The sequence below is a fragment of the Polyodon spathula genome, chromosome 6, assembly GCF_017654505.1.
Source record: "Polyodon spathula isolate WHYD16114869_AA chromosome 6, ASM1765450v1, whole genome shotgun sequence".
NCBI classification, from domain to species: Eukaryota; Metazoa; Chordata; class Actinopteri; order Acipenseriformes; family Polyodontidae; genus Polyodon; species Polyodon spathula.
Window position 1 is genome coordinate 72,122,633 of NC_054539.1, and position 229,722 is coordinate 72,352,354.

At 38.8% G+C, this 229,722-nt stretch overlaps 5 protein-coding genes across 10 annotated transcripts; 3 read left to right on the forward strand and 2 right to left on the reverse strand.

Annotated features, from left to right (window-relative positions):
- Nucleotides 1-25,819: 25,819 nt before the first annotated feature.
- LOC121317578 (tyrosine-protein kinase SRK2-like) lies at nt 25,820-47,627 on the reverse strand. Its single transcript, XM_041253665.1, has 8 exons — nt 46,885-47,627; nt 39,660-39,781; nt 37,839-38,002; nt 37,485-37,653; nt 35,462-35,620; nt 29,337-29,518; nt 28,833-28,998; nt 25,820-28,353 (listed from the first exon to the last, which is right to left on the reverse strand). The coding sequence occupies exons 1-8, from the start codon at nt 47,253-47,255 to the stop codon at nt 28,136-28,138; spliced, it is 1,551 nt and encodes a 516-aa protein (XP_041109599.1). The 5' UTR covers nt 47,256-47,627; the 3' UTR covers nt 25,820-28,135.
- Nucleotides 47,628-50,227: 2,600 nt separating this feature from the next.
- On the forward strand, nt 50,228-159,597 carry LOC121317580 (5'-nucleotidase domain-containing protein 1-like). 4 transcript variants are annotated; one of them, XM_041253668.1, is made up of 7 exons: nt 109,798-109,833; nt 117,486-117,583; nt 118,169-118,216; nt 145,063-145,130; nt 157,488-157,662; nt 158,306-158,464; nt 159,167-159,597. In XM_041253668.1, exons 1-6 carry the CDS (start codon nt 109,826-109,828, stop codon nt 158,422-158,424), a joined length of 516 nt encoding a protein of 171 aa, XP_041109602.1. In that variant the 5' UTR covers nt 109,798-109,825; the 3' UTR covers nt 158,425-158,464; nt 159,167-159,597. The 4 variants fall into 4 exon arrangements, with proteins under 4 accessions (XP_041109604.1, XP_041109602.1, XP_041109601.1 ...); XM_041253670.1 differs by lacking the exons at nt 109,798-109,833; nt 159,167-159,597 and adding an exon at nt 50,228-50,491 and having other exon boundaries at nt 158,306-158,757; XM_041253667.1 differs by lacking the exon at nt 159,167-159,597 and having other exon boundaries at nt 158,306-158,757.
- On the reverse strand, nt 60,980-69,447 carry LOC121317579 (collagen alpha-1(X) chain-like). The gene is made up of 3 exons (XM_041253666.1): nt 69,342-69,447; nt 68,677-68,821; nt 60,980-63,526 (listed from the first exon to the last, which is right to left on the reverse strand). Exons 2-3 carry the CDS (start codon nt 68,804-68,806, stop codon nt 61,695-61,697), a joined length of 1,962 nt encoding a protein of 653 aa, XP_041109600.1. The 5' UTR covers nt 68,807-68,821; nt 69,342-69,447; the 3' UTR covers nt 60,980-61,694.
- A 2,163-nt stretch (nt 159,598-161,760) lies between the features above and the next one.
- LOC121317582 (dermatan-sulfate epimerase-like) lies at nt 161,761-198,992 on the forward strand. 3 transcript variants are annotated; one of them, XM_041253671.1, is made up of 6 exons: nt 161,761-161,978; nt 165,162-165,614; nt 172,434-172,687; nt 192,470-192,709; nt 194,763-194,970; nt 195,575-198,992. In XM_041253671.1, the coding sequence occupies exons 2-6, from the start codon at nt 165,199-165,201 to the stop codon at nt 197,313-197,315; spliced, it is 2,859 nt and encodes a 952-aa protein (XP_041109605.1). In that variant the 5' UTR covers nt 161,761-161,978; nt 165,162-165,198; the 3' UTR covers nt 197,316-198,992. The 3 variants fall into 3 exon arrangements, with proteins under 3 accessions (XP_041109605.1, XP_041109606.1, XP_041109607.1); XM_041253672.1 differs by lacking the exon at nt 165,162-165,614 and having other exon boundaries at nt 161,762-161,978; XM_041253673.1 differs by lacking the exon at nt 161,761-161,978 and having other exon boundaries at nt 165,528-165,610.
- Nucleotides 198,993-206,170: 7,178 nt separating this feature from the next.
- LOC121317583 (probable G-protein coupled receptor 63) lies at nt 206,171-226,348 on the forward strand. The gene is made up of 2 exons (XM_041253676.1): nt 206,171-206,878; nt 224,032-226,348. The coding sequence occupies exon 2, from the start codon at nt 224,222-224,224 to the stop codon at nt 225,413-225,415; it is 1,194 nt and encodes a 397-aa protein (XP_041109610.1). The 5' UTR covers nt 206,171-206,878; nt 224,032-224,221; the 3' UTR covers nt 225,416-226,348.
- Nucleotides 226,349-229,722: the final 3,374 nt, after the last annotated feature.

Sequence of the window (229,722 nt, forward strand, 5' to 3'; positions counted from 1 at the left end):
GAAGGTAGCTGCATGGCGGGCCTGCAGAGTGTAAATAAGTGGACTGCTGATGGCACATGTTTCGGAGGACGCGTGTGCTCATCTTCGTCTCTCCCGAGGGGGCTGCAGCAGTGAGCCCAGGCTTAAAAAAGAACTTGGCAATTCAAATTGGGGAGAAAATGGGTCCAAAAAAATTGGCAAATTATAAAAGCAGAAATATTATTGCAGAAATCTATCTTAGCCTAAATGAGAGACTCTGCGAACTAAGAAACACTGACATCATTCAATAACCTTGATGGGGCCTCTTGGAATGCGCATGTAGCTAAGTTTCTTTTCAGCTGTTGCAACTTAGGACAAGGGGTCTCTCGCAACAAAAAGGGCCGGTTCACAACAAAATGGTGATAGAAGAGAAGGAGAAAAAGGTTGGTGTTGTGGAGTTGTGTTGTGGAAATTGCAAGGGAAAAGGTGATCTTGCTTTGTGTATGACTTTGACCATTTTAATATATATATATATATATATATATATATATATATATATATATATATATATATATATATATATATATATATATATATATATATATATATAACAAGTGCTCTGGCCCTTCTGTTCTGTATGAATCATTATTGCAATGTTACTTGTTTGACAATGTGGGCAATAATCCTTACATTATTAGTGTACTAGAGGTTATTTTCAAAAGAGCTTTGAAACAGACTTTAAAGTTACAACCATTACCGTATCACAAAATCTATCTACAGGGTTAAATACAGTACTAAACAAAAACTGCATCAAAAGTGATATAAAAAATACACACCAAAAAGTCGTGGTTACATGTATACTCATTAATATTAATGAGTTAAGTTGGATGTGTAAAGTTGATCATCTATCATCATGTTTATATGACTGTCCTTTGCTGTCCCCTCTGTTGGCATTGGCACTGAGATGTATGAGGTGACTGTGCTGTAATAAACCAACATAAACCCATCTCTGTCCTGTTTATCACACGCATTGCACAATGTTTGCTATTATTTAGTCCCCTGGTTTTTGATACATGCCATTTAAAATATTCACTGTGTCCAGGAATGTTGCCAATATGTCAAATGTGTACATACTCGACTGTAGTATATTTGCAAGGCTATAACTAGTTTGTGGGAAAGCTCATAAGTATTAATTATCTGATGCTCATAACAAGAATATCCATAATCTGCTCACAGTTGGTATATCCAGGCTTCTCCAGTGAGTAGTGATCTATTGTAACCATTTCAGTTGTCAACTGGAAACCTTTTCATGTGACAAAGGAGAACCATAACACAACAAAGGCAGAATTCAGTGGAAATGCTAGAGTTTGCCTTGAAGGACGTTATTGAAATATTTTCAGCTTTAGAAAAAATTGATGACTGGAAGTAAGTTTTACACATTTAAGTGTATAAGACATCTTCTAGCACCTGTCTATGCAAGCAATGGAACCCTGATAATAATAATAATAATAATAATAATAATAATAGTATCAAATAAAGGAATAGTGCACATAATTAGGCTATAATTCCAAAAGATACTTCTGGTAACAAATTATAATATCTCCTAAATGAAATGTCACATTCTGTACAGTGTTGGTGTATTTACTTGTATTAGACTAAACGGTGAAAGAATATATTGTCTGAAAGTTTAGAGCTGGTAGAGAAGTAGGATGCTTTAATTATGAAAAAGGGAAATCTCTATCGGTAAGAGAGACTCCAGTTTCACAGACTTTAAAAAGTGCTGCAAACTCCCCTGAGATAACCCATCTGTACTGACATTAAATAATGCAAAGTAGAGTGTTACTGTATTTATTTTTAGTACCAAAATCAGACAGTGATACGGTAGAAACTATGACTCAGATATCAGAAACTGGAGAACATTTGGATGAATTGTTTGAAGCATTCGTGACAGTCCCATTAACTCTGTTTGAACATTGTTTTAATTGACGTTATTAATGTGTCCTGAGTAGCTCTTATACTGAGAGCCTTTTAGAGTCAATGGCTTAATTGCCGTGAACAGCACCCAGCCGTCATTCATTGAATTAGATCTTGATGCTCACAGATTGATCCTTAATTAAGTGTCATATATAAAGTGTGAGGGGTGGAAGAGTGATTAAAAAAATGCTTACTTCTGGCATTTGCAGGTCCACTTTGAATCTAAATATGTTAAATATGCTTAGATGGTCTTGACTAATAGTTACTACTTCCATGATAACAGCATCAATACAGTGGTTATAAAGTTACCTCAAATCACATTGAGCTGCTGCAAAGAAAAAAAATCATTTCTAATCAAACTTAAGATGCCCCTGTGAAAAGGCCACATTCTTCTTGATGATGAAAGCTCTCCTTAAAACGAATGGCGGTTGATTTAAGCATTAGGAGTCGGACACGCTGCAGTGGACCTGGTGTGTTAGGGCTGATTGTTTGGTGCTTCGATCTGTTTCATGGCTCTGTAGTAAACTTTCAGTGAGTTTTTAACATGAACATTGTTTTATTTCTTTCAGAAGAAATGAGTCTATACTTTTCTATGAGGACCCTATCCTGTTGTAAATTCCAGCAATAACAAGCTCTTCTCTGTCCTGGTCAGAGCTGGTAGATTTCCAGTTGGTCACAGTGGTTCAAGAGACAAAATGTTGGTTGAACTCTATTCACTATAAAAGTGAATTGCTTGTGGGCTACAATTCTAATTTCATCAAATTGCTGCTCTGCACTTGTTTTATATACCAGCTTGCTGGTATCCCACTAGCTAGTTTCTGTAATTTTCAGCAGGGCATGATAAAATTGATTTATATTCCAAAACCAGCTTCAAATCAGCATTGGCCATTCGCAATGTTTGAGCTAATACAATGTACACTCTAAACCATTGCAGCAGCTCAACGATAAAGAGATTTGTAAAGATCAAGTAAATGCAGACTTTATATCTCTTTGTCTCAAAGCCTTTTATTTCATCAGCCCTTCTAGCTCACAGAACGACCTTTCAAAGAGTTTCTACACCTTTTTATTTTAAAAGACGATATTTAATTTTGAATGTAATCTAATCTCAAAGTGTACCATAACCAGTCTTTGTTTTGTGTGGAATTTTTTTTTTTTACAGGCATTATTCAGACACAAAGAGTAAGGAAAGGCAAATACTGACAGTGAAAGAAATTATACTTTAAAAAAAGTAACTCTTTGCAAACAATGGAGCAATTTCCATAGAAAAGAAAAATAAGTATCACATTTTACTATTTTGGTAATACTTTCGGGTTGTGTGTATTTTTAGCCAGAGAAATTCTTGTTCCAAATGCAAATAACCTAATTAATATTAAAATACGGGAGGGTATTGTGACAGATCGAATGATTCTTGGTGTTAGATCTCCCTCCCTGCAAGGGTGCTGTGTACAGGGCATGACTAAATGGCATGACAGTTTATTCCCAGGGTTAGGTGGAAGTAGTCCATCTAGAAAGGGAGCGGAACATCGGTACGAAAAGTCGGTGACCCGGACGGGAAACGATGTGGCATCCTTGGATTGGAGGAGCAGATGCGCTCGTTAACCAAGGGGTCATGAGTGATGGTATAAAAAGATGACATAGTAAAGTGATCTGATCCTTTGTAAATGTTTAGAGAAAATCCAAAAAGGAGAAACGGTAAAAATGTGAGTGTTTGTACTGTCTTACTTAAAAACTGTTTGCTTCTCGTTTAGACTACTAACACGATCTGGCTGACACCAAAACCGACACCAGCACTTCCCTTGTTTCACGGAGAACTGTATTTGCACCACGAGCTCTAATTCACTCACTAAAGGACTTGACTTGTGTATGTGTTTTTCCGTGTGGGTGTATGAAGAATGGAACTATTGGTTTCAGGTCAAACCCGGGGATTATATACAGAGTAATACACGTCGCTGTATTACTTTACATCATTATTGTTTACTGTTTGTTTTGCCGTCAGGCTTTGGGAATTCAAATCAATAAACACCATTGCACCTGGATATCGTTGTCTGTCTGTTTCTTCTGCACTGCTGTATTGCCTTCACCCACTTTGCCACAGGTATATTTAAATATGTATGTCCAAGTTACAATTTGGCCTTTAGCAACTTCTGATATCGTACAGTTTTCTTAAACTGGGTTTCGCAAAGTTGTAAGTTTGGGCTGAAGCAGCACAAGTGCAACCTGTCTCATTTGGCATCAAAACAATGTTATAAATAAACTACAGGAAACAAAACTAAAACTGAAATAGCATTATACAAAAAAAGAAAACTAACTCCCTAAGAAAGTGCTGTGTACTATCTTTATATTATTGGCTAAACATTTTTCACTGCATATTTATTATAACCCTACTATGCACGAACCTGTACATAAATAATGTAATGAGAATGGGCGACTGCACACTGCGCCTGCCGGGGGCTGTGTGAGGTGATGTCTGAGGACAGCAGTGGTATGTAAATTAGTTGTGCAAAGGATGATGGGATTGTGGAACTATTTTGGAGAAATCGTTAATTCTGTAAATATTTGATATTAATTGTTGTTTTCTTGACCTTTTAATGTTGTCATGAGGACGCCAGCAAGCAGAATGAACACAGGGCTTCCAGCATCCTTCCTCCGCAGATGTCAACAAGATCCACTGGCAACTGTATTAAGGATGGCTGGAAGGCCTACCTGGCGAAAATTGGTAGTGGCGCAAGTACTGCTGGACCTCAACTCGGCGAGCCGATGTGACTTCAGCTATTTGTCAGCAGTGCTTGGCTGCCGGTTGCTCCACTGGGCATTGTGGGTCAGCCACAGGACACTTTAGTGTTACCAAGACCACGGGCAGGCTTCGGGAACAATTTTAGTGGGGGTGGTGCCACCAAGACGTGGAGACCTACATTTGCCGCTGCAACCAATGTACTGCCCAAAAGGGTCCCCTGAACTGCTCCCATGCCTCACTTCAGCAGTACCAGGTGGGGGTACCTCCGGAGCAAATGGCAGTAGACATCCTGGGACCTTTTCCCGGACCAAGAGAGACAGTCCTCTTGGCCATGGACTACTTCACCAAGTGGTACAAGGCATACACAATCATAGCCAAGTGCGCCACCACCTATGCAGAGGTGCTGCTGGATGGCAAACTCAGCCGGTTCGGGGTCCCGAAGAAACTACACAGTGACCAGGGGAAGAACTTTGAGGCACAGATGTATCGGCAGCTGGGCATCTGCAAGACCCGAACAACACCGCTCCACCCACAGAGTGACGGCTTGGTGGAGCATATCAACAGGACTCTCGCCACCCAGCTCACCATCTGGACCTTCCAACACCAGCACGATTGAGACCAGGAACTGACCTACCAGACGGATATACAGGAGTCCAGCTGGTGCACGATGGTGGACTTAGTGTTCGGTAGGCCGCTGACCACCAACACCCCCCCCCTCCCTCCCCACCCCATAACTCACTTTGTATGAGTCAAATGGCAATCATTTGAAGCGTCTAATAAATGGTGTACCTTGTTAGTAATTGTCTTTGTTTGTGAATCACCTGACGGCTAACACGCTATCACCTTGGGCCAACACAAAGCCGGAACAGCACTTCACTACAGTCACTGTAATAAACTGTTATCACCCACTACTGCACGCACTCGTTCTTTTGACTGTGTCCAGTACTATTAATGTGGGGCGGATAGTGTGTATTTATTATTTGGACTGCAATCTCCTGTCTTTTCTCTCTGTGCATTACACATTCGTGTGTATTGCCGGAGATGTATTGTTTGGTCACCAGACCGGGAGTATAAATAAAAGACCCCTTTACAAAAAAATTACAGTCTCCTGTCTGTGTTTGTTCTTGCACTGCATCACCTCTGCACCAGTTCACAATCAGCAGTCACTTTGCCACACCCTGATATGATAGCACTCTGGAACTGATGTGGTATAGAAATGGATTGCCAGTCTGTACTGGTTCATACCATTTTGATTCCACTACTTTGCATGACACACTTCCCTTTAATGCCAGTCACAGGGAGGCATTAATATAATCTGCTAAACAGCAGGACACAGAGCTTGATGAAACAGCCTTAGTGTAAAAAAAATACAAACTGGTAGCAAATCTGCATGGTGTCCCTGACAGCTGCCAAAAGACAGTGTTGCTTGACAACTTGTGATCGTTCAGCGCTTCAAAAAGTGCAGTTAGGGAATAGAGATTTTTAAAGCTCAAATTCATATTGTAATTGGGGTGTATTGCTATTATCATCATGCTATAGTTATTGTTTTATTGAATAACGATATTTTGGTTTTCATTATTTATTGATTTCACTTGATGTTTGTGGTGTGAAGTTCACTGTTGTGTATAGTGTTAAGATGTATTTATGTATTTCTCACTTATCCTTTAAATTGGCACGTAGTGCTGAGTGGGTCTCCATGGATTCTGTTCAGCTGTGTCCCAATTAGCACAGGTGTATAAACGCTGCCCATTATAATTAAACAGGAGTTATCGGTTCCTGAAATTGTGAGCTGAGAGCACAGGTTTTGGAGAACTGACATTTGGGTAAGACTGTCTTTTTCTTATATGTGTTGCCAGTGATGTAACTTTCGTTTCAGAAGTGGGGAGTGCGGTAATTTCTGTAGCTGGGCATGCATGAAGATTATTCTATCTGAAATAATAAAATATGTCACAAGCAAGTTTGACAAAACATTGCATTCCTTGTATGTCTAATTAAAGATCCAAAGACATTCCTGCGACAGTCATTCAAAACAATACATTGTTGGCACAATGCTGTCATGAGTGATGAATGTAGCAAACAGCTCAGTCACTTCTGAGTCATGGAATTATGAAGCCATGACTTTAGTCATTGAAAGAGCACTGAAGCTGGGGCCAGTTGTACTAAACAGATCCAATCCTGGATCCAGGCTCCGATCTTGCTCCTATGATGTATTGGGTTGCATTAAAAGGATCAGCGCTGATCCTGAGCTCAGTTTCGGCTCAAAATCTGAGGCTATTTCGATCTTGCTTCAGACCAAGTTCAGAATCGGATCAGAGCTTGATCGAAAGTTTTTAAAATGGATAATGCATCATCAAAATACATCACTGAAACCTTTTTAAAATTGCTGAAATAATATTTAAATAAGCACTACACTGCATTTGGATAATTTTAACAATAACTTAATAAACTTTAAAACCTGCTTGCAGGGATCTCCAAAATATTTCATTAAGATTGAAATGGAGATCATTTAACGTTATAGAAAACATTAAGCAACAATGCATTTAAAAATACCTGTAACAGTACTGTGTTAAGATAATATCAATTAGAAAAAAACAAAAAAAAAAAAAACTTTGTACAATATCAGTTTAGTTGTCTTTAGCTATATCTGCATTTCTGTTTTTGCCATACTGCTACAGAAAAAAATTAGCCCTGACTGAGTATTGATGTTTCATAAGTATTATTTCTACATTTTGACTGTTGACAAAGTCATACTTGCGTTATCATGTTATCGATTTCAATGAAATCATTGATTTAATTAGATTTAACATTGTAGGTTTTTTTTTTTAATGCATAGGGATGTCATTTTTTTTCCAAATCATTTTTTCTCATTAACTTAAGCTTACCTTTTGACAGCCTCAATCTCCCCCTGTCCATTTTTCTAGTTGCAGCTGTCTGTCTGCACTTGATTACATTTGATTATCAATGTGTTGATAATTTGCCCTGAACCAGTGGTGCAGCTAGCTGTTGGTGTGTATGGTGGCTATACCACTGTAAAATAAGATTAGTGTGTCCATCAGGAAATACACACGACCGTGATTACTAGAAGCAGAAATACAAGCGTATGTCAACGCTATAGAAGAACATCGACCAGTGAGAAAATCTGTGTAAGAACAGATCAAACAGGAAACACTGGGTGACAGTCAGCTACAGTGTGTGCTGATCTACACGTTAAATGGATGGCCTGAGTACTTTAGAGATGTAGTCAAACCAGCAAAAGCATACTTTGCCGAAAGAGGAAAACTGAGTGAACTGAGTGGATTTCTAAAACGAGGCAGTCAAATTGTTATTCCCTGCAGCATGAGAGCAGACATGATAGAAAAGATATACCAAGGTCACCAAGGCTTAACCAAATTTAGAGAACGATAAAACAGTCTGTATGGTGGCCAGGGATTGCAAATGATGTAAAAGAAAATGTCCTGTCATATAAATACTGCAATGAACACAAGCCTAGCCAGCGCAAAGAACCTCACATCACAACCCAGTGCCCGAGCTTCCATGGCAGAAGTTAGCTTCAGACTTATGTGAATACAAAGGGAGAAACTTCCTTATTGTTACTGACTACTTTTCACGATGGTTAGAGATATTACACTTACCGAAAACTAACAGTGAAATAGTGATCGCAAAGCTGAAGAGCATGTTTGCCAGATTTGGAATACCTGAGAAGAAAGTAACTGATAATGGACCCCAGTTCACTGCTTGGCAATTCAAATGGTTTGCAACGCAGTATGACTTTGAGCATGTGACTTCTAGTCCATATTTTCCACAATCCAACAGCATGGCCGAACGAGCAGTCAAAACCGCAAAAGAGATACCGAAGCAACCTGACCCTTTCCTTGCGTTACTGAGCTATCGTTCAACACCCACAGAGCCAACGCAGGAAAGCCCAGCAAGACTGATGATGGGAAGAAGAATTCGCACTACAGTTCCAACATTGAAGCAAAATTTAACCCCAAAATGGCCTGATCTAAATGTAGTAAGACAGAATGACGCAAAAGCAAAGCAGAGTTACGAAAAATACTACAATGGAAAACATTCCACAAGACCACTTCCACAGCTGGGTATTGGGAATAGAATTCGAGTGAAGACTGATGGTGAAAAAGAATTGAACACAACTGGAATTGTTCAAGGCAGATGTACAACACCGCGCTCATATGTTGTCCAGACAGAGCGGGAAGACACCCAGAGGAGGAACAGGAGACACATTCAACTTGTGAGTAATGAGAGAAAACATTCACCAACAATTGAAGAACAACATGCAATAATCGTCATGAGAGCTGAAACAGCACAGGAAAGCAACAGCCAAAAAGACACTGTAGATCCACAAAGACCAATTCCAGAAGGATTCATAACCACCAGATCTGGACGTATTGTTAAGCCAGTCCAACGTTTAGATATCTAGATTGGGAAAGGATCTAGTGGGCAGAATAATCCCTGTCCTTCCCAAAAGGGTTTATGGCAGTCTACCCATTTGTATTTCATGCCTTTAGTTAGTCAGTTAAGAATTTTATTTAAGAGGGGAGATGTGATGGGTTGCCATTGTTCATATCGTAGCAGTTAATAAAGTTATGCTGTTTGTATACACATGCGCCCTGAACAAGAGAATAACGAAAGTAAAATAAAGAACACATGTGCTTGATACCACTGTCTCGCTCTGCCTTTTGTTATGACCACAACGCTACATTTACCAATCATTGAAAAAGTTAGGAGGACATGCTCCATGTATTCCCGGTGTAAATTATGCCTATGCTTGTTGCGCTGGGATTTGGACTGTATTAGTGGTCTGGCAATAGTATTCCCCATTCTCTCAGACTTCGGTAGCTATTTAGGTTAACTGAGAATAGCAGGGGTTTTGCTTTTACAACTTACTTGAAGACTTAGTAGTGTAAGTGCCTTTTTTTTACTCTTAATTGGTCAAGATAAAAAAAAAAAATGTTACTTTTTATTACAGGTTTTTACTGTCTTATTTTTCCAGTTTATCTCACTTGCTGCCTGATCAATAAAGAACATGTATTCAATTATAATTTCCTTCAAATTGATGTAGTTGTTAAACCTACTTAATTGACAAAGTAATTTAATTAAATATTTGATTGCCCCCTTCTCTCTGTCAAAGTTCGAGGGCGCTACAATATCACTGCCAGAAAAAACTTAAGCCTCTTAAACTTTCAAGTAATCATCTTGGTAAGCACAATAAAATAAATCAGAAACAAAAAGAGCAATGACCAATTTGGAGGTTGGCATTTCAGTATTTTGTCAAAATAAACAATATTGTCTGCATTTTAAGATAGAATTGTGGCTACTAACTCATTAAGATTGCCTTAATTTAAACGGCCAAAGATTTGTTTACAGCAGTGTAAAGTTAGCAGTTAATGAGTTACAGTCTGGAAATCCTGTATCCTGACTGTCTGAGCCAAAGTCCAAAGGATGTTTGTCAGCAGTTAATGGTATTGCTGTATGCAAAACTTATTTGCAAATTAATTTGGCAAGATTTTAAATATTTAAAGAAAAGAGGGTAAAAGGAAAGAATTTTTCTGTGCCCTGCAAGAAAATAGGTAATTATGTATTTATTCTGTATTTGTTTGAATCTTGCCTATGTTTCTCCAATAAGAGCAAAACAAACAGACCTGCAGAACAGAATATATAAAGATTAATAAGTTAGTCTTTTTCTGGATATATTTGTTAATTTAACTGAAATTGAAATTTCCAGACAATGACATTTAAGTGGCTGTTATGATTCTTAACTTATACCCTTCAATTATAAACATACACAGGCCTGGTAGATCTGAAAATATCTGTCTACCGTGAATGTAAACTTAATTTGTAAATTGAGTGTACAAAAAAAAAAAAACAGCATAGTGCCTTCTTTGCACCTCCAAACAAAGCAAAGTTTGGTCCTAGGCCTGTAGATAGTATGAGGTCTTTGACCAGGTCACAGTATACATTTTACACAAAACATTTTCAAGATATCACTCAAAACAACTGAACCCCTCCAGCTTTCCATTAAGATTTTCATTGCTTGTTTTTTAAAACTCTTTGTTCCTTTCAGAAAATATGTGGGCAAACATTCCCCTTAAAACAAACAAAGCATCTCTACATCTCTATACATAATTGTTACATTTTAATAGTGCCTGTATTGTAATTAAAACAAACACGGTTTATATTGGAATTTATTCATTAAACATTTCTACCCAGGGACAGAACATCTTGTAAATTATAAATGTGTTCCAAAACAAAAACTATGACATCTGTTCCTGCTTTGGCTGCATACATTAGGAAGTTATTCGTCTCTGAAGGATACTGCTAAGTCAAGCTACTTATTCACTGACAAGTTAACGTGTTTGAGGTGCTGTGGCCAAACAATAGAGTGTGAAGTCTGAATCTCTGCCTTGACTGCTACTCACTAACCCCAATATAACTTTACAACAACTTAACATGGAGGGCTTGATATTAAATGACACAGTTCACCCACCTCTCTGCATGTTTTACAATGGTTCAGGCAATACAACATAAATATGTGTGACAGGGTACACCTCGCCACGATGTGTATTTGTTATTTTGTATTTGTGTTTGTTGTGTTATTATTTACAATGTACAGTGTTGTCTATTTAAAAACACAATTTTATTATTATAGATGGGGTTAATATGCCCCATCCAATTAAAATCGTGAGAATATGTGGTCAACAGCGAATGATTATTGACAAACCATGCCACACCCAAAATAACAGAAGAGAGACTACATCAAAACAAGGACAACAACTCAGGTGGGATAGCCATTAAATGCAGTTATCTAAATGCTAGAAGTCTCAAAAACTAAGTGTTAGAACCTGAATCTACAGCACCAATAAGTAATTACGATGTGATAGGTGTTACAGAAACTTGGTTATCCGAGAGTGATGGAGACAAATATAATATTAGTGAGTACACTGTATAGGAAAGACAGGGATGGCAGAAGAGGCAGAGGGTTAGCGCTATACATCAAAAAATAGTTTCAATAGACTCAATACGGGTCAGAATAATGGACACATTAGGGCATAATAATAGAGGCATGCTATAGATTCAGATACTGAGCAAAATAATCTGTTATACTGTTACATTAGAAATGCGTGTAGCAAAGGAGAAGCCATAAGAATGGGGGGTTTCAACTTCCCCCAAATAAAATGGGAAAATCCAATGGAGAGCATGACAGCCGGAATTGAAATGGTAGAAATGACAAATTACTGTTTCCTAACGCAATTTGTCAATGTACCAACTAGAGGGGAGGCATGCCTTGATTTAGTTTTTTCAAATAACAAAGACAAACTAAGATCACAACATGGTCTCATTTGAAATGCTTTTTAAGACCACAAAACTAAAGACTAAAGCTACGGTTTACAATTTTAAAAAGTCAACCATGAGGCTAACAGAAGAAGATTGGATAAAATAGAGGAAACATCCACAGAAAAAAAAATATTGTAATGTTGAGTGAAAATAAGGAGCCAGACAAACCACGCAAGATCTTGTTCGTTAAATAGCAGACTTTATTTAGCAAGGGTCAGCACACAACAACACAGCCCACATGCTGCCCCTTTATACATCAAAACCCAGATACCTTTAGACATAACAAGACTTACAATGTAGACGTAACAAGACACATTACTGAACCCCATAAAATGAGGGACAAACACAACACGATTGAACAACATTCACAAGCACACTGGGGTCATGACTCGATCACCCCCCCTTCTATCGGCACACATAACACAGTACAGATCGCTACAATATACTACACATACTACATATTTAAGAGCAGACACCAGCTGTTCAGTTTTGCAACCAAGGACATGCAAAGGCTAAATGAAAATAAATATTAATGAGATGTCTACTGCTGAGCTACAGTATCTGTCTAATGGTTTAGAGCAGCCTGGAGTCTGTCTGGCATGGTCCTAATCTTTGCCCTTTATCTTGACCAGCTGGTTATGGTCTGCTGCCTTAACATCAGGCTTTGCAGCACTGAGGTCATCATGTGGCTCAACAGCAGCATTCTGGCTAATTCATCTCCTGTTGGTACTGAACTGCTAGTGAAGCTCTCAGAGTGTCATTGCTTGGAGCACAGAGAAGTTTCTGTGGAAAGCCGCCCTCCTGATACTCTCTGAAGAGGCAACTTGTTCAGCAAGGCTCTAGGTAATGGTTACCTTGACATCTGTTCACTGTGCAAATTGCAGAGCAGGAGCATCATATAATTTTGAGTGGGTTGTAGTTGCACCAGACTGTATTGATTTATAATGCAATATGTTCCAGGCAGCATAGGATTATACCCCAGCTGTTATGTAATCAGAGTTCTGAAATTTCAACCACGTATAGGGATTTAACAAACCGTTTCAATACAGATGGCATTTATACTTTATTATTATACATCATTTATTCCTAGTTTTAAACCAAAGCCAAGTCAGACACTATTCACTTTATCATTTTCTTTTTAAAATTATAATATAACATTTACAAGGAGAGGCACACCCTGGAATGTATTTAAAAAAAAAAACAATCATTGAGTTTGTTCACTACAGGTTCTTTATTTTACCAGGACATAGCTAAGGGACAACCAGAACAAAGACCTAATTCATACACTTCCACTGCAGACCATAGAACCTTACCCCTTGACTGTTGACAGTCCCTACAGGTCCAGCATCCTGTACAGTCCAATCATATAGTGATACCAGTAGTTAAAAACAAGCGCCCAAAAGACAAGTACCAGCACAGCCAATTATCTGTATGATTTTATAGGGCTACACTCCAGGAATTTTACAATACCAACAACACAAGTAAAACAAAAGCTACTTGGACCTTTGTGTCATTGAAAACTCGCTTTCCCAGCAGTAAAGTTTAACTTACAAAGGCGATAGCTGTCCATGCAATGGAAGAAATAACCCATGACACTGCTGAGGGAAAATTAAATTAGAGTCACTAATAGCAGGTCAGCCACGCGTGTGCTGAGCTAATGAAAGTGACCATGTGATAAGCAAGATCCACTTTACTTCCAGCTCTTGTGGCAAGCATTTATCTAGACAACAATCGATGCACAATGGAGATGCTAACATGCTTATCGTGTAGCCCAAAAGCCCAGAGAGGGTCTTTATCTATTAGCCTCCTGAAAGATGTACAGGTTCCCCAGTGAAAGCCATTAGAAGCAGTTGAATATCTTTGCTGTGCTTCAGCAGAGTCAATCCATCATTTCAGAGAGTTTGCCCTTTCATTCTGTATTCTGTTTGGAATGGCCTTTTGAACCACATCTGACCCTTGACCGGTCTTTGCAACTCAACGGGAGGGAGAAGAGGGGATCTGAAGCATAAAGATTAGACCCTAAGTAGAGCACTATATTAAACAATACAATTAGAAAGAAATGACCTATATTTTATTAAATTAGCTGCAGTGAGAGAAATTTCATTCTGAGCCTGTAAAAAGGCTATACAAGAAATGCTATGCCATTCTGTAAGCTAGTTAAGAATATGGATAGTGGGGCCAGATAAATAGACAGAGAAAGAACCATATAATTCAAGCCCCATTCTCAGCATACTCAGCAAGGAGTCAGTAATCCTGTATTTATTAAGTATCCATGCTAAACTCAAAAGCATGACCAAGATAAGCAAGTGATAGCCTCTGCCAACAAGAAACTAAGCCAAAACATTTTTAATAACTATGAATTTCATGAGAAGATAGTTATCGACATGACAAGCCCCATTTAATCACAACATCCACTTTACAGACCCCCCACCCGGTTAGATGTACAGGGGCTGTACCTTCATCCACTATAATAGTTATGCTTGTACTCAGAATGTGCATAAGGTATTGTCACACAGAACACTTTACAACCTAAGCAGTGAAATCTGCTGTCCATCTAAACGCTATTGTGTTGCTTAGTGTGTAGAGATATCACTTAAGGTTTTATTACTGGTTGTTACTCCACCCTAACTCGCCAAAGTAACTGATTTATTTGTTTATTGCCATTATATGGGGCTTTTCATGCATATTCATGAACCTGTTCCTGCCAGTCTGAACCTGTGCTGGAGTGAGCAGGTAAAGCATATGAACCAATCAAAAGGCTGAACTTTGGGAGGTGTCAGGAACCAATGAAATGTTTCTGATTGAACAGGTTGGGTTTTAGCAGCCGATGTTATGAATTCCTATTTTGACAGGAAGACCCAAAGCGTAACTGAGATGAAATGAAAATAACTATTCAAAACTGATTTATTACCAGGGATATCTTAATACAACATATCAAAGCATATGTGATTATTGAAAAGATATTGCAAGAATACGTACAACAAAACAGTTTGTTGTGTTTTAAACTCTAAACCTGTTTCCTTTAGTTTTTGTTGAAAAATAACAGTTTGGAGTTAAAAAAAAAAAAAAAATGTTTAGCTGTTAAAAGTGTTTTATTCTGCACAGAAAATGTTTGTTTTCCTCGCATTTGTTGTTTTTCCAATTTGAATTTTGGTGCTTCGTAACTGTTCTGTACAATGCAATAATATGGCCAAGCACCTATAATTTGTGAGAACAGTTCAAATTATTTTAATTTTCAGTCAAGAAAACATCTGAGATTCACACCTCGGTATGCTTTTCTTTTTCGTTTTAGCTCACTTGCCATATATCAGACATATGAATCAGAACCTGATACAAGGAATGTAGCACATTCAATGCTGTGATGAAGTTTTGTTTCGTTCAATATAATATTACCCTGTCACACTTTATCAAAAAGGTATGACAAATAAAACAAACAGGCAGTTAATATCCTCATTCAGGGTTCCTAATGGAGGACTCTGCACATCAGCTCTCATCTTGCCAGTTTAAAGATGGGAATTAACTTTATACAGATGTACAAGTTGCAAAGAATAAATTACTGTTCATATATTATGAAGCACAAGTCTTGGTTGCCTCTTGTGCTTTGTAAACTAAAGCAATTGATTAGACTAATTCTTCGCAAAACTGCCTCGTCCATTTGTTTCTCTTTCTAAAAAGCAATCTCTGCTTGTCTGGCCTTAATTTATGATCGCTGGCTTATCTTTTGTAACTCCACCAGGGCATGTACAAAAAACGTACCAGTTGTTATTGCTAAGTGTTATTTTAAATATAAAACATGGACATTTTAATCTAAACAGACAGCTTTTGTCCTAGATGGATTTTTAACCGTATGCTTTTCCAGTTAACAATAAATTAAGATAAATGATTTCACTCTGTAATCAGTGTCTCTGAGATCACAAGCACAAATGCCAGAGAGTGAAGCAATGAAAAGTGTTTGGGACCCTGACATTATTATTATATATATATATATATATATATATATATATATATATATATATATATATATATATATATATATATATATATATTTTTTTCACTGATACCCATCCGCTAAGTCAATTATATGTCACTGTTGTTCCTGTATTTAAAAAGGGAGGTAAATTTGACCTTGGGAACTACAGACCTATAAGTTTAACATCAATCATATGTAAAATCATGGAAACTAATAATAAGGACCAAAACTGGAGGAATATTTATATAGTAACACAATTACAGGAGACAGCCAATGCGGCTATAGGAAGAGTAGATCTTGTTTAACTAATTTATTAGATTTCTTTCAGGAGTTGACACTAGAGTGAACAAAGTATAGTGTGTATGACATAATCTACTTAGATTTTCAAAAAGCATTTGACAAAGTACAGCATGAAAGACTATACATAAAGATTAAATCATCATACATGGTAAAGTAACAGCATGGATTCATAACTGGTTATTGGAGTAACGTAACAATTGGGGTTCCACATGGATCAATATTGGGACCATTGCTATTGTTAATCTATATAAATGGCTTTGACCAAGACATAGTCAGTAAACTATGCAAATTTGCAGATGACACAAAACCCTCTGAGGTGTAGCCAACAACCAATCAGCAACTTTAATAATACAAAGAGATTTAGACAAGATTCAAACTTCGGCTGACACGTTCGGAGGAGAAGGGCAAGACGAAGAAGACCCTGCATATTCAATCCAAGGGTCACTGTTTGGGATGCTGAAGGATACGGTGCTAAAGCATTATTGTGTCACTCTGCAGGTCATCCTAGACCTAATAGCTGAATTGAAGGATGAGCTAAACCCCAGCGACAATCTAGGGACCACTATTTCTGCACATGTGAAAGTGTTGTGTTCTCTGCACTACTTAGCCTCTGGTTCCTTTCAGAGCACAGTTGGAAAGTCTGGATGGAAAGCCCAATCCACCTTTTCCAGATAGCTAGGCAGATTTCTGGATGTCATGCTAAAAAGGGCAGGCCAATCTATATAATTTCCTAAGGATACTAACATAACTGATGTTGGCTGAGGCTTTTCTAAAATTCCAGTTCATGCTGAGTGACCTCAGCCGTAAGGACACTTAACTCCTTTTTAGAAGACTTGTATTTTCTTTTCCGAGTGCCAAGAGAACTTTTCTGCCCTTCCTCTGACGTATTTGTGGTTTGTAATATAGCGACTACTGCTCTCTGTACTCCTAATTGTGCAAGTGCAGTGGATAAATACACTGATGCGCTCATTGAGACCCTCATTATCATAATTGCGGCTCATTATTTGTTTGTGTTGAGTAATTTGCGTTGCTCTTAAGCTTACATAGGGCACCATGCAAAATAATTGCTTGGGCACCATGCAATTTGAGTTTTGCATCCGCAATTTTTTGCAGTGCGCCTATACTTACATCTACCCCATAATGTACAGTAGCACGTGTCTCTCAGACATGCAATGTAGTTCTAACAGCAAGCAAAACTTCCTTTCAAATCCCCCACATTGCTCTTCTTTATAGTTTCTCTATTCTGTTTGTGCACACAGAATTCACTGCTCCTCATATCTTGTTTTGGGCCCTGCTTACTGACACACACACGCACAGCTCTGCAGGAGCACGACTACATACAACCCAGCAGTCTGTAGAAGTTGTCTCCTCCAGCTTTGGGAGTCGGCCATAGTTTAAGTCTGAGTAATGTTGACTTTTGATCAGAAGGCAAATGCAGCTGCAAAGAAAAGGGGGTTAGGTAAAATTAACCAAGTTCAATTTAAATTGTGTTACTTTTTTGACTACTCTTCATTAGCACCTGAATTCAGAATTTGCACTCTAACTTTTCTCATGCTCTCATTGTAAGGTATGAAAAGGAAGTAGCTGAAGACACCTGTCTGTTTTATAGGAGAAAACAAATACATTTGCCAATACAAATTCCTGCATTGTACAAAAACATTATTGGAATGGTTGATTTTAAAACAAAAATAATTTAAGTCATCAAATCAGCTGGAATTTGAGGTTTTCTATAACAAATAGAAACACCTGCCATAACACTGTCAATAGGATGTTAGGTTTCTGTGGGCGGTCAGGGTGGCACTGACTCTACATGGCAAGGACATTTTATTGTTTTTGGGATTAATGACCATATCTCAGTGATTCCCAACTCTAATGCTTTAGGGAGGTCGATATGAAACTCTGCAGCAATTACCATAAGAAAGTTGGATTCAGTCTTGGATAATCAGAAGCGTATTCAGAAAATGACAAACAGCAGGGAGATACAGCTTCGAGACATTACAGTATCAATGTCTCAGATCTGCAAGAAATGGCAGGTATGTCTTTTATTTATTTGTAATATTTGTATTATTGTTATTTTGTCGAACAGCTGATAGAAGGAATGCCAAAGCGGCTGCCTTTATCTAACTGAAGGTGTTTGTTTAACTGTTCCAGATGCTTTTAGACATGACATCAAGTGACCTGATGACTGCTTCAGATTCAATTAAAATGGAGCTTGGACAGGACTGCACAACAGCTCTGAAAGAGATGGATGATGGGTGGGGGTCAGGTCTCCGAAAGAGCCCTTGGCTCAGAGATGTTAAGCAATCCAGCCACAGTCAATGGTTTAGGTTCACAGCAATCAGTAGTACACAGTGATGCATGACTGTGGTTTTAATAAGGTCAGTGTTCTTTAAGGAATATCTCTTCCTAACAGCTTTCTGTCTCACAGGCTTTTCCATTGAAGTCAAGCGGATCATCGTCACGCTAAACAGCATATAAGTATCCTGAGATGGTGTAACATTAACATTATTTCAGTGTCCCATCAAAACATTTTAAAAGTAACAGAGAACTTTTTGATTGTAAAGGACCCTCTGAGTATATGTATCTATAGCATGATTTTCAAAAGGAGCAACATTTCAACTGGGTTGCAAAGGATTTTTAAAGCGTGATTTATGTAACCAAAAGCTGTATTTATATATTTTAAAGCTTCAACAATACCTATATAATATTATTTAAGTTATATATATATATAGTATATATATATATATATATATATATATATATATATATATATATATATATAGATTTTGATAAATTTTCGAAATGAGTCGCTGTCCAAAATCTTAAGTACGACTATCACAGACGTTCTCAAAGAGTTAAGTCTAAGTTATCAGATTATTATTATTATTATTATTATTATTATTATTATTATTATTATTATTATTAGTGGTAGTGGTAGTGGTAGTATTGTATTTTTTTACTGTTCCATTTCTTTCAGTGGTTCTTCTTGCCAATCTTGAAATACTGTGATTTTGTATTGTCTCTATTAAGGTGTGTTCACCCGAGTTCAAGAGATGCTCTTTAGCTCTAGTTGTCTGGCATAGACATATGGAATATAGGCTAGATCAGCTGAAGTATCTTTATAAAAGTAACATCTGGTAACATCTAGTAATCTGCCACTTTACATCATTACCCTTTGTTTTGGTGGAAATGCACAGCTGTTCACCAGATGTTGGTGGAACATACTAATATATACTTTGAATGATTAAGCCTACATTACAGATGACAGGAAACCAGAACTGAAGAACACCACCTTAACAAGGACTTTTTGATTTTGAATAATTGCAATAAGAAACACTGAACATGATTGGATACATCATACAATGTAAGAAAACAGTATTACAAATAAATAAGTAAATCAATAAAAACCTAAGAAAATGCATTTGAAGCGAGTTACTCTATAAGTAAACAAGGGTTCTTAGTGAGATTATGGTCATTTGTCAATCGTATAAAATGGATAACAATTCTGGGTCCCCCTCCCAGTGCATATATCTATTCAGGGATAACAAGGCATTAGGAAAGTAAGTGGTCTGAGTGAGATGAAACAACAGATGTCCACCCCACAGCACCAAAACAAACTATACAGAACTATACAGAACTTGTATGCACTCCCCTAACTGGGTCAGATCTTTGTGTGTGGTGAGTAGAGTAGCACCCACGTTAAATATAACCAGTAGTTTAGAAAGTAATTTCCAGTAGCCAGACACATCCTGTACACTCAATCAGTATAAACAGATGCAGGACAGGCTACATAGCTTGCAATTATTTACAATGAATACAATAATATGTATTGTACTTCAAAGACCATTTAAGTTGATACATTACTTCAGGGAATTTTGCATGATGTGGTGTTGTGCTTGTTGCACAATTCTAGAAGCACATTTCATCTACCATAAGCCTTTGCTTTTTAGTTAGAAACCTAACTCCCACCCAAACCCTGTCTATCAGTCACATGGCTGCAGTACAGTATATGGCTTCCATGATTCCTATCAAACAGGTAATGAGAATAAATCATAAAGCCAGTGACTACTTATTGTTTATAAGAGCCAGGGAAGCATTAACTCCCGGTAAGCTGAAAACAACAGTGGTTACTGAAAATGATAACCTGTCCCTTGAAGTGTGGTTCTTTCGTAGCCACAATTGGCAGCATTCAAGTATCATTTATTTGATTGAGTATTTTTCAACTTTAAAAGTTAGGAATTAGTTAATTTTATAAGGGTTCTTGGCAGAACGGTGGAGTGATATTTGGATGGCTAGTTGTACCCTTTTATATTTAGAGATTATTTGAAAGAACAGTGTTAATGTAGATTTTTTTTTATCATGTATACAAATTATAACTATTTCTTAATTAGCACATTAATTAAAAGTGATTAAGAGTGAGATTGTGTTTGGTAGCAGGGCAATTCAATTCAAGGACAAGAGTCATCTGTCATTAGGGTATAAGTTTCAAGGGAAAAGGTAAATGGGTCGCCAACTTTTTAACGTATTTCTTCAACTTTATGTATAAATGACCTAAATAAATCTTAAAACATTTAACTGCCTGTGTCAGTTAAAAAAAATAATAAAAGTATACAAATCCTGACAATAGTAAGACAGGAGTGCAATTATCCTTATTGCATTAGATAGTGGATGCAAGTCGAGCAGGGACCACAGTAGCACGCCATGTTGATAATCTGCTCCAAGATATCGATCATTCAGGTGTATTAGGTCAGAACTGGCAAAAAAGAAAGTGGTCACCAATAACTGTGGCTGGAAACAGTTAGTGGCAGACAAATAGAAAAGATGATTAGGGAGGCTTGTGAATAAATTAGCGTCTAGGTTGTAGTCAGGTCAAAGGGTTGCCAAACCTGATATTAGGTAAAGGTCCTTATAAAGTGGCCAGAGAGTGTATATTTAGATGCAATACTAACTCAGATGTGTAGATCGACAAGATGCGGCTATCTACAGTTATATGAGCATTACAGACCTGATGTATTGCCTTCTCTGCCTAATTTACAATGCAAGTTGATACCAACTTTTGTGTCTCTTTAAGCAGTTATGCATTAGTTGAAAACCTTGTCTGCTTGACCTTGTGGAGAATATTTTAGAAAGTTCTTCCTGGGAAAAAAAAACAACAAATATATAAAACCTATATTTATATTTAGTATGGCTCAGGTGACCCCTTTTTTACTTGGATAGCACTATAAGCCTATCCATTGGCACATTCAAGTTGTAAGGGCCCCAGGTCCTCACGGTACAGGTGGTTTTCCACTGGTTATTTGTTGAGCCGAGTGAGAACCAAACCTTGAAACTCTGGCCTCATAACACATCTGAATCTGGCTCAGAGCCGAGCAGGGCCAGGAGCGAGGTTCATGATTTTCGTCATTATGTTGCGTCAGTCAGTACATTTGAAGCATACTTCTCCTCTTGCATAACCAGCCTGTCATTGCATTCAGTAATATATGAAGAACGAAAACGAATAAAAACACAACAATAACTGTAGATCCACCATTCTCAACTCAAACAAATAGCGCCTCTTAATACTGCATGATCTACATGTGACTCAACGTGATCATGGCGTGTGACATCATTTGAGGGATCAAGCTCTGCAGTGACAAAACAACCAGACTCATCCTAAGATGGCCTCCCCCTCACGGCTTGATTGTACAGTGGAAAAGAGGTAAGTTTACTTCAATGTCACAGTTATTGGGGTAGTGCCTCCAACTGCTTAAGACTCAACTGAGCCTTATACTTACTGTACACACTATAGTGCACATAGAAATAAAAACTGCAAAGAAATCCAATAAACCAAGTTTATTTTTTACAGTATGATGAGATACAGTTTAACAGCAGTGTTGGTATATGGTCATGTCATCTCTCTCTCTCTCTCCATATTTAATTTATTAGGAACTGAAGTTAGTTAAAACTCACGTCAATGACTGGAAATCAATAATGAATTCCTAAGCAAGACTGTGCACTTTGTAAGAAATCTGTGCAAAGCATCCCTCTAACAGTGGATAAGATGATGCCAAACACTTAAATAACCACCACAGAGATGGAATTCAGTTTAATAATTAATGACGTTATTCAAGTGAAGGATTTAGTTTTAAATTCATCACAGACTGCTAGCTCAGTTGAATAATTACGGTACATGCTCCTCCTACACATATCCACAGGCATAGACAATAAACACAGAGAACACCGTTTTACCATCATTCACAGGCGGATTAAATAAACTATTGGTACTGAAAAGCAGCTTTCCCTTCTTCTTTTAAATAAGTTCCAATGGAAGTACACTTAGAAGAAAAATGGACAGCAAATCCTACGTATGTCCTATTGATGATGGATATAGTATCAATTAGAGGATTGCAGTATACCATGGTGTGGAAGAGCGAAAGCCCTAAATGTAAATAGTGTGTGTGTGCTGGGAATATTGGGTTGGGGTTAAAATGCTCTCTGCCATAATGCATGAGAGAATGTGGCTAGAGCTTTAATTGAATGATTAATGGTTAATTAGGCTCCAGCCATAGGGTGTTTAAGGAGGGAAAATCATTTGTTTTGGGTTGGTGTGTAGGTGAGTGTTAACTGTGGTTACTCTGAATTGTTCAGTGAAGTAACCTGTGTTAAATTGTGCTGTACTGTGGTTACTCTGAATTGTTCAGTGAAGTAACCTGTGTTAAACTGTGCTGTACTGTGGTTACTCTGAATTGGTCAGTGAAGTAACCTGTGTTAAACTGTGCTGTACTGTGGTTACTCTGAATTGGTCAGTGAAGTAACCTGTATTAAACTGTGCTGTACTGTGGTTACTCTGAATTGGTCAGTGAAGTAACCTGTGTTAAACTGCGCTGTACTGTGGTTACTCTGAATTGTTCAGTGAAGTAACCTGTGTTAAACTGTGCTGTACTGTAGTAACTCTGAATTTGTTTAATTTATTTTGGCCACCTCTGTCTGTATGTCTTTGTTATTAGTTCAACAGCGCTTTAAACTTCAGTTATTTCTGTTATCCTATTACATGTGACAAACTCACAATACAGTCAGGCATAGCCAAGCGAAGGTATGATAAAGCAAACAAAAACAAGGTAAATGCATGAAATGCAAAAAAAAATAAAAAATACAGAAAAGTTTCATAACCTTTGATTTATTATAGTATAGAACATGTCATCATTTTCATACATGGAAACTCAAAGCAACAAGATCACTAGAAATATTATGTGAACATATTGAGCAGCCGTTTAAGATTGGGATATCAAGCTGCAATGTCTGTATGTGTCTGTGTGTGTGTGTGTGTGTGTGTGTGTGTGTGTGTGTGTGTGTGTATATATATATATATATATATATATATATATATATATATATATATATTTTCTTTCCTTTTAAATTATTGACCTCAACTCTGCTGCTGCATATTGTATACAGATCCTACTAGCATCACCATGTGGTGAGATTCAGAATTTCATACAGATTTCATACAGATTTTTTTTTTTAACCACAGTAAATGACCGTGATGTTTTAGAGGTGAAACCAATCACAATCTCCTTAATGGTGGGCACTGGTAAATCTCCACTTTGGTTAGTGTTAGAGGAATTACCACCACACACATTATATATTATATATATATTATATATATATATATATATATATATATATATATATATATACAGTGCCTATAGAAAGTCTACACCTCCTTGAACTTTTTTTGACATTTTGTTGTGTCAATGCCTCAGTTTCATGCATTTAAATTATAATTTTTCCCACTTATCTACACATCATACTCCACACTGTCAAGAGGAAAAAAAGTTTTTATTTTTATATATCAAAAATACAAAACTGAAATATCATAATTTGATAAGTCTCCACCCCCAAGTTAATACCTGGTGGAAGCACCTTTGGCAGCAATTACAGCTGTGTCTGTTGGGATAGGTTTCTACCAACTTTGCACATGTAGATTTGGCAATATTTGACCATTCTTCTTTACAAAACTGTTCAAGCTCTGTCAAGTTCCTTGGGGAGCATCAATGGACAGAAATCTTCAAGTTATGCCACAAATTTTTGATTGGATTTAGGTCGGGGCTCTGACTGGGCCATTCAAGGACATTTACCTTTTTGTTCCTTAGCCACTCCAGTGTAGCTTTGGTTGTGTGCTTTGGGTTGTTGTCATGCTGAAATGTAAACTTCCATACCAGTTTCAGGTTTCTTGAAGAGGGCAGCAGGTTTTCCTCAAGGACTTTTCTGTATATTGATCCATTTACCCTTCTGTCCTGACAAGTGCCCCAGTCCCTGCCGATGAGAAACATCCCCATAACATGATGCTGTCACCACCATGCTTCACAGTAGGGATGGTGTTCTTTGGGTGATGTGCTGTGTTGGGTTTGCGCCACACATAACGCTTTTCATTTAGGCCAAAAAGTTCCATTTTAGTTTTGTCAGACCACAAAACTTTTTGCCACATGGCTACAGAATCTCCTGAGTGTTTTTGCATACTTTAAAATGGGGTTCAAGGTGGGCTTTCTTGAGTAATGGCTTCCTTCTTGCCACCCTACCACACAGGCCAGATTTGTGGAGTGCTTGGGATACTGTTGTCACATGCACACTTTGACAACTTTGTCCCGGAGTGAAAGCATCTTGGTGCTCATGGTTAAGTCTTTGCTTTGAAATGCACCACCCAGCAGGGGGAACCTACAGGAACTGCCGAATTTATCCTGAATTCACTACAATTTAACACAAGTGGAGGCCACTTAACTTGGTGCTTGAATTTGAAGGCGCAACTCACATAAAGATCAAGGAGCTATCGAAACAAGTCAGGGATAAAGTGGTAGAGAGGCACAGAGCAGAAGAGTACGAGAACATTCCAAAGGTGCTGATTATCCCTCTCTGCAGAGAAGTCCATCATTGAGAAGTGGAAGATGCATCATACCACCAGGACACTGCCCAGATTAGATCGCCTTCCCAAACTGAGCAGCACGGGGCAAGCAGGAAACTGGTTTGTGATGTCACTCTGAAGCCAACAATGACCTTGAGAGATCTGCAAAGTTCTGTGTCTGAGATGGGAGTCAGTGTTTACACATCAACAATAAGCCAGTCCCTACACAAAGCTGGCCTGTATGGACAGGTGGCAAGAAAGAAGCCATTACTTAAAAAGCCTCATCTTAAAGCATGTACAGAGTTTGTGAAAAAGCATGTAGATGATACAGCAGATATATGGAATATATTACAGTCCTAATTAAATTACATTTCACATTAAACACAGTTGCTAAAAGGGCTCAAAAAAATCTCCACAAAAATAAATAAATAAATAAATAATGGCCACAGCGGGTGATAACTAATTATGTTCGTCTTCACCCCATATGGCAAATGATTACAGTTCACTGGGGACTTAATTAGATGGAAAAAAACAAGAACAACCCGTTCACTCATGACACTGCCTCTCTCTCTCGGTCCCAACAATCAGACAGCAACTCCGGCTTCACAGCGACAGCACAACCATTAATAGCCAGGCTCCAGAAGAACAGAAGAAAAGTTAAAAGTTACGTTTTTATTAACATCCCAGGCAATGGTTGCTATCCCTGGGCACTGGGTTCCGATTTGATTATGTAAAATGTACTTCATACCTATTAATTATTGGACCACAAAAACACAGGCAACATTCTATTAAAACCCAGCGAAAAAGGAGAATAGGGGGGTTGCGTGGGGGCAGTCACAGTATGCTCAGCCCGGGAAAAGACAAAGATACATTTGCTTGATCATACACAGTAATGCAGGCAACACAAGTTGTTCATGTTCATTAGACAGTACACAGCAGCTCACGCACCAGCTGTACAGATAAACAGAAATGCATGCGCTGAACCACATTGGCTTCTATGCATTGATCAAATGAAACAGTACAGGCAAGAGAAGGAAGAGGGAAAAATAAAATACATACACACATTTTTAACAGGTGTTACATGTGGTACCCTCAATGCCATTACTTTACTCTCAATGAAGAATTACTGGCGAAACATCTTCATTGTACCCCAGCAATGGTGTAGCCTTCATTGCACCCCCATTTGCTATTTACATACCCAGATGCAGACACTTGCACGTCTCCTCTCTCATTCAAACCATCTTTTTATTGTAAATCTGTGAATGGAATGAGCATGCTTCTGGGTGAGGTTATAAATGTAAAGCAGGCTGTAAACAAATGAAAAAATGGGATCTCCTTATCAATAACTTTGTCAATCATTTCATTTTTATATAGTGCCTTTCATGGCAAGCCATCCCAAAGTGCTTAGCAAAACAATCAAAAAATGTAATTATAGTATCAAGCATTACAACAATACAAATATTAACAATTAAAATATAGAAGATTTATTTTCCATAAGCTTGGAAAAAAAGTCATTACTAAGTACTTAATAAAGATTTAAATTCTTCCAGTGTCAGAGTTTCTGACAACTGGTGGCAGGGAATTCCAGAAGGAGGGAGCATAAGTAGAAAAACTTTGACCTCCCAGAGTGACCTACCTGAATAAGGGAATGGTCAGCAACATAACACTTAGCTGACGTCTAGGGATATAGGGATGAGGCAATTCATACAAACATGTAGGCCCTATTCCGCAAACAGCCTTACAAGTCAAGAGTAGGATTTTAAATGTAATATGAAACTTGACGGGCAGCCAGTGTAAATTTTCCAACAGGTGTAATAAGCTCAGTCCTTTTTATACCAGTCAATATTCGTGCAGCTGCATTTTGGACCAGTTGTAACCGGTTCACCAGGTGAGAAGGCAGCCCAATCAGCAATGCATTACAGTAATCAATACGCAATGTTACTAAAGCATGGATTAGAATCTCAGCATCCTTTTGTATAAGGTAACAGCGAACTCTAGCGATGTTTTGCAAGTGGTAGGAAGAAGACTTAACCACCGACGAAACATCAGCCTCAAAACCAAGAGCAGAATGTAAGATTACTCCCAGATTCCTGGCTGATGTGGATACAACAATGATATGACCACAAATCGGGGATTGTGATGTAGTTTGACGTTGTTTCCTAGTGCCTACCAAAATAATTTCAGACTTTTTGGAATTCAAAGAGAAAGTTTTAGTCATTCAAATGACAATATCATTCAAACAAGCAGATAACCTAGAATCAGCAAGGTTTTACAACAGATGAATGAGGTTGGTTTGAGGTATAAATCTTTGTGTAGGTCCAGCCTGCAGGCGAATCAGTCTACCTTTAAACAGTAGCAGATCAATGAACATACATCAATACAAAAATTTATGTATAACACACTAGTGATATCTAAATTAGCATGAATACAAATATTTACTACAAATCAAAAAATGCTCATCGGCAAAAGTCACAGTCTAAAATTTCAGCTTTAAAAGTGGATTACATAGAATTCAGCATTGGATTTAAAAAATGTGACCAATTCATGTATCATACTCCTTTCTTTCCAATATTAAAATCTAGTACCTTAAAACTCATGAAACATAAGGCAATTTTTCAGGGGACCTTTTCTACCATTTTAGCTGTGTGAGTTCAAGCAAAAACAATTTTAAGCAAATTGGTGAAAACTGATTAAAAATGTGATACAAAACGAGTTGCTTCAACAGTGCCCTGTGCTTAATGGTATTTATGTCATGTTTCCCATTCTGGTCAATGGATATAAACAGCTAGTATTTATAGCAGTTTATATTACAGACTAAATCCTAGGTGAATACATACATTTGAGTATTGGGTGGCACTGGGAAACAGCAGTAAATTGCATAAATTACAGTGCAAATTTACTATGGTCAAAATTACAGTGGTTGACTTTTTCTAAGTGAATTTACATGGGGGTTATACAATTCCTTAAGTTATTTTCCATAGTAAGCAGAAGCATCTTGGTAGGACGTGGCATCTAAATCAAAAAAGTCTTCAAGTTTCCACTGCAGCGTTTCAAATGTGGGCCTTTCATTCGCATCATCTTTCCAGCACTCAATCATGATCTCATAAAGCTGCGGGGGACAGCCAGGGGGGCAGGGCATCCTGTACCCCTTGGCCAGCTCCTGGATCACCTGGTAGTTTGTCAGGCCTTTAAAAGAAGATACACAAACAACCAACATTAATATCAGACCATGCACAACAAAACCAACATTTCAGCTAGTGGTCTCCTCACAGTGTTATTAATTTAATGCTTGACCTTCACTTAAGAACAAAAAGTTACAAAATTGAACCTTTATCAGGCGAGTTTATAATGAGCATATTTCATAACTCTTGGGAAGATTATGGGATATCCTTACATGTGATTAAACGTTACTCGATTACCTTTATTATTTGTCATTTTCATGAAACTGTGTCCATGTGTGCATATAAAATGATGGCAGGATAAATTAACTTCACCAAAGTCAGTGAAAACTGAGTGATCTGCAGTAACATGATAGAAAACCTGAAAATGGTTTCAGTCTTGATGATTTCCTGTTTATGTTCTGTGCCAATCACTTACCAAGTTACTGAAAATATATCAGACTAATCACAGGTCATGGACGATGCCTTGTAAAAAAAAAAACTCACCAGCATAAGGCATCTTTGCGAAGGTCACTATTTCATACAGTAGGATTCCAAAGGACCACACATCAGATTTGATAGAAAACTTGTTTAAATTGATTGCTTCCGGTGCCGTCCATTTCACAGGGAATTTAGTTCCAATTTTAGCCTCATATACTCCTTCATTCTCCGCCTAAATGACAGAACAGACATTAATACAGCACTTGTGTTACATTTTGATGCATCCAACTTCCATAAAGTAGAATGAACCAAACATATCATTCAACTCCATTACGGGTTTCACAAAAGACAGTAGTAGGCTTTAAATAGAGATGCAGTAGTTTGCATTGGTTGAAAGTTTTGTGTGATTTTGCTTTAAAAGTCAACCAATAACTGTTACAACAATCCTTTTCACACACCTAAATTCCATAAACATATTTATATTTTACCATCAGTCATCACATTAAAAGTTTCGGACATGTGAAAATACAGTCCTGAAGAAAATATTAACAAAATTACTACTACTATTACCATGAATACTCTGGCAAGTCCAAAGTCAGCTACTTTGCAGATGTTATTTTCACCAACTAGAACGTTTCTGGCAGCCAAATCCCTGTGGATATAGTTCTGGGATTCTAGGTAAGCCATTCCTGCAGCCACTTGAGCAGCCTCTTCTATCTGGTCAGAAATACGGAGCTGCCTCCCTCCATCCTCTGTGGAAATACAGAGCAGGGCACTGCAGTTTAAATATACTTCCATTATACATGAAACTGGCTTGAAATTAAATGTTTCAATTGACCTTACAACTTTTACCGCTGTATTTGTAAGAAACCTATATTTAAAAACAGTGCTTACAGAGTCTAATACCCTTTTCGCAATAATTCCCAATTAAATGCTTTTTGTTGCACTATATACACACTGTTTTTCTTCTGAGCACAGTGTGAATTGCTGCTATTCAAAAGGTCTACTCTCAAAAGGTTTAGCTTGAGCACATTACAGTACTGCTCCCTTGCTGTAATTATATACTATATCCATGTGGGATGAACTATTTCTTCCCACACTGCTGCAAAGGATGAACAATGATCCAAAAGCAAAACAAAGAGGAAACGAGAAAAAGGAGAGCATAGGAAAGGGAAACACAACCACAGTGAGCAGCAAGAAAACATCAGCACAAGACTTTGCAGTGAGAGCGAGTGGATTAAGCCAACGATATCAAGCATACTGCCGGAGAGAAATTGTCCCAGGGTGACTGCTGACTGCGTGACGGGCTGGTTACTGCTAGTAGGGGACGCGCAGTGGCACCAGAACAATCTTTAAAGTGGGAGGCTGAAAGCCATTGAACAAAATTGTAACCCCTGTATATGATCAAAGCCATGCAAAGCAAAGGGGGCGCTACCTTGGGGAAGCGACGGAGAGATTCGCTCCCCTTCCAAAGTTACTCTGCTGTGTGGTTGTGCGTTTCCCTGCCTCCCCTTTTGTTCATACAGCTTGTGTTCCCTGTGATTTAGACCCATTTGCTGCTTTCATTTTTAGAGTTTGAACTACCAGAGGGACGAATGCAAGTGTGGTGCTGCCATTGGATCCAGCTGCGAGGTCCGATTTGGAAGAGACTGATAATAGGAGCGAGGACCTCTCTGGATATCCCATTTTTGTTTAATAGCCTATCACTGTTCCCATTGCTTTTAAAAGAAAATACTTTATTCAGTGTGCTTTATGCTAGTATCCCTGTTTTTAGTATTTTTATTTCTCTTCTTTGACCTCAAGGTATCAGTGCTGCTCATTGTGGGAAGGTCTGGTGCTGCTCTTAAGGGAGGGGAAATTCAATCTCATAGTTAAACTGGGGTAAGAGTAGCCGAGAGCCTGTGCTCGGTAGGAACGGCGCTATCACCACTCTGAGCCTCATTTGTGCAGACAGTGAGGAAGTGAGGTCACCTATTATATATGGTGATTTTTAGTGTATAATGTAGTATGCATTTTAAAGGGAAAAAAACAGAATCTCCTGTTTTAGTAGTTTTTATTGGTAACTTATTGCTGTTTTAATTTGTTTTGGAAATAAATAAAACACATTTTGATAGCTATTATGCAGTGTTGCTCCACTGCTGTTGGTATTTGAGTTGCTGCCTGCCAAAGATTTAAAAATATACCTGCCGATTTACGATAGTTGCTTGAACTCTTTAAAACTTTAAGCTGACGTAGGTCACGACTATATTAATAATCTGGTTTGGATGAATAAACAAAATGTAAAGTAACACTGTTTGAGACGCATAACCTTATTTGGCAGCTGGCTCTCTTCTGAAAGCCATAGTCATGCACAGTAGGTTAGCAATAAAGCCAGAAATGACTATGCATCTGATTTCCAAACTTAATACACATTCTACCAGAAAAAAAAAAAAAAAAAAAACGGTGGTTCTCCGAAGTTCTTTAGTGCATGTTTCAAGGCTACACATCCTTTCTGAAATAAACGGTGTGCAAAGAGGTCACTCATTGTACTACATTGGCAAGCTGCATACCATAGGCACTTTACGATTTCCCATCCACACCTCAAATGTTCAAAGTATAGAAAAGAAAAGTCTGAACTAAGCTAATAAAGTGAGTCACTGGATCATTTAACAGTCTAGGATACACAATTGGTGTGCTCAGCGCATTTGGTGTGCTCAAAACATTTTAACAATTGTACATTTTAAAGCACACATTTTAAAGGGATGTCGCTGTACTTGGTTTGGTTTCCAGTACTTAGTTTTATCTTTGAACTCTGACTAAGCACTTTGAAATTATGCATGACAGGATACAAAATACATGAATTTTAATCATAAAAACTGAAAGAGAAAGAATATAAGTGATTAATACAGAAACAAGTAAATAGTTATACAATAAATGTAAGTTTCTAAATTAATGAAATCTAATAATACTAGATTATTTTTATTTATATTACTATATATAATATATATATATATTATATATAATATATATATATATATCTATATTATATATATATATGAATTAGCGAGCTAGGTGTAGTGATCACAGCACTAGGAAAGGCATGTTTTTCACTACGTCTAACCAAGACGTAAAGAACCATAACTTTCAAAGTGTACACATGGGGAAATTTAAACCACACCTTGTACCCCTTTAATTTGGTGTGGACTATGACTAAGGCCCTATGGAAATTTTCTTTAAAATTCAAGGCAGTCTCACAGGTAAAATACCTTATTTCGTGGAATATGCACGGAACAATTTTATATATTATGTGTACAAATTATTATTTTTTTAAATATCAAATATAGAGATAAATGCACTGACATCATCAAAATCAATGTCAACGTTATTCAAGCGCTTTACAATAGCTTGTGAAACGGTGTTGTAATTAACAGCCTGTAGGTAAAGTGTATCTGCAGGACAGCTTTCAGTTCTCGTACGTCACGTGCAGGTTCACCATTTAGGTCTTGCAAAACAAATACAATGTGTAACCCATACTGATCCTGGGAGACCACTGAGAAGCAACCAGATTGTTTTACCAAGTTAATAAAAATAAAAACACATGTTTCGAGGGCCGCTACACAGTTGTTCACAGATGTTTCCGTTTCTCATAGGGGTCAACTACCTCATTAATGTATTTTCTATGTGGGAAACTAACATTATTGATGTTCCTGATTGGCTGGATGCTATTAACACTTATTTTTCCTTCTCTTATTTAAGAAGTCATTTAAGACCAAACTTGTTTAAAGTTATATTAACTAACTTTAAAAGAACAGTACCTTAAGCTAAGGGAACACAAAACCTATTTTGCAGGAACAGGAGAGAGAGATCTAGTTTGAGGTAACCTCTGTATCAAAGCCCAAGGTCTCCCCTGGTGTGCCATGCAGTGGCCTGAAACACAGTCTTCTGGAAAGAAGTTCCAAGCCACCAAGTGGCTTTGTGTTCCCTCAGCTTAACTGCTGTTTTGAACAGAACCTGAAACTCAACCCCCTGTATCTGGAAAGGTTGAACTGAAATTGCATTCGACATACTGTACGTCTAACAGTATGAGTGATCAGAGCAGTAGACAAGAGTGACTGAAACCACACCCACAATAGACAACAAAAGAACCAAGCCACAAGAACCCAGCCATTCTGGAGAAAACTTAATGAAATCAGAAGTGATTACTGAGGAATGGCCACATAACTCTCTATTGCATGTGCACGTCTATTGTTAAATCAATATTGTCCTGGTTGATCATGGGAACCATACTCCATATCTTGCTAAAGCAGACATTTTGTGGCTAGCCCAGAAAAATAATGTATTTCAAATGCTTTTTCCCTCTGTCACTGTGTGAGGTCAACCTGTAAAATATAGATGATCTGGTATGGGTATCTCAAGGACACACACATCCATTTCAGAGAGCTGCTCATTAGAATCAACGTCATTCTGACAAGCCAAGCCATAATATACTGCAAGTGGAACAATGAATAGTGGTGTTCCAGGAGGGAAGTGAAACTATTATTCTTTTTACAGCACCCTTGCAATGGTATTTCCTCTTGCAGTTCATGCATATATAGTATAATATCTCTGAGCCCAAAGGTTCATGGTTCATATGATATTTTTGTTGTTGTTGTTCCAAATTTGGAAAACAAAATTCTGTGCCCCATGACCACTGTAACCTACTTATCGATCAGATGGTCAACCTCCATTCCTTTTGTCTAATCAATCCCCTCACCCACCAAACCTGAGCCACAGATGTCACTAAGCCACTTAACTTGAAGATACAAGTGGAACCTTGTGCTGCTACCAGTAGTAGCCTGAACATGTCTATTTGGCTCATAAAACAAGGCAGACATGTAGTAAAATATAATTTTGTGAAAAACCGGTTTTAGAATTACAGTAGTCAGAACACCTCTGAGGAAGCAAGCGAAGTGTTCTCTTAGACAAACTATTCTCTAAGATAGTTGACCACCAGTCACAATATGAAATCAATAAATAAATAAATACTTATTACTTGTCATGACACACATGCATCAATGGGAAATTGCTTGGCGACTTGTGTCTGATTTAGGTTTTTTTCAACAGCTGGAACAATTTCCAACTTTCTGTAGCAATAGAAACAGCTGCGCGTTTCTGCGTTGTTTATGTACAATTTTGTAGCGATGAGGTGTGCTCTTGGAAATCAGAATACAAAACGAGGCAATGACAAATAATGTTGGTTCTGGAAAAAGTAAATAAACCAATCAGTGTTCCTCTAGACACTCTCGCAATAAGTCAGATGTGAAAAGACTGAATAAACCATTTGAATTTAAGTTTGATGATGATGATGATGAGTTATCAGATTACAAAACAGTACTGTACCAGTGAACGAATCGCTATCGCTGGTGCCAAAAAAGTATTCTTTTAAGGCTTGTTCCTGTTCCTTTAGGGTGAGCATTTACAATGGGAAAAGTCAGTTTCACCACAAGGTTATTCTCTTAGGAGATGTTCCTATACGCGGAGACTGCTGTATAACATTATATATATATATATATATATATATATATATATATATATATATATATATATATATATATATATATATACACACACACACACACACACACACACACACACACACACATAACACACACACACACATACATATACATACATACACACACACACACACACACACACACACACACACACATACACATATATATATATATATACCTTCCTTTGATATTCCAAACATTCTGCCTTTTTTGCTTTTTAAAAGTTTGACTTTAGCCTAGCTCGTCTGACTGACCAACTAAGCATGCACACAGGCTGCCCTGTTAACTAACCACACAGTGCACATTGCTGCAGGAAAGTGCTGTTTTCTTGTGCTTCTATGAACTCAATTACACCCATATTATTTACAGGAATAAATTACATCCTTTACATCCATCAAACCTGCCAACTTTTCTACTGAAAATTCCTCTTGCCTTAATTTCCTTCCACGTTCAACATACGAGCATAACCCCCAAATCATTTTTCAAGGTTGTTCTTCATGAAACATCAGCAATGTGTCCAAGATACTGAGGTACATCCCAGCTGAGCGCTATCAAAATCTCTTGTGTCTTCTGCTTTGTCCATCGGTACTGAAACTTACTTGCAACCAGGATGTGCAGCTTAGTTTACTCAAGAATATAGTACAAGGTAGGTCTGAAGTTTTCACAACGCGACAATCAATATTGTGAGTAACACGCCATTTACTCAAACAAAGGTTACTGACAATGATTTGAAAGTTTACCACTGTCAACAAATGATTGGGTTGTGTAAACACGAAACCATTCACACTGGCATTTGAAGGTCAGTTAGAGACAAAGAAAGCAATGCACTGCAGTGCTCCCTTAAAAAATGTTTACCATGGTAATTTTCCCATTATTTTTCCATGGTTATACTATGCATTTACCATAGTTTATCATGTTTTTTGATACTCTTTACCATCATTATCTAGGATTTGCCATGCTTTCACTATGCCACACTTGCTAGGCTTATATTATGACACACTTTACGAAGGGTTTCAAGGACATTTCAATGTTTTTTGATTTATGAAAAAAAAAGAATCTCCTCACAGATGAATTATTCAAACCATCAACCACTGTCTTTTTTTTGCCATTTCCCTTTCTGCTCCCCACGATCTGAGGTGTAAGTAAATGGTGTCTGCTTACTCTGAAGGTATTCCAGTAGGCTTCCGTTTTTCATCAGCTCTGTGATGATGTAAATTGGCTCCTGTAAAGTGCAAACAGCGTACAGCTGGATAAGCTTGGGGTGTATCAGCTTCTTCATAATCTGTGCCTCTCTAAGGAAGTCCTTGGGGTCCATAGTCCCTAAAAAGAAGGGGAAAGGGGGAAAGAAAACCAGCTACTGTTATTCAGGAGCATAGCTATCCATTGAGAAACCACTCAGGAACTGTGGGGATTACTTCATGTCTCTGGCTAAAGTTTAAATGACATAAATCTTAAGAGGTATCATAGAACTGGATCAGTTCAGCAATAAATAAATAAATAAATAAGGCTTGTGACTTTCAGCTAGGGACCAAAATAAAACACATGGGAATGAGTTTCCCAGCAATCCTCTTAGTTTTGTACTTTTATAACTTATAAAAAGTTTGTAAATAAAATGCAGTACAAAAGTAGGAAAGAAGGTTAATATCAAAATCTTATAAATCAGCACATTAATCTGTAAGCATCTACACATTATCTTTAATGGTATCTAAACACCAAATCTCCCCTACACCTGTTTCACATGTTAATACATTGTTGTTCTCCTATTTACAACTAACATAGGATTCTATTACGTTATCTAAAATTGGCGGATTTAACAGGTCCTTCTCAGGCACTGTACTGTAGATACTGTTACAGACAGAGATGCACTAAAGAAACCAATAGGTTGTGTTAGACGTTGGTTCTCAAATTTTAAATCTGCCAGTGTAAATTAGTAATTTAATTTAAAGTAATTAAGCTTGCTACTATTCGTTTTTTTTTTTTTTGTTTGTCAAATCGACGATTAATATCGATCCTTATTTCAGAAAGAATTTACAGCTTTTTTTTTCGATCTTTACTTTTCAATTCAAGCGGAGAATGGGTGAAAACGGCCTTTATGCTTTAAAAAAACCACACCTTTTATGCCATTAAAAAATGTCTCACCAATGAACCCCCTTTATCATATTCAACATGCAACAAAACCATGGTTACCTACATTCTAATTGAAACAAGGTTTGGTCACAGCTGAGCTATACATTTAAAAATAGTCTCAAATAAACCGTAGTAAACACAGTAAAAGTGTATTACACAGACCTTTATAGCGTACATGCACAGAATATGCACAGGAAGAAACATTAGATAGCTGAACAGAACTAATTTGCACTTATTATTCGGAGTCTGAGATTTCCCTACCTTGATCAGCACCACCGGACTCGGAGTCACGGGAGGCAAGGCAGACTGGCCCGCTTCGTCCAGCTGCGAAGACTTCAGTCGTCAGCCAGGGTATTGGCCACAATATTCATTAGGCGTTTTTCTCTTGCGCCCCATTTTCAAATCAAACTAGTAACTGTCACCCTATGCCTAAAGCAAAAGCTTACGTACACCTTTACTCGCAGTCACAGACAGCGACTCCCAGCCATTCAGAGCGGAACGGAGACGGGTCAGGCAGCAAGCACAAAAACTGCACAAACTAGAGATGATTTTTAAATGATTACTTTTGGTAAGAAAACAAAAAACAGCAAGAGGTTTTACCGACGTTTATCGTATATAAATTTATTTCAGTCAAACTCATATTTATGGGGAATTCGACTTGCAATGAGCTTTACCGATTAATATTGAAAAGTAGCATGCCTAATTATAATGAGGCTAAAGGTGTTTATCAGTCTTTACACCAACATGCAGTTAGCCTAATTTGTTTTGCAAAAGGGAAAAAAGACTCTTACAAAATTTGTAATACATGCCTTACGGATACTTTTGAGTACTTTTAATTAACCTGATTTGCTAGTTATTAGTAACCATGGGTTCAACTGTATTTGACATTTAAAAACCAAATATCAAGCTAACATTAATGGGATCTGTGGTATGCAAGCCATCACTGTATAAGATCACGTAATGTCTACAAAAAACTGTTAGTTCTTGAGGGTGCAATATTAAAATGAAGACTGTACAATACATGTACTGGGTGCCATATGAAATAAAGCATATTCACCTGGCTTCAGTGTTTTCACTGCAACAGGTGTAGTCTCATTCCACAGTCCTTCATGCACATCCCCGAACTGACCAGATCCCAATTTTGTGAGTAGCTTCACAGAAGAACGGGGAATTTCCCAATGGTCTACTGTGTTGTAGGACAAACCATGGGTCTGGGGAATCTCCAGCTACAGAATGAACAAAAGGAACAAACCCAGATCAACAGAAAACATACATGATGTCCATGTGCTATTTCTGTTATGCACATCAGTTTTTTGGGTTTTTTTTTTTTCTGAAAAGCCACTGTGCAGATGTAAATGTCTGGCGTGTGAGAAGTTCAGCATCTTTCAATGCAGAAGTGAGCTTTTCATACCTTCCTGCATGGTGATCCAAGCTTCACACAGAGGCCGTCCACAGTGGTTGAGTAGTGCTCTACAAGCTCCCTTAATGTGGTAAATGCTTTTGTTTTAGCTATAAAATAACCCCCAACATCCCGCTTCCGTATTTTGTAGTGCTTCACAATGGAATTATCCAAAACTGCAAACACAAGAGAAGATATGGCAAAACCACAATTACATGCACTGCTTTAGGAAAACTGGAATGAAAACAATGCTTTAGAAAAGGACATGTGACAGACAGTATACATGCGCTACAGGGTTTGTACTGTATTTTCAAATGTGCATATTCTTATTTCAATTTCATCTTAAAAATGTCCATGAAACAAGGACAAAGTGGCCATGCATTTAACAAATGTCAAATAGAGCCTACTGTACATATTTTTATCACCTATGATCCAAAGCAAAGTGTTGGGAGGGCATGGCAACATTGCTACTACTAGTGATTAAACATGTATTAGGGTACCGGTGGTGGTTTGGTATCTAAATGATACAGCATATAACATGAAGCAAATCTAGTGGTACTATGCAAGACTTCGCTGTTCAATACAACACATAACATAGCTAATATGATGCTTGGCCCTGCAAGTGTTATTTTTCATTTTGGACACAAGATGGCGCTAACAGAGAGAATTCCCATTTTCACTTTTGCTCTTTGGCAATATTCTGATCATTTATGATGCATGTTTTTCATTCCCAGCCACACACATTATAAATTGAGTTTTATTTGTTTGTGTCCACATGGACCTGATTTCTAGTTTCTAATTCATAATATGAATGTGTGGAACTACTAAAGCTAAATTTGAAAAACAGTTTAAAATATTTACAATATACAATACTAGCAGCTTATCGTTTACAGTGTTTATGAAAGCAGATAAGCCCAGCCTTTTTGTTACTGAATCTACAGGAAGCACTGAATGTTTTCTAGTACACATGAACAACACCATTTCAAAGTTCAAAGTTAATTATCTTGTATGTAGCCTCTGGGCTTTTAAAACCATCATATTAGTTTGTCTGAAAATGGCTGTTCCGTCCTTCATCCATTAAAAAGCCTACAATAAGCAAAGAGAAGTAACACACGCTTCTGCCCTGAATACGCATGTCAGTTACTGTACATGCATCCCCATCCACAGCTGTAAATACATATGAGAGGCGTCGGTAACTTGAAAAAAATAATCACAGCAACCTACAACCATTGCGTGCACTTAAAAAATTCTTAAAGTTTAGACAGACATATACCTCCATATACTGTACCCCCAGACGCTGATAATCTATATAACTTGAGCTAAAGAATGTCCAAAACACATTGAGACGTAAGTCAATAAGTGCTTATCTATACATAAAAATGTATGACTTTATATCCTTTCTTATCAGAATTAGAGAAGTTATTTTCTAAGTACTATATTGCTGTTTGATTGTGGACTGTAATTTTTTATTAGAAAATGAGTTTTTATTTCTTGGCATCTCATTGGCTAGTACCCTTGGTAGGGGGTTACATTAACTTTCAACAGCCGACCAGGAAATAAAAAGTACCATCAGGGTTTAACAAAAAGAAAACACTGTTCAAATTTTAAACCGCAAAACTTGTTTTTCTTTTTTTTTGTAACAGTTGCCCATTTTTTAAGTGCAACAAGACCCTCCAGGATGGGCTGTATTGGGAAATACTGGGCCTCATTACGCCCTTGGGCAGTCCGATATTGCCCAATACCGCCCTCCCTGTCAGGTCTTAGTGCTTACATAAGACACACGTCCACAGTCAGTTGCATCTGTAGCTAATGATATACAGAAAAATTGGTTACTTGATAGTGAATAGTCTCCTTTCTGAGTTTCACTCTCTCGAATAAGGAAAGTGCCAGTTCCATTTCCTAGCGACAGGAGCACTTTTTCTGCATCAGCTCGTTTTATTCCTCCAAAGAACCATCTAAAAGGAATATAAAAAAAAAAAAAACCTCTGTTTAAAATTCCATATTAGGTAATAACAGTATATATTATAAACTGATCCAGAGTGGTTTTGAACAGTGAAGGCGGGGGGGGGGTGGGGGGGGGGGGGGGGGGGGGGGGGTAACCCCCTCTACGGTTATCTGGCCCCCAAACTGCTGAGCACCTCTATAGGGTTCCGTGGAGAGATATCCAAGGCAGACAATCAAACTGAATGCCAATCATATTATTTTTTCAGATTCACTGTGACCCAATGAAGCCTCACAGATCTGTATTGAAAAACTGGAAACAAATGTAGTGTGTACATAGTACTGTATTTGTACAATTCAATTTGGAATGAGGTTTATTTGGAATGAGGTTTGTAAATACAGTATAATCGTAAATCTCGAAAAACTACTCACTTCTAAATCTTTTGTAGTCATTTTTGTATTACTTTAGTATAAATACATGTTAATTTGGATTCATATGTTGTTTTTTTCTGACTTTATGTGAACGAAAAGACACACATTTGTCCGTTTTCCCATTGGAAATAGTGATATTTTGAAATATCTCTGTCCTGGTCACAAAAGCAAAGTTTGTGAGGAATAATAGCCATTTTCTATACTTTCGAGGCATAAGCAATTAGGAAATAACACTTACTACCCAGGAACAAAAAAAAAAAAAAAAAAAAAAGTGTTACACGGCGTGTTGAGAAATTTGCATTGCTCTTAAGCTCACATAAGGTTCAGTGCAGAATAATTGCCTGGCTACAGTGCAATTTGAATTTTCTATCAGCAGTTATTTGCACCACGCCTATACATACATCTACCCCGATATATCAAAGCTTCTGCAACTTGTAGTACAATTCAAAGGCTTTGTGATGTTTCAGTGAATAACAGGAGCCGACTCAAAACAATCATGCTGGTCTAAAAGCGGAATCCTTTATTGAAGTATTCTGGGTGCTCCTCATTATTAAATTCAGAAAAGGGCAAGCCTTTTGTATGGTATACTACAAACAAAGTACAATACTTCTTGGTAGAATACATGAATTAGGGGTAGATGTACTAAAGTGTTGTGCCTGTCGCAATAGGCGCAAGCCAGTTGCAATCGAGTTGGAAGACCAGGGTGAAATGTGCTCAACAAACGCAATGCTATTCGCAACTTTTTAGGGAATGCTTTGCGGCAGCAGTTTTTCTTTGCAGTTCAACCTTAGATGAACACGTAATTATGGGCGTTCCTGCATACAATCACAAAAAATGGGATGGAGTGCAATTCAGGGTTCTCAAATATTATAATGAGATGTACTAAAGCTGCTGGCAATTGTGACACTTAAAAGTGCATCAATTTGTTAAGAACTTTTGAACGCATGTTTTAAACAGTTGCAAACTTTTGAAAGGCAGTATGAAAAACACTATCCCGTAACCATGGCCGCTGTGATTGCAACAAGGAGACATCGTCTTCAGCAAGAACGAGTGATTGGTAGGATGAGAAGAGAAAGGGTATTTCAATCCCTTGAAATTCGTATTAATGAGAATTGACTGTCATCCTAAGTATTATAACCTCTCAATGTGGCACCGTGATCTATTTTGTGACAGTTGTCTAGACTAAAAATAATAATAACTCCGCCTATTCACTTTGGCCCGCCGGTGTTTGGTCTGATAGCTCATCATAGGAACATTCGGGATCTACAGATCAAGTCTTGTTTGAAAGATGTGGCTTCAATCTACTCATCATGCCTAGTTGTGACAAATAATAAGGAAAACACAAGTTTTCGAAACTCAGAGAGTTCAGGAGAGCAAGTGGGTAAAGAACACAGATAATTTGTGGAAAACTTAATGGCTGTTGTGAGAACAAAGCTCAGAAAAAAAACAAAACAAAAAAAAAAAAAAAAACATGAAAACAAAAGCTGGCCCTTCTGGACAGAGATTCATGAAAGAACAAGTCTCAGAAATGCTTTTTGAGGAGTCAGAAAGTGATAATTCTGACAATGTATTGTCATCTGATGAAGAGGGGACTGGTGGGGGTCCTCTTTCAGGGGACTGATGTGTCACTGAAATCGTAAGTACATTATTTTTATTATGACTTATAATTATCTTATTTTGCATTGCCAAAATATCTGGATCACTATTGGTAAATTTAACAAAATTATCTGTTACATCACCACATTGTTTATAATAGATTATTATTATTTTACTCGTATAACTAGATACTTATAATAAGTTATTATCTGCAGCCACAGGCAGTGCGCAAAGAGCTGTTCCACAGAGGAATGTGCAGACATCACTGGCCCCAGCCTCACCGGCACCAGCATCACAGCAGGGGGGAGGGGCAAACAGGTGGAGAGAGAAGGAATAAAATAATACAGCTTGAACTCAGTCAAGGTTTACACCTCGTCACACTCCAGGTAAACAGCCAGATACCCAAAAGCTGTTTTGCAAAGCTTTGACTTTTGAACAGGCAGGTAAACTACATCCCTTGCAAACAACATCATTTGTTTCTACCTATAATAAGCAACACTTGCCAGAGCCAATTACAGAGGCAGATTCGTTTTTTTCAGTCAAAGGCAACCCAAGGGAGACAGTGCTGTGCTTATTGCTCCTTGCCTCTGTGCAAAGTTGTTGACAGGGAGGATTGGGGATTTGGTCAGAATTAATGGTCTCCTCAATGCTGAGAAGTACAGGCAGATACTTATCCATCAAGCAATACCATCAGGGAGGCATCTGATTGGCCCCAAATTTATTCTGCAGCATGACAACGACCCCAAACATACAGCAAAAGTCATTAAGAACTATCTTCAGCGTAAAGAAGAACAAGGAGTCCTGGAAATGATGGTATGGCCCCCACAGAGCCCTGATCTCAACATCATCGAGTCTGTCTGGGATTACATTAAGAGACAGAAGCAACTGAGGCTGCCTAAATCCACAGAAGAACTGTGGTTAGTTCTCCAAGATGTTTGTGCCAACCTACCTGCCGAGTTCCTTCAAAAACTATGTGCAAGTGCACCTAGAAGAACTGATGCTGTTTTGAAGGCAAAGGGTGGTCACACCAAATATTGATTTGATGTAGATTTTTCTTCTGTTCACTCACTTTGCATTTTATTAATTGATAAATATAAACTATTAACATGTCTATTTTTGAAAGCATTCTTACTTTACAGCATTTTTTCACACATGCCTAAAACTTTTGCACAGTACTGTATATATATATATATATATATATATATATATATATATATATATATATATATATATATATATATATATATATATATATATATATATACATATAACACACACATTATCTGTGATGTTTTGTTGCTTTTGTGAATTTTCATTTACAAGTGAACGGTGACATTAGGGCCTTATCGACCACTATATTCTACAATTTTGAATACTGACTTTGGATACTGTTTTAATTCTGGAAACTGTTTTTTTGTCTGTTAATTTTGCTAAATTGCATTGCCTTTTACATTGTACGCAGTTCTGTGCATTGATAACATTTAGATTTAATTTTGCGATAGGTTGTTAATGGGAGATTTTACATACAGCTACAATATGTACCGGATTTAAAAGTATGTACTGTATTACAGTTAACGCGTGATCTCTTTAGTTTTGGCAAGTGATATTTTCGGAATCACATCGTTCTCCGTTAAAATACTACTTCTGTTAAAAATAAAGTACTGTACCAACAAAACCAATACAGTACATCTAAATCCTTTCAAATATGTATTTTTAATATTGTCTGTTTTTCAGGGAACACAAAAAAGATACAAGGGTTGGAACGGGCTAAAATGAAATAATCAGATATGTGTCACACACGTTTAACTGTCACTGAAGTAAAAAATTTATAGGGTCGGATATGTGAGTGGTGACTGTATTAAATGTCATTTGCCATGTGTCTGCCTAGTTCTGAATGCTGTCAACATCACGTTGAATGACCTTTGCTGCTGCAACAGTGTTTGCCTCCTATTTTTGTGTTGTCTGCAAATTTAACAAGTTTGCTTACTATACAAGAATCTAAGTCATTAATGTAGATTAATAATAGTAGAGGACCAAATACTGATCCCTGTGGTACACCACTGGTTACCTCGCTCCATTTTGTGGTTTCCCCTCTAATCAGTACTTTCTGTTTTCTACATGTTAACAACTGCCAAATCCCAACTGTGTTCAGTCTGAGAATTAATCTTTTATACAGGACTTTGTCAAAAGCTTTCTGGAAATCTAAATAAAGCATGTCATATGCTTTGCAATTATCCATTATCGATGTTGCATCCTCAGAGAAAATCAAGCAGGTTAGTTAGACATGATCTCCCTTTCCTAAAACCATGCTGGTAGTAATATACTGATACAAATGCCAAGTCAAAAGCACACTTTATGAGAGAACTACTACGGACAATTTAAATCCTCCATTTGCTCTTGCACTTCAAAGTAAGCTCCTGCAATTTAGTGTGACATGCAAAGTCTGCAAGCCAGATTCCTAACCACTGAAAACCTCACATAACCACAACTCACCCTGAATATAAAATTAATAGATGTTCCAACTGGAATAAGATTGTCATTTGCATTTTATTTGTACATATTTGCTTAACTAGTTACGCATTTGAAGTAGGGGGTTTAAAGTTGGTTAATTGAATTGACTGAGGTGCACAAATATTGCTTTTATTTGTATACATACCATGTATATATGTGTTTCTTTATTAAAAGATATTTAAAGCATTTTTAAATCTGCTTTATCTTTGCCTCAGAGGATGGTAATGGGTTAAATTTATTAGGCAGGCTAACTAAGACCTGTACTACATAGCAATCATTAAAATACTTCATTTCTATTAGTCGCTCTGCATGTCAATCACACAGGCTTTTCTACCAGTGCTGTTTGAACTTTCCATAAAGGCAGCTATGTCTGCGTTTCAGTGTTACCTGTGGAAACAGCTACTTTTAAATTATAAAACATAATATACAAGTAACTATATGGTACTTGTTTCATTCTAAGGGCATATATGACATACTGTTTGTATGGGTAAGGTGTCCTCTGTCCAATTATGTGCGTCTGTTTTTTGTTTTGTTCTAGTTTGGCAGGGAGAGTGTTAAAATTCCATACCCTTTCATGAAAATGTGTCTTACCATCAAACATTACTGAGAGAAGCACAGTATACAGTTGTCTAACCAACAGCTGAGATATGAAGCCCATATCTTAAAGACTAAATTGTTATCATCCAGAAAGCAACAAGTTTCAGGGCCACAATACTGCAGCTTTCTTGGGTCATAGGTCAAAGTGAGTGTGCCATTAGATTCGGTCACTGACATTGACATTGAAATGAAGTTGATAACTGCAGGGAGGCTTCATTAAGGAATAATATTCACAGAGATTACACACCACTGATTCTGCTTTACTGGTATTCACCGATTATTATTACTGTGTATATATCAACAAAAATGCTGAACGTACCTTGTACATCTGGTTTGTTTTGTAGTTGTATCATAATCAATGCATTACAGTGAACAAAAAACAGCAATCCCAGGGGCATATCATAGTGAATGGTTTGTAAATAAGAAATAAAACATGCTGGAGTAAAATAGGCAAACATATTTCCCTCATGAAGAAAAGCGATAATCAATGGATAACATCATACCCTGTGAATTATTTGGCTCTGTGCACTTTTTAAACAAATGTATGCCATACTTCCTGTTAACTCCAACAAGGACATACATAACGCAACATATTACTCAAATTACTGTGGAAAGTAGAAAAAAAATCAAGAAAATGTACAATATTTATACAACACAAGAAAATCAGGTGCAGTGAACCAGTGCTAGCAAAAAATAAATACATAAATAAAGAAATAAATACTTGGTTTTCAATCCTCAACTGGTTTTACTGTATACCCCTAGTGACAAACAAAGAAGACTACAAAGGATAATCCTGTTTCCATGGCTACCATCTAGTTTATTGTTATGAATGACCTAACAACTATGACTAAGTAAAAAGTAGAATGACTGAGTAAAAAGAGAATTTATTTCCTGGTTAGACACGATGTGTTATTATTATTATTATTATTATTATTATTATTATTATTATTATTATTATTATTAATAATAATAATTAAAAAAATACATGGAGACTCAAGGATACTAATAAAATTCCACAAACAATTTTTATAGAACAAGGAAAAACAAATCACGAAGTACAACAATCACATGATTGCGTTGGAGGCATGACTTCATACTGTATGTCTGGAGGCACTATAAAGAGAGGAACTGACAAAGTCATAAAGGAGCTCTGTGTTTGATTGAATTCTCCCCATAACAGGGTCGTTTTATCTACTGAACCATTCACCATGAGAAAGAAACACATAAATGCACGTGATTGGGACGCTGCAATGGCTGGAAGCAAAACAACAAGCATGAGGGTGACATTCCTCCCCAGCCCAGACTGAAAATACAAAACTAGAGCTATCATGGCAAAACAGATCATCATTTTCTACATTCTGAATAACCTGTGCTAAAGAATGTCATTATAATGTTCCATCACAACTGGACAACGTTCTCAATGTACAAATGCAAATGTGGGGTACAGACAGGCCATTGTGTAGCCAGTTTGATCTCAGTTGGATGAGTGGTTCTCAGTATTATCACTTAGCTCAATTAGATGTATTTCCTGATTCCTGATCATGGCTATTTTTATTTTACTTTTTTATCTGCACAGAGGTAAATTGACAGTTTAAGCATAAGAACATAACATAGTTTAGGCAAATAGGAGACCATTCCACCCACAAAACTGGAATCAGATTGCTGACAGGTGTAATTGAAAACTTGAAAATGTATATGGTTGATTGAGCGTAACAGTGAACATATGGTAAATATGATTGGTGACAGAATAGCATTGAAAAACTGAATAGTCTTTAAAAAAAAAAAGTCACATTTCATTGATGTTTTTTGTGTAATGTAAAATATTATACAGCAAGTCTGTTCTCGAACCGTAGCATTATAAGCCTATTATATAATAAAAAAAATCTTCAACAGTTAAAAACATCTGACGTAGAGAAAGCTTATTTTAACAGATTAAAGGAACAGGTATCTTACAGGAAATCGATCGCCATACTGTACTTACGGTGCAGATTCAATGCTTTCAATGGGCGCAACATAATTGGCAGGAATATATCCTTCTTTCTTCTCAGACGTCTCCTTCAGTGCTCTGGCCAGCCACCAATCACCAGTACCGGAGTTCAGCACTTCTAGCTTGTCCCCTTCGTTGAAACTCAGGTCTTCCTCGGTCCTAGCCTTGTAGTCAAACAGGGCTACAAAGCAGCGGCTTGGGTCTGGTGGGGGTAAGGGTGGCAAAGCTTTTGTCGCTAGGGTATTAGTTGATATACCACACGTATTGTTGTCAACTTCACTTTCTTCGTATCTCGTTTCTCTAAATAGGCAAGGGCAGCGGTTCAGCAAACAGGGACATGTTTGTTTCAAATTAATATTACCCATGGTTACTCACCGTGAACCTGACCCCTAGGCGATACACATAACATAAAAACAAGTTAAACGTATAGAAAAAACGTATACATTAATCTAAGAATTGCGTCCATTTTCACAATAAGCCAGTGTAACCTCTGTTTCGGTTTGTATCTGCTACTGACTTTGCTCTGTCCATTGCTTTGTCACCTGTGAGCGCGATCTGCTGAAAAAATAAACTTCACAACTAAGTACGCTGTGTAAATCAAACAGTATTCTTATCGCAAACACGCCCCTTGTATGAACAGTACCTGACATTCAAAAAAAGACGAATGTTTTCCTGGTTCCAACTATGGATATGCATTTCCTGGTAGTTGTGTTTTTGTCAAAGCTTTTTGAGCAAGAACCTGTGAAGAGCCAAGTTGCTGGAGGCGTTTAACCATTTCGTTGCCTTTTTAACACATGATTCATTGCCACAGAAATGTGGAACCTTTCATTCTAGTCATCAGGAAGACACTATAATTAAAAACTATAAGCTCAAGTAACGTCCAAAATCCAACACAATCTTCAATCGTGTTAATTGTAATGTAGCGCACCTTTTTGTTTGTTTATTTATTATTATTATTATTATTATTATTATTATTATTATTATTATTATTATTATTATTATTTACATACGTGTCCCCCGATGTTTACAAATTTATACAATGTTCAAGTTTTTGCAAAAACGTCCAGTTGAAGAGCTGTTTGACAAATTTTTTATTATTTATTAATAAATAAATAAATAAAAATAACAACAAACCGTGACCTAAAACCGGGATATTGTCGTGACCAGAGCACATAATAGGTCGACTTGATATACCAGAGAGCTTACTATCTAATGATCTTGTTATGATCTCAATCACAGATTATTTATTAGGGAATATAAACAGACTTAATGCATTAGCTATAAAATGCATTGTAACGTCTGCGGGAAGAAAACAGAGCCAGGCGACCGCAGCGTGACCACATTCTTCAAGACGTCAGCTCTGCACAGCACACAGCCCCAGGCTGCTCGCAGATAGATCCTAACTAGGGATTCCCCCAAGCCCTATTGGCTCACACATACAAGAGCACATTTACATACACACGAACCAATCGGATCAGACCCTCTGTCCTGCACAAACAACTGACTAACAGACCCAAACACAAATCACACGTGCATGTGACACCCCAGGCAGCCTGGGAGCACTGTCTGGACACAAAACGCACTTCACTCACAGACTTGTGCAGGGTGACACACAAAGGCAGGACAGAGGCTACAGCGATCTGGTGACAATGCTACAGCAATCTGGTGCTCGCCACAAGGTGGGTCAAGGTGAACTCTTGGACCAGACGCCGGCAGCCTGTAGTTGGTCCCTGGAACTTGCGTGCACAGTCTGCTACTTCAGGAGGGGCTTCGGTCCTATCACCCGGCTGTGCTGGGCTCTCCCGGATGCGACCACCAAATTGTGGGCACGGTTGCTGCACTGTCAGCTGCTTCTAGGGTGGATTGGACCCTGCCCCCACCCCAGCTGTGCTGTCATGTTCTCCGTGCTGCGACCATCTGTCAGGGTGAGAGGTGTGGTCAACTGCTGTCATCTCCCGCTTGCTGGACGAGCCCTGCTTTTCTGCCTCGGGTGCCACGCTCCCTCCGGTTCAGCTGCCTGCCTGGGCGAGTCCTGCTGTTCTGCGTTGGTGTGCCGCGCTCCCTCTAGCTCCTCTGCATGCCTGGATGAGCCCTGTGGTTCTGCATTGGTGTGCTGCGCTCCCTCTGGCTCCTCTGCATGCCTGGATGAGCCCTGTGGTTCTGCATTGGTGTGCCGCGCTCCCTCTGGCTCCTCTACATGCCTGGATGAGCCCTGCGGTTCTGCGTTGGCATACCGTGCTCCCTCCGGCTCCACTCTCCTGCTCACAGTTTCGACCCGAAGACACTTTTTCAGCACCTGCTGGAATCACTGCTCTCTCTCCCCTCACAGCTCCAGACCCCAAGACACTTTTCAGCGCCCACCAGAGTCCACTGCTCTCTCTCCCCCTGGCTCCCTCTGTTCATACCCAATGCTTTCATTCCATCCAACAACAAAAGGGATCTCACACACACACACACACACACTTAGCAGTATTAGCTAATTACAGATGTGTAACATTGTGACTGAATTAATAACGAAATACTAAAATAAACTAACATTCAATGAAAATTCAGAGCCCATAAAATGATACGTTGAGGGGTAGCCTATTTTCATAACCGTGTGCTTACCTACAGTCACCATTGTTTCCATTGTACAGTACACGCAAAAGCTAAAATGTTGCATAACCAGTAAGACCAGCATAGATTAAATGTTTTCAAATTTCATAAGACAAAAGTAGAACACATTTTTTTCCTATTGACTGATTTCCCAGTTGAAAAATCCATCAATGGGAATTGTAAGAACTATTTACTGGCCTCTTACTGGGCAGCCAGCTGGTTAATAATAAAATAAATAAATAAATGCATTTTAATGGACCTATGTTTAGTGGTTTAACCAGTTGAAAAACAGCAAACCACCAGCTTTGACCATATACCAGTGCTGATCAATGTGGAAAATTCTCTCAGTGTATGTCTTCCCATTTCCTTAGATTTAGCACTCTCTTAAAGGATAACAGATTGCCTGGATGCTTTAAAACATCTGCCAAAAATCCCCAAAATATTATGTTGATTTACCACGATATGCTTGCAATTACAGTTGACCTTTTCTTTGTGATACTTGTCTTTTGCGCATAGCCATGTGAGGACAGCATCTGTCAACCATAACCAGGCAAAGTTCTAATCCATACATTCCACAGGTATATCACCCGTCGCCAACTCACAATAATATACATTTTAAAATGTGTTGACTAACTAAATACATCGATAACTGTTCAGTATATCTGCGCTATAATACGGTAAATCCACCCGGAAGTTTAAATGCAGTGGGCGGACAGGTGGGCAGCGTGGTATTGAGACAGAACACTTTATAAAAACATGTTCGCACATTAAGAACAGACTGTCAGTAGGTAGACAATTACGAACTATCATTACATAAAAACAGAACATGCAGCAAACCTGCTGCTCAATGTTCTACATATAAATGAGTAAAGAATGCGAGCCCCAGCTGCGTTTTGGTATTCCCTAAATTACCCACGTGTTGCCGTGCACGCGCCTGTATTGGGGGATGCTACTGTTGGTGACAGGATCGTTGTCAAGGGGATGCGTCAGTGCTGTGCAAGTTACAGTAAGAGTACTTGGTTATAGTTTAATCATTACAATGAGCGACGTTTTCTCGCTGTCAGATTGTGATGTTGTTGGTTTTGATTTGGATCACACTCTTTGTCGATATCATTTGCTGGAAACCTCCAGGGCGAGCCGTCAGAGATTTCCGGGTTTGTTACGTTATGTTGCAGAAAAAATCAGTTAATCAAAGTAGCCGTTTCGGACTACAAGTCCTTCCCTTCTTCAGCTTATTTTTTTTTTTTTTTATATCAGTTATTCACATTTTTGTCTACCTAGATTACCTTTTGTGACACACACACACACACACACACACACACACAAGGTATTCCACTGGTTTGTACAATGTTCGTGCTAATAAACAAGCGAACTATATTAGCCTATACGAGTTGGAAGACGTCTGTAGCACAACAGCATGTAACTAATTAAGTATGACAGGTTACACTAAGTTCTGCTTTACTTGTTTAAACATGACCATGCAGTCTGAAAATGTCAAAATACATAGCTGAATTAAGTAAAACATCCCGAAAGGTAAGTTGACGGCAGATTTCCAAACATCTCTAAGTTACTCACTTTCGCGGCAGATTTCCAAACTTCTCTACACGGTTACAACATGTACTATAGTCAAATGAGAACGTGTACTAAGTATTTGAAACGCGTACTAAATAACGCTTTTTTGACCCGGGTGTCCTTCCATAGACAAATCAGAATACACAAACAACTATACATTATAAATAAATGTAAATTAACTACGCATTTCTACGTAGAGCCTGGTCATTTTACAGTCATGTAGCGTAATTACAAGAGTAGCCTATCACCTTCGGGATAAAAAGACAGGTATGCATTAAAAAAAAAAAAAAATCAAGAATAAGGAAAATTTCAATTAATGGCAACGATAGATTCTATTCTACGGTGCAAATATAGATTTGCTGAGTGCTGCCGACTTCTTGAGACAGACAATGTTGACCGTGACACGGTTCAGTTTGTATTAACAATGTACACTTTTTTTTTCTAAATATTTATTTCAGTTTTATACTAAAATGTTGAGTTATTACAGCTAATATTAGATTACATCTCAGATATTTCAACACTTGTTTAAAATGACATATTAGTTACAGGGTTACCACTGAATTAAGATTTCTAAGGATCTGAAATCGCCAGTCCATGCTTGTCTCGGAGGGTCCGGGTCTATCCATCTTTCACTAGACTTTACTTTGCTGATTCAGTCTTTATTAATGCAAAATATCAAGATGTACCGGTCAGATCTTTTGCTGCATAATCAGTTGCTGTAAAACTGTGGTCTAGTAATATTACTGACTATTTACACAAAACAATGGTACTTTATTTTAGAAGACTATATTCTTAATTCTCTGTGGAATAATACCTTACCAGCCAGTGGAGTACTCTGCTTCTGAGTAAAAGAGGACGAGACTTTTGTTAACTTGATGTTTAATCTATATTTATATATATATATATATATATATATATATATATATATATATATATATATATATATATATATATATATATATAGACATGCTCAAATTTGTTGGTACCCTTACAGCTCATTGAAATAATGCTTCATTCCTCCTGAAAAGTGATGAAATTAAAAGCTATTTTATCATGTATACTTGCATGCCTTTGGTATGTCATAGAATAAAGCAAAGAAGCTGTGAAAACAGATGAATTATTGCTTATTCTACAAAGATATTCTAAAATGGCCTGGACACATTTGTTGGTACCCCTTAGAAAAGATAATAAATAATTGGATTATAGTGATATTTCAAACTAATTAGTTTCTTTAATTAATATCACACGTCTCCAATCTTGTAATCAGCCATTCAGCCTATTTAAATGGAGAAAAGTAGTCACTGTGCTGTTTGGTATCATTGTGTTCCCCACTCTGAACATGGACCAGAGAAAGCAAAGGAGAGAGTTGTCTGAGGAGATCAGAAAGAAAATAATAGACAAGCATGGTAAAGGTAAAGGCTACAAGACCATCTCCAAGCAGCTTGATGTTCCTGTGACAACAGTTGCAAATATTACTAAGAAGTTTAAGGTCCATGGAACTGTAGGCAACCTCCCTGGGCGTGGCCACAAGAGGAAAATCAACCCCAGATTGAACAGAAGGATAGTCCGAATAGTAGAAAAAGTATCAAGGATAAGTGCCAAAGAGATACAAGCTGAACTCCAAGGTCAATTTCTGATCGCACCGTCTGTCGCTTTTTGAGCGAAAGTGGGTTCCATTGAAGAAGACCCAGAAGGACCACTTTTGAAAGAAAGACATAAAAAAGGCAGACTGGAATTTGCTAAAATGCATATTGACAAGACACAATCCTTCTGGTAGAATGTCCTTTGGACAGATGAGTCAAAACTGGAGCTTTTTGGCAAGTCACATCAGCTCTATGTTCATAGATGAAAAAATTAAGCTTTCAAAGAAAAGAACACCATACCTACAGTGAAACATGGAGGAGGCTCGGTTATGTTTTGGGGCTGCTTTGCTGCAGCTGGCACAGGGTGCCTTGAATCTGTGCAGGGCAAAATGAAATCTCAAGACTATCAAGGCATTCTGGAGCCAAAGTTTACTGCCCAGTGTCAGAAAACTCTGTCTCAGTCGCAGGGCATGGGTCCTCCAACAGGATAAAGACCCAAAACACACAGCTAAAAGCACCCAAGAATGGATAAGAACAAAACATTGGACTATTCTGAAGTGACCTTCTATGACTCCTGATCTGAATCCTATGGAAAGAGCTGAAACATGCAGTCTGGAGAAGGCACCCATCAAACCTGAGACAGCTGGAGCAGTTTGCTCAGGAAGAGTGGGCCAAACTACCTGTTAACATGTGCAGAAGTCTCATTGAGAGCTACAGAAAATGTTTGATTGCAGCGATTGCCTCTAAAGGTTGTGCAACAAAATATTAGGTTAGCGGTCCCATCATTTTTGCCCATGCCATTTTCATTTGTTTTATTATTTACAATATTATGTTGAATAAAAAATCAAAAGCAAAGTCTGATTTCTGTTAAATATGGAATAAACAATGGTGGATGCCAATTGCTTTTGTCAGTTTCAAGTTATTTCAGAGAAAATTGTGCATTCTTCATTTTTTGTGGAGGGGTACCAACAAATTTGAGCACGTCTGTGTGTGTGCATATATATATATATATATATATATATATATATATATATATATATATATATATATATATATATATATATCATCAGTAAGGTAAAAACTAATACTCTGCACATAAAGAAATAAATATAGCGCCTTTTATAGTGGACCACCATCGCAAAGCGCTTTACAAGATACAAGACTAGAGTGTGTGAACTATGCATCAGCTGCAGAGTCATTTACATGAACATCTCACCAGAAAGAGAGAGCACAAGGGGGTTAAGTGACTTGCTCAGGGTCACACAGTGAGTCAGTGGCTGAGCTGGGATTTGAATCAGGGACCTTCTGGTTACAGGCCTGTTTCTTTAACCACTAGACTACACAGCCTCCTGTGACTAGATCTTCATAGATCTAACTGTGATAGGGTTCAGATGTTTATTTCTAGAAAGTTATTGAAGCCTGTGACAATGTACACAACTGAAATTTGTAATAGAGGAAACCTTTATGTTTGTATAATTCCAAAGAATATTTTTGAGTTCTTGCAAAATTCCTAGACATATATTACAAGCAACCACAGCCCTCCTGTATTATACAAATTATTGAATGGTAAAATGTGTTGTGTTTTTTACGTAGAGTGTACGTGCAGGGTGTGGACAATTATTCAAACTTCATGAAGGAATGTTATGCAAATGAGCTGAAAGCAATTTATAAGCCCTAGATTAATTGGTTTTTAGTTGACTGCAAAAGATGTAGATGAAAAAATATGAGGTACAATATAAAACTCTCTTAATAAAGTAAGAGGCTGATTTGGGATAAGATACAGCAAATAGGAGATTTCTATAGCCTGAGGTGGATACAAATCCAGGGGAATTCCCTTGTGTTCTTATGAGATGTAAACATCTTTTAAATAATGTTACACTCCACTCTGATTTGCATTCTTCTTTGAGGAAGTTGGTACTTTGTCCTTGCAGTGCAAAATATTAATCCAGGTAGTTTAACAGCTAATAACCCCAGTCAACTATTAAACAGCTTGGAACAATTTAGTTACCCCCAATTCGATTTAACTAGAAGTGCTGTACCTACAGTTATTATCTAGTTCATTACACAGCACTTTATTATCTTTTGAGTTAGAAGTTGATTTGATCACACTAACTGTGCCTAGATAAGCCAGAGGTGGATTTTTTCTGTGAACTTTAGTATAACAGGAATCCATCGACATTGTCTGAATCGCTAATTTTTAGGGATAATCCCTGGATAACCATTGATTGGTGAAATCCAGGGTGATTCCTCAGTAAAATGCTCCAATAAAACCCAATTGCGGCTTTATGCTGCAGGTTGATCACATCAACCCTTTAGAGACTTGGAAGCAGATTATTCAATCCAGTATATTTATAATGAAATGCAATGTACAGTATTTTTTTTTTTGTAAAAGTAAAATAAAACTTTTAAAGTTACATTACTAGCAACACACAACAAACTCCCCAGCAGTGTGCTACTTGTTTTGTAATATTCTCAGTTTTACTTGCTCGTTCAAAATTGCATGCTGGTCTTTATACATTGCTAAGTCTTGCCCCTACCGCCTTAAAAGGAACAACCAAGCATTTAAGATTAGCTGTATCATTTTATTTCGGGTTGCACATTCACTTTGACTAGGGCTTCTTTCCTGTGCAGTGGGTATTAGGATCCCATCTTTTCCTACAAGAATCCAAAATTTGGGTCCAAAATGTGTAGAGGGGGCACGGGACAGGACAAATTCACAGCTACTGAAACACATGAACTGCTTTTTTGGTGATCACTACATTTTTCAGTTGTCTTTTTTCAAGTTTGAAATGCCTTTCTTACTAAACGTTTCCTCTACACCCACTGTCACCGTGTATTGTATTGGCCAACAGAGACATACGTACTAGCATTAATTCCAACACAGTCCTCACTATTTAATTAGGTAGGTACATTATTCTGCTGGATTTGAAACAACCATAATACCACTTTAGGGTGTCTGGGTAAAGAACGTACAAATCCCTAATAAATTAATCTCTAAGTCCTCAATAACTATAGGCCAATCTCCAACCTCCCGTTCTTAGATAAGGTTCTAGAGTGAGTTGTTGCAGTTCAAGTACAAAACTCTTACTAACTCTTAATGGTATATATTCAAAAAGTTTCAGTCTGGTTACCAAGACGGCTTTTGTCAGAGTTGTGAATGATCTGCTGATAAGCTCTGACTCTGGCTTTCCATCAGTTTTAATTCTTCTTGATCTAAGTGCTGCCTTTGATACTGTAGACCATTCCATCCTACTGAATCATCTTGAAAAAAGCACCATAGGACTGTCTGGCCCTTGTTCAAATGTTATCTTTCTGATAAGTTTCAGTTTGTCTCTATTGGGTAGGTAAAATCAGCATTATTGGAAGTTGTCTGTGGTGTTCCACAGAGCCCCATTCTAGGTCCCTTACTGTTTTTATTATATATGCTACCGTTGGGGACATTATCCGCAGACACAGAGTGAACTTCCATTGCTATGCTGATGATACCCAGCTATATGTGCCCCTAAAGCCAGGGTTTTCTTCTGCCTCGGTGTTATTAGCTACTTGCCTTACAGGCATCAAGCATTGGATGTCACAGAATTTTCTAATGCTGAATTCTGACAAAACAGGTTATGCTAGTGGACTCACAGAACCAACTAAAAGGAAATGTGGGATTATATGAGCTTGACCCTTGCAGGCTCTCAGCAAAACTTAAACTAGAAATAAAGAGTTTGGGGCTCATCTTTGATCCTGATCTCTCATTTGAGACTTGTATTAGGGAAGTTGCTAAAGTATCTTTTTACCATTTAAGAAATATAGCCAAACTTAGACCAATTATTTCCATATGTGATGCTGAGAGGCTAATGCATGCCTTTGTTTCATCCATAATTGATTATTGTAATGCATTTTTTTTCTGGTGTCCCAAAATGTGTGGTATCCCGCTTGCAGCTTATTCAGCATACATGAACATTTTAACCCTGTTTTGGCCTCTTTACACTGGCTCCCTGTGCAGTATAGAATTTATTTAAATATTGTGCTCTTAACTTACAAAGCCCTGGATGGATTAGCACCTAGTTATCTGTAGGAGTTACTGACCCTGTATCATCCAAACCACACTCTGAAATCACAGGATGCGGGACTGCTGGTTATTCCTAGGTCAACATAAGCAACACAGGAGCCTCGGGAGGTACTTTTTTTTTTTTTTTTTTTTTATAAAAAGTGCTAAATAAATGCAGTAAATAAATTAAATAGGAATCACACGTACAACATGTCCTTTATGGTTACACAAACTGTTTTACTGCTGTTGGAAAACTGATGCAGACATAACCTAATACTACTGCTTTCAATTTTAAGTCAAAGTTCAGCCACACAAATACAACATAATCACTGTGTCAGTCGAATGCAGGGGTGTTAACACAGTAACGTTACAGTCCCTGTAAAAGGCATCCTGTTGTTCAGAATGAATTTGGAGATCAAAGCCATGCATTCAGCTGCAAGCCTCTACCCTCTGACTAGTCTTCAGTTACTCTTTACTTTGCACAGTATTAGTTGACAGAGGGGCACATTGCATTTTTGTGCAGCCTCCTTACCTAGCATTACCTTCAGCGAAGTCCACACTGAGACAGGTAAGCACTGGCTTCTCATTGATTGTATGGAGCTGCTTTGCTTTTGCAATTCAGAGAGGTTAATTAGATTTGTATCACATGAGAGTAGCTGTTATTTGCTTCCTGCTAATGTTGAACTTTCCCCAAGATAACCTGCGATATTAGTGATAATCCCGCCTGTGATCCTATGTGTATTAAAGTAAATGTGAGGCTGTTACCTGCTCCACAGGAAGTGAGTTTCCTGTATAGGGGGCAATGTCATTATCGGTGGGTTTTGCGTGCGTGCGTGCGTGCGTGCGTGCGTGTGCGAATCCATCCTGCAGATCTCTCTGTGTTCTGGTCAATTCAGCCTACATGCTCAGTCCATTCAATGTTTGTGCATGGATGCCTTTCAGTAACCACCTACTGTATATCCTTTCAGTCTTATAACACAGACAGTATACAGTATACTGTGCCTTCATATGGTTCAGCTCATTTGATTAGTAAGTATATTATAAATCCAAATTACTGTATTTCATATTTCACTGTATTTCAGTTTCTATAGTGTAAGAAATGATATACATGTCGGATGTTTGACAGTACTCCTGCATATTACATTTATTCTTCATCAGGTCTTTAAAAGGTAAATGAGGTAAATCCATGGAAAATGTCTCTTACGATGTTGGTAAATTCTTGGAAATCTGGTTTGAAAATGGTTTAATTCTGTAATATGTTTTTATTAGGGCAGCTCAAGGAACAAAGAGCTTAAGCATGGAGGAAATAGTTCAACACTATGGAAAGAAACAGGAATGGCAGCATTTCAGCAGTCTCAAAGGTTAATTTACAAGATCAGGTAGGGATTTGAGTGATTCCTCAGTTACTGAAGTATTGTGCCGCATTTGTTGCTTGAATACATTATATGCAGCTGTGGTTGTGCTGGTTCATACATTCCTGTAAAAATAAAAATGTATTATTTACTGCCACATAACATTTTTTTTAAATTATTCGGAGTGGCCAGTTACTTTAATGCTTAAGTTTTAGTTCCCTGCCTTAAACCTGATCACTAGATGATGCTGGTTCTTATTTCTATGAACTAGCATGTGTTACAGGTGTCTGTGTGCAGGCAGCAGTACTGTAACTAAAGAGCAGCTTCTGAACCTAACTAAAAGCACAGACTGATATTGAATATAAGTAAAAGGACAGACTGATCAACAAATAAAACACAATATTTGAGCAATTGCATTAAGAGCCATTATTGTGAACACCATACAAATAATAGGGACAGTAAAAAAAATAAGAAAACTTATTTTGAAGCTACAACATTGGCCTGAATTTTCTGCTTTACCTTATTCAATTATAGTGAAAATGACCCTTCATTATCATTGTCAAATTGAAGGGGCACACATTATGAATGGATATAAGTTACAGTAGTTTTGAATCCACAGTGCTATGACTTTAGACACCAACTGCTGTACACAGGATATTTGAAGGCAATCAGCAATGTGAATCTTTCATTTATTTTATTTTATTTATTTATTTAACCTTTATTGAACCAGGAAAGTCCCGTTGAGATTAAAGTATTTTTCAAGGGAGACCTGGTCAAGAAGGTGGCATATCATTTAAAAAAACACAAAATTCAAATGAGCACGCCAATATAAACAAGTTAATCAAATTACAATAAACTGTTTAGGTGCACCGGCCAAAAAAAAAATACATGACTCAGCTACATAGAGGTGAGTTTTTCCTTTGAACTCCTTTAAAGGTCTCAAGACAGTATGTTTTAATTCTTCTTGAAGCTTATTCCAAGACCATAGAGATAGAAAACTGAATGTTTTTTTTTTTTCTAAATTCTGTACGAATCCTAGAAACTGACAAATTGGAGAACAGTCTGAGATCTAAGATTGTAAGTACTACTAGAGGAAATTAGCAATTTATTATGAATGTTTGGGGTTTTGCCCCAAGCTATGAACTTCCAATAAGAATAACCCCTTTTCTTTTCCTTCTTTTCATCCACCAGCAAAATATTATTTTTTTGACAACTATTTTGACCTTCCAGGAGCTCTTCTTAGAGCCAGAGTTGTGGATCAGATGCCTAAGGTGAGCTTTTAAAGGGACATGTACTGGGGACTCCCCAAGCGACATAGTACACAAAAACAGTTTTGTACTTAACTTTAGGTTGGCAAAATGACCTGATAATCTGGATTTGTAAAAGTACCCAAATCTACCCAGACCTTTTTTATTTAACTGTATGATATCTAATTCATACATTTTAACTATGTAACAGCGAATTGTGCAAAATTGTCATTCATTATTCTTTCTACTTCTGCTAATTAAAATTCAGCATTTGAATAGTTTCCAGTAGTAAATAGGCTACAAAAGCAGAACAGGGGTATGTCATGGCAATGCTGGACCACCAGCTCAAGGGTACCCCAGTAATTTTGAGGACAGATGCCTGATTTAATGTGCCTACTTCTAGTTTATGTACAGTCTAAATGTGAAAACCTTTAACGACTGGAGTTGTGTTCTGGGGACTGGCAGTTAATGTAAGCCAAAATGTGAGAAAAAGTATACTGCAGACGCCTGGGTCTGGAGGTATGCTCATCCATATATTTATGATAAGCTAAATATTTGTCCATTGTGTCTTATCTATGCACACTTACAGTAAGTCAAGAATGTGTGCAATCTGTGATACAAAAGCACCTCTATCAGCCCATACATAACTTTAAACATTCAGCATTCCATTACATCTTATCATGCGTTCTGATGTCATCATGTCGTCATCCCGTGCATAGAACGTACTGCTCAGATTGTTTTGTGTTTATCAGTAGTTCATGGGAACAGTCTTTGTTTTTTTGTGGTTTATAAAAAGGTAATATGTTATGTGCAGGGTATGTCTTATTATAAGATAAACCATTCCCCCCCCCCCCCCCCCCCCCACACACACACACTTGAATAATATAACATCTCTTAATACGGCATGTGTATAAGAATCTAATGAATTATGTGAAACTTTGCTAATTATTGCAGGTGTTCCCTTAATAAGGTGATCACAGTATAAGTGCATTGTAATTTAGCATTTCCCCCATTGCTATAGTTATATTCTGCATTTACCATGGTTTGCCATGTGTTTGTTTTAATATGCTTATAATGTGCAATGCTTTTGCTATGGAAATCTGCTACAAAGGGTCTTATTGTTGGTCTGCAATGCGAATGCCCTGATGGAGTGAGCACTCCATATAACAGGTAACTTGTTAGATTTTGAGAGATATGCTGTAGCAGGGAACAGACTAGCTGGAGCCTCAATTATCCCTGAGTTTCTAAGGTGTGCACACACAGAAATACACAGCAAATGACCACTTTGAAACAGAATTCTGATGGAGGAAAGTCCTGTCAGTGTGGCCATCATCAAACACATGAATACAAAGGCTCCAATCCCAATGTCATCTTTTTTTAATTTTTTTATTATTACCTTAATATTTTTGGTTGAATCACAAAAACAAAGTACTGATAGTCTGACATTGTGGGATGGGATGATGATAAAGCAGTTTTTTTTTTTGAATTATTTAAATGAAAAATATTGTCATTTACAGAATGGAAATAAGAGGATTTTGGATTTCTGGAAGGATATGATGTCTACTATAGACTACAATTACAATATGTCAGCATTTAAAGGTAAGACGGCCAAGTGGCATGCAGTTCATTTGATTTGCTGCTCCAAGTGTTTCTGTTCCCTTGTGAAGTTAATGCAGGCAAAGAAACAAAAACAGCACATTTAAAGATTGTAAATGTTTATTTTGGTCGTTTATAAAAGGCATGTGTATCTCAAAGGGATTTGACAATGTTTTGTACAGGTATAAAATTGGCAATAGATCACGGCTGTCAGATTTTCTGGCACACAATAGAAGTTATCAGGAATTCAATGCATGTTCCTGCGAGAAGTGTTACAATTCCATAGACACTCCAATACAACATTGCTATGCTACTACTAATACCAATACTTCTAACAACAATGTCTGTTTGTTCAATATCTAATAATAACACTGGTTTTAAAAGACAAACAGACATAAAGATTGCCTTCTTGGAAGTGGTTTGAGCACAGTAATGAAAGCACCATATGTTTTCTTAATTTTTTTCAGATTTTTTATAAAAACTAAAAATTAGAAAGCATGTTTCAGAGAGCTATGCAGCATACGATGAACAAGCTCTTTTATCCGCTTTGTTTTGCATAGATTAACTTTTGATACCTTGGAAACAACGGCCCATCCCTGATTAATTACACAATACACCTTTCTCCCTTAAACAGAAAGTTACCCACCCTGTGTTATGCGGTTTGCTATATTTAAAATCCACAGAGTGCAAGCTATGTAGACTAACATTTCATATACCAGAAAACTAATACATTGTCAGGAGCATTTGAAAGAAGGGTTTGAACAAAACAAGGCATTTGAACCTCAGAGGGGTAATTTGTTGAGCCAGTTGAGCCAAGTCAGTATCACGTAGAGCCAATCAGGAATCCACTGAAGGAGCAGTGAATGTTATCGGAGGCATAGACACCGGTGGAGTCATCATCTGGAATCTGAACCCACACTTGGTCGTCTTCCTGAAGGTAGAGGACACCACTCCCCGAGGCTTGATCCAGATAGCCTTTCTTATATTCATCGTAGGTGTACATTACAGGGGAACCATTTTTATACAACGCAACCAAAACATTAGACCCCTTAACATGCACGTGGTATGCAAAATAGTAGACTCCCGGTATGCGACATGTGAAGATTCCGGTGGAAGGGTCATAGTGTTGCTGTCCATTATATAGGGTGTTGTCAAACTGAATGGGAGCGTCTGCATTTGGGTAAGCCTTGCTGAGCAGGGCACTGAAAGCAGATATGGGAGCCATTTGCATTTGTGCAGATTTTATACTCTTCTGATAGATAATCTCTCCTGCGGGGCCAGGTGGTCCTGGAAGACCAGGAGTTCCAGGACGACCATCTGATCCTCTTGCGCCGGGAAACCCAGGGGGGCCCATTGGACCTGGCACTCCTTTAGCTGTGATACCGGCAGGCCCTGGTTGCCCGGGAGTGCCAGGATGCCCTTTTAAACCAGGCGCACCTGCAGACCCTGGTGGACCGCTGGGTCCTCTTGAGCCAGGTATTCCATCTTCCCCCCTTGGTCCTGGTTCGCCGGGTTGGCCTGCATTGCCTTTAGACCCTGGACTACCTGGTTGCCCTGGGAGACCTGGAGAACCTGCTGTTCCTGTGTCACCCTTCACTCCTGATGGCCCCGAGGTTCCCCTGGGACCCACTGGGCCAGGTGGTCCTGGGTACCCTGGTTTCCCTTCAAAGCCTTGTGAACCTTGAGCACCTTTAAAACCCTTGTGCCCTGGTGGTCCCATTTGACCAGCTTCACCTTTGGACCCTGCCTGTCCAGTTTCCCCAGGAAATCCTCTTTCGCCCTGAGGCCCTGGTGGGCCTGTTGGCCCAGCGCTTCCTGGTTCCCCTGAGTGCCCGGCTGACCCCTGTTCTCCTTTAAGACCAGGTGCACCTGGCACACCTGATGTCCCTCTGTCCCCTTTAGGTCCAGGCATGCCTGATTTACCATAACCAGGAAGCCCTGGACTCCCACTCACTCCTGCAGGTCCAGGTGGACCTGCAGGCCCAGTTGGACCAGGCATACCTGGGGCACCATTTTCTCCCGGCTTTCCTGTACTCATTGGCCCAGGTGACCCAGCAGGACCCTTTGGACCTGGCATGCCCATGGGTCCAGGAGACCCATCCAGGCCAGGCATTCCTTGCTTCCCTGGCTCCCCTGGATACCCAGGTTTACCAGGTTTACCCACGCCAGGGGTCCCTGGCCTCCCACCTGGACCTGCTGGCCCTTCAGGACCTCTCTCTCCTTGAGCCCCTGGGACTCCGTATCCATTCTCTCCTTTTGGGCCTTGCATGCCTGGAGGACCTTGATGTCCCTTTGTTCCTGGCAACCCTTGTGACCCTGGTGAACCTGGCATACCTTGTGGCCCCGGCTTTCCTGGAGAAGAGAGGCCAGCAGGTCCAGGAATTCCAGGAGATCCTGGGAGCCCCCTGGGCCCTTGAGATCCCTGAGGTCCAGTTTCTCCTTTTTCCCCAGGAAAGCCTTGTTCGCCAGGTTTGCCAGGACTACCTGGAGAGCCTGGCTTTCCTGCAGCAGAGTATCCCGGTGGTCCTGGTGGCCCAGGAGGACCTTGTACTCCTGGCACCCCATAGCCAGCCTTGCCTGGAGGCCCTGGATGACCAGGAGGCCCTCGCTCTCCTGGTTCACCGGGGGGGCCCGGTTCTCCGACCATCGGTTCCACTGTTAAAGAAAAAAAAAGAAAATGATAGTAAAGTGAAAATAAAATCTGCCAACTACTGCCAACTTGTAATTTTAATCAGTGCGGTTGGTGTCTTCCATAGCAACTTAAACCTGTAGTGACTCATGACTATGTACAGGGTCTGGTTACAATGATGTTTCATAAAATGACTTGCTTTATACTGGAGTGTTCGTCTAGACCAGGGGTTCTCAAACTTCTTTTTGAAAATGTTTCAGGCTGTGACAACCCCTCCAGTACGTTACCATATGAAATTACTGTACATATAGGAATGCTGAATGAAGCATGGGCATGCAAACTTTATGCCTGCAGTCAGTGGCTCCGGAGCCTTTCTAAAAGTGGGTGAGGGGCAAGATCCATGGCAGAGGAGGTTGGGGGGAGCAATGTTTTTCAGGAATAAATATAAATAGTGTAATACTATTTTTAGTATTAGCTAATATAAAATGCACTTTTATTTCAACCAAACATCTCAACTGTAAAATAACCAGATTACAAAATGTGTCACTTGTGTTTCTACTTGCTTCTGTATGAATTAAGATTTAATTTTGCAATCAGAAATGGAACTAAGACAGTACTTGCACATTTAGTTGTACCTTCGTTCCTTTGCTCTCTTCCACAACATAATCTTTGTGGTCACGGGCACATTCTTCTGGGGTTATTAGGCTTTTTTTGTTTTTTACATCGCCTCACTTTGCAATTCTGTTTTAAATTCCCACTAACTAATTTAGCTTTAAATCCTGTAACAAGCCATCTACTGTAATTGTAAGCTGAGTCTCCAATAGAAATGTAGAATTTGCTGCCACTCAGTAGTTGGGTTGGTTATTTATTTATTTATGTATTTATTTAAATGGGATAAATGATGAAGTCCACATGAATTGAGTAACCATTCCCAATGTTTGTATTTTTGTGTCTGGTGTTTTATCGGTTAAATACAATAGTCTTGTGACCCTCTTTAGGGTCGGGACCCCCAGTTTGAGAAACGTTGCTCTAGACAATACTTTCTGTGTGACATAACACTGTTTTTTATACACATCAATGCTCCCTCCTCCAACAGTGCTGATGGAGCAGGAAATGTAGAATCTGATTTGGTGGTTCCTGTACAATGTACCACCGTAATACATGCAACACAGGAGACCTAGCGGAATGCGTTTATTACAACTGCTGCAGGTTGTTTTTGTGTCTGGTGAGTATCTGCAGTAAACAGGTTTCTGGTACTAGCTGCAGCATCCAGACGTTAGGAAAGCAATCTGCTACCTTAACATACCTCAGTCACTGTATTGTTGCTGAAATGCTTGAGTCATTGCTAAAAAAATGGAATAGGCATCGACCCCAATGTGATAAGCCATTTCTCAGCACAGGGGAATCTCCCAAGATTGCTCAACCACTTATTTTCAGTTGCCAGGAAACACAGATAGTAGTTTGATGATGTCTTGGGTTTCCCCAGTGCTGTAAAATGCTCTAGTATAAACCGAATTTTGCAGTAGTTGATCAAATGTTTTTGATATTGGACGTATATGTATATAATACCTGTCCAGAAGCTGTCTCACTTGCATACAGGACAGTTTCCAGAAGATGTAGCTTATTGCTGTCAAGGTTCTGTTAAAACAGACTTGATATATATATATATATATATATATATATATATATATATATATATATATATATATATATATATATATATATATAAATTTAGTTTTTTAATGGAAAGTGTGTGTGGCTCTAAATTTTCTTTAAAAAAATTAACTGATTAATTGTTTGTCCAGCAGGAGGCAGCAATGCACTTATAGGGTTGGTAAGTACTGTCGAGAATTGAGTGAATTGACCCCTAAACCAACATAAAGCACATTTGATAATGTGTATTACAATTCTTTTACAAGTCTTTTTAAGTTTTCATGAAGTTTCCAAAGCCTTTAATCATATGTTTTCTATAGCCCCATTCACACACTGTTGTAAGTGTTCCATGCTGTTCTCACTTCAGCGGTTTCCTAACATTTCCATTGTTCAAAAGCTGTAACCCATGGTTCAGCTTTTATTGGTGTAATGGTTTAAAAGTTGTATCTTAAACCAACCACTTTACTGGATTCATCAGTTTAACTAAAATAGTTTGGTTTTGCCTTTGTTTGTCAATGAATTGTACTTGTTTCTTTTAGTATTTCAAATGTTCTGAATATCTGTTCAACATTCTCTGGTCCTTTTATAATGTTTAAAGTTATTGAGAGCAGTTCTGAGTTATTATAAATTGTCTCTACATGTGTCTTTACTTGGAGGATTCTAACTGCAACGCACAGAAGAGACTTCCTCTTTGCATTCAAACCAATTGACAACGTGACCTTTCAACTCTGCTGACCTAACCTAGTGTGCATATACTGTGTAGAGGTTGAGTAGTTGGGACCAGCCAAGTTGAAACGCTGTTTTGTCACATGATTTGAGGAAGTCATTTCAGTCTCAGACAGGTAAAGACAGATATAGAGAAAATAATTAGTCAATATTGGATTAACAGACCCCAGAACTACCCAACATGCATGCAAACATCACAAAAAGATAAAGATAAGAATGTGCAATGCTTAAGGTTTAGAATCATAACAAGCACACAGGGAGGGGACCATAGAGCCCCAAAGCCAGTGCTGATTGATTAAACCAAGGGGTATAGCAATAATTAAGAGGTAGTGACTAATGAATTGTTTGCTGCGTGCTCGATTCTGATAGGGGTAAGGGATGCTATGTAGAAACTATATAACCCATGTACATGCTTTACCCCGGTAGAATATACTAGTTACTGATGAAGTGACTGTTATTCTCCGGAGCGCTCTGTTGTTTGATGACCACTGCAGTAAACCTTTGAAGCAGCAATCTGGCGTGTTTGACTGTCTCTGATCATCTCTGAGCTTCATTAAGCGACCCTACAGCTGTATACTCCTAGTGGTTGAATTTCAAATTGACCTATTTCAATTGTTTGGTTCTAGCTTTGAAAAAGCAAAAGCTGTTTTTCCATTTTAAAAACCAGGAGTTAATCAAAGACCGACACACATATGTATGTAAGTAATTTGTCTTGTACTGTGTGAGGCAATTCAACAGGGGAAGACAAGTATGCTTTTTATGTCCATGCTCCATAATAGAAACCATCTGAAGAACATTAAGACCCTTTACAATATGACATGTATAATAATTGAACTGTACCACATCCTTGTGAGGTTGTGGGTAAGCTCATTTGAGCTGGAGCATCAGGCAGAAACCTCATCTCTTCTGTTTTGTTTGGTTACCTGGTTGCAGAGTCATTTACCAAACACCTGAGAGTTGTGCTTTTACAAATCAGCGCTACGTGTGAATACCCTGCGGTAAAACTACTAGAATTACAGTATGTTACATACTGTAGAGAGAACAGGTACGTGATGATGCAACAAAGTAATTATCAAGCATTCAAGGAAAACATCTTAATAATAATAACAGGGAAGTACTAGTTTTAGTGAATTGAAATGTGTGCATTATCTACATGTCGGTTTTGTAATATAAAAAATAAACACATTCTGAAGGTATCGTGTATGTATAGTTATGAAATCATATATGTCATACTCGACTCCCATCTAGAAGACTGCACACCTGCATGATGTCCAATGCAGGTGTCCAGTTCAATTTCCATGTACATAATTCCATGTTATATCGGTGGAAACATATTGCTTACAGGTAATATCAAGAGCCACAACTATATTTGAATACCCAGTAAAAAAAATGGAAAAAATGTTCAGTCTTTTTTTGTTTGGATTTTTCATGAAAATCAGCAGACTTGCATAGATTTAACAAAAATATGGAATTTAAAAAATAAATGCCTCCATGTTTTTTAAATTAATTTTTGGTGTCAGGCAAGTCCTCTAAAGCAACTAGAGGCAATGGTTTAAATAACAAAAAAGCAATATCGAACCAGAAACATTTTATATAAAAAAAGACAAGATATTACAAAAAGATCATCAAATAAATGCAGTATGTGAAATCTACAAAACGAGCTTTCGGTTATCTAGAGAAAAAGGTGCTGTAAGGGTTATTGGTAAACTACACAGTAAGCATATTGCATGTTCATGGGCTTGAAGGTAAGGAATTTATCATAGCGTGCAGCATCACTGCTGGTTAATCTTATGATCGAGTACCATTTGATGAGGATGCTGAAAATAACAGCCGATCCACATCCTGACATGGTCCATTGATTATGTTGTTTTTAAAAATGTATTTTTATTCTTGTGCCTTTGTGGTTTATACCTCAAATCAATCTTCCCCACCCTTTGATTTTTAAATTCTCAATAACAAAATTGTTGTGGGAAAAATTTAAGTAACACTGAAAAAAAGGCCAGAAGAGTTAACACCACATTCTTTGTTGGTTTTTGGTTAACCACTTGCCTGTAAGCGTTTCTGGTTTAAAATGCTGCAAATGAAACATTGGTTTCAATACAACTTCATTTTAGGGGGCGAATTCCCTGTAAAATTCCCAAAACCTGTTGCTCTGTGTATCAGCTAATAAGTGAAATAGATATGCAGAAATCCACTTTCAGTAACAAGAGCTGGACAGATTTTAAACAAAGCATTTTTAACAGAGCAGCCAGGAAACTAAATGTATTAGAACCATTTTGAGGAGGCCCCTGGTGCCCTGACAGACAGTGTTTCTCTGTGTACAGCAGATCCTTGATAGCTTGGGCTTCGTTGTTAACAGATCTCCCCTGTAAGTGGGTTTCTAAATCTAAATGTAGTTTTACCTGGTTAGCAAACTAATACAGCACGTACATGCATAAGTACTGTACATGCATACATATTGCATGTATACATATGTAAGTAAATACTGTGTTTTACTTTCTAACTTTTTAAATTTACAATACAGCCCTAGCACGTTCGCGTACTTGCTATTGAATATCCATCCTATCATATGATATAGGATAAGTGACACCCCCACTGAGGGTACTGTGTTAACTGTTAAATAATTCCATGGATACAATCCAAGGTTGGCTAAAACAGGTTGTGTTTTAAATACAGCTTGTTGGCAGACCCAAAACAGACTGGCTTGATGTCCATAGCTGTAGACAGATCTGTCTGTATGTAAATGATAGAGAACATACATTGTGTTCTGCAACGAAAACACGAACTGTGTGCTTACCTTGACTCTTCACGTCATATGGTTGGTACTGAGGCCCCTTGGTGTCAGACTTCTTGCCGTAGTATCCTCCCCCATGCGCCACGCTCAAGGAAAGCAGAAGCAGAAAGGCTGTTGTAACTTGTAACTCCATGCTGGCTACTCAGATCTGCAGAAGCATGAATGTGGTTAATGTTAACGTTTATCAAAGAAGAACTTCACAAATACAGTTCAGATTGATTTCAACAGTAAAATAAAGCACTCAGCAGTAAGATCTTATAAAAGAAGAAACCAAGTTAAGGTAGACAGAACAATGACTTTCGACAGGGTGTGTCTTTAGTGTTTAGTATTTCTAAAAAAAAAAAAAAAGCATTCAGGTTTTAGAAACAATCACATTAAACGCTGTTGCATTTAAGAAGGCTAAACATCCCAACACAGCAGCACTTGCTGTTTGCTTCACTTACTGTTCCCTTAACCTGCCCTCTCACAGCAGCATGCAGGACAAGAACACAGAGTTAGAGCTTCTCCCAGCTCAGTTATAAAGTTCAGTGCAAGGCGAAAATGCAGTTGCTGCAGAAGACTAGCCAGTACTTGGTCCCATTCCAAGGGAATCAATGATAATTGAACCTTTCAAATCTCTGAACCTGTTTATTGACATGAAAACAAAGTGAACTTAATTGCAAACATACCAGCATAACTGTTCTTCAAAAAATATAAGCTTGTATTTCTTGCAACTGCTTTTGTATCCTTAGACAGGATGTCTATAGAATGGCAACTGAAGAGACTACTCTATAAAAGGACTGATGTTCTGTATTTATACTCTGTATTGTGAAGGTGCCTACTATATAAGCACCTCCCTTAAGTGATGTAAGCAATAATTATGGGGGGAAGTTGGACTTCTGCAGGCATATTACATCAGGCTGGTCGTTTTCTATAAATGTTTAGAGGCTGGCTGTTTGCCTGTCAGTGTCTCGGGTTGTAGAGTAACATTGCATTAACTGTAATCAAATTTTTGGGCGATTTCAGGGTTAATTGCTAAGCCCTATTTTGAGCTTCAAGGGACCATCAAGTATGTGTTTGTATAAATTTGCTGAACCCTACAAGATCTGACGTGTTTAAGTACAAATTGTTTGGGCGGTAAACACGTGCTTAAGAACTATAAAATAAAGGGGAACCAAGCAAATAACAAGAAAACCAACAAAAACAAATGGCTGTTCCTATAAAAGACTAAACAGGATGAAGACCCTCCATTCATGTAACGTGCTTGTTGTCTCAATCTCTTCTTGGATTTTTCAAACTTCCATTAGCAGGAAGATTAAAACACAAATCTCAAATCACCGAAATGCAATGTGCACCAATTTTTGTGAAAGAAAGAGCAACGTGGTTTATAAATCACTGAAGACATCAGACTTCTATCCCAATAATTTGTGTATTTCTTATGTTTTTTATTGCTTACATAAGTGAAATATTCTCCCAATAATTCTCTTAATTCTGCTGATAAGTGTAGGCTTCTTTTACATTGTACCTGTTATAAACAGAATACTCTCATGGATTGCTGTGGTTATGCCACAAATAAGGATGGCCGAGAACAACCCATTTTTCAGCCATTCTAATTCTAATTCTAGTTAACATTTTTTTACTTGTTGCTAAGATTTGATTCGAACAGGGTTTTTGAATAGCCGCCTGGTGGCCATATAATGTAATTGTGCTTTTACATTACAGATTGCACCACCGTACATTGTTCCTAAAACCGTTTGACCCTGAGCAATTGAAACTAGTCTGGTGTTTCTACTCTATCAGGTCACAATTTGTCTTAAGTAAAAAAAAAAAATATTTAACAGCAGTTCACTAAGACCCACCTAGGCTTGAAGAAACAAACCCTAAAAATAAGGTACATGAGGGAATAAAATCTGCAATATGGCAGACCTCATTCCACTGCATTTTAAGAAGGGGCCAGAAGTCACAGCAGAGGGTGGCAGTAATTAGATCCACAACTGTTAGCCTATAGACTGTCCAAAACACATATATGTTGTTATACCTGACTGATCCCTATAACCCTTGAGCCTAGAAACAGGCTAACTGGGAGCTAAAGCAGGGGGCAGTCTGTAAGGGGTCTAACATTATTTTACTGGACCATCTTTATTTGACCACCTGTGTTTATAATTCAGGGCTGACAATGGAACGTAAAACAAGCAATGTGATTAGTCGAGCAAGGTTCCAGCTGTCCGTATATAGGATGGAATCTGACAGTTGGAGCCTTGTCACATATTCGAAATCACTGCGCTGCCTCATAGAATTTAAAGTAGTAAGTAGACATGCCGATTTGGATGAAGAACAATTAAATGAACTGGAAGACAGCAAAACAGAAAAAAAAAATCGCTGTCTTTGTACTCACTCACCCCGACTTTGTCACTTAAGATAATGTGTTTTTAGTATTTTGTAAACGCTACAGAAAAACACAAAAAGACACTTGTGCACATTATCCACCCCTCTCAGACAAATACCTTGAAAAATTACTGAAATCCGAGACGTCTTTGAATTTATTTTTATTTAAAAAAATAACTCTGTGCCGTCTCAACTTCTCCCTCTGGTGGATTGCAATGGCAATGGGTGCGTTGTTAAATTCAGCGGTGCGTCACCGCTGCAGCAAAAACAAAATGGCTGCTCTCACTGTGGAAGTGAATGTATGGAGATAATATTATCAATGTAATTGTAGATTCAGAGATGCCAAATCTTTTGAAAATGGGTCAGAGTGGAAAAATGCAACATGTCTAAGACTTTTGCACAGTTCTGTGTGTGTGTGTGTGTGTGTGTGTGTGTGTGTGTGTGTGTGTGTGTGTGTGTATACACTACTGGTCAAAAGTTTCAGAACACTCCCATTTTTCCAGTTTTTATTGAAATTTAAGCAGTTCAAGTCCAGTGAATAACCTGAAATGGTACAAAGGTAAATGGTAAACTGCCAGAGGTTAAAAAAAAAGTTTAGGTTACCAAAAACTAAAAAATAATGTACATTTCAGAGTTATACAAAAAGGCCTTTTTCAGGGAACAGGTAATGGGTTAACAACTTACAGCTGTTCTGCAGCAATGGAAGTAAATTAAGCCTTGAAAGTTGATGCTAACAATTCCTACAGATGTCCCAACTTTTGTTGATTACTTACAAACCCTCTGTCTGTATAAAAGCAGTGTTGGAACAGACTGTGTTACTACACCCTCTTAAGCATTATTTGGACAGTATTGCACTGCAGGAAGTATATTGCTATCATAATGGCTAGAAAAAGGCAATTAACAAAGGAAGACAGACAGACCATTATAACCCTTAAAAGTGTAGGTCTTTCCTTTAGAGAAATTGCAAAGAAAGCCAAGGTGTCAGTGAGTACAGTTTCCTACACCATCAAAAGGCACTTGGAAACTGGAGGAAACTCTGACAGGAAGAGGTCTGGCAGATCCGAAGCCACAACAGAATCAGAAGACAAGTTTCTGAGAGTCAGCAGCTTGCGTGATAGGCGGCTCACAGGACAACAGCTTCAAGCACAGCTTAACACTGGTCGAAGTAAGCAAGTCTTAGTTTCAACTGTGAAGAGAAGACTTCGAGCTGCAGGTTTGACAGGTTGAGTGGCAGTAAGAAAGCCATTGCTAAGATGGTAAAATAAGAAAAAGAGGCTTGCCTGGACCATGAAGCACCGCTAGTGGACTACTGAAGACTGGAAGAAGGTATTTTGAAATTTGAAATCTTCGGTTCATCACGCAGGGTTTTTGTACACCGTCGAGTAAGCGAAAGGATGGTTCCTCGGTGTGTGACACCAACTGTCAAACATTGAGGAGGAAGCATGATGGTCTGGGGCTCTTTTGCTGGATCCAGAGTCGGCGACTTGTACAGAGTGAGTGGCACCCTGAACCAAAACGGCTACCACAGCATTTTGCAGCGCTATGCAATACCCTCTGGTATACGCCTAGTTGGTCAGGGATTCATCCTAGAGCAAGATAATGACCCAAAACCTACCTCCAGGCTATGTCAGAACTACCTCAGAAGAAAAGAATAAGACGGTAGGCTTCAAATCATGGAATGGCCAGCACAGTCTCCAGACTTAAACTCCATCGAGCTGGTTTGGGATGAACTGGACAGAAGGGTGAAATCAAAGCAACCTACAAGTGCAACACATTTGTGGAAACTTCTGCAACAGTGTTGGGAAGAACTTTCCAAACAATATTTGATTTCCATTGTAGAAAGAATGCCACGAGTGTGTTCGGCTGTTATATCTGAAAAAGGTGGCTACTTTGATGAGTCAAAAATTTAGATTAAATTTTGTTAAACAAAACGATTCCATGATTTCTTTATCTCCAATTGTTTATTTGTTCTATGCTTTAATTTCAGAGTACATTGAGACATTAAACTGCGTAAATTTCAATAAAAACTGGAAAAATGGAGGCATTCTAAAACTTTTGACCGGTAGTGTGTGTGTGTGTGTGTGTGTGTGTGTGTGTGTGTGTGTGTGTGTGTGTATGTATATATAGATAGATAGATAGATAGATAGATAGATAGATAGATAGATAGATAGATAGATAACACTCCAGGGTTTGTGCATTATGTTCCATTAATATACAAAATGCAAAATACCATTATTGAAAATAAAAATATTGCAATTTCTTTATTTCTTACAATTGCAACACAACACATGCCTTGTCATGTGTTAATTTACAAGCTGCAGTGCTGAGTGCACGTGAGCACAATACACGAAAACTCCTTAGTAACAAATACATTTTAGACACTCCAAAACTATATATGACAGAGAGTTTAGACTTTTTTTTTTTTTAACTTGGAGATATTCTACATGTATGCATTTTCTTCCTTATAGATAATAATGGGATCTATAAACTATGCTGCTGCATCCTTTCCATAATTATGTAACCTTTCCATGGACCCCTGAAGGGAGCCGGCGGACCACTGATTGAAAACCACTGATCTAGAATTGGACCAGTTTAAAATGGTCACCGTGCAGCAGATTTAAAATCCAGTATGTCTGAAAAGGACAGGGAATGATAAGAAGTAAACAAAGAATGTAACCTTGGATGTTTTTCATTTTCTTTTTATCCATGTTTCTTTGTGAAGAATTGTGTTATCAGCTTTGTTTGTTGCTAAGTAACTCTGATTTGAAGCCATTTGAAAAACTTGAAACATTTCTTTAGATAAGCAGATGTTAGGGGCTTATTATCAGATTCCATTTTCAAAACTGATTTTTTTTTTTTTTTTGCAGAATAAAGATATTGTAACCTCCAGAAATGGCCAGGTCAAATCATCCAAAAAATAAGCAGATGCATATTGCTAAAAAAGGCATTGCTATTTCCTTTTTTTAGGAGTAAGTCACACCATTAGAATTATTTTCTGTCTGTATTGCAGAGCCTTATTTGGTTAATTTAAAGGCTGGTTGTTTAAAGAGCCAGTATCACGACCATATAAGCCAATACCTGTAAGATGTATTGGACCTAGCTGTGCTGTTCGCTTATCACATAGCATAGCTTTCAGTACTTTTTTGACATTATGAACTACTTTGGGCAACTGCAATCTATTACTAAAGCTTGGTGGTATGTTTACATTTTTGGCTGCAGTACCAGAATTAGCACCTTCACTCTTTCCTGTCAGGTAGTAGCAATGTCAGTTGCACCTATTATTCTCACTCAACAGTAGCTGCTCAGGTTGCTAGGATACGGTCTTCCTGGCATTGCATACATCAGTGTTACCTGGGGTGAATGAACTCAATGGCCTATCATTTTTAGACATGTTTTATTTTGTTATTTTTAGACACAAAAATATAATTTTTAATAATAATTTATAAATGTCACACATACAACTGCCACAGTCAGACCATTTAAATAACAGTATACACATAATACAAAAGCAGCAATTTTAAAGTCACATTAAAACCCACTAAGATAAGAAAGCTATTTTTTAAGGTGCATTTTTAACCTTGACTTGAAAACTGTAACGGTCCCAGCTTCCCTAACAAATGAAGGCAGAGCATTCCATAATTTAGGAGCGCTACAAGTAAAAGCCCTGCATCCTGTGATCTTGCTTTTGTTGACCCTAGGAATAACCAGCAGCCCTGCATCCTGTGATCTCAGAGTGCGGTTTGGAAGATGTTAATCTAGATGCTAATCCATTCAGGGCCTTGTAAGTTAACAGCATAATCATAAAATCAATTCTATACTGCACAGGGAGCCAGTATAAAGAGGCCAAAACAGGGGTAATAAGTTCACTTTTCCTGGTTTTAGTCAGAATTCTAGCGGCGGTATTCTGAACAAGCTGCAAGCGGGATACCACACGCTTCACGACACCAGAAAGTGCATTACAAGAATCAATTCTAGATGAAGCAAAGGCATCAGTTACGAAAACAATTAGTCTAAGTTTGGCTATATATCTGAAATGGTAAAAAGATACTTTAGTAACGTCCCTAATATGAGTCTCAAATGATAGATCAGGATCAAACATGACGCCCAAACTCTTAATTAATGCATTGTGCTTGATGCCCAGAAATGTTTTGACCAAAGATATCCATCAATATATGTTTTTTTGCCTTTAGAAGGAATCTGAGAAGGCTCTGGTCAGTCAGGAGGTAAGCCCAGACAGACAGTTAAAGTTAGCCTTCATTCAACAGGAAGGGACTGGCAGCTGTAGTGCCTGACCTACACTCCAGCCTCCTGGATCCATGGTACAGACAACACTCCATCGCAGCATCGTCCTATTGAGTTTGCAGCTCCCAGCTGCTGTAGAAGGAGGCTCTCAAAAGATTGATATAATAGAAGGATTCAATGGTGGAGATGGAACGCTGAGTCAGTGTTTCTGAGTACAAAGACTACACAAGCTTCTGATGAAAAAGTAAAGGACAAGTCATTTCTAACCCACTTGTTTGTGTTGATCATTTATTAGTTGTATACTGTTTTATACTGAAGGCAATTGAGCTGCCACTGTATTTTTTTTTTTTTAACTTGACAAGTGAGTCTGTATTTAATGTATTTGAAGGGCTGCAGTGCCACTCTGATACAGCAGAGGGTGCTGTTCACGAGGTTTTGCTGGAAGAACATATTTGCTTGGAGTAGCAACGGCCTTGTTAATGGAACATACATGCCACGTTAATAGTTGTATTTTTAGGAGTTTAGCCTCTGTAATAATTACGTACATCCTCCACAATCTATCCTGCCTTACACCACACTGCATTTTTTTTTTCACAATGACCCTGTGTAATAAACAATAAGCAAGAGACACTAAGATAGAGGCAAATCAGGAAATATAGTGTATTCACTGTGCAGCTAATCCAGGTAGTCTGTAGTATGCTGTTAAAACATATGAAGCAAGATGCAATTTTACTAATATGGGTATTTACTGTATACTATTTCTTTAGTTTGTAGTTCTTCAGGTAATTGTTGCTTTGATTGAGTTTCTCAATTTAGTTTCTTACAATGTTGGTTAATTCCCCCTCTGCAATTACTGTCTGGCATTCTATAATCAACTCACACTTACTAAAGAGGTTCTTAACTCTTTGTCAATGTTTCAGATAATTGAACTTATTGAACATCAGTTTGAAACACATGTTCAATGTTCTAGAGACAGTACATTTCCAGTGACATTGTAATATTCCAGAGTGGTCTGCATGCATTGTTCTTGTGACAGACCGATTTGCTTCCATGTCATTATGTAGGGTGCAAGAAGAAGCACTAACCCATGCAATACAAAGCCCATTGTACTGCACATTCATTTTCATTCAGGAAGTTGTGCTTTTTCCAGTCATAGGTTACAGTATTTGTAGGGTGCAGCTAGAAGGGAATGTTCTTCCAGGGGGTATTTGAGGGAGGATTATTATTGATTTTTTCAGCGTAGGTCCTGGTTGGTGAGTGATGAAGTCACAAAAGCTGTCGTAAATCTTGGCACCAGCAATACTTTTATATATAAATCAATGAATCTGAAAGGTGTATATTATCTGGGGACTTTTTGGGCAAACATTCTATTGATGTGCAATTTATGTTTTTCTTGGAATCCAGGCATTTATTTTTAAATTCCAGAAGTTTAAATTGTAATAGGAAAATAATATAGATTGGTATTTAAATTGCAACCTGTGGAAGACATCGGTTTTATTTTCAACACTAGAGGAAATATAAGTGGTGTCATTTTAAGTTTTGTGAAATTGAGACAATGGATACGCATAAATGTTGACTGAAGTAACTTAACACAATTTATAATTCTCATTGCGATATTTAAAATCGGCTTCTCATGTTATTGTTGGATAGGATATTCTGTAGATTGTTTACTTAGTTCAATTGATTGTGAGATCCCAGCATATAAAAACAATGTTGTTCTTGTCTGTTGCAGATTATATGGCAGGCTTACTTCAATCATTTGCTCACTAGTGTGATTATTTATGGTCTGGTCTGATAATATACAAGAACAAACAATACAGGATTGTCCCATTAACATGGAATAGCAAACACAAAGGCAGGTCCTGCAGGCTGCGTCAGTCCCTTAGAGGAGAGGCGGTGCAGAGCCTACAATAAAGAGCTTTATCAGAGTGTTTTACTACAATTCGTGCGTCAAAAGTGCATGTTGTCTACTCTATACTGTACCTATGCATTCGTTATGTGTGCTTTCATGCTCAAATGTTATAAAATACAACTTGCTTATATATTTAATGTATTCATGCAAAAGAATCTCAATGGACAAGAAGTCAGACCGAAGACTTGCTCAGTTTTTAATTGACACAATATTTTTTGACGGGTAGACAGTGAACAGGATAAAGTGCATATGTGCTCAGTGCAAAAACAGACGTTTCAGTACCTTGTACAACTTTCTTTGGGGCACAAACAGCAAAACACAACTTGCATTGTTTAACGCTGACATCCAGGAATAAATAATATATTTTCCTCTTTCCCATTAAGCCTTTCATGTACTATATTTACCCAAAGTTTCCCTTAACTGCAGGACCAGTTCATGTTTGATGGTTCTGTATGCATTCTAAACTCCAGGCCAACACATGTGTTTTATTGGTTGAGAGTAACCCTAACATTTCAGTCCAAAACCACTGTGGCTTTTATTGCCCACAAAAGAAGTTTGGAGTGCCAGGACTGTCCAGGGTGAACTGTTGTTAACTAAATGACAGAGCCTGAAAGATTATACTGGCCTTTTAACAGTTTTGTGGGTTTCAGTGATTTCAGCTACCTTCCTATTATTCTCGCTTTTAAACCACATAGTAGTTGCAATGTTTTTTTGAAAAGACACGTATCTAGAAACAAGAACGTTGAATAAAATATGTCAACCTTAATCTTTCCCATGCCCTTTTCCTGTGGAATTTGTTCCATGTTCATTGGAGTTTGATATAAAAGCCCAGGCTCAAAAGGTTCTATGGAGATGTTTTGGTATTTGAACTAACCTTCTTGTTTTTGTTCAGAAAGTCAAATGCTTCCTTTAGCGGTACACTTAGAAAATAAATGTTGCCATACATTTGATCTCAAGATTTACTTACATGGTTTTAAATGAATTCTTGCTAAAATACTCACATTCTACATTCCCCTTTACTATAAAACTTTAAAGTCTTATTTCATAAAGGTAGTTTAAATTCACTTGATAAAGATTTACGATATGAAAGCAGAATACAGGATCTAATTTCTACCCCGGTGGTAGATAATTCAGCATTGATGGATTTCAATCATAAATATAAATGTTCTGTCTGTACTGTATATCTATTAAAATAACATCACCAAGGTTGAGTCATGAGTCATGTTTATTAAAAGACACGCTAGCTAAAAACACAGACATGAGTCATGTTTATTAAAAGACACGCTAGCTAAAAACACAGACATGAGTCATGTTTTTAAAGGACACACTGGCTAAAATCAAAGACATGAGTCATGTTTTTAAAAGATAGCCGCTAGCTAAAAATACAGACATGAGTCATGTTTATTAAAAGACACACTAGCTAAAAACACAGACATGAGTCATGTTTATTAAAAGTCACGCTAGCTAAAAACATAGACATGAGTCATGTTTATTAAAAGACACGCTAGCTAAAAACACAGACATGAGTCACGTTTATTAAAAGACACGCTAGCTAAAAACAGACATGAGTCATGTTTATTAAAAGACAGAAGCTAGCTAGGGCATTGGTGGAGTTCTAATCCGGACCCGGGGGAGGGTACCCTACCTCCCCACCATACTTTAAACAGTATTTTGGGTTTCACCAGCCCCAAACTTGGCTTCTGTGATCCGATAAGCTAACACAGGTGTACCCATTCAAGAAAGAATAAGAAAGAATAAGAAAGAATTACGGTACAGAAAACAATTAATACAGTCATCGATTATTGCTCCCCACAGCTTTTTTTTTCAAGCCTCAACTTAACATTAATAAATCTCCCAGCTGTCCTTTTTGGAGCCTCATGTATGTAGTATACTACTAGCACACAGTATAATATTATATACTACAAGCACACAGTATAATATTATATACTACTAGCACATTCATTGTTTCTGTTGAATTTGAAGACTTTTGTGAAGTATGCACATTTGCAAACACAGGAAGGGGTGTTTAAATAAACATTCTAGGTCTGTGGATATTGACCCATATTTGAACAACCTGGAGTGTGTTACTGCGCTTAGAAAATGGCACCCCAACTCTACCCACCCCTGTTGTCAAGTGAGTCAAGTTCCAGGCTGTTCTAGTATGCTGACATCACTGCACAGGTTGGAACACTTTGTTAGCCAGTGAGATTTGTGCCCCAATTCCTGCCATTTTATAGTGTTGATTAGTATCTGTCCGATTAGGACATTGGTTACTGATTCCATTACTGAATGATGGTTTCCAAATAACGGTGAAATAAATAGTCTCTTACTCCAAACCTGTGCAATGTTTATGCTGAGGCTACTTTGACTCTTAAAGAAGCCCATGGTGCAGTACCTGTGAGTAGGTACAGTACAGTTATGGCCAAAAGTTTTGCATCACCCTATAGAATTAACTAATTTTGCTTCATAAAGTCAAATGAAACCTGCTGAATAATGTTACGGTACCATATTGAATTACATACTGCTTTGTTGTTTTCCATATACTTAACGAAAAAGCTGACAAGAAGTGAAAAATTTCAAATTTGTAATTCGGACATGAAATTATGACTTCCGGTAGACTTTTGCAATAACCTTTTGTAGGTTATTTGATTATGTGATGGTAAATAAAATATCTAAATTATGTTTACATAGTTTTTAAAAAAGTAAATAAATAAATAAGTAAATAAATAAACCCTAAAATTCTGGGTGATGCTAAACTTTTGGCTGTAGCTGTATGTTATTTAATTGCTCATACCCCAAGGCAAAAGATGAGGTACTGTGAGATATAAAGGAGGGTTATAATAACTTCATTATGTTTCACAAGGCTTGGGAAACTCTCCTGTTATAAATCTGAAAGGAGATTTTCCTGTCACCCAAGCTCATTTTCTCAATTCAGACCATAGTTGGATGCCAACTTGCTTTTGATTCACAAGTAGATTTCTTGCATGCATGAACTGACATATAATGTGGCAAAACAACAAAACTAAATCCAAGGAGACTGTAAAACATACAATTTTCAAAAGCATGTAATTGTGTATTACCTAATATCTTTAAATACAGTATTTTGATGGTACCACCAGCCACATTTGTGTCCACAAGCATATTAATTATGCGTCATCATAATTGGTGGTCGGTGTAACACATATATTATATATATATATATATATATCTATATAATATATATATATATATATATATATATATATATATATATATATATATATATATATATATCTATATATATTAAGAATAAAATCTTATATAATTAGAGTGGAAATGTGTTTACCAGCGTTGCCAAACAAAACAAAAATTTTTTTTTTTTTTTTTTGGTCCTGCAGTTAAGAATGGAAATCTTATGTATGTATATGGAAATGTGTTTACCAGCGTTGCCAAACAAAACAAAAATACAAAGTATTTATTTAAAAAATAATTTTTGTTTTTCTAAATGATGCAATATCCTGAATTTTTGACAGATGTGATAGGGGCGTCAGAATTAGGTTTTGCAAGCTGCCCGTGACTGGCAGCTGCAGACTCGGGTTGCGGTAGTACTGGCAGCTGCAGACTCCGGTTCCGGTTGTATTTGCAGCTGCAGACTCGGGTTCCGGTAGTACTGGCAGCTGCAGACTCCGGTTCCGGTTGTACTGGCAGCTGCAGACTCGGGTTCCGGTAGTACTGGCAGCTGCAGACTCCGGTTCCGGTTGTACTGGCAGCTGCAGACTCGGGTTCCGGTAGTACTGGCAGCTGCAGACTCCGGTTCCGGTTGTATTTGCAGCTGCAGACTCGGGTTCCGGTAGTACTGGCAGCTGCAGACTCGGGTTCCGGTTGTACTGGCAGCTGCAGACTCGGGTTCCGCTAGTACTGTTGGTGGGTTCTGTTTCTTTTTGCAACAGCTACCGACGCCACCCAGGGGACATTAATAATTCTGATGAAGTCATCAAAAAGAGGTGGATTTTCATTCTTGAACGACTGTATACCCATTCATAAAGTGCTTTGCAACAGTCACCCGTATTCTCAGATGATTTGTGAATAGCAATATGGACGACTTTTGTTAGTTTTAAACAAAATTAATTTTATTATGGCAGTGGGCAAGTATTTTTATGAATAGGGCCCAAAGTGAGGCAATATAGTGATGAGGTCGACTCAGTTGTAAAACGAATTAAGAAAAAATAATGTTGAGTTATGTCTTCAATGTAATTGTAAGTTATTTTAAAGCAATTGAGATTTTGAGAATTGAATTCCATTCCTCTTGCATCTAAATTGATTAGCTTGCCTTCACAAAGACAGCTAACACCTCTTTTCACAGTAACAAGAAGCTCATTCACATAGTATCCTTCAACTAAAGTCTGAAAAAATCCACCAGTGCCTCTTTTCCAAATTAGCTATCTAAGCTCCAAATCAGAGATTCACTGGATATTACCTCTTGCCAGGTCATTTTAGATGAAATGCAAGTTATGCGTCAGATGTTAGAGAAAAAATAAAAACATAAAACTTAAATAACAGGTTATTTTAGATTGCACGCTTATTGACTGGAGTGCATTAGTTTAAGTTTGTACTTTAATTCCAAACGTTTGTCCAACAAGGAAAAACAAGGCAAACCAAACCTGAACAGCTAAGAGTCCCACTTGGCTAACACGCTGCTCCAGGCTTAACATGGTGACAGAAAGCAGATGGATAATCAATGCTTTTAGAGGTAATGCAATGTGTCGATGGGGCCCCTGGTCATACGTGCTACATATAGGATTACACTCCCCAATACAACTTACTGTATAATCACCCTTTTAAATAAAATAAAATACATTTAACCAGGGCAATAGGGAAAAGTAAACTACCTGTAACATGCCAAGCTAAATATGCAGAGCTTAGTTAATTTATATTGATCATGGTGTACCTTGTGCCAACATAAGCAACGCTTGAAAACTACTGTGCAGAACTCTTCAATCAGTCTCCTTGGACTAATGTTTTTTGGCCCTTTAGAAGAACATTACTTGATTATTTGTACATTAAATTTCCCACCAAATTTAATTTTGAAAATTTAAGCTCAAAAAGTAATGGCCGCAAATGAGAGATTTTGTTTCTTGATAAACCCTTTAAAGTAAACATTTACAAAGCTTACGAGTGCTTCACAGTAGTTCAAGCCTGTGAACAAAGCATGTTCAGTTTTGTATGAAGTCAGCATGCTCATGACCTGTGTGAAGTGCTTCTTGCCAAAAGAAAACAATTAGTTGTTTATATGTTTCACTTTAAAAATAAAGTATTTTACCACAGGCTATTAAAATGATCTTATTTTGCTCTTAAAAAATATATGTGGTTGGGCAACCAGAGCTGAAGAGAATGCCATTATTGAAGTTATTCAGATTTTTCTCTAATTTTAGATGTGAGCTGTACTTGTTCTCAAGCGCCATTAACTTTCAGACATGAAAAAGTATCATGTTTTGTCTGTTTGTTGTTTTTGTCTTATGAAGCTGAATAAAAAAAAAAAAAAACATGTTTTTTAAATAATTGCTAAGGATAAAAAAATGTAGATGTAGAACAAAATAATAATGGAGGGCATTTTAATTGATTACAGATAATTCCTGTAGCTTCAAATGTCCTTGCATTGCTTTTTTATATTTCCTTCACAATGTGTGGTGTTTGCACTCCTTCTGAATAGTTGTGAGTTCTGAGGCTCCTCTGGTGAGTTTTTACTCTTCCTTTATCTGGCTTTGAACTTGCTTTGCACTGGGACTGAACATCTGTCCTCATGCCATTGAAATCATGTGACTTCAGCTCTGTAAGACCACGTACATATATAGAGTGTTGTAGACAAAACAATATCTATTGTAGACAAAACATATATCATATAAGATATATATATTCTATATATATATATATATATATATATATATATATATATATATATATATATATATATATATATATATATATATATATATATATTAAATGTAGTTTGAATATAATGACTGCTTTTAGCTGATTACCTACCCAGGCATCTCAGTGGCGCTTACACTTAAATATGTTAGGAAAGTAATTTTGCTTTTGAAAAGGTTCAAGGGGGAGTCAGCATTTTCAAAGTATAGGTCTGTAGCAAGGTGTGCTGCCAGACCTGCAATTTGCAGGAATTCTGCACTTGAGCAATTGCAGAGTCTCGGCGCTGGGGGAGATCAAGATTAAGTGTTCAGGAGTTATACTCCATAACAGAAGGCGATCACCTGAGTCGGATACGTTGAAACTAAGGTTTAGATTTGCCCGGGTGAAAAACATACAAAAACACAACTTGCAATGTCTTTTAGTTGTTGCGCCTTAATAGAGCTGCATGTTTAAAGCCCAGATCAGGACACACATTGAATACAGTGACTTTGTACTGTAACCTCAGTGAACCTGGCAAGGGACTCTTGTGTTTTCAGCTTCAGACTCACTCATATGAACCGTTAGATATATATATATACAGTAATACGATAAACCTTGCTGTCGAGAATTGCAGTATTGTCAAACAATGACTTGCCATGTGCTTCTGAGCTGCAGTGTGACCATGAATTTAAAAATATTTTATCCAATCACTACCTTGGTAAGGCAGAGACTAACTGTCCAAATCTCATGTGGCCTGAACCAACAAGCAGATGACAGTCATTCTAACAAAGATAGGTGACTGAATTTCAGAGTGATAAAAATGGAACCTTTTTAAAATGATATCATTTTGATTATGTGGCTTAAAGGGGAAGGGAGGGGGATTGTGGGAACTCAGGAGTAAACTATATGACCATAACAAGGCTATACAGTATGTGATGTGTTCAGAGTACAAATTCATATAGAAAGCTAACATAGCAGAAATATAAATACATCAATCAGCATAGAGAAAATGTACATAGTCAGAAGCCTATGTGTGGTTAGCACAAAAAGGAATTCAAACCCAAAGGAGGTGCCTAAGTGGCAAAGAGATGATGACTATAATTATATTTAACTGAGCACAGATAAAAGAAATGTAGCTCTCTATTTAGGATATATAGGGTTAATATCGTGAATTATACAGTAGTAGTTTTGCTGTGGCTAGGAGGGGCAAATTGTAGAAAATTAATGCTTAATTGTGCCAGTAAACAAAGTTTAAATCAAATTCTGTTGACAGTTATATTTTAGATTACTGGAATTTCTGAACCCTATATTTAAGAACAAACCTGTGTTAAAATTAAAAAATGCACCCAAAGAGCAATTGTGCTGACTATTCTAACTTAATTATGGTATTATGCATTGCCTGACACCATTTCATTTGTCTATCATAAATTGTGTTTTAATCCAGTTTAATCCAGACCATTTTCAGATACAGACTTCGTATGTGCAGGGTTGGGTGAACACTTCAGAGTCAGACCTTGACATCTGACCTAATGTGCCTGGCATAGAGATGATGAAACCGAAAATACAAGCTCTTTTTCATAATGGTTCTACAGGTAGTCGACATCAAAAACAAACGTTTATGTGATAAATTTTGTTAACATATCATGAAGATAAAGTACTTACAGATATTGGTATGAATTTGGTGACGCTTTAAATTAACATCCACTATTTTAGGTATTTACAGTACAATACAGTGTTGAATGTTATTGCACAATACAATCACAAGTTCATTTTCATCAAGATTGTTTTTACTGAAGATCTACAATTTTCAGAAGCAATCACGATAATAGAATTTTATTTTGCGTTGATTATACACTTTCTTTTCTTTTTTTTGTCATATTGAGCTAGTACTCTGATGATGGCACTAGTTGAAGGTGACTGTGTCTATATGGTGAGTTGCAGACACTGTGGTTTATTTATGGTAACTGTTGATGAGTTTCTTCCAGTGATACAGTTAATATGCAGTGCTGGGCTTCGCAATACCTTTGCTCAGACTTGCTTAGAATGCTGAATTGCAGAAACATGCTCCCTTCTCCCTTTCTGACAATACCTGTGAGCAGCTGTTTGACTTTTACAGCTTCTGAGTCTTGAATTGTCCAGGATGACCCATCCTCTGATAATGTTCCAAGTGCCCATCCTCTCTCAGTTTTGTCGGGTGCCAGTGACAGGTTGAAGCGTGGTGAGAGGTAGCACCACGTAAAAGGGAAGCACTCCCGTAAACAGGAAGTACATCTTCTAAATTCAGGAAGGGTATGGTGTTGACATTTCTTATCAGTTTTGTTCAATGTGTCTTACGACCACATATACACAGTTGTGCGGTGGTTAATTACAGCAGGACTTTGTTATATCCACAGTTTCATTAGGATTTTACTTCTGCATGACAATATTTAATCTTACCCACATGATAATCATATTCTACTAGAAAAATGTATAATTTGGACGCCTACAAGGATTTCATATTAATGTTTAGGTATACTGAAAATGTAGAATGCGTTACAAAACAAACATAAAATCAGGAATAATTGTATTTGCTATATTGTAGTGAATCATCCTCTGTATCAAAGCACCAGCAGTTATAGGGATCCATTCAAAAGCAATGGATTCCCACTGTGGACAGGCCCCTGTGATTGAAAGCAAAAAGTATATAGCTTTTCTTTGAGAGACCCAGTAGAACTATGGTGTGAAGCTAGATCCTGCCTCAAAGTACTGTTTTGGGATAAAACTAGAACTAATCAGAACATTTCTGCTTCTGCTGAATGTATTTCTCATTTGTGTTTTTTTGCATTACTACTGCTTTGGTCACTGTAGTACAATAGTCTTCGACTAAGAGAACACCCCTCGTAAAGCAAGCAAAGTGTTCTCTAAGACAGAGTTGACCACCCGACACAATATGCATCAATAAATAAATATGTATCACTTGTCATGATGCACATGCATCAACATATGAATTGAACTGAATAAGCATGTGTATGATAATACTCTATAATAATAAAGTAACAGACAAACTAAAGTTAATAAACTAACTGTCAAATTAAATTGACACACCACTCCTACACACATTAAAAAAATGCAGCAGCACTACACAAGACAAGCACACTATTTAACAGAATGGTGAAGCAACTCACCAGAACGGGAAACACCAAATTGCTTGGCGACTTGTGTCTGATTCAAGTTTTTTTAAAGAACTCGAACAATTTCCAAATTTTTGTAGCAAGAGAAACAGCGGTGTATTTCTTCACTTTGTTTACATGCCATTTTGTAGCAATTAGGTGCACTCGTGGAAATCAAAACACAAAATGAGTCAATGATATGATGGCGGTTCTGGAAATATTTAATAAACCAATCGGTGTGCCTCAAGACACTCTTGCGATGACAAGTGGCTTTTGAAAAGACTGAGTAATCCATTTTAATTTAGGTTTGATGATAATGAGTCATCAGTTACAAAACAGTAGCATATTGGTTGTAAACAAATCATTACAGGTGTCAAGAAGGTTTCTTTTAAGCGAAGTTCCTGTTCCTTTAGCTGGTGCATTTTTTCCGTTGTATTTGCATAGTCCAACTGTTTATACATTATGTACTGCCTACAGTTTAAACTATCAGGACTAGAATATCAATGGGCTAGAAATGGAGTGTTGTAAAACACAGGCACTCCACAACTTTTAACATAATCTATGTCAATCCTGCTGCTATCGATCTTTTTTGCTTACTACTTTTTTTTTAAGTTAGCCATAACTTTTAGTATTTCATTTGATTTGATTTACTGCTGTTGTCAATTACTTTTATCCTGCAATGCCACCAAAACAAGCCAGCAAAAAAACGTGCAGCTCTGATCCAACAATGCCTGCTCCAAGGTCAGACTCCGATAAAGAAGGAAGCCTTGGTAGTCCTAATTCAATGATTCAGATAGATTGTAAAGGAGGTTATAAGAGATGAAAAAGCAAGCCTTAGGTCTGAAATCCAGATGGCAATAGCCCTGATTCAAGCCACGCTGTCAGAGTCGCTGAGAAAGTGCGGGAGGTGAAGGATTACATGAACACTTTTGCTACCCGCCTTGCTGGAGATGAAACGGCCTGCTCCTCGCTGTCCTCTGAAAACCTCAAGCGCCTTGCTAAAATTGATGATCTAGAGAACATCCTTCGAATTGTTGGCATTCTGCAGCGCATGGAAAAAGGTAGACCAACTAAATTTATGTCAGCTTCTTCCACGAGTTGCTGGGCGACAGGGGCCTGGATTCTCAACAACCAATCACAGGGGAGACACAGGAGGCATCATACACAGGCTACATCTACACATAGACAGAGACAGTCGACCAGCAACTGCAGGGAATACAGAGGGGGAAGGAACGCAATACAACGGGAATTACATTACAGTATACTAGACACAATTACATAGATGCACGGATCGCTACAATATTGTAACAGGTTAGTAGTACAAAGATTAATTTTAGAAATAAGAGCATTATGCATTAATTTACTCAATGCCTTTTTTAGTACTACATACTAGTTTACCTACATTAACAGTAGGTAGCCCAAGATTAGTGATAATCACAGTCCGTGAAACCATATGAAACCACCCAGGTTCCTAGTTTAACAGGTACATACCCAAATAAAAGAAAAAATACGGTAAAACACTCCCCAAAACAACGTTAACGAGGGGTGCAGCGCTAACCTACTATCGCTAGCCAACCCTCTCAGGGTGTGGTGCCGAAGCTGGACACACTAGGTTTATCAGGCAGTCAGAAACATCCATAGACAGGGCACACAATAAACAGCATTAAAAACTGAACAACAAATAAACACTAACAATCCCCGGTGAGAGACTGCTGCTGTACCCTTGAGCAAGGCAGCGTACTTTGCCCACGTTGCTCCTATATAAAATGATATATATATATATATATATATATAATATATATATAACTGAAACCTTATACATAGCTACTAGAGCACACACCCAGCAGGCAAGTGAACTAGAGGAATATCCTTATAAAGATTTCCAAGATGACTTGTTTACAGTACCACACAAACTATATAACACTCGAAAGCAGCGTAGAGCAGAAAAGACTGATGGGACAAGGAGAATCCAGGAACAAGTTCAGGGGCCCCCTCTTCCATCAGCGGAGAGTGGTGTTATACAGCTGGATATCCATCAGTTGACCAGTCAGAACATTAGAGAACTGCAACATCAGGACACCACTTTGCAACCTTTGTTTCACAACCTGCAGCCAGAGGGCCCTCATGGTGAGTTCTTGTTGAAGGAGGATCTACTCTATAGGCAGCGGCTCAACTGGACTACTGGAGATAGTGTTGAGCAGTTGGTGGTGCCTCAAGAATGCAAAACACTGATACTGGAGCTAGCTTTCTTTGGCTGGCCATTTGGGCCGCAACAAGACTGTGAGTAGATTGACTTCAAAACTCTACTGGCCGAGACTGTACACTGATGTAAAGCTATACTGTTAATCATGTGAATTGTGTCAGAAAAACTCCGTAAACAAGATAACCGATAAATTAAACCCATTACCTGTGATTACTAAACCCTTCAGTAGGATTGCTATGGATATTGTGGGCCCTTCGAATTGCATTAGGACTGGTTAACAATTGTGATGAAGTGCCCGCCCCTGTGTGTATTTTCTGTTATATGTTGCGTGTGATGTGTTAAATGTTGGTGTATAGTCATTGGTACACGGGATATAAACGGGTCTGTGTAACACGAGTGTTTAAAATGTATATTTGCAGGCACGAGGATTGCACAGCACTTCACGTGCAAGTAAAAAGTAACAATATGTGAGCACGGGGAATTGCACTTTATTAATTCACGTGCAGTTGTACCGAGACTCCAATTGAATGATTGATTAGCAGTCGAGTCTTGGTACAGCTGCATAAAAGCAGCATGTTTTTACCCACTCGTGGTTGGGTGTTCGGTGAGTGGAGAACGGGACTGGAGACGGAGGAAATAATAAGTATAATAATAATAATAACAACATAAAGTAAAAGCTCACCGTGTTTTGTTTGGTCCGTTTTGTTTTTCTGTTTATTTTGGTGAATGTGCCGGGTCCTGTATTTTTGTTTGTTACCACCGTTTATTTTCTGTTTGTTTATTTATTAAATGCTGAGCGAAAGCATTCGCTCAGCTCAACCAAACTCCACCTCTCTGTTGCTTATTTCCTGGCTCTGGTCTGACACCACCCACTCCGGCTGTCTTTGTGACACAATGCATCTTAGTTATTTGCGATTATGCCACGCGGTATCCAGAAGCAATCCCTGTGTGTTTCTGGATACTGCACTACGCACTTTGTTTTTGGATTTGTTTACAATATCACCTCACCTTAATAGGAAGTGACTTGAACCATGATTCCTACGGAATCAGTGATACACCTGTTACTAGTTAACAGGTGCATTAAAAAAAATGGCTGTCTTCCTTAAGTAGGGTATTGAAGCATTTGTGTGGATTACCCTCACCAAGATGTCCGCGCAACCCGATTATAGACTTACGGTCTGTTTCATCGTGATGAAAGGTATCAGCAGTCAATGAGCACAGCGCCGCCAGCCACCGGGAGGCCGAATTTCACCACTATGATCCTTTACCCTGTCAGTGTGCTTGTAATAAACATGCACAACAGCACTTTCACTGCAGTTCCGTGTCTCTGAGTCTCTCTTCCTGACAGCAACAGTGCTATCCTGTTACACAGACACATCACTATTCCAGAGGCAGTTTGTATTCTGAGTGTCCAGGATATTAAATATCAATAGATTTTGACTATACGTAGTGTAGGCTGTGCAGTATGTGTGTAGGTGTGAACTGCTCCAGACCTAACTCTTGAAAGTAGTGCAGGTATACACTAAAACTTTAACAATTACAGGTTGTTTTTTTTTGTAATTTCTATTTTAAAAAAAGTCACCTTTGCAAAAAAAAACAAAAAACTAATCAAAATAAATCTTTGTTGTGTGATCTATTTTATATATAAGTTATCCATCTCTTCCATTGATTGTAAATCTGATCATTTTGAACATTCTTTTTGTACTGTTGTTTAAATGGCCCAGCAGAAGAAGCAGCTACTTGAAAAAAATGTGTATTATCTAGTTAAGAACAAAATACAACATTTTCACTACAAATCTCTTGACCACTGAGTCCTACAGGAAATTTTAAATGAATAGTTTCCCTAAATCCACATTACCATCTACTCCAAATTTAATCTACCCCATTTTCACATTATGTGAAGGTAAACAAACACATTTTGCTTGAATCACAAACAGATTATTCTGGTGAAAACTACATGGCTCCTGTATGTCATTTTAATCTAGGCCTAAATTGTAATCTGTAAATGAGTGTGTTTGCATTTTGATTTCCAACGGAGAAGATGAAAGGATATTGAGTAATTGAGAAATGTCTCCTTTTGCAAGTTTTTAATAGTGAAAGGTGAGTTTGAAATATTTACTGTGTTCATTGAACCGAATAAAATGGTGTTTTCCTTCAGGCAGTTAATGTAATTGTATAGTGCAGGGGTACATTTTGGAAATTGGCGTTTAGCCAACATTCAGGGTTAGGGAATGCAAAGAAAACTATTAATGGTTGTTGACTCTTTTCTAACACTGTTCCATTAATGTGCCTGGCTTCTTAAAAATGCCTCCATACAAGTCTGAGCTTGGAGCTTATTTTGTGGTTATTACATGTTGTTACCCTGGCCCTCACTACTGTGCAGTACTTTAAACAGAAACTTTTATTTATTTATTTATTTTTTATATTATCGAACTGTAACGAACAAATGGAGACATCCATGTTGAATGGTATATACACTACACTACTCCCAACAAAGGGTGTAGCAATAGGAAAACATTTATTATTTTATTTTTTCATTTTAACAGATTACACTATGTAACACAATTTTTGTTCCTGGGTAGTAAGTGTTATTTCCTAATTGCTTATGCCTCAAAAGTATAGAAAATGGCTATTATTCCCCACAAACTTTGCTTTTGTGACCAGGACAGTGATATTTCAAAATATCACTATTTCCAATGGGAAAACGGGCAAATGTGTGTCTTTTCGTTCACATAAAGTCAGAAAAAAACAACATAGGAATCCAAATTAACATGTATTTATACTAAAGTAATTCAGAAATTACTACAAAAGATTTAGAAGTGAGTAGTTTTTTGAGATTTACAATTATACTGTAAATACAGTATAATCGTAAATCTCAAAAAACTACGTCGCTACCAAGGACAGTATAACGAGAACATGATGGGAGACTACATTTGGGGGCTGATTCGTGAAGTGATTTACAGTATAATCATAAATCTCGAAAAACTACTCACTTCTAAATCTTTTGTAGTCATTTTTATATTACTTTAGTATAAATACATGTTAATTTGGATTCATATGTTGTTTTTTTCTGACTTTATGTGAACGAAAAGACACACATTTGCCCGTTTTCCCATTGGAAATAGTGATATTTTGAAATATCACTGTCCTGGTCACAAAAGCAAAGTTTGTGGGGAATAATAGCCATTTTCTATACTTTTGAGGCATAAGCAATTAGGAAATAACACTTACTACCCAGGAACAAAAAAATAATAAAAATTTGTTACACGGTGTTATATTTAGTTGTGATAATTCTGGTAAATTCTTCTAATTTGATTATCACAAACAATTAGGTGCAAGGCTGCAAGTTAGGACAAGTTAATTGAAGTTTAATTATTGTTGATTTTATCCTGTGCTGCATTAAAAACATGTTCTGGGAACAGTTAAAATAAGTATTATCGCCAGTATGTCACTTGTAGTTAGGTTAGCTATCCAATAGCACTACGCTTTGTTCCCTTCTGTAATTGGAAGCATAACAGTTATGGTTAAATGCTGTATTAATGGTAGTTGATTGTGCTTCCTACTTTATTTTACAGTAATCACAACTCTGTCTAAGCCGAACAGAATATGTTATGGAAAGTGTATTATATTATCATTGCTTAATAGTGCTGAAAGCACATTCGAAAGATAATCTTAATGTTGTCTCAAGGGATGCTGAAAATAATGTAATATTATTTACTTAAGAAGCAGCCAAAAATGCCCAAATAACTAAACTGCATCTGATTCTGTGGATATAGAGGGTGTCCGGCCGTGCATCTGGCCATCTGTGTGTCACTGTGTCACTGTCAGGATGTGTGTGGTGCGGTAAGGATAGCAATGTCCATGAAGAGAATGTATTTACAATAATTGTCCCGTTTAGTTTTTAAAAGGCTATCCCCTTTACCAACAATGGTATTGGGGATTAAACAGGTCGATTGCAGACCCAACCAAAAAGATTCTCGAAATAACAAAACTGTACACAGTCCAATGGTGCACGTCTGAGTTGATGGGGTGTGCCAGTGTAGTGCAGGTGCTGTGACAGGGTGTGATGGGGTGGCAGTGTAGTGCAGGTGCTGTGACAGGTTTGTGATGAGGTGGCAGTGTAGTGCAGTGCTGTGACAGGTTTGTGATGAGGTGGCAGTGTAGTGCAGGTGCTGTGACAGGTTTGTGATGGGGTGGCAGTGTAGTGCAGGTGCTGTGACAGGTTTGTGATGGGGTGGCAGTGTAGTGCAGGTGCTGTGACAGGTTTGTGATGAGGTGGCAATGTAGTGCAGTGCTGTGACAGGTTTGTGATGAGGTGGCAGTGTAGTGCAGGTGCTGTGGCAGGTTTATGATGAGGTGGCAGTGTAGTGCAGGTGCTGTGACAGGGTGTGATGAGGTGGCAGTGTAGTGCAGGTGCTGTGACAGGTTTGTGATGAGGTGGCAGTGTAGTGCAGGTGCTGTGACAGGTTTGTGATGAGGTGCAGTGCAGATGCTCTGGGTGATTCTGCTGGCTCTGTGGCTTCAGCTCCCATTCAGTACTCACCTCCACAACAAAACAACGCTCCGGTGTCTTCCTGATCAGAGTAGGGGCTGTACTCCTGTAGCTGCGTCCCTCTCGTACTGCTAAACTCTTCCCTGTGATCAGTACGGCGCCTCGCTTGATCTAATCACTGTGTGCCCCACAGCTGATCACAACAGAACTGTTCACCAAGATGGCCAACTTCCGGTTCCGTCCTACCATCGAGTCAGCCCATCCCTGTGATGGCGTTCCACCTACCTTACTTAGCGCCCTCCCAGGTCGGGAGGTAGATTTACAGTTCAGAGTTATTCTCTCCCGTTCACACTCACACTTACATTTTTGCATACATCTGGAGGACCATTTATCCAGTCGTCATGAAGCTTGCCATTAACATTTATTAAGTTATTGAGAATATTTGTAGTTACTCATATATTCGCTGTTTTTGACAAGCTAAAACACAGCCTGATCAAAATGTAACAAGGCTGTAAACATCTATAACTAACATTGTCTTGTTGAACTTAGCAAATTAGAAACACCCTACTGTAGATCCATATTTAGAAATTGTGCCAGTAAGGAGTGAACCATAATCAAATTTAAACATTACTGTATTTTTTAAATATTCTATATGAAAGATAAATCTATGATTGAATAAATGCATAAAAAAATAAGCATGAGTTATATTTGAAAGTTGATCGATGTGTTTTCCAAGAACACATTCTCTTTTGCTGTTTACCTGATTACACAATGTTTCAGTAATGAAACCAAGTCAGCTCAAAACAAGCACTATAAAAGCTTAGTGATTTATTACTGTATTGTATGTGCTGCTCAAACAAAGATGCATAACAATTATGTTTATTAGGCTGTGAAACTTGCCGGGAAATTCATTATTTATTCCCACTGTGAATATGCTGGAGTCACTTGTGCACACAAGTGTATACGTTTACTAGGCCTACTCTCATAAAGCACCCTGCAGAACTGGGTGTAACAGATTCTGGTGTTTTTTTCTCCCAAAATGATTACCAGCAATTAAGCCTATTACCTTAAATCTGTCATCTCCCTACATAGACTGTACATTTAAGTTTGGTTTGTTTCCATATGGGTTGATGTTGCAAATGGTTGTTTTATGTAATGGGGCAAGTTCATGTAAATCCACATCCTTCACAGAAATTATATATTTGGGCAGGTTTGAGTGTAGACGTCATGGACACTTTATAAAAAGTAGGTTAAGGTTGGACTATTTCTTTATGTTTGAGGAAACTAGAACAAAACAAACAGTTCTACTCCATTTCCTTGGATACCGATTTATTAAAATATGTTTTTAAACTCCCTGCATACCAAACCAGGACTGTGCTTCTGCCTGAGGTACAGATTCACATCCTGGCTGTGCGGAGTCCCTGCTCTTCGCTGGGGATTCCGAGGGGTTAGGGAGACAAAAACTGGACTTGAAAAAGAAGCCCAAAATAAGCCCAATCACCACTGTGCGTCATTTCCGGTCACATGAACATTTAATTGTCTATATCACATTACTCAACTTGTCTATGGCTTTAAAAAAAATTACTGGGCTCTGTGTGGAGTGCAGGATTGGCCCTGTAGCCTGGAGATCTCAGGTTCGAACCCTGGCTATGTCACTTGCCGACCATGACTGGCTACATGCTAGTCTGCCTGGAAAATGTAGAATTGCTTAATATTGTGTATCAACGACACAAGATAATGATACAATGTACATAGTGCAATTGGCAGTTTTATATAATAATTTAAAATATTATATATAGTTCTGTATTCTGTTACCTTTCACTTGAGACACTGGGTTATGCGGGTCTACAGTACCTTGCACTGAGCATGAAGTGCTTCATGTGACTCGGCATCGGCGGGTGAACCTTACTGAACAAAATGCTTCAAAAGGCTTCACTTCTCATTTCAATAATTTTCAGACTTCAGAGAATAATGGAGCTGTCTTTGTTTAAAATGTGCTGTATAAACATAGGACGAGCAAGTGTAAAAGTTAGTCTTATACGTCATAATATTAAGTTAGTCCACCTGAACAGGATCCTCTCAAGTCCAATTCATCTCAGTCGATCCACCTGTGGTGATTATCGTCTGGTACGCTGCAATTGGGATTAACAAGTGGACTAACTTTAGTCCAAGCAAGTGGACTAAACCTGCTAACCCTCTAGTTAGATGCATCAAGTGGACTAATGTTGGTACACTGCAATCGACCCCGTGTCTTGCTTTTGTATACAAGAATGATATTTAATTGAACAGACTTTTGCAGCCAAAATATAGTAAAAAGTGGCAAGGTAAAATTGTAAGCGACTCTGTGGAAATAGAAGCCCAATTCTGCGGTTTTAAAGTGGAACTGGCAACCCTGCTTGCCATGTTTATTACAGACAGCACTGGCATATCCAACTCTATACAATTTTGACCAGTGATGGTTAAACAAATGTGACACATATCTAATTATTTCATTTTTTGGCCCGTTCCATCCCCTGTCCGTTTTTTCAGGGAGAACAAAAGATACAGTGTTAAAAATACATATCTGAAAGGACTGTGTTTTAAAATAAGTAGGCTTCCATTTAGAGTTACTGTAGTTGGATTTGTTGATACAGTACTATATTTTCAACAGAAGGGAAATATTTTAATTCAGAACGATATGATTCTGAAAATGTCACTTGCCAAAAGAGACGACTGTGGACACGTGGACTGTAATACAGTGCATACTTTTAAATCCAGTACATATTGTAGCAGTATGTATAATTCCCCATTAATGACCCAACAGCAAAATTAAAACAAAATGTTACCCATGCACAGAACAGCGTAAAACGTAAAAGGCAGTGCAATTTAGTAAACGATTAAATAACAACACCAGTTTCCAGAATTAAAACAGTATCCAAAGTCAGTATTCAAATATAACGTTCCTAATGTCACACGTCACCTGCAAATGAAAATACACAAAAGCAACTATTTTAAAACATGCATCACAGTATCTAAAACTGTTTAACGATATCTAAAACTGTTTAACAATTAACCTTACATTACTGTAGCTTGTCTCGTTCGCTTTGTTTTTGCCGCATTTTTGCCATGTGAAATTGCAGGAAGCGCTGTGTAACTGCACAATAAAGATAAACTAATTTGGCATGCGAGAAAAAAAAAAAAACAACAAAAAAAAAAAAAAAAAACGCCGGCTGTAACACTGAAGAGATGGGCTTTGTATCAGAAAAATCTATAACTATACCAGCAAAAACTTCTTCCGAAACGACTTGTTTGATGAATTTAACGCGACAGATTATCAAAGCGTTGATCAAATTCAGCAATAATAGCAAGTGCCTGTGTGAATATTTGAGCTTTATTTTTCCTTTCTGAACGAATTGTGCTTATGTTGATTAGATGTCAGTAGCTCAAAGAAGTTGAATTTATTTGAGTATTGTTTCGTGAGAATTGACATGACACAGAAAATGTAACTGAAACACAAAGCAAATAATCACACTGCAAAGTAAAACACAAAACAGACAGAGGGGTGCAGCCTTCTGAAAGGATAAGATAGCATCCTCAAAGAGACGTTTCTTTTTAAATGCGCTGTGTTTTTGTTAGAATTGACGTCATTGTCACACGGGAAAGAAGCAAAGGCTGATCTAAAGCATTCAGTTTCTCTTCTTTGCTAAAAGCATCAACAGCACACAGTCTCAGCGAAGCACTGTCTCTGAAAATCTCATAATTATTGTGAGAGTAGAGAATAATGCATGTGGTAGTGTGTGATATGAGAATTTAATGCACACCCGAAGGGTGGGACGTTGCACAAACCTCGAGGGCGAAGCCCATGCAGTATTTTGTATAATCTCTGGGGAGCAATTTTTTTTTCCTGCCAGAGTTCTAAAGTGCTGTGTGGCTTGTTGTGGGCTGGGCTTACTCTGCGTAGTTTATGTCATTGAGTTATTAGACAGATAGTGAACTGCATAAAGCATTGTATTTAAAATAGTAACAACTTTGATAACTTGAACAAAATGTAGCTGACTTTTGTTTTCTTCTGTGCTGAGTGCCAGTTCTGCCAGGTCAGGTTTCCGTGGCAACTTTTTTGTTTTGTTTTTTTTCTTGGCAGAAAAAATGATTACGGATTGCGTTAAAGTCACGCTTTAACATTTTTTTATTTTTCATTTTTGTGTTCACTAGTTTGTTCCGAGGGTGTTGTGTTTTCTACAATTTCTGTTTACCTTTTTGTGAGAAGTCGCATACCTTCAGTCAGAATCGATGTTTTTTTTTTTTTATTAATTACACACAAGAGAATTGTGGAGACACGTTGCTTGTTTTAGGCAGCGCTCTGTTGTTGTTCATGAACCCGGGTTTCCAGTATCACACTGCCCTGTAACATTGGAAATATCAACTGGATGAGCCCATTGAAAAAAGTGCTCATCATATCCCATACAGCCCACCCAGGAAGGTCTCATTGCACTTAGAAAATGACAACTGTTACAAAAAAAAAAAAGACAAAAACACGTGTTGTGGTTTAAATTAGGTGGCTCAGGGATATCTGTGTTGGTGAAAAGGCACTTATGCTGTTAGTTTTTATTTCCTAGTCATCTATTGAAAGTTAATGTACCCCCTTGCCAAAGGTACTACTAGCCAATGTGAGGCCAGGAAATAAGAGGCCCATTTTCTAATATATAATGTATCATTCTGTTAAGGAGCAGAAGCATATACAATGATGGCTATTGGTTCTTAATGTTTCATTTGTTTGTTCTTGTATAAAGTTGAGTTTGCTGCATTAACCACGTTGTATGTGTAGTCCTAATGTTTCCAAGATTCAGATTTGAGCCGCAAAGCTCATGGGCTGGTATCTCATAGTGGGTAGAGAGATGAAATATTGCTTTAATTGGTTTCTCATGAGCCCCATAAACTGTGGCCACATGACGTGGAATGATCGCCCTTTCACCTCTGGAGGTCTTGGTTAGAACTCTCTAACTTTTTTTTTAGCCACACTGGAAAAACTTAAGCCACACCATATAATGTTAAAGAAAAACATAAAACTGCTTTTTTTTAACATTCTTTAAAAATGATCTACATGCCACACTGGCTGATGAAAACTTTTGAATGTTGTGAAGAATGTTGCCATTGCAGGAGACAAAGGGCCCTGTGTTACGTTTGCACATGCAGAAAATGTAATATAAGGTTATGGGACCTCTGTGTTGGTGGAATATTGGCACAAGTAGAAGTTTACACCCTATAGGTGTCTATTTAACCCATACACAGACGCTTGTAGTCCTAAAACTAAAATAGCTTTATTGTTAATATACAGTTTAAAAGTTCAAGCAGTATTTTTCACTACAACCTTTAGTATTGTAGCAGGGCAGAAGAGTCCTGTGAATAAATCTGCAAAAACAAAAAAAAAAAGGTATTATTTTGGTGGTTTGTTTAAAAATGTATGGTTTTGAAAATCAATGTGTTATTGTAGGTTTATTTTTTTAAAAAAAAGGGTTGCTGGTGAATGTTTTGCTATGATTTGTTGTATTATGATTTAAAAAGATGTGATTTAAATGTATAGGTTTGTGTTATTTAAAACAAGTGATTTTGTTTGTTATTGTTTGGCAGCGTGGTTGGCATTAAAGCCCCATCCCACTAAACTCGTGAAGAATGTGACCATCTCCGGCTTGATTCATTTATTACTAAATTGGAGATGGTCACATGCATAAAAACCTGTAGTTTTGGCTGAACAGGGAGGGTGTTCAGGAACAAGGAACTGGAGCGAGTGAGCGTGACTAGGAGAAATACAAAAAAGAGAAAGTAAACAATTGCTATGCGTGCTGGAAGCACCAGTCCGATTCCTGTTTGGTGGAGGTATTATTTGTTTGTGTTTCAAGACTGTTTTGTTTAAACCTTTTATTTTGTTCTATGAGCTGTGTTTTTGTCAATCCTTTTTTGTTTGTGAATTAAATAAAAACACCCACCGGCACATCAACTCACAGGACCTGTCTCTGTCAGCTTCCTGGCCTGGGGACGTCACCTCCAAGCTATCATGCCACGAGTGCATTGTGGCTTTCATTGAAAAGGGAGAAAAGGTTGATAAAGAGAGTATGGCAGAGGTACAACAGGTAGCCAATGGTGATGTCACACTTTTGAATTGACTTTGCAGCTGAGGCGAATGCCATGAGGTGCCTCTGGTACAATTTTTTTTAAAAACAGATGACATCAACCATACAGATACTTAGAATAAAGCATGATAAAACTCAATATAGTCTGCTTATGTAATGAGTCTATATACAGCTATGGCAAAAAGTTTAGCATTACCACAGAATTATAGGATTGAGACATAATATCATAAGGTTACAGAAATGGGAATTACAGGGCTAAAACATTATGAATGAAAAGTGTATAAAACTACAGTATTACCAAAGACATGGAGGAAGCAAACCTCTTTGATTGGTTTACCTTGTGGAAATGAGAAAATGACTTGAGAAGATTGGAAATACTAACATTGCCACGTTTACAGAGAAGCGACGCTACACCCTACTAGTCCCAAAATGTTGAGTCACAAGGTCTGTTTGCCAGATGTTAAATTAGCCAAGACACTACGTCAAGAGTGAAGAACATGGTTGGATCTGTGGTCTCGCTTCATACTGCTTGTCTCCAGTGGTACCTACTAGCACACAGACAGACTCTTTTCCAAAATAGATGCAGTAAAAACAGCACAGCTATTACAGTAAATATTGTGAAAGACAAGGCTGCTTTGTATACAGTATAATAAGTATATGTTTTTGAAAACTAGAAATTAGATATGCTTAGTTATGCTTTAGGCTTTTCTTGTTCCACTTGTTTCCTACCAACCACACGGAGTGAGGGACTTGGGCAACAGCTTGTAGTTGCTATGATGAGAGCCTCAGGTCTGGGTAGACAGTTGCTCAACAAATCTTTGATTTTAAAAGTTTAAGGAGGTGCAGAAAAAACATCTAGCTGCAGCGTAAATGTGTGGCTACAGCTTTAAAAAATATACATAATAAGAGCCTATTGTGTGCATTATGTGCAAGCATCCATACCCTCTCTGATTGGTGATGTGCCTACTTATTATAATCTTGTATCATATAATAAGCTGCTGGCTGTCCACCTCTCTTTACCACGTTTTTACTTATATCTAGAGAACAACGTAGCCTGTTGTGATAACACTTGATGAAAACATTTTTTAAGAATACCGGAATATATGATGGATATCTACGTTCAAATTATAGCAGCTCGCGAGTGGGGGGAGTTTATATGACACAATAAAGTTCAAGAAGCACCTTCCAGTATTGGTTTTAGGGCCTCATAAAAGCAAAGTTGTTTTAGGGTAAAGATTGTTTTCTGTGTAGACACTAGTATGGTAATTAGTTAACTGTTATTGGGTAAGTCTGGGATGTTAGTGGTATGTAACAGGCGATTTGTTAATGAATGCTTGTTTTATTGCCTGTATAAAAATAAAACTGCTTTAGGAAGGTCCAATGTGTGAGTCTCAGTGCCATTGAAGAGTTATCCAGGCTTCTACTTTTTGGAGTAAAACTACTCTGTTAAAACAATTGAATAAAAACTTTGTTGAACTTATTCAAGATGTTTTAAACCCCTGTGACGGGTTGCCTGCCCCTTTATTAATGTATACATTATTTTGTTGTTATTGTTAGGATTTATTTTTGTTTATATATTGTTTATATCTCTCTAATGTATTCATTTTTATTATTATTATTTTGCTGTTGTTTGTTTTCGATTGGCAGGGAGGGGGTTAAATTCCTCCCTGCTAGAAGTACATGTGAGAATGTGGCTGGAGCCTTACTTTGGTAATTGTTAACTATTGATTACTTGGGCTCAGCCACATACTATAAAAGCCTGGAGAAATCCTTTGTCTGGGTGGAGAGCTGGAGAGTACAGCAGACTGTTTGGAGAAGAAAAGACAAATTAATGGTACGGGTGTGTTTTTGAAAGGTACTTGTTTGGTTTATTGTAGTTTTGTTTATTTTAGCCTTGTGACCTTTCATTGTGTTTGGAAAGTTGGTTTATTATTTTGCTTAATAAATCTAAGAGCAGAGCAGCACAGTTGTGCCCCGCACTGCTTGTGCTGATGAGTACTTCTTCCAGGTCTGACGTCACCCTCATGAGCCACCCTGTCACAACCCCCTACACAATGAATATAAGTCGTGGTTATCTTTTTCATCATGTTCGTTCTAATTGTGTATTTTCAGCAGGGGGTTGTATGGCATTACAATGCTTTTTTTTTTTTTTTTTTGAAGGGTTACAGACTCTGGCACTGGGGTGGTGACAGCATGTGCAGTGATACTTTCCATTGTAGCTCTGCAAGGACAATCCAATCCTGAGCCTTGTCCTGCCCTTAGAAAAGTTTACTGCCATATTTTTGTATGGCATTTTTGCAGTTTCTCCATACTTTTCTTATGGTTATACTATGCATTTACTAGATCCACACACTGAACATTATTAAATGTGGCAACAAAAAGAATTTCCTAAATTGCCAAGTTTATACAAAAATATGGTTTATACAGAGGTGTTTTTGTATAAAACAGATCATAAACTTATCAATTTAGCCAATTATTTTAGTTGCCAGTATTCTGATCTAGTACATGTCCACGGTTCATGAACTATTGGCTGCTCCACCTGTTGGATGCTAATGTCTAAGGCACAGTAAATTGCTACTTGAGAGTCTATACTATGCATTTGCCATAGTTTGCCCTGGTTTACCATGTTTATTAATATTCATTACCATACCTTGGCATTCTTTACAATGCCTCCCTATGCTTTATTGCACGTTGTTATGCTTTTACTAAGGTAGCCCTTTAATATAGACGAACACCCCAGGCTGTAGTTTACTGGCTCACCTTTATATAGCCTGTATTTTTACAAATAGACAAATGCCTGTTTTTTCTCATAATATCTTCCTCCCACTGAATACAAATACAGTAATCCGTCGCGTACCCACCTGTCACATTTCTGCCTAACCGTTTATCCACCATGATCAAGCTGTTCAGCAGCGTCATTGAACAGAGAAGATTAGTTCAGAGATTGTAGATCCTACCAAAGTTTTGTACACTGTGTTGTATGTGCTCTGTGTGCTGCTGTTGCTGGTAATGTCACATGAGCAGTGTTGATAGTAAATAAATCCTGTTCACCTGCAGGGCGTATGAACTTCAACCTCTGTCTCTATCTCCTGCCTGTCACTCAAAAGCTGAATCTCAAAAAGATAATTGTGTGACTATAGTTATTGTTACAGCTGTGTATAAAGGGATTTAAAACAGAACTCATTTATCCAGCTTTTTTACATGTCCGCCCTTTCTCTGGTCCCACCAGTGGGGTACACGACGCACTACTCTACTATTTTGTCATGTCAGCAAGTGTTTTGTTTCTTCAATTTTATGCTCTCTAAAGTTTCTTTGAATTCTTCTCTTATTGGTATAAACCTCAGTGTTTCAGAGTTCCTGTTATTCCTTGGTTGAATATCCATGTCTTTATTTGAAGTGTATTTTTTTTAGTACTGTGCTTCTAAAGCGACCGAAAAAAAAAAAAAAAATAATTACGGCATGTTTATAAAAACGTAGATAGAAAAACATTATTAGATAGGAAGGCATATTATTGCACCAGTATGAAGTGCACAATACAAGGATATATTTCTTGCAATAAAGTGTTAGGTTACCATGGCAACAGAATAATACACAGTTTTATTCTCTGTTTTTTGCAATTGCTGTACACTCAGCAGCCCCTCAGCATTCCAGTAGTCATGATGTATAGTCATTTATTTTTGTTGCTATCGTATAAAGAGTTTACAATGGAGAGGCTGAATGTGTTTTTTTTTATATTTTTTTTTTATTTCTGCCACATCATAATCTCCTGAAACACCCTCATCCTGTAGAAATCTTCTCTGTCGCACACTGCACAAGGGAATGTGAGGACTGTGAATGGTACCCAGTAAGTTTAGCTTAGTTTCTTTTTAATGACAATCTCCTTCTGTGTTTGTAAATGAATGGACTTAGAAACTAAGTAAATTAGGAGGAGTAAATGTTTGTGTTTTTTCCCCTTTCCCTGCTTGTGGCATACATGTTAATGAAAGGCTGAGCACTTTCCCATAATTAGCCCTACAGCTGTTTATTTTTGAATCCTGTCGCTGTGCTTTAATGTGTGAAACCAGTGTTGCAGGCTGACTTTTACAAATTTTGGGCAGAGCTTTTTAAAACATTTTCTTTATTTATTTTTAGATGAAGACAATTTAGTTTTGGTATGGGGAATGTTCCAGCGATATTTAAAAAAGAAATTAGTTCTGTAGCTGATAATCATAATGGATTAGAAATGTTTTCACCACACCCAATCCTGGCTTAAAGTACAAAGTGTGTCATTTTTCGGTAGGGACAGTTTGTGGTACAGTACATTGCTATATGTAGAACCATAAGCTTGTGGGCAAAATAATAATAATAATAATCTTTATTTTTAATATAGCACCTTTCACAATAAAAATTCACATGAATAAAACATTGACAAATATGAATAAAAGAATTCAAGAAAAGCAATAAAAACAAAAGAAACACATAGAGCAGTAAAACAAGGCAGAGAGTAAAAGGAACATCATTTTGACAAAGTGTGTTTTTAATCTTCTTTTAAAAGCAGTGGCAGGTGGTGCTTCCCTTACAGAGATAGGAAGATCATTTTTGGGGCGTTATAACTGAATGCTCTACAACTTGTGGGTTTTTTTGGTAAATTGTGTGACAGTAAGCAACCTGGCATTCTGTGATTTGAGTGGGCGTCAAGGAATATATATGGTATTAAAAGATAATTTAAATATAATGGTGCAATGGCATTTTAATGCCTTAAGTTAAAAGCAACACATTAAAATATATCCTGAATCGGCCCGGAAGCAGAGATGCTAGCATGGGACTAATGTGATCTGGTCTCTTAGTCCCGGTTAGAATTCTAGCTGCAGCATTTTGTAAAGTTGCAGTCGAGATATAACATGGCTATGAGTACCAGAGAATAGGGCATTACAATAATCAATTCTAGACGATACAAAAAGCATGCATCAGTCTCTCAGTATCTGAACTGTAAAGAATACTTCTCAATTTGGCGATATTTCATAGATAATAAAAAATACATTTTAGTAATATTCATGTGTGTCTCAAACTAAAGATTTGGGTCGAAGATCACACCCAAATTTCTCATTTCATCAGCAAATTCATAAGAGACGCCAACAAGGAATAAATCAGACTTATTCTGTTGTCTGAGGATAACAGCACATCATTAACCAGTCTAATAAGAACAGAAGGTGTGCCCGTGTCCGAGGATAACAGCACGTCATTAACCAATCTAATAAGAACAGAAGGTGTGCCCGTGTCTGAGGATAACAGCACATCATTAACCAGTCTAATAAGAACAGAAGGTGTGCCCGTGTCTGAGGATAACAGCACATCATTAACCAATCTAATAAGAACAGAAGGTGTGCCTGTGTCTGAGGATAACAGCACATCATTAACCAGTCTAATAAGAACAGAAGGTGTGCCTGTGTCTGAGGATAACAGCACATCATTAACCAGTCTAAGTGCTGCCTCTGTGCTATAAGGCCAAAACAGACTGAAATTTCTCATATGTTATGAGCTGCAAGAAATTTGTACAGCTTACTCGGCAACTGCTCTTTCTAAAACTTTAGACATAAATGGAAGAGTTATACCTGATAAAAGGGAGCTAGTAACAATATTTAATGCTGTGGGATTTATTTTGGCGAATACTTCTATAAAACTATTAACCAGATCCATGTGACTAATCAAAGAAAAATGCTCAAATGTGGGTTGCTGTGGTGAAAGTAGCATAGCTTTACACATCTAAATTTGATATGCGCTGACTATCTAATTCCTAATGTCAGTAACTTTTTTGTTAATGTGATTCATTAAGTCATTACAAATTACCAATGCTTGGACAGACTCTGGAGGAGGATTAGTTAACTTAGCTATAGATGGAAATAGAAATGTAGGATTATTCTTATTTGTTTCAATGAGATTTGAGTAATAAGCTGATCTTGCAGCCCTATATTTCAAAATATTCGATTCCGAGATGAAGTCACTTATTAAGATAGATTTATTACCCCGAGATCATATATTTATCAAAGCTAAACGAATAGTTGTTGATACAGTGCTACTTAAATTGTCAGAGTGACACTGTCTTTATTTTCATTAAATTATTAGAATATGAGCCTCTGGAAGCAGCTGGAATAGACAGCGAGGGACAGACACTAGAACAATTCAATTGTGGGGTTCGATCACATGGCTCAAATTTGTGAAAAACTTCTCTTGATAACACTATGTAACACAATTTTTGTTCCTGAGTAGTAAGTGTTATTTCCTAATTGCTTATGCCTCAAAAGTATAGAAAATGGCTATTATTCCCCACAAACTTTGCTTTTGTGACCAGGACAGTGATATTTTGAAATTGACCTATTTCCATTGAGAAAACAGTCTTTTCGTTCACATAAAGTCAGAAAAAAACAACATATGAATCCAAATTAACATGTATTTATACTAAAGTAATACAAAAATGGCTACAAAAGATTTATAAGTGAGTAGTTTTTCGGGATTTACGATTATACTGTAAATCACTTTCACGAATCAGCCCCCAAATGTAGTCTCCCATCATATTCTCGTTATACTGTTCTTGGTAGCGGCGTTCAAAGTCCAGTATATCCTGGTGGAAGCGCTCACCTTGCTTCTCCGAATACGCTCCCATGTTCTCCTTGAATTTATCAAGATGAGCATCAAGGATGTGGACTTTGAGGGACATCCTACAGCCCATTGTGCCGTAGTTCTTCACCAGTCTCAACCAGCTCCACATAGTTTTTGGCCTTGTGATTACCCAGGAAGCCCCGAACCACTGCGACAAAGCTGTTCCAAGCCGCTTTCTCCTTACTAATGAGCTTCTTGGGGAATTCATTGCACTCCAGGATCTTCTTTATCTGTGGTCCGACGAAGACACCGGCTTTGACCTTTGCCTCAGACAGCTTAGGGAAGAAGTCTTGAAGGTACTTGAAGGCTGCCGACTCCTTATCTAGAGCTCTGACAAATTGTTTCATAAGGCCCAATTTGATGTGCAGTGGTGGCATCAGCACCTTCCGGGGGTCCACCAGTGGCTCCCACTTGACGTTGTTCCTCCCCACAGAGAACTCGGTCCGCTGTGGCCAGTCCCGCCTGTGGTAGTGCGCCTTGGTGTCCCTGCTGTCCCAAAGGCAAAGATAGCAGGGAAACTTGGTAAAACCGCCTTGGAGACCCATCAGGAATGCCACCATTTTGAAGTCTCCTATGACCTCCCAGCCGTACTCATCATACTTCAAGGCGTCCAGCAAGGTCTTGATGCTGTTGTAATCCTCTTTGAGGTGCACCGAGTGAGCCAGGGGAAGAGATGGGTACTTGTTACCATTATGGAGCAGCACGGCTTTGAGGCTCCTGGATGAGCTGTCAATGAAGAGGCGCCACTCATTCTGGTTACAGGCGATTCCGATTGCCTCGAACAGACTGGTCACATTGTGGCAGAAGCAGAGCCCATCTTGACGGGTGAAGAAGCTGGGAAAAGGTTGGTGATACTTCCTCTGATCTGCGACTTGCACACTTTCATCCAACAAGTTCCACTGCTTGAGCCTAGACGTCAAAAGCTCGGCACTGGACTTGGTGAGACCAAGATCTCTAATCAAGTCGTTGAGGTCTTTTTGGTTGGGGTAGTATGGGTTTCTCTCCTCAGCTCCACCTCTGAAATTGTCATCTGGATCTACAACGTCTTCCTCGCTCTCTGACTTGCTGCTCTCTTCTAAAGACGGCTGCTCTCTCTCCAGAGGAGTGGGTACGGGGAGCTCATGGCAGTGTGGCACCGGGGCGATGGATGAAGGAAGGTCCGGATACGTGATAGCAGGTGCATTCTTGCCAGTCCGACGTTTGGAAGGGTCCACCATGCAGAAGTAGCAGTTGCTTGAGTGGTCAGTGGGTTCCCGCCAAATTCTTGGGATAGCGAACTTCATGGCTCTCTTTTCCCCTCTGTACCATCCTACAAAAATACATTTATTTCACCCATGACTAATGTGTAAGAGATTCTCGCAACATTTTTCATATATGATATATTTTTTCAATAACATTGAAAATTGTAAAACATTTTAAAATGAAAAACTTTTACAATTTAAAAATTTTAACAAATTTTATAACATAAAATTTCGAGCAACAATTGTCCATCTTACCTTCCAGAGTGTCTTTTGCATTGCTCGCAGGTGAAATGAGGTGCCCAGGGTTTGTCTTGATCCCCGACAGGCATGCCGAAATATGCCTTGTAGGCCTCACACATCTTAGCAGATGCTTCCACGGAGTACTTTTTCGCTCTTGTCTTGATAAATTGGCCGCAGACATAGCAAAATGCGTCTGCCGGATGCTTGCAGCCTCTTGGTGCCATCTCAGAAAAATGCAGATATGTATCCACTTAGGCAGCTGGAACTAAACTGAACTGGTGGGCTTAAGGCCCCTGTATTTATACTACTATTTATATTACTGGAAAGTTCTAGGAAGTTCTAGAAGTTACTCCAAGTTTACTCAGCACTGAATCTATCTGGAATGTTCTGGAAAATAGGTACATTTCAAAATATCACTGTCCTGGTCACAAAAGCAAAGTTTGTGGGGAATAATAGCCATTTTCTATACTTTTGAGGCATAAGCAATTAGGAAATAACACTTACTACCCAGGAACCCCAAAAAAAAAAAAATTGTTACACAGTGCAATACAGGCAGTCCTCGCACTTACGACACAATTGGTTCCTGGAAGTCGCGTTGTAGCTTGAAGCGTCTTAAATTGAAGCACATCTTCCCATAGGAACAATGTTATAAATTGGGGTTACATTCCTGACTCTTCAGCCAGATAACACAGTTTTACAAAAATGTCCCATTATATTGTACTCATGCAAATATGTATTTAACACTTTACACACAGTACAGACTCTGTGCTTTTCAGTGACGTTTCAGTGTGTGTATGTGGTACTCCTAGCAGGAAATATGATCGCCTGCAGTTAAGCCTCTCATCATGTGACAGAGTTCACAGCTTAGGTTTTGTTTTGAGTCAATTGTTCTTATCAGACACTGTTAGCGGTAAATAAAAAACAAAAAGCATGACAGGTACTGCAGTTCGGACACCGAGCTGTGCACATAACGCTTGGCTCAGGTCTTGACGTGTCATAAATGCTGTGTCGATGTCATAAAGTAGAAGCAGGGTATAATAATGCAAAACAGTCGTAAGGGCTGGGCGCCCTAACTCTAGGATCACCTGTAATAGCAAGCAAACGAAAACATGTACAGGAAAGACTGCAGTCAGAGAGAAATTGACCTATATCAGGGTTTAGAAGTTTTATGGCATAACTTACAAGAGGACCTCAAAGTGTTTTACACAGATGCGATTGGAGTGTGACCTGTTTGCAATAATAAAGTAGGCTATGTTGAGCGATTTCTGTCCAAAGAGGACACACTTCATTCAAAGGGGAAAGCAGTTTTCCATGACACACTTTTCCCAGTCAGTCAGATTGGACAGTACAAACCACCAAACCCAATCTGCAGAATAGACATACACATGGAACAACCATCAGCTGTGAAAAGCAAATTCAAAACCATGGGAAACAAATTCTGAAAGAGGATGACCATATTCAAAGGAATTTATTGGATGTCGAGTACCAGAAAGAGTACACCTTTCCTCAGTTTCATAGCAGGAAAAAAAAATCCTCAGAAAAGTTGAATAAAGCAAGAACGCTGCTTAAGAAGGAACACGTTAATAGGGCTGTTTTCAAAAGCTTTGGCTTCAGAGCTTTTCAGTGCTTGTTGTCCCTTGGCAGTCCCTCAGAATGGTCTGGGGCATCAGACAGTTGTTAGGGGAGGCTGTTGGATGGAATGCCAGCAGGAAAGAGCTTAAAAGAGGTTACAAAAACAATTAGTTTAGCATCTAGATTAGATTCTTCTCTGTAAGCAATCCAGGAGTCTTGAGAAGACCGCCAAACATGAGACATCTACAAAGTAAAGTTACAGACACCAAACAAGTCATATTCAACAGGAAAAAAGAGACTAAGAACCAGAAAGGGGCCAGGTGGGACTCTACTGCAGTATGCCAATGAAAGATAATATAATGTTGATGTTTAAGAATTGGTTGTTACCCCTTATGGTGAAAACAAAAGTAAACCTTGTTCTATTGAAATGAATGGGTAGGTAATGTGGCAAAGTGCCAGCCCCTGTGTGTATTTTGTGTTATGTGTTGTGTTTTAATGTTGGTGTATAGTCATTGGTACATGGGATATAAACAGGTCTGTGTAACACGAGTGTTTAAAATGTATATTTGTATTTAGGCACGAGGATTCCACAGCACTTCACGTGCAAGTAAAAAGTAACAATATGTGAGCACGGGAAATTGCACTTTATTAATTCACATGCAGTTGTACCGAGACTCCAATTGAATGATTGATTAGCAATCAAGTCTTGGTACAGCTGCATAAAAGCTGCATGTTTTCACTCACTCGGGGTTGTGTGTTCAGTGAGTGGAGAACGGGATTGGAGATGGAGGTAATAACAAAAATAAGAATAATAATAATCGTTAAATCAGCTCACCATGTTTATCTATATAGTCCATTTTGTTTGTCTCTTTTGTTTTGGCGAATGTGCCGTGTCCTTTGTTTTTTGTATGTTACAACCTTTTTATTTGCTGTTCTGTTTATTTATTAAATGCTGAGCGAGACCATTCACTCAGCTCCACCAAACTCAACCTCTCTCTGTTTATTTCCTGTTTCTGGTTTGACATCACCCACCCCGGCCGTCTTTGTGACAGTAACCCATTCCATACCCTCACCACTCTCTTTGTGAAGAAGAGTCTCCTTCAGCAACATGACTAGGTAACCCATTCCATCCCCTCACCACTCTTTGTATGAAAGTGTATCCTTCCCTCTGTCCTAAGTCTATCTGCACTGAGTTTCCAACTGTGTCCTCTGGTCCTAGTTTCTGTACTGTGCCTAAATTATTGGTTGGGGTTAACCATGTCAACTTTTAAGATTTTAAAGACTTTGAAGTGACTTCTTCAAAGACGTTTCAAGTGGTTTGCCAGGCAGGAGCACTCTTTTCTGAATCTCTGTTGGGTGTCTGCTATGATGCAGTTGCTATATAGTTACTCCTCTAATTTCCCTCTTATGATTGATTCCATGATTGCTAGTGGCTTGGTGATGTTCTCTTTTGTTTCTTTAAGCACTCTTGGGTGTGTGCCGTCTTGTGGTGTGTTAGTCTTAGAGCCCCAGTCATCTTAATACTTCAGCTTGATTTAAATGCAATGCTTCTAGGACTATTTGTGGACTGTCTGTCAGGGGGTATGTTTTTGACATCCTCGCTGTTGAAAACGTATACGAATGGATGGATTATGAGTGTGCTGTCTTATTCATAGTAAATAATTTACGTGTAGCATTCTTAACAATGCTTTTATTACAGTTATTTTCATATACACCAGTCACCTAAAATTGTAGCTGGTAACTTTGCAGTAAGCATCGCTCTTCATTGGTATTTTTTTTTATATATAATGTTTCTTTGCTCAGATAACACCGTGTAACATTTTTTTTTTTTTTTTTGGTTCCTGGGTAGTAAGTGTTATTTCCTAATTGCTTAGTAAATGCTCCTAAATGCCTCAAAACTATAGGAAATGGCTATTATTCCCCACAAACTTTGCTTTTGTGACCAGGACAGTGATATTTTGAAATGTACCTATTTTCCAGAACATTCCAGATAGATTCAGTGCCTAGTAGACCTGAAGAAACATCTAGAACTTTCTAGTAATATAAATAGTAGTATAAACACAGGGGCCTTAAGCCCACCAGTTCAGTTTAGTTCCAGCTGCCTAAGTGGATACATATCTGCATTTTTCTGAGATGGCATCAAGAGGCTGCAATGGTGGCATTCCTGATGGGTCTCCAAGGCGGTTTTACCAAGTTTCCCTGCTATCTTAGCCTTTGGCACAGCAGGAACACCAAGGCGCACTACCACAGGCGGGACTGGCCACAGAGGACCGAGTTCTCTGTGGGGAGGAACAACGTCAAATGGGAGCCACTGGTGGACCCCCTGAAGGTGCCAAGGCCACCACTGCACATCAAATTGGGCCTTATGAAACAATTTGTCAGAGCTCTAGATAAGGAGTCAGCAGCCTTCAAGTACCTTCAAGACTTCTTCCCTAAGCTGTTTGAGGCAAAGGTCAAAGCCGGTGTCTTCGACGGACCACAGATAAAGAAGATCCTGGAGTGCAATGAATTCCCCAAGAAGCTCACTAGTAAGGAGAAAGCAGCTTGGAACAGCTTTGTCGCAGTGGTTCGGGGCTTCCTGGGTAATCACAAGGCCGAAAACTATGTGGAGCTGGTTGAGACTCTGGTGAAGAACTGCGGCACAATAGGCTGTAGGATGTCCCTCAAAGTCCATATCCTTGATGCTTATCTTGATAAATTCAAGGAAAACATGGGAGCGTACTCGGAGGAGCAAGGCGAGTGCTTCCACCAGGATATACTGGACTTTGAACCCGCTACCAAGGACAGTATAACGAGAACATGATGGGAGACTACATTTGGGGGCTGATTCGTGAAAGTGATTTACAGTATAATCGTAAAAATCTTTTGTAGTCATTTTTGTATTACTTTAGTATAAATACATGTTAATTTGGATTCATATGTTGTTTTTTTCTGACTTTATGTGAATGAAAAGACCGTTTTCTCATTGGAAATAGGTACATTTCAAAATATCACTGCCCTGGTCACAAAAGCAAAGTTTGTGGGGAATAATAGCCATTTTCTATACTTTTGAGGCATAAGCAATTAGGAAATAACAAAAATTGTGTTACATAGTGTAATACACAACCGTCATACAACACTGCCCTCTGCTGGTTTTCCAATTAAATTACATTTATTACATTTGTATTTGTTCAAATCAACTCTACATCTAGACATTCCATATATTTAAATTGCTGGCTTGCAGTTCTCAAAGGGGTAGTCTTACGTTAGAAGTACAATACTTTAAACCACTTTTTATTTTAACAAAGATTGTTTTTTTAAGCATATGTTATGATTGTTTATATTGAAATACAGTAATTCATAAAGTAACTTTGCAGTGGACATATGCGGTTATGAATAAACTACACAGCAGTACATGAGATGTGTGTGCTATATCAGCTTTATCATATAAAATGATACTGCTTTTTTTTTTTTTTTTTAAGTGGCATAACTGGAAATGGCAATCATTATTTATTTGTTTATCACAATACATGTATTTGTTTTATGTAAAGTTAATAAGAAAATATCAAATGTTGATACCTTACAGAATATAGGCAGCACAATAACTAATATGGTCCTTCTGCAACACCGTCCTATATTGTGCAAGCTAGGTTATGCAGGTGTTCCTAGACAATGGCTACAGTAAAGAAAAAAACACATGAAAGGATTATAAACTGTATTTTCGCCAATGGCCAGTAGATGTCACTATTTACACGTGCTGAAACAGCAACACCTGCATACATTCAACAAGTATTGAGACACGTAAATAAATTAAATTGGGTGGGGTATTTTTGTTCACTGTAACCCAGTCTGACCCCTTGCTTACTAAATCTCTTGAAATGATTTGAATTTACCATGCTTAGTCATTATTTTGAAGTGTATTCACTATGCTTTTACTTAGCTTTGCTATGCTTATACCAAGGCATTCAAGTATTGTATGTGTTAATGTGTTACCAGCTGTGTCAACATCAAATCACCTGCAAAAAATGCTGAATAGCAGTGGTGTTGATTAGGAAACCAAACAGAAGGAAACAGGCAAATCTTGAGAAAGATTAATCAGTAACTTATCTGGGGTTCTGTGGCAAAGTGGTTTGCAGGAGTAGTGGTGATGCGGTGCTCAGGAATTATAGACACTAATATAGTTCACGGTCAAAACATAGCTCTTAATCAGTGGGGTTGCTGGTTTGACAACCTTAAATAGTAGTACCTGGCTCTACACAACATTATGTATTGCTCAGGTAAATGCAGGGCAGTCCTGAAATAATAATGCTGTTCACACACACGCTCACAAGCCCAAAAGTGGTTCTCCTTGTGCATGTGGTGATTCAGTACAATTAATGGTGACAGCAATGATGTAGCGTGATCTGGGGTGAGTGCTAGCTTTTAGTGACAGCTCCCGGATTAGATATCCACAGTTATTAGACAATACAAAACAACACAAAACACTCACGGCTCTAGTCTCACTGTACTCTTTTACAGTCCTTTCGTAACCATAACAAAAGGAATAGATCGCTCGGCCACATTCCCTGATATACCTTCAGTCATGCCCCCTTTGGTAGCGAGTACAATTAAAACTGTATATGTGACAATAAGAATAACTAGTAAAATTATAGAGACATGTGGGTTTGCTGACTGGAATCATCTGGTGAAGGTGCAGGGAACTGATCAGAAAACTTACTAAGTTAGTGTGGATGTAGTTTCATGATGTGTCCACAAGGCGTCTTAATGTTACACCATGTAACAAAACCTTATATCAGCCAGTTTTAAAGCTATCCATCTTATTAAAATCAAAAGAGTGTGAGCAAACTGTATTTATAGATTAGTGCCTTTGTGGTTTTATTGATAGTCAACTATAGCATTTAGCTATATGACATGGTAGCATAGTTGCGTATACCCTTGTTTAATTGTCTTGGTTTGAATCTATAATGGTTTTGCAATGGTGACTGCTAAATCAGTCACCAGAACCCATTTATTGTGGGTAAAATGAGAAATATCCAACACAGCCGTGCTGCGTTGATAATGAATACAGAGTGGGGTACCAGCATTGATAATGAATACAGAGTGGGGTACAGCAATTATAATTAATACAGAGTGGGGTACAGCATTGATAATGAATACAGAGTGGGGTACAGCATTGATAATGAATACAGAGTGGGGTATAGCATTGATAATGAATACAGAGTGGGGTACCAGCATTGATAATGAATACAGAGTGGGGTACAGCAATTATAATTAATACAGAGTGGGGTACAGCATTGATAATGAATACAGAGTGGGGTACAGCATTGATAATGAATACAGAGTGGGATACCAGCATTGATAATTAATACAGAGTGGGGTATAGCATTGATAATGAATACAGAGTGGGATACCAGCATTGATAATTAATACAGAGTGGGGTACAGCAATTATAATTAATACAGAGTGGGGTACAGCATTGATAATGAATACAGAGTGGGGTACCAGCATTGATAATGAATACAGAGTGGGGTATAGCATTGATAATGAATACAGAGTGGGATACCAGCATTGATAATTAATACAGAGTGGGGTACCAGCATTGATAATGAATACATAGTGGGGTACCAGCATTGATAATGAATACAGAGTGGGGTACAGCATTGATAATGAATACAGAGTGGGGTACCAGCATTGATAATGAATACAGAGTGGGGTACCAGCATTGATAATGAATACATAGTGGGGTACCAACATTGATAATGAATACAGAGTGGGGTACAGCATTGATAATGAATACAGAGTGGGGTACCAGCATTGATAATGAATACAGAGTGGAGTGCCAGCATTGATAATGAATACAGAGTGGGGTACAGCATTGATAATGAATACAGAGTGGGGTACCAGCATTGATAATGAATATAGAGTGGGGTACCAGCATTGATAATGAATACATAGTGGGGTACCAACATTGATAATGAATACAGAGTGGGGTACAGCATTGATAATGAATACAGAGTGGGGTACCAGCATTGATAATGAATACAGAGTGGAGTGCCAGCATTGATAATGAATACAGAGTGGGGTACAGCAATTATAATTAATACAGAGTGGAGTACCAGCATTGATAATGAATACAGAGTGGGGTACAGCATTGATAATGAATACAGAGTGGGGTACAGCATTGATAATGAATACAGAGTGGAGTACCAGCATTTATAATGAATATAGAGTAGAATACAGTGACTTGCAGTATGTAACATAAGTATTTGTAGTTATGAAAATATTATAGCCTTTTCTATACCTGTGGTTATGAATTAGATTTATTAATCACTAATTAGTTTAAATTATCACTAATTTAAACCATTTGTAACAATATATATGTATGATGTATCAATTTTATTTCATGTCTAGGGCATTGGTTCACTTCAAGAACGTTTCCTTAGAGGAGAAAAGTAAACTGTGTCTGGTGTTCATTATGTGTTTAATGAAAACCGATACTGATTCATTTGAAAGTTTCCAAGCATGAGGAAAACAATTTTATAGGTCTGCCTTTTATTTGACACGGGTGTGGTTGAGATCCTTGAATAACTTCAAGAGGAATAATGGGAGTTTTGCAATGGAAATATGCACACAGTATAACCAAGTTGTATTTCATTTCTGTCATGTACATTATGATCTGTGTTTCTCCTCTTCACCATCATAATGTGCTGTAAAAAGGTGTGATTAGTGGAAAAGGCTAAAGAGATGCATCCTCCAGGTGGTGGTCTCAGGCTCAATGTACCATTTCCCTTTGTGTTTGGCCAGACGACACACACTGTCCATTGGTTTAGGTAGAGATGATAATTACCCTGCTAATGTATGTACATGGCAAGTTAGCTGTAGCTTGTTTTAATTCCCAGCAGGTGGCATTGCTTTGTATACTGGTCTTATCATGCAGCACACTTACTTGGGTTTAAACCCACGATCTGCTGACTGTTCCTCACTTTTCTAACGTTATGACCAAATTACCTGCTGTCTCAGGTATACTCACAGCTAACCATAAGTGTATACAACAATCACACCTCCTGAAATTAATTAAATTCTCATTCATAATGTTGCTTGATGCTAAATAATGGTGGACAGTGCTGTAAGCGGAAAAGCTGGTAATTTGACTGGACCATTGCTGTTGTGTTAGAGTGCTGCAGTGTCTGAGTATTCCATTGCTAGACTTCAGAGCCATTGTTTATTTGTGCTGCTTTAAATACTCTTTCACTGAAGTAGCAGAAACAGGTGAAAGCTGACGAGATGATCTGAATTGGTGTGAGAGAAAGGTCACAAGAAACCCGGAACGGTTTTAGGTAATGAGGGAATATGTGGGTGTTCCTTCCTACATTTCTCATTGCAAATTTACAGTAAGACTGAACCAATTGCATTGATGAGGTTTTATATCCCCTTCGCTCAGGATTTTTAAATTACATTTTTTAGAAGTTTTAAAACAGCGTGTGTGAACTCAATGGAGTTCAAAAATGTCCTGCTGCAACTGTCTATATAATGTCTGCAATATAAAATAGATACAACATGGTACAATTATACACACAGTGACTATAAGCATATTTTCATATCAAGTGTGAAAAAAGACCCAGGCAAATATTTGCAGCCCTGCTCGGAGGCTGTGAAGGCCTGGTTGCGAAGCCTGAAGAATGATGGAAAAGTTCTTCTGGTAATTACCAGCTGCCATAGTGACTACTGCAGGCTTGTATGTGAACACATTCTTGGGTGAGTGTAACATACCAAATATAAAAAAAAACAAAGCCGGGGCACAGTGTAGGTTTACAGTAAGGCATAGTAGTGGCTTCCATTCAGTGTCTAACACACCACATACTTTTATGTAATACATGAAAGTGTGTTTATCAATCAAAAAATATTTTTCATAGAGGTGCCTTCAATAAAAAAATGTTAAAAAACAGCTCCATATTATGACTTGTGTTTGTTCCCTGATCCTGTTATTCAAACATCTAGACTGTACAATATGAGACTTGTATTAATACAATAAACCATTAATTTTTAACACATATATACTGTGTCTCTGGAAAATGGAACTGAATGAAAACATAGAACTGGGTATTTCTAAATGACACACAGTGGCATTCATTGGATAATTACCTTACCACATTCCAGTTCTGTTCAAGTAAAATACAAAATCAATATTTATTGTGCCATGTATTGTGTAGTATGGAATTAAAAGAACTTGTGTTTTCAGCTCTGCTTTCTATTCATGAATGTAACGTTATGCTTTTGAACTGTGTTTGTTTTTGCATTAAGGAATGTTGTTTTATGCAGAGATGTTCTCATATAGAGGCCAGACTGCCTGCAGGAATGTATAGCTGTTCCTGTCACATGCCGCTAGATCGCTGTTTGATAAACGGCCCAGTCAAAGTTGTAGTCACCCCCTACCCATCAACTCATCCAGACAGTGTTATTGCCCACCTAATCAGGTCCAGATGGAACAATTCATCTGACACCTCTTACACATCCTTGTAGTTCTGACTTAATTTACTAGAAGTCCTTGTTAATACACATATTTTCAGTACCAGAAGATGAGAAATTGTTTTTATCATACTGATGAACAGCTGCTAACATTCTAGGTCTTCTTTAGAAGTGAAGGATTTGACCCAGTTTTTAATCTTTAAAGTCAGGCCTACTGTATCCAAAGGTTTATGTATTCTATTTCGTCTTTAGCCTCAGTGCAGTGGTGTTTTTGTATTTATTTCAAACTTAATAACACATAACATTGTGCCCATTTGTTTCAGGAAAGATTTTGAGGAACTTTTTGAAGTTGTCATCACGAATGCTATGAAGCCTGGTTTCTTCTCCCAAATACCAGAACAGAGACCCTTCCGAACTCTTGGTGAGTGCTGAGATTATAAACAGGAGTTAGGCTGTAGATTGTTGGTAGTCAGTGTTGCTGAGGAGATCATTTACAGTGCCTCCCAATGAGCCAAATGACAATGACTTACAATGACAAAATAAAGCAGGTTACCGGAATGACAAGGTTTGCAGAAACCACCACTGAAAGCAAAGCTACAGCTACAAGTAGGGGCAGTATCAAATATTCAAGTAAATGAATAGTAAATAGTGACATTCGACCTCAGAAAAGGATAGTGGACGAATCAGGTACGTGGAATTGCAGTTGTAAACTATTATCATAAATGACATATTAGAACCTTAATAAATACATTTAAGTAAGTTCACAAATAGAGCATTAGAATTTGACTATTTTAACCTTAACTGTTCAACTCTGTCAAATTAGTAGTCATTCTACCCCTTGTTGCATTGAGAGACGGAAGCGTGAATATTCTTTTGTAGCAAAGTGTTAATGTGGGGATAAAGTTGTGCCAATAGGCTACAGCTGCTACCAATTCTATTAAAGTGTATTCTTTAGCTACATGCTCTTAATGTGTGCTTTGTTTTATGGTTATCTCTCCTTTATCAGCAGTGCTACCATCAGAACAGCTACACGGTACTATGAACTGCAGTCAAGGTAAAACAAAATGTGTCTGCTAAAATATGTACGATTCTTGATCTAAATGAATTAAGTTTCACAGAAAGGCTGTAACTACTATAATTATTATAAGAGAAGTATTTTCCAACATAGGGTATCAAGGCGATGATCTTAAGGATCACAATCTAAGGCTTTATTGCTTGAGCTGCTGACATTTCAGGGGGTTTTCAGTGAGTCCAGAGGTGTAGTATGTCTCGACTTTGTACTGTATTTGGAATTGATATGTATAAAAATGTACAGTGAAAAACAGATGATCCTGTTTAGAGATTATTAAGAGATGTGTTGTGAAATTCCTAAGAATGGACTGTTGACAGTAATGTAGCTCTGCACCCTTTGCCTGGCTGTTTTTTTTGGTTTTGATGCCAAGTTTCATTGGCCTTGTGTTATTTGTTCTGAAGTTGTGCAATAAGCATTTCTTAAAGGGTATATAAGGTCATTTTATTGTTACAGGTTCCCATGTGTTGCTATAACTGTTTACGTAAGGTGTGTGTATTGTTTGAATTTTATTTATTTATTTATTTATTACATTTTGACCACTTTTTAAAAAACTTTTAAATTGCATTCCAACTGCCTGCAAGATGGCTTCACATGGACCTGCATGGACCACTCCAACTACATTTCCCATCATCCTCCTGCTCACATATGTAACTTGGATTTACCAGTGAGCAGGAGGATGATGGGAAATGCAGTTCTGAGAAATACACGAGAGGCCATCTTGGAGCTATAATAGAAACAACCAGAGAGCACTGCAATTTAAAAGTGAAAAAAAGTGGTCAAGATATAAAAAAAATAATAATTAACACACACACCTTACTTAAACAGTTGTTGCAACACATGAGAACATGTAACACAGTAAAATTAAAAAAAGCCCTTATATATCCTTTAACACAAGACTTGCAGCAGGATTGCATTAGATAAAGAAGTGTACTTCTATCTCAGTAAGGTGATGAAGATTCTTCAATTTGTCCCTTGTTTTTGATGCATCCCGACCCATAGGATGATGTTAATAGTACTGAACTGGCACTGGCCTACTCCATACAGGCATTCCAAATTTGGAACGTGCATTACCAATATCTAGAAAAGAACGTTCCATTCTGGGCGTGAAAAGTCACAAACAAGCAAGCATTGTCAGCCTTCAGTTGCTGGCCTGCTGTACAAAAAGGGGGTTATGTTTTGCACGATCTTACAGGATGGATAAATAAGCTGTGTTTCCAATGGCATAAACACTGTCTTTATGAGAACATTCTGTGATCTGTATCTTGGCTATTGTATGAAAATTATTTATTTCTCTCATACTGCAGTAGGAAAATATGATAAGCAGTCTGGGATCTTTTATTTATTGTAATTTGTTTATTTCAGTGGGGGAAAACGGAAATGAAATGCCTGCTAGTGTCTTGCCATTTATGTGTCTAAATAAACAGTTTGCACAGCACTCATTTTTAGCACAAATGGTAAATTAGATTTTGCTATTTTCCACCAGTAGGAATTGCATAACAAGACATTGGCCAGTAATTTAATTATTTTTATCATATCATACTTAGGGAAGCTTAAGAAAAATGTGTAACTGGTCTTTTGTTTTTCATGAAGCATGGCGGTCCTGTTTACAATTTTCAGAGAAAACATCTTTTGTTGTGGTCAGGAGTCAGCTAGTTACGTACTAATTTGGTATTTAGTGCTGCTTTATTTCCCCCCAAGCTGGCTGGGTATTCTGCCTGACCTGACCTGCAGCAACGAGTACAAGGCCCTGCTGCACGAATCCGCTTACCATCAGTGCCATTTGCTTATATAAGTAAGATGAAACTGTTTAAAATAGGTAGAGCAAAATACAATGCCAGCAACATAAAATACTCACATTACATTGTTGTTTTTAGCATGCATGCTGTTAAGAATGGCACAGTCAGGCCTTCAGAAAAACAGCTGCGATGAGCAGTGGATTAAGCATTAATACGTGGGTATTTCACAAGACAAACAAAACAGTGGAATTGTGGTTTTACTGTATGCATTTTTTGTAAAGCTGCCAACTGGATGTTTTTAATTTTGGGGGGCAAAACATTGTTACAATTTTAAAAAAAAAATGTACCCCTTGTTTTTCTACCCAGTTTGAAAAACCCTCGTTTCAATCAGGTTCACTGAAGATCAATCACAGACATGCATTCCCACCTCTATTCACTGCAAAAGTTACCAGGCTATTGAACGCTGGAGGCAAAGATGCATCCCTGGAAGTCTCCACCTATACTCAATGGGCACCTGACTGGTAGGGATCTCTAAAACATGATTATGAGAACTCCCCCAGGCGATTTGGACAATGAAGCTCTCCCAATGGGTCTCCTACCAAGAATGTCAGCTTGTGGGTAACCATGCATGACTTGCCCTACACTCCAAGCTGCAGTTTTTCTGGCACAGGTCTAGAAAGACAGGCTTTCGAGCTTAAGATTTAAATCAGCCCAACACTAACCTTAAACCTAATCAAAAGAATGTAGTACAGTTTTACATTGGCCTGCCTTTCTGCACCAGTTAAAGAGTGTGGCCCGTTTAGTTTTTTTTTTTTTTTTTTTTTTTGTCTTAATAAAAAATTGAAATTTGGTCTATATTTCACTTGTTTATTTAAATACTTGCTTGTACTTTTCGTCATGTTATTTACTGCATAAAGTCTGTGCATCCCTCTTTGGTCTGACACACCTGTCTCTGTATTTGTGGTTTAAAATTCTCACTTGCTATAAAGGATTTGTATGATGGTAGTATATGAATGTGTGCTAAAATGACATCACTATAAACTGATCTAATATTTGACTTTCAAGTTGCACTGGAATTTGGACTGGAAGCCAATGTACATTTTCTTCTGAGACAAATTTTCCATTGACATGAAGAATTGGTTTAATTACTAGTTTAAAGAATATACTGCTCAAGTCAACAGACTAAACATTTCCTTATGTATAATGGTGCTGTTGCATAATCTATCTCGAAAAATAACCACAAATTATTTTTATTCTGTTTACATATGAAAAATGACAAGGGAAAACCTCTTCTTTCCAGACATATTATAAAATCAAGCAGCTTTTAAACATATTCAAGTTAAAAAAAACTGTAATTACTGAACCTATAGCTATGGCCAAAAGTGTTGCATCACCCTATGGAATTAAATAATTTTGCTTCAAAGTCAAGTGGAGCCTAGGAGGTGACATGAAAGAAAAAAATATTTTAATATCCACGGGATAAATGAGTTCCATTAGATGAGACTAGATGTTAAAACTTCATGCTGATTTGAAGTCGGCTCTCGCCAAGATAAGCACCAACTGAGACGTAGCTTTACAGTAAACTAATGCGATCCATCTGCATCTCCATCCATTTGCATTTCTTTCCATCTGATGATGTAGATATCCTTCTGTCTAGAGTTGATGGCTGAAGTATAATGCTGGCTCCAGGAATCAGCTCATTTTGCCTCCCCAGCGCATCAGCACATACAACGGCTGCTATGCTGGCTCTGGGGATCAACCACAGTGCAGTCTCCCCAGCGCATCAGCATGACAACCGTCTGGATTAAGCTAAGTAGAACACATCTCTGGGGTCTTCAAGTGGGCACCTTACATCCTCTGTGTTTCGTCAACTAGCCCACCACACCTCAAGAGGGCTCGACAGTGATTATGGCGTCCTGGCATCACACCCCTCCCTCCCCCACTCAACTCGCCCAGCTTACTTACCCATACATCAGTGTTGCTTTCTTTATAATGTGATTGAGATCCTCATCCAGAATCTTTTGCATTTAGTTGAGACTGCCAGCTTCCTCCGTTGGGCTGGGGTTGCCTTGTGCCATGTAGGAGGACCTGAACTGAGACCAAGACCCCCTCTTCCATGCTGAAGTTGCCCCATAAAATCATTGATTCAAAGGGCAGCCTTTGCATCTTCCACAGCTTTCTTTGCCTCCCACTTCTAGTTTTCAATACAGGTGCTACCTCCCTTACGCATTTGTCGTATTAATCTACTAATGTCAGTTAGTACTGAACCATATGCATTAGCCAAATCCTGAATGTTACATGGAGCACCTTCCTCTCCCTTTTAGCTGATTTGAAACCTGGAATTCCTGCTTTTTGTACTGAAGTGTCAATTAAGCAGTTCTTTAATAGGTAAGTTAACAATCTCTGAGCAATAATGCTGAAGAAAATCTTGCCTTCGTTTAATAGGGAAATAGGGTGAAACTGACTGATGCTTGTAGAATCTTTTTCTTTTGGTATAAAGACTCCACCTGCTTGGCACCATGCTCTTGGTACAACCTGTTTTTCCCATGCCACTTTCATCATTTTCCACAGGATCTGTAGAACTCCAGAAACACTCTTGTACACCCAATCTGGCCTGTATGGTAGGGTGGCAAAAAGGAAGCCATTACTCAAGAAAGCCCACCTCGAATCCCGTTTTGAAGTATGCAAAAAAAAAAAAAAAAAAACAGGGAGATTCTGTAGCCATGTGGCAAAAAGTTTTGTGGTCTGACAACTAAAATGGAACTTTTTGGCCTAAATGCGAAGCGTTATGTTTGGCGAAAACCTAACACAGCGCATCACCCAAAGAACACCATCCCTACTGTGAAGCTTGGTGGTGGCAGCATCATGTTGTGGGGATGTTTCTCATCGGCAGGGACTGGGGAACTTGTCAGGACAGAAGGGTAAATGGATCAATGTATAGAAAAGTCCTTGAGGAAAACCTGCTGCCCTCTGCAAGAAACCTGAAACTGGTATGGAAGTTTACATTTCAGCATGACAACAACCCAAAGCACACAGCCAAAGCTACACTGGAGTGGCTAAGGAACAAAAAGGTAAATGTCCTTGAATGGCCCAGTCAGAGCCCCGACCTAAATCCAATCAAAAATTTCTGGCATGGCTTGAAGATTTCTGTCCATCAACGCTCCCCAAGGAACTTGACAGAGCTTGAACAGTTTTGTAAAGAAGAATGATCAAATATTGTCAAGTCTAGGTGTGCAAAGTTGGTAGAGACCTATCCCAACAGACTCACAGCTGTAATTGCTGCCAAAGGTGCTTCCAAAAAGTATTCACTCAGGGGGGGGGGGGGGGGGGGGGGGGGGGGGGGGGGGGGCGGAGACTTATACAGTTATGATCTTTCAGTTTTGTATTTTTAATAAATACTTTTTTTTCTCAATAAAACTTTTTTCCCCTTAACAGTGTAGGGTATGGTGTGTAGATAAGTGGGGGGAGAAAATAATCCTCATTTAAATGCATGAAACTCTGAGGCACTGACACAACAAAATGTGAAAAGGGGGGTGTAGACTTTCTATAGGCACGGTATATATATATATATATATATATATATATATATATATATATATATATATATATATATACCGTATTACTTCAATTTGGCGCTGCCCTTGAATTAAAAACGCCCTCGTATTGACGCTGAAGTCATATATCATCTTTACAATAGAGGCCGCCATTGAATAAACACCGCTATCAATAAAGAAACATTAAGGTATTTTTTTTCTCCCTCTACTAAAAAAAACACACACAGTAAACAAATAAAGTCTGACTATGCATATGTAACGCCACCGAAGGGACGGGAGCCTCAATCTAGCACATAAATTACAAACTAATGTACACACATAGTAAGCACATTTTATTTTATGGATGGTATTACAGTTCTGAAAGAAAATGCAAGATAAACTATGTACAGAACAGGCAGTCCTTCTGAAGTTCTTATAGGTGGTTTTGTTGTTTTGTTTTCAGTTCAATTGTAATTCCCATACTCAATCCCATTCAAATAAAAACAATGTGCTTAGTATCTATGAGAAGATTTAGTTTTGGGTTCTCTTGCAGAGAAATTACAAACATCAAGTTACAGTAGAAGAATTGTGAGGAAGGTTAATAACAATCCCAGATTGACTGCCAAAGATATTCAAAGTGAATTGGCTACAAGTGGGACTGGGCTTTCCATTTCAACCATTGGTCGAGTATTGCATGGTGAAGGTCTCAATGGTTGCAGGCCAACGAAAAAGACACTCTTAGGAAAACATAACAAGGACTGTCACTTAAAGTTTGCAAAACGGCATTTAAGTAATGGATATGAGTTCTGGTCAAAGGTTTTGTGGAGTGATGAAACAAAAATCTAGCTATTTGGTCACACTGATAGTTGCATTTGGAGAAAGTCTGGTGAGGCGTACAAAGAAAAGAATGGAGGTGGTAATATCCTTTTATAGGGCTGTTTTTCCTCTAATGGCACAGGAAATTTAGTTCCAATACATGGTAAAATGGATTCCATAGCATAGATATTGGCCAATCATCTGAAACCCTCCACTACAAAACTTGGTTTAAAGCACAACTGGACGTTCCAACACAACAAAGATCCCAAGCACATATCAGAATCTACTTCAGAATGGTTAAAGAAGAATATAATCAAGGTTCTGGAATGGCCTAGTCAAAGTCCAAATCTCTGTCCGATTGAGAATCTTTGGTATGTGTTGAAGGCTGTGCACAAGAGAAGTCCTCGGAATTTGAATGGACTGGAACAATTTTGCGTTGAAGAATGGTCAAAAGCTCATTGACAAATACCCCATCCTTTTAAAAGAGGTTATTATTGCTGAACTTTTTTTTCCTCATCCACAAAAGCAGAACTTTTTTCCTACAAAAGATTTTTCCTAAAATTATTTGTTTTCGAGAAATTACTAGAAATTATACATTTTCAATGTGGTATGTAAACATTTGACTACAACTCAGTGTCTGTCTATATATTTATATGTTTTAAATGTCTCAGTCCAATTCTAGGTGAGTGATGCAAAACTTTCTGCAATAGCTGTATATATTTTTTTAATGTAACATTTATAGTGGGGTATATTTAATTAGGCTAAAATGTCACAGTTTAAATACTATAGGACCAAACCTGCCATGTTACTTACTTTTACAAACAGACCCTTAAGAGACTTGCACAGTCTTTAAACCTCTTAAACAATAGGGGCATTTCGATCCTCCATCGTTTATCAGTTAAACTGTATCTTCATAGTGGTTAATATTTACATTTTTGTGTTGTGTCTCTTCGTATCACATCGCTTTTAAAAAGGTTTTCTGTTTAATCTCACTTTTGGATGGGTTCAATAACATGTATTACGATAGCCTTGTACTGATTTTCCAATCCTAGATACAAAACAGAATGGCGCCCCATCTGGGCACATTTCCTTCCAGTAATAACACCAGTGTTGAACTCTAAAATGAAAATGACTGGAGCAGTAAAATATTTACTTCCTTTCAAAAGCGCCATGTCGACTGTGAAGCCACAATGGTTGCCTTATGTCGGATCAAACTGAGCTTACTGTTTACTGACAGCGGGGTTACAAACTCCCACTCTCCCACTCGCCTGAGGTGAATTAAATCTGATGAGGACTAGTTGATGTCTGTGTCTTAGTAGTCCTCTGGGCGAGTACTTAAAACAAATGTACACACATGCTCTCACGTTCAGTCTTGTATAAAAAATAAAATAAAATAAAAAAAAAAATATGCAGGAAGAGTCAATTTTCTAACGGGGTGTAGCAGTGGTGAATAAGCATTCATAATACTTAAAACAGTCACTCGGAACTGAAACCTCCCTTCATCTCCCCTGCAATCAGTGCTGCCAGATCAGAGGTGTTCCCCTCCAGATCAGAGGTGTTCCCCTCCAGATCAGAGGTGTTCCCCTCCAGATCAGAGGTGTTCCCCTCCAGATCAGAGGTGTTCCCCTCCAGATCAGAGGTGTTCCCCCCAGATCAGAGGTGTTCCCCTCCAGATCAGAGGTGTTCCCCCCAGATCAGAGGTGTTCCCCCCAGATCAGAGGTGTTCCCCTCCAGATCAGAGGTGTTCCTTCCAGATCTAGAGGTTTTTCGTTTTTGCAGTCTGTAGGCAAGAAATTTTTTTTTTAAAGGTGCATTTTAATTTTAAATAATTTCCTAAAGGTTTTTTTTTTGTTTGTTTTTTTCTGTCTGAAAACAATTTGTTCCCTAAGATGTATTTATAATGAGGAAGTCTTTCCTTTACTAAGATGGCGGATGTGCTGTGACATGCCAGTTGGCAGCCGCGACCGCTGATTTCTATAGACTTTCTCCAGGCTAGATTTACTTTGACTGCTTGCTTCATGTGCAGCTGGTATGTGGGCCCCTGGGCCCACAGAGTCTGTGCTGCATATAATTTGAGTGACAGGCACAGGTGGGGGCCTATTACTTGTTGCAGAGGAAATTCATTTAGTTGTAAGAGCAGTGTTTAAATGTTATGCCAGTCAGTGAATATATCATCTGGAAAATGAGAAAAAATTACATTTACAGATTTTTGTTTTACAATTTAGCCATAGAGGTTTAAGAATTACAAATACGGTGCATTCCAATTAATTGCATATTCCTGTTAACTCTTTTTAAAAAGCGAAACACATTCCCTATGAAAACGCACACACAGTAGATTCCTGTGAATTGCATATAACAGTTTCATGCATTTACCCAGAATAAGGAACATACATTTTCATTTAACCAAAATAAGGAATATGTTTTCATTTAATCAGTATAAGGCACATACATTTTCAAAATACTTCACAATAGTATGCAATGATCAGGTATACAATTAAATGTATTACACTGTATATGTTACTGATAATTGCATATGCTGGTTAATTGCATAAAGCTGTTACAGTAGGCATCTGGGCTGTGCAATTAACAAGAGTCTACTGTAATTGGACTATTATGATGTGCTTCTGGTCTTACTTAAAGTTGGATTTCAGTGTTACTTGCATGAATTGTCTCTTAACAAATTTAGTATATATTTCGAACATTTCACCAGCCTAGTTGTTTGTGTTTACAATTATAAAAATACGAACTCGAGCCCTCATACTAAATTATTTTATTTATGTATTTATTACTAGAGGTATTAGGGGCAATTCTAAAGGTTTTCTTGCATTTATCTAGAGGTGTTTTTTGTTGTTTTGTTTTTTACCAAAGTTGAAAAAAAGCCTACATACTTTAAAACTGAATGCAATGTATCCCATGAAAATCCAGACACGTATTTTAATAAAAAGAAAAAAACAAAAAATTCTCAATAACTGTATTTCACTTTAGACAGAACGACCCGAGCATTTGAGCAGTGGGTACTTAACATCAGGAATTCAGATGGGATTTTCAGATGCAGCCCCTGAAAAAATATACCTTATCACAGTAAGGTGTCTTATTAACTACAATTACTTGTCCTGTCTTCTACCGAAAGAAGTCCTGGTTTCATGAGAAGAGAAATAGTTAAAGGTGCATGTGTGGTTTACCTCAATCTGTGACTATTGTTTTTAATTTGTTATCCACTGTATGTTGTCATTGGAAGAATAACGCAATTAAAAAAATGAAAAAATAAGAAAGGGTAAGACTTTTGCAGTCAAGATGCTGCTGGTTAAACCCACGTGGTGTGTCGGCACACAGGAGACTGTGGGTTTATAAGGTTGTTTTAATCTGCCTGGCAGGCAAGATTACATTGACTCAAAGTTTTGAAGGTTTTGCAAAAGTGCAGGAAATAAATGTGACAAAAATGTGTGAACATGGCTATTAAATAATCTCTCCTTGGGCTGTAGTGTGGGCTGGCAATCTGTATTTCACTTGAGAAAGCTACCAGCTAACACGTTAAGACATGTCATGTATTTATAACTGGAGGCATTTTTGTTTTATATATCATTTACCTGAAGCAAGATGTCTGACCTTTATGCTTGCCTGATAATTTAACCATGCCCTTTTAGAACTGCTTCTCTGAAAGAGGCTAGCATTTGTATAAACATATTCTAATAGTCCAGTTAAGCGGCCAGTGGAAAAACTGTTCTCTAAATTGTAGTAACAACAGTCACGTGTACCTTTAGGATGTAAAGAGCTTCTGATGTTCTGTGCAGTGGATGGTGATTTGTCATATTGTCTGAGACTAGATGCTTTGGAAGAAGTCCAGAAAAAAACAAAACAGAAACAGTTTTGCTGAAAACATCAGATCAGCTTTTTCAGTGCAAAAAGAGCTTCAGCTTTAAAGAATTTTGTTTTAAGACTTGGCAAAAAATCAATCTCCTGAGTAAATCATGACAGCCATTGTCCATCAGCTTTGGTTTAAAAACAGTGCCTAATACAGATGATCAGTCAGTATACACTGTTGCTGTGTATTGATTTGCTGCAGTTATTTATAAATAAACACTCAATAAAAGCAGCTATGCAAAGCGGATGGATTCCAGCTGGTGGCCCCTTGCTGTGTAGAGTTTGTGGAAGCGAGGGCTGCACTCTGAATAACCACACAATGTTCAGAGTGTCCACAGCTGCTGCTTTAGAATTTTCTGCTACAGTATGTATAGCATACAGTGGCTTGCGAAAGTATTGACCCCCCTTGACATTTTTCCTATTTTGTTGCCTTACAACCTGGAATTAAAATTTATTTTTATTTGGATTTCATGTAATGGACATACACAAAATAGTCGAAATTGGTGAAGTGAAATGAAAAAAATAACTTGTTTCAAAAAATTCTAAAAAATAAATAACGGAAAAGTGGTGCATGCATATGTATTCACCCCCTTTGCTATTAAGCCTCTAAATAAGATCTGGTGCAACCAATTACCTTCAGAAGTCACATAATTAGTTAAATAAAGTCCACCTGTGTGCAATCTAAGTGTCAGATGATCTGTCACATGATCTCAGTATATATACACCTGTTCTGAAAGGCCCCAGAGTCTGCAACACCACTAAGCAAGGGGCACCACCAAGCAAGCGGCACCATGAAGACCAAGGAGCTCTCCAAACAGGTCAGGGACAAAGTTGTGGAGAAGTACAGATCAGGGTTGGGTTATAAAAAAATATCCGAAACTTTGAACATCCCACGGAGCACCATTAAAGCCATTATTAAAAAATGGAAAGAATATGGCACCACAGCAAACCTGGAAAGAGAGGGCCACCCACCAAAACTCACTGACCTGGCAAGGAGGGCATTAATCAGAGAGGCAACAAAGAGACCAAAGATAACCCTGAAGGAGCTGCAAAGCTCCACAGCGGAGATTGGAGTATCTGTCCATAGGACCACTTTAAGCCGTACACTCCACAGAGCTGGGCTTTACGGAAGAGTGGCCAGAAAAAAGCCATTGCTTAAAGAAAAAAATAAGAAAACACGTTTGGTGTTTGCCAAAAGGCATGTGGGAGACTCCCCAAACATATGGAAGAAGGTATTCTGGTCAGATGAGACTAAAATGTATCTTTTTGCCCATCGAGGAAAACGATATGTCTGGCGCAAACCCAACACCTCTCATCACCCCGAGAACACCATCCCCACAGTGAAGCATGGTGGTGGCAGCATCATGCTGTGGGGATGTTTTTCATCGACAGGGACTGGGAAACTGGTCAGAATTGAAGGAATGATGGATGGCGCTAAATACATTCTTGAGGGAAACCTGTTTCAGTCTTCCAGAGATTTGAGACTGGGACGGAGGTTCACCTTCCAGCAGGACAATGACCCTAAGCATACTGCTAAAGCAACACTCGAGTGGTTTAAGAGGAAACACTTAAATGTCTTGGAATGGCCTAGTCAAAGCCCAGACCTCAATCCAATTGAGAATCTGTGGTATGACTTAAAGATTGCTGTACACCAGTGGAATCCATCCAACTTGAAGGAGCTGGAGCAGTTTTGCCTTGAAGAATGGGCAAAAATCCCAGTGGCTAGATGCGCCAAGCTAGATGTACATACCCCAAGAGACTTGCTGCTGTAATTGCTGCAAAAGGTGGCTCTACAAAGTATTGACTTTTGGGGGGGGGTGGGGGTGAATACTTATGCATGCTCAAGTTTTCTGTTTTTTTGTCTTATTTCTTGTTTGTTTCACAATAAAAAATATTTTGCATCTTCAAAGTGGCAGACATGTTGTGTAAATCAAATGATACAAATCCTCAAAAAATCAATTTTAATTCCAGGTTGTAAGGCAACAAAATAGAAAAAATGCCAATGAACCTCTGTTTCAGCACCGGAGAAAATAGACAAGAATGAGAGGGAAGTTGCTGTCTATACATCAAAAGAAGAATTTATTTTATTTAAAAAAATAAATAAAATAATCAATCCGTCAATCTTTACTTTATATATAGCGCCTCTCATAGTGGAACACCATCACAAAGCTCAAGATGTAGTGATGATCAGTCATTAGATTGTCTCATAAACCTGTTGGTTAGTCAGCTATAATTTGTGTGCAGTATCCAGTGCCACAATAAATATGTATACCTGTGAACACTATCAAGTGACTGTTTCCTGTGTTTTAAAGAACTCCTGAGAGAGTAATGTGATTGTGGGTGGGGGTAAGCTCTGAACCTGTTACAATTGGTGGCAGTGGCGAGATACGACGCCTCTGAAGAGGAGAACCCCGAGGGAGAAGTCCTGAGGATATCCTCTCATGGCCAGAGATCATCCTGTGGAGTTTGAGTTGGAACTGGAAGGATTGAATGCATGTGGCGGATGTTTGCTCTGCTGTTTCTGTCAGTGAGTTCAATGCATCGCCGGATTGCAACAGTATTGCATTGTATTGTCCACTCTCCGACGAATTGGCATCATCTTCTTTTTTACCTGCCTACAAAGTCCTTGTCAGGAGGAAGGAGCCCAGAGCTGTGTCAACGCTTTTTGCTAAGCTTGTGTTAAAGGGTGTAGTTCCTTGCTGCAAGGCGATGCTGTTTCCAGATGTTTAAGAAGAGTCTGTGTTGGATTGCAGCCTGCTCTCTGACAAGAGATCATGGGGCAGGACTTTTCTTGTTAAGAGGACCATGGAGGCTAGTGTCAGAAGTTTCGAGATTGCTGGAGGCTTTGTTCTGCCTGGATAGACTTCAGTGGAGAATCAGAGAGCAAGAAGCCTGCTCAGTGCCGAATGTTTGTGTTTCGGTGGAGGGCGACAGAGTTTGCTTGTGCTTCGGATTATGAGGCCAAAGGGATAATGTGCATTTGCTGTAGCAATGGGACATGGACACTGTTCTGGACTTTTTATAAAGAAGGACTGGGCTCCCTGAGTGGCTTATTTAGTTGAAGTGCTGCTGCTGGGAGCGCAGGGTGAATCTAGAAGCGGAAATGTGACGCTCTGTAAATGTGCCCGGTATGTTCTGTCCCTTTTAAATCCACTTGCCGATCAAGGGGTCTAACAATCAATGAAACTCTTCATCTCCTTTCACCCACTGAACAAGAAATTGATTATTATTTACCACAATGTATTAAGCTAAGAATAGTATTTATCAGAAAAAGCACTTTCCAGATATTTATTATCTTCCATATGTTATGTGTTTTTACCACATATACCAGCTGTTCTATTTTATATGTAACTTGACCTCTGGAACTGTTTAAGAGCTGAAAACAATTATAAAAGTCAAAAAAAGCAAATTAGGAGTTCAATTAAGGATCTAGTTAAGTAATTGAGAGCTCAGTTGGAATGAAAACCAGCAGACAAGGGGTCCCCAGGACCAGGGTGTGGAACCACTGCCCTAGACACTGAGTACTATATTCATTTGTAAAACAAACTGCCAAAGTTACAAAAGTAGCAGAAAAAAAGCTAAACAATTGTTACCCTCAATGTTTTAACTTTCTTTTTAACACCAGAAGCGACTTGGAAACAATCCAAAAGACTGGAAATAAATACATGACCCACCCGTGCATTCCTAGAGATGGGCTGTTCCATTACAAAACAGGTCTTCTTTTGATAAAAGGTTACCACCCTGGCCTCTGGTAACTCTGTTGTAAAATAAAAGCCGGACTTGTAAAATCCATTGATCAGAGTTATTGAACATCCCTATATATACAGCAGTTGTATTGTTATCATTATTATTAGTAGTAATTGTACAGTTGTATTCATGGCACCAGTAGTCTGATTTGAAGCCTGGTACATCTGTCAGAAGACAGCTGGACAATAGTAGTATAGTTGAACTGGTGTTTTCAACATTATTTTATTGTTATACATTTATATACTGTATACAGCTTACTACAATCTCAATTGTTTCTTTACAAATTACTTTGATCCTTTTTGTTTATAAACTGTTTTTAAATGTATTTTAAAGTGCATTTATACAATATAAATTATTTTATTATTATAGACATTATGTATATAATCGTTGTCAAATTTACATTATTTGATTCCGTAATAATAATTAATTTATAAATAATAATAAAGTGCATAATAATAATTGTCGATAATAATCACATAACTTGTACCACAACAAAAAATAACAATATATTATTCGCAGGTCACCACTCACCTTGCATTACCTATTAAAATTAATTTTCCCTCAAGTTCAATGTACAGATAAAACGTGAGTTACTACAATTTGTTTTACTTTGTTTTGTTCTGGTAATATTAAGGTTTTGGACTACACCACTGCCTATATTTGTAAGTTTTTTACAAAATCTGTTTACTTTTTACCAAAACGTCTGTTGTGTTGAAGAAATGCATTTATTTATAGGGCGTGGTTTTGACATTATTTTAAATGCTGGATGCATTTGCATGTGGTTTACTGTTCATCTGTTTTCTCTCTACACTTCTGCATTTGTTGGAAGAAATGCATGTCTTTTGTTGAGAATTGCTTATTGGGAGTCTGGATTTTGAAATTATTTTACATAGCATTTTCAGCTGATGCATTTGCCTCATGGTTAACTACCGCAATTTGTATTTTATTTTGTTTGTTTTTAAGAGCAGTTTCCATTTACAGCATTTAATCTAGTAATTATAAAAGACCATATTGTGACCCTCTCTCAGATATGGGTGCGCGGTAGACTAGATTATTTGGAAAGGGTTACGGGGCCTAAAAAGTTTGAAAACCACTGGTCAACATTATCAAAGGCAGCACTTAGAGCTACAATAATTAAAACTGATGGGAAGCCTGAATCATAGCTTATCAGCAGATTATTCACAGCTCTGACAAGGGCCGTCTCGGTGCTATGTGCAGCACGAAAACCAGACTGAAACTTCTTGAATATACCAATAAGAGTTAGAAATTCTTGAATTGAATTGCAACAACTGAACCTTATCTAAGAATGGTGGGTTGGAGATTGGCCTATAGTTATTCAGGACTTTAGGGTCCAAATTGTGTTTAAGCATAGGCTTTACCACAGCTACCTCAAGTGCTGGGGGAACTGTACCAGAGGAAAGTGAACCATTTATAATGTTTAAAAAGTGGGTATTAATAACACCAGAACATCTTGTAATAGTTTGGTAGGAATAGGATCAAGAGAGCATGTAGTAGATCTCATATGTTGAACTAGTTCTATCAGTTCCTGTAAGGTTTTCAAAGAAAAAGCCCCCATAGTAGTCTTAATAGGTGTAGTTGGTAAAACTGTGCTGGAGTCGTCCTTAATAGAAGGTGTCCGTGGACTCTCATTTCACGTCTAGTGTTTTATTTTTAAAGAAATGTAAGCAGTCACTGCAGCTGTGAGAGGAGCCACTGTCAAGGGTAGGACTATTAGGAGAAGGATTCATTAATTTATCTAGGGTAGCAAAAATAAATCTTGGATTATTTTTATTTGTATCCAGCTGAAATGTCATGATATTACATCGAAATATATACTTAGTATGCATTTGGAGAAGTAGGTTTCAGGTTATGGAGCATTAACTGAGCCTGTCAAACACATTGGGAGTGTATTTATTTAGCTATGTTAAAATGCACATCAGTGTATTTGTAAAGGTGTACCTGCACCTGTTTTCCTTGACACAACCAAAGAGTAGAAGCCCAAGTGTCAAGGGGATGCAAAGAAGGCAATAATAATGGACCAGTTATTGTTTGCATCAGTGGCAGACCCTTGGCTGCAGTCTGGATGCTGTAGCTCAAAAAAATGCATGCACTGAGCAGCTTGGGAGCCTGTAAATAAAGAACTTCTCTCAAATTAACCTGCGTCAAGGGAGCTTTCAGCATCAGTACTTTTTTTTGTAGCCAGTGAATGCTGTCAGTGTTCTCTGCTGTGTCTAAAACAGCTCCAGAAATGTCGAGTTACCACCTGAATAAGCTTGGGTAAGTTCTAAACTGACCTGCAGCTGTAATGTTTTCAATCCCCATCAAATGAGCGAAGGAGATTCCAGTGGAATTAACTGAATGAAGAGTATTTAGCATGACTTCAAGCTATGTTTCTCAGCTAATCCTTTTGCCATGTCAATTTCCACTTGATAAGCTTTTCTTTTGCTCCAGTGCAAAGAAAAACACTTACATAGTTGGTAAAATACAGACTTAAAAGAGGCTCCTCAAACCTGGAACATGTGTGTCTTTTAAATGCAATATGTTTGTGGATGAATTTTCTAGACATGGTATTTCTGGCAGGAGCTGTCCCGCCTTGCAGTTTGAAAGAATTGCCAACAGTGTTTACATTTTTTTTTTCTATTATATGTGTTTAGATTACTCTCAGTGTCTGATTGTTTAACTAACCTACTATTTACACATAGCATTCAGTCGCAAATTGTGTTACTTTAGTGATAGTTTAAAATGCCCTGTTCTGGGCGATATAGGTTAGTTATGTTTACAGGCGCCTATTTGATCAAGGGCCACTAAACTGCAGGGAAGATAGTGGATATATAAAATATACATATAGATTATCGTATATATAATATATATATCAATTGGTGGAGTTGTATCAACCATGGTGAGCTGTGAGGAAAACAACTCTTTTGTACGATATAGCATGTGATTATTAAATAATGAACAAAAAGGGTCACTAATGGGTATTCGTATAATTTATTACCCTTTGGGAATTGTCAAATCTAACCTAGTATTTGTATATTCATTTTGATTGGATCATAGTCAGCTAAGTTGGTTGTCTTGTCATTTTTAAACCATCTACATTTTCTTAAAATTCAATTGTGAGTCTGTTTAATATCCTGTTATATGAGTGCTGTATCATCCCCCCCACCCCCCAGGTGGTCCTTTCTAACTTGAGAAGTGCAACTTTTCAGTTTAGTTTGTAAGTACAGTGAGCCTGGTAAATAGCACACTTTGCAGAAGCACCAATAGAGCACACATTATAGGATATTAAACAGGTAAGAAATTACCTTTTTTTTTTTTTAACAGAGATTTAACAGTTACTACAGTTTAAAAAAAACAGTATGTGCTGCTAAGAAGTGTGAAGTCCACCAACCATGCCCACAGAATCATATCTGTGAACTGTTGTGCTAAAATGACGGAAAAAGGCAATAAAATGTGTTGGTAAAATGTCCCGAGGTATGTGTTAAATTAAACACACTAGAGCTCATTGTGTGTACATTTTCACACAAAAACAGTGTTGCCCAAATTCTGCACAGTACCCACCAAGCAAAAGGATGAAACGCCAAGCAAAATGGTAAGACATTATGGCTACACTAAATCTTGTTGACAGATTTTAACTACGCTGCACAGCATGGAACACTAAACTGCAGAAGGGAGCAGTAACTACTGGTGAGAGAGACAGCTAACTCTCCCATTCCATAGAGAAATAACATCACCCGTGGACATTACTCTTAACTTTATCAATGTCATAAAGTGGTCCCCTTCATCTCTCCCCAGGTTCATGTTTTCTCCAAACTAACATTCTGGAATAAGGACAGTACCTCCTAAAAACAATAACTCTTTGCACGCTAACGGACACAGAAACTAACACTGCAAATCTGGGTTTAATTAAAGTCACGCAAGAATGTAAATCAACGAAGGACAGCAAGGCTGGAAGCAGGAAGCTGTGATTTTTAAAAGGGAGAAATTTGATAGTGTGCCTGCTCATGCAGGCCACACACATTGGAGAACACATTCATTAAAGTAGCATTTCCCTCCTTGCAGCTTTGTTTGGGCAGGAGGGACATTAGCAGTGATTCCTGCTTTAAATGAGCACACTAATTTTGAGTGCAGTCGAGTGAGCCGGAGACATCACGGTGTGTTCAAAGTAGGACCCAGCATGCAGGCAGGGATCAGGGGTCATTGTTTGAAGAGTGGGACTGGGAAGGTTGGAGAATGTGCTAAGTGGCTTACCAGTTCCACATGGGTCTAGATGTAAAGACATTGTGCAAAGCATGTGATGGGCTAGAGAGAGACAGAGAAGTTAGGCTAAGCAGATATGTTTATCTTTTGAACATTGTGTTTACAGCTTATCAGGGGTTCACATAACTTTTAACATTAGGTTCTCACGTGAGTACCAGCAGAAATGGTTTGATATGGACCACAATTAGGTGTCATCATCCAAGTCGCTGTCTAGCTCCACCTCCTCCTCCAACAGTTCAAACAATTGGGATGTCAAGGTTCAGGGATGCAAATTTGGAGCTAGACTGTAGTGCTAGTGTACCTCATATAGGTTTAATAGCACTAGTAGGCTCTCAGGTGCTAAACTTTCAAAACAGTTTAGCACTGATTTTTAAAATGATTTCCACCCCTGTCAGAGATGCAGGGTTTAAAATCAAAGGTTTCAGTAGTTATTATTATTATTATTATTATTATTATTATTATTATTATTATTATTATTATTATTATTATTATTATTATATCTTCTTAGCAGACGCCTTTATCCAGGGCAACTTACAACTGTTACAAAATATCACATTGTAAAGTATCATATTACAAAAAATCGCATTGTAAAGTATCACATTACAACATATCACTTTACAGATAAGAGCATTTGCAAAGTAGAATAAAATCAGTAGCAAAAGATCAAATTCAAATAAGAATACAGTAATTCCATGTAAGAGCGGGTACGACCAAGAGCAGTTAACTTCTATTAAAAATATTTCCATATACGAGTAAAGTCCAGTAAGAGCACATAGCAAGTATGATGAATGGATGAGAATGATTTCAATAAGAGAAATTACAAAAAACATGAATACAGATACCTATAAGAGTAAAGTCAAATAGAAGATACAGGAAGTAGGTATAATTAAGAGCAGTAGTAGAATACAGCAAGATATGGAGCAGTTCAGTGCAAGTGCAACCTGATACAAGTACTGGTACAATTGGGTGCCATAATTTCCATTTCATGAGAGTAGGTGTTATGCTGACACAGCTCTCGTCAAGATAAGAACCAACTAAGACACAGCTTCTTTTACTGTGATCCATCTTTGTGTGATCCATGCAGATATCCTTCTGCCTGGTGTTGATGGCTGAAGTGAAATGCTGGCTCCAGGGATCAGCCTATTTTGCCTCCTTGGCGCATCAGCACACACAATGACTGCAATGCTGACTCCAGGGATCAACCACAGTATGGCTTCCTAGCATGTCAGCATGACAACCTTCTGGACAGCTGAGTAGGGTACTTCTCTGGGGTCTTCAAGTGGGCACCTTCCATCCTTTGTGTTTTGTCGACTAGCCCACAACACCTTAAGGTCTTGACAGTGATTCTAGCATCACCCTCCTCCGTCCCCCACTCAGCTAAGCCCAGTTTACTTACCTTCCTTTCCATGGATGTTGCTTTCTTTTTACTGTGGGCTTGAGGTCCCCAATTCATCTCAACCACAGCCAGTTGCTGCTCCTCTCTGCTGCGTCAGATAGTTCTTCACTATGCGTCGCAACTCTTGACCAGTGAATCCGATGTCTCTGATAAACTGGATTGTGGAGTGAGCTACAAATCCTCGACAACCCAACTCCACTGGGTAAACCTGGACTCTACATCCTGGCTGTTCCACTACAGCACCTAGTTGAGTGTACCAGAGTTTCTTTCTTTCATATGCTTCATCCACAGCATCCTCCCATAGCACTGTTAAATCTACCAAATGAACAAGGCATGCTGATCCAGACCACAAGACAATATCAGGTCGAAGGTTAGCGGTGGTAATCTCAGGTTGGAAAATAAGCCGTTTTCCAACATCTGCCAGCATTTTCCAGTCTCTAGCAGCTAGTTTCCAGTTGTCCTAGACAAATTTTGGTTTTAATAACTTTTTTAGTGGTTGCACCCCTGGATGGAGGAATGTTGTTCTTAGTGGGTCATATATTGCTAGAATTGGTGGCAACCTGTTGGTCATGATGCACTTGTCTTTCAATAAAAGTCAATGGCAATCTTGCGTTGTTCCACACTCTCCCATCTCATCCATTCTCCCTATTTGGCCTGGGAAACTGCCTTTATTTACCTTATCCTCTCCTCCTGCTTTTCCAGTTCATTGACTACCAGGTTCCTCCATTGAGCTTGGGCTGCTTTGTGCCATGTTGGAGGAGCTGAACTGAGACCAAGGCCTCCTCTTCAATGCTCTACTTGCCCCATGATATCACTGATATGAATTGCTTCCTTTGCCACCCACTTTCTTCCAGTTTTCAACACTGGTGCTGCCTTGCTCACATATTCATTGTGTGACTCTACCAATATAATTTCCACTTAAACTGTTAAACTCCACGGTTAGAGCTGAGACTGGCAGATGCAGTATCACTTTACCATACAGTCCCACTCTGCTGAGGCAGCATGGAACACCCACCATTTCCTTTTTTATTTTTAATTTAGTCGTCTCCAATTTTTTACCCGGGTTTTCTCCCCAGTTTTGCAAGCCCAATGTATATCTGTATCCTCGGCTCACTGCTCGCAACCCCCCCCCCCCCGAATCGGGAATCTGCGTCCTCCAAAACACACTCCTGCCAATCTGTCATGAACCACAGGAACCCTATCGGCCGCAGGAGTCGCTTGTGCACGGTGAACCATGGATTCCCCTGCCAACCTAAGCCCTCCCTACCCGGGCGGCTCTCAGCCAATTGTGCACCGCCCCCTAGGAACTCCATTCGAACCTGCGATCTCCAGGCTATAGGGCACATCCTGCACTCTATGCGTTGCGCTTTTACTGGAGGTGCCACTCGGGAGCTTACATTTCCTGACCTATGAACTGATTAACACTTCCAGCTTCTCTGCTGTTGTCTAGGAAACCTCATACACAGTGAGTTGCAGCAGAAGTCTTGGCAGTAGACCAAACTGAAAGCAGCGGAATTTAAGTTTGCCCAGTAAAACGTTGCTATCTATGCTCTTCAACCCTTCCATTGCTTGTTGTCTCACTTCTTCCACACAAACTGTGTCCTTTAGGTCGCCATCATACCATCTCCCAAGATTTTTCACAGACTTCTCAGACACTGATGGTATTGCCTCACTGTTAATGTAGAACCTCTTATCCACTACTCTACTTTTTAATTATAGAGATGATCCTTGACTTAGTTGGCTTGAATTGCATTTGTGGCTTTTCAATGTTATTGATTAGTTTGCCCAGTAACCGATTATGCAGGCTACTGTTGTAATCATGATTGCCATGTCATCCATATATGCTCTAATTGGAGGCAGAACCAAGTGCTCTCCTCCCATTACCCATTTTGACACCCTAATAATTACTTCCATTTCCATGATAAAAGCCAATGAAGAAATTGTGCATCCTGCCATTATTCCAATTTCAAGACATTGCCATGTAGTGGTGAATTCTGAATCTCCAAAGTAGGCTTTCACTAAGTGTGTTATTGTCCTTGGTACAATGAAAAAATCAAATGCTGTCCAATGAAGTTCATGTGGCACTGAACCATATGCATTAGCCAAATACAGGAATGTTACATGGAGCACCTTCCTCTCCTTTTTAGCTGATTGAATTTTTTGCCAGATCACGCTGATGTGTTCCAAGCATCCTGAGAAACCTGGAATACCGGCTTTCTGTGCTGAAGTGTCAATGAAGCAGTTATTCAATAAGTAAGCTGACAATCACTGTGCAACAATACTGAGGAAAATCTTGCCTTCCACTTTTAACAGGTAAATATGACAAAACTGACTGAAACATGTTGAGTGTGTGGGAGGTACTGTTGCAATTTTTTTTTTTTTTTTTTTTTTGTGCAGTGGTGTAAATTCAACAATCAGAAGGTAAAACAGGTAAACCTTTTTAACAGTGGAAGCTGTCAGATCCACAGGTCCAAATATATGGAAAAACGTTTTTATACATTGGCATTACCTCAAATTGCAGAAGGATTATTGGTAACACACCATAGACACGAGGCAGCGGACGAGGGAGCCATAGTCGGAAAACAGCGAGTGGGAAAGTACCCAGCGACAGCGAGTGGAAGCGACAGCGAGGCAGTGGGAGAAGTACAGCGTGGAAAAGTACAGAGCAGTTTCGAAGCAGAAAGGAGAAATTGCATCTTGAATTACTTTAATCAGAAAACAGAGGACATTGGGGAAACACAGCCGCGTGTGTTTTTCTGATAACAAACAAGCTGAAACTCGGAGCAGCTGATTCAAATTCAGCGCCGTTTTGAGACACGGGCGAGGGGAGGAGCCGACAGCACAGCAGAACAACGCAGTTAAACGAGGCAGTCTTCCAAGCGACAGCGAGTGGGAGAAGTACAGCGTGGAAAAGTACAGAGCAGTTTCGAAGCAGTTTGAAAGCAGGTTGACAGCTGCAGAAGAAACTAAACTTCAAAAAAAAAAACCCCTCAACATGGTCTTCAAGCCAGTAATCTGTGACACCTGCTTGATGTGGGAAATCCAAGAAAACCCAGCGGAGCTAAACCAAGTGTGCGTAAAGTGCCGCGCGATCCAGGATTTGCATAAACTAGTAAGCATGCTAGAAATGGAGCTGGAAGAAGTGAGACAGCAACAAGATCTTGAGGAACTGGCACACCCACAATTCATGGAAGTCTGCATCACCCCTAACAGACTGAAAGCCACCAGGGAGATAGAAGGTCAGAACAGCTGGGTTCAGGTAGGCAGAAGCAGGGAAAAAAAGAAACTTCGTTAAACACCACCAGAAATCAAAACAACCAACAGATTTGAGTCACTTCAAAATTGTGATGAGCAGAACCAACAACAAGAGAATGAAAGGAACAACATCCAGGACCCTATTGACAGTGGTGACAAGACAGTAAAAAGAAGGGAGGTCATGATTGTTGGGGACTCCATATTGAGAAACACAGCAAGTTCAGTTCGCAGTTTGGACCCCCTTACTACAACAGTGTGCTGCCTTCCGGGAGCCTCGGTCAAGCACATCACTGAAAACGTGGACAGGCTCCTAGAACGAACAGGAGACGACCCGGTAGTAGTCGTCCACATCGGTACAAACAACATTGGAAGAGACAGACCAAAATCCCTGCAAAATAAATTCAGAGAGCTAGGAAGGAAATTAAAAGAGAAAACCAAAACTGTGGTATTTTCTGGTATACTACCCGCACCTTGCAAAGGACCATATGGACAGCTGGAAATAATTAATCAAAACGCATGGCTGAAGACGTGGTGCACACGGGAAGGCTTCACCTATCTTGATCATTGGACCACATTCTACAACGAGGACTATCTGTATAGACGGGATGGACTGCATTTAAATAACAAGGGAACTAGTCTACTCGGAGAAAAGATCCTCGAGCAGGTTCGGAAGCATTTAAACTAGAAAGGAAGGGGGGAGAAATCAACAAAAAAACAGAAGGGAGACCGCATCAAAACAAGAACAACAACTCAGGTAAGACAACCATTAAATGTATTTATCTAAATGCTAGAAGTATCAGAAACAAAATTCTAGAACTTGAAGCTACTGCACTAACAGGTAACTATGATGTGATAGGTGTTACAGAAACATGGTTATCTGAGAGTGATGGGGACGAATATAATATTTGTGGGTATACACTGTATAGGAAAGACAGGCAGGACAGAAGAGGAGGAGGGGTAGCGCTATACATAAGAAACAGTCTTGAAGCCCAGGTGTTAAACCTGGACAAAGAAAATAAAACCGAATCAATATGGGTCAGAATAACAGACAAAAATTCAAAAGGCATAATAATAGGAGCATGCTATAGACCGCCAGATTCAGACGGTGAGCAAAATAATCTGTTATACAATGACATTAGAAATGTGTGTAGCAAAGGAGAAGCCATACTAATGGGGGATTTCAACTTCCCCCAAATAAAATGGGAAAACCCGGTGGGTAGCACGAAGGATGAAATAGAAATGGTGGAAATGACAAATGACTGCTTCCTAACACAATTTGTGAAGGCACCCACTAGAGGGGAGGCATGCCTTGATTTAGTCTTTTCAAATAACGAAGATAGAATAACTAAAACAGAGGTCAGAGAACCACTGGCAAACTCAGACCACAACATGGTCTCATTTGAAGTGTTTTTTAAATCCCCAAAAGAAATGACTAAAGCTAAGGTTTACAATTTTAGAAAAGCAAACTATGAAGGTATGAAACAGAGACTAACAGAAGTAGATTGGAGTAAAATAGAGAAAACACCCACAGAAGAAGGATGGTTGTTCTTCAAAAATGTAGTACTAGAGGCGCAAAACAATTACATCCCTAAAGTAGACAAATCTAAATGTAAAACTAAATTGCCAAAATGGTTTAATAGATCAATTAAAAAAAATATTCAGCGAAAAAAGGCACTTTACAGAGCATTAAAAAAGGACCAAAAAGAAAGTACGCAGAAAGAGTACACGGAACTGCAAACGCAAGTCAAAAAGGAAGTTAGAAAGGCCAAGAGAGAAATAGAAATGAACATTGCTAAGGGAGCTAAAACCAATTCCAAAATGTTTTTCCAATATTACAACAGCAAGAGAACATTCAAAGAGGAGATTAAATGTTTAAGAGATACAAATGGCAAAATCGTAGAGGAAGAAAAAAAAAATAGCAAATATGTTAAATGATTACTTTTCACAAGTTTTTACAAAGGAAGATACTGACAACATGCCCCACATGTCATCCAGTTCCTATCCAGTTTTAAATAACTTTAGCATAACTGAGGCAGAAGTGTTAAAGGGACTAGGAGCTCTTAAAATAAACAAATCCCCTGGGCCGGATGAGATCCTCCCAGTAGTACTCAAAGAAATGAAAGAAGTAATTTACAAACCGCTAACCAAGATCATGCAGCAGTCTCTTGACACAGGGGTGGTACCGACAGACTGGAAAATTGCAAACGTAATACCGATCCACAAAAAGGGAAACAAAACTGAACCAGGTAACTACAGACCAGTAAGCCTGACTTCTATTATATGCAAACTTATGGAAACTATAATAAGATCCAAAATGGAAAATTACCTATATGGTAACAGGGTACTGGGAGACAGTCAACATGGTTTTAGGAAAGGGAGATCGTGCCTAACTAACTTGCTTGATTTTTTTGAGGATGCAACATCGATAATGGATAATTGCAAAGCATATGACATGGTTTATTTAGATTTCCAGAAAGCTTTTGACAAAGTCCCGCACAAAAGATTAATTCTCAAACTGAACGCAGTTGGGATTCAAGGAAACACATGTACATGGATTAGGGAGTGGTTAACATGTAGAAAACAGAAAGTACTGATTAGAGGAAAAACCTCAGAATGGAGTGTGGTAACCAGCGGTGTACCACAGGGATCAGTATTAGGTCCTCTGCTATTCCTAATCTACATTAATGATTTAGATTCTGGTATAGTAAGCAAACTTGTTAAATTTGCAGACGACACAAAAGTAGGAGGAGTGGCAAACACTGTTGCAGCAGCAAAGGTCATTCAAAATGATCTAGACAAGATTCAGAACTGGGCAGACACATGGCAAATGACATTTAATAGAGAAAAGTGTAAGGTACTGCACGCAGGAAATAAAAATGTACATTATAAATATCATATGGGAGATATTGAAATTGGAGAAGGAATCTATGAAAAAGACCTAGGAGTTTTTGTTGACTCAGAAATGTCTTCATCTAGGCAATGTGGGGAAGCTATAAAAAAGGCTAACAAGATGCTCGGATACATTGTGAAAAGTGTTGAATTTAAATCAAGGGAAGTAATGTTAAAACTGTACAATGCACTTGTAAGACCTCATCTTGAATATTGTGTGCAGGTCTGGTCACCTCGCTATAAAAAGATATTGCTGCTCTAGAAAGAGTGCAAAGAAGAGCGACCAGAATTATTCCGGGCTTAAAAGGCATGTCATATGCAGACAGGCTAAAAGAATTGAATCTGTTCAGTCTTGAACAAAGAAGACTACGTGGCGACCTAATTCAAGCATTCAAAATTCTAAAAGGTATTGACAGTGTCGACCCAAGGGACTTTATCAGCCTGAAAAAAGAAACAAGGACCAGGGGTCACAAATGGAGTTTAGAAAAAGGGGCATTCAGAACAGAAAATAGGAGACACTTTTTTACACAGAGAATTGTGCGGGTGTGGAATCAACTCCCCAGTAATGTTGTTGAAGCTGACACCCTGGGATCCTACAAGAAGCTGCTTGATGAGATTTTGGGATCAATAAGCTACTAACAACCAAACGAGCAAGATGGGCCGAATGGCCTCCTCTCGTTTGTAAACTTTCTTATGTTCTTATGTAAGGTTATGTTACCCATTTCTAAAATCCTTATTTTGTGCAGTTTTTAAAAAAAATGTATACTTATGCCAAGTTATCTCACTCTTTGGTGGCATACTGGGCACATTACATTGGGGTGGGTGCTATTGACCGTGGGCTACATATTTCGAAGTGGAAAGGTCAGAGTGGCCTGGTGTCTTTCTAGAGCATATAAACCCCAAATATTTCCACATGGGCACAGGCACATCCAGTAGCTTGAAAGTTTCTACATTTTCCATCAAACATTTGCATTATAGTGACTAAATGTGATGCAGGTATAATACATTTTATGAAAATACAATTTTTTTTTACAATAGATGTATTTTGTGGTCACATGACCAAATAAACCAAAATTTGGCACCAATTGAATCTTCAGTGTCTGACAAAAAAAAAAATGTATGGTTTTCTGGGATATCTGAAAATAGAGTAATTTTGATGTAAAACAGGAGAATCACAAATTGCCTCTAGCACAGGGAATTACCAGGGCCTTAGCAGAGAACTGGTTAATGGCAGTGTCAAAGACAACAACAATAGTTTATAAATAGGAGTAGTCCGGATTGCTGGTTTTTGCAGTGTTTAACAAATCATCACACATTCTCTGTTTATTTCAATAGCCTACCACCAAATTCCAGCCCTGTGGATTCAAAAGCAAAAAACTTCTTCACAGCTTGGCAGCACAAGGGTATGTATTGAAGGATATAACTGAGGGAAACTTTAAGTAAAATGTTTAAGTAAATGTATTTTTTATAACTCACTTTTAAATGTAATGGGTGTCAAACACAGACACCTAATCTCCTCCATGTTTAGTTTGGGAAGCGAAGTGTTCACGAGCTATCACAATGCCACGCCCCGTAACTATATCCCTCTCCTCTGAATGGACAGCTAAATCGAGATTGGTTGTTTCAAATGTCAATTAAAAGAAAATTATTGATGTTATGAACCAGACTAGAGTGATTTCTATGAAACCTTGAAGCCAGTGATAGCGCTAGCATGATGGACATTTTAGTGAATTGGAACCCTCTGGCTTAAGTGAAATATGGTGAATGGTATTTTATTATGGTCAGTTATAATAAGCTCAGCAGTTACCTGGAGATCATTGACAGATCCCAGAGACCTTGAGCCTCAGGAGGGTAGGCAGGTATGAGGTTTGCGACTTAAAAATAATATCGAAGTACGCATTTTGTTTTATTGGTGCTTGTGCGTAGCAGTTATCTGAACCCCTTATTTATAAGGTAAGGGACTATTTCTGAAACATGTATACCAGCTTCTGAAGGTCACCTGTTCCTTCCTGTGAATTTCATTTGATTTATACCATGAGAAATGTGCCTCATTACCAGGTTATGCAGGTTCATAACAGTCACAACCACCTTTCCCTCCCCTGCCTTTGCTCTGCTATGAAAACAAGCACGTTCAGGTTCTTTTAAAACTGTGTCCAGTTTCTTGTGTGCTTCATTTGTTCCAGAACACATAACCTCATAATTATTATTCATATTTTGCTTATTCTTTAGAGAGTTTTCGTTGAGAAATGCTATACCTGCAGCTGAAACAAGTATTATGTAATTCAGCACAGAAATTTATTTTCATTGCTATTATTTGTAGCTTTGTAATCCAGACTTGCAAACATGCCCAGAGTGTGCAGTCTTGGGAGTTGATTTATATAGTTTATCACACTTTTCTCAGAGGCAGGGCTAAGAAGCAAAGGAATGGAATTCCAAACCTGCCAGCCAGAGGCACAGAGCTGCATGTGAGTCTGATCTTGATTTACAAGAAAGCGTTCATCCACCCCTGTGCATTCCAAATAGGATAACACCTCAAGTATCCCCATTATCCGGGGAATGCAGACACATGGAGTAACTTTTTTTTAAAATTATTTTAAGTAACGGATAACAGTCCAGGGAATATTACAGTAGTATGGTAGTAAGTTCTAGTGATAGTATACTTTCAAATTTAAGGTTAGGTTAATTAATGATTTGCACATATATATTTGTTACCGAGCTTGGGTGATTCAGGTTCGTTTTGATTTTTAAAATATAGCCCAAACACAGCAAAATGGTTTTTAAATCACTGACGCGCTATTTTTAATAAACACAAAATCAAAAACAGAAATAAACAAAACACCTAGCTCTTTTTCGAGCACTAATTACACAATCACTGTAACACTAACTATTATCAGACAGCTAAGCTGTTTACCGGCTAACACAACAAACCTTACACAGGTTCACAAAATTACAGCAAAGGCTTTACACCATACCTTTGCCCCGTTACAACACATGGTCGGGCTTTTCACACAGCAGCCTCGTGTAGACTGACTGCACATTAAATGCACCCACATCTAATTTACAATTTCCCAGGTGCGGGCGACAACACAATAAATCAAATTAAACAATTAACAAAACGTGGAAACACACACCACTTTGACAGGGAGGATTTTAACTCCTTCCCTGCCTGGTTACAATATAGGTCTACACCCCTTTCAAAATATTCATCTTTTGTTGCCTTATAGCCTGGAGTTAAAATTATATATATTTTTAATTTATCTACACATTCTGCCCCACAAATTCCATGTGAAAAAAATATTCTAGAGATTTGTAGAAAATTAATTAAAAATATAAGCTGAAATAGCCTGGTTGGATAAGTGTCCACCCCCTTGTAATAGCAATCCTAAATTAGCTCACGTGTAACCAATCGCCTTCAAAATTACACACCAAGTTAAGTGGCCTCCACCTGTGTTAAATTGTAGTGATTCACATGATTTCAGGATAAATTCAGCAGTTCCTGTAGGTTCCCTCTGCTGGGTAGTGCAAAGATTCTCATATGGTATTTATAATGAACATTTTTATTGCCTGCATGCAGTACCTTACACTTTTCTTTATTAAATGTCATTTGCCATGTGTTTGCCCAGTTCTGAATGCTGTCTAGATCATTTTGAATGACCTTTGCTGCCAGGATACTGTTACCCTAGAGGTAATTTTCCATTTTGGATTTTATTATAGTTTCCATAAGTTTACATATAATAGAAGTCAGGCTTGTTGGTCTGTAGTTACCTGGTTCGGTTTTGGCTCCCTTTTTGTGGATTGGTATTACATTTGCAATTCTCCAGTCTGTCAGTACATCCTCTGTCTCAAGAGACTGTTGCATAATTTTGGTTAGCGGTTTGTAAATAACTTCTATTGAGAGGATCTCATCCGGCCAAGGGGATTTGTTTATTTTGAGAGATCCTAGTCCCGATAAGCAATCAGCTTGCATCAGCGCAGCACACCATTTTAATACGAATTAAAATGGTGTGCTGATTTTTATACGAAATGAGAAAAAGCAGGTTGCATAGAGGATTTATACTGGACCCTGACGCACCTGATAATATGAGGGAGTGATTGTACAGTATTTGTTAGTCTGTTTGTTTTTCTATGGGTCTCTCGCTATGTCGCGGCCCTCGATATATAGTGGATTTATATTGGACCCTGACTCCCACGATATATTGAGTGGGTGGTGTATAATTGATGGTAAATGTACCTCTTTAGACTACAGGAAAACACCCATCAGATCGCAATTCATTGCACATATACCAAAATATGGCAGTGCACAACTTGCAATCTGACATCTTACCACTTTCTGCCATTTTACATGAGGTAAGTTGTGGTACGCATACCACATTCTGACGATGTACCACTTTGTAACAGTACACCAGCTCTATAGTCCAGATCATGGCTTCTGTCAAAGTAAAAAACAAGTCCACAAACTTTAACTTGAAGCTTATCTATAAACTTCAGGTATATTCAAACAGTATTCCAATTCCAAAAGAAAAGATGATAGTGACAGACAAGTTGAAAAAGGCATGCAAATAGAATAATCTAGCTAAAAAAATAAATCGCAAATCATTTTTGGTATTTTTTTTTATTATTTTTTATTTCTTGTGCCTTTTTCCTGAGGGATATCAGACAACGTTTGTTAAGTAAACTGTTCCCCTACTACTACCACTGGTTGAACTGAGCAGCTCCAACAGCATGAACCTACTCCCCCAACATCAGGGAATGAAAATGCTTCCTGTAACCTTACATACCTATCTTTATGCATGACTTCAGGGGAATGTGAATCAAAAAAGCTGATATGGGGGCTGCTTACGAAGGAGCTAAAACTGTTATGGTAAGAAACAGCAGGGGAATTCATGACAGACACATTGACTTCCTCCTTAAGTTTCTATAGCATAACTGGACAGAAACCAGAGAAAGTAGTGCCCTAACCACTGGCCCTTGGGTCACATATCGGTCCAGCTGTGTCATTTTAGAAATAGGTATTATTAAATGTGCTCACTTGCACAGACCAGTTTCACTGTACATATTCCCCACTCTTAGACAGCATGCGCTCAGATGTTTTCCCAGCCAGTTACTATGGAAACTGGGAAACCGTTCTGATCTTAGAGGAGCTGGAAGGAGAAGGAACCCAGACAAAGTGACGTAAAGTCTAAAAACGCTGATGCTGACCCATTAGAGAAGAAGGGAAAGTATGATGTAAGTTGTACTTTATGCAAACTAAATTCTGGGCAGTATCACATTTAAAATAAACAATTCAGCCTCCAGCACATCCAATACATGAAAATACATAATATTTATAAAACAAAACATAACAAAAACATGTCATTTTCACGCTGTATACTGTATATAAAAAACACAGACAAGGACAACTCAGTTCCCGTCTAACCGACAAGCATCTGAAAGCAGAGCTGAGATGTGCTATTCCTTCATTTGTGGCCGATTTCAGTACCAGAGCAAAAAATGCTAGTGCCCAGCAGTCCCATTGAGCCACAGTAAATAGATAATGAAAAAGGTTTCCCAAAAGAAATTGAAGAAGCAGAAGCTCATGGCTCGGGAGTAAGATGTATATTGTAATGACCCTGACGATGGCAGCATCCTGGACGTTGTGTTTGTCTTGTTTGTTACGTCCTGTTAAGGTTCCATGTATTGTGAGGGTACGGGGCACGCCGTTAGTGTGTGTCTGCGTGAGTGTGTGTGTGTGTGCAGTGGGCTGTTCCCCCGGAGGCTGTAAGTAGGAGGGGGGGGGGAGCTGCGAGCGGGAGAACGTGGGTGAATGTCTGAGGGGAAAGAGACTGTGAGAGATGGAGGACTGGCTGAGAGAGTTTTTATCGATGAAGCAGTGTGCGACCCCCAGTGAGTCTGCGGTGTAAAAGAGAGAGAGACAGCTATTTATTATTTTGGCGTGAACCCCGGCCCAAACAGGGTTTCGTTGTGTTATTAAAAAAATAATAAAAGTACGTGGAACCTCATCTGGTCTCCCCCGAGTCTGTCTCACCCCCATAGCACAAAACGCTACATTGGTGTTAAGGTGGGATGTGCCAGGAGGTCTCTTTCTCGGGCACCGAGTGGGAGTAGAGGGGATCCAGACAGAGGTGGACAAGGTCACCGCAGTGAGGGACTGGCCTATTCCCGTCAACCCCCGGCAGGTTAGAAGCTTCCTAGGGCTTGCATCCTACTACCGCAGGTTTGTGCAGGGCTTTGCCACCATCGCTGGAGCCCTTTGAGTGGACCCCTGCGTGCCAGGAGGCGTTCGCCTCCCTGCAACATGCGTTGTGCCAGTCCCCAGTGCTGGCTTCCCCAGATGTCCGTTCTCCCTTCCTGCTGGACACGGATGCAAGCAATGAGGGGATCGGGGCTGTCTTATCCCAGCCGGGTCCGGAAGGGGAGCATGTGGTGACGTATTTTAGCCAGTCACTCAGCAAGGCGGAGCGCCGGTATTGTGTCACCCGACGGGAGCTGCTTGCGGTGGTGGAGGGGGTCCGCCACTTCCGCCACTATCTCTGCGGGCTCCCCTTCACCATTCGCATGGACCACGCTGCCCTGCAGCAGAATGTCAACAAGGGGTTTATTACAGCCGTCTGCAGTACAACGGTAAGGCCGATTGGCAAGACTTTGTAAAGCAGTTCGAAATGATGGCAACGATAAACAACTGGACAGACAGAGAGAAAGCCAGTAATTGAATTGCTTGTTTAGAAGACGAGGCTTTACATTGTTTAACCACTGTCAATCTGAATGGCTGTAGTAGCTGTGGGGCATTGGTTGCTGAACTGAGCGTGTGTCTGACAAGGGAGTATGACGTTAAGCCCCGACATGGGCCCCGTGCTGATCACGGGAGAGAGACTATGCGGTGTGGGGGGAACATGTTGCCAGGGGCGAGCCGGCAGTCAGTGAAAGCAGGCCGCTATGATGGTAGATCGCCGTGGGAGGTGTACCACGTCAAATTCAGGATGGCAGAGCTTACTAATGGCTGGGGGCTGACGGAGAAAGCAGGACAGTTGACGGCTGCATTAGAGGGAGAAGCGCTGCAGGTTCTGCTGGACTTGGACCCAGACGAGGTAGCCCAATACGAGATGCTAACCGCAGCTCTCGAGCGCCGTTTTGGGAGAGTGGAGCCCACAGTCGGGTTGCGCCTGCAGCTGGCCAACCGCACTAGCGCTCCCGGAGAGAAACTGGGCGTACTGGCTGCTGATGTCCAGTACCTGGCCCGGAGGGGGTACCCAACGTTCCCGCCAGCCACCCAGGAGGACCTGGCTGTTGAGGCCTTTGTTCGCGGACTGACCCCGACAGCTCTACATCAGCAGGTCTGATTTGCTGCCCCAACCTCCCAGAGCTCGCCGTGGCTCACGCCGTACGAATTGAGGCAGTGCTCGAGGAGGGGGAACGGGACCATGCCCCTGGGAGCGAGAGTGGTCAGCAGAAGAGGCGGCCTGACCACACACCACCTCGAGCTCGCATGGCCCAAGCAGAAGAAGAGGAGGCCCCGTACCGCACCATTGACCCCACCTGGCCCCCGGAGCTTACCACCCTCATCAGGGCGGCGATCTCCCAGCCGGCTCGGACTCCTGAGACCTCCCCGCAGCTGTGCTGGGGCTGTGGACAGCCTGGCCACTTACGGCGCCACTGCCCAGCAGCAGCCGCTGCACCGCCACGCCTGACATAACAACCGCAGGGAAACGCCAAGGGGCCCGCATAGACGGGACGACGCGTGCCCCTAGTCCAGTCCCCTTAATCGCGGACCACCCAGCTGCAGCGGCCGCCACCAGTACTAACCCGTGTAGCCGACAGAGCGGGGCGTCACCCCCCACGGAAACAGCCGACCACAGACAGTGCTAGCCAGCTATAGAGGTAGGAAGGACCACTGCCGGGGACTTCTGTCATGTCCCCGTCCGCACTGAGGGGGTCCCGTGTACTGCTCTTGTGGACACTGGCTCCACGGTGACTCTCATCCGCCCCGATGTGATCCCTGCAGGAGTCCGGCTGGAGCCCACCACCGTGCAGTTGCGCACTGTGACTGGAGAGCTAGCCCCCATTCAAGGAAAGGGCAACCTTGTTATTGAAGTGGCTGGACGGACCGTGCACCACCCCGTCTGGGTAGCAGCTGTACAGGACCCCTACATACCTCCCCCAGGCAGCCCCGCCACCCTGCCCGGCGCTGCCAACCGCTACCCAAGGGCTGCAGGAGGATACCGCCATGCCACGCCCTACTGTCGGGTAATTCAGCGTCCCCAGCAATCTCCCCTTCGCCACCAGTCTCCACTGAAGACCCAGCTCTCAGCGCAGTGCACGCAGCTGCTTGCAGTGGTGGAGGGGGTCCGCCACTTCCTCCACTATCTCTGCGGGCTCCCCTTCACCATTTGCACGGATCACGCTGCCCTGCAGTGGCTACTGCCGTTCCGGGAGCCGGAGGGACAGGTCACCCATTGGATCGAGCAGCTCCAGGCATTTCAGTACCAGATCCAACACCGGGCTGGTGAGAAGCACGCCAATGCGGACGCGCTGTCCCGTCGTCCCTGTGCCCAGGAGGGATGCGCCCATTGCAGCAGAAAGGAGGAGAGGGAAGCAGAGCTGTCCCACGGGGGGAAGAGCAATGCCGGGTGGCAGTATTGGCTGAGAGGGTGGATTGGAGAGCCCATCAGGACAGAGACCCGGACCTCCGCCCCATACTACAATAGCTAGAGGAGCAGCGAAAGTTCCCTTGGGAGGAGGTGGCCCCTTTTTCCACCGCCACTCAGGAGCTGTGGGCTCAGTGGAGCGGGTTGGCCTTGCATGACAGAGTCCTTCAGTGGCAGTGGAAGGTGCCCGCCATGGGGGAGGTGAGGTGGCAGGTGGTTGTCCCCGGGGCGATGCGTCAGGAGGTGCTAGAGGCCCATCATGGGACCCCATGCACTGGTCATTTTGGACGTACTAGGCCCCTTTCCACGCTCCGAGAGGGGGAACTGGTTCGTTCTGGTGGCCCTTGATTACTTCACTAAGTGGCCAGAGGCATACACTTTGCCAGACCAGGAGGCGGAGACGGTCACTGAAGCACTGCTGGAGGGGTTCTTCAGCCGGTTCGGGGTCCCTCAAGAGTTGCATTCCGACCAAGGGCGCAACTTTGAGTCCCGGGTCTTTGCCGGGATGTGCCAGCGCCTGGGCATCAAGAAGACATGGACCACCCCTCTGCACCCTCAGAGCGACAGACTGGTGGAGAGGTTCAACCGCACGCTGGCAGTGCAGCTAGCTGTCACCACCGCCGCCCACCAGCAGGACTGGGACACCCACCTGCCCGTCGTGCTGTTGGCCTGCCGCTCTGCTGTCAAGGATTCCACCGCATGCACCCCCGCCCTTCTGATGCTGGGGTGTGAGCTGCGCACAGCTAGCTTTTGGTCGTCCCCCAGATGCCCCCAGTGTACCCCCGGGCCCTGAGTATGCCAGGAGATTACAGGACCGACTGGAATCAGCCCACATGTTCGCCAGGGACCAGTTGCAGGCCGCTGGGGTACGGCAGAAGCGGAACTATGACCTCCGAGTACGGGGGCGCCACTTCACCGCCGGGGAGCTTGTGTAGGTCTTCAGCCCCAAGAGACAGCGGGACTGTTGCCCCAAATTGGACAGCCACTGGCTTGGTCCTTGCCATGTCCTGGAGAGGATCGGCGATGTGGCCTACCGGGTGCAGCTACCTCACAGAGGACGCAAGGTAGTGCTGCACCGGGATCGGCTGGCCCCCTACCTAGGACAACACCCAACACCCTCCGACCCAGCAGCTCCTGACAGTCCTCTCCTGCCCCCTCCTGATCCACCCCGCCCTAACAGTCCTCCCACCCCCAGGGCTGAGTGTTCCTCCTCCGACAGTTCAGTTTCCCTGTCCCCTGTGGCTGATGGGAGGCCGTCCTCCACACAGGGCTCCCGCCCGCAAAGACACAACGTCCAGGATGCTGCCATCGCCAGGGTCGTTACAATATTAATAAACACAATCCAGGACAAAAAAAATAAAAAAACTACTACGACTATGACTAATAATATGAATTTACCCTTGTCAAGTGACCCCAGAGATTGGTTATACCTCCATGATACGATTCACTTGCACAGTTTGAATTCAACTTTTTTTTTTTTTTTGGTTGTCTACGCATTTAACAAAAAATCTCAAACAGCAGAGGGGTTTCGAGAATTTTTTTTTCCATGCAGCTTACGCTATACAAAGCTTTGCCGTCAAGATGGAGAATTAAGAAATTAGGTTTGCTTCTGGATGAGACAAGCTGGAGGCGGGACGGACGGACAGTGCTCAATTTTCTAATTAATATTATTAGTGTTATCGTATATTTTGTATACATATTCTACCAAAGCACTTCTCTTACGCTGTCTTGTGCGCTAGATATTCAGTTCATATTTTACTGAAGCACTACAACCACTATCTCCCGGTACTTTGGATATTATACGATTTTATCGATTTATCGATTTGGTAGCGGATTTTAATACAACTTTTGTTCATGTAATATGCTTTATACACATTAAAAGCTCGAATTTTGCATGTGAGTGACATCTAATGTGTGATTTACAGTATTCACGCATTGTCAAACAGTTTCTGTTAACAGGAGAAAAAACAAAACAGCATGATGGTCAAAAGCAGTATTTTTAGATATTAGTTCTTCTGTTCCTCCTCTCTGAACAGCTAACAACCCTGATCAGTAAAATTTGCTGGTTTTTATAGTGGTCCTGGGATTAACTGGCTCTCAATTACCTCGTTTATCCCTTGACCACGTTCTCCATGTGATTTCTAATACGTATGGTCGACAGCCAATTTGTCAGTAAGTTATTAGGTGCTGACTAAGCATTCTCACAGGATGTTGTTTGGCAGAACCGAGAAGCAATCATCGTCACTGACAACTACTTTTAACTATAATAATCAAAAATACATTTTATTAATAACAATAATACTGTAGCGATGTCAAAAGGAGACAAAACATCTATATATATATATATATATTCTATATATATTATATATTTTATATATATATATATATATATATATATATAAAAAGGCATTTGTAAATTAGCATTTTTAAATTTTCAAAATTTTGTGAACAACCATTTTGTACAACTGTTTTCAAAAAGTTTTCGGGTGGGATTGGGACACTGTGGCAGGCTGGCGAGTGGATAGAGGCCCAGAGACAGACTGCAGTTCAAAAAATATATACTTTTATTATAAATAAACACAAAATAAAAAGGCACAAGGGCAAAAATAATGATGTTTAAACACAAATAACCAAACAAAAAGCAAAACTTACAAAAATAAAGATTTCCAGGCTGGGCGATGCCTTCACTAAACACAACCAAACACAACCAAAAAAGAGCTTTGCTCTGCCACACACACATAAAATGTCACCTTATACTTTATTTTTCGGTTCATATTTAAAGTAGAAAACTGGTGATAAAACAATGCATTGTTTACGTCATTACTGCTAATGATTTGTATGCGAATTATATTTATTTTGAATGTAAGCATAAGAAGTTGTATATTGAAGCTAAATCTTAACAGTCTGCACTGAATGTCAGATCTTTTGATTGTTTGGAGGCCCATCAGAAACCTTGCTGAGACCCATATTTGGGTCGCAATGCTAGAAAGATTAATGGTGTTTATAAAATGGCTTGGATAAATTAAGTGCTGTGATTGGCTGAACAAGATCACATGATCTTGGTTTTATTTCGCTACAATATGTTACAATCAAACAGTCTTCAGGGATTATTTTTTCTCAGTGGATGGATACATAATATATTTCTTATATTTTTCCTTAAAAAAGCCAGTTTGTGTAATTATTTTCAAAAATAAATTTAGCAGTTTTATAAGTGAAATATCCCACTCCAGGGTGTGCGGCAAAACAATTCTTACCACACCCCCTGTCGTGGGTTATTTCTTACTTACTGAAGAGGAACCGGCTTAGTAATCCAGCAACTCTAAACTGCGCTGCTGCACGCTGCTTCCCTTCACGGGTCCAAATTAATCAACCCGACCACTAACCGACAATACCCGACCCGATGTAAAATTCTTGTTATTCGACCCAGATCCGACCCTGCCCGAAAAAACAGTGGAACAGTTTTCCTTCTCCAGCTTAGTATGCACTGACTAGATACAGTATTAAAGCCGTGTTTTTTTCCAGGAAATCTGGTTGAACTACAGACAGGGTTTATTGCATCATGAACCTACACAGAGGACTGTAAAATGAAATGTTTGTGTAAGAGATGCAAAGATAAATACATTATCTGAAAATCTAATTAACTGAATGTGTGATTTTTTTTTACAAACTTAGAATAAGATCAAATGGAATTGAGATGTAAAATTTGTGTTTTGCAAAACTTGTTTTCCTTCTTTGTCTTTCACGTCCATGAACAAATCAATTACTTCCGACTTTTAAGAATGATGATTCTAAAAGAAACACCTTCAGTATGAGTCACGAGTCTTCCTCTGCGCTCTGCAAGCCATGTCATGTGCTACTGGGGCAATTCTTTTTAGTACCAGAGCATCTTTAATAGTAATTGACATTTTGTGTATTACTGAGTAAACAAAATCGGACCCGACCCGACCTGAATTTTTAGTAATGTAGTGTGTTTTTTTTTTTTGTAGCCTAAAGGTATTAGAATGCAGCAAATTACACACTTCTGTTTTTCCAAATACTTCTAGGATATCTGCATCTGCATGCGCTTTAGTCATGAATATCAGCTTCAGTAAGTTATTGAACTGATTGACTGATTTAATGGTTTTAGTTATTAGTGCCTTACCTTGTGTTTGGTGATGTAGTGGACTGCATTATATTTGGCAGGGCAGACATTGGCTCTGGGAAGGTTGCAACTCGAATCTCACACAAAACAGTCTGGTCAGTAACTCGGCAGGTGAAATGATGATCCAGTGTCACGCGGAAATTGGTGCCCAGTTAGATGTGGTCCGCCCCAATCCATTTTCAGTGGTATTTCCTGAAAAAATGTGTCCATCTGTGTAAAATGAAATACTGTCCCCTCTCAAATAATGTCTCCTGGCTGTATTTTGCCCCAACTGTACACATTACCTGTCAAATACTGCTCGCCCTTTCTCTGAAATAGACAACAAAATAGAAGTGCTATCTTCCACTTTATTAGAAATGTGAATCCATGGGAAGAGGCAGACAGCTAAAGAGTTCGAGTGGCTGTGTTAAACAAGTGCAGGGTATGTTGTTCTACAGTATCACACTGTTTGTAGTTACTTTAATTCTGTTGCATTTATTCACACTTTATTAGATTTGGCTCAGTGGATCAGTTGTTCTAGCTCATTTCACTCAGTTGGACTGCAATACATTCGTAATGCTGGTTTTAGCAATAATAAGGTTTAACAAGGAATGGGTGAGGTGATAATCAGCTACAGCAAGTAGATGCAAATTGTGCTTCAGGATTGGTTTGACCACAAGCTTTCTCCAATTGCAACTAATTTATCGCTATTACATTTAATTATCATATAAAAATCAAAATTTCTCAACAAAAAAACAAATAGAGCCATAGGAATGAGGGTTTAAACTGGAGTTTATAGGAGGAAGAAGTTAACAAAATATGTTGACACTGGTGTACTATTTAGAGGGTGCTAAATCAAATACCATTTCACAGTATTGGAGCCCATTTTGTAAAATAAGTGTTTCCTATAGGTCATAATCCCACAGGTGTCCTGTTTTATAACTGCACAAACATTAGCCATCTGGTGAAAATGTATTAATGACCTTGTTTTGTCTTAGAGAAAGAACACGAAGACACCTTCTGCCCCCTCAAAACAGTGGGGCTCCTACTTTGTGGATGTCTGCAAAGGGCTGAACGAAGAGGAAGAGGAGGGGTCATTGAAGCATACTTGGTGTTGCCACAGCATAAACACTTACAGTACCATTGCCATTCCCAGTATAGAAGCAATAGCAGGTATGGAATAAGACATTTCAAATTGCATTGCATTGGGCTCAGCTGATTGTTTAATTAGGGAAGCTACAGTTCCATTATTTCAGCCCTACCTCTTCCTGTCAAGAGGGAAGTGCTTGCGTTGCTAGGTCTGGTCTAGTGAAATTTTTAGACAATGCAACATCGGCAGGGAAAAGCAAATGTGTGACGCTATAACTCTTACCAAAGTAACTAGTTTAGGTCCCTTCTGAAGAATTTATCTGGTGTCCCCAATTCTGATTTTTTTTAATGTTTTCGCTGTGATGTGGGAATCAGTGCTTTTCAATGTCCCCTTATACCCAACAGGGTGAGTTCCCATTCACATCCTTCATCTGTAGGTGCTTTGAAACAGAGAGCAGTGTTGTTGAGTTTAACATTCCTTTCTCGAACTTGGACGGTAACTGATTGTTTCATGCACATATTTAGAGGTGAGCTCTGAACTGCACTGCAGTGTAATTGTCCAGTAGTATTCTGGGAAGGAGAAGCAGATATTACTTACTGATGGCAGGGAGCCAGGGCTAATTAGAAGTTGTGCAAACATTGACACGGCAGACAACTCGGCATGCCGAGAAAATTGAATGATAAAATAACCAAGCTTTGTTAATTATGATAATGTATTATTTTTCAGATCTCCCATTGGATTATATATTCCCAAGGTTTTCACCAAATAAACCGAGAACAACTGGCTACTACCCCAGACCTCCGGAAACCCTTCTGAAGATGAGCGAGAGCAGCCCTAGAGAATAAAGCATGGGAAAAGGTTTTTTCCTAATCCACGGTTCAAATTGTAAGCACAATAGATACAACTAAATACAATAATGGACAATACTGTAAGTTAAGACAACCCTTAGTCAAGTGCTGTTGTCCAGCAGTCTTCTTGAAGATAGAAATGTCATAATTTCACTGGGATACAAATTCACATAAACCTTGTGGGTATATGTGCAAATATATTTGTGGTAGGATTTTCTTCATTCTCTTGTCTCAATATAAAGTGCTCTAGGGGAATCACGTTAATTAGAAAACGATTGAGAGGGGACAGCCAATCAGCTTCCAAATCTAGCAGGCTTCTATTTTGCATAGATGCCAGCTGGAACGTTGAAGTGCTTAACTGTGAATTTAATTTTAAATCAATCTGCGCATAAAGACATTCTAATCTATAATGAATCTGATAACATAAAAAGCTACTTAAACATACCTGACGTCACAAATGCTGCTCTGACTGGCATTTTATTTGTGCAAAACATTTGCCTGTGGAAGAGGAAAACTGTACATATTAAACAGTATCATTATAAGCGAGTCAGTTTTAAGCTGAGTAATTCCCCATTAAAACGCATGCTGTTTGGCAGGGACACGCCTTCTCAATACATTGTAAACGGAACTCCATTCTAACAGGATCCATTGTAAGTGGTGTGCATCTGTATTAAGTGTTTATAGTTATGGATGTCTATACAATAAATACAGAAGTTAGCTAAGTTTCTTTCTGCCACAGGTGTTCTGAAGCTCTGGTCCTGATTTGATTTATTACTTTGTGAAATCCAGGAAGACCCGACAACTTCCCTTGTGTAATGTTTTCTGTTTCAAATGCTGTGTTAATATGCAGCAACAAAACTATTGTATGATCAGGTATGCGTGCTTCCTATGCTAAGCTTTAGAATGTTTTTTTTTTTTAAATGTTGGTTTAGATTTAGCATTAGGATCATCACTCACTGTATTTCTTTAAATATTATTTAAATACCAGCTTGAATGCTGAGTCGACAGTCTGATATTTTAGTTTGCCTTTAAAAGCATTTATACTTGCAACATCAATTGTTTTTTAAATACTGTAGTTCACACTATCTGACATGTTTCTGTGTAATGGGTTGTAAATGGGTTGTTATGTTAAAAAATAAACAAATAAGTGCATATTTAATTTAATGTGCACCATCTGTGAAATACAAAGGATTCAACAAGTTTTATAAAATAAAGCCCTGGTGTTTTCTGAGGTATAAATTACTAATCCCCAATACTGGTTGTATTCAACACACAGCATACACATGTATTGTGATCAAAAGACTATGACAACACAACTTGTTCATACTATATTTGTTTTGATTTTAATGACCAGGGATGCTGGGAATCTGTTCAATGTGAAATAATGGTTCAGAAAGGAGACATCCACAATACTGGAGCTCAATAGCCGCCCATATACGCTGGCCGAACTGTGATGTAATGTATATTGATTGATGACAGCTAATGCCAGCGGGCAGGACAAGTGGCACTGGGCCACCTTCCCCCTGGACAAGGGACGCTGCAAGGTGGAGGCAGGGAAGGAGGAAAGCAAATGACAAGGAGGCATAGAAAAGAGGGCTAATTCAAGGAAGAGTTTAATTACGTATGTGAATAGGGTGGATTCCCCTTTCATAAACACAACATAGTTTCCAAAGAAAGGCACAAATGTTTTATCTTGGCAGGTTTTTAGACCGTTTATGTTTACATAATAATACATGTCCAAAGTACATGGATCCAGTGTACAGAAGTTCATAAACCAGGATTTCCTGTTGGAAAAAAATGTGCCCTGTGGTAACTTATTTAAGCCTATAGTTAGTGCCAAGTAAAGATATGAGTTTTAATCTTGTACAAAACACAGGAAGTACATTTGCACACATGCTTTATTTGTTTTACGGTTCAAAATAGGCTTTATCTTTCGCAAACAAAAGATTACTATAAGTAACCAGGTCTGTGGCCATGCTTTACTGTTTCAATCAGACCATGCTTATACTGTTGGGTCTAAACTGTACTGGTTCTAAACTGAACCAAAACCATGTGGGAGAAATAGATTACTGACTGCAATCCTTGTGCCCTATCTGCTCCCATTAGTGATGAGGATTTATCAAGTAGCCTAAAGAAACCGTGTAGTTGTAAAAGGTAATTCCAGGCAGAAACCTCTGTCTCTACCCTGTATTTTAATTGGGCTTCTCTGAACCCTTCTTATTTTAATTAGCCAGACTACAATTCCAAAGTACTGTATTATCAATCATACAAAGGCCTCACTACTGCTAACCATTAGTTCTTAATATACATAACCAAGTTATAAACCATACAGAAAGTGTTGATTTGAGTAGCACCATGCAGGTTCCACTAGAAAAGCACTTCTAAACAAATGCCCATTCATAGTTAAATGAGAAGAGAGCATCTTGTTTTAAAGATGAAGTTTTGAGAATTAAATCAGGAGTCAGTACTGTGAAACGGGAAGGCGGTTCCAAAGATCTAGCCATCCGTGATCAGAACTCATGGCATGGTTCGGTAGGCGATCACAGTGGCGGCTAGATTTAGTTCTGTTGTTGTTTAGATTATTAAAACAGACCCTGTTGTTTTAAAAGGTAAGTCTGCACCAACAATATCAAATTAAATGTTTGTACATTTGTCTCTTTGATTTTTTTTAAAGAATGGCAAATATGTAGCAAAAAAGAAAAACGCAGATCTACACATTTTTTTAAGTTAATTGAAGGTTTTGCTAAAGCATTTCTAAACTAAATAAATCAGAGTTTGATATAGCAATTACCCTATAAGTTAAAGAATGGAACAGCAACAACTCACACCAGTGTGTTTTTTTTTTTTTTTTGCCCATCCATTCCCAGTATGGAATGTGCATTATAAATAAGTATAGAAATAACACATTAACAGATGTCTGTTACATTATGTACGCGTTTCCATATGTTGTATGTGTATTGGCAACAAACGATCACATTTGCCTTCAAATGTTAGTAAAAAATTGTATTAATACAGCCAGGCATTGTTTCGTTTCATTGTTGTCATAAAAATAAACTACCTACACGTACCATAAATCTGAATACAAATGATGAATGACAGGTTTGTGTCTGTGCAGTATACCAACCTACAAATTATCTGCACGCAGGATTACACCTCCCCAACTATTTGACACATTACTCGTACCGTCTAGTTAAATAATAGAGAAAGCCTTAAATACACGGATATAATAATAATAATAATAATAATAATAATAATAATAATAATAATAATAATTGTTATGACAATAACTAAAGACGTTCTGTGCCCGCTTTTCTTTCTCCAGCTGCTCCTCCCAGTCTTGTGCCGGTGGTGACGTCGTTTGAGTTCTCCTGAACCGCAGCATACCGAGACCTCCCTCACTCAAAGTTGCAGCGAGGTCTGAAGTATCCCCCACGAAAATTAACATGTATCAATATACGGGAAAACAATGATAAATAAACACATCGATCAACCGTCCGCTTCCAAGCTCTATGACACCTGGAAAGAAACCTGGGATCCGTTACTTGTGAAAGGTAAATTACAAGCTTTAACACGTTTGAGTGATGGTATATTGATCGGCAATTTAAAACGTGAAAAGTGAATCCACCCTTTTCATTTAAAAGGGGCTACATGTGTACCTGTAACCTGTAGCAATTAGATTAGACATATTGTATTATAATATAATATAATGTATTATAATATATAATTCTATTGCGAAACTTGTAAATAGCATAAATCTGTATCAGCTGTGTAATCTGCGTTTGCCTAGCTTTACGTCTTGCCTTGTACTCGTGGCAAAATGCCATTATTTAATAACATTATTTACTACCCCTCGACCCCCCTAATTATTGAAATAATGTTTAAAAAAGGATTACTACATAATTACCAATATGTCAAATAATCTCAAATAACTGGGGTTTTTTTTATTATTATTTTCAGTCAAAGATAATGTTTCGATGTTTAAATTACTAAACTTTGCGTGTAAACAGTATGAATTTTTAGGGCTGCATAAACCGTTTTATTTATTTATTTATTTTATTTATTTTTTTGTTTGTTTTTTTTTTCTACGTGATACTATAGACTATTTGAACCTACCCGTATTTCAAGAGGTTTTAACAATGAGCGTTTGAATATTTTATAAACATAATAAAAGCATAGTTAAATAATTGTCCATGGCAACACCACCATACCATTAGAATGTGTAACTAAAGTAAATACATTGTACAAATAAAATGTGAGTGATATAGAATATTACATTAAAATAAATCACACACAGACGTCAGAAAATGTATCTTTAGGTAATATTTTTAGATAGTAAACTTTTATGTTTTCTTCTTGACTTGAAAACCTTTAAAGTAATCGGAGGCGCAGATCCAGCCTTTTTACGACTGCTTGAGTCATTAGCGCATGTGCATTCCAACCTTATACCAGTTTCATATGGTAGAAGCATAGCGAAGTGCAATAAAGCATAGGAAGCATGGTACAGCTCAGAAAAAAAACAACACATGGCAACCCTGAAGAACATGGTAAAGCATGAGAACTGCAAAATGACTGTGCAGATTTGCCAGAGCAAACTTTTATAAGGGTAATACTGTTTTAATATTGTATAAATCTGCTGTCACATTGAAGTCTAAGCTTTCAGCTTTTTAATTGGGGGGTAGGGGGGCTGTATTGCTAGACCCTGTGCACGTGCCTGAGGAAGTGTCATTTTTTTTACAGTGAATGAGATTGAAAAGCTTTAATTGGTGGGAGAGACCTTAGGGGCACTCATTTCTGGGTCTGAATTTTTGTTTTGGCTTTAAGGGCCCTACTGGAGTTGGGGAATTCCATTGCAAAGCAGAACGACTTCAGGCAGAACTGAATTCTGACAGAGTAGAGTAAAGGTTAACTTTCTGTTACAAAGCAGAATACATTTTCTTAAGAGAACCCCTCCCCAGACTGGCCTCTGCAGCAGAATTTTACATTGTGCAACAGCAGAGATGTGATTGAAAACATTGGCATCAAACAGGAAGAATTTGGAGTTGTACAGGCCACCTGTCAATTTCGTGTAGAATCAGTGGAGGGCTAGCTCAGTCACAGTGCATTTTGAAATTGTCACCACAACACAGAAAACAAGAATGATCTATGCAGTGCCAAGCAGGTTGTGGGCCTGCTGAAGTTAGTAAAACATTGTATTCTAATTATATTTTCTATACTTTTGTTCCAGGGCACAGTTTGCATCACAGTTTAAATAAACAGCTGTGAATGACTGGAAACTTAAAATCTAAAGTAGTTTTGTAACAAAAAAAACTGTTATTATGACCTTATCTGTAAACATTTGTAGACCCATATTACAGAAAATGTAAAATGCATTGATGTAGTCATTTTTTTCACAACAAACAAAACCATTAGTTGTATCATATTTTGTGCAAACAAAAAAAAACAGATGTGAAGCAGAAAGCATACACACCAAAAGGGAGCATTTTAACCACTATGCAAAAGAGACAGCCTCTTCTGCATTCATGATTATAGAGCTTCATCTCATCTCACTGACAGGACAGAATCCATAACGGCAGTGCATCACACAACATTGCTCGAAACACTAACCAATCAGATCATTTTGTTGCAGTAGATTTTGTTATGATATGCACCAGTAGTGCTTTTGATTTCTGTATCAAGCTATAAAAAAAAAAACAAAAAAAAAAAACCACCATTTGGTGCATGCTGAAGTTCTGTTGGATTGGAGGTGTTGTCCGATGTAAGTGAAGGTTGTAAACGAGCAGAACTAAGTGGCCATGCTTCTATGAATGCTCACACCATATACGCGCATGCTTTAAAATTACTTGTGAAATGCAAGAGTTGGTAAAGATATTACCTAAGTAAATGTTACCTGTGCTAACGCATATGTACATCACCTGAACGGGACATTTTTTTCTTACTGCAGGTTTGTTTTTCCACAATGAAAATACAACTTTTTAAAAAAAAAGATATCTCACTTCTGTGTTCAAGCAATACATGTACATATTTCCAAATGTTATTTTTTGGCTTCTGAAAGGTACAAAAATACGTCACAATTTTAATCTAACCATTTGTATAAAAAACCCTTATGGCTTGCACTGCCCTCACACAGTTAAACCTGCAATACACATCAGTACTACATATGCCAATGAAAAGGTACAGTGGGCTGTTGTTTAGAACAGTAAATCTAATAAACAGCAAAACACATCCAAAAACACAGCAGTTGGCAGTCTGATCTTAGTGTATTCACTATGATCCATAGTTTTGGATCTAATATAAGCCAATGGGTCTTACATGTTACAATTACAAACCGATCACACACATTATTGTTATAAACTGATGTTATTATCGGCACTTGCTAGTTTGTTTTTAGGATGAAAGGTCAATTTGTCACATGATTTGAAGGAATGAAGAAGTCTTTTTAATCCTGACACCTAGGATTTTCCATTCAAACTCAAAGCCAGGTAAAGAAAAAAAAAATCAGTATTGGATCAACAAAACCCAGAAACACATTTAAAATAAATAAAAAACAGAAATAAAAATATGTATTCTGTAAACACTGCTCTCCCCATTGTGTCTGTGTAGGTATGCATGCATACATATTCATTAAACACTGCTCTCCCCATCGTGGCTGTGTAGGTATACATGCATACAGTAGGCACCTCTTGCTCACCTTCCATAACTATTCTTTTGCCTTTTTTTATTTTTTTATTTTTTAGAGTTCAGAAATGCTTTGGTGCCACTGCTGTTGCCATAATGAGAACCTACACCCGCGGGGCACCAACAGTGTTTTTCATACATTTGATCTGCTCCTTGTTGGCCCTCCCAGTTGATGAAAACCATGGTTTTGGAATTCCCTTCCAAAATGGAAATTATGATGGCCACCCCATGCTTTACTTCAGTAAGGGAGAGATGGAGGACCTGCAGCTTAAAGCTCAGGGCACCCACCGACACATAGCAAGCAAGATCCAGGAGGCTGGGCAGACCATGCTGGCTACCCCAAAGGAATACCTCCCTCCCTGGGAACCAGCGGATTTTAGTGCTCGATGGAATGAGATCTACGGGAACAACCTTGGGGTGCTGTCCATGTTCTGTGTGCTTTATCCTGAGACCACAGGGGCGTTGGATCTAGCTAAAGACTACATGGAGCGGATGGCAGCACAGCCTAGTTGGTATATTTTTGTCTTTATTTTTTTTCCTTTAATCAATGCACAGTATAAATGTTCCCACACAGTCTAACAATTTGGGAATTGGAGCCAGGCAATCTGATTTTCTTTGTTTTCTATGCTACCTAAAAGGCTTAGGTCTGAGTATTTCAACTCTGGTCCATAGGGAACATCTAGCAATCTATGGTTTTGTGTCAACCAGAGCTACACATTTGTTCCAGTTTACATAAAAGACAGCCTGTAGACTTTAAATTGTCTGCAGCTACAGTGAACACATTAAAATACAGTACAAATGAAGACATACAATTAGCGCATGAGTGGAACTGAAACCTACTGGGGGTTCCTGTTACAGGAGTTTAGAAACACTAGCTGAGATCAGTTTAGCTTCAAATGTGAGCACAGATGGGATTGTATTGGGAATGGGTTGTGACAGCTAGAATTTTATTCAGGAATACTTTTTTAAAAGGTATATTATTCTCATACAGCACAGGCTCCATATTTGCTAAATATCAGGTGATAGAATTGAGCATGTCAATATAGGCTCAGTAGTTCAGGACAAACCCCTTAAAAGTGCTTGGATGCTGGGTTGGGGATGTCGAGCAAAGTTGGCAACTAGGTCATTTTACATTATGAGAAGGGAAGTGTATGATAATCCTATCCTTTCATTTGTTTTGATCTTTTTGAATTACAAATTGCTGTTGGCTTCTATATTTTCAGTCAATTAACAAGTAGTAAAATAACTACTGTATTTAAAATAAAAGCTGTTGTCAGTTTGAAGAAGCCAGAGAGATGTCTGTACTGGGCCCCAAAGGGAGAGCTTCCTGCTTCCTCGATTTTTGTATTGCTTATCCTTGTTTCCATGTTTTCTTTCAACACTTCAGACCAACACAATAGTATAGGAAAGGCTGATGTAGCTCTAGAGGTACATAAATAAGACTCTGAAATGATTAAATTAGTTATACTGGGGTAGTCTATCTGCTCAAAGATTTTTCTATTTTCTTTTTACATTTCTCTTGCTCATGCTGTTAAATTTGTTTGGGGAGACTGCATTGAAATTTTGAATCTGGAAGACTACCTTATCTAGTTTGACTATACATCATGGTGATTTGTTGTCTTTTCACTGCAAGGTTGTACTTTCTTAACTAACTTCTTGGTTTGAAATGCACAGCCGAAGAGCGTCAAGCCATAGGCACTCCAGCCCAATAGCAAGGAAAATAAGTAGTTTTCTTTACTGGAAGGAACCTTGATGTTTCACTGGTACATTAATCCAACATACAACATACTGTGCGCACTGTTTTCTTTATCACCTTTTCTGTTAGAAATTCAAGTTATTAGCCTAATACAATGGGGATAATGGTACCTGTAGTTCATTTCAAAGAAGAATTCAGTGGTTGTTGGGATGCCTTTAAAGATTCTTTCTTTGTAATTTATCACAAGATGCCTATCTCTAGGCTGGCAGTGTATTGGCAGACAAAGTATCTTTGCAGGGGGTGGAGGGTTTGTTTACATTGGACTATACAAACTCAAAACAATAGTTAATAAATTAGCTGCAGATCAGTGTTCTGGGCCTGAGTGCTTTTGAGAATTAGATTTCTATTATAAGCCATTTGACCAAAGCAGCTTGGCTTTACCAGGCTGAACATAATAGATTGCATTGTGAATGATATGTATTTGTTTATTTTGCAGAGTTTTGTGTTCTACACAGTAAGCAGCTGGGTGCCTTGACTGTCAGATATCAACCAGTTGCTTATGTTATGGAAAGATCAATCAGTTAATCAATCAATCTTTATTTTATATAGCGCCTTTCATAGCGGACAACCATCACAAATTGCTTTAAAGATGCAGCAACAACAAGAAAATCTGTAATACTTTAAATACAGAGAAATGCATAATACATGATGTACAGTAAAAAAAAGCATAATACATTAACTACATGATAGTAGCATAATACATGAAATATTACACTAAATACAGTGGAAAGTGCAGAATACTTGATAGTAACATAATACATGAAATAGTAGCAGCAACACAGCAGCTAATAGCAGATATCAGGCTGTAGAGGTAACTTTTTTGGAGGTGCTTTGAGTATTCAGAATTTTTTTCTGTTTGTAATTACAGGATCAGATTAGGCTCCATAAGACTTGGAATTCTTTAAAGAAAATTTCCGGCCTAATGTTTTTGTTTATTGAAAACCCATGTGGTCTGGGTCTCATTCACAGGAATGCTGTAAACATCAATGTGACCAAGGAAAATAACAAAAAGATTTGGGTTACGTTTATTTCTACAATAATCTATAACAGCTGTTGAAACATTTTTTTAAGTGAAGGGGAAATTAAATATTAAAATCTGTGTACCATGAAATCAGTGATGCTCATCCAATGAAACATTCCCATTAGAACAGTGATTTAGAGTTAGCAGTGTGATCAAAAAGAGCAACACCCATTATAGTTGCCACTGAAGATACCAAAATGTAAATCTGTACCTGTCACAGCATTGAATAGAGGGAAAGTGAACATTATTTCATTAGGATATCAAAAATAAAACATTCACACCACACCCACTTTGTTTATTGAATGAGTTTATATTTTTCTTCCCAGCTAAAAGTTAATTCAATTTGCGTTAATGTGTCCCTTTTGTCTTGGTTATCTACATCTGAAAGTAACACATGTATTCATTATAATACTCTGATACAACAGGAATTTAATAATCAAAGGATAAAGAGCAACTAAGTCTACAGTTTAACCCTGCATTTCCTCTATGGAGAGGAGAAGTGTCATGAATAACATTAGGGGTTCTTACAGCAAACCATGGTCCTTAAAGAAGACTGAATGTGGTCAGCGTAACCTTTAATTACTCAACCACTAAGTTGTAGAACAGTCCTGTGTGCCCAATACTATTAAGATGTGTGTGGAGTATACTGTAATTACTGTATTTAAATGTTATTATTTTTTGACTTGACAAAGCTACAAGTAGAAGTTTGTATCTTTCATGTATAAAACTTACATAAGACCCATCTGAAAATTTAGACTTTTCTCAAGAGGTAACATAATTCTTCAGTACATTTTGGTGTTTCAGTGTAAACATGTACTGTAGCAAATGCCTTGAGAGATATTGATTAATCGTTGGCCAGTTAATTAAGGCAGTCCTTGTGATGCTCTGTGGTGGTGTATTTGTTGTCTCTGTGGTTTAGGATGGCCAGAGCAAGTTGTATTTGAGTTGAGACCATTCATTCAATTTTGCAATCATCATTGTTTCACAAAATTATTATTATTATTTTTTTTTTTTGTTCTCGCATCAAGTCATGGCAGCACTTGTATTTTTCAAGCCAGTAAAATGTCTGGAAATTGACCGGTTAGTTGAGGCATTTCTGTCTGTCAAGTTTATTAACTTTCATGCAGTGATGAAAGGGCACAGTTGGAGGATGGGATAGTGGATATTTATGAGTTATTAAAAGCTGCCATATAGTCCATGAGCCAAAACTCAGAAAGCCCTTAGGTTTTTTGAGTTGGCTGCAGACCCCCGTCAGACTAAGGTGGCTCTGAAGCAGTGGAAGAAGTTTCTATCTCATGATGCAAACAAGACAGCTCTTACCCAGTTCTTCCTTCATGAGTGGTCCAAATATAAATATGAAGAAATGTTTGGTAGCCATATTATCTATTGTGGATTTAGCAAACACCATCATAAGTTTTATGCCAGCAATGGAAGGGTTTGGCATCAGGTTATAAAGACATTAGAGTCTACACATGAGGAGACAGATACTCGTATGTTTCTGCATGCCAAACATGCAGCTGATGAGGAAAACACCACTGTAGTGATCAAGACTCCAGATGTGCGGGTCCTGGCTTGCTTTTTGCAGAAGGACATTTCAGCAAGAATTATGATACATACAGGAACAAGAATGCGCAGCCAGTTTTTAGATGTGTAAGTGCAAGAACTTGACACCACCAGTGCATTCCATGGGAAGGGGAAGAAACTCTTCTTTGACTTAATTGTCAGCAGTGCAGGACATTGTCAGTCAATGAGAAAACTGGGGCAGCAGTTTGATATAAGAAAAGAGGTAGTCAAGTCTAGTGAGGCTTTTGTCTGTTCTTTGTATGGTAAAGCAGGAGATCAACTTAGTCAGTGCTGTTACAAACTATTCAGAGCAACCAGTTATCACAATGCAGAGCTACCTTATAGTAGCACTTACGAAGTGGGATCTACCAGGCTGCCACGTAAAGACATGCACTGGAAGCCACATTAACTATTCTGGGCCATGTTGGACATGGGTGGATTGTGGTTCAAGGGATCTCACTTTCAATTGGATGACTATCTTGCCTGCTCCAAATGCCCTCATGGAGCAAGTGTGGACAGAGCTGTGCCAGATACATATAAACCAATTCTAACTTTGTTTTCCCATCACTGCAATCCTTCTCTTTTTTTTTTTTTTTTTTTTTTTTTAATTTTGTGATCAGAAGACATTGATGATTCATTTTTGTGTGCCAGTTATGGGGCAAAATAATCCCCATACACTCTCTCTCTCTCTCTCTCTCTCTCTCTCTCTCTCTCTCTCTCTCTCTCTCTCTCTCTCTCACACACACACACAGACACACACACATTTGTATACAAAGAAGATTCACAGTTCAGTTCAGTGTTGATTTGGGACTGGAAGACAACAGTCCTTTTGTCGATTGTGACTCCATTTATTTATTTTGACCTTGATCCTGCCTTAAAATGATCATATTGTTTAAATTAATGTATCATTGTGGACTGCTTTATAATACAATTACACATTATTTGTTTAAAAGCAGAGCTTGACTCCAGCATCCTGCTTTTACCATCTTTACTTACCAACTGACTACAGTATTTGACCATAAATGCAATTTATAGCATAAAAAAATAAAATCAGGATAAGTAGTATTGTTATGTTTATAAACCTGACAAATAGCACTTGTCTGCATAAACTGTTTTGTAGAAGTTAACATTTTGTAGCTTGGTGAAACTGAATCCATCACAGAAATGTATTTTTAAAAAGTAATTTCAGATGTGAGAGGTACATTCAGAATATACTGTTGCTAAGCCAAGCGGATACAAACTCAGCTTGACAAGAGGCAAAAATGGAATCTAGACATGTTAAGGAACAAAATGATACCAAAAAGCCTTAGTCTGACTTGAACATTCCTGGTCTTGGCCCGTGGACTGATGGTCCCTGTGACGGAAGATGAGTTCTGGTGATGAATCTTCCTCCCAACCTGTGAGGGCGCTAAAGAACGAGAGGAGAAGTATCTGGAAGGGCTGGCCTGACAGTTCGTTTCCGGGTCAGGGAAGTGGGTCAGCCTGGAGGGAAGCGCGACTCTGTTGTAAGACCGTATTGATTTGAGAGGTAAACGAGAGGCAGCTGCAAGTAATAAGGCAGCTGCAACCGTTTATCTCGATATCATGCGGGATTACATATAGGGGCCAGGGTAACGCTGATCTTCTCCTTCGTTTGGGTTAACGCTTGGAGAGAGAAGGATCGAGAGAGGAGCTCTCGTTGTAAAGAGGAATTACGTGTTGTGTTTGTTTGTAATTGTCTGCGTTTTGCACCACCAGACAGTTAACTCACCTGTCCGGAGCTGTCGACCAGGGTCAGCACAATCCGGATCACCACTGCACGGAACCGTCACGAAATACAGTGTCTTCACCCACCACAAGCACGTCTGCACTCACCCAGGACTGGTGACCGTGTCCTATTATTGCTATCCCCGTGCTTTACACATTGTTGTGTATAGCCGGGGATTTATTATTTAACGGTCACCAGACCTGGATTATAAATAAAAGCACCTTTTCACTGGAAACTGTTGTCTGCCTGTCACTCCTGCATCGCATCACCGCTATACCTGTTCCCCTCCACTAGCCACTTTGCCACAGTCCCATAATAATTTTCAGCTGCACAGTATGCTAACAGGTGTTCCTGGGTTATGTTTACTGCACTACAATGTTGTAAAGTGCTCAAGCTTCACGAGAAGGGACTTTATTTACATTCCCCAGTATAACAGTTTAAAACCCATTTGCCATTTCTGAAGGTCTTGCTGCTACTGCAGGCTTTGTTTTAGCTCAGGCAGCAAAAACAAAGCGAATGTGTTTTTGTTTTGTTATACTTCTAATATTTTACGTGAACCCCTTAGATTTCTCATACTTTGCCAATAGAAACTTTAGTAAGAAAAAGTAATTTTTTCCCTTGGTTACCCTAAAGGGCTTTCAGCTGTTCACAAATTTATATATTCTTATGTCATCCTAAATTCTGTTGGGTGTTATACTGTTAATATTATAACATTCAATAATGTAACCAACATTAGAGGAGAACTTTGTTTCTGAACAAAACTTCAACACTGCTTAACAAAAGTAAATCAACCACAAAACCATCAGAAACTATCATGTTCTCTACACCAGTGGTTTGCAACCCCAATCCTCGGGGACCCCTCTGTTTTCTGGTTTTCATTCCAGCTGAGCTCTCAATTACTTAACTAAACCCTTAATTGATCTACTAATTAGCTTAATTAGCCTTTTTAATTGTTTTCAGCTCTTAAACAATTGGAGAGTTCAACTTAACTATAACATGTTATAAATAACTTGAAATCTGCAGCTTTGTAGGAGCTGAGAACAATTCAAAAGGTCTAATTAAGCTAATGATTAGTTCAATTAGTGCTTAGTTAAGTAATTGAGAGCTCAGTTGGAGTGAAAACCAGAAGACGCAGGGGTTCCTGAGGACCGGGGTTGAAAACCCCTGCTCTGCACTCTACTGTAGAGCATTGTTCATGTGTTTGTGGCACAGTGATTTACAATGAACTTGTTTTTTGGTTCTAGGTTGGTAAAAGATGCTCCTTGGGATGAAGTACCTCTAGCTCACTCTCTTGTTGGATTTTCTACTGCATACGACTTTCTGTACAACTACCTGAGCAAGTCCCAGCAGGACAGGTTTCTGGAGGTGATTGCCAATGCCTCCAGGTACATGTATGACAAGTCATACAGCCAAGGATGGGGGTTTCAGTATCTACACAATCACCAACCTACTAACTGCGTGGCACTATTGACAGGAAGCCTTGTACTAATGAACCAAGGTAAGTCGTCTTGAGAGCATGCTTGAGTCTGTAGCATTAGGTGCGGCTGCATTGCAGCTACAGTACACTATGGCTGGAAGAGAAATCAAATGAAGCAGAAAATAATCTAGTCTGACCTCCGTTCTCATATCTCTGTATACAGCGAGTGGAAGATGATTAAATCAGTTTGTATTTACTATTCAAAGATCCATTTCCGATTGACAGAGCCTTCTGTGCACTGCTACATGTTGCCGTTTTTTTTTTTTTTTTAATACTGTTTTTGTTTTAGAGCCTAATTAGTACTCCTGAACTTGTTAGTGACAGGCTCAGGTGTGTCTAAGCAAGCTACGAGTAAACTGTACATTGTACAGTGCAATCACTGTAATCAACATTATGTTTCAAATTTTCAACAGAAACACACTGCAAAAACATAACCAGCTGTTGAGTATGTCTCATACATTGTGCAAGCTTCCTTATAGGGTACTAAGCAATGCTTTTCTTCAAATCAAATCCTTTCATTCTTTGATGTTTATTATACTTTTATTCAGCTCAAACATTTGCTCTACAAATACAGTATCTTGGTTTCCAGATATTGAAAAGAAATGTGTATGTTTTGGGGAACATCTGCCAAATATGTGCTTCATTCAAAGTGGTACAAGTCGTGGCTGTCACAGTTGGGAAAATGAGGAATAAATGTTGCTCTGGAGTTGATCTGGATGTATTTGTTACAACATGTTAAAAGTTATTGTATACAGAGTACTCAGTTTCTGGGGCTGGGGTTTGCTAGAGGATCTTGTACATTTCTATGTATAAGTTTCATGCAGCAAGAATGTACCGAAGTAATTAAATTACACTTATATTTTGCCTGAAACACACTTGGCAGAGGCAGTGGACTATTGCCCGACCATTGGAAAAGGTAATTGTAAAAAGCATTCACTCTCATTTGCAACCCACAGACTCTACCATCTCTGCAGTAGTAGAGCCACTAGGTTATATGAAAAGGTTGCTGGTTAATTCTGAGACTTACTGTTTATTGAGGGATGTCCTAACCTCTTGAATGTAACTTTACAAACTTCAATTCAAATCTTATATATCATGTTGCTAGAAAATATGAACCTAACTTTTATTTATATACTTGGTGTTTCTTTACAGCATTGCCATCGTTTGTCTGTTTCAATTTATATTGGAGACTTGCCATAATTGTAGTGGAAAGGCTTAGCACCCTCCCTTCCTTCTGAGGTCGGCGTCTCCTGCACCACAAGACAAGACCGCAGGCCAAACATGTAATCTTTCCATGTTTCTGTAATCCGTCTTTGAACTATGTATATGGTATAAAGATGGATAAAACACCTGAAAATAACCTTTTCTTAACTCCTTCCTAAACAATTTCTGAAAGATTGCCCAAAAATGATCATTTCCACCAGGGCAGGCCTACAAGAATTAGCAGCTTGGTTACTGACAGGACACCAGGCTGACCTGTGCTTATTAATGCCTTTAAGCATGTGTCTTTCCTACAGTGATTTGCAATTATACTGGGATAATCAGTAGGCAATACCAGGAATAATTAATATTGTGGGGAATGTAGGGGCCAGCACACACTTCACGCTGATCCAATTGTAATGAAACTGGGAAGAGACATCCCTTACAATCAGCTTTTCATATCTTGAAAGTAGCTGATTCAAAAAAAAAAAAAAAAAGTTTTAAGTAAACAAACAAATAAATTGCAGTATAACACACTCTCTGTGTTTACTAGTTTACTGAGCAGCAGTGTGTTCACATAACGGATCAACTGATAACTTTTTTCTGGATAATGTGTTTTACCATGTCAGAAGTTAACATCAGTAGTACTAAACTGGAGCGTTTCTACACAGACGTTTGGATGCACAACCGCCATGTCTTAAATTGACCCAGTGTTTGCTTGAAGGTGTTTGCTCATATGCTGCTTTTCAGTCTCTTGTCTATTGAATGAAGTGTGGCAAGGACAAGCCACAACAGCCCTTTGCTTGTTTATTTTTTATTTTATTTTCTTTTTGTAATTAAACATGCATCCTGTTCTGCCAAACTAACACCCTCTGTGATTGCTTTTCTGTGTTAAAACAAAGTTACAACAAACAGCGTGCACATATTGAAGCAGCGGGATTCTAATTCATAGCCAAATAAGTGATCTGCTAAAAATCTGATTATGAAACTGGAGGTCAGACCAGGTGTAATGCTTCTATAAATCAAAGCTGAAGGCCTTTTCATTCATGTGTAAGTTCTGAAGCTTACTGCGCATATAGAAAGAAAATATGTTTTAATGTGTTTTTTTATGAATGGGAAATATGTTAAATATATGAATAATATATTTATAACCTTACCATATATTTTGAACATATAAAATAAATATGTGGCTCACAGGTTAAATTATATTTAAAATATATTCCAGATGCACCAGGTATTTTTGTGTTTTTTTTATGCATTACTAATTCATTTTATTTAACTGACTATATATATATATATATATATATATATATATACACACACACACACACACACACACACACACACACACACACACACACACATTTATATTGTTATCAATATATATTTGCAACAAATTTACCATACATTTAAAATATATTATGTTTTTGCATTATATTTGTGATACATTTTAAAAACATTATTTATGGATGGCATTTAAATATATTAAAACATATATTTAGAAACAAATTGGTGTACGTATTTTGGAACGGAATAAAAATACATTAAGAATGTATTCATATGTTTCCCTAAAATGGATAATGATGCTAATATGTGATGTTGACCTTAGACATTGATTAAACAATATAAATATATATATATATATATATATATATATATATATATATATATATATATATATATATATATACACACACACAGTACAGTACATAAATTATATATTTAATTGTATTGAAACATGTATTTACCTTTTTAAATTTAATATTAGTCAATATATTTATTATACAAAGCATTAGACCATAAGAACATAAGAAAGGTTACAAACAAGAGGAGGCCATTCAGGCCATCGTGCTCGTTTGATATATATATAGTTTGTCATACAGTATAAGGCTATTGCCGGAGCAGACTCATGTAAATTAGTTGCTTGCAAGATGCTGTGGGGGTGGGATGTTTGTGTGGATAGTGAGATTATTGTTGATTATTGTAATTTGATTACTGTTTTCATTGTTTAAGTTATTGTTTTACATGTTTATGGTTTATTTGGGAGTATTTCTGTGATTTATTATTATAGACGGCTAAAAACACCCGAGAGGTGTGTGTGTCTGCAAGAGTGGGAGGTGCCTGTGTGCGTTATTTTGTGCTAGTGAGCCGTGACTCTCTGCTGCTGGCAGAGTTGCTTGCTACAATTGCTACAATATTTCTGTATTGATTTATTTATTTTTTTATTATGTGCCTGTGGAAGGGTGGTGGGTAATTCACTGACACAGGAGACAGACAGGTGGATTTGGCAACACCGCACAGGTGTCAAGTTTTATTTTCGGGGTGCTGTTTTTAAGTTTATCCCGCAGATGGTGCTGTGGGTTCGTGGTCTGATTTACCAACGATGGTAAACAGAACCACGGGCATACCAAGCGATGGTACACAATACCGGCGCCCTTGCAGGTGCTCAGAGAAATAATAATGAAAACAGAATGCAAAAATAACACGGGACAAAATAACACAATAACAAAACTACAAATAAAAGGTGCTGCACTGTGCAGCAATATCCCGGTCGCCGCTGCCTGTGCGACCCGGATCTCCATCCTACAATGCGGGCTACCTAGCCTGCTCTGTTATATTTTTAAGGGGTCTGCCCAAGGGTTCCCCGCTCTCACTGTCTCACTGTGACAGTTTCGTGTATTTTTCTCTCCCAGCTGGTTCTCGATTCACGACCAGCGTTTCCACACTCTCAGTGCATCTATAAGGATAGACCTGAGGAAAAAGGAGAGCGTTATTTTAAAGGACCAACAATCTTCCAAGACTCGCCTCTCAGCCATTCAGAGAGGGGGAAAGTCCACACACCCGCTTTCCCACCTCCCCGTGTCACTGCCATGACTCGCAGGCGGTTGTTGGACGACTGCCGCCATCTTCCTGCAGCCCGTGAACACGCCAGCAGAGTCAGCACAGATCTCTCCCTGCTACAGTGCCATACACAAGTACATACTGCATATTAAATATTATATCAAAAATATCAAAAGCATTAATGATATATGTAACATATATACACATTTTATATATTTTAAATACATAAAACTTTACCATATATCTCACATATTATTCATATCTAGAAAAGGGGCCAATTTTGGTGTATTCAATCTTGATAATATATTTCTATTATATTCTATTCAATTCAAGAATGATGTTGGGAAAATGTAAGTATCATACTTTTATTATTATATATTACAAAGATATTTTTGTTCCGTATGGGTGGGCAGAATTGTCAATCGACCAAAACTATGTTTAAGAAAAAAAAAAGTACGCTGGAAGTTTTTTTTTTTATACTGTTGATCTTTTTTCAGACTAATTTCTCTGTATTTAAAGACACTAGGGCAGAAATGTTCCTTTATCACATTCATTGTTTTCAGAACATTAATAATCTAGTCCAGCGATACAGTGGCTTGCGAAAGTATTGACCCCCCTTGGCATTTTTCCTATTTTGTTGCCTTACAACTTGGAATTAAAATGGATTTTTATTTGGATTTCATGTAATGGACATACACAAAATAGTCCAAATTGGTGAAGTGAAATGAAAAAAATAACTTGTTTAAAAAAATTCTAACAAATAAATAACGGAAAAGTGGTGCGTGCATATGTATTCACCCCCTTTGCTATTAAGTCTCTAAATAAGATCTGGTGCAACCAATTACCTTCAGAAGTCACATAATTAGTTAAATAAAGTCCACCTGTGTGCAATCTAAGAGTCACATGATCTGTCACATGATCTCAGTATATATACACCTGTTTTGAAAGGCCCCAGAGTCTGCAACACCACTAAGCAAGGGGCACCACCAAGCAAACGGCACCATGAAGACCAAGGAGCTCTCCAAACAGGTCAGGGACAAAGTTGTGGAGAAGTACACATCAGGGTTGGGTTATAAAAAAAATAACCGAAACTTTGAACATCCCACGGAGAACCATTAAAGCCATTATTAAAAAATGGAAAGAATATGGCACCACAGCAAACCTGGAAAGAGAGGGCCGCCCACCAAAACTCACTGACCTGGCAAGGAGGGCATTAATCAGAGAGGCAACAAAGAGACCAAAGATAACCCTGAAGGAGTTGCAAAGCTCCACAGCGGAGATTGGAGTATCTGTCCATAGGACCACTTTAAGCTGTACACTCCACAGAGCTGGGCTTTACGGAAGAGTGGTCAGAAAAAAGCCATTGCTTAAAGAAAAAAACAAGCAAACACGTTTGGTGTTCACCAAAAGACAGGTGGGAGACTCCCCAAACATATGGAAGAAGGTACTCTGGTCAGATGAGACTAAAATTGAGCTTTTTGGCCATCAAGGAAAACGTTATGTCTGGCGCAAACCCAACACCTCTCATCACCCTGAGAACACCATCCCCACAGTGAAGCATGGTGGTGGCAGCATCATGCTGTGGGGATGTTTTTCATCGGCAGGGACTGGGAAACTGGTCAGAATTGAAGGAATGATGGATGGCGCTAAATACAGGGAAATTCTTGAGGGAAACCTGTTTCAGTCTTCCAGAGATTTGAGACTGGGACGGAGGTTCACCTTCCAGCAGGACAATGACCCTAAGCATACTGCTAAAGCAACACTCGAGTGGTTTAAGAGGAAACATTTAAATGTCTTGGAATGGCCTAGTCAAAGCCCAGACCTCAATCCAATTGAGAATCTGTGGTATGACTTAAAGATTGCTGTACACCAGCGGAACCCATCCAACTTGAAGGAGCTGGAGCAGTTTTGCCTTGAAGAATGGGCAAAAATCCCAGTGGCTAGATGTGCCAAGCTTATAGATACATACCCCAAGAGACTTGCAGCTGTAATTGCTGCAAAAGGTGGCTCTACAAAGTATTGACTTTGGGGGGGTGAATACTTATGCATGCTCAAGTTTTCTGTTTTTTTTTTGTCTTATTTCTTGTTTGTTTCACAATAAAAAATATTTTGCATCTTCAAAGTGGTAGGCATGTTGTGTAAATCAAATGATACAAACCCCCAAAAAATCAATTTTAATTCCAGGTTGTAAGGCAACAAAATAGAAAAAATGCCAAGGGGGGTCAATACTTTCGCAAGCCACTGTATGTTAAGTTGGAGCTGTTATACACAGGGAATTAAATATACTGTAAAAGGCTGAAGTTGAACATTGTGATTCCGACTGTAGGGCTTGTTTGTTGAACATGTTTAAGTTTAGGATCTGATGCACGTACCATATGTACTGAGACTACAGATTATGAAACTTTGACCTACTAAACTAAACATACTGTAAAGTTTGCTGATATAACATCAGTCCAGTCAGCTTCATTTAGTAAAAGATTAACCTTTAATAAAAAAAAAAAAAAAAAAAAAAACATAACTGCTTGCTTACTGAAATGGATGCATAGTGTTGCATTCTGACCTATTTGTAGAAAAGTAAAAGAGCCATGTTAGCAAATACATTGTTGTGAGGCGAGAGTGTATTAAATGGAATGTCCAGACAGTAATTTATGTGTACAGAAATAAAATAATTTATTTTTATTCTCTATACACAACAAAAGGATTAAATAACAAAAGAAAACAAAATGGTGTGAGGGAAGGAGTGCAGGGGTGAGATCCAAAACAAACCGTGATGACTCGTCTTTAATTGTCTTTGTGGCGACCCATACATAAACAAAAAAAAGACAAAAGAAATGTTAGTGTTTTAAAAATCCCGCTGCACCAAACCAGTCTCTCCCTCCACCCGTTACTCCTCCTATTTTACTTTCGGACCAACCCCGAACACAGTAGTACGTTCCCTTTAGTATGTAATGTCCCGCCTCTGTAGTCAGTGGAACACCAATCCCCAACCGACACGTGTCCTTATCCTTCACTTGACTCCAGTGGCTGGAATTTACATACTCGTACTTCCGCCCCTCACCAAGGTGCCGCCCCTCAAAAGATGACTTTTGCCATGGTCACGAGATCTTGGTAAGGGAAGTCCCGAGTTGGTTTGATGCCATCTACTGTCGGGAGGCTGAATCACAGACCGAAATCCCTTTGACTCATCACATATCCCACCCCTCAGAGTGGAGCCGAAGGAACACTCGGAAACCTCTAACCCTTCCCTTTTCCCTCCCTCCCGGGAAAAAAAATCAGCATTTTGATGTAACTTACCCGCACGATACCTTATTTGAAAGGCGAAGGGTTGGAGCGCCAGGTACCACCGCGTAATCCTAGCGTTTGAATCCTTCATCGTGTCTAACCACTTTAAAGAAGCGTGATCTGTGATGAGTACAAAGGGTCGTCCCAGAAGATAGTATTTTAAAGATTCCACTGCCCATTTCACTGCCAGGCATTCTTTCTCCACTACCGAATACCTCTGTTCTCTGGGCAGTAACTTCCGACTGATGTATAGTATCGGGTGTTCTATACCATCTCTCTCCTGGGACAGAACCGCCCCCAGACCAGTCTGCGATGCATCTGTCTGCAGGACGAACTCTCGGCTGAAATCCGGGCTTATTAATGCTGGGGCCTGACTCAAATTAGTTTTAATAGATTCAAAGGCTGTCTGACACTCTGCACTCCACTTAATTTTATTTGGAGCGTTCTTTTTAGTGAGATCAGTGAGAGGGGCGGCTATAGTGGAAAAGTGTGGAATAAAGCGGCGGTAATAACCAGCCAACCCTAACAGTGATCTCACCTGGGTTTTCGTGGTAGGTACCGGTGAATCCAACAAAGCCTGGACTTTTGAAACCAACGGTTTCACTCTACCCTTACCCATTATGAAACCTAAATATTTAGTTTCTTCTTTTCCAATAGCGCACTTTGCCATGTTCGCTGTGAGCCCCGCCCTCCTCAGAGACTGTAAGACGGCTTCTAATCTAGTCAAATGTTCTCTCCAGGAAGAACTATAAATGACTACATCATCGATATACGCAGCTGCATACTCTCGATGAGGTTGTAAAACCCTGTCCATTAGTCTCTGAAAAGTAGCAGGCGCTCCATGAAGTCCGAACGGCATAGTACAAAATTGAAAAAGACCCTCTGGGGTTGAAAATGCCGTTTTCTCACGAGAGGCTTTCGTTAATGGAATTTGCCAATATCCTTTCGTCAGATCCAGAGTTGAAATAAACCGAGCTTGCCCCAGTTTGTCTAAGAGTTCATCTACTCGAGGCATGGGATATGCATCAAACTTGGAGATAGCATTCACCCTCCTAAAATCGATACATAATCGTAGTGACCCATCTGGCTTGTCTATTGGTACTATTGGGCTACACCACTCACTTCGGGAAGGTTCAATTACCCCAAGTTTCAACATACACTCCACCTCCCTTCGAACAGAATCTCTCCGACTCTCTGGAATGCGATACGGTCTCTGTCTAACTCTTAGACCTGGCGGAGTGATAATAGCATGTTCGATCAAATGCGTTCTTCCAGGCACGTTAGAAAACACATCACTGAACATATTAATTAGATTGCTTACCTCTTCACGCTGATCAGGAGTTAATTGTTCCCCCATCGGGACCTCAATTGCTGACTCTGACTCAATTGAGGGTCCAAAATCCTCTCCCTCCTGTACAGGAGATATAAAATGGACTTCCCGTTCTTTCCACGGTTTCAGGAGATTAACATGATAAATTTGACTTTCTTTCCGACGCCCAGGCTGTCGGATCTCATAATTGACTTTACCAATTGCTCGAATAACCTGAAAGGGACCCTGCCATTTAGCAAACAACTTAGATTCCGATGAGGGCAACAATAACAACACTTTATCTCCAGGTCGAAAGTTCCTAATTCTTGCATTTTTATTGTAGCTTTGTTGCTGCTTCTGCTGTGCCGCTTTGAGATTGTCATGTGCCAATCGACCGACTAATTCTAAGCGATCGCGTAACTGCAACACGTATTTTACTACATTTTTAGACTCCTTTGACTGTTCTTCCCAGCCTTCTCTTATGAGATCCAAGATACCCCGCGGCTGCCGACCGTACAAGAGCTCAAACGGGGAAAACCCCGTTGAGGATTGTGGTACCTCGCGAACTGCAAAGAGCAAGTAGGGAAGCAGTTTAGCCCAATTGCGTTTTTCTTGATCTACAAAGCGGCGCAACATATTTTTCAAAGTCTGATTAAATCGTTCAACAAGCCCATCCGTTTGAGGATGAAAAACTGAGGTTCTAATTGAACGGATTTTCAATAATTTATATAGTTGCTGAATACAGTCTGACATAAAATTAGTGCCCTGATCAGTGAGAATTTCTTTCGGGATTCCCACCCTAGAGAATATTTTTACCAATTCATTCGCTACAGCTACTGCATTCATAGAGCGTAAGGGAACAGCTTCTGGATATCTCGTTGCGTAGTCCACTACTACTAAAATATACCGATATCCTGACTCTGTTCCCTCCAGAGGGCCTACTAAATCTACACCAATCCTTTCAAACGGTACCCCAATAATTGGAAGTGGAACCAGAGGTGCGGGGCGAACTGACTTAGGGGCAGCTAATTGACATTCAGGACACTCCGATACATACTTCCGCACAAGACCATAAACCCCAGGCCAAAAAAACCGGGCCAGAATTCGTTCCTGAGTCTTTTCAGTTCCCAAATGACCTGAAAATGGAATGTCATGCGCCAATCTCATGACTTCTGACTGAAAAGGCCTAGGAACCAATAACTGTTTTACGAGCTGTCCCGTCCCGGGAGCCCGGGTTATTCTATATAATAAGTGCCCAGATACAGAAAAATGCGGAAATACCACCGGTTGTCCTTCCTGCATATCCTTCCCCTCGATATATCTAACCTGTTTCCAAGCATACTGTAACGTGGGATCATTTTGTTGTTCATATCCCAAGTCAATATCTCGGTCCCAATGGTTAGGTACACAGAGAGGAGTGTCTTTTATTACATGACCTTCCACCTCAGTAACCTCGCAGCCCCGGTTACACTGAATACCTACTCCCTTTCCTTGCCGTTTAAGCGATTGGTTTACTTTTGTGTCAGACCCCTCCCCTTGTCGTCTCAGAGTTCCCTCATATTTTTCCACCCGACGCTCTCTTTTTGTTTTTCTTGGGCGGATTTTAGGGTTAAACAGGTCGGATTGCAACGGAAAAATCTCGCCAATTGTTTTCTCCTGTTGCTTTAATTGTCCCCTGGTAGAAACTAAGACCATTTCCCGACCTAAAATACGATCAAAAAACGGCCAGTCTCTTCCCAGGAGAACAGGGTATGGTAAACATTGCGCTACAGCCACTTTAACGCAAGCTGAATAATCACCTACAATAAGTCTAACTTTAGTGGTGGGATAAACCCGAGTTTCTCCATGAATACAGGAGATAGCCACTTTACCCTGTGGCTCCCAGGCTACCCCATCCAAGAGAGCTTGCCGAATCAATGTTTGTGCACACCCAGAGTCCGCAAATGCGTAAGTACTCTTTCCCCCGACCTGTACTCTTAACTGATAAGGGCCCTCCCGACATTCCCCAGTGTTCCTACCTGTTACTGCTGACCAGGATCTTGTCGCCAGGTCCACCTTTATTACTGGACAATTCCTGGCAATGTGTCCAGGCTCATTACATTGGTAGCACACTTGGTTAGGAGGCATCAACGGAGTTAATCTGTCCTGCGAGTCCGCGACCGGCAGGTTAGGGGGATTCTCTCTCGCCCAGGATGGGGCTAACCTCGACCTCCATGGTCTGAAGGTCTGGTTACCCCCTCTGGGCTTCATTGGTTGGTTGGTCCGAGTTAGTTTAGGGGCAGGAGTGGGGTCTGACCCGGCGCCTTCGTTTGCGTCTTCGTAGGCCTCCGCCAGGAGGATGGCATCCTCGAGAGTGGTAGGTCGATTCCTCTTAATCCACTCTCGATTCCCTGGCGGTAGTATAGACGCAAACTGTTCTATAACTATTTTCTGCACCAGTTCTTGGGGTGTATGTTCTTCTGGCCGCAGCCACCGGGTGCACTGATCTAAAAGATATTGTCCCGCAACCCGGGGCCGCATCCCCTTGGACAGCTGGTATTCCCGAAAACGGCGCCGGTATGTTTCCTCCGTGATCCCGAGGCGTGAGAGAATGGCTTCTTTAACTTTAACATAGTCCCCTGCATTCGTGGCCGTCAGGGCTCGATACGCTGCCTGAGCTTCCCCTGTCAGGCAGGGTGCCAATTTCATGGCCCAGTGTTCCCTAGGCCACTCTGCAGCCTCTGCCACTCTCTCAAAAGTAATCAAGAAAGCCTCGGGATCATCTTCCGAGGTCATCTTCTGAAGATTAGGCTGAGCTGCAAACATCCGGGCAACCGCTCTCTCTGATGTTGATATTGATAGTTTTTCCACCAGCTGTCCAAAGAACTGGGCGAGCTGTTCCTGGTGCCGTGTCTCTCTCTCCTCTCGCTTCTCCTCCTGCTCCCTAAACATTGTCAAAACTGTAGCTGGATCCATTTTCACTTCTGACACCACGTGTGAGGCGAGAGTGTATTAAATGGAATGTCCAGACAGTAATTTATGTGTACAGAAATAAAATAATTTATTTTTATTCTCTATACACAACAAAAGGATTAAATAACAAAAGAAAACAAAATGGTGTGAGGGAAGGAGTGCAGGGGTGAGATCCAAAACAAACCGTGATGACTCGTCTTTAATTGTCTTCGTGGCGACCCATACATAAACAAAAAAAAGACAAAAGAAATGTTAGTGTTTTAAAAATCCCGCTGCACCAAACCAGTCTCTCCCTCCACCCGTTACTCCTCCTATTTTACTTTCGGACCAACCCCGAACACAGTAGTACGTTCCCTTTAGTATGTAATGTCCCGCCTCTGTAGTCAGTGGAACACCAATCCCCAACCGACACGTGTCCTTATCCTTCACTTGACTCCAGTGGCTGGAATTTACATACTCATACTTCCGCCCCTCACCAAGGTGCCGCCCCTCAAAAGATGACTTTTGCCATGGTCACGAGATCTTGGTAAGGGAAGTCCCGAGTTGGTTTGATGCCATCTACTGTCGGGAGGCTGAATCACAGACCGAAAACCCTTTGACTCATCACAATTGTTCTTCCTGTTTAGATTCACTTTGTATGCTATACATGCTTTGTATGTAATACATGGTATTCACTTTACTGTTACATTGTTCTGACTGTGGTTTCCTTGACGAATCAACAGCTTTCTGTGGATTTGTCAATATCTGCCCCTCACTTCTCTTCAAAGCCACTTAGCCACTTTTAGTAAGATGATTTGTAGAATGAATCAATTAAAAGATCAAAGGGTGACGTCACAGAAATGTTTTAAATTATATTACACACAGCAGTTTGTATCACCTGGCCTGTATCAGATGGGAATGGTAACACATTATTAATATGCAATACATACAATAAGACAGAAACAGTGTACACTTGCAGAAGGTTTGTTTAATAAAATCTCAATTCGCTGAGTATTTTTGTTAGAAATAATTATCTGTCCCAGCTTCCCATTATCTCATAACTGTAGAATAATATTAGCCTTTGCTACTCTGTATTCAGACACAGAGGCATTCATTTTAATTGATGAGGACCAGTGGATGATCATGGAAATGAAGTACAAGATATATTGTTGTGTCTTATTTTCCACAAGGCAATGGATTTACCAGACTTGGAATCTGGCAGCAGCAGTTTATTCTCTGCATTTTCTTGGCATGTGTTCCTGCTGGGAGCTCCCAGGGGTGAAACTTTGACTCAGTCTCTGCATGCAAATTCCAGGGTCATGATGATTGACTTGTATATAGTTACAGTAACTGGTTACACTAACCACAGGCTTATAGAACATAAAACTGCCCAGTCTTAGCGGAAGTTTACTGGAAAAGAATGTGCTATGATCTGTAATCTTTCCCAATCAAAGGAAGGGTGCTTCCAGGAACTCAGACATCCACATTTCCTCAACAAAAATGATCACAGACATTTCATGAGACAGTAAAAGAAGAATATGTGACTATGAATGCTGGACAAAAAATAAAATGTTGTTTCAACATTTTTAGGAATTGAAGAAGTAGATATCTTCCACTAATAAAAGTGAAATGGTCATTCGGAACTGCAAATATTTGCAGATACAGTATTACTCTGGGCTGTGTATCTTGGCTTGTTAAGTGGGCACATTGTTGAGTGATTCACTCTTATTTGCTGATTTAAATCTATTCAGCATGTAAAGGTTGGAAAAATCCAATAGCAAAAACAGAAATGTTGACACATGGTTTATGTAAAAGCTTTTTATGGGGTAAATACAAGCACCTTTTTGTGAAATAAACCCTGAGTTTATTATTATGTATCAATTTTACATCAAATCAAAAACATTAAGTGAAGCTTTCCAAATAAGTCATAGGCCCATGTGCATAAAACTTACCATCTCCTTTATCGTGCCAGTAATAGCATTTAACATGACAGTAGTTCATCAGGTGATGCATAAACGCCATTTACTGTCAAAGAACAGGAATTATTGGCCTTAGAGACCAATTTTCCCATTAACATATTGTTTGTCCGATTCATTAATCAGTATTGTGCCATTAGCCCATTGCAGTCCTATGTCCAACCCTGTCCGACATCATCATAAGGACGTAAAGCACAGGTGTCTAGTCGTTTGTTCTCCAGAAAAACCAAAGAAAACCTTTCAATGGCTGAGTGAGACCGATAGGAGCAGAATGAAGCCAAAAAAATAAAAGGGGGCGTATCTGATAGCCCCATGCATCGCAGAGACAACACGGACACAAACAAAGGAAACAGCTGCTTCCACATCCAGCGCTTAAAGAATATCACTGACTTTTGCGAAGCTTTTTGAGATGTTACAGTAATTAAATAGTGACTTGGATCGCACTATTGAGGAGTTTGGTGATAAAATGAGTGATCAGGAGAGGATTTATCAGTATGCGCGACTATGAAGAGGTATGTGAAAAATACAGCGAACAAGGGGTGGGGCTTGGCTAGCGATGCAGTACTGATGTTGTTTTGCCATGCATTGCTTTTAAAACCTGTTTTACTCTGGGGGGGAAAAAAAAACAACATGTGTGAAAATAAATTGGACCTAACGCGCCTGACAAGAGCTGAATAAATGGACTGCAAAGGGTTAATTGGAAACTTTGTTGTGTTTCTGTCCCTTAAATAGCCCTCCATCTGGTCTATGCTTCTGTGTCGTTTCTTTGTTTGGTGTTTTCTTACCTGGTATTATGGATCCAAATGTAGTTCTTGCATCCCTGTCGTCGGCAGTCCTCTGTCTTCAGCTCCGGGACCTAGCAAGCGGACCTTCTACTAGGCTTGTCTCTTGCCAGAGATCGTCCAAAAAAATGATCAAGCTTGGACAATTCCTCACCTGAAAACCTTTAACAGAAAAATGTTTTACAGTGCTGGTGATTCCTGAGAGGATCTCATCACCCTTCTCATCCAATCTGATCCCTCCACTGTCAAGCCTGCCTCCTTGCCTCTGTCTACTGCCAAAATCGACATTTCCCCAGGCCAAACTCAATTCAGTTCGACTTCTCGTGATCCTGTCCCAAATCACATCTAATGCTGCTCTTCTTCGTTCAACCTTTCCATGGCACTCTTTAATTCGGAGTCTCCAATCCCAGCTACACCTCTGCCCTGTCCTACACTCGTCTCCAGCAAACTTGGTGGTGAAATTCAGTAAGGTAAGGAATGTAAATCTAGTCGTGTTGCTTCTTTCGTCCCTTGAAGTCTATGACAATTGAGTTCTGGACTGTGGAAATGTTTCCATCGTCGTGAAATCTAAAGACACCCTTCTGCTAAAAAAGTCAACTTTCCCAGAGTTTGTTACAGTCTACGGTATATTTACAGATAATCTTTGTGACACATGTCCTATGCGCTGCTCGGAGCTAGACGTCTACCTTAGCCATCTAGCGACCGATCTGGCCGTGAGATACAGAGGCACAGCTTTACAAATCTTTCTCTGCTAAAGCTCTGCAACTCTGGAACAATTTAACTTCAGAATTAACTGTGACATTTTAGACAATGAATTGTTTGTCGCCACTTCACAAGTTTAAGGGTATTCTCTTGACAGATTTGCAGCTCTGCTAACCATAGAGCTCATTTGTGTTCTCAATCCTCCCAAACCCACAACAACTTGGTCATTTGCAACTTTGTCAGTATTTCATCCCAAACTCAGTCTGCATTTATCTTTCATTCCCTTCTCAATTACCTTCTAGTCTTTCCCTCCTGATTCGCCCTCCCCAATCTAACAACAAATGGGGAAGACAGGTCATTTTCACTGGCATGAGTGTTTGCCCTCGGTACGCTTGTCCAGTACTGTCTGCTACCATCAATCCTGACACTGGCTGCTTCATTAATTCATCACCCTGACAGCGTATTTGTAGCCTGTCTCATCACAGGTCTTAATGACGGATTTCCCACAGATGTAAATTCATTCCCTCTCTGTGTCTTGCATGTCCCGGAATCTAAAATCAGCTTTAAATAATCCCGAAGCTGTTGATCAATTACTGCACAAAGAAACAAGGAAAGGTTTTATGATCACCCGTTCTCTGAACCCCTTTTTTGCTATACCTCTCTAGTCCAGTAGGGGTCGCTATCCGCAAATATTCAGGCAAGAAAAGGATCATTGTTGATTTATCCTCACATTCCGGTTCCTTCCCTAGTGTCAATGATTTACTTCCCCCTGACCAATTTTCTTTACATATTTATAATCCACGATTTGTTTAATTAAAATAGCAGGTCATGCGGCATAGCTTTCTAAAGCTGATGTTGCTGATGCTTTCAAAGTTATGCCCATTCACCCTTCTCAGTGGCACATTCTCAGGGTTCAATGGGAAAAAACTATTTTATTTTGCAATATGCCTCACTTTCGGATGCAGGAGTAGTCCCGGCATATTTAATTCCCTATCTGAGGCCCTATGCTCGATTATTTTAAATGAACAGACTTCCATTTCTTCTTCACCTGCTAGATGATTTCTTATTGTTGGACTCAACAATAAGAAATTGGCAGTTAATATCGCACTGGGCCCTCGTTTACCCTAACCCAAATGACAAATGTGTTGTTCAAATTCATCCCAAGCTCAGTTGAATTGAGATCTGGGGATTGTGGTGTCCATGGAAGATGGGTGCATTATTGCCATCGCCATGAGATAGATATAGATAGACATTTTGACCAGTGCATTATCGGTGTATACGTTATGATCTACTGTATGATTGGGTACTTGTAAGAAAAAAAAAATACTTCTACATAGATTGTTGTGCAAATACTGTCCTATTGAAACTACAATGTGCTGTTGAAAGCTGGATCCTGGATACAATTAGTATTTTTTATGAGATGCTATTCTAAATACTGGGAGTCATGTAAGCCAAGATTTTGTATTGTTTCATAATGCAGACAACTAACTTTTTAATTATATTGACTGTAAAGTAGTTGGAAGTCCTTGTGTAAAACTATTGCCCAGAGAATGAGAAGTGAGACCAAGAGTGGGTGGCAATGAACTGATCCAAAAGTGTTATTGGCCACTGTGGTCATGTTTCTTGCCCAGGGGTAATATATCAGTAGTTTAATTCTGGAAATACTTTCATGTTTGCCATTAACAGAACTGGAGGCAGTAATCTGATGAACACATTACTGTATTTCTCAGAAAACATACCTTGCACCTCAAGTTTGGTCATTATTAATATTAGTGGTGTTGGTTGAAGCTGAATTGGAACTGAGGCACTACAAGCTGAATTAATTTACTCAAGACCACACTACGTTACGTGTCCTTTTTCTGTTGCTCATGCTATTGCACCAAATAGTCTCTGTAAGAAGTAATACCCTCTAACAAATGTGTTGTGTATTACATTGCTAACGATTAGATTACAGCATGTGTTTCTCCTGCTTGTATTCTGTGTGTTGCAGGTAGCGTTATGATTTAGGTGGTAGGTAACTTTGCCTCTGGAACATTCCCTCTCTGTTCACAGAAATGTGCTGATCAATATACAAGCTCCTATCTCCTCAGCATGACCATATCAAAACAGGACAGATCTCATTATAAACACTGACAGTAATTAGATGGCCTGTTTTGGAGGGCAAATAAGGGTGCTTGGTTAATTTGTGCCTCATTAACAAACTTGCTTAGTGCCGGTGTCTGGGCCATAGCGTGTTAGAAATTAACATAAGCTGTATGAGACTCCTACCCAAATATCCTGCTTAGGGGAAACTATGCATGTTTGTGCACCTAAACCAATATTGTGCATTACGTTGGAAATTGGCAACAATTAATAATAATAATAATAATAATAATAATAATAATAATAACAAGTAAAATAAAATAAAAGGCTAAGTGAAACTTTATAATCTATCTAATCTATCTATCTATCTATCTATCTATCTATCTATCTATCTATCTATCTATATATATATATATATATATATATATATATATATATATATATATACAGTGCCGTTGATCAGTCTCTCACAGCGCTCTGGAAGAATTTTGGCCCACTCCTTCATGCACGACTTTGACTAGGTTATTCCAAAACTTTAAATTTCTTGTTCTTCAACCATTTTGATGTAGACTTGCTTGTGTGTTTCGGATCATTGTCTTGCTGCATAACCCAGATGTCTTTCAGCTTCAGCTTACAGATGGATGGCCTGACATTCTCCTGTAGAATTCTCTGATACAGAGCAGAATTCATGGTTCCTTCAATTTTGGCAAGTCGTCCGGGACCTGATGCAGCAAAGCATCCCCAAATCATGTCCCTACCACCACCATGCTTGACCGTTGGTATGAGGTTCTTACTGTGGAATGCAGTGTTCGGTTTTCAACAGATGTAACAGGGCCCATGTTGGCCAAAAAGTTCCACTTTTGACTCATCTGTCCATAGAACATTGTTCCAGAACTCTTGTGGATCATCCAGGTGCTTTTTGGCAAACTTGAGACAAGCATTAATGTTCTTCTTAGTGAGCAGTGGTTTCCGCCTTGCTACTCTGCCATGAATCCCATTTTTGTCCAGTGTCTTTCTGATAGTGGAGTCATGAACACTGACCTTAGCCGAGGCAAGAGAGGCCTGCAGATCCCTGGATGTTGTTCTAGGGTTCTTTGTGACTTCCTGGATGATTTTACGCCTTGCTCTTGGAGAGATTTTGGCAGCACGGCCACCCCTGGGAAAATTCGCTACTGTCCCCAACTTTCTCCGTTTAGACAATATGGCTGTGATTGTGGTTTGGTGGAGAGTCAGAGCCTTAGAAATGGCTTTGTAACCCTTTCCAGAGTCTTAGGCATCAAACTTTTTTCGGAGGTCTTCAGGAATGTCTTTTGATTGTGGCATGATGTGCCTCTAGAACCTGTGTGCTGACAACTTCACTCTCATGGTAGGGCCAAATTTAGTCAAATTTATATTGGGCAGGGCTGGCCCAAATCAGGCTTGATTGTTAATCAAAATATTCCAACAGCTGACACTAACTATCCCTTTAATTGGGTTGAGTTAACTAGGAGGGAAGTAACTTGTGCACACCTGAAGACTGCATGTTTGATTACCTTGCACACCAAACAAATGAAAGAAGCACCAAACTTTGGTATCATTTTCTTTCTCTAGGACTCCCTCTATATACTACTACAACCCACAAAAAGTTCTGACCAAATTCAATGTGAAAAATGTGCAAAAATGCAGAAAATCAAAAATCAGACAGGGGGCAAATACTTTTTCACAGCACTGTGTGTGTGTGTGTGTGTGTGTGTGTGTGTGTGTGTGTGTGTGTGTGTGTGTGTGTGTGTGTGTGTGTGTGTATATACATATATTAGCGTAAAATTGGTAAAGTAAAGCAGTTTATTGAATACCAGATAGCTAGATGAATAAAAAAAGTAAAAAAAAAAGTGATTCAGTAAATAAGTAAATAAATTAGTTTAATGTCTTGGTGCCCCAGTCTATGAATTCTAAGTGGACCTGTTTATACTCTGGTTGAGGATTAGGTCCTTTAACAGTGGAGCAAGGAACAGGGGTGAGGTGGTCTGTTCACCTCTGTATCTTCGCTTTTTCTAACTGCAGTCACCAGCAGCAGCCTGTGAGATTGGATACAATAACAAAGTCATGGGCCAGCAGCTTGAACACAAATCCACAGTTCCTCTAAGATGGGCCAGAGATAGTGAAACACAAAAGGAAGAGAAGGGTCTGTTGGTTAACTTTCACTGGTCCACTTGTCTTTGTAGAGCAAACGTCTTAAAAAAAAAAAAAAAAAAAAAAAAAAATTCCTGAACTCATAATCTCTTGGGTTAATTATTCCAGTGAGCTCTCTGTTAGTTAAAGCCTGACATCAGCACTGTCCCATTGTTAAGGGAGGGTCCATTCTTTTATACCCCAAGAAGTCATCTGTCCTCAGACCTTAAATTTAGATTTGTTCACAAAATGTGTGACACAGTGTTCCATCAACTTTATCAAACTCATCATGGTTTGTTTATGATTTACAGCAACATTACCAAGAAATTTAAATACTTGTTTATTTATTTATTTATTTATTAAGTGAAAGCAAAACCTCGAACAACTTCTGGTAGGAATAGCAGGTGCTAATCTTTGCCAGTTTTGGTTTTCAAATGGCTTAATACTGTATAGTTTTTATAAGAACATTTTCCATAATTTATCTGTTTAGAAACCAGTGTATGATTTTAGTTTTCAGTTAACCTAAAATCCTATATCTTTACTATCATAGGTTACCTTCAGGAAGCCTACTTGTGGACCAAGCAAGTTTTTGCAATAATAGAGAAGTCATTGGTGCTTCTGCAAGATGTAACTGATGGATCCTTGTATGAAGGTGTGGCTTATGGGACGTACACCACCAGATCCCTCTTTCAGTACATGTTCCTGGTCCAGAGACACTTTGACATCAGCCACTTTGACCACCCCTGGATCAAACAGCACTTTGCCTTCATGTATAGAACTATCTTGCCAGGTAAAAGTCTATACTGTGTTTTGTTGTTTTACTAAAGGAAAAGTATACACTTTACAATTAACTATATTTGGTAAATGCCCTGAGTCACACATATAAGTAAGCAATAACACACAACAGGTTGTGCAGTCGTTATAAAATGACAGCAAAGCCTGGGTTCACAAGGCAAAGTGCCTTCCTTCAACCACCCAGGACTACTACTGGACAGTGTGTGCTATTGCACTTTTAAAATGACTTCATTTTATAAAATGCTAGATTTTAAAATTTGTTTTTATTAAATGTATCTATCCACCAGTGCAAAATAGTCCCAATACTTAGATTGTAAAGACTATAAAGTGGCTTGATGAATGTATTACTGCTTAATTGTTTTTGTTCTTTTTCTGCAGATATATGCACATGTTTTTACCTATTTGTTTTTTTGTGAAGTAAAACTACAAACATATAAGAATAAAACTGCTTAACTACATGTTGCATACACATTGGTATGTAACTGTTATGTTAGAAATGTCGGTTTCTTTACAATAATAACACTCTGCACCTTTATATTTTAAACTCCAAGCCTTTCTTTATTCTCAGCACCTCAGACACTTAGGCAGATTCTGTGCATCAGCTGAGCTCAAAGGGGCAGGCAGTCTTGTTTGCTGGGTGTCACTCAAAGCCAACATAAACACATTAATGCCTGCAATTATTGATTGCTTTTTGTTTGTTTTTTCATGCACAAGTTCTTCGTTGCAACGCAACCATGTTGTACCCCAGTTTTAGAGATGTGGCCAACCAGATTAAGATTTTGAGATTTAAAAAAAAAAAGAAATGGATTAAGATTTTTAATGTATACAATTCTGCTTGCTGTCTGACAATGACAGACTAATATACCATTCTGGAAAATGTTCTGGATCTAAGTGGCCTGTAGTGGCTGTGAAATTAACATTTAATATTGACACAAACGTTCTTTGATGTTTTATGCAGTTAATTTAAATTTCAAGAATATTCCCAACCATGCCAAAATGTATGGTCATGTGATCAGTAATGACCAATCAGAGCTCTTACTTTGCTAATGACATAACACGTTTTATATAATTTTTTGTAGCATCAGTTTTATCCCTGGAAACAAATTATTGAAATAGGTGTCCCTATTTGGTCAATGACTTTACGTGAAAGGTTATTTTTTATTATTGAGTATTTGAATAGGGGGATATAGAGGAACTTCCTGTCTATATACCACACTAACATGTTTACTGTGAATATGGGTCATAGTTTGTCATGACTGATAGCTCCAATTTTGTATTTACAGCCATGAAGGGAGTAGTTTGTTTATGTTAAATTCCCATAAACTGCATGCATTCTTCAAGTCATTAGGAAGAAAATCCAAAGCAGATGGGGCCCTAAATGCAAAGGAATGTTTTACTTGTTGTTTGGAAAGTAAGGGGACACCTAGCTAATACAAATCTGTAACAAAGTTGAAACCAATGTTTTTTCCTCATGGCTCATTGACCCTGCAGTGGTGTAAACAGCAGTGTGCAAGGTAAATCTACACAATAGTTGCAAGCATTGTTTTAGTAAGGAATATACACAGTCATTGCAAGTGTTGTATAAGATTCCACCAGTCAATAATAGACAGAGAGAGAATACCTGGGGTAAAATGACCAAGTGATAGTGTACAGAAGATCTTCTATACAAGCTTTTAGAAACAGCTTTGCATAGAAGTACTATAATAGATGTGAACCAACCCTAAGCTAAGGTATAAGACAGTTTAAAAACAGTGCACAGATACACAACTCGCAGTGGACATATGAAAATTATCACATAATTTTATTATTGAGAAATGCCTAAGACTGAAAGGCATGAGGTGGTCAGGTCAAGCTTGGACTGGACAGAGATTTGTCAAGTAAATTGTCTTTTTACTTAAGTCTCTGTGCTGACAGCAACATGTGCCACAGTCCCTCACCTTTCTTAAACACTAAATTCACAATCACCATTTTGTCACATAGAGCAGTAATAAACAAATTGGTGTATTAATAAATGAATTGTCTAACTGGCAACCCTTCTGTCATACCAGGCTTTCAAAGGAGTGTGGCCATTGCAGACTCCAACTACAACTGGTTCTACGGACCTGAGAGTCAGCTGGTATTCATGGATAATTACATCTTGCGCAATGGAAGCGGGAACTGGCTGGCAGAGATGATCCGTCAGAATCGAGTGGTGGAAGGGCCCGGGTTGGCAGGGAAGGGCCAGCGCTGGTGCACACTTCACACTGAGTTCCTCTGGTAAGATCTCCTGGAGTAGTTAGGGATATACTGTCCACACCCATCCACAATTCCAGATCAACAGCTGCAGGTGCAGAAAAACAAGGTTCATTCAGAGCAGAGGTATAGGCACTCTATAAATACAATAAGCCGTAAGTCTGCAACATTAAGCTTTCCTATATCAACATGTTGTACTTTTATTTTTTAAATAACTAGATTCACAAATGGCTAATGTTCAGAGATGTCATAAGTTAAAAAGCTTAATTTATCAATGCCAAGCTGTTCCCAGTCTTAACTAAATGTTCAGTTTGGAAGGAGTGTGACACCAAGTGACACAAAACCATATTTGTATAGCAACTAGACATGCAATTCGGAGGTGTTTGTAGAAAAGAAATCAAGCGCTTGCTGGTTCTGCAGGTTTTACAATGTGAAGAAAACCAAGGTTTTAAATACCCCACTGCCTTAACCAAATTCCTCTAAAAATCTTCATTTTATCATTCTAAAACCATGTATTACAAAGCACAAGCAGGTACAGAGCTGTCTGGTGTAATGTAATATATTAAATAAAGACCCACATTTTGACAGAAAATCCATGGCTTACAGTCACTTTTCTTTTCCTTTGCAGGTATAATGCCTCTTTGGCCCCAAAGCCCCCTCCAGATTTTGAAAGATCAAGACTGCACTTCTTTGAAGATTGGGGAGTTGTTACCTATGGAAGCTCACTACCAGTTCAAATCAACAATACCTTCTTGTCCTTCAAATCAGGAAAGCTGGGGGGGCGTGCAATATTTGACATTGTGCACCAGAACAAGTACAAAGAGTGGATCAAAGGGTGGAGGAACTTCAATGCTGGTCACGAGCACCCAGACCAGAACTCCTTTACATTTGCACCCAACGGCGTGCCTTTCATAACTGAAGCCCTGTATGGGCCGAAGTACACTTTCCTCAACAACGCCTTGATGTTTTCCCCTGCTGTTTCCGAGAGCTGCTTTGCACCATGGGAAGGCCAGGTGACTGAAGCCTGCAATTCCAAGTGGCTCAAGTATAAACATGGACTTGCTGGGGACTCACAGGGCAGGGTGCTGGCAGCTCTGGAGAGGAAAGGAATGGTATTTATTCGAGGCGAGGGAATGAGTGCCTATAACCCTGCTCTGAAGTTAAGGAGCGTGCAGAGGAACCTGCTTCTTCTGCACCCTCAGCTGTTGCTCCTGGTGGATCAAATTCACTTAGAGGAAGACAGCCCTGTTGAATCAGCCAGCTCTTACTTTCACAATACCGATATGCCCTTTGAGGAGACAGCAATAGAAGGGGTCCATGGAGCCTTTATTAGACATAAGGATGGATTGTATAAAATGTTCTGGATGGATGACACTGGCTACAGTGATAAAGGGGTTCTGGGATACAGGGGCTATCCACGTGGCTACCCGTACAATGGATCTAACTATGTGAATGTGACTATGCCTCTGAGAAACCCGATAACCAGGATGGCATACATCTTTTTTGGGCCTGATGTGGATGTTCAGAGTTTCAGTATTCGTGGGGATGCACAACGAGTGGACATTTATTTGGTGGCAAATGATCTCACATACACAGTATACCTTCTCACGGGGGAAGTGGCCAGCAAGCCACTTTTCGCCATGGTGCTCGCTGACCGTCAAAAGATTGTCTTTGAGAGGGCAGCAGGAGTCAAGGATGCCCCGCCTCCGGAGGTGAGCCGCTATTTGGGCCTGGTTGAAGACAATCTCCAACATGTCAAACCCGTCTTCCAGCAGCTCGAAAAGCAAATTCTGGCCCGTGTTCTCAACACTGACAATTTCAGGAAAACAGCAGAGCGCCTCCTGCAGTTTTCAGACAAGAAGAAAACTGAAGAAATCATTGAGAAAATGTTTACACTCTCCCAGAAGCAAGGCAAAGCGAAAAATGCTAGAAAAGGAAGTCTAACAGACAGCCTGCCTGACATTTTTGCTCAAATTGAGTTGGCCGAAAAGAAGGAGAGACAAAAAAGCAGGACAAAGATATTTAACGAAAACCCAGAAGAAGGGGAAGGGGATGCAAGAGATTTCCTGGACTATAGTGACCTTCGCCGTGCAAAAGGCAGAAAGGTTGGGTATGTAAAAAGTCTTAGATATAAAGAAGTTCTGATGGATTCCATTGTGAGAAGCACTGAGCCCACAGTCTCAGCTTCCTACATCAGGCTCTTCCTGATTTTGAATATTGCCACATTTTTTTGGTTGTTGACATTACTGTTGACTCGATTTCAGAAGACTCAAAGTCTGCACACACAGAGATGCTTCTATGCAGTCCTTTTAATAGACTGCTGCATCTTGCTGTGTTTATATTCCTCATGCTCACAAGCACAGTGTTAAAATGCAGTCTATGTTGTGGAGAAGAATCTTTACAAAGTAACTGTGGAAAGGTGGCATCCCAAGGAGCCTAAACCAAACGTAAATTATGTGGAGCATGGAAAAATGTAATGAAAGTGTTAGGCTTTCAGTTTTTGATGCAGATCCAGATTAGTCTATGCAAAACATTAATGTATTTATCAGTAAGGATTATGAATTGTACATAGGTGTCAAATTAGATATATTTTTTTCAGAGGAAATTTGATAAACCTTTTTAAAAAAGCAATATCTAATCAGAAATCTTTCACAGTTTAAGTCTGCCTGCTATTGATTTTTTCCCCCTGGTATAATAGTTAATAGTTAATCAGGTAAAGAAACCAGTCAGTCTAGAAAAATAAAAAAAATACTTTTTAATGCATTTTCTGCTTTGAGTTCTGTCCTCCACCTTCCTCCTCACTTTTAGCCTCAGTTGTGGGCTTGACAGCTGTCCTATCTCCCTAGTATCTAAGGTAATGCCGTAGATTTAAACTGGGGCTGTACCAGGATGCTCGGAGCAATGCCGAATACCAAGTCAACACTGTGCATAAACATTGTATTATATAGTTGGCCTTCCAGTCCGTTGCACGTAGCAACGATATTGTGTTTTGAGATCAACTGTTTTTAACACAGTATTAACCCAGTTTGGCAATGGGTACAATGGCATTTGCAATAAAGAAACCGCATTCCTTCGGATTTAAGATTCAACCCAAATTTCCCATCCTCAAATAAAAAATCAAATAAGATGCATTTATAACGCATTGCAACAGGGAGGTGTCACTGGTTGAGTCGTGCTGCTGCTTTTGTGGAGCGGAGTTGATTGGCTGAGGGGCGTGTCTGGGGAGCCTATGCCTGTTTAAGAACACAACAACGCCAGTTCAAGGTTACTGCACCACAGCCATTGCTGCACAGGCAGGCGCTGAGCGAAAGCTTACTTTGTTTACATCGAGGAGGAGAGCATCCGCTCTGGAGGATAATGACTACAGAACCCTTCAACTGGCAATCAGTCACGTTTCTGTTGGTGTACTCGGACTGTCACTTCTTTTGGGGCCGATTTTAATACGTGTATCACTATACCGTACTCGAATCTAAGTAAAAATTGTGTCTTACATTCAAAGGAATATTTTATATATATATATATATATATATATATATATATATATATATATATATATATATATATATATATATATAGATTAAGCACACACTTTCAATAAGAAAGTAGAATATATTCAACAAACAAGAACATTTGTAAATCGTAGTTCTGTATTGGATTACCAGTATATTACCAGGCTTACCTTTTTAAATAACCTATTAGTTTATTAAAGGATTAATCTGAAATAAACTTTTCTTTCAGTGCACTATTAACAAATCACTGTTCGGCCATGAAATATTAACACAATGACTGGCCACCTTGATTTGGGTGTCATATTTGGCACCACTGACAAACTACGTTCAACTCATACAAAACGTTACTATAGGACAATTTCAGAATATGAGCGTACATCTCATCCTGGCATTGTTTTAGCAATGGTACTAAATGTCTTTCCCCTTCTTTTTTTCATGACTGAAGTTAAAACACTGAATTGGCATCTTTAATCATTCATGGAAGTGTGATAGACTTCATTCACTTGACAATGAAACAATAAAATGCCCGCTCCTTGACATGTGTTCTTGATGTCCTGTTTCTTTCTTCATACCCTTTGACTATGCATAGCAATTATCAAAATTCATTAGACCCCTGGAGAGAAAATAATTGGTTTAGTGTTGGAGCTGTTCCTCTCAAACACATTTCAGTTTAAACAATAGAGGGTCATTCATTTAGCAGAAGACAAAAGAGGACAGTACACAGTGGTAGTGGTTCACTTGCTACTTAATGAGAGAGAGAGAAGGAAATTGAGCAGTTCCGAGCTTCGTCACTCTGCATTGCTTTTTGAGGAATTATGTTGTGTAATAAGTTTAATCCATAAAAAACAAGTACTTTCTAGGAAGCACAGAGCCTACCTCCATTTCCAAGAAGCATTTACCAGTAAGCATTTACAAGAAGTAGTTGTTTATTCATCCAGTATTCCCCCTTTGTCGATTCCTAAAAACTCCTGATCCTAATCCTGGAGGTGTTTCAGCAATCACTCATGCCGTTTCCTATCAATAAGAGTGTACACTCACTTTCCCAGGGTCAGCTCTTGAAATAGTAGGATTTTTTGTTGCCAAGATCAAAAACTGTAGGTTCTCTGTGGATCTGGTTTAAAAGCAATATTTCAGTCATTCGAAATACCATAACAGCCTTACATGTATGAGTTTATTCTGTGGTTAGCAGAATGCACTTTTAAAATATATTAAATGATCCATTCATCCTTTTTCATGCCATGCAAATTGCAAGAAGAACCTCCAACCTTCAAGTTTCAGTACAAGATTACTCTCCAGTATTCAGGGCTGTACATCAAGTTGGGTCTGCTTGACATTTCAGCAGTATTGAGAAATTTAATAACAACTCAGTAAACAAGTACATGTTAATGTAAGGTTGCAATTTACCCACTTTGTGAGGAAGCTGTGCTCGGTCACATCCTGAACTGGGGAAAAATGAATGCTTCATTCTGTTATTCTTTCAAGCACTCACTCTCTGCTAAGTTATACTGCAGTGCCACCTGCTGGTAAACCTGCAGACAACATGGATCTATTGCATATCTAACTGTAATTAAACTAAGATACATCCACACGGCAAATCTATTATAGATTATGTCATTAAATTCATTCTTAAATAAAATTTAAAAAAATAGCAATGGATGCAGATGTGTTAATAGAAGCTACTGAGACTTTTCCTTTACAATCAACTGTATCTCATCCTATACTTAAGACATAAATAAATAAATACCTGTAAAATGCATTCTTTAGAATGTCTGTATGGCCCTTATTCCTTTTAATTATGTTTCTGGACAATCTATAAACATCTTGAATATCCATAAAATTAACAGCAGTCTTTACCATGGACAGAATGTGTGTGTTTTTTTTTTTGTTTTTTTTTCGCATTTAAGAATTCCATTTTGTTTTTTTCATTCCACAAACAATCATCATTTGGGCAAGAGAAGAGAAGGAGTGGACACAGGAGGGTGGGGAGTGAAAGGGAAGGCATGGCCAGTTGACCAGTAGAGAAGGAGCGTTTCACGAGGTGATGATGGCACATACTTGAACACAAACCATTATCAAACACAGATGTGCATATCTATTAATATGATCATTTAGATTGCAATCATTTAGACCTAAATTAGTGACCTAAACACAGCCCCCAATGACTTAATCACCATTTCAGTATATAATACTCTAGTCTGTGCTCTAGTACTCCTGGCACAGCCTTTAATTCTGCCTCTTTCACACTGGCATGATCTATCCAGGTCAGAACCTACCCGGGCAGGGCCCGGTGTCATGCGGGTCAGGTACTCGATTCCACACTGTTTTTAAAAAGCAGGGTTGCCCTGGGTGACAGACGCAAGCGCACAATGCAAGTATCCATGCCCTGGAAGCAGCTTGGTACTGACGCTTCAATCCAAGCTTTTCTGGATTGAACCTTCAGCCCAAATGTCGATTAGAGCAAATGTTTCTTCATCCCTGCTGCAATCTGGCTCGTGGTGTGTCTCAAGCAACAGAAATATGGCTAAACAGAATAAACAGAAATGTTCCCTGCAGAAGTGAAACCTTCACGCAGGTGTGGCTGCTTCTTACTGCGTCAGCTCACGAATGGCAATCAAGCATTCCATCTCCCTCAACCCGGGTCAAAGGGTGTGCCCACATTCTGAGGTGGGTTGCTGGGACTCAGGTCAACCCAGGTACGACCCAGGTACTTGGTTTCTCACTACGCAGGAGTGTGATCTGGGTGCCAGTGTGAAAGGGGCTCTAGATGTCTAAATCCCATGTTCCCAATGTAATGCTTAATGTTTATTCACATTTTGCATTTTCTTTGATTTCAAGCATGGCCCGATTACAAGGGCACTGGAACTAGGGGTGCTGGGGGTGCAGGAGCACCCCCTGGCTTTGCATGGCTTCCATCATATACAGGGGTTTTGTTCAATGGCTTTCAGCACCCCCACTTTAAAAATAGCTCCAGTGCCACTGTCCATTTATGGTTTTATATTAGAATGTCGAAAAGAAGTGTGTAATATCCACATTTATTCATAGTTTCGAGTTTAAATGTTGTAGTCAGTGGTTTTAAAATTCATTTAAAAACATAAAAAATTACAAACAAGAGGAGGCCACGTGGCCCATCAATACTCATCTGGTTCCTAGTAACTGAGTTATTGTATATTACATTATCATATTAACTAAGTTATTATATATTACATTATAATACAGCAGTAGATTTACATGGTTTTCAAAATAAGCCGACTGCTTTATCAAAAAATATTAAGATTATTTTGGGGTATTATCATTCAGTTCATTTTTTGTCATAGTGTCGTACTGTAAGGCAATATATAGTACATAATAACTATACATATGCACATACATATGAGGTGGGCCGCTGGGACTCAGGTTAACCCAGGTACGACCCAGGTACTTGGTTTCTCACTACGCAGGAGTGTGATCCGGGTGCCAGTATGAAAGGGGCTCTAGATGTCTAAATCCCATGTTCCCAGTGTAATGCTTAATGTTTATTCACATTTTGCATTGTCTTTGATTTCAAGCATGGCCCGTTTACAAGGGCGCTGGAACTATTCACCAAACATTCTCCTCGATGAGCTTCAATCTGGGCTCCATCCTACATTCCACACAAACCGCCATCCTCTCTGTAACTCTCTTCTCCATTCCAATTCTCACGTAACTAATTCCCTCCTTTCTGTAACTCTCTCCTCTCTGTAACTAACTCTCTTCTCTCTAACTAATACTCTCCTCCCTGTAACTAACTCTCTCCTCTCTGTAACTCTCTCCTCTCTGCTCGTACTGCTTCCCTCTCCTCCATTTCAATTCTCATGTAACTAACTCCCTCCTTTCTGTAAGTCCCTCCTCTCTTTAATTAACTCCCTCCTCTGTAACTTCTTCATCTCTATAACTAACTCTCCTCTCTGTAACTAACTCTCTCCTCTCTGTAACTCTCTCCTCTCTGTAACTAACTCTCTCCTCTCTGTAACTCCCTCCTCTCTGTAATTCCTTCGTCTCTGTAACTACCTCCCTCCTTTCTGTAACTAACCAAATAATACATATTTATTTATTTATTGATTCATATTGTGTATAGTGGTCAACTCTGTCTTAAGGAACACTTTGGCTAAGAGAACAATTCGCTTGCTTCCCGAGGGGTGTTCTCTTAGCTGGAGACGACTGTATTATTAACACCAGCCGAATACGGTAACCTCAGTTTCATGCGGTTGGGATGGTGACCAAACGTTTGTGAGTACTGTTGTGCAAAAATACATTTTGAACAAGAACCACGAAAGACTAAAACAAAAAATACACTAGTAACTTGACAGTACTTGCACACTTCAATTGTACCTTAGTTCCTTTGCTGTCTTCCACAACAAAATTCTTATGGTCACGTGCATATTCTGATGGAGACTAATGTTGTGTTTCTGAAAAGAGGATCCTCCCTCTAGTCACATATGTAATCAATTGTTCCAATAAATAGCCCTTTCACCTAAGCCTCCTTGTGGTTTCTCTGTTTGGTCATCCTCTGCCCCTGCCTCCACCTTGCAGCATGCCTTGTCCAGAGTGCTACTTGTCCTCCCTGCTGGCTATAGCTGTCATCAATCAACAATCATTACATCACAGTTCAGCCAGCATGTGGGGCGGCTATAGAGATCTAATGGACAAGTCCATGGGCCAAAATATATTACATTCCTCGTGAGCATGGCTCTGTCAAATGCAATAAAGAATTGTCAATTCAAATCTTTGGTGGATATCTCCTTTCTGAACTGTTTTTTTTTGTGTGTGTTTAGGATTATTTTATTTTATTTTTTTTACATTTGCAATTCTGTTTTAAATTCCACAAGCGTTTAATACTACCTATAGTACTGTAAATTTAGTGTTACATCTTGTTTTAAATCTCACAAGCGTGTTACAATCCTTCAGTAGAAATGTAGGAATTTGCTGCCACTCAGTCAGACCTGTCAACTCTCCATTAGTTGCCGAGACTCTCCCATTTTTTTGGAGACACACTTCTCCCGGACAACTGCCTGGACAGATTTTCTCCTGTATTTTGCTCAAAATGCTACTGTTACACCCCCTTTGTCAGCAAACCTTTAATTTCTCCAAATGTCATGTACGGTCTGTGGTTACAAAAATGTATGTACTGAGCAGGGTTTAGGACCCAGGGGAGTCCTGTGGCAGTCATGCATTCAATGCGTGAGACAAGCTAACATACTTGAGCATCTACAATGGCTTTGCGCGCAATCAGCTCACCCAGTAAAAAAAAAATGAAATATTTATGCAAATTGGACAACAACATATTCTCACATAATCCTAAGCAACGTTTCTGTAAGCTGCAGGACTGATTTTCATAGTGGGACATGGGAGGAAGAATGATGTTTGTAGTAAGCACGAGAGATCATAAAAACACCAAAAAGCCAGAGACTTTTACATGTTGTGACTAGTTCAGCAACTCTGTAGTAAACATGTTCCCAGACTTTCAAATTGCAAAGTATTGTCGGAGGCAGGTATTGAGAGAGATGCTTTGGATCTTTCAAAAGGCTTTACTCAACATCAAGCCTTTCCTCACACACAGTGTCCACAGCTCTATCAACTTCTCAGGTTACATTTACCAAGAACAACAAAATGGCATCACAGCTCTTTCTTATAACCTTAGCCTTGCCCCCTTATGCAAATAGGGTACAGGGCTCAGGCACATCCAATTGGCCTTCAGCTGCACACTAGGACCAATGGGCACAGACAGATAATAGCCAATGGTAACAAAACAGGGAAGACAAACAGGTAGGCGGGTTACACGATACACAGGAATACACACACAAAAGGTAAACAAAACAGCGGCGAGGGAATAAACACACAGCATAAAAACACATATAGACAGCGGGGTTATAGTACACAGTCACAGTGCACAGATCCTTACATTGCCTCCACCTTAGTCTCTTTTGTCCTCAAAAAGTCAACCGGGCGCAACGCAACTCGTTGCTGCAATCGGGCTCCTCTCCCACTAAAACACAATCCCCTCCCCTCATGTCTGGTCTTTCCTCTCCGGAGTCTTGTGGGTGTCGAGGTGGGGGGTTGCTGTGGTGGAGGTGGTCTCCTCTCTTTCTGCCAGTGTGGTCCTGGGTCTTCAGTCAGGAGCGCCCGTTTAACCCCTCTGGTGACCCCTGGGCTTCTGTAAGGGGTTGAAATGTTTAACCCTGTTTTTACCCACTAAACCCGAGTGACTTTTGCCCTGTCTGGGCTGTTTTACAGAGGGTGGCAATGCTGCGCTCTCTGGAGGTGGTGGAGATGGCAGCGACAACGCTGACAATGGCACCCCTGGCAGCAAAATGGGGGGATACGGACGTGCAGCTAGCAGTGGCAGCGGTAATGGCGCTGGGCATTCCAGACATGGCGGTGGCGCTGGCAACGGCAATGGGCACAGACAAACAGTCAATGGGGACAGACAGATAGCAACCAATGGTAACAGACCAGGGAAGACAAACAGGCAGGCAGGTTACATGATACATGGGAACACACACACACAAAAGGTATACAACGCAGCAGCAGAATACAACCGTGAGGGAATAAACACACAGCACAAAAACACATATAAACAAGGGGATTAGAGTACACAAACACAATGCATTGATAACATGTGTTACATCAAGAGTGTTTACTCTTAAAATGAGATAGTTGACAATGAAATGTTACTGACAGTGGTATTAGTGATCCACCACATATATGAAGTGTAATGAATAAGGTTACACAGTACGTTGTCGTGTAATTTGGCTTTTCAAAATATTTTTTTGATAATGGACTTATTAAATTGATTTATTTTTTCCTTGTTATAAAGTAGGTGCCATATCTCTTCCTTTAGGTTTGTTGCTTGATGTAAGTAACAACACTAACTGTGCATGCTTTGCTGTCCTGCAAAATCAACTACAGTGGACCGGTTTACAAAGTATTGACTGCTGCCAAATCAGACAGCTACAACCACAGAAGCCAACAGAGAATTTGATTGTGAAGCATGTCACGGTTGTTTTTCTTTGTGATATTTTTCCTTTTTAAAAACAATTAGAAGGAGCACTGCATCACCGTTTATCATTTTACCAAATAATACAGTGGAACAGTTGGTTGCCTTTGTCTTATGTAGGTGTGCACTTCAATTCAGGACAATACAGATTTCAGTTTATGAAAGCTCCCTTATTTTGAAAACTCAGTGTTGACAGGCATGATCAGTAGTTGGGGTAGGTTTAAAGTATTCAGAACGAATCAATGCGAGATACAAGTCAGGAAGGAAGAGACTTTGCCCAGCTGCACTGGGGAAAAAAAAACCAACAAAAAAAAAACTACTGTTTTTTTTTTTTTTTTTTCCACCAGTCAAGTCAATGTGAAGAGTAACCATTTCCAGTGTTTGGAGATACGCCGCTTGTATTTATTTTTGTATCGGTTTATTGGTTAAGAAGCCTAGATATGATCATGGCTAAAAGTCGCTGAAACCACCATGCAAACACCTGCTTTCAACAAAACACTCCCACACGTGCATTGTGAGTCCACACAGCCTAACGATGCAATGAAAGCAAGAGAACCCTTCTTGGATTGGCGATTTGATTAATATATGCGTTCCAGCCGGGCCGTACTGAAAGATGATTGGTTCACGACTGAGTCCGTTAAAACTCTTCCTGGTGTGAATGTTGTGCCTGAAAATCACTGCGGGGTTTACAGTGTTTCTGTAACCAATCAGACATAGAACCTCTGATCTCTGTAAGTCAGAGTAAGTGGTCACAATTAGCTAGCGTGGAAAGGCAAACGCATAAAGGAAATACAAAATGAAACATCGCTAAGTTATACATATATTATTATTATTATTATTTTTTTTTTACAACCACCAAACCTAGGTTTTTGTTAGATGAAAAGCGAAGGTGGTGCAAATAAGCATCATTTGTTGAGTTGACAATGTGGTGAACTATATGGAGAAACGTGTGGTGAGAGAAGGAAGATGGGTTGTCCACGAAGGTTTCTAGGTTCATAGATTTAAAAAAAAAAATGTAAATGGTTCCTGCACAACTTGACAGTTTTGCTGGACACTTAATACTAGCGTGATCTCTCTGTGTAGAGGAAACCCGACAATTGGCTCCAAAGCGACAATACAAAGGAGGAAACAGAAAAGGCATGTGAACCGAAACATATTCAATCGATCGACCGAGCTGAGAAAATATGTTGGGGATTTGCGCGATGTTTCTTACTGTGTTTCGACTTATTTTTTTTAGAGTTTTATTACTTGACTTTTACAAAGAACGTTTGGCTACACTGACTGCACACTCCTACATACATCTTTCTTTAAAAAGCGTTACCGTACAAACGGTGAATAAGTAAAATCGCAGAACCAATGGGACGGATCTGAATTCTGGGAAGAAACCGGGAAAGCGTTAGAAAATTGACAGGTAACATTACATTTTACACGTTTTTGTCTTTTAGTTCCCTCAAATTTCATGTGTCACATGGTACATTTTAATTAGTACCTGGTACTGTATAGTGCATATTTATATATATATAATATATATATATATATATATATATATATATATATATATATATATATATATTATGATTGCGTTGTAATTAGTACCAATTTATGTATTCTTAGCCAACAAGTATACTGGGCAGACTGTAAGAGTGATACTATGTACTTTATTAATGTCAGTGAGTGTTCCAGTACTACTGAACTATTAAGTAATGCTCGGGGAGTGTCATGAGGGCTACAGCCATTAGCAGCAATCCTCTCACAGCCTTCCTACTGCTCACAAGAGATGCTAATGTAATGGGCGCTCTCCAGGCTAATGATATGAAATTCAGTCTTACCTTTTTTTCTTTAAAAAAACAAAAACAAACAAACAAAAAAAAAAAACAGAACAAGTTATCTGCTTTTGTCTTGCGATGTTCAGCTCACCCTCGTAACATAACAATGAAACGTGTTGTGAAAGTGTGAATGGTATTTACCTAGTGCACGCTGTATCCAGCTAGAAAAAAAAAAACAGTTACACCTGTGGAAAATAGTACTTCCTCGACAAAGGCTGGTGTCTCCATTGAAGTTGTGGTTGTATCGGCTCTACAGATCTTCCAGGTGCAGTAGTGGAAAACTTGACCTGATCCATAAGTTAGGAGGGTGTGATAATGATAGCTAGTTAAATCTCCTGCTAACTGTGGGTCTTGATTCCATTACTACAATGTTGATACCCCATATATATATATATATTATATATCATATATTATATATATATATATATATCTATATATATATATATATATGATATGAATAGTCTGTGTGTTTATATTTTGAATTCATTTTGCATATTTCTTACAGCTGTAAAATCTGTTGTAAAAAGCCTTCTAGTAGAATCGTTACTTTTTAAATTTAAATTATGCATTATACATTTGCTACTGTGTAAACCACACATTGCGGTTAAAACACCTCATGCTTGGCACATTTCTGATTGCACCTTTATACCTCTTATAATGTTTAACACCTGTTGGACAGCGGTCGACTCCAAAATAGTAACATCCAGCAAGACGTTTTAATCTTTAATCTAATTTAAATGTGGAAAAAGTGATTAAACCTGCATCGTTGCGTTTGACCTTGTTTTAATATTTATATTCAGCACAAACCTCACAAAAAAAACAAACAAAAAAAAAAAAAAAACACAATGGAAACATTGTGTGTGTGTGTGTGAGAAGCAGTGCCGATTAAGTACATGCATGCATGCATGCATTCATTTATTTGTTTGTCAGTGTGTGTTATTTAAGAGCTGAATATTTTGTCTGTTGTAAAATATTTTGGGTTAATGTGCTCGCCATGATCAGTTCTGGTGCTGTATAAATATGTTTTGTTTGTTATTAAAATCTATACTGAATGAGCCAACATTACCCTTTTAAAAAACCCAACTGCTGCCAGTGCAGGTGTTTGCATTATTAGCATTTTCTACAGACAATTACTTTTCTCTTAGTCCATTGAGAAATGTGTAATTATACTGTTAAATCTGTCCTGTACATTTTAATGTCAGTTTCATTATTTATTGGGTACAGGTGTAAATCTTCATGCACAACCTCATTTTTATTTTGTAACTTGTTTGCTGTACAAAAAATCAGAATTTTAGTTTCTTTTTTATCTGTATTGATTGAATAATCCCAACAATACAATAATGTGCTGTTAATATTTTGTCAGTAATGTATACGTACATTATGATAGTTGAAACCACAGGTTAGATTGTACAGTCTGTAAATATCTAATACCTAATTTCTTTTATAATTACGTTGTCTTCAAGTAACAAAATAACAACAGTATGGTAAGTGCCTTATATTTGTGTGTAATATTAGATGTATAAATAACAGATTTCTAGCCTAAGGGTCTATAAAGTAACATGCAGTTTACTTGATTTTAACAACTGAGGTGCAATACTGAGTCTACAAGGTAATCCCGCCTTTAACCCGATAAACTTCCAATGAAACATATTTTGAAAGGTAAAATATTTAGGGCCAGATTAGAGATCAGTAACTTACAATGCTTTTTTTTTTTTTTTAAACCAGAAAACTGGACAACAAGGTGACTTCATTACATTATTAATGGATAGGGTTACCATATTTTCAGGGATGTTTTCTTCTTCAATTCATTGACGCCGTAGCATCTCGGAAGCTGTTAAAATAGCTGTATATGATAACACGATCATGGGGTGTATCTGTTGTATGGTTAAGTATTGAGTGGCTCTTAATCAAGTTCTGTATTTCTCGGACACTATAAACTCGATTAAAGGTACAATTCATTGTTTTCTTTTTATTGCCATATGACTGAAACATGTTATGTCAAAGATAGGGTCCTCTATAGTGAATGCACAGTGTGCACATACTTGCCAGTGTTTTAGATTAGAAATGTTGCCTAAAGGATTAGAAGTAGTTTCAACCCAAACTGGCTAAAATCAACCCAGTCTGTGGGAATATAGAAGCAAGTTAAAGAGATTCTACATCTCTAGCGTTATTTTTCTATCTCTCATGCATTCCCATTGGTTTGTGGATTTTCTTTTATTAATTAGACTGTATCTAAATCAGACAGATATAATATAACTTGCATACACAACACTGTTAATGGGCCCTATATGACCAAATTCACGGTAATATTGATAAACAATTAGTTACAAGGGGTAAAAGTTCTCCTAATGAATATGGGCAGGGTGTCGTGTTGCAAGTATTCAGATTATAAACTTGAAAAGCATTGCATATATTAGGATATTTAGCAGACTTCCTATCTTGACTGACTTAAACTTATTTTTCTGAATTCTAAACAAGAAATACTAAGTACCATTTACAACATCTTGTAATTGCTACACATGCGCATTGATGTTAATGTTAACACTTATGAAGTTCTGACAAGTCTCACTATTAAAATAATTAGTTGCACATACCAAGTAATTAAAGTTAAAATACATTGATAGGCAGATTTTTAAATATAAGCTTTTTTTAGAAGCACAGGCACTGCAGAATGCCCTTACAAGTACAAGGATCTGTTCTTAGACCCCTTCTCTTCAATATCTACATGCTTCCCTTGGGTCACCTCATCCACCAACACAGCCTCATGTTTCACTCCTATGCTGACGACACCCGTCTCTACTTAAAACCCAACCGTGGTAGCCCCTCTGCCATGGTCCGGCTCTCGGCTTGCATTCAAGACATTGAGGCCTGGATGTCTGCCAGTTTTCTTCAGCTGAACACTAGCAAATCTGAACTCCTTCTAGTAGGACCTAAAACTCAACTTCAGAATCTAACTATAGCTGCCCTTAACATCAATCTGCTGCACTTCCCCCACAGTACGAAGCCTTGGTGCACTTCTTGACAGCAACCTCTCCTTTGATGCCCATCTCCTCTGTGGTCAAATCTTCCTTCTACGTCTTCGAAACATCTCCAAAGTCCGTCCCTACCTTTCCTTCCCGGATGCGGAGATACTTTGTCATGCATTTGTCTCCTCTCGACTCAACTACTGCAACTCTCTATATGGTGGTCTCCTGGCATGCACCATAAACCAACTGCAGCTAGTTCAGAATGTCGCTGCCAGGATCCTTACTTGGTGTAAAAAACGTGATCACATCACCCCCTGTCTTGCCCAGCTGCACTGGCTACTTTTAAAGTTCTGGATTATTTTTAAAGCTCCAACAATGCCCTTCATCACACAGGTCCCGCGTACCTACTCAATCTGCTGACCTGTTATGTCCCTGCCCGCAAGATGAGGTCCTGCAATTCTGGCCTGCTTCTTATCCCCAAGCAAAAGTGTACTACACTTGGAGAACGCTCGTTTAGCTTCATGGTTCCGACTATGCAACTCTGTCCCAGCTTTGGTGCGTGATGCTCCCACCGTCGCTCTGTGTTGCTGCTACTATTTCATGTATTATGCTACTATCATGTATTATGCACTTTCCACTGTAGTTAATGTATTATGCTGTTTTTACTGTACATCATGTACTGTACATCGTGCATTTCTCTGTATTTAAAGGGATTTTCTTGTTGTTACTGCATCTTGTAAAGCGCTTTGTGATGATGGTCCACTATGAAAAGTGCTATATAAAGTAAAGATTGATTGATTGATTGATTGATACATAACTGATGGGATGTTTAACCTATCTGTCTGTCACTAATCTCTATGGCTGAGTGTAGTGCACTCTCACCTGAATGCTCAGGGGTCAGTTCACACAGGACCCCTGTGCTATGCTTGGGGTCAGCACACCATTATATCAGAGTAAGGAACATTGTGCAGCCATGTTTGATGGGGATATTTTGTGAGATGCTTAAAAGAATTTTCATGCTAAAATTGCGTAGACGAGCCTAAAGAAAATATTCAAAGTAATGGGAATATTAAACAAAATTAAGGTGCACTCTGTTTTGTTTAACTTCCACACCTATACATATTCATGTTAAGTCTCTTTTTTAATATTTCAGTGCATCTATGTGTGGGATTACTTAAGATGAAATATTCACTTCCTGCCCTGTTACCAGGGAGACCAGGGTTACAGGCAAATTGCTGCATAGATAAACATATGCTCAGTGGTACTATATGAAGGTAAGCATTCATATTCCATAAATAATAGTTAAGCCTTGAACAGCATGACAGAGAATATTTATTACAGAGAATAAGGATGGGAGGACTTCTGTTTTTAGTCTAAAATGGAGGCTGGCAGAGGTTAACCAAGGCAGGGTGATGGAACCCATCAACCTCTGAAATAGGGTTGTAGCTGCAAAGAGAAACCAACCAACTTCACGACCGAAGGAAGGATCTTCTGCTGACTGTGACCGGGAGTTCCTAGGGGGTGGCGCTCAATTGGCCGACCGCTGCTCAGGGGGAGGAAGGGCTAGGTCAGCCAGGGTGTCCTCAGCTCACCGCGCACCAGCGACCCCTGTAGTCTGGCCGGGCATCTGCAGCCTTGCCTGTAAGCTGCGTTGTCCGCCGACGCAGTAGCTCTGAGGTGGCTGCATGGTTGGTCTGAAGTGTGTAAAGAAGTGGTCGGCTGACGACACACGCTTCGGAGGACAGCGTGTGTTCGTCTGCGCTGCTTCCGAGTCAGCGCAGGGGAGGTTGCGGTGAGCTGAGCCTAAAAATAATTGGTCACTACTAAATTGGGGAGAAAATAATAAAAAATAATAATTGGCAACAACTAAATAAAAAAAATAATAAAAAAAGTAAGGAAGGATGTAAGTCCCAGTTTTTAAACAACTGGGGTACAACAATGAGGGCAAGAGAGGGGCTGTTGTCTGGCCTTTACTAGTGTAGTCCCAGTGTTGTTGAACCCCTAGCAATGCGCTACTCTTTGTTATTATTATAACCCCCTATGGATGGAATGCCTTGCGAAGGGGATATTGTGGAGACGGTCATTCAGCTTCACACTTTACAATTTTCCACATACCTGGAGAACAACTTATCCTATTGTGATGAAAATTTGGAATTGTTTTAATATTTACCATAAATTCTTGACTATCTGGTTCTGAGGATATAGGGCAGTGTCTGTGACTGTCCATCCTTTTTCCATATATCTGGAGAATCTAATATCAAATTGTAATTAGTCATTACGGGTCTAATTCTTAATGTATACTTTACATACTGTTAATATATGCTATGGTCTAATTGTTAGTTCACAGCTTAGATGGAGGATGTATGCTACTGATATACTTGTTTTGCTTTGTGTGCGATTATATTATGTGAGTGTGCATGTCTTAAACACACTGAATGCATTTGCAACAATGAAATGCTTAACTTTAATATGGTTTACTGTTTGCTTTTTTAGTTATCGTTGTTTTTTAAACAAGCATGTCAGTGACATTCATTCCTCTGTCATTGCTAGTAATACACACATGGAGCTTTCTGTAATGTGACAAAGTAGATCACCCTAACCTAAATACACTGTATGCACATGCAAAATACTGTCACAGATTGTAATAAACTCAATAACTAGTTTAATCACAATTGGACATATGGTTATCTAAATATAACAATGAATGAGACAGAGAAGCCATATACCCCTGATTTATTAAACTGTTTTGCTGATGTAGTCCCCTAGCATGTTTTAATCACTATAGGACAAGCAGTTCCAGATACATGCAAAACTGTCAAGAGTCACCACTGTGCTTCCCGTTGGGGATATGCACCCCCAGTGGAGGATAATTAATCGCACAGAGATTTCTCTCAGACTGTTCTGGTAACAGTTTCCTTGGCAACAAGGAGGCTGCAAAGTAGAATGCAAGGTTGTGATCTTTATTGGATGCATATCTGCCCAAAAGCAGTTACTACAAAACTGCCACATTAATAAATGCAGGGAATAATTGCACATTGTTTTCCTTCCTTGGCTTATTTATTGGTCAAAGCTGCATTTAGTTTGTATTATGTCTCTCCAAGTATTATTGAATGAGCACTAGGGTTAGTGGAAAAGAAAAAGGGTGGAGAGTAGAATATTAATATGGGTGAAATTTGTATGTTTAGTAGTAAGTAACACTTCCTCTGGCATGTTTGGCCAGACTGACACTCCAGTCAGTAAGCAAGAGAAACCAACATTTACCAGCAGCAATTTATTTATTTATTTTTTAGTTTGTTTCTACATTGTGACTTGCATTGTGCCTTATCTGTATAGAGAGGCTGAATGGCTCCTCGCACTAGTGTGTTGAAATCTCAGCTGGTGCAGAAATTGTTATTCCAATGTGCACAGCAATGTTGGAGAAAGAAGAAAGGGAATGTCTGTTATACTTGTCCTTGAACACATGTTTGTAAGGCTCTTTTACTCACTCAATAGTTACCATACCATTGTATAGTAATGCAATGGTATAAACTTCTTCCATGTGCCTCATCAGTCGTGGGCCACGCACTCAGGTGCATGAACTAAGAAACAGGAATCCAATAAGTCACCTAGTTGCCCAATTAGTACATTTCAGCAAGTTTTATTTATTTTTGTCCAATGTGACCCAAACATTTCACATAAAGAACACTGTAGATCTTGAAACCTAAATACCCAGGCAGCCATTTACACAGTGGGTGTAGTGACAGGAATGCTCATAAGATACTGTGTGTAAAAATATCTTTAACAACATACTGTTTTATCTAGAATGAGGAAAATGTTAATTTGACAAAAAGCTTACATTCTGTACTGTCTGCTTCTCTTGTGACCTAGACATTCTGTCCTAGTGCTGCAGTGCATCATTGGCATGAAACATCTTGCAGTATAGTATATCTTAAGAAAGCATGTGTGCTATTTTGAGGAGATACCAAAAAACTGGGTTACAGTAACCTTGATTTTTAAAGAGTAAGCTGTTACAAAAAAAAAAAAAAAAAAAGAAAAAAACGTCGCTGTTTTTAATAGGCCATCCTCACTTGGCTTATTGCCGCAAACTGAACTCTGTGGTATCATATATATAGAAGAAAGAAGCCATGTCTAAATGATATATATATATATATATATATATATTATGCATATATATCTATATATATATTATATATATATATATCAATCTCTCTGCTGGGCAGTACAGCGCAATCATATTGTGAACAAAGCACTTTGATGGGATATCAGTTGTTTTGTGTAGAGGAAATGCTTCTGACTGTGTCTGTCAGTCTTTTTCTGTCGCTGTTCAGTGGGCCATAGTGATTCTTTGATGTACACATCCTAATTAAGGGATTCATGCAACATATTGGCTGGGGGTGAGTCATGCTTTAGAACAGTATAGCAGGAGAGAGAATGAGCTTAAAGGATGCCTTCTTGTGCTCCTCTCCAGCTCAGTCACTGTGCTGAAATTGTTTCCTATTGTCCAGAATTTGTATTTTTTATTTTTTTTTAGTGTAGTGAAAGTATAATAAAGTCATTGTTACAGACCAAGCTGTTTGTGGTGACACACAGGATAAGGCAGGCAGTAGCGTTTTAAACAGGACTGAGTTAGCTACAGAATCTTTGTTGGTTGGATCTTGTTGCTAGGTGCAAAACCTACTCCACATGCAGTGTTATCTCTCCTGGAGCAAGAAACCGGGAGATGCCTTTTCTGGTTACTATGGTTTCAGTAGATGGCTTTCTGTCTAAGGAGAGAAACAATTACACTTCATTTTTAAGCAGCACTTAAATCACTTGGAATAGTTTTGTAGTTTAATGAATACTGTACGGTATGCAAGAATCCTTGTGAATACCTTAATATTTCTTCTTTTTTTTTCGTATTCTTCTAATATTGCTTAAATAGCCCCATTGCCTAGACAATGTAATAAACTCTAGGTTAAAGCTGGATGGTCTCACTGAAGAGCTTGCCAGATTAAATGCAAAAGAGCCCTATGGGATGACTTCCGTGAAATTGTAGGTCATTGAAACAAAGTTTAAACCAAAAGAACAGTTTGTGCACATTGTGGCTCATTATGAAAAAAAGAGGAAAGGAACTATGAACTAAACATGCTGCTTTTTAAATTTTGCAGCATGTAAATATTAAATCTGTAGTTTTAATATTAAACTCCCCTGCCCCATGTCCACACATGGCCCTTTATTTACACCTCTCTTTTTACAGACGGGAATATTTATAAAATGTTTTTCGACAAACTGCTTATGCATTAGGGCTGCAACTAAGAGTACATTTTGACCTTCGAAGGTTCGGAACACATTAACGAAAGGAAGGTTCGAACCTTCGATGGTACTTATTTGCATAATTTAATAGTAATGTCATCATAGCTACTTCTTTAAATTTGATTGAAAATCCTATTATTTTATGGGTAATCCATATACATGGAATAAAACGTTCATATGTAATTTAAAAATACGTTATATAGAACAGTAATCGTGTTTTTATAATTCAAATAAAAATACACATGGTTTATTTACATGTAATTGATGCTGCATGCAGTTGATTTAGGAAAAAAAAAAAAAAAAAACTTAATTTAACAGTCAACATTTGAAGGAGGTTATCAGTCACAGTCACATTTTTCTACGACTACTACTAATAATAATAATAATATGAATTTACAATTCTCAAGTGACCCCAGAGATTGGATGTGCCTCCATGATACATCAACAAACGCTTGCACAGTTTGCATTCAACTTTTTTTGGTCGTCTGGGCATTTAACAACAAAAAAAAAAAACCCTAAACAGCAGAAGGGTTTCGAGACACTTCTTTCAATACAGTTTACCCTGTACAGCGCTTTGCTGTCGAGATGTTGAATGAAGAAAGTTGCCTCTGGTTAACACAATCTGGAGGAGGGAGAGACGGACGGTGCTCAGTTTTTTCGAAATTAAAATTATTAGTATTAGCGTATATTTTTTATGTTTCAAACATATTCTACCATAGCATGTCTCTTACACTGTCCTGTACACAAGTTATTCAGTACATATTTTGCTGAAGCAATACATCTGCTATAGGTACCCCGCCGCACGCCCCCCATGCTTTGGCATAATAATATAACCAGCTTCATACAGGACAGTGGCGCCATATAGAGTTGCTATGTATAACGATTTGGTAGCGGATTTTAATACAACAACTTTTGTATAAGTAATATGCATTATACAATTCAAAAGATAGAATTTTGCATATGATTGACATTAAGTTTGTGATTTATAGTATTCACACATTGTCAAATGATTTCTGTTAACAGAAAAAAAAACAAACAAAAAAAAAAACAAATACAGTGCATGATTGCCGTCTGACGAAGGTTGAAAACAATCTTCGAATTCCTGGCTAGCGAACAAACCTTCTAGTACAGCCCAATTATGCATAAACTGTTCGTGTCTACTTTGTTATTCAAATGATAGTGTATATTTTAAGAACAAACAACAGTTAATATTGTTTGGGATGTGCTGTGAGTCAAACCATCCACCTCTGGTTGCCTTTTGGTTTTTATTGGTAAAATAGTTGGTTTTTCAGGAGCAGCATTATAACAGGTGCATAGTAGAAAGGAAACCCTGGCTGATGTATTTTCTTTGTCATTGGAAATCAAAGCATGTTTTGTCAATGGTTTTTATTGTTGTGCTGCTTTCATCTTTGAGGAGGGAATTTTATGAGACACCTGCTATTGTGCTTGTCCTACATCCTTTTTATTTAAAGGAAACAAATATGTGTAATTTCTAATGTTTTCACTCAAGAATGTTTCATTGGAACTGAAACATTCTGACCGTCAATATAGCAGATATTTTGTTGCGGTAGATTTCATGTATTATCCCTTTAAATATGTAAGAGTGTATGAATAGTCTACTTGCTGTATAATATAGTATGTTGTACTTCTTTAATTGTCTAGACAAACCAGTTATTTTAAATTCCAGCACGCGCCTTTAAGCAATGGAGATTGCCTTTGACAAGCAATTAATTTACAATTTGCTGGGCAAGACTTCCATTCCTCTGTCATTTCTCAAAAGTAGCATTTTGTTTTTTTTAAGAACTGCGTTCGATCACTCCCCTAGAGCTTTCCAGACAGACAATCGGCAATATTTTATTCTTTCTGAATTGTCTGATTGTATACTACATTGGCACGAGTGATGCAGTAACCCTGTATTTAGCTTATTTATTAAAGTTTTAAAAAAAACTTTACGTGTGTAATAGTGTTTTCCCTTGTCTGCACAAATGCAGTTCTGTTTTTTTTTTTGGTTTTACTGAAAACGGATTGGATGTCAAAAACAGCTGAAAAGATTGGCCATCTGGTTCCTTGTTTCTGATTGTTCAAAAAATGTAGAGTCCAAAAGGATCCAAGTGATTCAGCATCAAGAGCATGACTAGGTAATCAATTCCATACACCCACTACTCTTGTGTATGAAGATGTGTCTCCACTGTCCTGAGAATATCAAGTTCCCCCTAATACTTCTTTGTTCTGGGCTAAATATATTCAGTTATTTCAGCATCTCTTCATAGCTCAGTCCTTTAAGTCCCATGGTTTATACGGTTGCTCTTTGTAGGACTCTTCACAACCACAATGCCCTTTTGGTACTGCGATGACCAGTGCCAATTGAGGAAAGCTTTAGGGCAGCAGTTCTCAATCAAGGAACCAACATTCCAGGGGGGGTGCAGTGAATGTTTGAATAATAATAATAATAATAATAATAATAAATAATAATAATAATAATAATAAAAATAAATTACAAAAATAACAATTTTGAAAACTTTAAATGTACTTTTTACAGATTCACACCAATTAGTAGTATTATTATTTATTTTTATTTATTTGTTTACCGCGCTTAAAGCATCAGCACCAGCCACTTTGCACACTGTTCTGTACACAAAATGGATCGCTTTGTGGTGTGTGAAAAAAGGCAGAGCGATTGTGTAGTTTCATCCTCATCATCCAAAAAACAAAAATATGTTGAAGGAATTTGGATTTACCTTTGCTGGAACTGCAGGAGAACCACGTCCTCAGTGTGTTATCTGTGGTGAAGTACTGGTTAATGACAGCTTGAAGCCTTGAAAACTAAGACGACATTTGGAGACTTGACATCATGGACTGAAGGATAAGCCGCTCTACTTTTTCAGAAGAAAACTTAAATCAGCAAAAGGGAGCTATAAGCAAGCGTTTCACTGTGTCTGCCAAGTGTGTCAAAGCTTCTTATGCTGTGTCATACCACATTCCTAAACTTTGCAATCCACACACCATAGCTGAGACATTGATTTTCCTGGCAGCAAAGGGCATTTGTTCCATTATGTTTGGGGAAAGCTTTGCCGTGTAGATTGGTGAAATTCCATTGTCAAATGATACAGTGAATTGCTGAATTCCAGAACTTGCCAGTGACGTGAAAAATCAACTGGTTAACTACATCAAGATGAGCACATTTTATGCCATACAACTTGACGAGACAACGGATATCGCTGGAGCTGCACAACTGCTTGTTTACATCGGATTTGTACATGAAGAGACACTTCTGGAGGAATTTCTTTTTTGCAGACCTCCTTCCAACTCACATATGGTGAACAGATATTTGCAATGTTAGATTATTTCGTTTGTGAAGAAGGTATGCATTGGGATCAGTGCATTGGGATTTGCAGTGATGGTGCTCCACCCATGACGGGGAAGCAGAGTGGTTTAGGCACCGGAGTTCAGCAAGCGGCCCCCGGTGCTAAATGATACAGAGAAGCCTTGGCCGTGAATAAAATGCCTGAGCCATGAAGTCTGTTATGCAGAAATCACAACTTTCTTTAACATTCCTTGTGGGGAAAAAAACAAACTTTTATAGAAACTTGGCCTAAAAGGAGTGTGGTGGTCATTGATCAGCAACAGTCCTTGCAGCAATAGTTCAACAATATCCTTCATGTTTAATTAGTGTGTAAGATATATGACATCCCCAAAGCAAATCTAAATAAATGACTGCTGTATTACGAACACATCACATCGCCTATTTGTTGATGGTGTTTTGAGTGCTTGATTTGATTTCATGATGTCATACTGTTTCCTCATAGACATGTTATAGGTGGATATGTAATTCAGTGAGGGGAGTAATTGGCAATGCAAACAGAGGTTTACATAGGTGCATGAGAGGTTTACATAGGTACATCCCACGTTGTGTGTATTCCTGCTATGTTATTCTTTCTGGTCCTTTGGCCTGGATAAACCTGCCACTCAATCACTAACTCCCAGACCACAGCTACCACTGCAAATCAATACATCCAGTTGTCGTCCTTGTCGTAACCTCCTTATGATTTATTTGTGAAGAGCATTTGTTGTAAAGCACCTTTTGGAATGAATGGGTTCTATTTAGTTATGTGCAAGTGATTGTAAAGGAAGCCATTGCAAGTACTGTATGCTAAAAATATATACTGTCAAACCAGTAGGGCAACGCACAGCAGAAATAGTAATCGGCATGCAGCAGTCTACTCCTATTCGTTTATCTGCAAATCAAGGTCCATATTGAAAAGACTGCAGGCTGCAGATCCCCAGTCTAAAAATGAGTTTTACTATGAAGGAATAAGAAGCAAGAGAATAAGAGCAATTCAGCTATTCACACATTTTTCTTCTGTGTTTGCAACAAAAAAATGTATATGTTTCCACTTTTTTATTTCTAGTTCACAGCCAAGTGCTTGAGCGTGAACTTCAGAGTAGAAATATTTAGAACAAAAAAACGTTTCATTATCTACCTTAGAACATTATGTTTTCTATGTTTAAAATTAAAAACAAAAATATAAATAAATAAGTGGACTGAACCAATAGCCTTTTCAGTAGACAAGTAGAAGTCATGTTAATCACAAAGACTAGTTTATTGAACAGTGTAATATTTGTGGCACTTTGTGGCTTTACTTGTTGCAGAGATCTCAGTTGCATTGCCAGCATCTTAGTAGTACCGTCTGTAAACATGTCACCAAAGCCACGACTCGGAAAGAGATTCAGAAGATGGGGAGTATGTCAGTCTCAGCAGCAGTTACTGTCTGCAGTCATTAGTGAGAAACATATTTTCTATTTAAAATAGCATATTGCTGGCTGTTCTGCTACCCATTCTCACACAAATGATACAATATGATGCTGTACTTTCTTCTGCATGCTCTATATTTCTTAGCAATGCACTGAAGGGTGTTATTTACAGATGTTTAAATCATGAGTGTTTTTCCAAGTCTGTTTAGATGCCGTGAAGCTGATATTCATGAAACTGGTTTTGACTGATTTGCTAAACAAGCCAGCAACATCAGACTTCTTTGAAATAAAATTAAGCAGACTTTTTATTTAGATAACTCATAAGCTAAAGCTTTGTGAATAAGGCTTATCAGGTGATTTAGCAAAGAATACGTGTAGGACTCACTTTACCCCAGTGAATTAACTACAAAACAAAGGATGCCAAATAACAGTTCGAGTTAGATGTCGTTTTGTTTATTCACGAAATAAATAGTACATAAAGTTGACAACGCATTTTATTTCTTTTCTTTCCTTGCCATTGCCGTTTCTTCACAGTAAACATGAGGTTTACTTGTGCCTTTTTTGAACGTAACAAACAAACAAAGAAAAACAGAAATTTAACTTTTAACACTTCAAATAAAATAAACATGGAAATAGCATTGTAAAGTGAAGGGGGAAAAAACTCACCGTTTTGGTTCTCATTTATTACATTCCACAAAACAGTCACGAATAAACAAACAAAAAAAAAAATATATATATATATATATATATATATATATAGATATATATATATATAAAATCACTGCAGTACAGTTGGCACTGTATAAGCAAGGCATTTCAGAATGACATGCTTGGCTTTTTTCTGTCCCATGTGATTCTGACTCGCTCTAAAGCTTTTGTTTTCGAGATTAGAGACTATGTGTGCGCGCGCATAATCTGGTTTGTTTACAAAACAATTGTTTAACACTGCATGAGATGATAAACTGAAAATGCTGAGGACACCATTTGTCATGACACCATATCTTTGCTATTCCCTTAAGAAGGAGTCGCAGTCATTAAGCATCTTATGTCTTCTGTAACAAGGTGCTTGTATGAATCACTAGTGTTTCTATGGCCACAGACGCAAAAGCAATTACTTTTATCTCTAAGAATTTTTGCCTTACAAACTTTATACAATGCAGGTATAATATACACACTTGAGGGATTTGTTGGATGCCCTTGCCATTGTCCTCCTATTCAGAATGGCCTGGTTGTCATCTAAAAGGTTGTGTGGATTACTGTACTTTTTAATCTGAAGTATGTTATTGTGATATACATATATGGGTTATTGATTTCTATTTGGATGTAGAGGCACCAGTATATCCCTTCCCATGCATGTAATCATACCTACCCACAATACACTAATGACTGGGCTGCATGTACCCTGTTCACACGATACAGATGCTGGTAAAATTAGTTTGTGTTTAGAATGTACCGATAGGATAACACTTTCTTTTCTAACTCACTTTAACACCAGTACAAGACCGATACTGTTGCAATAGACCTGTCCACATTTAAGATGGTTTATATTGATACACTTGCATCAATATAATCTGATATTCTGTATATTATACCACTTAACTCCACTGATTCTCTGTGGGGGACCTCCGTCATGCTATGTGCAAAGTGTTGAGATATATAGAGAGCTCAGGAGAAGATTTTCTATTGACAGTCAATGGAGTGGTGTCAGATTGAGCTGCTTTGAGCTTATTTTATTGCTGTTTAATAATATAAAAAAAAAACTTGAAGTGTCTTTTACTCTTGCCCAAATGTCTTGACAAAAAAAACATACCCCGTGGTAATGATGACATCGCGTAATCTGTACGGAAAATACATTTTTGTGAACGCCAGAGATGGCACATGCTCAGAAAACAGATGCGTGTTTCACACAGTACTTGAGTAGGCGGGAGCAATTATAAAACTTTGGTATTGGCCGATTTATTGGTATTGGCCATCGGTTTCATTGTGTTTTTACTAGTGAAAATTGTAAATATAATATAATATATATATATATATATATATATATATATATATATATATATATATATATATATTATATGTATATATACATTAATTAAACAAGCATGACCGAAGTAAAGAGTCAGTTTTCACTACAGGGAAATGCACCTTGTGTGATCATAAACACACAGTGAGTGTAAGGGAAGACTGTACAGTAACTGAATATGCCTCAAGAAGTTGATGAGTGTGTGTGGTCACATATCCCTGAATACCCATTTCAAAAGAGCTTGTGTAGTCTCATCATTGACAATCATAGTGTGAAGAGGTAACCCATTGTGGACGCTGTTTCAAGGTTTGTTGTTGCTGAAAGAAACATTCAACCTCATGTTGAAGGTATTTGCCATTTAATTACATGAATCTGTTTGTTGGACGCAAGATGAATCCAGTTTAGTGGTTCCGTTGCATATCATATATATATATATATATATATATATATATATATATTATATATATATATATATATATATATATATATATATATATATAGTTACAGGCAATAACAATGCAAAAAAATGCAAAACACATATATACAATATATACAAAATAAATAGAAATAAAGGAAAATACAAAAAGATATATAAATAGGAATTTAAAGGCTGAATATGTGGGTTTTGAGAAGAGAACGGAAAGCAGTAAAAGACTGAACAGTCCTGAGGTGAACTGATAGCTGGTTCCACCACAGGGGGACGATGGAAGACAAGGAGCGAGCATGGGAGGAAGGAGAGTGAAGAGAAGGCATAACACATTGGCCAGTAGAGGATGAGCAGAGATGGCAAGAGAAAATATAAGGAGACACAAGGGATTTGAGATAGGAAAGGGCAGTATATGAATAGAGCAGTAGGCAGGAGCGAGGGTCTTAAATTGGATGTGAGCAGAGATAGGTAGCCAGTGGCGAGTGCAAAGCAGAGGGGAAGCGTGAGAGTAGAGAGGTTGGGAGAATACCAGACAAAGAGCAGAGTTTTGAAGAGGGTGACTAGCCGAAGCAGGGAGACCAGCGAGGAGAGTTATAATATTCCAATCTAGAAAGAACAACATCCCCAGCACTAAGATTTATAGTCTGAAGTGAAACAGTCTTTAAAATGAGTCACACTGACATGATATAAATATTCAGGCAATTATATGTTGATATTTAAATTCTGATTTTCATGCACACGATCTTATCTGAAATATATTTTTCAATCAATCAATCTTTATTTTATATAGCACCTTTCATAGTGGAACACCATCACAAAGCGTTTTACAAGATGATAACACATGCTCGAATTCAGTGCTGGAAAATGCTGGAAAAACCCAAAATATCTAAATATGAATTGACATGTAGGAAGAGTACTTGTCTGATTCGTGTGTGTGTGTGTGTGTGTTCAGAATAATATGATGATCAATTTGTTGATGTGTTCAATGCTTTTTATATTTCCTCAGGAGCGTTTTAGTACCTGAAAGCAACAGTATGAGTAACAAGCTTCCCACTGTGAGCTGCCACATAGAAATTTATTTTCAAACTCTTGCCTTTTATCTTGTTCTGTATGCAGGGTCCAATTAGTCATCCTCAGTACTATAGAGATGTTTTTAAAAATTGTTTCTAAAAGTACAATACTAATATATCAAAAACTGTTTAACAGCTTATTAGGATTTTAAGTAGCTTGTGTGACTTAGGAATCGCCCTATCGTAACTGCTGTGTTCTTTATTTCAGAGGGTGACCCGCAGAAATGCCACCGGCAACCAATGAACTGGCAGCCTCCAAATGGACTCCTGCTCTGCCAGACCAGTGCAGTAACAATGATGCTTGCTGAAGGCATACTTGCAATCCTTCCTGCCTACCCTTGGCAAGAATGATTTATTCTGCTTAACTGCCCCCTGTTCAGGCCGGGGCCTCCATTGGTATGTTAAATTCCAACAGTGATGGTTATTTGAACATTACTCCATATTCCAGGGTGCGTCTAGCACTGGTCGAAGGTTTATCAGAGAACAGTTCGCTACTGGCAGGCGTCTCCATGGAGAACTACACTGTGTCCCCTTACTTGCATGAGAGCTTTGAGGTCCTCAGCGCACCCTTGCAGGTATTCCTTTCCACCGTGATTATTTTCATCCTGCTGGTGTCTTTTGTGGGAAATGTGGTGGTCTGTTTGATGGTCTACCAGCGGGCTGCCATGCGTTCCGCCATCAACATTCTCTTAGCTAGCCTGGCCTTTGCAGACATGATGTTGGCTGTGTTGAACATGCCCTTTGCCCTGGTTAGTGTCATCACCACCCACTGGATCTTTGGGGAGGTTTTCTGCAAGGTGTCCGCTATGTTCTTCTGGCTGTTTGTCATTGAAGGAGTGGCTATCTTGCTTATCATCAGCATTGACCGATTCCTCATCATCGTTCAGAAACAGGACCGATTGAACCCCTATAAGGCCAAAGTGCTCATCGGTATCTCCTGGGCCTTTTCATTCTGTTTTTCCTTCCCCCTGGCTGTTGGCAAGCCAGACCTGCAGATCCCCTCCAGGGCCCCCCAGTGTGTGTTTGGCTATACCACAGAGCCAGGCTACCACACCTACGTAGTGCTCATAATGCTAGTCTTTTTCTTCATCCCCTTCATGGTGATGCTTTACACCTTCTTGGGCATCCTGAACACAGTGCGCCACAATGCCATTCGAATCCACAGCCACCCAGACAGCATCTGCCTGAGTCAAGTTAGCAAGTTGGGCCTCATGAGCTTGCAGAGACCCTTTCAGATGAACATAGACATGAGCTTCAAGACACGTGCCTTTACAACCATACTCATTCTGTTTACAGTGTTTACAGTGTGCTGGGCACCCTTCACTATCTATAGCCTGCTTTCCACCTTCAACAGTAGCTTCTACAACAAGGCAAACTTCTTTGAAATCAGCACGTGGCTGCTCTGGTTATGCTACCTCAAGTCTGCCCTCAATCCATTGATCTACTACTGGAGGATCAAGAAGTTTCGGGACGCCTGCCTAGACTTAATGCCCAAGTACTTTAAGTTCCTACCCCAACTGCCCGGCCACACGAAGAGGCGGATTCGTCCCAGTGCCATTTATGTTTGTGGTGAGCACCGAACTGTGGTATAGCACTGAACTGAACTAAAAAAGCTAACCTTAAACTGCCAACGCAAATACCACTTACGTGTTTATGTGCAATGTAAATTGATCTATGGAAACAAGATTGTCTTTTTATAAATATCATACCGAAAGATGTTTTCAAGTACTATGTAATTGGTTTACATGATGTGTAAATACATATGACCTCTAGGACACAAGTTTTGTTTGCTTTTGTTTAGTTTTTTGTACTAGTTTTGTTTTTTTCATGTTGGTGCCTACATGTTTAGTCCAAGACAGACAGTTCGAGTGCTGCTATATTTGGTGAAGAAATGTGCAATTTCAGTGTACTGTATTTTTATCTTTAGGAAAATAAAATGTAGGTGTTTGTTACATGGTTAGTCTGGCTGACTGTTTCAGTTATGTTAATGTGTATTCGTAAATGGGGACTGGTAGTCACACTGGTGCTGAGTGGAATATAAGACTAATGAACTACCAGGGGATGCCTTCTCAATGCCTCTAGGCTTCATGGCTTCTGGGAGTATCAGTCCTTAGCTGGTAAGAGAGTGGTAAACAGTACACTGATATGTTTTGTCTAATTTACATTATAAAGAATTAATTAAGCCCAGTAGACCGCTGTTGAAAAATGTTTATAATTTTGGCTACTCTTAAGGAGTCTCAATTCTGTTTTCTTTTTGTTTTCTTTTCCTTCTGGAAATAACTGCTGAAGGTGTTAGACTCATTAACCTGCATAAACAGCAACGGCCTCATCCATAACATTACATGTACAGAAAACGATTGTGTTTTAGTGCAATCTAGTAGTAAAATGCAATGTCACCTCAAAGGTACTACATACAGATATGGGTGGTGAAAATACCTGACAGTTGTAAATAAAATGTTCACTGTGAGATATAAAACCAGCCTCAGAGATGCCTGTATGCTTGCGTGGCAAAGTTATTTATTTGTGTTGTATGTTATGTGTAGTGTGTTAATGTTGGTCTATAGTCATTGGTACACAGGATATAAACGGGTCTGTGTAACATGAGGGTTTAAAAATGTATGTTTCTATTTAGGCACGAGGACTGCACAGCACTTCACTTGCAGGTAAAATGTTATATGTGAGCACGGGGAATTGCACTTTTATTAATTCACGTGCAGTTGTACCGAGACTCCCATTGAATGATTGATTAGCAATCGAGTCTCGGTACAGCTGCATAAAAGCAGCATATTTTCACATACTTGGGGTTGTGTTTTCGGTGAGTGGAGAATGGGTGTGGAGAGGAGAAAGTAAAAACAAAAGTAAATAATTGTTTTGACTCACTGTGTTTGTTTGTCTGTTAGTCCACTGTTTGTTTAAGTGTTAGTCTGTTTTGTTTCATCTCTTTATTTTGGCTAGTGCCGTGTCCTGTCTTTTGTTTGTCTTGCAACTTTTTATCTTCTGCTTGTTTAATTATTAAGTGCTGAGCGGTAACAATCACTCAGCTTCACCAAACTCCACCTCTCTGTTTATTTTGTGTTGGATCGTGGTTCTGGTCTGACATCACCCACTGCAGCTGTCTTTGTGGCAGCTTGTTATCTATAAAGTCATTTAAACTACCTAAGTGGGTGTAGGTTCTATAGGCATTGTCATCACAAATATATTGCAAATGTCATGAACTTTCCTATGTTATGTGTTTATGATGGTATATTATCAGGAATCTACATTGAACGAACCTTAATCTAATTTGTCTAACTTTGCCTAGAGATAACGATCAACCTCACACCTTGAGTGCACCAGCCACTCAGGAAACAAATGGCTAATCAAAGCCGTGTCCGTGATTTAATTAACCCGTCTAGGGGGAGAGAGGTGGTTTAGCATAGGAGTCTGAAAAAGAGAGAAAAATGTCTTAAAAATTTAAGACAAATTTCACATAATGATTTAATGCCACTATGAGTACAAGATGCAAGCGTTTTTATTCTTAAATTGCCTAACAAGTATAGAATAACCCAAGTAATAAACCCCTAAGAGAATTAAACTGTTTGTAATGCCTAACTAAAGTTGCAACCAGACATGTTTGGTGTCTAAAGAAATGTAATTTCTTATGGTAAAAATAACGAGAATGCAGAATAAAATCTGAATTATTTAGCAAAAGTTATGCATGTTTTAAAGTTTCCCCTTTCCGGATTATGATAATCAGACAGAGAAAGGGGGGTGAGCCCATGTGCTACAAAATAGCCAATCGGAGCATGCGGCGGGAAATTCAAATAACCTCTTTGTTTGAAAAGTATAAAACCCCTGCTTTAGCCAAGCTCCTTGCTGCCCCAAACCTTTTGCTTGCTGCACCCTACCCTTTTGCTAGCTCCCTCGGACCTGCGATGGCCACCCAACCTTTTGCTTGCCACCCCAAACCTTTTGCTGGCTCCCCCGGACCTGCTAGCTGCCCCAAACGTTTGATGCTCCACTGGACCTGCTGGCCGCCCCAGACCTTTGATGCTCCCGTGGACCTGCTGGCCGCCCCAGACCTTTGATGCTGCACCCTACCCTTTGATAGCTCCCCTGGACCTGTTAGCTGCCTCAAACCTTTGAAGCTGCCTCAGACCTAAGAAGACTAAGAAACTAAAGACTGCACCTGGAGCCCTCAGCTCTAAGTATTTATCTATCAAGGTTGGGAGCCCTGACACTCAGAGAAATGCAAGGCAACGGAACACTGAAAGTGACTACTTTTCAGGCTAGGTAACAATACTCTTAAAATATCTATTCAGGTATTGTGACCCCTTGTGTCATTATGTACTAGTATTTCTTTGGTGAATTGTCGTTTTAAAGCTTAGTTCTCATTGTAATACTTTTAATATGATATTTAATTGTGTAACTGTTTTGTGTGATTTTCAAACTTATTTTATTGCATGCTTAATAAATACCATCTTTCTAAGAAGAGATTCCCAGTATTAAATCATTTGCTCATGTTGAACAAACATGATTCATGAACTTTGAACAGTCTGGAATGTGGTCTATTGTCAGCTTGTTGTAAAGTGTAAATCCGCCATCGTTTTCAGAGAGTGATATTAAAAACGGGTTTGTACATTACAATAGTACGCACAGCCCTAATTGGAAGTCCCACCGAGATGTTGACTATTGAAGGTTCTTGGGGGTCCTTTAATTTATTGCTCTTAAGAAATGTTAAGTGCCCACAATAGTACCCACATGGGTAAATCATTCAGAGCAATGAAACCTGGCAAGTAGAGACACCTGATCACAGACATGAAGAAAGCACTTTAAGGGGCTTCATATTCCTTTCAAAATAAGTGTTAGGCACTGATCTTTATCTTAAGTATTGGAGGGTGTTAAAATATGAGTGTGTATGAAAACACAGACTAGACCTGCAGTCAGAACCAGATTTATAAACATTGTGTTTATGTGAGAGTCCACACCGAAATAAACTGATACACGCATTTAACTTTCATTACCACAAACGCAGGACAATCTGCTACACTTTCTAAGACAATGTTAAAGTATACGGTTTCACCCATATTTTAAATCTTAACACAAAACATCAGAACCTGAAACTACTTTAAGTTATTTTAACACCCCAATAAAACAGAATGGGGTCAAGAGGGTTAAACCACTTCAAGCAGACTATCTTTGATATGACAAGATCCCCAGGAACTGAACACAGGCCAACCCCATTGCAGCGTACTAATTGGAAGATCCAGTTAATTAGTTTAACTGATCTGATCAACCGGCCAAGTTAGAGTGATCACGGGAAATAATCCATTGAGCAGTATACAGAGAACACAAACCAGGGTATTTGAATAATCATTTTCTGCGTGTTGTCATGCAAATACAATTATACCATATTATTATATCTATTCATTGTTTTCTTGTATTCTTTTTTAGCATTGACAGGATTTAAACTAATACCTGCCATTTAAAATGCAAGTTGAATCTGTTCTACACCATGCCTGCTGTAAAATAGTGTACACTTGCAGGACAATGTACACACCCCCATTCCGCTCTGCGTGCAGGTTAATGATTTATAACCTGCTTGATTAAGGCTGTTTGATAGTCATACTTTCAATACTTAGTTGTACATTTGTTTGGTTTAAAATGCAAACATATTCCATCCAAACTGAAATTAATAATTGCTTAATTTGTATGGGACTATCAAGAATAAATTGTGTCTGATTTTTTGGTATATTTTAGTGAAAATTCACCTTTGTTCTGTTTATAGACTTAACACAGTTTGTTGTTATAGGTTTAAGCTCAAACAATATTACTATAAACTTTCCTCCCAGTCTACCAAGAGAAACACAAGGATCAAAAGAAGTGTACAACTCGAAAAGCATACAACTGCAGAAGCAAA

What these genes read in the sequence shown, in the direction of transcription:
- LOC121317578 (XM_041253665.1), bottom strand. Translation starts at nt 47,255, where the DNA reads ATGGGTAATATTAATTTGAAACAAACATGTCCCTGTTTGCTGAACCGC. An exon ending in AGGAGACTATTCACTATCAA is followed by an intron (nt 38,003 to 39,659) that starts GTAACCAATTTT and finishes TTGTGTTTGCAG; the next exon opens with TTTTGGATAATTCCATTGTG. An exon ending in CCTACTGGAATACCTTCAGA is followed by an intron (nt 29,519 to 35,461) that starts GTAAGCAGACAC and finishes GTATTTCCACAG; the next exon opens with AGGATGGAGGGAGGCAGCTC.
- LOC121317579 (XM_041253666.1), bottom strand. Translation starts at nt 68,806, where the DNA reads ATGGAGTTACAAGTTACAACAGCCTTTCTGCTTCTGCTTTCCTTGAGC. An exon ending in ATATGACGTGAAGAGTCAAG is followed by an intron (nt 63,527 to 68,676) that starts GTAAGCACACAG and finishes TTTCTTTAACAG; the next exon opens with TGGAACCGATGGTCGGAGAA.
- LOC121317580 (XM_041253668.1), top strand. An exon ending in CACAGCTTGGCAGCACAAGG is followed by an intron (nt 145,131 to 157,487) that starts GTATGTATTGAA and finishes GTTTTGTCTTAG; the next exon opens with AGAAAGAACACGAAGACACC. An exon ending in CAGTATAGAAGCAATAGCAG is followed by an intron (nt 157,663 to 158,305) that starts GTATGGAATAAG and finishes ATTATTTTTCAG; the next exon opens with ATCTCCCATTGGATTATATA.
- LOC121317582 (XM_041253671.1), top strand. Translation starts at nt 165,199, where the DNA reads ATGAGAACCTACACCCGCGGGGCACCAACAGTGTTTTTCATACATTTG. An exon ending in ATGGCAGCACAGCCTAGTTG is followed by an intron (nt 165,615 to 172,433) that starts GTATATTTTTGT and finishes TTTTGGTTCTAG; the next exon opens with GTTGGTAAAAGATGCTCCTT. An exon ending in GTATAGAACTATCTTGCCAG is followed by an intron (nt 192,710 to 194,762) that starts GTAAAAGTCTAT and finishes CTGTCATACCAG; the next exon opens with GCTTTCAAAGGAGTGTGGCC.
- LOC121317583 (XM_041253676.1), top strand. Translation starts at nt 224,222, where the DNA reads ATGTTAAATTCCAACAGTGATGGTTATTTGAACATTACTCCATATTCC.